The sequence below is a fragment of the Cyprinus carpio genome, chromosome B20, assembly GCF_018340385.1.
Source record: "Cyprinus carpio isolate SPL01 chromosome B20, ASM1834038v1, whole genome shotgun sequence".
Taxonomy (NCBI): Eukaryota; Metazoa; Chordata; class Actinopteri; order Cypriniformes; family Cyprinidae; genus Cyprinus; species Cyprinus carpio.
In genome coordinates, this window is record NC_056616.1 from 16,443,932 (window position 1) to 16,687,724 (window position 243,793).

Sequence of the window (243,793 nt, forward strand, 5' to 3'; positions counted from 1 at the left end):
CAGTAAATTCAATTTTTATGACTGGATTCCATGATTCTGTCTGTGTTTTCCACACCGTGGAAATCATAGGGTCCTGTGTTTGTATTACTCATGAACTCAATTTCACCTGCCCAATCATAAAATTAAGGTGATGCAACTTCACTGAAGACTGGCTCTAAGAAAAATCTGCTAGCAAGATGTCTGGAAAGACTTCAAGCAGTTAACAAAGAGTAAACCACAGCTTCCTGCCACTTAAATGACCTTCAGATTCTCATTCAGTTACTTTCCTCCAAATGTATCTATGCCTTTAAAAAGTATTAAAAGGTATACTGGGAACTAGCATAACACTATATAAAACTTAAAAAGCTACTTCTACTTGTGAATTTACCACATCAAAAACATATGACCAGAGGTCTGAACTTCCATTCTCCATTGTTGTTGTTTTTATACTCTTCCATTCATAATTTTCAGATGTTTTCATTGAGAGGTTCAGAACAGTGATATTATCGATAACTAAAACCAAAACTATTAAAAATTGTTTTTGGTAATTAAAGTAAAACTGAAAAGAAAATGAAATTAAAATAAATGTATAATTTCTAAAATTAGAAATGTTTCCTGAAAAACTGAAATTATATGAATTTAAGTAGGCTGCTAAAATGAATAAATCCTAAATAGAAATCCTGAATAGAAATATTCAAAACAAAAACTAAAAAAAGACAAAAACACACAACAAAATTACTAAAACCAAAATGAAGTGAAACTGAAACTGAAAATTCTAAATATTCATGTATATAATACTAAAATAGTGTTAGTTCAGAACAACAGTACACATTCATAATGGATTTTTTTTACTGATGCTATATTACCACAACCCTTGATCTTTAAAGATGTTTTTATAGTAATAATAATAACCCAATCATGGTCCTCATCTTCCAGCACTGTCTCCAAACCCTTTCATCTCAACATCTAACATCTTTTTAAAAGAAATCACATCAAAAGATTATAAGATGCAATGATTAATGAGCCAGGTTTTCAAATCTAATTTCCAGGTTTCAGGATCCATTAGATGGACCAAGCTTTTAGGTAATAAGGCACTATAGCATTGTTGTGCCAAATGGCAACAGAGGGTGGAAATTTCAGTTGGACAAATGAAATTATCTCCAGCATGGCAAGCATGGCGTGTCCCCTTTAGAAAGGAGGACAGTTTGGCTCACTGTTTCAGTTTATTTATTCATGTTTTGTTTTCTGCTCCAAGCTCATCACTGACATCAATGATGCAATCTGGTTGGGGAAAGCCTGCCTTGGTAAAAAGCCCCAAAAACAATGGGCCGCATGCACTGCATGAGCAAGAATGAGACATTTGGGCCAGAACTGAACGATGAGATACGGCTCATCCTCATATTCGCAAAGTATAGCCGAGATAAGCTACTCAAGAGATAACAAAACCAAAACATGATAGAAGGGCACAGATTTGCTACATGATAATTTGTATGACTGTCCCAGGCCACCCAACAGGTTCTTCAGAAGAAATGGATTTTCAGGAAACTGAAACTGCATTTGATAATATAGTATGGAAATATACATGCAGCATCATGTCAGTTACTCATACTATAACAGAAAAACAAGACTGCATACGAGTTATTCTGAAATCGGAATGAACTCGGAAAATATTCATTTTGAAACAGCCACGGTGACAACAATGACAACAACAGGAACACAGACTCCCTCTAACGCAAGCTGGTTTCCTGATGTTCGAGTGTTTCCTGTTGCTCCACGCGAAGATTTCTCAGGGCTCCGGGACCACGGGATGGGAGGGGTTTTGGGAACGCAGGCTGTACAGGGTTCATCACAGCAGCCTACTTTAGTCATCAAAGGGGCAAAAAGTGATAAGCTTTAATCAATATGAACCGCCAGAGGGGAGAGCCACAAATAACAGTCGGGGCTGAGGGGATACGAGTGCCCATGTAATGCGGAACGGAACCTGGGTCTTTGCTAAAGGAACTGGGGAGATACAGGGGCCAGACTAATGGAGAACAGAATTAGGGCTTTTAAGAGCCTTTGTAAAGTGATGGTGACCAGTGAGACTGAACGGCTCTAATGACTGATCGCTGGGTCATTAAAGACCCTGCTTGTTTTCAAACCCCAGCTCTAATCATACAATAATACACACTGCAGACAGCAAGCTGGCTTATTTCTCAATGTGAGAAAAATGTGAACCCAGTGTGACCATGTTCACCTCAGAAACATCTCAGTGAATGACAGAGAAACTTGTTGCTGTTTTACAATAGCAGTGAATTATTTATATAATAACAATTATAATTTATAAAGAATTTCTAATAATACATATCAGATGTATCTATATATCATTTATAATATTACACATTCTCAATTTTTGGCATATAATATTATTTTAGAACCATTTATTATATAATCTTTTTTTTACATGTATTATTATGATTATTATTATTATAGTTTAAATATTTGATAGAACATTTTAATTAATTAATTGTGTTGTTTAAAAATCTCATTCATAATTTATTTTAATTATTATTTAATATTTATTTTTACATTATTATTATTATTATTATTATTATTATAGTAATAGTAGTATCAGCTGAATATTTAATTAAAATCAAATTGTTTTAAATTTGTAAGGGCTAAAAATGCAAGTATATGACCAAATAAACAAGCAAATAAATAAATAAAGTGACAATGAAACTTTCTCTCACTGGCCCTGGGCCAGGAGGCAGTCCTTTTTCTATATTCAACCTCTATGGATCTCTCTTTCTTTTTCTTACAGTCTGTGTTATATCAAGACTATATGTGAAGAGATAAATGTGCAAATAATCTGGTCAAAATTAAATTTTTCATCTGCTTTAACCTCTCCGTGGCAGATACATGAGGCTCGTGTAAAATTACATGAGCAACCACGGACTATCGTCCATAATTGCCAGCAAGCAAAATATACATTGTCATTCAATCCCTGATTACTTGCAGGTTTCCAAACATAAGGAGGACGTGTGAATTGGCTGGCAGAGAAATTGCTTTGACGTTTTATTCCTGTGTCACGGCGGATTTCTGCACATATCTAAAAATGATTAAACACGCTTCCGGGGGCGCTAGCATTAGTTAAGAAAACACAAGGGAGAGGGCCGAGGCTTATCGGTGCTATGAGTGGCCCTGTTAATTCAATACAAATTAGCCCTGGCGTGTGCAGTGAAATAATCAGACGCTTGTTTGTTTGGTCAGGCTGCTGAGGGCCTTTATCTGACGTCTGACTCTCTTCATGCTGAAACTCTCGTCTGAAATTAAACAGCCGTTTGCCAGGAAACGCCCTCATGGCTGTTGAAAACTACCAACCCTGACTTGGCACTTGTGTGCAAGTGCCATTCAGCATCTGGTGCACGGGCTTAGTTAGGTAACTTGAGACCCTTCAACCCATCAAATTCATCCCCTTGTTTCTAATGGAGATGGAAGGAGAGCTTTGGCCAGACGTACACCTGAGAGTAATTTTTCACCCTAGTCTACTGACTTTTTTCAGTACAAATGGGTTTCTCTGAGTGAGGATATAAATGTGCAATATGTCCTGACTATTGAGTCATTGGACTCTACGATGCACGCTAAGGCCAAAAACCACAAGCGTAATATCATGACATAATTCCGACCAATAACGTTATATTTACATTAATCTAAAACAGGATGAGGTCATTATCACAAATGTAACAGAACAGAATGGATTTCATTTTCACGGTGCCAGTAGATTTTCATCTCTACGCCAATGAATGTGTGCCCTGAATGTGTTTTGATGAAAACCGTCCCTTTATTACCCACTCAGTTTTATTTTATTGTTCTGGTTTTCACTTTATGAGGGGATTTGTCATTGTTTTTTGCACTAAGAGCTAAAAATCCATATCCATTAACTTTATAAATCCATTATAAAAATAAAAAAAAAATCCAAAAGTGTCTGTTGCTACAGTTTAAATTATTTATAGGATGTGAAAGTTTGAATAATAAAAATGCAATCAGATCTATCATTTTTTTGTAAATACTGTTAGCAAAGGGTAACATACAAAACAAATACAGTGAAATATGCTTACAAACACTACATTAACAAAAAATATCTTCAAAATAGCATTATTTCCACACATTAGGACTCAAATAATGCCATGTCTTGTTTTCTCTGATATACAGTATATGTGTTTGTGTGTATATATATATATATATATATGCAGATCATATCAGAATTGTTATACCAAGGCACTTGGTCTGAGTACATTTACTATATTCAATGTTTTTTCATTAACTAATTGGCCTCACTTACTTCCTGTCACTCCCTCCAACCTCTCAAATGTCTATATTCCCCAGGATACAGAAATCATTAAAGGGTTAAATGTGCTTGCCAAACTACACTTAATGCAATGTTTATCAGCCAGCCACAATGCCATTAAATTCTAAATTGAAAGAGTAGTTAATTAAGCTCCTCAGGTTCCCATGGATGGGAATTGGTTCTCTCAGTATGTGGAGTATTGGCCCACAGACGTAGTTTAGTGCTTTTTAGGGCCTAATCTGTCATTATGGCCTAGAAGAACAATAGTGAAACAGAGCTGTGCCACATTAAATGTGTCCCCTGTGTGTTTAACTGCAGTGACTGAACAGCACGACAACTAACCATCAGAGAACACGCCACAGGTCTCAATCACTCCCCGACATTGTTATGACCATGAATGCCCCTCTCACACAATGCCGTTATATTGCCATGAGGAAGAAAGCTTGAGGAAAGAAACAAGAAGAAACATAAGTGAAAAAGCAGTCCACGCTGGTGCTGAACCTCTTGTGAACCCTGCACAGCTTCACGGGACACATAAACAACTCAGCTGCCATCGTGGAGCTTGAGACATGTGGCCAACATGCTTGTGTAAACAAAGACTTACTGCTCCTGCTTGCTTGTTACATCTGTCCATCGGCTTTCTCGACTCGCTGTTTACATTGTTTCGGTGTTTAAAAAGTTTGGTGACAGCAGACACTTGAAATCGAAATTCACTCACTCAAAGGTTGTGACCCCAGCGTTGGCGTATTTGTGCAATCAACAAATCAGAAAATCTGTCATCGTACAACAGAACAAACGAGCTGAACACATTGCATATTCACACACTTAAACATAAGCTAGCAACCCCAGAGGAGCAAAGACACAACAGCTCCTGAAGCGTTCAAGTTGTACAGCTCAGCAAGGGAAACTTGGCGCACACAATGAGTCAGCAGTAGACCGGAGCTGCGTTTCAGAGTTTGAGCTCTCTGATCCCTGTACTGGATTCTGCTTCTCTTGTTTCTCTGTATCCACCAGCATGGCCAACAGGGCAAAGCAGGTGGCATTACAATAAAATAACATTCACTAAAAATATATATGCACTGTCTTCGATCATGAGCAACTTAGCAAATTTCAATATGAACGTGTATTTAATTTAAAATTGAAGACTAATTTCAAAAAATTATTTACATGTGAAAATGTTATTATAAATGTATTAATAAATATTAATGTTTCTAGTACTTTTTTAAAATATTTTAAAAATAACATATATATAACATATTCATTCATTAATTTATAAAGTTTATTCTTAATTTCTAATATCTGCTCTCATGTTTTCCTGATTACAGTGTTGGGATTAAGCACAATCCATAGAAATATGTGGCTATTAAATACAATTAGTTTACAGACTACTTTTGCTGGAGGAGTTTTAATGGTGGCGTTGGCCCTCGGCGAAGGGCAGGTTTGATAGGGGTATCGGATTAATTCAGTTCATTGGCTTTAGAGAGGAGCTAAACTGGATTACAGCTACAGGAGCACTGCCAATACTGAGGTTAAAAGCTAACTGTGTCTTTGAACATCATACAGTCAACATCAAAACTTAGAATTTTATTAATTTATTACCCACAACATGTTTTCTTATTTGAGAAAATGAGCCTCAGACATGCACAAAAACACATTCATATTTTGTCCTGTGCAAGTGTTGTACACATTTACATTCTTGTGAATAATTTCTCTCATATAATCCTTTGTTAAATATAGGTTTCAAATGGCTAAAGTAGCCTGTTGTTTTGCCAAAGGAATAGACTAGCAAGTATTATCTAAATGTTAAGTGTGCCACAACACTGAATACACAATTGTTTGTCTTTCTTAAAAGTTACATCAAAATTGAAAAATTACTCTACAGCATTACATTATTTAGAAAAAATGGACTGAAAACTGAGCCTTTGGATCTGTTCTGAAAACATATTGGTTGTCTACAGATCTTGCTATGGTGTGATGTCCTCATCAAGGCTTGTGTCTTATTGGACTCAGGTGGAAAGAGATGTAATATAATTGACTAACCTTAAAATTTCCCTCCAAATGGATCCAGCTGCGTGCCAGGCTCAGCATGCACATGCACTCTGTCAGCCTGAGTTACGTCCAAAACTTTAAAAGTCTTTTCTATTGTTAAATGAGCACCTGGTTTCCATCCATCTCTTAGAAGAACTTTCAATAAATGAGAAAAAAAATTAACCAATAAGCCGCTCCCCATGCTAGAGGCAGTGTGTAAATCAAGGTAACACATCTCTGGTGACATAATGTATGTTTTCAGAATGGTAACCATAAAACAATGTTTATCTCTGAATCTCTGACTGAATGGCAAGAAGTACTATAACTATGTTTTCCTGTTTGTGTGAGATTATGTAACATAAAATTCAATGATAGCATTAGATTATCTTTTAATGGACAAGTTCACTCCAAAAATGAAAGTTATATTATTTACTAACCCTCATGTCATTCCAAACCTGTATGACTTTGTATGTTTGTGCTGCCCTCTTCTCAGTAATGAACGTGAATGTGGACCAGGAGCTTTCAAGCATTATAAAATAGTTAGCCATATTATCATTTTGTGTGAGGAAAAGACTGAAAATCTTGCTTGACTGCTGTGGTTAACATTCACATGCATTGTATGGAAAAGAGGAGCTTTGACATTCTGCTATATTAACGCATACTTCATAGAAGACTAAAAGACATACAATATGTGTTTAGAAAGCTATTTAGTGTAAATAATGTCACAAGTGTTATTTTCAGGTGACCTATACCTCACTGGATGTGGGTGAAGGTATGAAAACAGGTCAATGTGCTATATACGGAGCAGTAAAAAAAATGTTATAGTAAATAGAGTAGGAGGCAGCTGACTAGACAGTTTTCTTCTAATTCTCTCTATTGTTTGTTTTAGAAACGTTACTTTCACATTCACAGTTGGATTATGAACTAACAACACTGATAAGTGAACCAAACAGAAATGGCTTTCCGAACATGCTTGAGCATGTTTTTCTTTAAGGGCTCTTTATTGTCTCACTCAGCTTTATCAGCATCTACTTCAATGGTTTTTGCAGCCTCATATATACAAAGGCAGCTTATCCCAGCATGTTTTACAGTTGAAGCAGCATTTGTTCACACTCGAATATCTTGCTTACGGGTCTGTGGACCGTTTTACTGTACATCTTTGGCAGCCGTGAGCTGTATTTACGATAAAATAGTGGAAAAATAAACGTCCCACCTCAAAGCTGTCATCACCATCAACAGTCAAAGGCCACAAGGCTGGCACTGCAGCGCAGACAGACACAAGGACAAACAGAGGGAACGATTTTGCAGGTGTCACACGATCACTTCTAATGGGTTTTTTCCACATGTTGCTTGGTCTGGAAATGAGATATATGCCTTCTGTCTTGATTTTCATACTGACGGAAAAGGCTTTCCGAAAGAATCTTGTTTGATTTATGCATTAAACATGACAAACTAATGGACCGGCAGTTCAGACACTGTGATATCCTGGATTATTTTTCTTCCATTAATGTTTCATTGAAGCTGGGTCTACACGGCGGCAGTGAGAGTAGAAACAGTGTGTTAATTGTGCATATGGGTCCATTTGAATGAATAAGCACAACTTCTGAATGCAATTTAGAGCTTTTATGAAGTAAAATAAATCATTTTGATCTCTATCCCAGCTGTTTTGTAGCATATTTTATGGGTGGTCTAATATAACAGCTAAATATTTAGTGAAATATTTTGCACATTTTCAAAAAGTTTGTAACCCAAATGTTCAATCAATCAACCAATTATAAGCACACTTTAACAGAATGCAGTTTGGGAGCGATAATGCCACTCTGCACACACTAACAGGGTTTTTTTATTTATGTACCCGCCCTGTCTGATCGTGCTCTGGACTGCACCTGGTCCCCCTCCACTGGCTCGCTAATGCCAGCTTTCCATTGTCCTTCCATTCCATTTGGCCTGTCTTTCTACAATGCACCTGCATAGTACAGATGGAAACAAACAGAGGCACTGGGTGGCCTTCTCTGCATAAAACCATTTCATAAACATCTCTCATCTGGGCACTGTGGCAACAGGGAGATTAATCCATTTGTAAAGAGAACTGTGACAGACACGCACATACTAATCATGAATGGATTTGATTGAAACACTGAAAAAACAGATTAATCATCAGACTGAGAAATCTTGCCAAAAGTAGTGCCAATATGGAATGAAAATGGAAGAAATATGCAGTATTTGCATTTTCAAAAAAATCTACTCAAGGCAAAAACCACCTTGAAAGGGTTTTTTTTCTTGTGTCATTATGAATCATTTTGCCCTTCTTACTGAATTTACAGAGAATGAAAGAAGGAATTATCAAGGCACGCTGCTACTGACATATACTGACAACTACCAGAACAGGTGATAAAGCGAAAACCACAAGAAGAATCAAAGTTCATCACAAGTAGATTTTCCACAAGTTGATGTGAATAATAAGTGTATCATACACAAAAATATGAAACACCATCATTTTAAAACACATGGCACAAAAATAAAGTGATAAATATTAATTAAATAACATAGGACATAACTTAAACCATTAATGTACTTAAGTGTTAACAAATTAAGTAATACAATTATTTAAACATGGGTTTTAATTATAAATTATACTTTAAGACTTTTTCTTTGGGACTTCTAAAAATTAAATATTACATTTAATAGTATTTTACTGTAAAATTACATGAAATTTGAGGTTTGAACAGCTTTTCTCTGTAAAGGAACTTGCTGTTAACCAATTTTAACAGCATTTTAACAGTCTTTTACAGTTTAAGGACAGTTTTTACATATTTTATGTATATTATAACTATTTTACTTCCTCCAATTAACCTCTTAATTTTTATAATTTATTTCTATAGTTTAAAAAATAACCAATGTAACCTTTTTTGGGCTTGTTTTGTCTTTATCACAGTCACAAAGCATGATGAGTTAGGAGTACCACACTACTAGTAATTTTTTGTATTTGTGTTTTATTAATTTCTAAAATTACTTAGCTTAAATTCATTTTGATAAGTACTTATTGTTGCTTAGAGACTTTTAACTTCAAAATGCTTAAGTACTCTCATACAATTTCCTAGTGCTTTTTCACTTCTATCACCTCCATATATTCTTGATGAAGAACAGCAGAAGGGCGTCCTGAAATGAATCTGTGAGGACCTCAATGAGAGATTCAACACAGACATGCCCAGAGGCTTTAACTACCACAAACACAGTAATGCAAACAAAAACATCTGAGTGTATGCACTATGCAGTTGTATATGTGCCAAGATATGCAGTCTACATCTGAAAAAAAAGCTGCTCTTTTGGCCTGTATTTCTGAAGGGTAAGGAACCACCCCATGTAACACTGAACAGAGATGACCGACGTCACATTCCTGTCAGCCACGGGCTAGTACTTCAAGACAAAGCCTTCTGTAAGTCCTTTCCTCTCTATTACCACATAAATGTTTGGGTGAAAGCAGTTCTGTGAAAACAAACCGTGCCATATTGAATCTTTTTCATCATGACAGTCATCCAGATGTGTGGTCAGAAGCATGAGAATTCAAAAAAGGGAGGAAATCATTTACAGCATGGTCTATTTAATGTCATATGCATGTTCGATGTGAAATTGTAACAGTCATAACTAATAGTCTTCAGCGCTGTTCACATTTTAAATATAAATCCCATTGCTGATCACTCCCTGGGCTTCAAAAAAGCAAAAACCACCCTCTGCTCACATGACCTTATGTGGACCTACTTTTATGTTTTTCTGGGAATGCCATGCGATCTTTAGCCAGTAATAATAGATCCAAGCTGAAAAAGCGTTTTGAATTGATGGTTTTATTGTTCTTGACATTGCGCCATACAGAAGAATGCAAAAAGAGACTGGTTTACTAATATTAGACAGCAGGATGAATTACCCTTCTTTGTTTCAGCACAAAAATAAAGTCCTGTCAAAATGTAAAATGTTGCAAGTGACATGAGTTTCTAATCTGACGCCATTAACAGTCTGTTTTTACTAGTTTCAAAGCTTCATCCTCTTTTCCTGAAATTTAAGATGTTATCTGTATTCGGTGTGATTCTCACAACACAAAAATAACCAAAAAGTTACATGGTAGTTTTTGGACATGCCTCCATGATAATGCAATTTGGACATTTTTACATGGATATGCAAATCATTCACTACCATGGTATTACGATTTGATCATTAATGTGCTGTGGTACTGTTACAGTACTTTTGTGTGTGTGTGTGTGTGTGTGTGTGTGTGTGTGTGTGTGTGTGTGTGTGTGTGTGTGTGTGTGTGTGTGTGTGTGTGTGTGTGTGTGTGTGTGTGTGTGTGTGTGTGTGTGTGTGTGTGTGTGTTCAATAAAACCTTCAAGCATGCCACTATAATACCGTTCAAATGTTTGGGGTTGGTAAGATTGTTAAATGTTTGTGAAGTCTCTTATGCTCGCCAAGGCTGCATTTATTTAATCAAATATATATTGCCATTCAAAAGTTTGGGGTCAGTAAGATTTTTAATGTTCTTAATAAAGTCTCTTATGCTCATCATGTCTGTATTTATTTGATAAAAAAAAAAAAAGAAAGAAAAAATTTACTGACCCCAAACTTTTGAATAGTAGTGTTATATTGTGACACAAACTTTATATTTTAAATAAACACTGTTCTTTTTAACTTTTTACTTATCAAAGAATCCTGAAAAACTGTCACAGGTACCAAAAAATATTAAGCAGCACAACAGTATATTAGAATGATTTCTAAAGGATCATGTGACACTGAAGACTGGAGCTTTGCTGAATTATTTTAAAGTATGTCAGAAAAAAAAAAAATTAAAAATGTAAACAAAATTCAAAAATCCTACTTATCCCAAACTTTGTGTGTGTGTGTAATATTGAATCTGTAATATTATGTGTGTGTGTGTGTGTGTATATATATACAGTTTTCTATTTTTCAATTTCTTAGCTGAATTTTAGCAGCCATTACTCCAGTCATCAGTGTCACTTAATCCTTCATAATCATTGTAATATTATTATTTAAATCAGCATTTGGTGCAAATGAAAATGTTTTTAATGTTTTCAGTGTTAACAGTTGAGCCACTTAATATCTTTTGTGGAAACAGTGATACTTTAAATGAGTAGCATTCATTTGAAATAAAAAAAATCTTGTTTTATTGTCACTTTTTGAAAAATACAATGCATCCTTGAATAAAAGACATTCTGGTAATTCATGCATCTAAGTCTGTGGTATTTCTCTACAAGATTCCAAAGAACAACATTCTTGTGTACATCACAGTCCAGTGTACTCCGATCTAGACAAGACTGCACATGCAAGAATACAGAAAAGCAGACAAGGTCTCATCTACCCTGTGATTCATAATTGTCCTCAGGGGGTTTCAGATGCTACCAAAGGAGCCCCCTAATGCCCCTCTGTTGATTATCTGGAATTAAGCCTTTAAGCAGAACTACAAGGTGTTATACAACTGCAATGCAATGACATTAACAGTGCTGAGAGATGTATTATAAGATAAAACAAAAAGCAGAAAAAAACCAACCAATCCTCCCTCTTTATAAATAATGTAATTAAAAAAAAAAAAAAAAAAACTGCTTGCTGATGTCAAAGAAGTAAGGAGAGACTATAACTAGAGCCAGAAACAAAGCTTGGTTTTGCTTTGTTGACAGGCAAGGGCCCTGCTCTATATTGGAGGGCATATCCACTCCCTGTCCCTTGGCAGCTTCATTGCGGACCCACAGTGTTCCTAAAAAAACAAACTAAGTGGCTTTTGCTTTTGTTTATGTATAAATTTGTGACACAATGACATCATACCACTCCATTGTGCAGACAGACAAATAGCAATGTTTTTCAAAACCTAATTAGGAAGCAGCATTTGAAGGTATTAGTCTTGACACAAAAACTGTTTAAATAACTGGTTTTAACCAAATTCTTAGGCAAGATGTATCCTTTGGGGATGCACTGCAACAGATAATGAAAAATAAATCAAAGATGACAGAAACTTATTTCATTAAATAGTAAACAGTTCAGTTTAATTAAAAACTTTAATTAAATGTAACTTTAAAAAATGAAAACTTTTTTCAAGATTTTGTTTTATTTTTGAAATAAAATTCAAAATAAGATTTTTTATTATTATTATTTAAGTAATAAAATAAATAGTAGGTATAATAGTACAGTGCTAAATATTTTAAATATTTCCCAAATCTTATTTTATGCATTTATTAATTTGCACAGTTTAGATCTTTATACATGGTCTTTATACACACACACACACACACACACACATATATATATATATATATATATATATATCATTTATTTATACAATATATTACAATAGGAAACATAAGGATGATCATATTTGAGGGTCTATGGCATTTAAAAGAGTAAAACAAATCAAATGAATTACAGCCTTAAAGGGAAGTAGACTGTTAAAACACATCTGGAATCTATGATCCATTTTATGTGAAGCAGAGATTGTTTTCATTTTTGTGTTGCACATATTAGTTATATTTGGTGTAACTGGCTAGAGCCTGAGAGCTAAGTTGCTTTCACAGCCAAATTTTTATGTTCAATATAATATATGTAGTGACTGTTTCTCTCTGTGCCCTGGCCTATATCACTCCCTCCCCCATAGGGGATATCCATGGGAACTGTGCCCCTGTTATCAGACCCCCACAAAACGTGGCACTCACAGAAAGGAAATGAGACAGAGGGAAAGGCCAGGTTGGGATGGGGGAAGGGGATAATGACAGGAAAGCAGCTATTGAACCAGCTTTAAGGCCACAGCATCCTCAGAAACTCATTCACAAAGAGCATGGCTGGTTCGACGCCCATCAGTGTGGCTTTGTCAATTAAGAGACACAGCTGATGGGCTGGATGGAGAAGTCCATGAAGAGTCTATTTTCTCCTATGGGGGGGCGAAACCACAAGAGACGAGCACCAGAGAACCGCTGAGACCCAGTCAAAAGACCCAGTCGCCTCTTAGAAATTAGTGCTGCGTTTGACCCAACCAGACCAAATGCCCTCAAGTAACATGAATGATCTGGTTTGGGCCTTCATCTGCAGAAGAGGACCATTAAAGCCTATGCCATTTACTACAGCAAAAGTCATCAAACGTAGAGCCATTAAACAGGAAATTACCTTACAATTACCCAGTGCCATTATGTTTGGTATTTTCTTCATCTGATAGAGGACAGAACAAGAAATGGCCTCACAAACAACAGGCCTAAACAGACATAACAAAGACGGCTTTGAAGGGAAGGGGTGGAGTCATTCTGGAGAAACACCTGCTGGAAAACAAGACACAAAGAAGCGGCATTTACAGGATGAGTGATGACGCTCTGGAATAACTTCCATGTTTGATGCATCTCACAAAACCCAGAGCCATGACGCAGATATGCTCTTCCTGATAGGAGGAGATAAGAGGTTTCAGTCTGACATTTCTACAGTGAGATAACAAAGATTCTGGTAAAAGATACAGATGATACAGGTCTTTTGAATCTGCCATGTCTTAGTAAGTAGGACCGGAATGAACTGGAAGTCAGAAAACAATTATTTTCACTTTACAAGTCAGTAGAAGAAAAAAAAAGAATTGTGAATAAAGAGGATATCAGTAACACTGTAAATGCTGTCCCATTCATTTCAGCTAACATCCATAGTAATCAATAGCCACACAGTCGGGCTCTCTGAAAAACACTTCCTGTTAGTCGTATAGCATTAGTGACAATAAAATTCCATACATTAAAAGATCTATACCTTAAGTGATTAAAGGAAAGCTTTGCTTTTGGGATTTTACTAGTGAAAGGATCACTTCAGTGCCACAAAGGGAGGCACCATATTTGATTACTCATACTACCACTGAGTTAGGTGTCAGTCAATCCCTGTGGAGTTTATGTGAGGTCAGGATAAGTATGTTTACATGCACTTTAAAAGTCTGATTTCAGTCTGACTAAAGCAATCATTTGTCTTTTTTTAAAATGACACGTAAACACTTTAGTCAACATATCTGGTTTTTGTGCAGTCAGGCTAGCAGACATAACTGTAACTTGGCTTAGTCTAGCATGTTAGAGTGTTATTTTAGTGTTATTTATATGCTATTATAATATCTATTCATATTTTGAATGGGCTTCTATATTTTGAGGTTTCATTCTAATTTTTTTGTCATTTTTATGTGCTTTCAACATTTTTATAGTTTCTGTTTTTTTTTACTGATTTTTATTTCAGTTTTAGTTTTAGTCATTTCAGTTTTAGTTTTAGTCATATTTCATTTAATAATTACAGTTTATTTTATTTCAGCTTTATTTCAATAACAAAAACTATTTTAATAGTTTCTATTAACAATAACAACACTGGTATGTAAACATGTTAATCAGTCTGTTGTTGTGTAACATTGGGCTCAGAAAAAAAGAGGTGATGCGCCACACCTTTAATCCTTTAAATATTTGATTAGACATTGTGACAGCATGCACAAAAACATTACACAAAAACACAATGTGGCTTAAATGCACGTGATGTTATACCATTTGTGTTCTACAGTTGCAAAAATATCTGTGAATCCTTTGAAAATAGCTCAATTCAACTTAATGTATTTAATAAAACTGTGAAAAGTATAACTTAAGTATAATATTATAGTTTACTCAGATGTCCCACTGTAGACTATTTTAGTACTGAAATATATAAAGCTCCCATTACTTGTCATTTCTGTCCACTTTTCCTCCACTGTGCTCGCATGCAAGATCAGAGTGTTTGTTTCACCCAAAACCCCAATGGCCATGGAGAGTGGTTCATAAAATCTCGCCAGCATATGTTAAACATTTCCCAACATAACATTTCCCAAATGTTCTGTGTCGCATTAACTAAGAAACAGCCCTGCTGGTAAACATCAAGGTGGTTGAGCAAGTACACTGTATGTGTGTTTGATGAATTTCTCTCACCCTCTTAAATTTGTTCTTCCATTCATACATATATTTATTTATATATATACACACATGTAAACAGGGAAACCAGACAATCTCACAATCTGAGAGGGTTTGTTTGTGTGCATGTGCTTGTGTATTTGCAGATGTCAGAGTGCAGCTGATGAGAAACTTTATCAGTCAGGTCCAAAGACCCACCAATTTGCTGTCCTCTCAGAAACCAGGAAGCAACAAAGCTCTCAAGATCAATGAGCATGGCAGCAACAGGAAGAGGAGGGGCCATAGCTGCCCAATGACAGCCAGGCCTCAGGGAGCAGCAACTGACGCAAACCAGGAAGCCACCTGATGTGACTGGGGTCAGATAAACGCAACAGCAGCGGCCGCGGAAGAACAGGTGCTTCCTCCGAGCTCGCTCCCTTCTTCGGCCATGTCAGACTAGGCTTTTCCCAGCCTCTGTGTGTGTGTGTGTTTGAGCAGAGCTGTTAAAGAAACAGCATCCTCGGGTGGGGCGAGACGAAGGACAGTGCACGCACACAGGGCCAGGAAATGCCGCACAACCCCGGCTGTTTTTGTTTTTGTTCACCCGTTCTGTTTCTATATACATAGTGTAAACACACATTTACTTTCAGAATAAGACAAACTCGTTCAGGTCTTCTCGTCAAGGGCCCAAGTTCATCAGCTCCTAATAGAGACACTTGACAGGAGCCCTGCAGCCGTGAACATCTGTGTTTAATTTGATGAATGAAGCCTATTGCATGTGGGCACCCAGGGAAAACTGAGCCAAGGGCCAAGTATACCTACAGTATACACCATATATATGCAATATATATCTATACACTGTCAGAAAAAAAAAAAACCTTTTGGCTTGTCAGTGCACAGTACCTAGTTTGCACCTAGTTTGAGATCAATATGATTTAAAATCTTTTTGAAAAAGTGTTTTGCCCACCAAGGCTGCTCTTATTTGATCCCAAATACAGTAAATACAGTAAAATTGTGAAATATTATTACAATTTAAAATAAATGTTCTCTATTTGAATCTATTTTAAAACAGCTAATTTCTGTGATGGCAAAGCTGAATTTTCAGGTGCCATTACTCCAGTCCTCACTGTCATAAGATTTTTCAAAAATCATTCTAATATGCTGATTAGGTGCTCAGGAAACATTTCTTGTTTCAGTTTTGAAAACAGTTGTGCTGCTAAATATTTTTTATGGAGGCCGCAATACATTTTAGTTTTTTTCAGGATTATTTGATATAGTTTTTTATATATATATTTTAAAAGTCTTCTCTCAATTTTGATACATTTAATGGTTCCTTGCTGAATAAAATCATTTTTTCTTTCCGAAATATCTTACTGACCCCATAGTATATATATATATATATATATATATACACACACACATATATTAAATAGATAGATGGGGGCAGGGAAAGTCAGTGTCCATACGTGCTGAATGCATTGCAGAATAAAACAATAGGATGATGAGAGTGGAGGATTTGAGGGGGGCCCATCTGAGTCATTGCAAGGGGAGGCACGTATGCAGCCTCTCCATGGCCTTATGCCCACATTTGGAACTCGTTAAACTCCTGACCTGAGAACAGCGCTACAGCTGAAGACAGACCACCACAGCCGAATCTATCCTCATAGATGAGACGGTTTCCTGACCTCACTGAAAAGTCAGAGCTCATATGCGAAATAATGTGAGCGAGTGAGCAGGAATGCCTCGTGGCGCTGATTGGATCGGCAGACCCCTCCTGCCCCCACTCTTAATCATTGCTGGAATGCTAAAATAATACATACAGATATGTTTTACCAGAAAAAAGGTAAAACACTATGAAAAGTGGATGAACATTTTTACCTTGACACCTAACCTTGATTCAAAAATTGATTTAGTATATATATATATATATATATAAATATATATATATATATATATATAGGCTTACTATTTATTAATTTGAATAAATATATATATATATATATATATATATATATATATATATATAGGCTTACTATTTATTAATTTGAATAAATATATATAAATAAATAAATTTGGCATAAAGAAATCATATGCACCAATAATGTTACATCTCTGAAACTTCCCAGGTGACAGTCTATATTTTAGCTGAACATTGAAAAGGCAAAAAAAGGCTGTCCTCAGGAATAGCCAACCGTATTTCATGATAAGGATTTTTCATTGTTTTTGCAACAAGACAGCTTGAGTGAAAAAAATATCCAGCAGCCGAGCGGCTTAGTTGTTTAGCGGTGATATAATGCCCGTTCACTCTTTGTTGTGTGGGTGTCAGTTGGCGGCTGTCGAGGGGGGCATGAGTAGTGTTGCCCCTTTGTTTGTTTTCAATGGCTCATAAACAGTCTGCATAAACCGATAGAAAAAGGCCCGCTTCCCTTTTGCTCTCTGTGTGGCTGATTCCTAGTTCACACTCCTCGGGCCCTACGACTATGGGATTGTTTTGAGCTGTCCACCGAGGAAGGAAACCAGTGTGAGAAAGTGGCTGTTTTTGTGGAGTGGACAGGATTTGGCCTCATCGCGCGCGGTTCCTCTTTTCACCGGCTAAAACAATGCAGTGGCGTCACACCCCTCGACTGGTGCTCGGTGTTTCACATGGAAAAATGTTCCCAGAATTCCGCTCCCAGGCTCAGAGGTAAGGCTGGGAATGGAGGGAGGGAATAGAGAGCAGAGGAAATAGAGAGTGAAAGAGGGACAGGAACAGAGAAAAAGCGAGAGACCTGATCAGAATTAACCAGCGATCACATGTCGTTGTGAGTCTGTGTATCCACGGTAACGCTCCTCTCAACCTGAGCCTGTGGGAAAGGTGCTTGACTTCCAGGAAGGTGGTACACGGGGCAGCGATTTAACACACCTCATCATCTTTGAGGACCTCCAGTTGCTCCTGCACCTTACTAAATACAATGTCCCTTGTTCCCTCATCGAAAAACAACAAAATTAGTGTTTTCTTTCCATTTCATTTCTAATAGGGGGAAATAAAGTGGGAACGGGCATGGCTGAGCATGTCTGGAACTGCTTAATGAGAAGCAAATGAGGCTGAGTTCGACCTTGAGCTGACATCCCCGCCAGAACTGCACACCACAGCCAAGCCTCTCTGTATTTGCACCAGTATGGCAAGGAACTGGGAAATAATGAAATCATACAGCCATCTGCCCAGGATCCGTCCTAATACTGCTGCAGATTAATAAACAACCAATCTAAATAATGGATTTGTGAAAAACTGATCAAGATGAGATGAGAAGATGATTAGTCTGTCCAGAAAGTTTGATCAATTGGACATGGGCTCAACAGCAAAACAAATAACAGAAAAGTGCCAAGTTTGCCAATCATGCTTATGAAATAAAATAAGACTATATCATATTAGCACATTTCTCCCCCATTAACAGACATACACATTCACAGACATCTTGGGGTAGCAAACAGGATATAGAATTAAATCTGAATATATTTATACAGAGGAATATACATTATTATAAATATATTAATAAGTAGAATTCAAGGAAATTCAAGGAAAATCAAAGAACAAAAAACTGTTTTTTTTTAATATTGCTGTGAAAAAGCCTGTTTTGAAAGTTTTGAAAAAAGTAGATAGATAGTTAGTTAGATAGATAGATAGATAGATAGATAGATAGATAGATAGATAGATAGATAGATAGATAGATAGATAGAGACAGATTTCCTTTCTAACAATCTCACAGCAACAGATGCTGGGAAAGACTGGAGCTGATGAGAGCAGATACATCAGCGCTGAAATGTGTGAAACACGGAGTGGGACGCGTGCCAGCTCGCCCGTTGTTAAGGCACACCCCTTTGTATGTTCACATGGGCAGCCAAAAGCACCATGTGTTTTCTGTGTTGGCGAGAGCTCTCACATGTGGGGGTTATAGAGGTGTTATCATATTGCATTGCTAACATTTGGTGATAGTGGGGTATCTGTCTTCTGTGGGGCTGCAATTACTACTGTTCCTCCCGCTGCTATTTAAAGGCTATAAAATTCACTCCAGCACCACACCGTGAGGCTAAAGAACCAAACAGACAGAGGTAACATGGTAGGCAGCAGGTGATGAGGGTGAGAAACATGGAAGATCACAGCCAGCGCTCTGCACAAGAAAAGGAGAGACCTCATGTGAGGGCTCAAAATAATCATCACACAGATGTTCCTGTACGCAACCTCCTGTGTTAGTAACAGGACCTAACAGTCAAAGCGTAAGGATGTGAAGCTTCTCAAAAACATAACACGCAGGAAGCAGCACTAGGAGATGGAGGAGGGGGAAAGGAGGTGGAATGAGGCAGAAAAGGAAGCTGACTCAACGTTGCATGGAAACAAGGTCTTAATGCTCATTTGATTAAAAAAAGCAACTTAAAATCTAACACTATTAGCCCTAAATGTTTACATGGCTGCCCTAAAAATGTCATAGTGATACCAGGCACAGGTGTTGACAGAAGTTGCCTCTGAATATTACATGAAAGCCAGGTTTATTCAGGTTAATTTGGAAATTAATGGATAATGAAAACATTTAGACAACAGAAGTTGAATCAGTGATGGTGTTATACAGCCACTATTGTGAAGACCATAAACATGCATCGAACAAGGTAAAGATCAAGTTAAGTTGCAGATTGAGTACACACAGCTGGCAGATGTATAGTATGTGTGGGAGTGTGTGTGCTAGAGCATGCAAGTACCTTCCCATGAAATTATAAATATTTTTAGGGATTCTGACACGCATTCCAAAGGCAAACGTGACAAGAGCCCTTTTAAAAAACAGTGATTAAATGCCATGGCCTGTTAGAGTTTTATGGTTCTGGGGGCTCAAATGATGTGGTGATTGATTTAAATCATAACCGTTTATGATTAAACTATTTTTTCATGACTGTTAAATTGGATAAATTGTGAGCCAACAAAAATAAAACACAACAATGTAATTATATATAGCACATTTGCCAATTTATCAAACCACAAAAAAGTAAATAAACCAACGCACAATGGCTCGTAGCCTAGGCTCTGTGCCTTGTTTTCAACTGTTGGGCCAAAAGTGTCTGTTTTGAAAAGGAAATAAAAACTTGCCCCTTTTTCCTATAGCAAATAATAAAATGCACCTAACTATATAGTTGTGCATTGTTAGGGGAGGAAAAATAAATAGGCTTATCGACTTAACAAAACTTATCAACTAATCAAACATAGAGAACATTTCCCATATTTAATATTTTGTTGTTGACGTCAAGGGCCAAGAACTCTTTACAGTATTTTGGCACAAATTCTGTCATTAAACAGATGCCAACATGGAAAGTTTGCTTGACATGCCCTCATCCTCAAACCATGAACAAAACTACACAAGGCAAAAAAATAAAAAAAAGAATCCAGGCTACTTAACATTAAATACGGGTTCATTTGAAACATGGTTTGTGTCACTTTATTGGCGAAACAAGTGAAATTATATTTAAAGAACAAAATAATTATTTTTTTTAATTCAGAAAATATATTATCAGTTTTTACTAGGGGTTCAAGCACGTAGTGCTGTTAGGATTTTTAAATTATTATTTTTCTGCCCTAAAACTGATGAACTGACGAACAATAGTGGAGTTGACAGATTTGGTCTACGAAGTCCGTTTTTTCCGAAAAATTTAGTTATGTCCGAAACCTACTTTTGCAAACTAGTCCTAGGTTTTTTGCCCGATTGGAACCAAACCACTGCAGAAATATTCTATGGACAGTGAATATCAATAATTATTAAAAAAAGTTGAAATTTCGATTGTCGCTTGCAACAGTACCCAAAAACGTTCAATGCAAATTTTAGCCAATTGCTAAATTTAGCTATAACTCTTGAACGGAATGAGATATCTTCACCAATCTCGGTACACACGTACGAGCTCAACCTTCTGTGAACTAGTCCTAGGTTTTTCACTCAATCCCAAAAAAAAAAAAAAAAAACACTGCAGCATAATTCTCTGGACTGTCTAAATCAATAATTATCAAAAAAAAACTTAGAATTTTACCTTTTGGGTAGCTATAACAGGGTCATTTAAAAATATGACCTTGATCTAGTTAACCCAAAAGCCTATAAATTCTAAAAGACAAGTTAAAACTTCAAAAAGCTAACTCAGTTCATGCAACATATGATTGTAAACAAGCATGCAAAATTGTGTGTTCATCAGACGAAAAATTGCAATATAATGGTTATAAAAGTTAAAACCAATATGTTTTTATGAGTTTTTCTCTGAAATTACAAAAATAACCACTAGATGGCAGCAGAGGAGAACTAATGGGCTCATTCAACTCACTAAAACACTATTTTTCAAGGTTTTGTTCTTGGATTCATTATTAGACTTTATCAAATCACTGTTAAAACATTTAAAATCACATTTAATCAAAGTTTACCACTTCATTTATGCAGATATAAATGACACATTATGATTACAGTTAAACCTTAAAATTATATTTTATTGTTAAAAAGAGAAGAGTTGCAGTAAGTATTTTGTTACCTATTATTAATTTCAAATATCAATATCAGCAACAAAATGTCTGTACGTGTGTGTGTGTGTGTGTGTGTGTGTGTGTGTGTGTGTGTGTGTGTGTGTGTGTGTAAGCATGCTTACTGAGTTTTAACATAATAGTTTAACCAGTTAATTTCTGTGTGTGTGTCTCTGTGAGTGTATTCTTTGTTATAGATGTGTTTTAGTGTCAGCCATGCATTTCATGTTGGCCTAGAGCCCTAGACCCTAAAGTATAGCGCTTCAAAGGCCTTAAAGTGCTTGAACCCCGGTAATCGCTGCTTGCAGTTATATTTCATATTTGTAATTTTAACATGTATAAATACATTTTTCCTTACAATAATAGAACTGTGCTGGGGTGCTACTTGATACCTAATGCACAGTCTAGGTCATAAACAACGATTCAAGCTGAAGAAGCAAGCGCCCCTCAGATTTTTGAGCCTAACAGATTTTGAATGAGGCTTCCAAAATACAAAACAATTTTTTTTCATTTGATAATTAAATTCCATGTTTGTTGAAGGTACAAAAAGAATAATGCCCCAAATCTGGCATCTTTCAGTGATTTTCATAGATTATAATCTAAAATAATACACAGCCTAGGTGGGGTTTAAATATGGGTGGTTGAGGGAATCAGTCCAAAATTTGACTAAATATTCATTTTTAGTGTTTTGTAAAAATTACTTTTGTGATCAACCAAAATCAATATGTCTGTGTCTAGGTAATACGTGTTGTGATGTTGCATTTCTTTGAAGGGCTAAAGAGAAGCCTAAAGAGACTAAGGCCCTAATTTAAAAATGAGCTGTCAAACACAGAAATAAGGTGCCATTTTAGACTTGTGGTGCTTATTTGTTTCAATGAGCTACAGAATATGTGGAAGCCTGAACCAATGCAGAACTTATATTCCAATTATTCGTAATATTCTGGAAAAGCGACAGTAAATGCATTGTTAATGTATGTTTCTATTTGGAATCATAATTCAAAAGTACTGGATCTGAAGACACTGCAGTAATTATAACAGTGAAAGATTAAGTCACTGGTGCCCCCTCAAATTAAAAGGGTGTATTAAAGGGATAGTTCACCCAAAAATTGTCATCATTTACTCACCTTCATGTCGTTCCAAACCTGTATGAGTTTTTTTCTTATGTTGAACAAAAAAGAAGATATTTTGGAAAATGCTGGTAAACAAACAGTTGATGGTCCCCATTGACTTCAATAGTATTTATTTCCAACTATGGATGTCAATGGGAACCAACAACATTTGACCAGTGTTAGGAGAATTGTTACTTTAAGCCCCTGGTCATGAAGAAAAACCAGTTCAGAACCACTCCTCTGATACACACTGTTCTGAAAACTTCTATATGTTTTAAAATAAGGAAGAACATCAGACAGTGACCCCTATGAGTGGTTACCTTGAATACAGCCATAGACAATAAAGTGATGTCAAAGATGATCCCTTAGCCAGGAAGGCCACAGTAAACAGGATGTTTCTCACCAGCAAGCTGCATCCCATATTTGAACGAAATCACAATCACGCAAATATTCCGAAAGTGAAGCTTTTGAATTTAAATATTTAAATAGCACATTGCACACAGGCGATGCTGAGAGTAATTGTCATCAGCGGATCTATTGTTTTGATAAAATTCAAGTCCGGTTTAGATCATGCGCATACAGTATAATTGTTTACTCGACCATTCATTGCTCAACCTCCCAGACTCACTGTAAACAGTCAAATCAGCTGTGTCCAAACACAATGAGTAAAACTTCGGTGGTCTCTCAAGAAATTCAATATTTTGTTAGTCCTCAACCCGTTCTATAGGCTTATATTTAATGCAAACCACATCAAAACACATTACACTTAAACAGCCTCTGACCAAATCGCTCATATCGCTCATTTATATACATATATACCCACATTCACATCACACAGCCACACAGTCAGCGCAGACAAACACAATGGCACACACAGCTGTCTGGAGGCTGCAGATAAGAGAGACAAGCTGTGAGGAGATGGGAATGTGAAGGGAATGGTATGGGAAAGGGTTGAGGAGGGAGGGCCTGAAGGATGAGAACGATCAGCTGTGAAAAGGCCAGACAGGTCCTCACAGCATTGTGAACTTCTATTAGGGGATGACTCTCACACGAAACTATTGTGACTAATTAAATAGTTCCTTTATAAAGGCGCTAATGACTAAGATGGAATGACTCTTTCCTATTGTTTCCACTTCAGTGAGTTGTATATCCTGCTGCAGGCCTCCCAATCCAACTGTAATTTGTGCAATAGATAGATTATTGAGATATACCATGGCCGGCAACAATAGAGCTGATAAACTAAATAATTCCCAGGCAATCCTTGAATGCAGGCACTGGCAAAAACATCGGAGGGTCAGTATAGACGGAACACCCCTTTCATTTCCCTAACGAGGCCACAATAGGGAAAGAGGCAAGGCCTTCTCAGCATTGTGTTCCCTGTGCAGTTCTCTGGGACATTGCAACCCTAATATGTACACACAGGATGTGGGACAAGTGATAAAAAAGGTAGAGCTGACAGAGCAGGTCAGGTGATTCTGGGAATTAGCTAAGAAGGAACCACACGGTGGAGGTTTAGCACCTGATTATGCAGATCAGGTAATGGCGCCAATTTCTGATCTTGCAGCTCAGTCACACTTTTAGGAAGACTGCATTCAGACTTACATTTTATCCATTCAAGTCTGAAGCGAATCTGGCATTGCTAGCACCACACGCTACTGGTTGAGGTACAGAAACATATTAATGTGATCCATGTTGTACACAAAATGGACACAATTTTTAATTGACAACAAATTTTAAAAGTTCACTGTCTGCTTTCCACACTTTACTGTCCAAGCGTTTGACGTCAGTAAGATTTTTTTTAAATAAATAATATTCAGCATGATTCTAAAGAGAACAATTGTTTAAGTAATGATATAAGAATACATGTTTCTTGAGCAACAAATCATCCATAAATTAACCATGGTTTTACTACAAATAAATCCACAAAAAAAAAAAAAAATATGTAACTGCAAATTAACCATTGTATCTGTAGTAAAACTGTGGTTACAAAATAATAATCAAATGTCCCAAAAAAAACATGGTTATTATTACACTTTTACTACAATAAAACCATGGTTGATTATCGTAAGGACAGCATATCAGAATGGTTTCTGAAGGATCATGTGAAAATGAAAACTGGAGTAATGGCTGCTGAAAATTCAGCTTTGACATCACAGGAATAAATTGCATTTTAATATGAATATTTAAACTGTATATTAAAATAGAAAACCAATATTTTAAACTGAAATAATGTCTCACTGTATTACTGTTTTAACTGTATTTTTGATCAAATAAATACAGTCTTTTAGCTTACGTGACCACCCTAAAATTTTGAACTGTAAAATGTGAATACAACACAATACAATGACTTTTTCTACTGGACTGCAAATATCTAGTGAGTAAGATGCATTTTTTTCCACTAAAATAACATGCTCAAAGTGTCACAGCTGTGAAAAGTACAGTCAAGAACATCTATGTCTAAATCCATGACTGTGTTCACAAGAACAATGCATTAAACCCAGGGGAGTTATAGCATAGGCCCTATACATTGTATCCTGAAAGTGTTTTAGTTAAACAGACCCTATAGCTGCCGACACAAAGACAGGTGCTTGTTTGATGTGGATATAAAAAACACTCAAACGACGAAATGCAGATAATCAACCAGATCAGATCAGTCAGTATGTGATGTATAATCTACTGTACATATATGCATATAGTAGCAGTATGTGACTCGAGGAACAAATGTGATTTCCTGTTGGTAAATTTAACCCCCCAGTCCTGGGCCACCATTTCCCTCTTTACTTCCTCTAATATTTCCTCCCAACTCCCTCTGATGCATAGGAATTATATTAATACTAGACTTTGAGCTGGTACCTTAAAAATCTCTTTACAATAGTCCTAATGTGACTCATAAGGTTGTTTTTTTTAACTGTGTGAAGTCATCATTAACTGCTTTTGTCTCCTAACTGGGAAGTTCCGGCTAGAACAGGATCTTTCCTGTTCCTTTAATGCCATTACACCTTACACATAACATAACATCATCAATGGGAATTCTGAGAAGATTGCAGCCAAAAATACACCACCGGTCTATAGAAACAAGGTCTTGATTTTGAATGAGCCTCCGCAATCATTCAGTTAGACAACAAAATGGTTTTTATGACATAGTCCCCTAGGAAAAAAATTAAAGAGCAAGAGCTTATTAGCTTATAGAAAAGCACAATTTAATTATGGTATTTTAAATGTATTCCATGTTCATATGATTAGCTCATACTACTGATTACATGTACAAAAACCTAAACCAAACCTAAAACATATGTAAGGAATTTAGTACAGTATAAGATATGTATGACATCTAGCTTGAAAAATTCAACTTTAGAGTCATGATTTTTCTCAACAAGAGTGAAATGTGAGAGCCCAAAGATAAGTATTTTTTTCTTATGTGTTTTTAAATCATTTTGAAAGGCATAGAAAACTATACTAACAAAACATCTGCTATACTGTTGATTTACTGTCCAAGAGATGATGTGAATTTATGTACCCGTAAATAAAGAATTCTTCCGCTTCGACACCCGACCAGGCTTCAAACTCAAAAGACCCATGTGCTGGTTGTTTGTACTTCTCCATGAAATGCAACCCATATAAATATTTAGATCCTAAACATTAATCAAGGTGCCCCTATCTCTGGTTGTGCTTCCAGACTAACAGCTGACTAAAGTGAAGATTGGTTATCGCAGCAGAAACAGAACTATGTCTGGAAATGAAACATTTTCCCTGCTCTGACAATGTAACAGACCGTATCTCGGTGGCCTTTCAGATAAGAATGGAGTGTGCCGTTTCTGCAGTCAAGTGCAGATGCACAGCACTTGGGCGATTTATAGTAAATGATAGTGTGGGTTTGTGTTTATCTGCTTGTTTTACGTGTTAACATTTCCCCAGGAGATTTGGAGCCACTGGAATCGCTGGAAAAAAAAACAGGGATTGTTCAAAAACGTCCTCGGGGCCTGCTTTCTGTATCATTCAAATGTAGGTCATGACATAAAAACCTCTAAGGGCATCCAAAAATAATGTAAATAAAGTCAGATTAATGATCTCTTACAGCTAGAAAAAATGTGATATGCTCACTTAACATGCGTGAATTTTCAAATGTGGTTTGGCTGAATTCTTTTTCATATAGTATTCCAGCTGAACCTGAGGGAAAGCTGTTAACTCTGGATGGAGAAGACTGACGGAGATTGTTGTTTCTCTGTAAACATAGAGGGTTGGCTTGCAGCTTGGACTGTTGGTGAAGCAGCACTGCTTTGTTTTTATATCAACAGCAAGCTTTAGGTGATGATGCTGTCTCTAAACAACCACAGCGCTGGCCTATGGTGTAATGATCTCAGTTAAGTCATATACATGACTCTCCTCTTCTACAACTGTTAGTGTTACCCAATGACCCTGAACTGAAATAACACTGACCTTGGAAGAGTAATTGCCGAGAGTTGTGACATCCCAAAAGGACTTCTTGGAAGTGTGAAGTTTTGAGCCTCCGTTTGGATCTCTGTCAAACACGTTTGCATCAAGGGAATCGGGTTTGTTGAACATTTTCAGGAGCAGGAAATAGTTCCTAAAAGAGAATAGCAGCTTCGGTCTTACTGTTAATTTTGGTGTTAGACCCCATGTGAACTTGATTCTAGACACTCGTTTAACAAAAATGCCTTGTTTTGCAATACTTCTAGATACTTGGCAAACCAAAAGTGAATTCTGCAAAAGCAGAAAAGATTTGGGCACAAAGAGCTATGGATTTAGTTGCTCTTTTAGTGAAAAACAGAAGCAACATTTTGACGCAACTATTTTCCTCAGGCTACATCCTAATTCCACTTTACAGCAGCTTTCCACTGTAAATTATACTTATATTGAGTAAGTTAGCTAGGTTACATGTCACTCAGGAAAGCAATTTAAACTACTCAAAAGTGCAAGAACAGTCAGTCGTCTTTGAGCAGCCTTGGATTACATGCCTGTGGCAGGCTCTTCATACTTTCCTGGAATGAGTTGTCAGCTCAGATCCTTTTCCATGAAGATAAAGATAAAATAAAAGTCATGTTCAAATGTTCATTGTTCATTAAAAGAAATGTTAGCCATAAAGTGAAACGCACCAGAGAATATCACTGTTCACATGGAGTGTCTATACTGATCTATGTCACTGTGGGACATTACACACGCAGAGGTCATGACCCCTCCCAAGGTTACAACCACTAATAGTTTTCAGTAACCCGCTTGTGTCTGCATCCTCTAAACTGGTGTGCGTCACTGCCATACTAGAATTGAGGGTTACAGTTTTGCTTACTACCCTTCTTTTGCATTTAAAACATCATAATGTCCAGATTTCCATGTTCGCGTGTTACTATTTCAAATAAAATGCTATTCTTTTGAACTTCCGATTCATGAAAGAATCCTGAACAAATGTTTCAAAAAATATTAATAATTATAATACTAAGAAATGTCACTTAAGAAGCAAATCAGCATATTAGAATGATTTCTGAAGGATCATGTGACACTGAAGACTGAAGTCAGCTGAAAATTCAGCTTTGCCATTACAGAAATAATTATATTAAAGAATTTACTTTGAATTGTAATAATATTTCACAATATTACCATTTCTGTTGTATTTTTCATTGCATAAATGCAGCCTTGGTGAGCATAAAAGACGTTTTTCAAAAACTTTATTGAGAGAAAAACAAACTAATTTGATGTCATTTTAATTACATTACATATTATATTATCAGCATAAATATTTGAGTGAAAAGTTAACTGAAAAATTAAGTTACATTTCAAATTAAGTTACATTTCAAATCCCAGATTTTCAGCGTGGTCAGACTTTTTGGATCTCACTATATATTTGAAATCATAATCGCTGGACAAATTTTTTTTGGAGGCTACTGCACTGTTTATAAATGCCTTATGAGAGAAGCAGGGCATGCTGCCATTAACTACTGTTTTTATACATAAGCTTGATTCATGGATTTTCAGATGGTCACCAATTAGCAGAGACATCCTCAGGATATTCAATATTGATAAACCATGCAATCAGGAAATCTAAAGTCATATCACCTGGAAGCAACACCGTGTCCTCCAACAGACAATCCATTTTTAGTCTGCTTATTTAGTCTGCAACACAGAGTAATTTTAGCAGGACACAGTCTGATTAAAACTGTAGGAGTTTAAATCCATCTGCATGTGCTTTTCTGAGCTGTCTGCACAGGTTTAACACACTAACTACCAGCAGCTGTTTCTGAGAAAGCGGCACTCGTAGAAAGCGCTGACACTCTCCCCTCATTTCTTTAATGGCCATATCCCCCCACACCCTACACACCACACACACACGCTCCCCTTCACTATTAAATATCTGCATGTGTGTCTCTGCTTCACACACGTGCACACGCACACACCGAGCGCACACATACACACACATACGCTTCCTAGCAATCAGAGGCTGAGAATAGGAAGAAGGGAGAGGAAGCGTCCGTGCATTCACAGTCTGGGAACAAGGGGTGAAGGGGGGAGACGGAAAAAAAGCGGAACCTGGAATTTGCAGAGGAAAAAACAACAGCCTTCCAAAAATACCCCTGACCCATCCCAAAGCAGATAAACAGAAATATTATTCCTTTGTTGCTCCGGCCATCATCATTTTCTGTTGCCCCTTCCTCGCTGGCCAGGAAGCTCAGTGGTAACTGCTCATTATGGAGCCTCATCAGCCTCCTGTTTCATGATGGTCACAGACTGAAACATCACAACAGTTGAAAGACAAGCATGGCTTCCTATTAAAACCATCGCATTAATCCCACTTTCATTGAAAACAGGGATATTTCTCCCCAAAATGAAAATCTGTCATGATTTACTCCCACTCATGTCATTCCAAACCCATAAGAACACAAAAGATATTCTGAAGAATATTTGCGGTCACACAATGAAGTCAATGGGGCCCAAAAACAACAACAACACTGGACCCACTGATTTTCACAGAACGCTCTTAAAAATAAAAGTTCCAAAATAAAGGTTTCTATGAACAGTTCTGAATTACTTAATTTTGTGTGAAGAATATTTGAATATCCTTTTTCCACAGTAAAAAACCTTTTGTCCAGTGGCAAAGTATCATGGATGTTAAAGGTTGTTCGTGGAACCATCAAATTAAATCAATCAATCAATTAATAAATAAGTAAATGTTTATGCATCAAAAAAAAAATACAAAAAGTTATATATATATTATGTTTTGCACAGTACATATCGTTTTGCAACAGCTTCACTGAAAATGCATATTTAAATTTTACAGTCAGCATGTATTCTGTCATTAGTTAGAGAGACAGTTGTAAGTTATGTGGTTAGTAAACATCATGTATCCAGACAAAATGAATCTGTTAGGCAAAGATTATAGATGGGGATCATAAGGATTAGTGTATATGGACAATATTAGACAATTCTGTATGAAGAGCCAAAGTTGTCGTCATCTGGAGATTTCGTAAGTGTTGGCATCAGCTGTCATTTTGTCCTTCTAAGTTTCTTGTCTGACATGATTAAACTCATACACTTCTCAAATGAATTGCATCATTCCTTTGGGAGTTGTTTGACTATTTCTTGGTATTGATGAAGTCAATATAGTAATCAATGGGCATATACTGTCTTCCGTGAAGCTGGAGCACTTGCATCAGCGTCTTGTCAGATGAACTACACACTTTACCCAACACTTTACAACAGTGACAGCCTGTGACATAACCCTTGCTATGAGTAATTGTGTGTCAGCACTTTTAGGTCACTTCCTCTGACCCCAGCTTCCTAAGTGATTCAATTTTCTCCTCAATAGTCTGGTTCTGAGCATTCTCGGAGAGACAACGTCATTCGAATGGCCATAATTATGATAAATCTACTCTGGGTTAAAATTTGATTTATATGAAAAATGGTAAGGTGTACCAAATGATGAGCAGAATTATATAATGTGCTGACTGACATCTATTCCATTATATACTTTCATAAATATTCATAAATGTCAAACACTACTACACTACTCAAATAACCTGCTCTGTCTGCTGGGCTGCACAAAGCTAGTTCTAAAAGATGCAAAAAAAAAAAAATTGAAGAAGCTTCGTCCATTAACACAGTCCTTGAATAATGAATGACCCCATGACCTGAAGCGTTAAAGATGTGGACCCTGGTGGTTAATTAGGTGAGTGGCTAACAAGATCTCTGGAGAGAACCCTCTGGGAGTATAAAAGCATATTTTAGTTATGGAGTTGGGCCATCTTTCTGACTAATGTGTATACAGGCAAGACAAAGCCGAGATCTAAACACTAAAGTGTTTTTTCCCCCATAAAATGTGGGGTCAGTGTGGGTTCACAATTTCAGTGTGGTCCAATGTTGTTTTAGAGCCTATTGACTTTCATGTACATCTTCCTCTGTGTTTTTTCTACAGAAAAAGAGTCATACAGGTTTTGATCAGCACAAGTAAATTTGCTTTTATATCTATAAAGTTCATTCTTTTATTTCACTAATTGTCTTGTTTCACATGTTATACATTTACTGGAGTATATTTTACAAGAAAATACTATTTTATTCTTTCTGCTTTAAAATTTCACTTTAAATTTAAAGGGGTCATATGATGTTGCTAAAAAGAACATTATTTTGTGTTTTTGGTGTAATGAAATGTGTTTATGCGGTTTAAGGTTCAAAAAACACCTTATTTTCCACATACTGTACATTACTTTTTCTCCTCTATGCCCCGCCTTTCTGAAATGCATCGTTTTTTACAAAGCTCATCAGTCTGAGTTCAACTTTTCTGAAAAAAACTCCCTACGTCAAGCGCCTTTTTGACAGCTGACCAATGACAAGCAAGTGTCGAGTCATTTCTATAACAACAAAAACAACGAGAAAAAAGGGAGAAGATAGCCGGTAGAGAGATCGTACTAGTTTCGGAGAACTAGGAGTTGTATGATATGAGTACAAAACTCTATCTAGTCTAAAAAAATATGCCGCAAACCGTGCATCATCCAAACAAAGCTCCTGGACTAAGTTGTTGGAAGCACCATACAGTTTCCTTCCCCGTATAATGTCGCACTCCCACAAACGTTGTTGTGAACCAACATTACCCTCCCCGTTAACTTCAAAAGCCAACATTAACTTCAAAATCCGACATTTCTGCAGCACACAGCGCTAGGCTACCGTTGCAGCTGTTGTTATAGCAACAAAAGACACCCCCAGCTGCTATTTGTAACCAAAGTGCTGCCAGCTTTTTATTTTACTAAAAAAACACTCTTGTCAACTTTTTCTTGTCAAAAAAGATGCCAAGTGTGAACACGCCCTTAAACTGTCTTTTTATGCATTGCGTTGCATCGCGACACGTAAACATAAAACCATGTCTGCATTATTGATCTGAGAAATGACAAACAACAAGCGCTACTCTACACTGCTCAAAACTCGCGTATGAATCATCAGTGGCAAATCCTTTAAATATGAAAACATACTTACAGGCTGTGAGTCAGAACAGCCGGCATTGTAGTCAACTCTCCCAGGTTCAGGAAACAGTCCTCCATAAAATGCGCTGCACACATCTGAAAATTTGGGTTGAACTGTTTTGGAACAGTGTTGTAAATACAACTAAACCACTGATTTCTAGTTGTGTCCTCTTTTGGAAGGCCAAACAAAGTGTTTTCGCTTTCACTGTGAAACACACAGCGTCTATACGACATGGCAGCCACAACAATACTACAGCGAGAATCAAAGTTACGCCTACTTTCTTTGAGTGAACATTTCGCTGGCGTTATGCAAATCTTCCCACATCGCGATGTAGACATGTGGGGGCATGTTTAAATGAGTCATTTTAGGAGGGCGTGGACGAGTCTTAACTTTTCTAAAGAATATCTCTTTGGCTTTGAGACTTTAGTCTTTGCAACTTTAGGGATCTTATCTATTCACAAATAGCTTGTAACACTCCAAAGAGAAAGGAAAACTTGAAATCGCATCATATGACCCCTTTAATGTGTTAACAGTAGTTACTTTGTAATTATTTTGTGAATTTTACAAGCAATATCTCAGAAATGTTTTGTTTACTTTGAAACAAAGTAACATTTTAATACTTGCTAAAACATGCTAGCAATGTGCAAAAACATGCTAACGGCATCCAAAACCTGCCAGCAACATGATAAAATGATCTAGAAGCATGTTTCCATTTATCTAATTTTTAAACTTCAAGCTTTTGAAACAACTTCAACCTAGATTTTGTCCAACTTACAGCTTTTTGTGCTTTCTCAGACCAACATCAAAGTTTGTTTTTTACCAAACTTTACCATCTATTTTGGTTATGCTTTACAAGCCCCTATTAAAATTTACCATGGTTTTACTACTACTACAAAAAAATATATATAATAATAATAATAAAAAAATAAAAAAATAAAAACTTGGTTACTATAGCTACTAAACATATAGTTAAACCATTTTTGGTATAGCTAAACCATTTTTGTTTTTTTTGGTAACCAAAAATTAACCATGGTATTTGTAGCAAAACTGTGGTTATACAAATGGTAGTCAATATGCCAAAAAATGAGTACTACACCTTTACTATAAAACCATGGTTCATTTTTGTAAAGGAGAATATACTGTTTCAGTCTTTTTACTTAAACTCATGTTTAACAATGTGTTATTTGTAATTATTTAGAAAATATACTAGAAATATCTCACTAAAAATTGTTTCAACACAATTATTTTCAGTGTATCGTACAAAAGCAGTCATTTACAGTGTTTTTCATTGTTCTCTTTTGTACCATATGTGCTGATTGAGCATTTTGAGAAAAGCATATCCTACTATAACCTGCACGAAGTAAACGTCATACAGGATTGGAAGAGATGTTAAGTTCAAGATCATTTGGACTTCCAAGTGTGTAGTGCCTTTACTTGTATAGAGCTTAACTGCAGCGTAGATCTCACTTGTTGACTTATTAATGACCACGTCATGCCCACAGATGGTTAGTAGTCTTGCACCCCATGCAACAGATTACCAAAATTGTTTTCAGACCTTCGGCCAGTAGAACCTTCCACTCCTACATGGTAACAAATAAAGTGGACAAAAACATTTAGGAGTATCACTCATGAGTCCAGTGTAGCCCTCTGACTCCACCTTACCCCTCTCTGTCCATTTACCCTCTATCTCATCTTCCAGTTTTGCAGGGTGGGTTATTGTGGAGACAACTGGGATTATCTTGGGCTGCAGACATTAATCCCATTGTGGCAAAGGCTTTGCAGAAACTGTGCCCCCATGTGTTGCTTTTGGCCATGCTCCCAAGGTGCCATGTACCTATCCACTGGGATTCATTTTACTTCATCACCGCTAGCACCACTGACAAAGTTCTGAAGGTAAAATGAGTCACATCACTAGTTGTATCAGGCTTCCGTAGTGAAGAAGTACAGCAAGCAGATCAAACACATTGTTTTCACTTTTGTTTCGCAGGCAAAGATGTGGATGATAAGATGTAGCATGTCATTGATTAATAGAGTATGTTTTCTGGGAAGATTAGAGCATGCTTTAATTCAGTCTCGCATTGGGCTCTAAACCCCTTACATGGCTGCAGGTGGTCTCTCTAATCTATGTTCTGTATCTCAACCACATGTCTTCTCTCATAATCGAGTCAGGAAGTGGAACTAGTCTCTTTCTGTCATTAGCACCATACTAACTGGATATATCAAGTTCAGCTGCTGCTCTGGAGGTGAGAGAACTCAAATATCAGATTCACTCAACCCCATTGTTTCCCTATAAATATTGCAGGGTTACACATATCAGGAGGGGTGACATTTGAATGTACACTATTGTTAAAAAGTTTGGGGTCAGTAAGATTTTTTTTAATACATTAATATTATTATTCATTAATGATGCATTAAATTGATCAAAAGTGACAGTAAATGCATTATAATAGTACAAATGATTTCCATTTCAAATAAATACTGTTCTTTTGAACTTTCATCAAAGAATGCAGAAATGCATTTCTTGAGCACCAAATCAATATATTAGAATGATTTCTATAGTTTCATGTGACTCTTAAAAATGGCTGCTGATTCAGTTTTGCCATCAGAGGAATAAATTATAAAACAGATACTTTAAATTGTTTTTAATAATATTTCACAAAATTGCTTTTTACTGCATTTTTATCAAATAAATGCAGCCTTGGGCATAAGAGACTTCTTTCAAAAACATTTTTCAAAATCTTGCCAACAGTATATATATATAATGTTGGCAAGATTTTGAAAAATGTTTTATAATGTTTTATATATACTGATATATATATATATATATATATATATATATATATACATACAATACATACACAGTCATGGCCAAAAATATCGGCACCCTTGGTAATTATGATCAAAGGCAGCTGTGAAAATTAATCTGAATTTTTAATCATTTTGATCTTTTATTTTTTAAAAAAAATGCACAAAAATCTAACCTTTCATTGGATAATAAGAGTTTAAAACGGGGGGAAATATCATTATGAAATGAATGTTTTTCTCAAATACACCTTTGGACACAATTATTGGCACCCCTAGTAATTCTTATGAGTAAAATATCTCAGAAGTATATTCCTATTCATATTCACAATTTTGAGCACTTCAGGGTGATTATGAACATGAAATTATCCTTCCAAGGCTTCCTGTTTTACAGAAATATAAATATGAGGGAAAACAAAGCCCAAATTCCCTTAATCATCCATCGCAATGAGAAAAAACAAAGAATATATTTCTGATGTGCAGCAAAAGATAATTGAGCTCTACAAATTAGTGAAGTAGCTTTAAGAAAAGAGCTAGAGCAATGAAAATTCCCATTTCCGTCATCAGGGCAATAATTAAGAATTTCCAATCAACAGAAAATGTTATAAATCTGCGTGGAAGAGGGTGTGTCTCTATATCGTCCCAATGCACAGTGAGAAGGAGAGTTTGAGTGGCTAAAGACTGTCCAAGGACCACAGCTGGAGAATTGCAGAAAAAAAGTCTCAGGGTCAGAAAACCTTAAAAAAAAAAATTGTCAAACAGCACCTACATCACCACATGTTGTTTGGGAGGGTTTCAAGAAAAATTGTCTTAGCTCATCCAAAAACAAACTCCAGCATATTCAGTTATCAGACACGACTAGAACTTCAAATAGGACTGGCTTCTATGGTCAGATGAAACAAAAAATGAGCTTTTTAGCAGCAAACACTCAAGATGGGTTTGGTGAACAGGGATAAAAAGTACACCATGTGTACAATAAAATATACTGCTGTATTTTTGATGTTGTGGGCTTATATTTCTGCTGGTGGTCCTGGACATGTTGTTTAGACACATGGCATCGTGGATTCTATCAAATACCAATAGAAAAAATAATCACTAAGTGACTGACTCTTATAATGGGCCATGTTTGGATCTTCCAACTGTACAATAATCCAAACACAAACCTCAAAAACAACACAAAAATGGGTCACTGAGCACAAAACCAAGCTTCTGCTATGGCCATTCCAGTCCTCTGACCTAATCGCTATAGAAAATAAGTGTGGTGAACTGAAGAGAAGAAGCACCAACATGGAGCTGGGAATCTAAAGGGTCTGGAGTGATTCTGGATGAAGGAATGGTCTCTGGTCTCTTGTCAGGTGTTCTCTAACCTCATCAGGCATTATAGGAGAACATTTAGAGCTGTTAAACTGGCAAATGGAGGTTTCAAAAAGTATTGAATAAAAGGGTGCCGTTAATTGTGGCCAGTTAGAGTATTAGAGAAAAACATTTATTTCATAATGATATTTCCCCCCATTTTAAATTCTTATTATCCAATGAAAGGTTAGATTTTTGTGAATTTTTTTAAATAAAAGATCAAATGGATTAACCATGCAGATTAATTTTCACAGCCTTCTTTGGTCATATTTACCATGGGTGCCGATATTTTCGGCCATAACTGTGTGTGTGTGTGTGTGTGTGTGTGTGTGTGTGTGTGTGTATATATATATATATATATATATATATATATATATATATATATATATATATATATATATATATACTATATTCTATGATTGAGTTGTTTTTAAAATACATTATGTACTGATTCAAACATCCTCTTTTTGTTAAATAAAACAGCCACTAATGGTGATTGCATCTGAGAAATTTGCTTATTCTGCATTTTCATGTACAATCTATTATTTTTCTGATTATTATGTACCTTTCTATAGGGTTTCTTCCAGAAGGTCATGATACGATGGATCGTGACATCTTGAAATAAACTAATAGATCGTGGTTTCAACAGAACAACTGCCAGTAACAGCATTCTTGTGAGGGATGAGAAGAGTGCTGGAACAATACTGTTGTGTCAACATAAAGTGGGAGAGAATGGTAGAAAAGTTCCAAAACAGGTTCAGAATGATAGACAAGCTCCTCTCAGTGGGGTGATGGGTGGGTGCTAGTGATTTTAATGAGAAACTTTAATGGCTCGCCAGCATCAAAATGGACACAGCCTCTCTGATAGATATCAGGTCGCTATGCTGGTGTGAGGATGTTTATAATGGTAACAAAGCCTTTTGTACTTATGTTTACTGTCCAATTTTTATCTATATTCATAATGTTCACATTTATATACATAGAAATATAAGCATCCATATTCACTGGCCAAAGTCTTTAAGAAAATATTTTGATAGAGGTTGGATTTGGATTTGGTGTGAAGCCATATATCTAACAACATGAGCAACTCGGATTAATTAGCCTTCCTCAGTGGAATATTTTACGAGCGCCGTCCTACTTTAGTCATTTGCTGGTGCTTAGCTAAAACAAATAGAGCTCTGAACTATAATCAGTGAAACAGGTGGCTTATATTGCTGATATACAGCCTCTCAGCGCAGCACTACCGATGAACTGGATATTGATTGGCCGAGACAGATTGTGGCTCAGAGATCAAATGTAGCATCGCAGAGTGTGAAACTGCCATGTTTTTAATAGGGGTGTAATCCAAGTGGACCAGGGCCATCTGCCTCCACTTCCAGTGCTGGCAATAAAAAAAGTGTTGATGAGTCAGTCCGGCAAAAGAAACAGGTTTATTTTATAAGTTCTGGATTTACAGTAACAATGCTGAGCACTTCTGCATGTGGCAATACAAAGCAGATGTAGCTGACGTATATAAACCACAATAAACCTTATAATAAAGAAACCTTATTTATTTGTTTATTTAAATAGCTCATATCTAAAGTACTTTGTTGATAGAAAAAAAAATCTATTTTTCTGCTTGTTCAGTCTGACCTGATTTTGGTGATCTGACAATATCACAAAAGATCTGCAAGGATAATATATATATATATAATATATAATATATATATATATATATATATATATATATATATCTATATATATATATATATATATATATAAAACCATAAGAATTCATACATCTACATCAAATTAAAATGATTATCCTTCCAAAATGTACTTCTTTTTTTGGAAATGCATGAGAACAGGCAGATCATCAGATTGATCTCACAGATCATCAGATCTCTATGCACAGTCAAAACAAGAAGACATATATTGTATATAGACCAGACAACTGTGGAGTGGAGGGAAGTGGTTTAGACACAGGAGGAAAAATGCTCTGTGATCCGCAGTTCTGCTCACCACAGGGATGATTTGAGGACTGCAGAAAGTCCTCTTGGGACTTTAGTTCATTCAAATACAGAGTTACAGTTTCTGGATCGTATAATTGAATAAACAAGATGAAAAGTTCAGTTTTGTGGTGTTATCAAACGGCCATCTATAAAGTAATTACGGTATGAAGTTTCATTATTTTTATTAACAGCAGCATTTATTTATTTTCTTAGTTATATACATCTTTTTTAATAATCAATAATCTATAAAGAAACAGATTAGAAGTGATTTAATATATATATACATTTTTTTTAATCACTTCTTATCTGTTCTTTATAGATTATTGGAAATCTATTCAAAGACACAATAGTTTCACAGCAACCATTAAAACAACTTGTTATTCAAATCTCCCTTCTACCATGAAAAGAGACAAATGGTAATTTTCCACATTTAGCACAATGCACTATCAGTGTGAATGCATGAAACACATCTATAAATGCACAGTTGTTGATTGCACCATGACATTTATTATGTCTGTTTAATTTGAGACATATGGCACCAGAGGAGATAAGACGGGCTATATTTTCCACAGCTATCAAACCAGAAACCTTCTTTCTACACAGCCTCCTGGGTGCAAATAATACAATACAATCAGCAGACTATAAACCTGGTTTAATGATTTGACGAAAACAGGCTGATTTGAAGCGTGCTAAGAGTGGCATTGCTATTTAACTAGTTGCAAAACAAATGATATGATATGCCATGTGGCGTTGTGGACTAATGCACTGCTTTGTCCACTGAAACTCAGTGATTGCTCACAATAAGCCAAAACAAACATGTCTCTATGGTTAATTTGTTATAAATGGTGCTTTTAACAATTAATTCAGTTCATAAACAAAACAAGTATTGATACAAAAGGTATGTCTCTCCATCCCTTTCTCTCTCCCTCGCTCTACGTGCATTTTCTTTCATTTTGTTGTTTAATTTGTTCTAGCCATCATCAACATGGCAGGTGTGTAAATATTACTCACAAAACCTATTCAATACATCATCAGGAAAAAAAAAGATAAATATGCTGTCTCAGCAAATGTTCAAAAGCAGACCAGAATGGAGAAAAAAAAAAGATTTGAAACCGATAATAGTGAATCAACTAACACTGTTTCACATATCAGGGTCTGTGTCAACATCCACTAGAATTTCCATTTAAAAAGACCCTTGATTAATGTTTCATAAAAACACTAACCGATAAAACATTTATTATTATGGCTGCCCTTCTTACTATAACTATCAACTGCCCTATTGACCAAAAGTAAAAACAGGCTAATATAAACAGAATCACATGTGTGTATAACAGTTTATCAACATATAATAATATTTTAAACAACAGAGGATGGAAGAGATGGGAGTCTACAGTATTGCAGCTGAGTTGATTTATATGATTTATGATTTACTCCTTCAGCTTCAGACATAAATATGATCAATGAACTATATCTGGCTGTATGGCCTTTGTATGATTCAAATATATGAAATATAGAGCTTGTACAGTTTTGAACTAAATCTTATTTTACAAGCTTTAATCATAATACGTGATTGATAATGGGATATTCAAGCTGTCAGTTCGGCTTACTGCTAAATTTGGCAAGATAGCCAGAGAAACTATAATGCCTTGTCGAAAGAGCTCAAATGTCACCGCTAACCACAAAGCAATTAAACCCTCTTTCATGCACTTTCGCCACCTGTGCATGTATCAGGCGTTTCCTTCAAATAGTCATGTTGGCTCGTCCAGAGCGCACTGGCAAATGAAACAGGGCTTGCTGTAATTATTGAAATTTTCGCATAATTGTAATGCAATTAATGCACTGCTTGGATGCGCCGAATCCCTCTCTATTCACACTAACGATGCCAGCTAGAATCTAAAATGAACAGGTTCAGTCAGTCGATCAGCGCGCGCGCTCAATCTAGCACCAGATGGTAAATAGAAAATCCTCAAGCGACATGACAGTCCAATAGCACAACCGATCAAAAATCAAAACGCCTGTGGACACTGGCAAAATATCGAAACCAAACTGGAAATGCTTTCAATTTAAACTTTTCTGTAATTTGCATTGCTCTTTCCTTTCAGAAATATAGACTCATGCAATCCGATGTAGTCTTATGCTTTATCAAAAAGCATGCCTGCAAACCACTCTGATTTTCCAAATCATTTTAAGAAATCAATTTATTAGCCCATCAGGTTCAGCATATGCAAAGTTTGCAAATTATGACTTTTTTTTTTTACTAATCTTTCATTGAGCTCATACATTGTTTGATTTTGAGCTAGGCTAAATTAATAACTCCTTTTTTCCCTCGAAATAAAGATAATTAAATAACACAGGCTTACATCTACATGAAGCAATTTTCCTCTTCCAAAATGACTGATTCATAAACCATCGTGACAATTATGGTAAAGTGTCAAATTAAACCGGAATAAAACCAGAGTAATTTACATGATCTTTCTTGTTAAGTGCAAAAGAAGAAGACGAAGAGTTTTATGGCGGTTATGGCTAAAACCCTCATTATCATACAGCTGAATTGTTATCTCACCCCATCGCAGCCAGAGGCCCGTGTGAAAGCAACATGAAAGCCCTCGAAACGCGCTTCTAACGAGGGGCACGCGACTCAACAATAATGGCACACTGTATGTAGGCTGAAAGGACAACGCGTGCAGCACATGTATCAAATTAAATGGGGAAATATTATGCATATTTTTAATTAGGCATCACTTGGAGTGAGCTTTCGATTCTTTTGACAAAAATACAAAAATAAAATACTTTGTGTAAAACTGTGAAAATTAAAAGACATTCTTAAAGATGTAGGCTATTTAAAATAGATCTTCTTATTCAAATATTACCTACTATAGTGATTACTACAGCGCTTAGGTAGAAACATGAAAAGGCTCTACGCCGGAACATCAGGTAAGGTATATGACCCTAAACTGACCGCGCACGCGTTCAATGGTGTAATATAATTACCCGCGCAATTGACTGGAACGGGGACAAATGAGAAGTAACTGGCTGTGAGTACGTTGTGCGAAGTTTCCTCCGTTTTTGGATGAGAGAAAATTGCACGGTGTGAAGCGATCAGCTTTTAACCGTGCCTGCTTTAAATATGCCAACAGATGCTGGGTTTGTTAATAATCACTCGCGCTCAATTGGTCATCATCCGCGTAGTGGTGGGTATTAAATGTGGATATCATTGTTGTCGAGAGAGGGGGGCTGACTGAGTATATAAAGTGGGCGGCGTTTAGTGATAGACAGTTTATATAATGAGCAGCACGGACACAAAGCCAGTATAAATACTGCAGGACGCAAGAAACAAGTCTTCATTCACGAATTACGCGAGAAGCACGAGGATACCCAACAGCGCGATGCTGACGCACAAAGTTTAGAACCAAAACAAGACATTACCATTGACACTAAACACATCGGTGTGCTCACTGTGGAATACTAAACATGCTCCGTGGATATCTTGAGACGAAGAGGAATAAGACTGGATGCTGATTTCCCAGTTTCACCTTCACCTTTTGGATAACCTGGAAATTAGAAGTGCTCCTGCACACTGAAGTGCCGTGCAGGGTGGACGCGCAGCGGGATATACCTTTTTACTCTTCGGCGTTTGTTTTCATTGCACTCTCTTACATTGGAATAGGCTCTTTCGGGGAATATAATCGTGGGTGACGCGGCTGCCCAGGAGAATCGAAAAGAATGGCAGCTTGGCTCACCTTTCTCATCGCAATTTTCACGACCGTTTTGACGCAGGTAAACATCCCAGGTCCTGTGGAAAGTCAGCAGGACCCCGTTCCTCTCAATTGTTTCTCGAGAGCATTTTGTAAGTAAGCCAGTGTTTGCTTTGCAATGTTGTAACGCGTGTAATTTTTCCCTTCAGATATTTGGATCGGGTGTTTTCGAACTCGACCTTCACGAATTCAAAAATTTTAAAGGCTTGCTCGCAAATGGCAATGCATGCAAGTCTGAATGCAGGACTTTCTTCCGAGTTTGCCTAAAAAACTACCAGGTGGTGGTGTCTCCAGGTGACTGTATCTTTGGAAGTGCCATAACGCCAGTGCTGGGGACAAACTCGTTCAGTATCATGGGAGGTGGCTCTTTCAGCACACCGATTCGACTGCCGTTCAACTTTGGCTGGCCGGTGAGCTCAAATGCAACTCCTATTGATCGCATATGATCTGAAACATGTTTGCTGTTTATTACAGTATTACAACAGTTTATAATGCAGCCAGGTTCAACATGTGCAGAGTAACAGTTTTGATTCAATATTTTGATCACTTTAATTGCGGTTATTAATTTATTTCTGCTTCTTAAAGATTTTATAATGCTGTTATTTTTTATTTAAAGGCTACATCCTCTCATGTTTTAATAATGTATGTAATCGTGTGTTTTAGATTTTAAAAAAGGCGAAAATCTAAATGTCTCTTTCCTCCTAGGGATCATTTTCATTGATTATTGAGGCTTGGCACTCACCTTACTCGGATCAACCTGTAGGTAAGATTCGTTTTTGTCCACTAGAGGGCGACACTTCGATATTGTACAAGCTTCTCTTTTAATTAGAACGTTTCATATAGCCTACTTTTTTTGTTTTGTTTTGTTTTGTTTTTTGTCTACAACACTTCATTAAACCTTGGCAAGCTGTATTCAGCTCCTAAGAAACATGTTAATTGAAAAGTTGTAAATTTGTATTGCATTTTCCAGTTGCTTCAAACACCTTTGCATTCTCATGCTCGAACACAATTGAACTTCCTTTGGTTTATTTTTGGCGTGGGAAAGCTCAGTGGGCTTTGGTGAGAATACACAGTGCTTGCCAAAACCATCCGACTGCATTTTCCTGTATTTTACACCTTTGTCTGTCCCGCCCTGTAGAATGGGATAATACCATGGGAATATTTTGCTTAACTCAAAGGAAGAGGAAGTTTTACTCCAAAAGACTCAGCTCCCCAGAACTTTAAGTTGGGCTACATTTTTTCCTTTGAAGACACTTTCAAAAAAGAAAACTATCACACCACGCTCTAACCTACAATTTTAATTTAAGCTTTTCAACCTGAGAAAAAGAAAAAACAAGAAATCAAATAATAATTCAGTTATTTGCCTAAACACAATCTTCTCCTCTGTTTCTACAGACACATACAACCCTGACTTGCAGATAAGCTTTTTTGCCATTCAAAGAAAGTTGGAAGTAGGGGCTGAATGGTCTCAGGATGTTCAAAGCGGGAAGCAGACGGAGCTAAGTTATTCTTACCGGTTCATCTGCAGTGACAATTACTACGGCGACAGTTGTTCCAAAAAATGCACGCCCAGGGACGACCGTTTTGGCCACTACACCTGCAAACCAGATGGGCAGTTATCCTGTCTCCATGGCTGGAAGGGGGAGTACTGCGAAGAACGTAAGCAATCAGAAATCACAATCCACTGGACTCTTGTCTTGAAAAGTGAGGCTTTGCTTAGGTGTGAGCTCTGTGTCTTGCTCATCCCACTAATTTACAATGAATAAAAATATTAGAACATGTCTGAGTGATGTAAACAGTGCTGTAAGCGACCTCTGGGATCACCCTTTTAAAAGGAATTTGCATAGGAAATTTTAGAAATGGAACAACCAGAATTGTGTTTTGTGGCCTCTAGCATAAATAAACTCGCTTTTAAATCTGTAATATATATATAATATATATATTATATAATAATATATATATAATATATTTGTGATACAGGCTAATTGCGATGTGCAAATCAGTAATTAACTAATAAATAACATTAAGAGTGAATAAGTGTTTAAATGAATATTTAATATGTAATATCAAATAGTTAACAGGTCAGTGTTTTGTCAATGTTTGTCCAATGATGACCCTGAGCATACTGTTGCAACGGTTACCTCTTCAGGCCATACTGTTCCCGCCTTTATTAACTTCTATTATTTGGGTCAATCACACACAATTTTGAAATGAAAACATTCTATTTATATACAAGTAAAAGATAAAATGTACCTTTAAGATTGGGTTTGACTTTGTTTGATAGTAATGGGCCGGAGAAAATACAAACAGCGTGCTGAGATGGTTATGGGTTTGATGGAAAGGAAAGCATATGTTTGCCGACTGTATTCATTTGAGTCTTGCGTGTTCTGCTTTCGGCTTTTTCTTTGTACTGCTGTAGTTTCTCTGAGAATTCACGGTGTTGATCAGGGCGCTGACACAGTTTGTGTATACTCTAAACGCGCGTGCTTGGTAATTTAATCCTGCACGAGCGTCATGGCAAGCACGCGCTGAGTTAATCGCGCCATTATTATCCGCCACGCGCCACGAAATTGTAGTCCCCATTGTTGCGCTCCAGCGTAGCAGCTGCAAATATGGTTCGCACAGACTACAAACAACAATAGGGACAGCTGTCCGTTACTGGGATAGAGCATCTGCTGCGGTCTAACCAGCAGTTCAGTGCAGGTCGGTACCCGCTCAAAATCAATGTCATACACGGCTCAACACAAGCAACAGTAAATTACCCACATCCAAAGCATTGACCTCGCCAGACAGGTTCTGTACAACTACTTACAGCGAGACAGATTTATTTGGTTAAGAGCCATTCACTATGCTCATAATGAACAAGTAGTCCTACTAAACTTGAGTTTATTCAAAAGCAGCTGATATTAAGTTAAAGCCACAATGCAATTATGGATGCTCCTATTGGAAAATGGAGTCAGATCTTGGAAATAGATGTGTAGGGCAGTTTCTGCCATTTCTGTTTTTCGTTCAGCTACAACAAAGTTTTATACAAAGTCAGTCACATGTATTCATTTATTACATCTTTGATAAGTATGAACCTTCGGATTTAAAGTTGAAGTTGTTTTTTTTGTGCCACCGTTGCAAAAAGAAAAGTTACCTGAGGACTGTCATTTGTTCGGCAAACAGGTAGTTCTGCCCAAGCCTGGCTAAGACAACATTGTTATTAAAGACCGAATAAGGTGTTCAAACAAAAAAAGTTGTGTTTTGGTCCACTATAAGGCTTACTTTTTAATCAATGCATATTAAGCTGGTAGAGGACAAATTATTTAACATGGGGGAAATTACATATATCACCTTTAATAAGTCAAAATAACTTTGAACTTTTCATAACTATTTTTAACCCGTTTTCTAACAAAGAGCTTTTTCTTTTAATGCAGCGATCTGTCTGGAGGGATGCAGTGAGGCGAATGGCAATTGCTCCAAACCTGGAGAGTGTGTGTAAGTATACATGGACTGTGTATGAAGTGTGGAATATTCCTTTAAATTTTTGTCTTTGCATACTTGCATAGTCTATACAGTATTTGCTCTGTTGTAATTTTCTGACCTACCTTCAGGATAAGCCTTAAAATGCAACATATTGTTATTCAGCTTTTGTCATTTAATGAGTTTCGGCAGCAATAGTTTGATGGAAAAAATGTCATATGTTAATATCTAGTTTAGTGGGGTTTTAAAAACATTGTTTGTCCTGAACCATATTAAACCAATTTTTTTTTTTTTTTGCATATTTGTGTATTGCAGGTGCAGAGAAGGATGGCAGGGTAAACTTTGCACAGAGTGTAGGAAATATCCAGCCTGTAAACACGGCACCTGTCAGCAACCATGGCAGTGCAACTGTAAAGAGGGCTGGGGTGGACTGTTCTGTGACCAAGGTAAGACTAAACCCTGAACAGTTACAGTAGCTGACTGAATGTCTCACTCTTCATTGACCTCAGTGTCATGGTAATAATAGAGCTTACGGCACTTTAGCTCATTGCTAGTTTAAGACTGAACAAGTAGATCTGTGACTGAAACATTGAAAAACATCGGTGATTTACACTGATGCTGAAAAATGACCCTTTCTGACATTTTTTATTATTTCTTTCAAAACAGATTTGAATTTTTGCACACATCACAAGCCATGTGTGAACGGAGCCACATGTACGAATACAGGTCAGGGCAGTTACACCTGCACCTGTCGGCCTGGTTACACTGGGGTCAACTGCGAGCTTGAGGTGCGCGAATGTGACAGCAGCCCATGCAAGAATGGAGGTCTTTGCTTGGTGAGTCATTATTTTGTGTCATTCTGACTCAATCTGAGTATATGAATTTGATTAAAACCACATGCATTTAACGAGCTTATTGTTTTTGTACTGTTATGTTAAATTGGAATGGAATAAACAAATGAATTCATCCTCTTCACAATAGACTTTAAAGATACTAAAATCACTCAAATATGCAGATAATCTTTGATATTAAATGACTTTGCAATTTTATTATCTGTCCATGTCAGAATATTCATTATTAATGTTTGGATAAACCTCAGGCTTAATCATTGACCATGCTATGACCTTATTAATGGATCCAAGCATCCATTGAAAAGCCTTTTCTCAACATGTAGAATTACTGTACAAACATAAAACACTGCAAATGGGTCCATAAATAGCTCTATGAAACATCTGCTTCCTCTCTCACCCTATAGAATCTTGAAAAAGGTTACATCTGCAACTGTCTGCCTGGCTTTGAGGGCACTCACTGTGAACACAGTCTGCTCACCTGCGCAGACTCCCCGTGCTTTCATGGCGGTAGATGCCACGAGAAAGACAATGGGCGTAGTTACGCATGTGACTGTCCCAGAGGCTACACGGGTCTGAACTGCGAGAGAAGAGTGGACAAATGCACGACTCTGCCGTGTGCCAATGGTACGAGAACGCATCTTTTCTGCCTCTAACTTTTACATTTAGAAATGTTGAGGATGCAGAGATCCAGATGGCTGTTGCAATGCATTTCTATGTAAAATTTGTCACTGACACCTGTCCCACTGATCCACAGATGGCTTGTGTGTGGTCCTGGGGGGCGTTCGCATGTGCAGCTGTCGAGCGGGTTTCACTGGCCAGCGCTGCGAGATCAATATCAACGACTGCGCAAACAACCCCTGCGCTAACGGCGGCACTTGCTACGACCGCATCAACGACTACGTCTGCTCATGCGCCCCTGGATACGAAGGCCCCAATTGCGATCGGCCTTCCAACGCCTGTTCGTCCAGACCCTGTCTCAACGGCGGCTCCTGCGTGGGCATCCCAGGGAACCCACCCGCCTGCTTCTGCCCCAGCGGCTTCACCGGAGCCCACTGCGAATACTACACTGTCACCGCTCCTGTGACCAAAGAGGAACCCCAAGATCGCTTCCAGTGGGCCGCAGTTTCTCTAGCCGTGGGTTTGGTGGCTCTCATCGTTATGCTTTGCATGGTGGTCATTGCCCTGCGCCACATTCACAGGCAGGCATCTAGAGAAAGGACTCGAGGCGAGGCAATGAACAACATGTCGGAATCACAAAGAGACAACTTGATCCCCACCTCCCAGTTGAAGAACACTAATAAGCAGGTCAGCCTGGAGGTGGACTGCACACCTGACAAATCAAATTACATACACAAGAACTGCCACTTGGACTACAACTCATCGAAAGAGTTCAAGGACATTGTATCCCAAGAGGACAAAAGTCATAAATACGAAAAGTGTTTAGAAGAGAAAATACCATTGAGTAGAATGTGCAGGTAAGAAATGGATTTCACGTCACTTTGATAAACAGAGGTGTTTGGTTGAATTGAATTTGCTTTATTATGCTGAGGTCATGCTCCATTAGAGTGCCACCCAGTATATTAACCTTTGCACTTAGCACTCGCAGGGCGACCGTAATACGAACATCAATACTGGTTAAAAGAAGTTATCCGCAACACACATTTACACGCTCGGACACGGATTTTACTCCCGGGCCCTAAGGCATTGACAGCAAAAAGCATTTTTACCACATTAAAAGATTTTTATTGATTTGGACCGCACAACAAAAGCGCTTTTTCCTCTTACAGGAAATTTTCTTACATCAGCCTCTGTAAACAAAGCAAAAGAACAAAACACTATAAAGCGAAAAAATGAGCCGAGCACATTCACCCCCATCTCAGCACAATAAATAGCCACCCCATGTGCTTTTACTTTGTGTTAACATGAAGCGTGATTTGTGTGTGCAGGGAAAAGCCAGAGTGTAGGATATCAACGATATGTTCCCCAAGGGACTCCATGTACCAGTCTGTGTTTGTAATAGCAGAGGAGAGGAGTGAATGTGTCATAGCAACTGAGGTAAGGAGGATCATCTCATTTCTTAATATGTCTGCATGTTTAAAGCAGGAATCTGCTGGCCATGTTCAACATTTTATCATTCTGTCAGTGGTTAGTCTACTGAACAGAGGCTTGTTAATAGAGAAAAAAAGTGATAAATCTGCCATTTAGGCCACTAAATATTCTACTGTATGCATTTCAAGTTGTAATGAAACTATTTTATTCTTAATGTACATATTGAGAGCAATGCATCAATTCCAAAGCATAATCGAAGCCTCTGCTTTTCTTAACACAGGTATAAATTACAGGCTGATGTCTATGAAGAGAGGAGACAAAAACACAATCAAAGCAGAATCTTTTTCTGGATTGTTTACAAAAATACGTAGAGACTGGAGATTTATATTGACGTCCACTGCTGCACTGAGAAACTTGAGAAACTGGAGAGAGCAGAGTGCTGCTCATCGAATGCAATAGTTTAGTTTTATGTTGAAGAAGTGTTTGTGTACAAAACGTGTACAGTCCTGGATGATTTCTGAACTCTTCTGCTACGGTATGTTTTTCCCCCGTGGGCTGAAAGGAAAATGGACTTCTTCGAAAAAAAAAAAAAAAAGATTCTTTTGCGGTAATCATGGACATGTTGTCCGCCAAGTAATCAATAGAAGGTGCCAGGGACTTCCAAACCTTCAACCAGCATTGCCAGCTATGCAAGAACGAGGAGGGGAGCACCAATCAGAGAGCTAACCCAAACAAATCAACAACGAACGCTATGAATGTCTGAGAAGAAAAAAAACTGCTAACATCAATCATTTAAAAAGACTTTTTGCTCTCCTCTCTACAATAAGATTGTAAAGCAGCTAAAAATTCACAAAAAAGCCTTAAAAGAATTAAATAGAGTGCTATGTTTGTGCCCAGGGTCTTCTTGGATTGTTTTTTGATAATTTAATCAACATGGAAAGAAAAAAAGAAGAAATGAAAAATAACTTGCAGATCTGTGCCAGCAAGATCCAAGAGGAAGTTAAGTTGACTTCTTTTATGCAACACGGCCCACGAGTACAAGACAAGAAATGGACAGAAACAGAAAAACAAGCGACTGCTCACCACTGACTGCCTATAATTAGTTTTGAGAATACAGAACCAATAATGTAATTTTTTAAAAAGTGATTATTTCCAGAGTTAATTTAATAATGACACACTGCTCTTTATATGTTTTATACTATTATTTTGTATATAATGCATATTTATAAGAAACCAAACATCTGAAGAATAAAAAAATGTTAATTCCTTCAAGCTATTTTGTGTTCGTGATAATTTCACATTTGTGTGTTAATTATAGAAATACAACACATCTACAATTTGGTAAACAAATGTGCCGTTTCTTTACATCTCCATCAACTATTTTCTCTCAATCCTGAAAAAAAAAAAAAAAAAAAAAACTCACAACCCCCTCCTTCCCCTTCCCCAGTTGTAAATTGGCTTGAAATTTAAATCCGTTGCCTCGGATACAGGCCCCTTGAGCTGGAAATTCTGAAACAAAGACAGGCGAAGAGTGCAAACGACAGAGAAGCGGCCCCTCCTCAGAAAACCGAAACAGATGCCCCAGGGTGCAACCTTGCCCTGCCATAAAAACAGCGGCATATGCCGCCCCTCTCACCAGGCACATCATGGCGCTGCTCTGCAGAGCACCCATAAAGAAAACACACACACTTATCTACAGACGCAAACGAGTTCCAGCTCCGAGGGCCTCAGGAGCCATCTCGATCCCCAACAAAAGAATCGACTGGAGCTGTGCACGTGGCCTTGGCTCCCACAAATGGGTTTCAGTGGCATTATGCACTCCAAACATGGAACGAATAGGAAAAAAAAAAGGAAGGTTTTTATTAAAAAAGATTTCAATTAATCAAAGACCCTAATGGCCTGCCAGAGCAGAACAGCCTGTACAGAATCCCCTGAAGGGTGCAAAGGTCAGCTAAGGCTTGATCGGCAATTTAAGTTGTTAAGTAGTTCATCATAAAAAATAAGGCCATTTGGACTTTCATTTGATGTTCAGCTCTGAGATTCATCCTTCCCATCACCCTGGCCAAAGTCAATATTATGAGACCCCATGCAAGGCAGCAGAGGGCCATGCAGGAGATGCATTTTTGAGTTTAACTAAGTACTAAACCAGAAATGGTTTATCAGGAGGTCAAGCTCGGGTTTCTTTCCATTCCAAAGAGCAACATAATCAACAACCAACAACAAATCTGTGCCACGCAAACACAGTCCACACACACATCCTGTTCATCCGGGTCGTCTAAGCATCCATGTCTTTGCATCTGTGCTTGGATCAAAAGGACACTTAGGAAGAATAAACACATTTCGGAAAGGTTTGGAGAGCATTTCCGTTAGTGCCCAGAGCTTTAAACACTTATTATCACTGCAATATAGTCTTGCGCTAAAGCTTTCACAATGCAACCTGTTACCCGAACCCCTCCCTGCCACAACTGCAAGTGTGTATGTGTGTGCGCGCTCTGCTCTTTGGCCTCTGGGTCTAAATCGCATGGCCAGGCATTCTCATTGTGTTATAATCACTGCATCCTGTTTGTGACCCAGTGACATCATTTCCTGTTTCCTGTCTGATTAAAAAATGCAGAACATGCCGGCACTGGCCAAACGCTTTTCTCACGCATCTCTTTCTTTCTTCGTTCTCTGTATTTGTACGGAACCCGAAAAGTTTCAGGAAACAAGCTCATAACAAACAAAAGGGGAGGGGGGCATCAAATCAAGACTATTGATTTCATTTCTAGAGTATTTTGAAATCTGGGCTATGGAATGTGAAAACATCCTTGATAGGAGGATGCTAAACATTCATTAGATTTTGACACGGTCAGCCATGTGCAGTCAAAAGAGTAAAATGGGTAAACAACACAAATGAACTTTTTCTGAACCTGAAATTGCACTTAAGGCCTTCCTAAAACAGCGTTCATATGTGATACTAAAATGTACGAATTAAAACACATGGGCCTGATTTTACAGACAGGGCTTAGACTAAGCCAGGACTAGGCAATACTTCAATTAGAACGTTTAAGTAATTTTTATTAACATGCCTTAGAAAAAAACATTACTGGTGTGCATTTTTAAAACAAAACAGAGGCACTGATATATTTTAAGACCAGTCAGTGCAAGTTTCTTTCAGTTAAAACAGCTCAGATTACACTTTAGGCTGGGACTAGGCTTAAGCCTTGTCTGTGAAACCAGGGGTTTATGTCCAAAACACAGCTATCATGAGCCAGAAATCCAGGAAACCCAGAGGCCCTCCCTCTGAAATTTCCTTTCACTAACACTAGATGTCACTAAAATGCCCATGAGGTTTGTACAGCAACACTATAATATAGTATAGCTGCAAGTTTCATTATTTAAAACAACAACAACAACATTCTGTTGTCTGTTGCTTATCACACTGTTCTTGACGTTCTATTTTAAAGGATGAATTTAGTGAACATTTTAAATATTTAACCATGTAACAAAAAGTATGAACAAATTAAAGTAATTCTCAAAAGACTAACACCAATGGGACAGTTCACTAAAACAGGTTAATTGTCATTATTTACCCTCCTTCATGTCGTTTTAAAAGAAAATAAGAGAAAATAAAGTTTTCAAAAAAAAAAAAAAAGAAGATGACATTCTGGAGATCTGTTTTTGTCCATACAACTAAAGTCAAAGTGTTGTTTTGGACCCCATTCACTTTCATTCTATGGACAATAGTTGGAACATTCTTCAAAATATCTTTAAATACGATGAGATATTTATTTTTAAAAATCCACATAATTCCACATAATAAAGAAAGTCATACAGGTATAAAGAACATGAGGGTGAGTAAATGCTAACATTTTTCCATTTGAACTATAAATAATAGAAGAAGAAGAAGAAATAATTAAAAGATCAAAATTGCATAAAAATTGATGATCAAAATAAATATATAATTATCAAACATTCTCATCTATTAGTGAACCAGTAAAAAAAAAAAACCTTTATGAAATACACCATGTCTGAACCGTTCCCTGCATTTTATCATGTATGGCAGGAAGAATGTTTAAGTGCACCATATATGTGTGCATGGGGCATGGGAATGTATTTTTCCTAGAGTTTGGGTGTGCTTATTTTGGGTGCAGATTTCTTGGTCTCCACCCTATAGCAAAGACCATTCTCCGCAAGACATGGTCCATGTGTGTTTTTGTTTTTGGACATTTGACAGCAGTATGTTCCTGACTAGCTGAAACTGGTCATCAACATAGCATCAAACTAACATGAGCCAAGCAAGCAGCCTGAAGATCTGAACGTCACACATTTTTAAAATATTGAGCTTTGTCAAATTACATATCAATTATAGTATAATAACATTGATTAAGTTAAACATTCAATCAATTATGCTAATAAAACTTTCAGTAACTTGATCAACACCCAAAAAAAGTATGGTTTTAGAAACTGGTTAGTAACGGCTAAAAAGAAACACGCAAACAAATGTCAAGTACAACACGTGCAATTCACACAACCCTCTTTCCATTCTACATTTGTCATTCATATAAGGTCAGTGGGGGCCTCGCGTGTCCGCACCTAAGGTTACTGCACTGGAGAAAGTAAACAGGCTGTCCCGTGAAAGGTCTGGTCTCTGGAGCTCCCCCGTCTGCCTGAGCTATAGGCAGAGAAAGGCTTGTGCATCATGCAGACTTTTAAGGAGCTTACATGTGCTTGTATCTTATGATGCCAGCTAATACCTCTATTTATAGATAATCCTATTTTAACCAAAGAAGAGCCTAAGCTATGCTAGAAGGAAATGTCCAGGGGTGGCCAGGGGAAGAGGGGTGTTTTGTTTATCAACTGAAATAGGAGCAATTTCAACTTTTTATAAGATAAAAATAGCAGCAAAAACATCAAATACAACATTGTCTATGATCTAATTGTTTGAAATTTAGTGATTAATTTCCCTGTAAAAAAAATGACTAACAGGCTTGCAAAAATAAAATAACATGGATTAGCTAATAATAAACTATCCTTTCTGTTAACATCAGAAAAATGTTACATCTGCATTGACACAGAGTGAATATTACATAAGTCACTATATAGTAGACTAATGGCCTGACAAACTCATCAACCTAAGACGTAAATCCCAAACAGAGCTGACAAAAGAACTGTGACACTCCTGAGATCACAAGTCTGTCCTGCCTATATTTCTTCATAGTTTGATGATGTTGTCATGTTGTTATTCTCAGGCTGGTCAGATATATAACACACACACACACACACACACACACACACACAAAAAAAAAACACAAAAACAACATTAATCTAATAAGACTCTGAATCTTCTAGACAGACAACAGGTCAGTACATAAATATTTGTTTCGCTAAGAACATGACGCAATTCTAAGGACATTTCTGAATTGATTTCTGAATTCTTTCTGAATTTATGGTACTGATGACCTTAACTTTATCATAATATGTAAATAATCAGAGTGTGAGATGTAAACAAAATAGAGATAAACGTGGTTGAACCTGTCCAGAATGTGGCACTGGATGTCACAGGTTTGTAGAAGGATTAGAAATGTATGAAAAATTGTTTGTGTACTTATTGGAAAGGTCTGAAATATGTCACGTTATCATAGAGATTACAGACAAAGGAGATCTAAAATACAAGCCGATGCCATAGCTTAAAAGATCTTTAGGAAGAAACTAATCTGTCTCAGCAGTCATGATAGGATAAAACTGAATGGAGATTTCTGAAGGATGTTACAGTTTCTGGTGGCAGTGAAAAATGCATTTAATATTTGACTAGACTACTGTATTTAAAATAAAAAATAGAATTTGTGGACATGCTTTGTAACAGCATCTTGATTTCTTTATTATATTATATTATATTATATTATATTATATTATATTATATTATATTATATTATATTATATTATATTATTATTGCTCTGAGATGCTGAGTTACACTCTAGCATCCCTGTGCGATAGATAAATAGACGGATGTTATATTATGTTTTCATATATTATGTTCAATTGTAATATATGAATTATTATATCTTCCAATGAAGACTCTATCGAGGTCAGATCGGCTACCTTGTATGTGCATTCAGCAGTGTTTTCGTGTCAAATAACATTCTTAGAAGGTCTGATGCAATAGGCTCAGTACGTACTGTTCCTGTCTCGCCGCTTGAAACGCTTGTTTCAAGTTGCATCAGCCGAACAGACTTTAAGAGACAGATTTTCTGACGAATGAGCGGGAGAGCATTCTGCGACTGACGTCTGGCTCGCCTATGAAATGAAACAACCTCTCACGTTTTTTCCTGGTTCGTGAGCCTATCAGATAGGTATGCGCTTATAGAGTCACGGCGAGATGATTTGATTGGATAGAAGATAAAACGCCCCGCCGTATCAAAGCTGTGATTGGCCAGGATTTTGAGCAGGATCAGATACGCCCATAGACACCGTCGCATATTATAGTCCGCTTCAAGGGAGCCTACAGTTCATCATCCGCAGAGGAGGAAAAACATCACGGCAGTCTAGGGTGCTTCAACGCAACGGTTGAAAGGCTATTTCCTCTGACTTTAAAGTGTCGTGTGATTGGCTAGGTAGAGGTTTGGTGGTAAACAGCAGGCTGGCCGGTGAGCTAGCAACAGCTTTTGTGTTTTATTCTAGTTGATAGAGCCGAAGAGGCCAAGATGGAGTTTTAAGGCAATAATGCGGTAACTGCACGGCATCGGCATGCACCAGGCAAAGAAAAGCGATTTGCGGGACTTCACCATCACAACTGCCAAGCAGTTGGGCTCTGATACCGTCCGCGGTATAGCCGTGAGCCAACCGATACCTCTCCTGCTAGACCGGAGGAAGCTAACGCTAGCCAGTTAGCCTGTGGGCCCATTTATTTAGCGCAAAGCAGCTGTTACATCAAAGCGTAAACTACTACTCTTTCTATCCTCGTACCATCCTGTAAAGATGAAACCTCAAGACATCGTCGCTGGAAAATCCAGTCTGTGGATCTTTGGATACGGCTCGTTGGTTTGGAAACCAGACTTCGTGTACAAGAGGAGCAAGATCGGTTATATTAAAGGGTACAAGAGACGCTTCTGGCACGGGGACAATTTTCATCGTGGAGATGATGAGATGGTGAGAGTCTTTATTTCTACAAATTTTTAGTTTTCTTAAAACCGTATAACTAAATACCTGAAGAGCTCCTCTATTGAATCTCATTGACCCTTGCGTATTTCCATGACAGCCCGGAAGAGTGGTGACGCTCATCGAGGAGAATGACGTAAGTGGAACTTCCGCTTTTAGAGGAACAACCACTGATCTATAATATATTCTAATAATAATATAGATCAGTGGGAACAACGCTATGAATAGACAACCGAGAAATACCAAATTTTGTGGGCGTAATAAGTTTGATTATACTTTTTTTTTTTTCTTGCGTTGTTCCAAACCTGTACTGACTGACTGATTTCCGCTTAACACTAAAGATAAGTTGAATGACAGCCAGTCTCCATTTACTTAAATTGTATAGAAACAAATAGATGCAATGAAAGCAAATTGTGACTGAGGCTGTCATCCTGCCTAACATTTTTTATTTCGGCTGGAAGAAAGTCATTCGTGTTTGGAACAACATGAGAGTCAGCAAATTAGAATTATTATTTTTGAGTGAACCGTATCTTTAAATACACGTTCCCCTCGCTATATGTGACTAAACTTGTGCTTTCATACACAGGCGTGCACCTGGGGTGTTGCTTTCGAAGTGACTGGCTCTCAGGTCGAGGAGTCTCTCAAATATCTGAACGTAAGGGAGGCGGTAAGAGGCGGCTACCTGACCCGGGTCGTGGATTTCTTCCTGCAGGACACGAACCAATCACCTGTCCAGGCTCTGGTTTACATTGCCACGCCCGACAACCCTATTTACCTGGGGCCTGCCAGCACAAAGGAAATTGCTGCTCAGATCGCTGTGTGCAAGGGCAAGTCGGGCCACAACACTGAGTACCTGCTACGCCTGGCAGAGTTCATGAGAGTCAGCTGCCCCAATGTGGATGACCCTCACCTGTTCTCCATTGAGGCAGCTGTTCTCGCCACCAAGAGACCCACATTGATAGCAGGCTAGACACCTGTATCTTCTGTAAAACATTAAATGGGTCAACATTTAGTCCAAACACTATTAAGGTCCTAGCATTAAGTTATTGTTGCCGTCCTTGAGGTGTGATTGTGATTTAGTGGCTATTCAAATTTTTTCATTCTTCCTATACCAAGCTGGTAAAACTTACTGTGCTACAGTAAAGATACTGTATTAAGGGAAACATGATATTTTAGACTATGTTGTTATTCTATAGTGTGTCGTCTTGCATACTGTCAGTTCTCATTGTTTTGTGCTTTTGACCCAAGTACATGGTGCTGTAGTACAAATGCATGCTTTTGTGACAATGTATTGCCAAAGTTTGTCCAGTTCTAAAGCTATTTGCATTTTTGTTTTGAATATGTGGGCATGAAATCTCAATACACTTCCATTTTGATTTGCACTTAAACAGAATACTGTTAAGCCATTACAGTGGTTTTCCTTTTGCACATTAAAAACCTTCAGAGAACCTGTAGTCGTTATCTGTGTTGAATACATGTAAGAATGATGTTTAAACTTTAGAGAACAAAATGGCGAAGGTGACAAGATTTAACTCCAGTAGACTTGCATTTTAAAAACTGGCAGAAAGTTGGTAACAGAATGCATAGGCAAAAATCACATTATATGTGAAAATTTCAAATCATTAAATCAATGTTTATTTAGTTTTTTTTTCCTCCAAGTTAGTAAACAAACCGTTTGGGTTTTTCTCTTCAGGTATTTACACTGACCTATAAAAATAGACAAGCAATTGCAGGAAAATGGAGAACTCTGAAAGGGATGATACCCTTGAAGTATTTACATACATAGAACATTTATCATCACATTTAAAGACTAAATAAATCCAGAAATGGCCATAGCCATATGTCACAGATGCAACAAAATTATGGACTTTTCATTGTTATTTAAAAATAAAACCACTTTGATACAATTTACAACTAGCACACATCATAAATGACCAAGTTTTAACTTAAGCTATGATACATTTCACATCCAAGTATTTTAAGTCACGATCTAAGCAGTGACGTGTTTTTCAAGCAGCATTCACTCCAGACATTTTTTCCATTGCATTTACTACAAAAAAAACATTGATTTCTTGTATTCTTCCCAAGAGAAAATATATATTAGTATTTAAGCCAAAATCTTTGAATTTGCAGCAAATAAACAGAAAGAAGGCCATTCGGTATTTTAATTGAATAAATGTCATCAAGTCTGTCCTACAAAAATAAGAGCGATTTTACAAAAGCAGTCTTTTCTGTTCCTATGTGTTCAAGGTAAAGACGTTGTTCGAGAGGGTGTTCGATAACACACATTCCTCCCCCGTTCCCATTTCAACTCATCTCTGCTCACAACGACGCTGAACATCTCATGATCAGTGCCAGAAGATAAAGAAATCTTTCATTTGGCTTTGTTGCCCTTTGCTTACTTGGCTATCAGAAAACAAAAAAGAGATGTCACTGGAATAGTCTCTATTGTCAGCCTTTACAATGGCTATTTTCTGTACAAAGGAACAATTAGTTACATTTCATATTCAGAAGATCAAATTCTCAATGGAAAAGTGACTTGTTTTTCCTTTTAGGAAAGTGCGCAACCTCCTGTTCCTACTCATCAGCCCTGAAATGGATGCTAAATTGGGGTGGGCATCAGGTCGGGTTTCACGGTGACAGTAGGGCTTGAGGTGTGATAACGGCTCAACATCGTAAGCATGAGAATTGCCAACCTGGGACTGAAAATGCACTGGCCATGCTACAATTGAAAAGCAAATGTTCACAAGCTGCTACCGCCCACTGTGATTGCTGGGTCCTTTGCTTCTCTTAGTGGGGTTGTGTTGACTTTGTGAACTGCCATGAGCTAAAGTCTGTGAGTTGGTGGCCACAGAGCTCCCTTTAGCCTTTGGGGAGGAGGTGCCAGCTGGAACAAAGGCAGGTGTGGTTGAAGACCGAATGAGAGCCGGTTGTAAGGAACCAGTTGCTGGAATACCTGGAAGAGGATTAATTAACAATGGATGAACTGTTATAGACCTTTTCACCAGGAGTTCTGCTAGTCAATGTCGAATCTTCTACCTTTGGACACACTGTAGCCGTATGCGGCATATGCAGCTGCAGACGCTGCTGCCGCCCCTGCCATCGCCCCCGCCATTGCTGCAGCACTGCCCGCGGTGGACTTCCGTCCTCTTCCCTTCCTCACAGAAGATGACTTCCCGGCTCCTCCAGAGCCTTTGGGTCGTCCTCGACTCCGACCGGACCTTCCCCTGCCTGGACTGGATATATCTTGAGAGGAGACACCTGGGACAGAGTCATGTGATGAAATGGGTTAGGATTAAAGGATTAGTTCACTTCCAGAATCATTTACTTACCACCATGTCATCTAAGATGCTCATGTCTTTCTTCAGTCGAAAAGAAATTACGTTTTTTGGGGAAAATATTCCAGGATTGTTCTCCATATTGTGGACTTCAATGGGATCCAAAGGGTTGAAGGTCCAAACTGCAGTTTCAATGCAGCTTCAAAGGGCTCTACATGATCCCAGTCGAGGAATAAAGGTCTTATCTAGCCAAAGTACTGTATATACTTTTTTAACCACAATTTATTTAGAAATAAATTTATTTTAGAAAACGACTGATCGTTTCGCTATCCTTTCGCTAATCCTTATTCCTCAGCCAGGATCATGTAGAGCCCTTTGAATCTGCAATGAAACTGAATTTGGACCTTCAACCCATTGGCTCCCATTGAAGTCCACTGTATAGAAAAAAATCGTAGAGTGAGAGAAAGACATGAACATCTTGGATGACATGGGGGTTATCAAATTATCAGGAAATGTTTTGTTCTGGAAGTGAACTAATCCTTTAAGGGCTTCTGAAAATGCAGCTTTTCCATCACAGGATTAACTTAAATTTTAGTATATTAAAATGGAAAATAGTTCACTTGTAAAAATATTTCACAATAATACTGTTTTTCCTGTATTTTTGATCAAATAAATGCAGCCTTGTTGAGCATAAATGATGTCTTTCAAAAACCTTAATAGATTTACCAACCTCAAACTTGGCAGTGTATCCTCAAACTATGATTTCACAGATCTACAACTATTTAACAGATTATGTGCCAGCCAAACACGTCAATATGTTTCTTCTAAATTGATGGAGTGTGCCATTTTTCCTCTAATCCTCAGTTTATTATGAGGTTGCATGCCAAGGCTATCAGAATCACTGCGGCCCAGACTCACGCACACCATGTCTCCTTTCACAGGCAGACTCAATCCAACAAACCTCTGCACTCTCAGCTTTATGGCCTAGACTGCAACACTGCTTATTAGCACTGCTCATCACTCGACAGGAAGGCAGCCAGGTCTGTGCTAAATGTGACCCTGTTAAACTATATTCAGGGATTTGAACGGTAAAGCAATAAGCTCCAACAAACACATATAAGACCAGAGAAGCAAGAAGTTGTAGCAAATGTAGGTAAAAACATTTGACTCCTTACGCATGCATAACTCGTGCAATGCATTGAAGGGTGCGAGACGTGAATTTAAATTGTAATCACAAACACATGAATAAAATTCCACACTTCCCCGTGTGAAAACACTTCGCACAGCAAAAACCCGAAAAAAAATCCTTCCGAAGTGAAGTAAACTTCAACAGATTTCCCCTGCTCAGGGAGTAGGGAGCAATGAACACTGTGTAGGGACCATGTCAATGGGAAGACAGTTCATGCACGGATCTCACTTCCAACGAGCTGATTATCTGAATCAGGTGTGTTAACAGAGAGAGACGTGCAAAATATGCAGAGCTGGGGGGCATGAGGACTGGAATTGAGAACCGCTGATCTAGCCTATAGGCTACTCTTATCTGTATTACCAAAAATGACAGAGTATTTTAAGTTATTTCCGCAGGAGGAAAAAAATACAAGGGATTGCACGAGTGACTACATGACATGCAGTAAGCACGATAAACTAATACTCCCACACTTCTCATAAACACTTGATATGCGCACATATTCATCTAAATTCACATCAGAGAGAACCGCCGTATATCTGAGAAACAGCTGTGGCGATGCCCAAAACAGTAGCTTGGCACATTTGGCCATCAATACACAGACAGCGAAGGCTCTGGTTTGAGATTGTAAATGGCAAGTAAATATATCCCCAGAGCTCTCTGATGTCATATTGCCTTTGATTCACATTCTGAAATGCTTGTTCACTAAATTCTAGATTGACTGTATAAAAATATTTGGGAACTAACTGATCTAGGCTACTTGTTTAATTTCATAAAATGAAATCCCAGTTCCTTGGTGCATCTACCAACCCAGAAAATGTGAAAAAGACATCCCAGTAAAATTTTTTTCTGCAGACTTGTGAACAAATGAGCATATCAGATTTCGCTCCCCCCATGACGTAGAAAGGGGATTTAAAGTCCCAGCCTTAGAAAAAAACAAGATAGTGGTGGATTTATTGATTTAATTTAGGGCTGTGGGATATGGACAAAAAAAACCTATCACGATTTTTTGATCAATTTTGCGATTTCGATTTTAATCACGATTTTGACCCACACAGACATGCTTTACAGTCATAAATGCATTCAGTATAAATTTGAAACATATTTCCAAAAGAAAACCAATGAGAGCTTTATCAAAAAGTAGAACAGACGTAAGTCAAAATAATCACTAAGTAAAGATGTCAAACAAAATGTCTAGACATATGGCAAAAAAATAAAAAAAATAAAATCCATGTCCAGGGATTTTTTTTTTTTTTTTTGCCATGCATTGGTCATAGAGCTCATTGTAGCGGTGCCTCAGGTGCAGAAATATATTAATTGCCAAAGGTTCACACGTACTCCGTCCGCAGTGCATATACAGTATGTGTATGCAGTGCAGAAGCAGCAGCGAGAGCGCGTTATTGTAACGCGGAAGCACATAAAAATAATGCGCGAGCGCGAATCTCTCTGCTCAAAACCAGACACTCACTGCTCAGATACACGCTGCTCTCATCCAGAGAGAGTGCGCGCAATTAAAACATGTCTCCTCTCACTCACTCACTCACTCACTCACAACTCTCTCTATGCTCATGCGCTAGATATTCAGTCTTTTCACACCTCTCGATTTCTAACCTTTTCTGTTCACATCTTTTACCGTGTGCAGTGTAAACGTTCTGATCCTTTAACATGGGCTCGGAAAAAATACTCATCACAGACAGAGAGTGTGAACCTGGAGATAGGCATATGCCCAGTCTGTTCTGGCGCTCCATTTAGGTGCGCTGCATTCTGATTGGATCGGATAGCGTACTGCGGGAGGTCGGGACCGCGAAAATCGTGCTATAGAGCGATTTAGAAATCGCGCACGCTCAAATCTGATTTTATTACGATTTCGATTAATCGCACAGCCCTAATTTAATTACTGTATATTATGCTGCTGCCATACAGATCTAATATAGAAATGCGATTTCTTTCCCAGCTGTTTACCTTCACAGACATAAACGACTATTTTTGTAACTCGTGTGTTTTTAACATAAACGTGTGTGTATTTGACAATTTAATCGCAATAAGACACAAAAGAGAACTTTCTGTGCACATGCTTCAGATGTGTACGCTCAGAAAACCGTCTATCAAGTTTAAACTAAAACCAAACATGTTTTTTTAGCAGAGTATCTGAGGAACAAGCTGTAAATGCACAGCCCTATTCTGAAAAAGGAGGTGGGGAGCAGCAGCTCATTTGCATTTAAAGAGACATGCACTAAAACAGCGTGTTTCTGCTTCCACTCAAAATAGACATTTTCAAAATTATATAATAAATGATCTGTGGGGTATTTTGAGCTGAAACTTCAGACACATTCTGGGGACACCTGAGACTTATATTACATATTGTAAAAAGGGGCATAAAAGATCTCCTTTAATATGTGAAATTTTATGTATATGTGTAATACAACAAAGCTTTCTGTGAACTATATAAGTCTGAATGTAATTAAAAACTAACAAGAATTAAAACAAGGGCACCCACCATTCATTGTGTCAGACACAGAGCCGGCGATGGAAGCGGGAGAGTTGGTGGCACGGGACTGTGGAGCAGAAGACACAGGTTCGTCCACAATTACCAGCATGTCGCTGCTGCTTTCGTCTGCAGGAATGGAGCTGGGCTGGAGCTCACTGCTCAACGAGATCTGCAGGGACACATAGTTCTGGGGGTGAGACAGGGACAGAGGGACAGCACCACGAAGGAAAGACAGCAGGACCAGAAGATGGACGAGGAGGAGGAAGAGCGGCGTGAGATCAATGTAGCAAGTAAATGAGAGGATGTGTGTTGACAATGGCATAATAGCTCTATAGAAATCATCCATTCTTTGGGAAAGTTCTCACATGATTGTTTTGTGGACTCATCAGCTAAAGAAATGTCATTACAGGACCAGCACTGTACAATAATTCTTCCTGACACCATGACCTCTGCAATTCAACAAACATTATCAGGATCACACAGTTCAATCCAGTCCAGGAAGTGCATACGAGTAGAGTCTCGTACAGTCTTACCTCACTGAAGGGGCTGGGCATGGCAGAGTCCATGTCCACACTGATGAACGAGTCTTCTCCATCTGCCGACAGATTGGAGTTGTCTGCAGACGGGACGAAAGGGATGACCACATTCACACCTTCCTTCTTCCTCTTAGTGTCTGGGTCATCTTCCTTTCTCCTTTAAAATGAGAGGGATGCATGGAAACAGGACAGTTGGACAAGGGTGGTTAGGACATTTTCTTAATTTTCACATACAAAATAATTTGATATATCTATAAGGATTTCTACATCAGGATCTTTTAAAATCTTGATAGTAAATTTTTTTTGTGATAGTGACTATAAAGCAGTGCTATTTTAGTATTTATATGCTATTATAATATTTACATTTTGGATAAGGTTTTATTTTTATATTTCATGTTAAGTGTTTAGTCTAAGTTTCAGTAATTTTGATATGTGCTTCTGTCATTTTTGTTAGATTTCTTTTAATAGTTTGATTTATCATTATTTTGTCTTTATTTCAACTTATTTATTTCAGTTAGTTTCAACTTATATTTATATTTTATTTGATTTAAAATGGTTTTTACTTACAAACTTGTAATAGTTTTAATAGTTTAATAGTTTTTAGTTACCACACATCCTTGAGTGGTATATACATACCTACACACACATATATTTTTTATCTATTTTATTATTGTTGACCACTGCAGAGGAAGCACTTACTCTTTCTGCATACTTCTCCCTCTTCCTCTTCCGCTCTTTCACCTTACTGCTCTCCTCCAGCTGCCGTTTCTCTTCCTGCCGTAAACGTACTGCCCGGAAACACAACCAAATCTTCCAATCAGAGCCGAGCAATTCATTCATTTATTAACTCATTTAGATTACACATATGCATGTATTATCATAAACCGAGTGGTAACTCACATTTTTTCTCCAGCTCCTCATCATCCAGCAGCAAGCTGACCACCTCTTTGGGCTTCAGGGTGTCAGGTTTAAAATTTTCTCCTGATATTACCATCCTCTGAATCTGAAGTGCAGATCCCACAGCCGAAAGTGATTATTGAGACAGAGAATAAATAAATCAAATCAGTAAAAGCAGAAAGAAGAGAAAATTTGACTCTTGGAAACATACACTGACTATGTTGATACAGACATCCTGGACTACATGTTTAAAGCACATATGCAATTACAGTATAATTAGTAGTAATTAGAGTTGAAACCATAGGCTAAATATTCCTTTAACCCCCTTGTCACTGCAAAGACTCTTCTGAGGTTTGACATTTAGATAAATATAGCTTTGTAACTTAAACTGACTGATGTAAGCTATCAGGAGAAAAAAATTGTCCAACCATTGCAGAATTAGCTGAATTAAAAGGAAAACTTGTTACATTATATTTTGTGTAACCTTCTGGCCCGAGGAAGGCACTCGATACTGTGTACTAACCTCACTCTTTTCTTTGGCTCTCTGTAGGATGCGTTCCTCAATTGTCCCTTTGCATATAAGCCGATAGACTGTGACCTGCTTGGTTTGTCCAAGTCTGTGGGCTCGATCCATGGCCTGCTGGTCAACTGTGGGGTTCCAGTCACTGTCATAGAAGATCACCTGGAAAGAGAGGAAACGGCTAAATTGGTAACGTGAAATTATCTCCTCTTATGATCTCATTCCTATTCGTGGTTATTCCACAGATGCCATTTTTAATCCTTGCACATACAATCCACCCTGGTTTAAAATACTGTTTAAGGCTCAAATTGCACACCTCTTGTAACCACTTCCAGAGACTGCTGCACCGTTATTTGTTTATTTAATACCTTTCTATTATTGCAATATCCATCATTTCAGATAAACCCACCCCAAAACAAACCGTGGTAGGTCGCGTTACATGCTGACCATTTGGTCGAAGTTTCAAAGTGTCCGTGTTAAGGTCGACGAGTTCAGCAGCTATTACTACATGAGTGCTAAATGTCTTTGAGTTCATACAATATTAGAGGCCGTTCTCATGGCCTCTGGTGGGGGGAAGGCAATCTGGTAATCATGATGTGCTGATGGGCTGCGGCCTCACCGTGTCTGCAGCTGTCAGGTTGATCCCCAGGCCTCCGGCTCTGGTACTGAGGAGGAAGACAAAAATATCCGTCCTGCAAAGGGAGGGGAGACCAGAACAGTGAGAGAAAGTAAACAAAGCGGAGGCAGATCGTGCTCTTTAAGGGGCCTGCCCAACCGCCCAGGATTTACACAGAGAGACGTTTCAACATATAGCACACTCCTCTAGAAAATAAAAACCAGAGCCCACTGCACCCACAGAGAGCTGAGCTAATGCAAACCAGACCCCATGAGGAAGGGTGGGGAAAGAGAAGAGAGCGTAAAACCCTGACAGCACCGCCAGGGAAGAGGAATTTACGCTTGGTGACATTTTGGAAAAACAAGCCCCAATTAGCTTTAAGAAGAGACGGGCGCTTACAGACATGTGCGTCTCCTTTTCAAACCTTGCTGTCGGGCTGCTGAAAACTTGCTGAAAACTCACCGGCTCTGGAAGTCAGCCACCATGTCCCGCCGCTCTGAAATCTTGGATGAACCATCCAGTCTCATGTAAGTATGCTTGCGGTACACCATGTACTCCTGCAGGTCAGTTGAGAAACATTTCAAGTAAGAAAATGGAAAATCATGCAGGCAAACAAGTCAACGATATTAAACTGGTATGTCTTTTTCACTTTAATTCTCTTTTAAAAAATCTGCAAGGCCGGTTTTGAATAACGTCCCCCTTTACACACAGCCACAGATCCTCATTAGCATTGCAGACTCTTCTCAGAGACTTTTCTCAGATGACCTCCCACTCTCCTACACCACCCAGAGTGAAGTCTCAACTCCATCAGGCCTACCACTCCACTGGACGGCCTCCCAAAAGCACATCTGGACCATATGAAGCGAGCATTAGCACTCTCTTTGACATTAAATGTCTTTGATTAGGACTTTGTTCCAGCCTGAAGTAACATTAGATCACAAATCCCAAGCTTCTCTGCAGCTGTAAGTAACAAATGACACCATCTTAAACAGCATTACACCGCTGAGAATATAAATCCTGGTTAGTAGAATGTCGAACATAACATGATTTAGCCTGAGACTTAGGAACAAAGCCCGGAATATGCTTGAACAGATCTCAAGTGGGAGTTGAGCCATTGAACACATAATTAAAAAAAATACAAATAAAAACTTAACCAAAACACTCAAGGGATCTGCTTGGAGAGACACAAAAAGAAGACAAGACATGACAGTCATCGGCTTCTGCACAGAGAATGCATTGATACAGGGGTTTCCAAACTGTGCTCCAGTGACCTACAAGGGTTTCTAGGGAGTCTGCAAAAATTGTGAAAAACGAAAAAAAAAAAAAAAAAAAAAACATTTTTACAAAATGCATTTTAGGGCTGTCAAAGTTGACATGTTACCTTAAGACAGAAATTAAATTAGTTTAATGCAATGTTTTTAATACATTTTAAGCATTTTAACAGTAAAACATTTTTTGGATTATATTTTATTTAATTTCAGTGACAATTATTTAATTTTGTATACATATACAGGTCCTTCTCAAAAAATTAGCATATTGTGAAAAAGTTCATTATTTTCCCTAATGTAATGATAAAAATTAAACTTTCCCGTATTTTAGATTCATTGCACACCAACTGAAATATTTCAGGTCTTTTATTGTTTTAATACTGATGATTTTGGCATACAGCTCATGAAAACCCAAAATTCCTATCTCAAAAAATTAGCATATCATAAAAAGGTTCTCTAAACGAGCTATAACCTAATCATCTGAATCAACTAATTAACTCTAAACACCTGCAAAAGATTCCTGAGGCTTTTAAAAACTCCCAGCCTGGTTCATTACTCAAAACCGCAATCATGGGTAAGACTGCCGACCTGACTGCTGTCCAGAAGGCCATCATTGACACCCTCAAGCGAAAGGGTAAGACACAGAAAGAAATTTCTGAACGAATAGGCTGTTCCCAGAGTGCTGTATCAAGGCACCTCAGTGGGAAGTCTGTGGGAAGGAAAAAGTGTGGCAAAAAACGCTGCACAACGAGAAGAGGTGACCGGACCCTGAGGAAGATTGTGGAGATGGACCGATTCCAGACCTTGGGGGACCTGCGGAAGCAGTGGACTGAGTCTGGAGTAGAAACATCCAGAGCCACCGTGCACAGGCGTGTGCTTTTGAACCAGAAACAGCGGCAGAAGCGCCTGACCTGGGCTACAGAGAAGCAGCACTGGACTGTTGCTCAGTGGTCCAAAGTACTTTTTTCGGATGAAAGCAAATTTTCCATGTCATTCGGAAATCAAGGTGACAGAGTCTGGAGGAAGACTGGGGAGAAGGAAATGCCAAAATGCCTGAAGTCCAGTGTCAAGTACCCACAGTCAGTGATGGTCTGGGGTGCCATGTCAGCTGCTGGTGTTGGTCCACTGTGTTTTATCAAGGGCAGGGTCAATGCAGCTAGCTATCAGGAGATTTTGGAGCACTTCATGCTTCCATCTGCTGAAAAGCTTTATGGAGATGAAGATTTCGTTTTTCAGCACGACCTGGCACCTGCTCACAGTGCCAAAACCACTGGTAAATGGTTTACTGACCATGGTATTACTGTGCTCAATTGGCCTGCCTACTCTCCTGACCTGAACCCCATAGAGAATCTGTGGGATATTGTGAAGAGAAAGTTGAGAGACGCAAGACCCAACACTCTGGATGAGCTTAAGGCCGCTATCGAAGCATCCTGGGCCTCCATAACACCTCAGCAGTGCCACAGGCTGATTGCCTCCATGCCACGCCGCATTGAAGCAGTCATTTCTGCAAAAGGATTCCCGACCAAGTATTGAGTGCATAACTGAACATAATTATTTGAAGGTTGACTTTTTTTGTATTAAAAACACTTTTCTTTTATTGGTCGGATGAAATATGCAAATTTTTTGAGATAGGAATTTTAGGTTTTCATGAGCTGTATGCCAAAATCATCAGTATTAAAACAATAAAAGACCTGAAATATTTCAGTTGGTGTGCAATGAATCTAAAATATATGAAAGTTTAATTTTTATCATTACATTATGGAAAATAATGAACTTTTTCACAATATGCTAATTTTTTGAGAAGGACCTGTATTTTGCGACTTGTTTTTATAAAGCTCTACAAGCAAAATAAATGTCTTTATAAATGAAAATATATAGCTTCCTTTATATTTTAGAACAGGGTTCCTAGTTTGAAAAATGTATTATGCACATTACAAAAGTAGTCTGGTTATATCAGAGGTTGCGTTAACCGGAAAAATTTTCATCATTGCCAGAAATTTCTTTTGCAGTGATGGAAAAATCTGAAGGCTACGGAGCCCGGCACATGAAATGCAGGAAAAAAAATAGTAGGCTAAATCGTGTGCACGATTTACTATATCGTTCCCTCAATTTATAAATCGTGCGCACGATTTACTAATTTGTTACCTCGATTTGCTAAATCATGCACACGATTTATAAATCGAGAGAGCGAATAAGTAAATTGTGCGCTCAATTTAGCAAATCGAGGGAACAAAACAGTAATCGTGTGCAAGTTTTAGTACATCGAGGGAACGAATTAGTAAATCGTGCACACTCTTAATTTTTTTTTGCATGTAATGTGCGGGGCTCCATAGAAAGCCGTCCGTCACTTTGACAGATTACACTGAGGGTGATCTATTTTAATTTATAACTTTAATTTCCACCCCTGTCCAGTTGGTGGCAAGTGCGCTCCTGTGTAGCAGAAGAGAGCGGGAACATCAGCTCCAGAACAAAAATAAAACTCACAGTCAGTACCCACTAGTAAAGTGAAAGAGATGATCAATTCATGTATTGGCGCTGCCGCTTCACTTGATCTGAGGTGTCTACAGTGATCTATCACACCACATTAAAGAGCGACAAAACTCTATATTTTGCTTGAATTTCCTAATAAAATGGAATCTGAATTTGAAATCTAAGACTTTGTTTCATATCATAAGTAACAACACGCAAAGCTTAGCCTATTGCGATTTATTGGATGGTAGGTGTACTATATGACGTGATATACTATTTGCATGGTTCATTTATCAACTGAAAACAGAAATGCTTGGGATTTAAGAATCAATATTGGTTCATAAAAATTAGAAATTTCATAAAAAAATTAAAAAAAATTTACCCAGCCCTAGGCTATTTTGTTTTTAGTGGCCTCTGCTATCACTGCGTGATGTGGTGTTGAACATGAAAAGTGATCTCTTAATAAATAAATAAATAAATGCATAAGCCTATATGCTTGTCCTGTTGGTTCATTATTAAAAATGAAAATGTGAACAAAAATACAAGCAATGAAATGTGTTATTAGAATTAAAATATGAAAATTAAAATGACGGGTAATGGATAATATATATGGATAATATATTATCCATCACAAGCTGCAGGGGTTGAGAAAAAAAGACAAATTTGTGATGCAATCTAAAAAGGAAAGTCATTTCAGAGGCGGGGTAAGTTAATACATTTTCATGAAAGAATGTAAAGCCAAACATTTTTTTCTTTAGAATTGCATGCATTGATGAATCGTTCACAATAAGACCAGGAATGTGTATCCAAAAAGAAAATAGGATCAATCAAGATTTTCATGTTGTCAAAGTAAAAATATAAGGTGTAGATGTACATGTCTATGCCAAAACTAATGGCCAATCAAAGCCAAAGGTTGATGCCATGTTTTTCCATGCTTAACTTTTTCTTTAGACCAACTACTTCACAAATAAAGGAAGTCAAATCTACGTAATCAGACTTTAGAGAGACTGCCATGGAAAAAGGCTAAAGCCAAAATGAATCGGAAGGAATTCCTATTGACTCTAAGGAGGTGTTTCTAGACAACGAGTGCTGTTGTGTAGGACTATAAGCAGCCTGTGTTGACAATGTTATTGGAGGCTTCTACTTTTAGCCCCATGTTTGGCTTGCTGCTGAACATGTGGCAAACAACTGTGTGCCTCTGGAAAAAGTGATTGTTTCCTCCAGTTCTCTTCTCTGAACTTTTGTCCAGCTTTAACAATATGAAACTACTTTACAGCAAACGTTCCCTTCACAATGCTTGATCAAATACAAACCTCTCCTTTTGTGGGATTAACACTCAAAGTACAATGAACAGGTAAACAAAAACAAGTACAGCACAACCTCAGATATCTACAATTGCTTCAGTTTAGACCGATTTCTGTGGACATGAAGGAAAGGTTGAAGGTTAAAGGAGAAAAACACGTCACAATGACATGATGTAGTTACGTAATGTTCACAGGCCACAGAGCTGTCAGTCACGACTGTGAGAAGTTCCTGGAAGCACTCACCTCTAAAAGGTCTATCATGCGGGTCATCTGAGAGTAGATGAGAACACGGTGGCCCTGAGACTTCAGTCGAGTCAGCAGCAGGTCTAGAGTGTGAAGCTTCCCGCTGTCTGTGATCAGAGACTCTTTGTCTGAAGAACAAAGAGGAGAAAACATTTCAAAACACTGAAAAATGGTCATGTGTCAGCTCACAAGATCAAAACTGTATCCCACAGTGTCGGAATGGAGCTGATTAGACAAATCAAAGCAATATAATGAATAAGCTTGTCGAGTGACAGCAATTTCCCCTCCATGCTCCAACGTTCTACAATCCCTCCGCTCCAGGTTTTCCATTTCCTGCTCCTCACTTGCCGATGACAGAAACCCCACTCTCAGCAGCAAAATTTGTTACAGATACGCTGTAAAGTTCTTTCAGTATGTTTGTTTTATGATATCACGAACAATTAAGCACAAAGTGAAAAGTTCTCTTATGTGGAAAAAAATATTAGAGAAAAATGGTATGCTTTATTGAAAGACCAAAATTAGGCAAAAATATACTGTATGTACTACACTCAGGATGACAGGTGTTTATTTTTTGTTTTGTTTTTAAGTGATGCATGACATATTTGTACCAAATCGGTTACAGATTACAGGAGTTTTTTTAATTTCTTATTTTTTCTGTATTTTTACATTTAAACTAACATGAATCTTACAAAACAATAACTGATTGATACTGTTAAATGTAAATTTGTGCAAAAAAAAAAAAAAAAGAAGAAGAATGATATTGTTGTGAATTTGATAGTATTGAATTTTGACTTCAGCCATAACATGAGCCTATCAACATCTAGTATTTTAATGTTGGTGCATCTCTAGTTATTTCTTTGTTTGTTTGTTATCATCTAAATTATTTTCTGAGGTCATTTTAGCCAAAAAAAAAAAAAAAAAGATTTTCAATTTCCATACTGTGCATTATACTGTTGTTGTGATGCCTAAATGCACTTTCATGTAGATTTAAGTGTTTTTTTTTTTTCTTTTTATTAAACACCAAATTGTACTGAACTTTGTCTTTGGCCATAACATGAGCTTATCAATCGATATCTACCATTTTAATGTTGGTGCATCTCTAGTAACTTTTGTTTGTTTTCATCTAATCCACATCATCCTCTAAATGCTAATCAAGTTGTATATTATGTTTTTCAAAATTTAAGGTGGTCATCAAATGTACATCAGTTATGTAAGTCATCAAGACATTTGATTGAGGTTCACAGACCAGAAAATTATGTGCCAATGGTCTGTCAGTGCTGTCACCCCAACAGTGCTTACAAAAGAGGAAGCACGGGCTTCCCATTGTTGACTGGTGCAACCCTTGACCCTAGGGTCAGCTCATGGGGGGGAAGTTAAATGACCCTGCTAGTCACGGGCACTCAGAAAGTGATTATACACACAAAATGAGCCGGCTGCCAGAGCAATCTAGAGATCCCAAGAGACAGTTTGAGGCCTGCTGGCCGAGCCTTAGACAGTACAAAAAGCATGTCAAACATACGGCCAGCATGACCATGTTGCTATTACCACATCATGTATACATGCTAATGTGAACCATAGATGAACCCTGACTCAACACCCCTATGACCCTGAAAGGGGAATGTGTGTAACCTTTTCAATGAGTGGTGGAGAATGGCTCAAATTAACCCATACACTCAAGAATCTCATACTCACCGTGTAGACGATCCACAAGATAATGACCATATGGATCTAATTTACTCCACGCGAGATGAACATTTTCTCTAAGGGAGGGGGTCTTAAACATCAGGCCTGTGGGCCATATTTGGCCTAAGAGGTATTTTCCAATGACCCCTCAAGTTTTAATAATCCAAAAGACTAACGAAACAGTCTATATCCTTGTATACATCGAAACAGTTATATTCGGCTGTACTGAATTAGATGGAAAACTAGATCACATCCAAGCGATGTGTTTGCAGAGAGGATGGCAAGTTCTGTTTGAAAGCTTCAGAGCAAATCACACAAAATTACACTTAAATTCTCATTATCGTCCAACTTTAAAAAGTCCAGATTTGATGAGATTATCTGGCAAAGAAATTGGAAAAACAAATTAGACACTTTACAATGTTTACAAATTCTTCATTTACTAATCATGCAGAAACTGCACATCCATCAGCTTTCTGAAGAGTTTCAAGGCAGACGTCTAAAATCTACTTGGAATAATTAAAAAAATTAGATTAAAATGAGTCAACTTCAGTTTGACTCATCGCTTCAATAAAAGCCTTGCTGTAGAATGTAATATTTAAAATATCCAGAAAAAAACAACAATTTACAAAACAGTTCATTTGTAAAATTTCAATTGAATTCAATTGAATAAATCATTGATCAATTAAACAGTAAAATATAAAATACTATGAAATATTATTAAAAATATTTTGTAATATATTTCTATTTTATTGCTTTTTAAAATGTAATTTATTCCTGTTATGGCAAAGCAGAATGTTCAGCAGCCATTTCCTGCTTAATATTTTTGTGGAACCATTTTTTTTTTTTTTTAAGGATTCTTTGATGAGGAGAAAATTCAAAAGAACAGCATTTAATTTAAATAGAAATATTTTGTAACAAAGACTCTACTGTCACTTTTATAAAACGAATGTGTTCCTGCTGAACAAAATTATTAACTTATTTTAAAAAAATGTTCTGCCCCCAAACTTTTTAATGGTAGTGTACATACCTTAAATTGCTCTAGTTTTTTACAGTGACTTGCAGATTCAATAAAGATCTACTAGAACTGATTATACACTATACAATGATTATATACTACGCTACATAATGGCTAAATACTATACTATTTTCAGACCACTAAAGACTGCTTGAAGGATCACATTTTTCAGCAAGAGATCGCCTGCTCAAATACAAGTAGAAGTTTAACAACCATATCCCACAGTGTTAACAGTAATGGTTTCTTTAGCAAAAAGCCGAGGTTTCAGGTTCCCGACTGAGAGAAGGATGGTTTCATGAAGAGAGAAGAGTGTCCCATACACTCTTCCCCATAAGGCTCTAATCTAATGGGTCTGGCGTCAGAGGGATGAGGCAAAGAGCTGCCAGATCCCACTTTATGAAGCCCCTGAAAGATTGTGGGATGAAGATGGTGGTCTAAGGGGATGATGTGACCCGTTGGTACCCACAACTCAACGGCACCGGCACCACAGAGTCTCCTCTGGTGTTTCCATTCCCGTCTTATCAAATCCCCCCACACGTCCTATTTCACAAGTCTGACGAGTCTGCAATTAGTCAGACACATGCTACTTTGTCTAAAACCAGCTCTTAGAAATGCTTATCAAACACAACTAATCTCATACAAAAACATTTGTCATTTTCAGAGGAAACTAACAAGGATGACTTCATCATTTAGATTTCACGATAACAGATTTAGGGGTGGATAATGTCGGAATGAAAGTTTATCGAGGACGCCTTCATGTATTTTCAGGACACCTTCCAACTGCAAAACAGAAGGAGAACAAAGATACCAAGAGCTGTGCCATCAGACATCACTCTGGTTATTGCTATCAATTCAACCCACCTGCTGGTGGAAACCCCTCAAGAGTGCCCTTCCAGGAGCCTCGGCTCTAATCCAATCCGTCCTGTCCAGAATTCAGGTCTGACCCGAGGGTGAACCAATTTCAAAATCTGTCACAGAGCCCTGTATGAGCTGATTAACCCCCTTGCCTATTTAATTGCCTTTCCGCTGCTTGCTAATTTCATTAAAGCGATCTCAGCTTTAGGGCCGCTTCTTCTGGAAAAGGGACAGTGGCCGATAACACAAGCACCGGCCTAACTTGCTATAAAATTAGCTTTAGTGTTTACTGACGCCCAGTACAACCACTAGTCAACACCTAAACATGAGCACAGGGCCAAGGAGTGGGGGTGAGGCTGGTGCTCAACACAAACAATATTTGTTTTGCCACTCTGTCAACTGGCAAAACTTCGCAGAAGTGACAGTGATTACTGCACCTTAAAAACAGGGCAGAGTTGCACAAATAAATTACGCAATCACAGTTTACAAGGGCATGAGCTCAGATCTGAAATGTGATATAATTACAAAGTAAGGTGTAATTCACTTGAAATTAAAATTCTGTCATCATTTACTCACCCTGATTATGTTTTGAATAACTTTCTAGTGGGGGAACACAAAAGATATTTTGATGGATCTTTCAACTGTTTTAGTCCATACAATGAGTCAGTGTGGTTCTAAACAACAATATGTGAACTCTACCTTTAAAGGGATAGTTCACCCAAAAATTTAAGTTTTGTCATTAATTACTCACCCTCATGTCGTTCCAAACCCGCAAGACCTTTCGTTCATCTTCGGAACACAAATTAAGATATTTTTGATGAAATCCGAGAGCTTTCTGACCCTGCATAGACAGCAACTGAAACATTTTAAGGACCAAAAAGGGAGTAAGGACATCATTAAAATAGTCCATGTGACATCAGTGGTTCAACCTTAATGTTATGAAGCACACTTTGCGCACAAAAAGTATTCTTGTAGCTTCATAACATTACAGTTGAACCACTGATGTCACATGGACTATTTTAATGATGTCTTTACTATCTTTCTGGGCCTTGAACACGTCAGTTTTGTTGTTGTCTATGGAGGTTCAGAAAGCTCTTGAATTTCATCAAAAATATCTTAATTTGTGTTCTGAAGATGAATGAAGGTCTTACGGGTTTGGAACGACATGAGGGTGAGTAATTAATGACAGAATTTAAATTTTTGGATGAACTATCCCTTTAGACTTTTAAAAAAGTGCTAAATACAATGTTCAAGACAAAAAAGCCACAGGCCTGCTGCTGATGGAATGGATTCAGATAATTAGGATATTCCATCTAAAGCCATCTTTTTGTAGTTAAAAATCAAATGAAATGTGACACATTTGCCACACACAATGTTTATAGAGTCTTGCATCAGTCCAGTGACCACAGATATTGCTGGGACGGGAGGTAAATGAGGGAGACTGTCATTAAGCTGTCGTATATCGATTATACTCACCAGATCCTGCCTGGGATCTGAGCACTAACCAAAACACAAAAGCAAAGGGGTGAAAGATGTGACCACATTTTGAATTTCACACAAAAGGGAGAGGCAAAACAGACTAAAACCAAGCAAAATGCTCCCTCTGTAGGCCAGAATGTGTCCTGCATCAGGGAAGCAAATCGTTTCACGAAAGGTCGACATCATGACTTCTGCAGCCTTTGACCTGCAAAAGCAAAATAAGCGGTGGTCTTGAGAACAAATTGCACAGTGGAGCTCATGGGAAATCAGGGTTCGAGTCTGTTCCTGGCCATATTCCCATAATGTGTCCTACTACAAGCAAATAAATGTAGCTTCAGACCAAAAGAAAAACCGTAGAAGTATAGTAATTAGTAAGTAGTAGTACGTAAAAGAATAATTAGATTAAAATGTAACACTATTCTATTCAATGTTTGATACATTAGCGTGATTATACTCTTTTTTTTTTTTTTTAAACAATATACATATTACTTTCTAATATACAAACATGGATAATATTTCCAAACACCTTGGTGAAGTCTAGCTGTTTTTCACAGTCAGAAAGGCGGGGCAAGGGAGCAGATCACAAACAATTATGCAGTCACTGTTGTTTGGGCCCCAAATCAAAAAGGCCAGGAATATTTCCGGCCATTTTGCTGGAGTGCAGAGATTCTTTGAAAGAACAGGAAGGGAAAGCAGAGTTTCCCACAGGCTGTCTGTGAGCTGAGCTCTGCAGCATTCTCACTCTCTCTCCCTCAAAACAACAGCTCAAAGCAGCAGTCGCATTACAATAATGTGCAGACCTATTGTAAGAGAAAGCCTGTCCTCCTGTGGCCTGCCCCCCAATTAGTGTGGCACGAAAGGTACAGCAGTTAGTACACGAACACTTTCATGTGTGCAAACCATTCGATGGGCGGCCACACCAATGTTGACAGCCCCCCCAAAAAATGCATCAGGTTAAATCTTGCTAAATGTGTGTGTGATACAGTAAACACAGTAAATGTTTTTGCACTATGAAAAGGGCAGAGTTGAACATGTTCACATTTGTTTAATGGTTGTCTCATATATAAATGTATCCATAACTCTATAACTAAGATAGAAATAAAAATATATAAACTTCTACTATTCCTATTCTTAATTAAATATATGAAATGATAATCTAATCGTCCTAACTTTTATTTGATTTTATTATACAACTCAAAAATATATGTAATGATATAATTCATGCAATCAAGTGTTTTCAATCTTTATCATCATCAAATCCTTAAAACTCAAATCCTAAAATTTAAAAGGCATTTCTATAGTTTCTTGTAAACACCCAACGTACACTTTGAAAAATTAATAAATATGCCTAAAGTATGTGTCTATTATATTTCTTTCTATTCATTATAATGCTATACTGTTATAGTACTGTATTTATTTATTCACTCATATTTTTCTCATTTATTTTAATCTGATGTTTATTCATTTACTTTAAGCTCATTTTCAATTATTTGTGACCCCCCCCATTTATGAACACCTGATCTATATAACTTATTTATATGTAATTTTTTTTATGTGCATCTTAAGTTACAGATTTACAAATACAGCCACGATCTGATTTTGATATATATTAAAAGTTTTTTCCCCACTAACAAGGATAACACATTAACATTTATATATATATATATATATATATATATTATCCTATGTATTACCCTATGATTATTTAATTGTCCAACACAGTATCCAGTTGTAGCTCATAAATCCTCCATCAGCCTCTATATGTAGATGTAGGCTTTCAATTGCATGAGCCAGTGGTGGGACCACCAGCATACTTCAATGACTCTTACCCAGTCTTGTGTCATTTCCTTCCCTGGGTACAGTATGACTCTGAGAAAATGGGAAAAGTGAGCTCTGAAACACCTTAAGCCTGTGAATGAACATTCACAGTGATACACACACATAAACATTCAAAGCACTTACCTAACGCTGTTCAAAAACAATGTCCAATAGTCCAACTTCCTTGCTTTGTCCCCCCTCCCAACTTCACAAGCACTCCCAGACCTCTTTCTCTTCCCCAGTCTGCTCCCAGCAATTACACTGGAACGCGCACACAAACACACGCCTACGCGCAAATCACACAACCGGCTGATGCAAAAATCAGTGTTATCTGCAAATGAAGTCTTAAGTATCGCTTGGCACTACTCCTATCGCACTGCCATGCTATACATGTGACAAATGGCTGTGCATTGGTGCCAAAACAGTGACCGTGACTGAGGTGCACCGGCCCTCAGACATGGCCTATTCCATGACCTCCAGCACTCTCCCATGGGTCTCCATCTCGTTTTTTTTCTTTGATTGAAATGCACTTTGGCCCCAGAGCACAGCGGTGCCATGGTGTCCCTCAGGGCCTGAAGGCTTGCCATAAGGAGCTGAGACACAGTTCTCTAGTTTGTGTTTGGTCTAAAGGAGGGAGTTGTCGCTTCTGAGGGCATTATAAATTTCAATAAAATTTAGACTTCCTCTCGAGACATTCGAAACCTTTATGAACAAACCAATGAACGTGAGAAAGTCCTTTGTCTTAAATAAAAATGTCTTTGCAAGGACAATAGCCGGATACAAATGTCTTGGAAAAATGAAGTACCTCTCGACCGCTTTTACACACGAGCAAACATAAACAAACACGCATGCACGCACGCTATCTCCCACCCAGGATTTCACCTACCTGGGATCCTTATGAAGGACCAGCCGTGTCTTTGCTGCAGGGCCATGATGCCCCCTGAGCTCTGAGGGAGGAAGGCCTGAGAACGTTGAGCCCAGGCACAAGCCAGCTCGGGGGATCCGTACAGGAAGCACTGCTTGGCAATGAGACTCCCTCCATCTCGTATTAACCTCCATTCATACTCAGCGCTGCGATCCACACAGTAGCGTTCCATGGGAACTGAAGTCACCTAGGGAAAGAAGAAAATCCCTTAGTCAACACCTCCGAGGCTGTTTACACTATCAAAGTGTCTTTCCTTCAGATAATTGCCATCTTTTCCCCTATTCAGTCTTTTTATCGCTAAGAAACACCAAACAAATTGGAGCTTAAGGGGGGAGAACAATCATTTCCAGTTGTCGAACTTGCACACACACAACCCTGTCTTTCTGACATTTTGTCCGAACCCCGCCGCTCTGGCAGGAAAGCGTGGCAGAGGTCAGCGGTGCTAACAGCGCTAACAGGCCTTTGAGTAACAGATGACCATTTCCTGTAGTGATTCACACCGCTCACAACCCCTTCCACTGGCCATTTCTTTTCTCTCCCTCTCGCTTTATCCCTCTTTCAGCTTTATGAAGAATTTTATGGCGTGCTGACAAGCGGATGATATTATCTTCCTTTCATTCTTATCTCTGATGAAAAACAGCTCAGCTTTGGCCAGGCTTCCAGTTTTGTAGCGAACAGCTGACCAATAGGAGCGCGAACACGCAGATGTGGCCATAAAAAGCCAACAGGGTCAAGAGTCCCTCATGAATAAAGAGAAAAAAGGCGACTAATCTATCTTATCACTTTCCCACAGTGCCAATATGCCCCTGGTGCCTAGGGGCCAGTGCCAATGCGGTGCCAGTTCTCACATCGCACCCATGAGGCCAGACACAATCCCGACTCTCTGGGCTGGGAGAACACAGAGATAGCCTCACATTAGCCAAGTTAACAGCAGATGTTGGAGGGAAAAGAACAGTTTCTCATACACGACTGAACCATTAACGTTGTGGATATGATTCAGTACAACCCCACTGGTCACGTATAAAAGATTAATATCTTGACTAGCTTAAGTAGGAAGTTTTCCTGGCTCACCGTCTTTTGCTGGATCTGAAACAACCTTCCTATCTACCAATCAGATTTTTTAGATTAGGTTTAGGGTTACGGTTAGGCTTACAGGCTTGAAAAAGATTCTGATCAAACTGGCATTTGATAAAAGATCAAATCATCTCAGGTTTAAAAGGTGGGTCATTGTTAGGGTTAGAAAAAGAGCAAACTTGGAGTTTCAAACTGGGAAAACAAGATAGAAAACTGAGTGAATAAAACAAAATTATAATATTATAATTAAATAAGCAGACTAAGAATATAGAATAATTAAAACATTATTAGTTCTATAAAATACTATAAAATATATTTAAATAATTATTTCATTACATTACATGTAATTATAAGACAAATAAGTTCACATAAGAAGGACATTACTATTTATATAAATAATAATTACTTTACTATAAAATCTAATAAAAATATGTAAACACAAATTATAATATTATTGTATAAATAAAATTATAATTACAAAAAAATAATAATAAGAAGAAGAAGATAAAGATAGTAGTAAGACTAAGGATAATGAATATGTAATTGTTTTGAGATTTTCTTTTTCAATCTAAAAAGATCTGAAACCCACTCAGATAGTTTGGCTAGAATTTTTTGATAGGAATGTTGATCTTGAAGCAAATAATGAGCAAATAATGCTGTCAGTCTCAACTATCATGTTTCCTTTAGTACCAAACATGTGAATTCACAATATCTCGATAATATCCCTAAGTTTGCAAGTATCCCAAATTGCGGTGTGGTTTTTGATGGGCTGTGTATTCACAGCCAGAGAAGCAGCCCTTAACCAAGACCTCTGATTTCTCACTGGTGGGCTTGTGTTGTTTGGTTACTCTCCACCGAGGTCATGATCAGCTGAGCAGAAGATCTGTCAGGGGGTCAAACAGGATAAATAAACCAGGCTTGTACTGAGGGCCACACAGAGAACAAGTCTTTCATTTTGGATAACTAGTTTGTTTCTGAGACAGCGGGATATCCCTGTCAGCATCTGACCACCCTCAGCAGAATTTTGCCAAACCGTTACTGGATACTGAAACAGAGTTACTACATATAGAAATCTGGATTTATTTCATTCGCTAAACTGAGTGAAAATTTTGGCAAGCAATATGGTCAACTTAGATGTTTTTGGAGGGAAAGGCTGTGTGTTTCTCACCCTGGGTGTGACGGTGAGTAAAAACTTGGGTGGTTGGGTAGCCTGGCACGGTCTGAAGGTTTGAGTGGATGAGAGTCTGCTGTGGATGACCACATCAGTGTGACAGATCAGCGAAGACCCTGTGGACGTGAACACCAAGTCCTGCAGGAAAGAAAAAAAGAAAGTCAGTATAGCATATTACACCCTACTAAATCACATACTGTCAAAATGTCAACACGTGAGGATGGCCATTTTTCTGCACGAAGTGTGAATTTGTCAAATAGGATTACATGGGCCTGCAGCACCTCCTAGTGATCTCACTACTCTCTACAACGAGTTCCTCCTAATCTAATGTAAACCCAACTCCCATCTCATGGGCTCCATTTGTCACGAGTCAAGGGGTCACACTGAGCAGAAATGATACTCTAAATGAGACCACATTGGTAACAGACGTCCAGACGGGGTCACGGTCAAAACTACAGCTCTAATGACCCACATGAATCATAAAGACCAGCCTATATATCTGCCTGTTTCCTGTCTGCATCCACTAAACTGACAAGAATAAACAGACATGTCAACTTCATTTAGACGAGGCTGTGAGCTAATGATGGATGATGTGTGAAAGACATGTGATGAGAGAGAAAGAAAGAAAAGAGAGAAAGTGAGAAAAAAATGAGAGTGAAAATTTAAGAAAAAAATAAATAAAATCCAAGAAAAAAGGAGTGAGAAAGAAAGGAAATTAAAAAAAAAATGCAAGCAAAACAACAGCAATAACTAAAAGAAAAAAGGAATGGAAAAAGAGGGCAGAAATTAAAGAATGGAAGAGTGCAAAAAACAAAAAAAGCACAGAGTAACAAAAATAAAGTCAAGATGGAACAATAGGGGATAAAAAACAAGCATGAGTGAAAAAAATGCAAAAAGGTAAGAAAAAAACAAATTACTAAATGGCAGGTAAGCAAAAATGAAAGAACAAAAAGAGGGAGAATGAAAGAACAATTAAACAACAACAAAATGAAAGGACAAAAAAGCCAAGAAAAATTAATAATTTAAAAAAAATTAAAAGAAAGAATAATAAGCAAGCCAAAAATCAATACAAGAATGAAAAACAAAAATGAAAAACAGAGAAAGAAAGAAAGATCAACAGAGAAAGTGAGAAAGAAAGAAAAGTTTAAAAAAGCAAAAGCAAGCAAAACGACAGCAATAACTAAAAGAATGAAGGAATGGAAAAAGGGAGCAGAAATGAAAGAATGGAAGAGTGCAGGAAAAAAATGAACAGAGGAATAAAAATAAAGTCAAGAAAAATAGGGGAAAAAATAAAAGAAGCAAAAAGTAAGTACAAGTAAAACAAAATGCTAAAAAGCAAGAAAATTTAAAATCATAAATAAAAAAAGCAGAAATAAATTAATAAATGACAGGAAAGCAAAAATGAAAGAACAAATAAACAGCAATAATAAAATAAAAGAAATAAAGAAATAAAGAAAGAAAGAAAGAAAGAAAGAAACAAAGAAAGAAACAAAGAAAGAAAAAAAGGAAAATTGGGTTAAAATTTAAATGACAGCAATAACTAAAAGAATGAAGGAATGGAAAAAGAGCATAAATGAAAGAATAGAAGAGTGCAGGAAAGAATAAAAAAACAGAAATATAGTCAAGACGAAACAATTGGAAAAAAAGAGGGAGTGTGAAAGAACAAATAAACAGCGATAATAAAATAAAAGAACATAAAAGCCCCCTCAAAAAAGAATAAATGAACCAACAAAAGAAAAAAGAAAAAGCAAGCAAGAAAGGAAAATAGGAAAAACAAAATACGAAAGAGAAAGAAGAAAAGCAAAAGAATGAAAGAATGAAAATGGACAAAGATGATTACAAAGAAAGAAAGAAAGAAATGTGCTGTAGGGCAGTGTCAGCAGGAGTGCTAGTGTCTCGTTTCATAAAGCACAGGCTTGAAACTCTAGCCAGGACGTCAGTGAGAGTGACCGTACAAACACAGATGAGGCATCAAGACGATCCAGCATCCAGAGCCATCCAGATCCACAAACACAACAACACACAGATCGGCTACATCTGCACAGAGAGGAGGATCCCTCGGTTCACATTCAGCTCTGGACTTGAGCAATACGTGATTACTCACAAATCACACACTGCCAGCTTAAATTTAGACTGGGAATCAGTTTTGCAGAGTATCTTGGTTTACAACTCAAAATCGCAATATGTTGCAATGTTTGGAGAAAACTGAACTGCTCCAAATTGTGTCGGGGGGAGATCTGAAATAGTTGAGAAAGGCAGGTGCTTTCACTTTTGTCACTAGTTTGTATAGTTTAAGGTTCTTTACAAGTCTAACTGCAGGCCTCTGAGTGCTCGATATGGGCCAGTCCACACGGGGAGCTGACTGTTGTGGTGTCGTGTTCCTCATCCATGCCCCAGTGGAGCTAGGAGACGCTTGTGTGGTATAAAAACCGTAGTGGGAAGTGGATAATATTACACTTTAGTCAGCACCTTCTGAACACAGCTTTCCCTGACCGTAGCCTGAACGCACGCCAGCGTGCCAAACTGCAGGTTAACCCTTGATGCTGTTTGGCCTCCAGGGGACGACACTGTAGCTTCTGGACTGGGACATCCAGCATCACTTCCTCTATGGTCTTTACTTTCCCCGCTAATCAGTTTGGACCTTAGATATTCCCATCAGCATTTGATATACAGCAACACTGGAGAGTTTCGTGGGAGAGCAGAAATAGGTTTCCACAACGAAATACGAGCCTTTGCCGCCAATGAAAGATGAGGGTCATTTAATCTGGTTCGGTGGGGTAACCCAAAGCAAGAGTAGATCTGTGCACTTATACATGAACTCCATAACGGTGGATGCAAGAAATATGATGAGAAAAAATATGCCAAAATTTGTGCAATCAAATCTTTGGAAGATTTTCAGTTTTGTTCAAGCATGCTAACTAGACATCTAGAAGCAAGTCTGTTCCACCGTGTCTTTTGAGTTATGCCTGAGAAATAACCAGTACTTATTATTTTTGAATGTACCTTTCAATGAGATCATATGCCAATAATGAGAAGTCTAAGGGAGGTTCACACAGATCAAACAAATGGAGGTCTATCATCTTAGGTTGAAGGGCTGTTGAATAGTCGTGGACAAAGTGTGGCCTTCAAAAGGTCTGAGAACCACTAACAAATGGGGATTTAGGCAACTAGTAAATATACTGTCATATGACAAATCAAGAAAAAGAACGACAGAGCTCACCTGTAGAATAGGACTCCTGTGGACATTCGGGTAAGATGTTGGCCGGTTAAGCCACAGGATGAGATCTCTGTGTGAAAGAAACAGCTTGCCTAACCGGGCTCTCCCTTTAGCCTCGTTCTCCTGCACCTCTTCATCCCACATACGGCTGTGGTGGAGCCGGTGGGCCGATTTGAAGGACAGATATAGGGCTAACCACCTGAGAAAAGAGGAGATTTTATAATCTAAACAGCTCTTAAGTTGCTTTTGCTTGCCATAGGAAACAATGAATATGCTGAAATACACCCAAATCTCACCTTAATGCACTCAGTTATGCATCTCAAGTGTGGCAATAATTCGATTCTTATTGATATATTAAGTGAACTGTCTTACCTCACTAGAGTCCCCTGAAGCATGATGTTGGACATCTCAGCAGGAGACACATCGATGAAACGCAGGAAAGAATAGCTGCTGCCTTCATCGACAGCTGTATCAGTTGAGCACATGATCAGAAATTAGAAACGTTTACAAAATCAAAATATAATTGTTGAATAAGAGACTTACTTTTTCGGTGAAACAAGGACTGTTGAATGTGTTGAGCAGAGAACGGAGAGAGCAAAGTCTGCTTCAGCCTGAGAAGTGAGAGAATAAATAAAACAATGATTTAAAAAAAAAAAATGTTGTATAACATTTTGATGGAATCAACAATGCCACACCACTGGTTAAGCATCACCCTAAAGGTTTGTTCACAAAGAACTGTAACAAGAACTATAAATAACTATATAAAAGAACTATATAAAAAAAACAGTCAAATCCATTCATACCTATGGTAAAGATGATCAAAGTAGACTGTGAAAATAAATCTTCATTGGAATAACAATTTGAAATGGAGGGGAAAATCTCATTATGAAATAAATGTTTTTATCTAATACACATTGGCCACAATTAATCATACCTTTTTATTCAATACTTTTTGCAACCTCCTTTAAACAAGATATCAGCTCTGAGTCTTCACCTGTAATGCCTGATGAGATTGGAAAACACCTGACAAGAGATCAGAGACCATTCCTTCATACAGAATCTCTCCAGACCCATGTTAGTGCTTCTCCTCTTCAGTTCACCCCATTCATTTTCTATTGGGTTCAGGTAAGGGAACTGGGTTTGCCATGGCAGAAGCCCATTTTTGTTTTGATTTTGATGTTTTTTTGAATCATTGTCCTGATGGAAGATCCGACCACGGCCCATTATAAAATTTCTAGCAGGGACCGCTACAGAATTAGAGCGGTTAACGTTATAGTTATCATCCTTGGTGTGAACAGGCCTTAAAGAAGGTACAGTAAACCTGGGAGCTACATTCAGATCAACTCACTTGGTCTTTCCATTGTCAGACGTGTGGAGGATGGCATGTCGGAACAGAAATTTGGACATGATGAAGGGCTTCAGGGACATGTGGAAAGGCGAACGAATCTCCTGACGCTCAAATAAGTCTGGGTGGTTACAAACTTTTAAAGTTGAGAAAAACATGTTTTAAATACAGCAACTCTTCACTATATACACAGTGAGAGTTTAAAAGGTCACCCTGTTGTGGTTTCAAACCAAATTTTCATTTTTGGGTGACTATCCCTTTAAAGCTGTCAAACCCGGCCTCACCTTCCTGAACTGCATGACCAGGTTCATGAGGCTGCTGGTGGTGCTGTGGGCCTGCTGGGCCGTGCCCATTGACGACTGCAGCAGGTCCTCGATGGAGATCTTGTTCTTTAGAGCCTGGTAGAGCAGCCGCTGTCTGCTGGTCAGCTGGCAGTACGTCAGGATTTCAATCTGAGATGCATAAATAAATATTAGACACATAGACATTTTAGGTATGAAACCATAATTTAGACTGAGAGGCTATAAGACATTACCTTGTCAGAGAGCTCGTTCTCCACATCCTTCTTTATTCTGCGCAGCATAAAGGGTTTTAGGATCATGTGCAGTCTGGAAAGTTGGTCTGAAAGGGTAAACCACGGTAAATCATGTCAAGTGACAGAAGAACATGAGCAAAACACGAAGGCTTTGCTTGCTCAGTGTGAGTGCTGCAGTTTTAATATTACATGTTATTAAATTATATTGTGGCTGAAATCCCAAATAATATAGAATAAATTAATTATGTTGGCTTTCTCAAACTGTTCTTTGATTTGAACTCCTCAGTAGCAAAACCTAACAACTAGCTGAGGACAGGCTTGCTAAACTCTAAAACATACAAGCAAAGCCTAACAACATACTAAAATATGCTAGCAAAATGATGATAGACTAGATGAAGAACAGATGAGGATGACTTTTAAAACTACTTCAAACTGAAAACCTTTAAACTTTAAGCATTTTAATCTACTTCAGACTTTCTATCCTGTCTTTCCCACATCAACATCCATATTTGTCTTGACAAACTTTTTTTAAATAATTTATTTGACTACATTGTTCCACCCTAACACATATTGTATCCTACTTGGAGATCAAATGAGCAGTAAACAACAACTTAAAAGAAATAAACGCAAGGGTTGACTGACTTTCATCAATAGCAGATTTGTTTTCAGCATGACTCTCGATGTCCTTGGAGAACCACTCGTTGAACTCCTCATGAGAGTCAAATAAAGTCGGCATGATGAAATGAAGCAGGGCCCATAACTGAGAGGAAGAACAACAACGTCAGGTTTTTCACTCGCACACGTGGACTCTCAAACAAGGTCTCGCATGATTACACTCACTTCTGCCATTGTGTTCTGGATTGGCGTCCCTGTTAGCAGAAGGCGGTTCCTGCACTGGAACTGAAGGAGAATCTTCCATCGGACACTGCCAAGAACACCCAGACACAGCTATTAAGACCTCCCAAGCAAGCAGCAAGCTGAGGTTAACGGAGGATACAAATCTCGACATGACATCAACTCTCAATACTGAACTCTGAATCCTATAGGTGTTTTCTTCAGAGCTCACTTCTCAGACTCGGTTGAGTCTTTCATTGATCATGGGGACTTTAGAGACTTAAGAGCTCATGAAAGCCACTCTGACTGCCTGTTGAGACTCTGATTGGGCAATAAATCATGTTCCACCACAACAGAAGCTGCTGGCACATGTGCTGTCATCTCCAGAGAGGCACAAACTCACACTCAGAGCTCGAGAGGCCCTCATTCTCTGAAGGGTTCCAGTCCAGACATAGTGTCACTGAATTGACTGTGAGGATGGGGACATGGAAAATCTGAAATGCACCCATACTGGAGACTCCCTGGACCATATGGAGCTTTTTATAAGTTCTTTTTCCTTTGTTGAAAGGTTCAACTTAGGATTCATATCAGTGAGACAACCAGACTTTGGAGCTATATTTGCAAGAAAATACAGTGATTAACTACCGATACTTTTTAAGATTTTTAAGTTTTATGCTTTAATGGGTAAAATTCTGTTTGTATATGGAACTGTATTAAAATTATATGTATTTTTAGTTTTTTTTATGCTTATTTCATTTTGTGTATTTTTTTAAGATTTGTTTGTATGTAATAATCCCATATGCTTTGCATTCAATCATCTTGTTATTCCAAAAATGATTTACATATAGTGCTACATGTATACAAATAGTGTATGTGTGTGTAAAGTAAACATTTGAAAAACTGCTATTTTAAATGTTAAAAGTACTAATCGAGTGCTTTTACCTGGTGCTGCTTTTCAGTGCCTGGGCCTCGTCCAGAACCATATACTGCCATTTCACCCTCTGGAAATACTTTACATCCTGTACTACCAGTTGATAACTGGTGATGACCACATGAAACGGTGCATTCTGGGTATACAGAGTTTTCTACAGAAGCCAAAAAAGGATTAAATATAGTTCAAGTAGTAGATTTCAATTTATCTTACATTTTAGAGCATAGATCTTCAACCCTGCTCCTGGGGACCCACTGTCCTGCAAAGTCCTGGCCTGTGACTTTTCAAGTGATCCTGAAGACCTTGATTCGCTGGTTCAGGTGTGTTTGAATAGGGTTGGAACTGAACTCTGCAGGACAGTGGGTCCCCAGGAGCAGGCTTGAAGACCTATGTTTCAGAGCAATATTCTTATAAAATGTTTACCTGGCTCCAACATTTTCTATTACCTTTATGATCCTGAGGATTCCCCCAGTATAGAGCAATATTCTTATGAAATGTTTACCTGGCTCCAAAATTTTCTAATAACTTTACGATCGTGAGGATTCCCCCAGTATGGTAACACCTGCAAGACAGAATGAGACAAAATTGCAATCATAAGAAATATTATTTAAAATTTGTCTTAGCCTGATGAATCGTAAAACTTAAAATAAAAAATAAAAACTTTAAAATATATGTATATACTTTCCATAATCTTAATTACAAGGTGTATTACATGAATTATTTAGGGCTCTACAAGAAGGATAGACTGATTCACCCAGAAAAGAATGAGAACGTGAAAGTATGTGTTTGAATTTATCATTATATTTCTATAAGTTCCAGTTATTACACAAATTAAAAATATAATAAATTACTTTTTGTATCTTGTTTTTAATATAAAGAAAACTAGTGTTTCATGAAAAACATATTTCCTTCTGACACACAAAAATATGTTGCTAAAAATAAATTGTGGCAGGGCCAGTAAAAACATTAGCAGGACAAGTATAAATCCAAACTACTGGCCTTACCAGGCCAACAGAAAGAAATAATTATTGCTCAGCCCTCCAATATTCCTAAAGTTTTTCTGGCTGGGATTTCAGACACAGATGATTTGTGAGATTTAGTCTGACTGGCGGGAAGTGAATATTTAGGTTGCTGATATTAGTGGAACACGCTATAAATGATACAACACTGCCCCCTAAGGATTTCAAAAATCAGATCAGAAGTGCAGTAATCTGTCATGCGTTTCCTTACAGCAAAAATATGCAAAGGCTAAGAAAAAACACATTTTCCATTGTTCTGAAAATAGACGTAGTTCAATGGGTTTATAAAACATTTGATAAGTGAGGGCCACTGAAAGAGAGAGCAGTAAAAAGGATTCCACGGCTGCAGGTGTTTCCCTGCACAGCTGTCACACTCACCTTGAATTTGGGGACAAAGCGTGAGAACTCCTGATGCCAGTTGTTGAGTGTTGAGGCTGGGGAGATGATCAAGAAGGGTCCCCAGATGTTTTCCCTCTGTCAGATAGAGCACACGAACACAAAATAAGCCAAACAGGTGCAGACAGCGGAGGGGGAAGGGGGTGGAGATGGTGGGAAAGAAAGAGAGAGGAGAGAGGGGTCAAAACAGGAAACAACTGAAGAACGAGGTAACATGCTACCATGGCTTCCTATGGGCCCACGGCGCTACACTTTCATATCAAATACCAAAACTCTGTATCCTCCTCTTTTCGCAAGCCCTGGAAGTCACGGAGAGCAGCGGAGACAGCTGGAGGGTTCACGCTGATGCCAAAAAACTGATTTGTCGTGTCAGGGGTTTGTTTGGGAGAAAAGAATATGATAGCACTGGAAAGCAGAATGGTCAAATGTTTTCTTTTAAAATGCTGGTGTCTTATTCCCAAAAAATAAACCTTTTCCAGATTTTTGACCTGAGAGCCTGGAGATTGGGAAATACAGTATCTTTCAAGTGAAATCAGTTGGCTTGAAGACAATATGGATGGAGAGAGCATATACATGTATTTGCTTTAAAATGCTCTGAGAAAACTAAAATTTAGATTTTTTTATTAGTAGTAGTAGTCGTAATAGTAGTATTACTATTTGTTATTTATGGAACTCTGTAAATGTATTAATAATACTAAAATAGTATTATGAAAAGTTAGAGTGAATGCCAAGATTTTCAGTGTCTGTTCCTCAAACAAAGCTGCTGCATGTCTTCAGAAAGCTTGGAACATCAGTCCTTACCTCGGCCAGATGAGCCAGTAAAGCGATACACTGAACCGTCTTTCCAAGCCCCATCTCATCTGCCAGAATGCCATTAATACCCTATAAGAGACATAAACCAAGGCTGATCAAAAAACACTGTAACAACAGTAATATTGTGAAATATAATTACAATTTAAATTAAACATTTTCTATTTTAATATACTTGATTCCTGTGATGGCATTGACAGTCTGCAATGTCACATGATCCTTCAGAAAACATTCTAATATGCTGATTTAGTCAAGAGACATTTCTTTTATATTATCAATGTTGAAAACACTCATGCTGCATAAACAATACATTTATGATGTATAATTTTTCAGGATTCTCTGATGATTAGAAAGTTCAAAAGAAAGCGTTTCCAACATTGTTAATGTGTTTACTGTCACCTTTGATCAATTTGATGCATCTTTGTTATCAATTCCTTTAATTAAAAAAAAAAAATACTACTGAGCCAAACTTTTGAATGCTTATGTATATAGAAATAAACATAAGAGAACATCAAAAATCACCTGTTCATAAAGATTGGCCAGCCAGTTCATGCCTTTGAGCTGGTAGCCTTTAAGTTTCCCATTGAAGATGGTGGGCTGGGGGATGTCTTCACCTGCTTGAATAGATGGGTTTGATAAACTGTAGCTCTCGCCGAAGCCAGAGCCAGACACGCTAGCCGCATGCAGAGAGGCACTGCGACTGTCCTTTGCTTCCTCATCAAACAACCTAGTCTATACAACAAAAAGAGGGACAATGTAATAATTTCCACCAGAGATTCATTCATATAGACATGTACGATGCAAATCAAATGTATAAAATACACTTACTCTGGCCTGGTGAATCTGGTATGCCTCTTTTGCATTTTTAAGGGCCTGAGACTTGTAATATTCACTATCTGCAAAAGGACAGCATGAAATTTGACTCAAAAATGCACATGATTTTTATACGCATTTTGATAAGATCTATCAAGGTGGGTAAGAAAAAGATCTTACCATAGTCTTCCTGGCCAACATTGACCATGACCCCTCCACCGATGTTGATCTGCCGTTGGGAGGTGTTGTCCTCAAGCTTGCGTAGGATGTCCTCCTGTGTGCCGTCTCCCCCAGCGTTCTGCTTCCCCCCCATGAAGTGAGCATACAGCTCTGTCTGGGTGATCAGGAAGTTAAGCTTCCTCTGCTGACGCTTAGCCTGATAGGACACACAGGAAGAACTGTCAGGAAAATGATTTAGGAAGTGATTCTCAGCTAAATATAATTTCTAGTGCATATTTATTGATACCTCCCGCATCTCCTCATCCAGTTTGCGTTGCTCAAGAGCCTCTTTCTCAGCACGTTTGCGGTGCTCCTTCTCCACCTTATCGTACTTCTTCCAGTAAAGCAGCATTTCTTTGGTGAGGCGGCGTGCTCGCGGCAAAGTCTCTTTGCAGTTCTTCTGCGCTTGGATCGCAGCCCTCCGGACTTCACGCATACACTGGTGGGCCAACTGGACAAGTGTACACATGCATTTTTAATACCAGATCTTCAGTGTTGTCTCAGAATATTGACTTGTGACATTCAAATGTTTAGGGTCAGTAAGATTTTTATTCTTTTATTCAGCAGGGATGCATTTAATTGATCAAAAGTGTTAGTAAAGACGTTTATAACGTTACAAAAGATTTCAAATAAATTATTTTTATACTTTATATATTTTATATATCTTATAAGTTTATATTCAATAAATAATACTGAAAAATATTTACATTTTTTCAAAAATATTAATTACAACAACTGTTTTCAACACTGATGATTAGAAATGTTTCTAGAGCACCAAATTAGCATACAAGAATGATTTTTGAAGGATCATGTGACACTGAAGACTGCTGATAATATGGCTTTGCCATCAAAATATAAAAATACAATTTCAAAATATTATTTTACTTTTTTTCCCAAATAAATGCAGCCTTGGTGAGCATGAGAGACTTCTTTCAAACCCCAGTGGTAGGTTATGTAAAAAAAAAAAAATCTCTTACCTTTCTGGCATTGGATAAAACAAAGTTCCTTGCTGAGACTTTCTGTTTAAACGCCTGAAATGAGACAATGAAAACATAGATTAAAGCGGGAACAGAAGAAATAGATATTGTGCATGTCACAAATCTCAATGGGATTCAAAGAAAAAAGATTGTACCTTTGGGATTTCTTTTTTGGCAATCGTGAGCCAGACCTTTCGTCTACGAGCATTGAGCTGCTCGATGGTTAAGTGCTTCTTTTTGATCATGGGAAGAGGTGCATCATGAGAAAACTTGGCAAAGGTTTTAGTAACGTGCGGCCGTCGCTCCATGGAGAACTCCTCTCCTCGTTTCTTCTTCTTTTTCATCTTTTTTAACTTGGCTATGAAAACAGAAGAAGGATGAGTATTCAAATGTGCAGAAAAAAGCTACTGTCATCCTCTTTTGTTCTGTAGGCTTACCCTTACATTTCTTCTCTTCCTTGATTTTCTTTTTCTTGAGGCCCAGTAGGTGGCGCTGCTGCTCGTAGAATGGGTCGTGAGTGGACAGGAGGCCTGTGCTGTAGTGTTGATAGTTCTGCAGCTGTGAACACAAACACACATTACCAACTGTTTCCATGAAGCTATTAATGCAGGACTCAGACTCAGCAAGCGTGTGGTACCTCTCTGTCAGAGTGGAACTTGCTCTGGTGGAGTTTGGTGAACTTGTGCAGGCGCAGCATGTCCTGGAGCTCTTCTCGTGACATTGTGAAGTCAGAATCATCCGAGTCGCTATCGGAATCTGTGGTTTCATCACTCAGCAGGATGCCCTGAAATTCACAAACAATCTCCTAAACATCAGAATGCTTAGACACAGATATATAGGACAGGCACAACTGACAACGAAAGACTTTTTTTGCCAGTTCGAATAGTAGTATGGAAACCTGTTTCCTCTTCAGAGCAAAAACAACTGTAATTTCGTATCTTATTACTGCAGTTTATTTGCATTTTGTCATAACTGCAACAATTCTTTCTCCATGTCCTCTTAGAGTACATATCTCAATATTGTGAGTGTACTTCTTTTAATTGCGACTTTACTCTCACTAGTACTGTCACAATTTTGACTTTTCATATCACAACTGTGACTATATTTCTTGTAACTGTTAGTTTATATTTTGCAAAGTGCCTTTATTTACTTATATATTATATATATTATATCGCAATTACTGGTTTTATTTTTTACTCTCGAGGCAGAAACAGGTTTCTTTAAAGCAGGGATTGGATTTAGATAAAGCTTTTCGCAGAATTACTGTAGTGTTGTATCTATACATTACCTTTAGCCATTTCCTGCTTTTCTTCAGTTTTGAGAAGTTATACAGACTGGCCTTGTCAGCTTTGTATTCTGAGGATGACAGTTTGGGGTGAAGAGTACTTTTGAAAAATATGTTTAAAATCATATACACAGTGGAATGACTAATGAAGGCCGCCATGTTGAAATCACATGACCAGCCAAATACTACTCGTTTTATCATAGTAATGAGACAAAATGAACTACATCCACAGCATTAGATGCCAGCAGAAGTCCAAGACATCTGGTCTGCGCAATATATACAGAAAATGACGTTCTTATGTTATATGTCATGGCTACTTTTTCTTTTATGTCTTGTACCTTGCAGCACAGCTCCATTGAGAGTGCCACACTCTGCCTCTCTATCTCTGCAGAAGTCCTTGCTCTCATTCTCAGGGTTGATGTGATCATTTTTCACTGCCAGCAGTGGGTTAGACGGGGCCAGAGAAGACCCCTCGCTCAAACCATCATCGCTGTCATCGCTGATATAGAGAAGCACACACAAACACAACCATAAACAAACCACCACAGACCTTACAACCGAGCCGCAATGCATTATTTCACATAATTAGCTTTTGGTTTTTGGAATTATGGGGAATGGAGAAACATTAAAAAAAAAGGGTTTTGTAAAGCCATGGTAGTCGTGCAGTGACTCAAAAGACAAAAGACCAAAAAGGACCTGTATGCCTTTGAGTATTACACAACAGATTACCTGGAAATGTTCTGGTTAAACACCGCAGCAGTCTGCTTTAAAAACGTGTCTAGACGGAGGGATCGCTCAAGGTACTGCAGGTGAAGTGGTTTGGCCAACTTTGAGCATGTGGCGTCTCCCACGCCATCCTGCTCTGAGGCCATAGGTAGAGATTAAGAGCCTGAAAGGGCGATCACTGCAAATACAATATGGAAAGTGTTTGTGGGTTAACTCTAAATGAGATTATGAAGATCATCTGAATGCTTTGAATCGAGGTCATAAAACTGTGGTTAAAGAACAGTACCGTACCTTTGGAGAGCGAAACTTCATTTCACAATTTCAACATTGAGTGTCCCAGAAATGATTAATCTGAAACAGAGAAGGATGTGATATTGAATTATTTACTGCTTTTCCTTATGAACCTTTCTGCTCTTATATAAACAATCACTGTAAGATTTATTGCACATTTAGAATAAGAATATTGCATATGAATAAATATTCAGAACTTAATGACAATAACAAATTGCAAATAAAAATGAGAAATAAATTAAAAAATACACATGACATAATGGCAGTAGCTGGATGATAATGAAGTGGATTGAGATTAACACAGCTGACAGGTTTATTGAGAGCACACTGAGATGTAATACTGAATTTGTTTCATTGTTGTAGATGGATGTGCCCTCTGTAGGGCAACAGAGGTGCTAATCAACCTGATAAAGGTTCACAATCAGCTGGACACAAACTTGTGAATGCATTTGCCTGAACTTATATTTGGACTTTTTAGATTTGCATCTGTTCAAAGATTTCAAGAAAAGTAGTTTTTTTCTTATTAAAGTAAAAAAAGAAAAAATATGTTTTTGGAAGAAGTCTCTTATGCAAACCAAGGTTGCATTTATTTGATCAAAAGTACAGAAATACTGTGAAATGTTATTACAATTTTAAATAAAAAATGTTTTTTATTTAATAGATTTTACAATGTAATTTATTCCTGTGATGGCAAAGCTGAATTTTCAGAATCATAACTCCAATCTTCAGTGTCACATGATTCTTCGGAAATCATTCTAATATGCTGATTTCCTGCTCAAGATACATTTATCATTATAATTATTAAAAACAGTTGTGCTTCTTAGTATTTTTGTGTAAAATGAGATGCACTTTGTAACAGGACTTTACTGTTACTTTTAGTCACATTAATCATCCTTGCTTGATAAAACTAAAAAATCTTACAAGTATTACACAATTCAAGTATTACAGAAAAACAGACAAACGATTTACTTGACATTTTATCAAAAGATTTTTGTTCAAATCAAATGCTCACTAGAATGAGAATATCCACACCCTCCAAAAATACTTGTATTAATTAGTACCAAGTAGCAAATCATGTTTTTGTGGCATCAAGTGATTTCCTGGGGTCTTTAATGTTGAGAAAATGTAGCAACAATCTCGGTATGTCGACAATACAGAAAAAAAATCTGTTGCTACTTCTGTTTCATTGTGACAAAAAAAACAAAACAACAACAAACGAAAAGAATATATGCACATAACAATAATAAAATAGATAAATGGAAAACTAATTAACTATTATAAATGGAAAATAGGGTGAATGTCCTTTTCACACCCACTTTTTAAAACTACCGGTGACCCCTCAAAATATAAGTACTATTTATATAGCAATAGGCAATGTTTTATTAAAAATGCACCACTGGAAAAGGATTTATACTTGTTTGTAGTAATTCAACCCACTGCAAATCTAAAGCAAACATGATACTCCACCTCAAATAATAACACTGGTGCATTTGCACAGGTTTTTGAAAACATAAGCATCCCCACCACTAGTGTTTAGTGTCCCGTTTAACCATTTCCTGGATGCAATATAACAAACAGAGCAGTGGCTAGCCTATGAGTCACTCATTTTGGCAACTCATTTGGCTTTAATATCCGGAGAACTATTATTATACAATCACTAGACTCATGTGATACTGACAAATACTCGTCAGTTTTGTTTTCTTCATACGAGACAGCGCAATTTACAAACCTAACTATGTCTCTGTTGCAGCTGACGATACAGTCATACGAGCGTAACCTTTTATATAAAGAGGAAATATTAGCGGTGCAAGGTGTCTTAAGACTTATGAAATCCAGGAAAAAATACTGTCCACACAATATTACCGACAGGCTGTTTTTTTTTATCTCCGACTTAGCTTAGCTAGCACACTAAACTGGCTAGGTTTAGCTAAAGCTAAGCGTCTCAGCAGCCAGTTCTGCTTGTTCATCTAAATCCAGGGTTACTGTATATGTTGCTAGTTAGCAGCGCTGCAATGTAACGTAAACTTGAGCCACGACCACTAAAAACGATGAAGTTGTTACGTTAGCTGGCTGCTATTTGGAATGATAACCGTGCAGAGGTGACTTTTTTTTAGCATCATGGCAAGTTCATGATCATTTTGAATAATTGAAATGGGTTCTGTCTCTTTAAGGCCACCACCTCTTTGTCAATTGAAATGTAGGGAGATATGATTTAAAATGAATCGTAATGTTCCGTGGCCTTGTTCCACGTGAGGTCAAGCACCATCTGTCCCGTCTCATATCTCTATGCGCTGCGGGAGTCGAGGAGGCCAGCAGATCTGCGCTGCCCATATTCTAATTCTTTCTCCCTCCCGGCCATCTTCCCCCATTGCTCCCCCACCATGTTCCTCATAAACGCTAGCTCACCTTGTCCCCCGTGTGCGCCGTTTTTGCTCTGTCTCTGTTGCAGCCGACTCTCAGCTCTCTGTCTCCAAAATGGCGGTTGTGAGCGAGGAGAGAGACCGTGAGTCGGTAGCAGCAGAGAGGCGGCCACTTTCAGTAACTGAGAGAGCAGGGACACGGCGCCATGGCGAGGACAGAGTGGGGAACAGGCGTGCCAATCAATTATAGAGCGATGGCTGCAATCTTATAAGCATTTGGGGACGTATCACAATGAAGTACTAGTGACAAAAAGAAAAAAGTAGTTTCGTTTAAAAAAGACAGTGGTGAGAATCCGAACCTTTATAAATGTAGTGGGTTGTATTGGAGGAGAGCGTAATGGCTATCGGAGTTCTACTGATCGTGCCTAGAAAAACCGAACGTTGCCGAAGGTCTTATGACGTAACACTTTCCGAACGTAGCCTCAAAATATCGCGTGATTTGGACTTGACGTAGAATGTGTCAGACTTGTAATACACAAACAGCATTAATGTAATATGAAAATCTGTATTTTCTATGCAACTTTATTATTATTTTTTTTTTTTTTATTTTTAAGGGAATGTCTTCTGTATTAAGTGGTCCTAAATAAGACATTTATTTAGCTTTCTGTTTTTATTTTCACATTGATATATTTCCCTTTATCGCTGTCAAGGTGCTATATATAAACCCTTGTCCATTATCTCTTGGTATTTATTTATTTAGTATACAATTGTTAAAAATAAATAACAATAATGAACAGAAGTCATTTAACTTATCAAATAAATTACACCAATATTTTAAATGTGAAAGCTTAAAATGTGATTAGATACAAAATTGTGTATACATCACTTACTGGTTTCATTAAAATGTAAATTTTTCTTCTTTTTTTTTTTTTTTTTTACAAAATGGAAAGATTTTCCATAAAATGTCTTTACATTAGGAGTAATCCCTTCACACCTTTGTCCCATAACATTGTTTCACAACACAAAGTCTGGTCAAATAGCAATCATTTATTCTTTTTTGGAGCATACATTAAAAAAGTTATTATTCACATTACTCATAATGCAAAATGAAAACAAGTGCATATTAAATTTTGAAGTGACCAGTGACCTAATAAAGCAACATAAAATCAAAAAAGGCCATTGGTACAGTACATATCTGTTAATACTCATTAATTCAGCATGTAGCAGGTAACATTCTAAACAAATTACAATTTTCACAATGCACAAATGGTTAATTTGTCAGGATATCTACAATGTATAACATAGATTTACTGTGCAGCCCTCAAATGAACTCATGGAGAACTGTGTCCTTCAGAGCCAGCTGGACATCTCTTGATCAAACTTGTGTGGATCTATGAAAGGCTTGTCAATGGATTTGATCATCAGCTCACCACAGTAGACACACTCACACGCTATGATATCATCAATGTCAGATTTGATCTGCTCTCTGCTTCCTTGGCCCTTGCCTAAGCTGACCGTATCCTCCTCTTTGGGCTTGTGCCTAGATTTGGTGGTCTGAGTGGTTGCTGCCAGCTTCTTCTGAAGCTCCTCTAATTTATTCTGCTTAAAGGCAGAGAGGTGAGGGATGACTTCCTGTAAGAGGCAATCATAATGGAACATGTGACCACACAGGAAGAGATAGAAAGGTCTGTTGAGCAAGGGGAACTCGCAAGTGGCACATTTTTCCTGTGACTCCACCACACCGTACTTGTTCCTCATCTCCTGGATGTCTTCACGGATGCGTTTGGCACTTTCTGTGGCCTCCTCCATTTCTTGCTTCAGCTCCTCGATGTGTTGGTTGTACTCTTCCAAGGAGTTGCAAATTGCCTCCTTGAAGTGGTCTATTGTAACAAAATCTGGAAAGAAAGGCAAGATGTCCTCAATCTTCAGAAGGTTGCAACTGGACAGACAGTTCATGGCCTTCTTCACATCTTTCTCCTCCTGAACCACATGACGAGCAATCTTCAGCCACAGCTTCTTCCTCAACTCCTCGTCATCCTCTGGAAGGTCGGCGCAAGTCTTGGCCAAATCTACATCCACCTAAAGGAATAAATACAGGCATTATTTAAAAAATTAAAAAATATTACGGTTGAACCACCGATGTCACATGGACTATTTTAACGATGTCCTTTCTTTCTTTCTTTCTGTTTTATTTGATAGGGACAATGCTCATTGATCAACAAACAAGTTACTTGCTGTAAACAAGCCAGAGTTAGCTACAAGAGCTAGTTTCCATTCCTTACTACCTTTCTCAGCCTTGAACGTGTCTATACAGGGTCAGAAAGCTCTCAGGGTGCTTTCACACTAGCACTTTTGGTGCGCACCCGGGTTTGATTGATGTCAGAGTTTGGTTCGTTTGGATGATGTGAATGCTGTCTTCCGAACTCGGGTGCGCACCCGCGAACCGTACCGGAGTACACTTAAAAAGGGTGGTCTGGGGTACGGTTCATGTGAACTCTGGTACGATGAATGCAATCGTACCAAATCGCGGAAGTGAACCGCTATTAACGACATATTATTTGATAAAAATATGTGTTTGTGTGTGTGTTTCACTCATTTTCACACAGAGTGTGACTGACATGCTGCAAACAGAGAGCTGTATATATCATTTCTGTACATTCGTAAGACAGACGTAAGTGCTGTTATGTACCGAAACTTTGTAAACAAAACGAACGGTCCAAAAACGTAAATATATAAAAGTGCAGAGAGCAATGTTATGCATTTGCCGCCTTCTCCTGTGCCGCCATTACTAAGCAACGGGGTAAACAGCTGCTGGCTTGATGATGCAAACGAACCGTGGTTCGGACCCAAATAAAATAATATGAACACAGTCCAGCAGGGGCAGGGAGAGGGTGGAGCAATCGAACTCGGGTTCGGACCAGGCAAGCAAACCAAGTGTGAAAGCACCCTCAGATTTCATCAAAAAAATATCTTAAGGTCTTACGGGTTTGGAAAAACATGAGCACGAGTAATTAATGGAAGAATTTTAACAGAGAATCTAAAGAGTATAAAAGCACACATACTTGTAGAGCTAGATCCACAGCTTCCTCATACAGCTCCATAATCTTATAAACCAAGACACAGGCCTGCAGGTACCCATGTTCGGCACAAAGGCGCAAGGCATATTTCAAGTCGTAGTGGATATCAGAGACATGCGTTCCTGCTTGTTCGAGGTACCACAACAGAGCGTCTGCCTTGTGTTTGGCATAAAGTGACAGTAAGTAATTGTGAATGGCTTCGTCTTTGACATCCAGCTCATACACACAGAACTCCATGTACCGGATGGTCTCGTTTATCTGCTGCATGCTGCCCATCTGGCTGTAGTTCACCAGCGCTGGGATCAGATTCTTGGGATCCAACCGGTTTCCCATTTGAATCCATGCATCAACCACCTTTTTGGGAATGTGCTGCATGAGGACCGGGGAGAACTTGTAGAAGAGCTTGTCATCGCAGTGTTTGGAGAGAACATCCAAGGCTGCACTGTAGTCATCATGCTGGCAGTAATGAGATATGACGCGCTCGTAATCTTGCATGATGACTGAGAAATACACCATGTTGTCCACGTCGCCGTGACTAGCGAGCAGGTCATAGATGGTGTTGCGATTGTTGTAGAAGCAGTCCTTATGTTTGGAGCTTTTAAGAAAGGTGCGGAACTCTTCACGTGTCTCCAGAAAGAGGTGTTGCTTGCCGTCATCGGCCTCCAGTTGACCGAGCCGGTTCAGATAGAGTTCTGTCAGCCAGGTGACCAGCAGGGTGATCTGAGTCTTCTCGGTGGGCTTGAGGTTGGTCAGCTTCTTAATCAGAAACTCTTTCAAGGCCTCCTCCTGCTTGGCCTCGATGAACTTCAATGCAATCTCCTCAAAGTAATTCTGAGTGAGAGCGTAGCATTTGGCACTCTCCAGGTAGCGCTTGTTTTGGAAGCAGTGCTCTGCCTCTTTGGCCAGCACCATGTCTAGGCATTCTGGTCTGTCTTTGCAGTACTCTTTAGCCAGGTCAAACTTATTCATGTTCATGTACATCTGCCAAACGTCCCGTGCCTCCCTCTGGATGTGGTAGCGAAACACAGCTTTCTCGGTGTAGATCCACACGAGCCCAGTGATTGGATCTTTGATCATCTTTTTTAGACTGCCGAACTTTTCTGGAAAAAACTTTTCTTCATGCACTACCTGTCCGTTCAGAGTGCAAATACTCTTGACGCGGTCTGGGAGCAGGAGCAGGAAGTGAAACTGGGTGAGTACTATAGAGATGGGCTTGACGGAGTTTAAATCGATGTCTGAGGTGTATTCCCACACTTGAACATCACTGAGTAGAGAGTCGGGCCGCACATAGTCCAGCTGTCCATACAAAACACCATTTCCCATCATCCATGCAAAGGACTTCGGGGAACTGCGCAACTTGGACGTGTAGAACGTAATCTCACTGTAGCCCATGTTGACTGGAAACTCCTGGAAGCTGGGTAGGAGATCCTGGTTCTGGGCAAAGATGGAGCTGAACCCCTGCTGCTCGGATCCCTCTGCCAGCTTTCCTACAAACTGGAAAAGGCGCTTTCGTGTGGTAGCGACAATGAAGTACTTGGATTCCAAGCCACGTTCTACCTCGAGGCAACAAACCGGAGCTGGCTTGCCATCCTCCTCCAGGGAATGAACCTGTCTGAAGTACTGGTCTGGGTTAGTGTTGAACAGACTGCCCTCTGAGGCAGAGATCTCCGCTTCAAAGATGATTCCATGGCTGGTGCCAACCAGAATCGGCCCGGTGTTGGTCTCAGAGCCGATTAATTTGTTCCATCCTATGCTTTCAATCAAGTGGCCTCTCCATCGTGACAGACTTCGGACCTTTTGAGTGTTTCGGTTTAGGTATACACATTCGTTTGTGGTGAGGCTGATGACTAAATGTGACCCTGTGAGACAATCGATAAGGTCGTTTTACAGACTGCATTAAAAAGCAAGTCAATTTAAGCAGTTCAACACTAAATTGCAAGTTTAAAAATGCCAGCCCTGAGCTTTTGATCCAGTTTACACCTGGTATAAGATCCATCTTCAGTCAGTGCTAAACATGGGTGTAAATGGGGTTCAAAATTACCATGTCGTATTTGTATTGAAAAAGCTAATCCTTCTCATGAGTCTAATCACTTGTCAATTAACCACTGTGCCGAAGAGAGTTTTTAAACTTTGCTGCTAAATATGCATTTTAATTTTACATGTACAGCTATATATACACACATTTAGAAATGCAACAATTTGTATATATATTTGAAAATGTATTATTTAATATTCATTTCTAAATTACTTCATATTATTAAACATGAAATCATCACAAACATTACTGTAAAGTGTGTGCTATTGACTATCACAAGATAATCTTGCAATGTCAAGCATTTAGACCAAGCTAACCAGTTAAAAAAAATTAAACAATGTGCCAAAAAGAGATATTAAACTTTGCTGTTTACAGCTGTAAACAAAAATAACTTTCTAATAAAAAAGTATAACTTTAAAATTACAATTATAAATTTACATTTATAAATTTGCACTTCTCATTTAATTTATATATTTTTTTATTTCATATTTATTTTCAAATGATTAAATGTTATTTGTTTTTAAAACATTAAATGGTAGCATACAGGGTAAAACATAATTAAACTGATTAATTTGTGGTATTTATTATTACAAAAAGAAAACTCATATGCCAGCTGACTAGTTTAAAAGGTTAATGGAAAACTCAAAAATGTTTAATTTTGCAAAGCTTAAACAGCGTTTGTACAACAAATGCACATTATTACCAGGTGTAAACACTGCTGCGTCTCACCTGACCATTTGTGAATGGATCACACAAGACTATAATACCAGGCTTAAACATAGAATTGGTTTCTCTTAATGGGATGCACTGTAGATCATTACATGATATAAATCCTATCAAAAACAGATTACATTTCATGTGTTTATCCATTGTACTAGTTTCCAAGCAATGTAAATATACTTTCCCTAATTGAATTTGCCAGTTCACATCTGTTAAACTACTTTGGGATGCATATTTTTGAACATCGACACATGATTACCTGTAGGATCTAGAAAAAGTTTGTACACTTTGCTGTCATCCTTTCTTCCCAGTTCAATCTGATTTGGCTGATCAGGTTTTCCAAGATCAATTCTGAAACATAATGTGTATCTCAGCATATTAGGTTACAACACTTTAAACTGCTCTGTAAATGTTGCTGACCTCTTTTAGATCAGTTTTTACAGGAATTCATCCTATACATATTTTAATGACATGTATAATGAGAATTAATCATAATCAACCATTTTTTTTTACAAGAACACAAACAAAAGGCAGATTAAGTGATTTTTATCCCACTTAAACAGACTGTGACCAGATTAAATTTGCATTTCAAACAGAATTGTCTTTAATGGTCCACATCCTCACTGCTTAGTCCTTTCACCTTTCAATATTCAGACAATAAAATACACATCAATCACTAATTGCATGTACATAAACTAATCAATGCAAAACATATCTGCTGCAAAATATCCCAATTAAACAGTTGTTGATAACATAGAGTTGAGAAATGGCAGCTTTACCTCAGCAGGGTGTCTTTCCCCAGACTCATGCATAACTGGTTGTTGCACACTAATAAATTGTTGATTTTTTCGGGAGGTGAGAAATCGATGCGCTGCTTGTTGAAAATGGGTTTCTCTTCCTCCAACCTTACATTCACAAAGCCTTTGAACGGGAAAAAATATCATGTAAAGTACCACAGGTACCCCAAATTACCCAATCATAATGTCTGCAATATCCTAAAAGCTGTAGACGCAGAGGTTTGTACCTGAATGAGTAATCCCGATGTTGGCCGCTGAAACACGGCTGTGCTGACGGATGTTCTGAGAATCTTCATACTGATCCAGAATAGATGCCATTACAAATGATCAAATATTCACAAAACTACAGCATGTACAACAAATACTGAAGCTGTGTTCACATTGCACGTAAAGATGTAACGTTAACTGTTACAGTATCTCTAGCAGCTGTTCCCTCCCATAACACGCTAGCATGTGAGCTAAATATCCAGTTCAGAAGCTCATTTACTGGCAATGCCTCCGCTGTGTGCTAATTTATGTATACTGGAACTAAAACAGATACAAAATAAAACGAAACTGAGCTTTAACTTATATTTTATGAATGAATAAGGACAGAACTAAGACCGAGTTGTGTTGTGTGCGTTGCTGTCTTGGTCAGCTGATGAGTATCATGTGATTACATGACAACACTTTACTGTTGTTCTTTATCTGTCCACGTAGTGGCACTGTGTAGATTAGGATTGAATCTCATGGATTTACAGTTTGTTATTAAATATTACAGTTTTATAAATTATTGGAGTTATGCTTAATATGTATTGGTTATGTTGTACTACTTTGAAAATCGAATTTATTTTAATCAATAATGGTAATAACATTTTAAGGTCAGAGGTCTTAAAAAAGTTATAAAAAATAAAAATGTAAATAAAAATGCAGACTGTCTTTATTTTTAATATTTTTACACGGCTCGTGTCAGTCGACCAGGGCTGTTTAATTCCAATTTTTCCTCTTAAATATGATGACTCTATCAAAACAGCACAAAACGCCTCAGAACTACTGTATTCTGCATTAGTACATTTTTGCCTATTAAAAAAAATAATAAAAAAAAATCTAAACCAATAAAATTAATATAACCTATTAAAAAATTCATAAAATACTTTATTTTATTTTATTTATTTATTTATTTATTTATTTGCTTCTTCTTCTGCTTTGTTTCACTGAGAATCGTTTGGGATTAAAATCGTTAACGAATCGTTAAATAGCTAATCTGTGTTGAAACCAAAGATTTGCGGTGGGCGTGGCTATGCAAAGTCAAGCCTCTCCGAATCGCTGATTGAAAAGGCACAGAGAGATCCTTCACAGATCAGAGAGAGTCAGCTTTTGAGCTGCGAAAGTAATGAGTCACTCATCAGTCTCAACAAATACACCACCCAATACTGTGGAGTTTACAAAGTTTTCCTGAAGACAGTTCTTCTTGACTTTAATTGTTGGACATGCCACCTCAAATGGATTACTTTTACCAGTCAAGAGTTCCGTCCGTGTGTTTAGAGCAGGACGACGCGCTGGAGCCCGGGATCAGCTGTATGCTGGTCGGGGATGGTGCGGTCGGGAAGACCAGTATGATTGTCAGCTACACAACCAATGGATACCCTACGGATTACAAACAGACGGCTTTTGACGTCTTCTCAGGTAAGGGTGTGATCTTTACCTCTTCTAAACCTGGTGATTAAATTATTTAGATGAATTATGAGGATGAAAACTTAAAGAGTCTTTACATTATGCCTATTCAGGACTAGTTCAGGTGGATGGGACCCCTGTGCGGATTCAGTTGATGGACACTGCTGGACAGGTAACGGTTTTGTTCATTTGTGATAAATTTAATCGAATATTTCACATTAGTTGTAGAACTTTCTTGTGAGTTGAGAATTGATAAAGTATGTAAACTTAGTTCAAAAAGTTTGTCAGTTGTAAACTTTTTAGTTTGTGAGTTGCAAACAAGTTTTTGTAAAGTGTAAACATTGTAAAAAAGTTTGTAAAGAATCTTGAAAAGGTCTGGAAATTGAAAACATTGTGTTTGTAAAGTGAAAACAGTGGGTAAAAAAAGTGTATATTCTTTTAAAAAGACTGTAAAGTGTAATTTAAAAAGTTTGTAAAGTGTATATTTTGTTAAACAATAGTTTAACTTTGTCAATTGTTCTTATCTGTCTTTTCTTTGACTTGCAGGAAGAATTTGAAGAATTCAGATCTCTGTCTTATGCACACACGGATGTCTTCCTTCTCTGCTTCAGTGTGGTTAACCCCACGTCATTCCAGAACATAATCAAGAAATGGATCCCTGAGATTCGTGCGTGTAACCCATCCTCCCCCATCATTTTAGTCGGAACTCAGTCGGACCTTCTACTGGACGTTAACGTTCTCATAGACTTGGACAGGTTCAAGGTCAAACCGGTGCTCAGCTCACGGGCACAGAGCCTCGCAGAGAAGATCAGGGCTGTAGAGTACGTGGAGTGTTCGGCCCTGACCCAGAAGAACCTAAAGGAGGCCTTCGACTCAGCAATATTCGCGGCTATTAAACACAAGGCCAGGAAGGCCAAAAAACTGAGACTGTCAGACAGACGAGCTAAAGCTTTTTCCAAGTGCAGCTGGAAGAAGTTCTTCTGCTTCATCTGACCCTGTGGGTCAAAATGTGTGGACTGTTTACATGAGATATTAATTTATTTTGGACAATGTGTTTACCTACAGTCATTTAGCTTTATTTTATGGGCGGAGTTGTTTGATCAGTGGTGAACTTCCCAGGAAACGTTCGAGTGACATGTGAGAGCTGTTGCATTACTCAACACAAAGTTTTCGGAGCATTTTAATAGCACAAGCTGTATAAGTAACACTAGCTGTAAGATTTATAAACACATTATGAAGAAAGATTAGAGAAAACTACTCCTTAATTCATTTATTGTTCACAAACAGCACCCACCATATGTAAATGAGTGAATTTGCATGAGCTGGATAGCTGCCTTATTCAAAGCTTGAATGTGTTCACGTGGAGATGTCTCTGATGGTCGAGGGAACAAGAGTGGGTATCTATCTTATCTCTGTTGTGTCGGGTGCTACTTTGACAGACTCTTTCATATGCAACAGCCCAAACTAAAGTCAATGTGTGAGATGTCTCCTTCTTAGGTGCCTGTGACCACATAAATCTGACATCACTCTTACAATGATTCAGCCTGTTCTGCTGATAAACCTTAGCTGGGGATTGTCTTGCAAATTGGCAAGATAAGATTATTAGGCTTGTGTTAAAATGGTTTCCTACATCCGGGGAAATTTTGGCAGAGTTTTTCCTGGTTTCCTAAGACAGGTTTAGCGTCTTTTCTTGTGCAAATGTATTGTGAGAGCGCATACACAGATGAAAGTGTAGAAGCCCAGCCCATTTTGTGGAGCCATAGCTTGGTTTTGTTAATTTTTTTTTATCTTTTTCTGACAGTGTGTGCTTCCCACAGGGTAAACAATGCTGTCTTTGTTAGAAATATGCTTCTTGTGGAAGTTATCTTTTTTTTTTAAATGCTGTTTGTTTTTAACAGTTCTTTTTTAACAGTTTTAACTGTTCTGTTTTGATGCCTCAGGCAAGAAGGATGTACCGCTTGATCATTTTATCTGTCTTCATTATTGGTTTGCCTTTTGATCAAATTCAAGCAGCACTTTTATACAGCTTCTCCTTCAGTGTTTCTTTGCATCATTTAAAAATAAATTTAAAGGGCAAAATACATTTCCAATGCTGTTCACAATGCGACTATACAAGTTCTCTGTTTTTGTTCTTTTTTCCTGTTTAAGTGTTATATGTGAAAGTCATTTATTTACACAACCATGTGTTTCTCTTAAATATCAAATAAATAACATTGTTCCCTAATTGTATTTTTGAACTCAGTTAAGCAGCATTTAAATGTTTGGAGTCTGTAAGATTTTTTTTTAGTATTTTGTGCTCAACAAGGCTGCATTTATTCAACCAAAAATGCAATACATAGTATAATATTGTGAAATATAAAAATAACTTAAATATGTGGCTTAATATTTAATATGTGGCTTAATTTTTTTAATAAAAATAAAAATATGTGGCTTTATATTTTTGTTAAAACCTTTGTAACATTATAAATATCTTAACTGTCACTTTTGTTAAATTGAATGTATCTTAGCTGAATACATTTATCATTTGAAATATTTTTTTCAAACTACTTGAAATGAACTAATTATTTTGATTAAAAATAATTAAATTACTTAATTAAATGTGTGGTTATGAGAAGAAACTTCGCTTTCTTTACACACACTATGTGCTACAAAATTATGTACATAGCAAACAAATGTTAGAGATCAGAATACGCTTCCCAAACAGTGTGAGTACTTGATGTAAATGGTCCTGCAAATATCTTCAGAGGGTGTAAATGAGACAGAGAAGTGTCAGTTACTGAAGGATTATGAATACATTGTGAACTCACACTTCTCTGCTCCGAGATCTCACGCTGTGACTTATAGCCGAGCTCGGATGAATGTGGGAGAGGATTTCACTCATGTACTCTTGAAGTGTAAACAGGAGACAAAGGGCTTGTTACTGTTGTTTGTAGTGTTCGAACTACTCAAAATGAAATTCAGACTGTTACATTAGCTAGACTTTTTTCAGAAAGTTCCACATTCAAAAGTTCATACGCCCTATGATATAATGCTTAATTTTTTATAGAATTCAAACTTCAAGGCTTTTGAAGTAGTTCACCAAATAATGCAAATGTGTGTGTGTGTGTTGTATATACCCTAGAAGGTGTAGAAGTTTATTTCTTCATCGGAACAGATTTAGCAGTAAAAACTTGCTCACCACTGGATCCTCAGCAGTGAATGGGTGCCATCAGAATTAGAGTCCAAACAGCTGTCTACAATTAATCCACATTGCATTACAGTCCATCAAATAACCATGTTAAATATTAATTTAATTATGACTTTGTACATTTCAAACACTCAGCATTTCGCTTCTCAAGACGTTAAAGGTATAGTAAACCCAAAAATGAAAATTCTGTTTTTTGTGTGTTTGTTTTCCCACTGACTTCCATAGTATTGTTTCCATACTATGGGAGTCAATGGCTACCAGCAACTTTTTTGTTACCAACATTCTTCAAAATATCTTCTTTTGTGTTCAACAAAAGAAAGAAACTCATGCAGGGTTGGTAAAACTTAAGGGTGACTAAATGATGCCAAAATGTAAATTTTTGAGTGAACTGATGAACTGGAGTTGTGTGGATTATTCGTCATTATTATGTTTTTATCAGCTGTTTGAACTCAAACGGCACCCATTTACTGCAGAGGATTCATAAGTGAGCAACAATGTTTTTAAATTTTCAGGCAAAGCTATAATATGGTGTCAACATTTAAAGTGTCTTGACAAACTATAATTTTTTAGATCAAATTCAAATTTCTATAATAACAGTTTACATTTAAACTTTCACATGTCTCATAAAACACTAAACAGTCATGTTGAATACAGAAGTAACGGCTGCCGTTAGTACCTGTTTAAATGACAAAAAGCATATAGTGAAATTGTCATGTACATGATGGTATTGCTCACTATTGCTGCAACAGAGCCTAACAACAATGAATCACTTCCACTATGGAGTTAAGCTCTTGCTACCTGAAGAGCAATCCTGTTTAAATGAGTTGCACAATTCCTATTGCACTGAAGTGAACCATTATGGATTATGAGGACTTCATTAGGTGTCGCCAGTCCTAACAATATGAAAGATCAAATGAAGCATGACCTCATGTTTGTTAGACCACAAAATGACTGAATGAATGGAATCAAATAGTACTTTTTATTACATCTATTCTAGCAGTATAGTGAACATATATTAAGTAAAAAGTCAGAGAACTACAGGAAAGCAAGAAATAAGAAATTTCTATAATTAGCCTGACACAAAGTAATTAAACTAATCTTCTCTGCTTGTTAATTCAGCCATGTTCACACACACCCACGTTTCTTTGAGGATGCATTTATGCTTTGGAGTCTAGCATGATAATGCTTTCCACATGTTGAGCAACAGAGGCCAGGCCTGACAGGTTTAGGTTCCCATGAATGGTGAGGTGTTCATCTCACTTTGTGGTTAAAGAAACGGTTACTCACTTCTTTGTTAGCTTTCTGGCCCGCCCCCTTTCCCAGGCCTCAGACCAAACTGACTAGTGCCTTCTCTGGCACACAGCCAGTTTCAACAAGTTTCACTCATGTCACATTTACCTACAGGCCTCCTGAGCGGAGACAGGTACACAGTCACAGACTCGGCCTGTTCCTGATCAGCCAAATCACCCATTAATGTTATTGTCAGAGGCTTATTGACAGAGATGATGATGCATAGGCCTTTGAGACATATTTGCAGCTTGTTTTCTAGTATCAACACAATGTTTGATTTGAATCTTATAAACTTTGCTTTCAAATTAAATTTACCGCATTCTTTCAAAAGCTAACTAGATTTTTGCATTTTATCAACCATTGAATGAGCGTAACTTACGCTAGTTGCTAGGTTGTCTTAGCTATATCTATGTATATATATATTTAGATATATATATCTTGCTATATATATATATATATATATATATATATATATATAGATATATATATATATATATTTAGATATATATATATCTTGCTATATATATATATATATATATATATATATATATATATATATATATATATAGCTTTAATTTATTTCAGTTTTAGTAACTATAGTACTATAAATTCATTAGTTGTCAGTGCAACATTTCTAATTTTGTTCTAAAATGTTGTTTTTCATCTAATATAACTATTTATATTTTATTTCATTTCAGTTTTATTTCAATTGATGAAAATGATTTTTAATGTTTTTACATTACATCCCTAAAACTGAGTAAAAGTGATGCATTAAAAATCTAAAACAAAAATAAGCAAAAAAAAAATAATAATATTACATTTTTTTGTCATTTTGTTTTTAGTTTTCATGCATTCAAACTTTCTTTACATACAGAACAGATTCTTGTTAGCTTTACAAATTGACACTAATAAACTGTCTTCATGTAATTAGTTAAACATCATGCTTTTAACTATAAATTAATAACTTAAGTGAATCTTTATAATTAGATAGCAAATATTGTTGTAGAAAATATCCCTGGAGCAAGGGGAAGTTTTAATCAGGAAAATAAAAGTAGTGATAACGGACAGCTGGAGGGCTTGTGCTAATATGTTTGTCTTGCAGCTGTTGTCTTCTGAACTGCCTGTAGGCAGTAACGTTACACACTCCCTCTCTCACTGTTATGTTTATTTGATTTATTCCCAGTTTCGGGTGTGTGGCTTATAAGCTGTTATGGTTTCAGTTCTCACACACATACTGTAAGACAGAATCCTGTTAAATCTGTTGCTGGCTGTATTAACAGATAACTGGTAAGTAGTCATGTGATCCTGTGACACTGATTACTTGATAACATGTACATAATGGATTGTCTCATTAGAGAATGACAGTTCATCAGCTGTCTTTCAGGGCATCACAAATGTCCGTCTTCAAAGAAATCATTCCTGATCCTCAAATTGGTCCCCTTTCACAAGACTGATGAGCTGATAATGACTTCAAATATTTGATATAAGCCTTGATTGGACTGTTCAATGTGATGGTATCATTTTGACCAATGAACTAAATCAATTGCACGGCTCTTATAACATTGACATGTCGCTTTTGTCCGCATTAAAGTTTGACCTTTTGAAACCCATTGACCTGCTTAATCTGACCAACACAAAGATCCATCTTGGTCAACATAAACACACAGATACAATCTTGTCACATGAAACAAAGTTACATACTGACATTTCACTTTGCTGTATTTTGATTTCTATTAATTATTTCATAATGTCTATCATTGTATGTCATACAGGCCCTGTTCTAAAACCTTGTGAGCGGTCGTAGGCAGCCTTTAAGGCATAGGTCTGTTGCAAAGGAAATAATAATTATCTTCTAAGACAAATTTTAACGCAGCATCACATTGTCCCTGCAGAAATGGCAATCCCAGAGCGCATTGCGGCAAACTTGTGGTGAAAAATGTATATATTTAACAGATGGGAGAAATATTAGCCCAAAATACTAAAAACGACAAACATACAACAAGAATACTAAAACTGTCACTAAAATTAAAGCAAAAACACGAATTCAAAATACACTAAAGACTAATTAAAAACAGGTATACAAAATGTAAAAGCATCAAAATGACAAATTCAATATATACTGTATACAGTGCTGCTCAAAAGTGTGGGATCAGTAAGATTTTTCATGTTTTTAAAAAAGGTTTCTTAAGCTCATCAAGGCTGCATTTATTTGATCAAAAATGTAGAAAAAAATGAAGTGTTTATTTGTTGTTGTTGTTTTTTGGAGCAATTTTGTTCTTCCGGTTCAAAAGGCAAAATTGAACCAACGTCACGAAAAGTGACGTATATGTGATAATTTGCAGTGGTGATTGGCCACCGTGGCTGGAGAGTGCGTATCTACATCATCAGTTTTCCAAGCTTTTCTCAGTATTATTCATGAGCATTAACTCTTATGATCCAATGAAGCAAATGTGAGTCAAGTCTTCTGTTCATTTTGCTGTAGAACTTTCAAAATTGGTCACTTCATTACAGTTAAGAAGCTTAGAAGCTCCTTACATTTAAAGTCATAGACACTTACACTCATACTTCAAGACAAACTAGCAACACAAACAGCCAATATAAAGATTCTGAAACATCAGTAACTTTATTGTAATGATGAGATGCCTCTGTAAAGATAAGTGAATTAATTATGATAGGTCCATCAAGGGTGAGAATCAGGAGGAGGTGCCTTTCTCACACTTTGAATGTAGGGATGGGGGTGCAGCCACATGAGCCAACTGAGTGGCGCAACTACAAGTAAGGACAAGATGATAACAACAACCAGCAGTATCCCACACTTCTCAACCATCCGAGCCAGTACCGAAAGAGAAGACTAGCTGACATCAGAACATGTTTACCAATGGTGCATCAAGTCGCATGAATTCTCACAAGCTTGCTAAGGCTTGTTAAATAGCAAGAAAATTGGCTGATGAGAATGCCATCACTGTCCCTCGATCACCATTCCACATTAGGAACCTCTACAGACATAACGGAGAATGCTTTCATTTCAAATAGTTGCACTGTATTCTACATTACATCCTTGTTATCCACCTCTATCTTAAGAGTCATAGATTGAATGTGCCAGGATTCCAGAGCCAGCAGCTTCCAGCTATTTTAGCTGTACAAAATCAGTCCGTTATATTGCAAAGTACTATTAGTTATCATGCTATTTTAAAGCGATAGTTCACCCAAAAATGAAAATTCTGTCATTAATTAGAAGTCATTAATCATTCATCTTCTAAACACAAATTAAGATATTTTTGATGAAATCCAAGAGCTTTCGGACCCTCCATAGCAGCACAACTGACACGTTCAAGGCCCAGAAAGGAAGTAAAGACATTGTTTAAATAGTCCATGTGACATCAGTGGTTCAACCTTAATTTTATGAAGCTACGAGAATATTTTTGTGTGCAAAGCTACAATGAAAGCTAATGAATCAGAAGTCTCACTCATTCACAGAAAATAGCTTAATTTCATGTTGCAAGGATACTACTGCACTTTAGAATGCTTGATTCTGATTGGCTGACAGATATAACGACTGGCAGTTTATTTCAGTCATCAGTCAAATGAACCAGGAAAAAATACAAAAGATATTATCCCGACAAAAATGTTTGGGGAAATTCCCTTTTATTCCCCCAACAAACACAAACAGAAATGTCTTGTCAACACTGTCAATATTTTTTTATTTATTTATATTTTTTTGCTTTATTACATTTCTCAATAGTGAAGTGATAACTTGGCTATTTTTAAGTAAAGAAAGATAGAAAGGTGCTGCTGCGTAACACTGCTATGAGACAAAGTCAGATTAAGTTCTTGACATTGAGCTAAGAAAAGGAAGCATACAAGAGCCTTATGATCCTTTGTTAGAATGATCTGCGACAGACATCAGTGTTATCATTTGTCAGCTCTAATCGTAGTATTGCTGTAAGAATGCAATGCATGCAGGACTGGCATGTGTGTCAGCTGTGTTTCCAATGACATCTACCAAATGTTTAAACTTGATTGGTTCTTGCTTACTCATCCTGAAAGAATGGGAATCATCAGAGTTTTTAAAATGATGGAACTTTACACTCACATGGATTATTTGGAAGCACCAGTATACCAAAAATAGCCGGTCTTGAATGAAAGATGATAACAGTGTTCCTTTAACACTGAAGATAAAATTTTTGTTAGCATGATGTCACAACAAACCAATTTCCTCTTTAATTGTTTGAAGATAACTTTTGCAAATGAGTAGATGATCTGCATTATCCAGCCCTACAAATGTTGAATTTAACCCAGCTATGGAAACACATACTGTGGCCCTTAATGTAAGTATAAAGTATATCCAGACCAAAGGTCATTGATAAGAGGTAACCTCATGATTTAAAACAAAGTCTGCACGAGGCTTAAGATTTGTTAACAAAGCGAATGCTCACCTGACCGGCTTTACAAGCTCTCTCTCTCACCTCTCATCTTAAAAGCCACTGAGTCAAAAAAGCCGGTTTGACTGGAAGAACATCTATCGGCCCAGCCTTCAGATCAGCTAACTGCTGGTGAGGTAATGTGAGCAGAGAGCTGGGTTAACACATCAACATCCGCTTCCATAGACTTAGACAATGATATCTATAGATGATTAAGCTCCAATTAAACTAAGGCCCTCAGATTAATCCTTGAGGAAATGATGTGTACTTGCTGCAGTTTTTGTTTTTAAACTACAAAAGTGCCTTTCAAAAAAGAAGGTACTGTAACTGTCATAAGGGTAATTTTTATTACATCTGACAATGTATGATAAACCTGTAATGACACCCTACCGTTCAAAAGTTTGGTCTCCATATTTGATTAGATTTGTTTTTGAAAGAAGCCTCGTATGCTCACCAATGCTATTTAATACAGTAAACATGGTAATATTGTAAAATAATATTACAATTTAAAATAACTTTCTATTTTTATATATTTAAAATGCAATTTACTCATGTGATGGCACTACTACTTTAGACTTTAGTGACACATTATCTTTCAGAAATCATTCAAATATGCTGATTTTGTGTGTAATAAACTGCATATTTTATGCAAACTGTGAAACTTTTTTTCAGGATTCTTTGATGAATAGAAAGTTCACTACTTCAAAGTTAAATCAAACACACACACAATTTTTTTTTAATTGCCAAAAATGACTGAATTAATTGACAATTAATTTTTTTAAGCATTTTATTTAGTAGTTCTCACATTTGACCTCAATAATGCATTCCAAACAGATTATTTACAATAACTTCCAGGGTGTGGATTTTAAAGAAACCGATGTCAATACAACTATTGTTATTTTCGTTTTATTATAAAGAGTTAATAGAGTCACCTTTCAGCTTCAGTACTGCCTGACCTATTATCACAAACAGGTGTTTATTCCCTCTCTGCCATTCTCAGGGGCTTGGCAGTAGTGAACTTGAGAAATTAATTTAAGAGGATATCTGGTGGATATTTCTAGGTGAAGGTTCACAGGGAGGTAGATGGAAGCTGCAGTCCAAAACAACCTCAGGAAAAGAAAAAAAGAGAGAGAGAGAGCTTGAGTACCTAACTCTGCAAAGCTGAAAAAAGACATTTTATAACAGGCTACTTTAAGAATAAATTGCAAGGCAAAGCAAAAGACGCCACCAAGCTCCCATGATTCAGTTCAGGTGACAAAAGATGCATAGCCACAGCACCTGTCCTATGTTTCTGCACAAGTTTATAAGAGAAGCTGAAGAGTTCTGAGCAAAGATTCAAATGAAAACTTGAGGCTGAAGGGGTGGGCTTTTCTGGTTGAAGTTCCAGTGACAGTTTTATTATTCAGAGAGGTACGGGGGATGGAGAGCATTGAAAAGGCACAGCAGTGTAGCTTCCTGGGTAAAACTATCGAGCCTTCTCCTTTTTCAAAGCATTGTTTTTATACCTGATTTACTTCAGTTAATAATTGCTATATTTGAAGTCAATAACTGAAGCAGATGCAGCGAGATTTTCCGCATTGAGTTTCTCAGCACTATTTGCATATGTTATTATACAATACAAAAAGCACAGAAACACAGTTTAGGAAGGGTTTATGTCGCTTCCCGGTAACATAAGTACGTCCAACCCATGAGTTAGCAACTGCATACAAAAAATGGTGGCCAATGACAAGAAGATTACAGCTGAGAGGGGAGTCGCTGCAGCGGTCCATATTCTATCACCAGGGTGTTTTTGTGTTGCCTCATGGCCTGTGAATGTTACACCTTAGCACATTTTCAGTCCACAGGGAGGCAAAGTAGCCAGGAGGGGAACTCCCATCACAGCGGGGTTCCTGCACCCTTCCCACACAACTGTTTTTCCCTCCAAAAACAGCCCATCCTTCAGGCAATCAGATGTAGCCGTTGAATCCGCTCACAGGTGGGGGGGGTCTCGGTTTAAATATACTTTTAAAAACAAGAATCCAAAATGCGGGTTTTCGCAGCAATGCCATTTAGGCTTGTGAACTTTCATTTCAGTGAACTGTTCTTAAAGAACATATTTTTTCTTAGTGTTTTAATAATCCAAAGAACCTTTTCTACCATCATTTGCGTGAAAAAGCCCAAAACATAGCCCTTAAGGAGGCTTCCTTCTAATTGTGCTGAAAATGCCAAGTTTTATCACTTGAGTACTTTAACTTATAAACCAAGTGAGCTCACGTGCCTCTGGAGTGTTTATGTATACACAAAGATATAAACCGTGGTTAATGCTAATTAACTTGATCAGCAGGGCGCGGTGTAAACATGTCAATCCGAGCAGCTAAACACACTGATATTTTATTGTTAGACTGAGTTGAACTCATTTGAAAAGTGCTGATGGTGGACGGTTTGTTTATGATGTGCTCTGTTGGGTGGCTGGAGGGTGTAGGACGGTCTATCCCCCACTGACACCCCCCGAGCAGACTTCCTGGGAGGTTCGCACCTCTGGGAGGGATGATTATCCTGTCAGGAGCATCTTCACAGCAACTTAACAGGATCATTTCAAACCCCTGAGTTGTTTTCACAGCTTTTATGGGAATGGTCATTCCAAATGGTCAGAGGGGAATGAAGCAATGCTACATGGGAAACCATATTTGAATAACAACAAGGTCTCTGAACTCTGACCTTTAGGTTCTATTCAGGCTCAAGCATGGCTTCAATACGAGTTTAGCCCAATCGACAGCATTTGTAACAATGTAGATTATCCAAAAAAAAAAAAAACTATAATAAAAAAAGAGGCACTTACAAAAGAAGCAAAATTAATTGCAAAAAGTTTTTATAAAACCGCTTAAATCATTTCTTCTGTTAAAATGTGTAGTGCGTGAACTGTAAAGCTGTTTTTGTAATTTTTACGGTCATTTTATACTGACATGGGAACAAAGCTGTAAATTGGATATACAATACCACTCAAAAGTTTGGGGTTAGCAGCTTTTTTTTTTTTTAAAGAAATTAATACTTCTTTTCAGCAAGATTGCATTAAACTGATCAAAAGTGACAAAGTTCAAAATAAAAAAAAATGTTTTCAGTATTGATAATAAATGTTCCTTGAGCAGCAAATCAGCATTAGAATGATTTCTGAAGGATAAGCATATGCCACAAACAACTGGAGCAATGGCTGCTGAAATCTCAACTTTGCCATAACAGGAATAAATTACACTTGAATACACGAAAACACACAGAAAAGGTTCATATGTAGTCATTTTTCAAACTAAAACTAATGTTAACACAAACGTTGTTGAATCCTGTTATACTATTTTTTTTTTTTTTTAAGTGCCTCGTAACCCAAATTGTGATGAGTAAAGAGGAAAATATTCAAACTAATTTCCTTTGGTAATCAAAAACGACAGATTTGCCATTGTTAACTTGTACTGAATCCAGAATATTCATTTAAATGCAAGGGAATTTGTGTTCTTAATTATTGCCGACGGTTGCTTTTAAAAGTGAAGGGAATGTTTCACTGTGTGTGAATACAAAGCAGCATGAACACAAACAAATGGGTGGTTTCTCTTTCCTTTTGCCAAACAGGTAAACTTGAATGACAACTCTTACACATGTCTATGCAACATGCATCGAGTTCCTATAAGGAACTTGCAGAATATTTAAATAATACAGAGGTGGCATGGAAAACATTTCCTCAGAATATGTAAAGGTTAGCAGAATCCTAAGTAAAGATAAACACAGCAACAACAAAAGTTCTGTGTTCCACAAAACCACAGTAAGAGCTATAGTGTGATGGATATTCACAACAGCTGTGCACCAGAAATACTGTGAAACTGATATTACAAGAAAGCTTCACTTGCCTTCTGTTGTCTGACCTCTAGAAAGCATCTACTTGGTACAGACCACCACAGTATACATTTCCACTTCCCATTTCTAAAATTTAAACACGATTCAGAAATGAATCAAATTACTACGAATTCATCATTTTAAGGCACAATCATCACTTAAGTAGGCCAATTCAACTACTTAATTTTTAAGGAACATTCATCACTTAAGTTGGCCAACTTAGAAGCTTTGTGATGCTGTGAACTCTGCAATAAGAGCTCAGATAAACTTACAGTGAGTCCTGCTTGACATAGTGACAAAAGCAGGAACACAATTAAATGCTAAAATGTAAATAAAATTGGATTAGCATAATCCCTCAAATGACCCACAACAATGGGGGCCAAAAAAGTCCTGCTTTAAAAGCTGAATTCTCCATACTTAAAACAAAATCTATGTATCAAGTAAACGAGTATTATAACGTTTATTTAAACAGTTTTATTGTTCATGTTTTCACTTTGATTTTTAAATAGGAAAAAAAAAATAAAAAATTACTAATACAATGCCCATTTAAAACGGCATGATTAAAAAGAGTATAACAGGAAATCATCATCAATAAAAAACGGTTCTTATTAATGCTTAGAAATGCTTCTAGTTACCAAAAAATTGGCACACATGTCCCTCTAGTGGCTAACAAAGGTCAGAATCATCAGGAAAAACAATCAGCTAAAGTCACTGCAATATTAATACAAAAAAATATTTAAAACATACTACAACATGTAAATATCAAAACCAGGAGTGTACCTAATTTATATGAAAAAAATATTAAAAGCATTATTATTTTTAATAAAGTTCAAAGGACCCAGTAAGTTTGTGGATGGATTCAACCTATATGTAATAAACCACTACATGCAACAAATGTAGTTTTGGTGATGATACATAAACTACTAACAACACACTTGTGGTTCATTCTTGGGATTTCCAATCTTTATCCTGTTTCAAAGAAAGACTCTGCAGAGTAAAAGAAATAGCGCCATAAAATATTTAAAGACACAGAAATGTCAAGTATGCAAAACATGTATAGTATGAGGCATAGCATGAATCATTACCTCGGTGTCATCTGGACTGTGCAAGAATCTCTTGACAGCTCCTGTACACTTGAACCAAACAATTCAGCCGAGGATTTGAACTCTGCCGGAAGAATGCAACATGTTAATTTAGAGACTGACATGCCAAAGATTGATATAATCTTGCTTTCCCAAAAGAACATCATCTGCTTCATACCTGGAAAAGAGGGACAACACTGGTCACTGTCTCAGGATCTGCTGGGTCCTTTATCAGAATGCACAGATAGTATATAATGCTGTGCTGAGGTGGAAACATACAAGGGTGATTATTTTTAGATCACAAAGTCAATCATGCACAAGAGTCACTGGAGAAAACGGCATGTTTACCATATAAACAGCCTCGTTGATCACAATGTCTTTCAACTTGTTCATCTCAATGAAGATCGTACTTTCTCGTCCAGATGCATACGATGAAGACAGCTGGACACCGAGGGAACCGATTATGAGAAGGGTCTCATGGTCCACCTTCACAAAGTGAATATGAATCATCATCCCAGCCAGAGTGAGGATGATGGCACTCGACAGGACAGCCGTGTTCTAGACAACAGAAAAGTCAATAGTAGTCGAATAATCTCATTTTATTATTGGAAAATAAGATTACGATTTCGTTTTCTTGCAGTATCAGATGTTCTTACCTCGGTGAAGAAAAATACAGCATAAGCAAATAACCAAACGAAGCAGGTGTAGACCATCACCTTGCGCAAGGACAGTTTCGGTGAGGTGACCGTGAACTCTCTGCAGAAATCAGAGTGAGTTTGGCAGTCTAAAGAAATCGAGTTGCCATTTATGTCTGTGAACTCTTCCTCGGCCATGCTGATCACACTAAGAACATTAAATGAATCAGGATTTAGGATTAAATAGCTTTGCTGTGACAGTCATTTGACAACAAGCCGTGGAATCTTCTTCTTGTGGGGTATGGCGTTGACACATTAAGAGAAAATAGCTTTTCCGCCACCTAGTGGACTGGGGTGTGAAAAACGTAAGATTTTGTTCTCATTGACCTTTGAAAGCGAAAGTGTTGTATACAGGTGCTGGTCATATAATTAGAATATCATCAAAAAGTTGATTTATTTCACTAATTCCATTCAAAAAGTGAAACTTGTATATTATATTCATTCATTACACACAGACTGATATATTTCAAATGTTTATTTTTTTAATTTTGATGTATATAACTGACAACTAAGGAAAATGCCAAATTTAGTATCTCAGAAAATTATAATATTACTTAAGACCAATACAAAGAAAGGATTTTTAGAAATCCTGGCCAACTGAAAAGTATGAATATGAAAAGTATGAGCATGTACAGCACTCAATACTTAGTTGGGGCTCCTTTTGCCTGAATTACTGCAGCAATGCGGCGTGGCATGGAGTCGACCAGTCTGTGGCACTGCTCAGGTGTTATGAGAGCCCAGGTTGCTCTGATAGTGGCCTTCAGATCTCCTGCATTCTTGGGTCTGGCATATCGCATCTTCCTCTTCACAATACCCCATAGATTTTCTATGGGGTTAAGGTCAGCCAAGTTTGCTGGCCAATTAAGAACAGGGATACCATGGTCCTTAAACCAGGTACTGGTAGCTTTGGCACTGTGTGCAGGTGCCAAGTCCTGTTGGAAAATAAGATCTCTGTAAAGTTGGTCAGCACAGGAAGCATGAAGTGCTCTAAAACATCCTGGTATACGGCTGCGTTGACCTTGGACCTCAGAAAACACAGTGGACCAACACCAGCGGATGACATGGCACCGCAAACCATCACTGTCTGTGGAAACTTTACACGGGACCTCAAGCAACGTGGATTGTGTGCCTCTCCTCTCTTCCTCCAGACTCTGGGACCCTGATTTCCAAAGGAAATGCAAAATTTACTTTCATCAGAAAACATAACTTTGGACCATTCAGCAGCAGTCCAGTCCTTTTTGTCTTTAGCCCATTCTGATGCTGTCTGTTGTTCAAGAGTGGCTTGACACAAGGAATGCGACAGCTGAAACCCATGTCTTGCATACGTCTGTGCGTAGTGGTTCTTGAAGCACTGACTCCAGCTGGAGTCCACTCTTTCTGAATCTCCCCCACATTTTTGAATGGGTTTTGTTTCAGAATCCTCTCCAGGGTGCGGTTATCACTATTGCTTGTACATTTTTTTTTTTATCACATCTTTTCCTTCCCTTCGCCTCTCTATTAATGTGCTTGGACACAGAGCTCTGTGAACAGCCAGCCTCTTTTGCAATGACCTTTTGTGCCTTACCCTCCTTGTGCAAGGTGTCAGTGGTCATCGTTTGGACAACTGTCAAGTCAGCAGTCTTCCCCATGATTGTTGTAGCCTACAGAACTAGACTGAGAGACCATTTAAAGGCCTTTGCAGGTGTTTTGAGTTAATTAGCTGATTAGAGTGTGGCACCAGGTGTCTTCAATATTGAACCTTTTCACAATATTCTAATTTTCTGAGATACTGAATTTGGGATTTTCTTTAGTTGTCAGTTATAATCATCAAAATTAAAATAAATAAACATTTGAAATATATCAGTCTGTGTGTAATGAATGAATATAATATACAAGTTTCACTTTTTGAATGGAATTAGTGAAATAAATCAACTTTTTGATGATATTCTAATTATATGACCAGCACCTGTAAAGTCCATACAATAATTTGTGTTTACTAGTGATAAGTAACTTTTTAACAGCATAGTCTTTGTGACACTTTGTGATGAGAGTACTCATTCCAGAAATAATATTCTTTAAAACAATATAGCCTACTTCAACAAATATAAGTGTGAACTAAATTGTATAGGCTTCCATTTACAATTAAATGAAAGTCTAATAGGTTAAACTTTACATGTAAGATTAGATAACAGTTAAAACTTGAATCAAGTACTTCACATGTGCTTTAAAACGTTAGTCTACATATTAAGTGTACTTCTTTAAAGCACAAACGTTTAAAATAAGTTAAAATGTGCTATAAAAATAATTTGACATTATAAATGGCCCTTTATAAAATTTTTTTTAAAAAGTTTAAGTGTTAAGATGACAGTGTCCATTAACATCATTGCATGAAAACTATCTGCAAGTACAGATTTTTAAAACATACTTTTAAGATTTGAAGTACACGTAAAAGTGCAAAATAAATTAAGCACACTTATTTTTCAGACAGGAATGCCCAATGATAAGTTATTATTCTGTGCCCTCATATGTTCCCAAAGATGTTCCTCTTGCACCATCTTGTTTTTGAAATCATATAGCTGTTGACCTCTGCCCGGCACATCTTACAAGTAGGCTACTTGTGGAGAATGGACTCCGTTACCCATCTGGCTTTGCGGCTGGTAACCTTCGACTTCCGCTCCAGTGAAAACAAGCCGATCAGCTGATCTGACCTGGCAACAACATTCACCCAAATCTACCGGGGAGGGCAATCATTTTACAAGCTGGTGGGGAAAAAACAGTTATCTTGACATTAACCGGCTTAATTAATTTGTGTTTATCAAAGGGTCGTTGTCGTTTGCGAGGTTTCAGGGAATTCAGAAGCTTGTTTGATGAAAATTGCGGTGTGATTCTGGCTCGAAATCAGCTTGTTTTGTTCGGTCAAAGCTGAGTTGACCAATGTGTTGTTGGGTGTACATATTTTAAGGACAGTCTGTACGATACTAAACAATTATTAATTCCGCTGCATTAGTCATTTCTAACCCCCTAGTGTTTGTAGTCTTTGAAATTTGAGGTGTTTTTACAGGCACGTATGCTAAGATTAGCTAGCTTGAGTAACAAAGCCCAGGACGATAACAACACCCGAATGTAACGTTAGCTATTTTCTTAGTGTTTACATCTGCCAATAAATACATGTCGATTGTTGTCGCTTGTAGTTTGTAAGTTTAGACTGCTTGATCACTTTAAAATCAACCAGAAGTCTAACTTAGTGCCAGTGCTATACGGATATCAACTGATCTATTTATAGTTCATATTGAATGTTTGATTTTAAGCCAATGTCATAATTTGACACCACATTTCGAATTCCAATGAATTTCAAGGCAAACGAGTAAGAGATTTTGCTTAAGATCTCATATGCATCATATTTGAGGCATTATATTTAATCTCTCTTGTTAGTTGTACATTTAGATTGATTTCTACTATAGCAACTTTGAGGAATATCTAGTCAGTATTTTTCTGAAGGATTTTAGTATTTTAAATTCGGTCGCTTCCGTTCGGTCCGCTACCTCTCTGTTATATTCAGACGTATAATGAGCAGTCAGGGGCCGTCGGTGGAGAAGGGGGTGAACGGCGTCCTGGTTTGTCAGGAGAGTTACGCCTGCGGTGGCTCGGACGAGGCCGCCTTCGAGTGCGACGAGTGCGGCAGCCTGCAGTGCGTGCGCTGCGAGCTGGAGCTCCACTGTCAGGAGCGCATGAGGAACCACGACAGGATCCGGATCTCACCTGGACACGTACCCTACTGCGATTCATGTAAAGGGGACGGGGGCGTTCCGAACGGGGGTCGCCTGAGAGCAGTGGTCCGCTGTCAGGGATGTAAAATCAACCTGTGTTTGGACTGTCAGAAGCGGACTCACAGCGGGGTCAGTAAAAGAAAGCACCCTCTCATCGTCTACCCTCCCTCGAAACCCGCGGAGAACTGCAGCACTGGAGATGAACAGCTGGATGCGTTGAAAGCTAAACTGGAGCAAGTCACCAGCTTTCTTCTAGTGGATGAAAAGGAAGATATGCAAGTAAGTCAGCTTGTGTAACTTCTGAACTTTTCCCGTTTTATACATACAATATGTATTGTTAGCTTACGGTCGGAACTGTATCCCTTCTAGCCACAACCAGTTTTTGAGCATACAATTTTGATTTTATGCAAAATAAACATATAATAATAATAATAATAATAAAACTGTGATACAAGGAAAATGTGAGATATTGAGTGAGGTGAAATGGAACACATTATTAAGCAACATGTTCATTTCCACAACCTGAACAGGTGAAGGATGAGGAGGAGTTCGTGAGGAAATTAGCCTGCAGGCCCGAGGAGCTCTTGAAGGTGGTGTCCATTTTCGGCAACACTGGAGAAGGCAAATCCCACACCCTCAATCACACTTTCTTTTTGGGTCGTGAAGTTTTCAAGACATCTCCAACCCAGGAATCCTGCACCGTTGGGGTGTGGGCAGCACTGGACCCTGTCCATAGTGTGGTGGTTGTTGACACAGAGGGACTCCTGGGGGCAGGAACTAACCAAGGACAGCGAACCCGCCTCCTCCTGAAGGTGCTTGCCGTCTCTGATCTGGTCATCTATCGGACCCATGCCGACCGGCTACATGATGATCTTTTCAAGTTTCTTGGAGATGCATCAGATGCGTATCTAAAACATTTCACAAAGGAGCTGAAAGCCACAACTGCACGCTGTGGTTTGGATGTGCCCCTTTCGACTTTGGGTCCTGCTGTTATAATCTTCCATGAGACAGTCCACACCAAGTTATTAGGCTCAGGTCAGTTTTGGATGTTTTCTACTTTGCTGTCTTACCTAACGATAATAAGTTAGGAATGACACTGTAAAGATAAGGTAAGCAAAATAATAAAAGCATAATACGCCTCTTTTGCACACACTGTAGACAAGCCATCAGAATCAGCTGAGCGGCTTCTTCAGGAACGTTTCAGAAAGCTTGGCCTCTTTCCGGAAGCATTCAGCTCTATTCAGTACCGGGGCACTCGAACCCACAACCCCCCGACTGACTTCAGCGGTCTGCTGCGCAGCATGGAGCAGCAGTTAGACAACAACACTACACGATCTCCACGGTCTGCCGGTGTCATCTATAAAGCCTTGCAGGTAATTTTTTTGATAAACTCAGTAACACTTTTAGCTCATCAATGACATGAAAGGGTGGAAGAGTTGCTTTGAAATGTTCTCAACAACTTTTCTCTAAAATCATTCCTTTTTTATCTACTGAAGTGGGCTGTTTTTGTCACAAGACTATTTACAAATCTTAAGACCTGGGCTTTACATATTCCAAAGGACATTTCTGCTATTTCTAGTTATCAATTATAATGTACAGTAGCTGATCAAGCTCTTGTTCTCCAGGCTTTGAGTGAGTGCTTCAGTGGAGAGATTCCTGATGAGCATCTGGCAAGCAACTCTTTTTTTCCAGATGAATACTTTACCTGCTCCAGCATCTGCCTCAGCTGTGGGTAAGTCTTCACATTTCAGGTATCACTCCACTACTGATTTCAAATCTTTCACATTTTTAAGGCAACACTCACTTAGAAGAACATACTCTCTGTTCGGGGTGGTATGAATTAAAAAATAAATAAATAAAAAAAAGATTTTGTAAGTAGCCTCTTTAGTTTGCCAAAGCTGTTTTTATTTAATAAATAAAAAACATTACAAACAGTAATATTGTGAAATATGATTACAATTTAAAATTACTGTTTTTTTTATTTTTATTGTAGTATATTTTAAAATGTAATTTATTTCTGTGATGGAAAAGGCTAAATCTTGAGTCTCTCACTTTTGATCAATTTATTGTATTCTTGCTGAATAAAAGTATTAATTTTTTAAAAAAATATATCTGACCCCAAACTTTTAATCTGTAGTTTTTGTTAAATAGTGTAATTTTAGCAATTTCATTCAAAGATTCATATGGAATCTGTGACTGTTTTTATGGAATCCTTATGCTGATTTTGAGGGGAAAAATTAAATGAAATATGGTAATAATAATAATAAGATTGATTTAATTAGCCAAATGACTTTAGAGCCTTCAATGTTAAAACTTTTGAATTTAAATTCTGCATTTCCAAATTCCATGTGGGCCTATTCTCTTCAAATGATCGTTTAAAAATTAAAAATAGAGAGACAATGCTCTAGAGGGTCCCTGAGCAACATTTAAGCATGTAAAATTAATATTTTTAATGTTTTATTTTTACAATTGAGTAATTTACATAGACTGAGAACTAGTTTGGAAGAGTCATTTAAAAGAACTGGTTCAAAGGAGTTATTTGTATGGCTCCGATAAGGTGGCTAAACTAGTAATTAGACGTTTAACGGTACTAGTTTTGACCCCTGTAGTGCAGGTGGAAAATTCCTTGCATTTACACCCTCCTAAAGCCTGTTCTAGTCATGTTCAAGTCTGTTCTGAATTACATTTTTAAACAAATATAATTCTAATACTTTGTGGGTTTTTGTTTTTTTTTAGCTCAGGCTGTAAAAACAGCATGAATCACCTACGAGAGGGTGTGGTGCATGAGGCCAAACACCGCTGTCGCTATTCAGTCCACTATGATAATCGCATCTATACCTGCAAGGTAAGACATAAATAAAAAAACACATGACCTGACACAGGCTCTGTGACTGCCCACGTCTGACATTATGTGTGTAAACCTGCTATTCCAGGCTTGTTATGAAAGTGGCAAAGAGGTGATTGTGGTTCCGAAGACGACAGCATCCTCTGACTCACCATGGTTTGGCTTGGCCATATACGCCTGGTCCGGGTGAGTCATGTTATTGAATTATATTCGTAAATGGTCCATTTAGTTCAGTTCATTTAGATGTACAGGACTTAGTTGGGCTTTTTCCTTTGCAGATATGTGATCGAGTGTCCTAACTGTTCGGTGATCTATAGAAGTAGGCAGTACTGGTATGGAAACCAGGACCCTGTTGATACAGTGGTTAGGACTGAGATCCAGCATGTCTGGCCAGGGGTGAGAGTAATCTGCTGTTCAGCCCACGTATCAATATTTAAATAGCAAATAGAACAAGCTTTGTTTACTTTTACATTTACGTCTCAGTCTGATGGATTCCTGAAGGACAATAACAACGCTGCGCAAAGGCTGCTGGATGGTGTGAACTATATGGCTCAGTCTGTTTCAGAGCTAAGCGTCAAGCCTGCCAAAGCTGTCACTGCCTGGTTAACAGACCAGATTGCCCCAGCTTACTGGAAGCCCAATTCTCTCATCATTGTGAGTTTTAATGCTAGCTAGGCAATTTTAATGTGGCTTTTTTTTTTAATGAAGAGAAGTCTTCACTAAAACACTAAAACTTTTTCCAGAGATGTAAAAACTGTGGAGTGGCATTCCAAGATAATGATACAAAGCACCACTGTCGGGCTTGTGGAGATGGTTTCTGTAATGGTTGCTCCTCTAAGACACGGCCAGTCCCTGAGAGAGGTTGGGGCCTGGCGCCTGTGCGAGTCTGTGATGCCTGCTTTCAAAACAGAGGAATCTCAGAAGGTATCCCAAAATATATATATAACATCACTTCATTTCAAAAACATGAATTCATTTCATAATATTCATGAAAGATGCAGATGGTTGCTCTGAGCACAACAAATACCAGATGAAGTGAGTCATACTGTTTGTATCTGCTTTTAACTTTAATATTTGGTATGTCAACCTTTTGCAGCAATTACAGCAGCATATCTCTCTGGCAATACATTTCCTGAGAACTTCAACACTTATGTTATCCTATGCCGTCTGCAACTCAAGTCAAAGGCTTTCCTTTAAATGTACAATAGATCTGTCCAGTTTATTTTCCAACTCGCCCCAAATTTGCTCGATGGGGTTGAGGGGCCAATCCATCATTTACAGTGTTCAAGGAGATTCCTTCCTTTGTACGTAGTTCCAGGCAAAAGTTTGTTAAATGGGTATTGTAATGGCCAATTCAACATGAACAACTGAAACCTCTTAAATATGCCAAGTGTTAACAATTTTGGCCACCACTGTGTATGTGTGTATATACATATATATTAGGGATGTGCATCTCATATGAAGCAGCTACCGATGCGATGGGATGTGATACGATTCACCCCTATTACGATGCATTGTGATTCGATTTGATGCAATATGATGCAATGGAGAAAATATTATCACTTTTAATGCCTCAAGGCCTGTTTCATAAAAAAAGTTAACCAAATAAGCCAGGCTTATTTCAGTTAGTCTGACTCATTGTCAAATGATTTGGTTCCATAAAGTAAATTTAACACAAGCTTAGATCAAGCTTAGTCACTGAGGCAACTTATGCTGGGAAACTAACCTGGTCTAAAGTAGGCTATGTATGTGTATGTGTGTACATATGTATATACATAGATAGATAGATAGATATAGATATGTATTAGTACTGTAAAAAATTTAAAACTAATGAAGAATTAAGGTAAAAAGTGATCATAATATCTTAAATAACACCTTGCTAAATACGGTTATTTTGAAAGTACTACACACTTGGTGTCAGACACTGGTGCAACATGTTGTGACATAAACATGCAGTATTTCAATCCATAATATCATACTCTAACTGGTCTTACACAGAACTACTGGATGCAGCGCTGGAAGAGGAGCAAGGTGGGACTCTGATCGCCAGGAAGGTGGGAGAAGCTGTTCAGAACACATTAGGAGCGGTAGTCACTGCTATAGACATCCCTCTTGGTGAGTTCTTCAATCCTCAAAGAGCCTATAAAAAAAAAAGTTAACATGACAGTATGTTACTACTAATATAAATGCACACTTGAAATACAGTTGAGTAGCAATCCATTATTTGTTAAAGTAACCTCTTCTGTGATCTTTAGGATTAAGCATTTTATTTTCATAACAGTTACATACTTGTGCAGGAATATCTCAGCGTATATAAATTATCAAATGTGTTTACTAGGTCTGGTAAAAGACGCCGCCCGTCCAGCATACTGGGTCCCTGACCAAGACATCCGTTGCTGCCACCAGTGCCAGCGTGAGTTTAATGCCCGTCTCTCTATTCATCACTGCCGTGCATGTGGAGAAGGAGTATGTAACGACTGCTCCCCTGATCGCCGGGCCGTGCCCTCCAGGGGTTGGGACCATCCTGTGCGGGTGTGCATCACCTGCAACCAGAAATCTGGAGAGCTCTAGCAGAAGCGAACATCACTCCACATTATAAGACACCACCTTATGTGGCCACAGTGCTTCAGGATGGGTTGGGAGGGAAAAAAGCACTGCTCTCGAACCAATGAATGATTGTTTGAGAGGAACATCTCTGCTTTTTGTCCCAACACTTCATTCACGTCATGCTCCTCAGCTCTACATAAGCTGTTCACAGTTTAATATATGTAATGGCCTATGTATTTTCTTCTTTTAAAGGTAAAATCCAGCAAGAAAATAAATCTGTCAAACCCTCGACAATCCTTTGTCTACCATGCAATACGTTACCTGTGGGCAGGCCCAGATGGAACGTTGGAATAAGCGTTTTTGTGAAAATCAGCAGAATGGGTTTAAACATGGTAGGAAAAAAAAAAGTGTTAAACATGATCAAAGGTGCAAAATAAGAATTAAGTCCATTCCATATCCGTGGCTGCAGATCCATATGGGCCTTCCTGTGGGTAAAGGCAGCTAACTTATGGCCTCTACATGATACATAGACCGGTGCACAAATATTAGTAATATTGTTTACCGTCCTGTTGTGTTGCTCCATTTTTAGTTTAAGGAAAGATTAATTAGCTTTTACCTGTTTAAAACACAAGGTTGCCCATATTGTTTTGCATTCCTTTACCCTCCAAGAAACTCTAGTGTAGATTTTAAATTAATTCCTATTTGTCTCTAATATTTGCTGCCTGTTATGAAAAAGATCTGGCATGATCATGCAAAATTTTCAGATGTTCAGCATAATTTAAAGACTTCTTTATCATTTATTTTAAATGCATGTACTTGAGCAGGACGTTTTTGTTTGACGGTTTTAAAAACGGACATTTTTAATGAATCACTTCCACTGTTGCCGAATCAAACTGCATAGTGACTCTTAACACAAAGCAATGATGAAATCACACAAATGATGTGGCTCTGCTTTATCTGTCAAAAGCAAAGGCAATCCACATAAATCTCATGTTATCATATGGTAGTTGCTCTTATTTAGCCCCAGGTATGTGTTCTGGCCAAACAAACAACTCGTTATGTAGAATCAGGTTATCGTAGGCTCAGTGAGGCATTATGTGTGGATGACCGAACATGACTGACACAGACGTAAGAAACATGAATATCATTTTATGTGATTTGCACCTTGTATGCCAATTAAATTAAACTTGAGTACCTCTAAGAGTGTGGCTTAAATATAAAAATGTGTAAATGCACAAATGGGACCGTTTTCTTATTTGTCCATAAAATGAAATTCCATGGGGTCCAATGTTTTCATTTTATGGACAAAAACAGTTAAAACGTTAAATTCATGTTGGGATTTGAACTAAAGATACAGATAAACAAAGTTTGGATTTATTTTGAATTGAAGAATGGTTTCCCCTCTTTTTTTTTTTTTTTTACAAAAAGTTCCAGCACATTTCAAGTAAAACATTTCCAGAAAAACAACATAACATGAAATTGCACTTTTAAGAGGTATGTTTCAAGTGACTATAATTTATATCTAATAAGCTTTTCCAAAAATGAATTTATTGATGATATAACGGATAAGAAGTATTCTGAATCCATCACAGTCTAATCTAGAATATTAATAAAAAAGAAAAACTAAAGGCAAACGGTAAAATGGCAACATTTTGGTCAGGAAGCCACAGAAACGATGATGTATTGACCACACAGCAGCCTGTCTTTTTAGATGGCAAATGTTAGCACTGACCCTCCAGTGTTCGACCTTCCTGATAGTCTTTGTTGTAAGAGTAGTGGTACAGATCATGACGGACAGCCATAAGGAGTCCAGGAAGTCCTCTACTACCACCCAACTGGGAGGAAAACACCACATTTGGGATTGAGTCTTTCCCTGCAGGGTGAGGTGAGGGGATGGTCCTGAGGAGACGGCTGTCATGGAGGCTCCAGAGTCGGGTGTAGCAGTCCTGACCCACTGCAAACGGCACACAATTAGATGCGTTACAAGTGTTGCGATAGAACTGAACTGAAACTATGGTTTAAATGAAAGAGATTTACCAGCAAGCAGCAATCCTTCTGGCTCATTGACATGAATGGGCAGGTAGGCATATTCATTGTGGTGTCCTTCATACTGTTTGACGGACCGCTTGACACGAATGTCCCACAGCTTTATCTGTTCAGTGACAACATGAAGGCAGAATAAAAATGAATTAATTGAAATAAATTGTTATTAATAGCATGATGGTCTTTGGTCATTTTAGTTGTTTATTTTAGACAGACCTTGCCCAGCATGTCAGCAGCGAGGAGGTAGTTCTCATCCTGTAGCAGTTGGACCGAGGTGATGGCTGACTCCTGGAAGAAGCGGCTGGTTTTCCAACTGTGACTGCGACCCCTGTCACGCTGACGCAGGTCGATGCTGAAGATCTCTCCTGAGCGACAGCCGTTGAACAGCACGGGAGCCTAAAATACAATGCACATGGGTTAAAGTGTCACACAGATATCTTTGCTCACATACATAAAGTAAAAAACCGTGAGAAGAATGATAAAATTTACAAAAGCTTATTATTATTAAAGGGATAATTCTGAGCAGTACACAGATGGCGTACGCTCTTCTGTATCAGCCGTGCCACAAGGATACGTTTTTTACGTGTATTTACGCTTTGGTTTGAAAGCAAACAATGCATCGGCGCAGCGCGGCTGACACAGAAGAGATTACGCTGCCTGCGTACTAGTCAGAATTGACAAAATGGAGCAATGCTGATTTGGAGAGACACAGAGGAGAGGAATTGTTGAATAAAGTCGTTATTTTTGTTTTCTTCGTGTACAAAAAGTACTCTCGTCGCTTCATAATGTTACGGTTGAATCACTGATGGCAGATGGACTATTCTGACGATGGTTTTCATACTTTCCTGGACCTTGACACTGTTATTTATTTGGCAGTCTATGGGACAGTCTCAAGCCTCCCTGTTTTCATCCAAAATATCTAGAATTGTGTTCCGAAGACAAATGAAGCTTTTACGGGTTTGGAATGACATGGGGTAAGTGATTAATGACAAAATTTTCATTTTGGGATTGAGTAACCCTTTAAGAGCCTCAGCAGCACCACATGCATACGTCGTGCTACTCTCGTGAAAACACTTACAAAAAAGACAAAAAATAGAAGAAAAAATTCATTGTTTGCAATATTTTTATTTTCTTTGCACACAAAAAGTATTCTCGTAGCTTTACAAAATTAAGGATGAACCACTGATGTCACATGGACTATTTTAACAATGTCCTTACTACCTTTCTGGGTCTTGAACATGTCTAGGCAGGGTCAGACCATTAGAGAGCTCTCAGATTTCTTAATTATAATAGAAATATTTTAATTTGTGTTCCAAAGATGAACGAAGGTCTTACGGCTTTGTGAGAATTTATGTAATTAATGACAGAACTTTAATTTTTGGGTGAACTATCATTTTAATAAAGGATTTTTTTAAATATAATTTTGCATTTTGCATGAACTTCATATTTAAAGTGGTTACGCATTCAAATTTAGTGGGTTGGATGCTGTATTACACAATTAAATTCTGTAAAACATTTTAATGAGGTAAAAATGACAGCGAGTACTTTTAATGAGAGTAAAATTGAGAGGGACTGTAAAGTAGGAGGCGACAGAAAGAGACAGACATGATGCAGGTTACACTCAAACCACACAACCATTGCGCCATGGCCACGACTTCAGGGTTGCTTGGGATGAAAAATCATTGTTCTTTACTCACCCTCAGGGCAAACTGTTGAGCTAGAACATCACTGCCTGCGAGGTATGTCGCTCTGCGTCCAGTCACAGCATCCGTCACAATCACTCGTCGAGAAAGGCCTATATAGAAAAATAATAGATATAAACTGGAAATTGTAATAATATTTTACAATATTACTGTTTTTACCATATTTTTGGTCAAATAAATGTAGTTATGGTGAGCATAATTTTCTTTCCAACAGCATATTGCAGAAACACATAGAAAAAGTCACCAGTGCTGAAGGTTTTATCAGCCTGTGGGTTGAGGCACCATGCACATGACCAAGCTGTGGAGATCTTAAAACTGCACAGCATCCCTGGCTGATCTGATGATAAAAAGTCATTTCAGTTTAATAAAGGGAAAACAAATAAAAAGAGTTTTTAATTTAAAAATGTGGGCGACCCAAAAGGAAAGGATTTGTACCTGGATTGAAGTTGCTGAAAAGAGAAGCAGGTAATAAGCTTACACAGCCGGGGGTCTGAGAGATGCCCACCAAACACAACCTGAAAAGACTTGTCAAGAAACACTTCCTCATCGATTAGACATGTTTGTGACTATTTCATTTGATTAATTGTCATTAATAGAGTAAATATGCAGGTATGCTTCTATTGTAATGATATAGTTTACGCACTTTATTCAAACAGAGTGATTATTTGACCTACATTCATAGAAGTATTTATGAAGAAAGACTAAATGTATTAAGAGGATATTAAACGATGCCAATAATTCCATATCAAAAGCATATGGTGTTTAAAGTCCTTCCACCTCCACATCTGTTTTGTGGTAATGTTAATTTATTAACCATTTATTTTACTGACTACTGATTGTGAAAATTCCTGAAAACTGACACCCCATTACGGTTTCAAAATAAGCATAAAAAAAATTGAAGATGTAGTTTTTAGAATCTAAAATGTTTGAAGCAGGGCCGGACTGAGACGCAATCTCAGGCCGGGAAATCAATCATCAATCAACCAGGCCACACAGAAAAAAGGGGCCAAAATTGTATCTTTTGGGGTATAACAGCTTGTCACTGGAACAGGAGCCTTAAAAGGACTTCTTTGTACCTTTTTTTTTTTTTTTTTTTTTTACCCCTAATAGGAACGTATTAGTACCTTAAGAGTAGTTATTCATACCCTTAAGGTACTAATTTGTAGGCCTACCTATTAGGGGTAAAAAATGAACAAAGATGTCCTTTTAAGGGTCCTGTTCCAGTGACAAGCTGTTGTACCCCGATTAGCCCCTTTTTTCTGTATAAAGTCTATACATCCGCAACAATTTCTGAAACCACAGACAACCCTATTACTTGTATGGCCATCACATAAAAAGTTCTAAATCCTTGGTCTGGGGCCGTGGAAAATAATAAAGTTTCTTTCTTGCACTGCACCTTCACTTCCCTTTCCTTAATTTTCCCCAATACCTCTTTACCCCCCCCCCCCAACACTCAACTAGGTTAATAAAGACAAAACTATCTAGCCTATTTACACATGAAACTGACCTGCACTTGAAACCCTGAACAGGTCAGTGATGTTTCATCCGTCATGTTTGACGGAAGCACGGAACAGACATGAGCCGATATAACGCAGCGCTGCCAGTCAAGACTAACCAATTTATGATTTATTATCGAATTAAAAAAATCGGAAATGATCACTTTAGTACACTGAGACAGCATAAATCTAAAATTTTAAGAATAATAACAAAAAAAAAAAAAAAGTAAACAAAAAAAAAATCAGGGCAGCGGGCCAAATCAGCCTCCAGGCCACCGGGAATTCTCCCTGTGCTCCAGATGGCCAGTCCGCGCCTGGTTTGAAGGATACAGAACATGAGAGTCTGTATGTGTCACGGACGCCCAGCACACAGAGTTTACCTGAAACAAAATTACAAGGAAATAGTTTTTAGTACTATAAAACATCTTATTTTTGGTGAAAGGAATTCATTTTAAATTCCCCTGGTTACCTTGCGGTTAGTGAAATAAAGGTTATCACACATCTCCACTGACAGAGAGCCTTTCCTGTAGCCATGGAAATTCATAATGCCGTACTTGCAGCCTCCGTGTGACACGTCATTTACTGTGAAGACTCGCTCACAAGCTGAATCTGCCTAATAAGATACATCCAGAAAAAAAGGAAAACAGTCAGACTGAAACCACATTCACTGCCAAAACTTAATCTTCCTTCTGCTAGTTTTTCAAAGAACAGACAACTGGAGGCCAAAACCTCCAGTAACACCTGCCAGCAATCCATTTCCATGAAAACAAAGAGTAACCCACAAATGGTTTGACTGTTCTCAAATTGCCTGTCCTCAGCATAACATGCTGTTTTTCCACTGAGAACACATTTAAATGAACTGAGTTGCCTCAGAAATCAAGTTTCAAGTTTTTCCATTAAATGAGAGGCTTACAACAATAAGATGGAAGTTATCTGTGTTCGGGCTGGTGGAGTTGGAGCTCTGCACCTCCAGCCTCTGACGCTGCATCCCGCTGACTTTCACTTCATGGATTAGCCTGCAAAAAGGAATCAAATTCATTTTGGGATCCAATTTTTTCTTGGTCAAGTACTTTCTGAAAAAAAGCTGCATCCATAAGATATTTTATGTCATACCTAGAATAGGAGCTTGGGGGCAGCAGACCCAGATGTCTCTTCTGTAACAGCAATGCAGAATTCAGCCCAGTCCTGGGAGCTTTCTGAACACATTAGGGAGAAACAAGGAGAAAGTGAATCACCTGCACATCTCAATACAATAATTTATACTGATGAAACCCATCCAGCTACTGCAGATATGCTTGTCCATGAAACATCCATAGATTTCTCTCAAAGAACTTTGCAGTCGGAATTCAGTGCAAAAATGTGATACAAACAGTGAGGGATGTCCATATAAACTAGATTTACATATAGCTAGAGGAAGTATTCAGTAATTCCCCAACTCACCTTCCTAGGACCATCATCCTCCACCAGAAGCGCTGATCTCTTTTTCTCCTCTTCCTTTTTCTGAAGCCCTTCTTTTGTCAGAGGGTTACAGTTGTTGTGCCCAGGCAACAAACGGAAGTAGCGGTTTTTCTCTGGGTCAAAGTAGAAACCTGGCAACTCTATAAACAATAATGGTTAATGATAAAGTGAATCATTTAGGACTGACAGGACAAAAGACGTAAAGGGAGATAATGTAAGTAAAAGTTGACCTGGTGCAGATGAGGATGCAGAGGATGAACTTGCATCAGCTGATGCACTGTCAGAACTAGGAACATTCATAATGTTAATGGCTAATATAAAGTTAATACAAGCCGAACTGAAAATAATCTAAATCAAATTTGACCGAAAGGGACTGAACTCCCAAAAATCACTGACTCTAGATCTCAATACTTTAGTATATACACATGCTGATTTGGAATGCAACATACACATTGAAGAGCTTGTTCACTAAAAAAAAATGACTCACCCTCATGTTGTTTCAAACCTGTATGATTTTTTTTTTTTTTTTTTTTTTTTTTGTGGGACATAAAAGCAGATGTTATGCTGAATGACATCATTCACTTTGACTACATCTTTTGTCCATACAATGAAAGTGAATATTACTGACGCATTCATTCTGCTTGACATCACCTTTTGTGTTCCACAGAAGAACTTAAACAAGTTTGCAACAACACGAGGGCGAGTAAATGACATCATGTTCATTTACAGGTGTGTCTAGGTGAAAAATGATAGACTCTGCCTGTGTTAGTTACCTATATTCCTGCTCCTCGTGGGCTGAACGGAGTCTGCTCCGCCACTGTGACTGATTATGGTGTCGGTGTCGGTCCCTGCCACTCGATCGCCAGTTCCCCCGCTTCATTTCTACTTCTCAGGATTCATGCCAGTGACTTATACCTCAAAACGGTTAATGTTAAATAAATAGGCAAAATCGTGTATTCATTTTTGGGTTTAGCACATATAAAAGGAAAACCTAAACTTTTTGCAGGATTATTTAGAAATCGAGCAGTGATGAAAAACACTGATTTGTTATGGAGCTGAACAAGGAGCTAACATGCTAAGACTAGTATTATGAACACGCACGTGGTTCGTTCATGTTAACGGTTACTCTTGCAGAAGAGAACTCGCGTTCATATAGTGATTGTTCGTTGAAATAACTTGTAAACTTTATGCAAAAAGAAGAGTCATAACAAACTTACCTGATAAAGATGCACTCGTGCTGACTTCCTGTTTGGAAATATGATTTCCTCATGACACTGGGAATTCCCGCCTCCTTACTGTTCATTGGTGGAACCCTGAGACTTTGCGATATTGAAATAATGTGACTGGATAATGAGCTGTCAATCACGTAAGGGGCTGTCTCGTTGACATTCAGAATCATACACGAAGCTAAAGGAATTAATAAAAATATAAATAGTTATAATTAGCACGATGTAACTGTGTTTTAATTATGACCGTTGTATGTATTTATATTTAAAAAAAACAGATAAAAACAATTTAGGCACAAACATGTATACTGTTTATTTACTTTTATTAATTATTTATTAATTAAATTACATTTTTATATTTAAAATATGCCCTACAGAAATCACCAAGCTCAAATTGTGTAGTCATTGTGTAGTAAACCGCAATAATATAATTTAAATAAAAATCTAGTTAAATTTGACAGATGAATGTTATTTTTAATGTTATTATAAGGCTAAAGGCTGCTCTTATTCTGTTGCTGAATGTAAAACAACATATGCAGTTTACATAAATTGCGTTACTTTATCTCTTCAACTTCCAAACAAGTAGTCTAAGTAAAGCTGTTTAAAATAATTTTTATAATTTTGACAGCTCTCGGAAGCCACGCCCAGATTCTGATTCCTGGTTTTGGATTGGCCAGACTGCCGGACACTGAGGTCCGTATTGGCTGCTCTTCTTTCACAAGGTTCCCAAAGAACTCAGAGTTGGAATATTGGGTTACAGTGTGGCAAAATGGCGACTGTCATTCAGAATCCGCTGAAAGCGTAAGTAATTATAAACATTATTTTCGCTCGTTTTCGAAAATGTGCTATATTCCGCATGATTTAGAGCGTGGGTGCAAATCGAGTCTCGAAAAAGGACTGTATGGACCGTGCATTTTGTATTTCAAGGAATTCTGTCCCAAACGAATAACTGTTTAATCCATGTAACGTTAGTTTGTCTTTGTGTGGGTGTGAAATGTATATATACATATTTAAATACATTAGAAGCCTTGTGTTCGGTGTTCATATTGCAAATGTGCAATATGTGTGTCTCAGCATTCAGTCTCCGATGGTCAGTGTTAGTGCAGCATTATTTCGGATGCAATGCTTTGGGAGTGTAACGTTACAGACTCCGTTGACTTCTTTGCAGGACACCTAGATTTAAAGCCTTTGCCGTATATAAAATATGTCGGGATGAGCTGTCATGTGACTACACGAGCGCGCTGCATGCCACGCTAAACAACATAAAATAATAATTTAAAGGTTCATATAGTGAAGTAAATTGATGCTATGTTTCGATTCCACTATCGTCTTAAAAATGCTTGTATAAGGCATCGAATAATTTCCCTGTTGTGGCCTATAGAGAACTGACATACACATTGAGAATCGGAAAGTGGCAAGTTGCAGAAGCAAAACGAGTAAAATATGAAATATGTTAATTTTCCATAAGAATTAATTAGATAAGTTTCTCTAACGCACATACAGCTTTAAGTTGTATCCAGCCCTTTCGTTTTTGTGCACCCGGGTTATAGTAAACATTACATCGGACATTGTTTAATATACATTAATATTTGCGTCGTGTCTGATAAACAAACGCCGTTTTATTTGTGATGATATATTATAGTAAAAACAGGCTAACAATCATGAAGTCAAGAGACAAGTGATGAATAACAATGGAATTCCTGTGTTCTCTGTTGTTTGTCTTTTCTTTTGAAGTGCATGTGACAGAATTCCAGGTTCTATTGCATTACATTTATTAGTGCTTTAAGAAGAGGTCAAAAGAGGTTGCCCTTATTACTGGCATTTGTCAATACCTTTTTGGTTTAAACTGAGTAGTCCCGATGTGGAACTTTATAGGAATTGTTTTTAAATATTTGATAAAGGAAGAAATTATTTACTTTTTTTTTTTTAAATAATTTAATCTCGACATTAATAAAGAAAATACATGTCAACCTTTAAATTTCACATATGCATTTATCTTAAGCTATTCCTACATTGCACAGTGAGGGGAATATTTGTAGTTTGCAGGCATTTAAAAGAAAGAAAATAATCATGCTCTATACTGTATGTCATACATATATGCAATACCTAGTCATGTTTTATAACATATGCATTATATGTGTGTGCATTGCAGTGTTTTTTTTTTTTTTTTTTTTTTTTGGTCATGCCTCCTTATCTTGCAAAGGAGTGAGCTAGGATTGCATCTGTAGCCTCCTCAAAAAAGGGTTGCATTACACCCTTGGATTCATACCAGCCTAAATCATAGTTACTTTAGTGATTCATCTCCATTGAAACTCAAGCTGATTTGTCGATGTAAGTGTGTACACTGAGGGGGATGCTCCATCTCTAAATGCTGTGGTGGAGCAGATTAGCAGTATCCCAGGATCCCTCAGTACCCATCTGTTCCGATGACTAGCTTCAGAGATGCCAGTGGGCAAGAGACGGAGCCCCATCTGCTCCAGATCAGGGACATAAAGCTCCCCTCCCATCCCACCAAAAAGACATCAGGGGGTCACCCGGAGCAGGAAAAGGAGCCATATACACCTGTCTGAGCACACTTTCATGTTTTTCCCTCTTCCCAGTGCTATTATTCTAAATACTTTGCTATAAAACAGTAAGCATTTTCCCTTATTGTGTTATGGAGGAATCTGTGAATGTTGGATTTGGTTAACAAAGACTGTTGCTGGTGTAATTTGACTGTTTTGGCTATGCTGTTTTTTCTTCCTCTGTAAATCTCATTATGTTGCCCAGGCAATTAATGTGTTTCTTGTCTGGTTGCTTGTTCGTTGTGAATGAGATTACTTCCCACTGCCGTTAAATACAAGTGTTGTTTTCTACCAAGGAGCGGTCATATATACTGTGTTCAACAGCATTTAGTCTATTCATTTATTAGTGTCTGGAGAGGGGGGTCAGGTGGTTTGCGTTTGTTTCGTCTCGTATAAATCGAGGGGGGCACTGAGGGGGTGAATATGTGGGGTTTAGGTTAAGGCGCTTGCAGTAGCCTGCTCCCCTCCCCCCATCTTCGCTGTCTGGATGGATTTCTCTTTCGCATTACAACTGCACTACAAACACCGTTGAGCCCGAGGTCTTTGTGTGTCCAGAAACAGGGGTTTGTTCTGGGATAGACTCCACTACTCTAAACCCTTTTCCTGTTTTTGTATATGCCATACATGTTTTTAGTCAGCTGAAATAATATGGCTTGCAAAAGAAAAAGAAAAAAACTGAAAGGAAAGCATATTTTACATGCCTCTTTTCATTCCATTCCGTTATCCATTTGCAAACAGTCTAGACCTCTACATCACATTTTTCCTTTTCTTTTTTTAAAATAAAGACACTAAATATTTGCTAACAAGGCCAACAACTGCAAACTTCAGGACTTCTTCAAGCTCTTCTGGCTTCTCTCTCTTGCTCAAGGCCCTTTCTTTATTCACCGCTGAGGGGTTTCTCTCAGAATGTGAGTGATATCATGAAAGCACAGCGGTCTGATGGGGCACCTATGTTTAGCTTCCTCACAGCCTAGATTTGCTTCAAACTCTTCAAGACTGACTAAAGAGGTTCACAGCAGAGCTGAATTAGGCATTGCATTTCCATTACAGTCGTACATGTTTTCACAAGATTCATAATAAATCGTAAAACTACAATTTTTGGGTACAACTTGCATTTTATTAATGATGGTGATTCTGATGGTGAATTTCCATCAGAAAATGAATCTTCTAAATACTTACACTAGTCTGTGGGTGAGTAAAAGCTTCAAGTTTGTTTTACTGACTTGCCTTTTGAATAGGGATAGGAGTTTATTAGGATACTGAGAACTAATATGATACACTACCATAAGTTTGGGGTCAATTAAATTAAGAAAGAAAAAAATAATAAATGTATTCAGTTGGGATGCATTAAACTGATCAAAGGTGACAGTAATGATTTTTACACTGTTACAAAAAAACAAACAAACAAAAAACAAAAAAAGATCATGTGACACTGAAGACTGGAGTAATGACTGCTGAAAATTCTACTTTATTAAAAATATATATTAAAACAGAGAACCACTGTTATAAATTATAATAATATTTCACAATATTACTCTTCTGTATTTTTTTGATCAATGCAGCATTAGAGGCTTTATTAAAAAATATTACAAAATCTTACCAACCAAACTTCTGAACAGTATATATTTCCAATATTAAAGGTGTAGTTCACCCAAAAATGAAAATTCTGTCATTAAGTACTCACTCTCATGTCGTTCCAAACCTTTGTCGGAGAAGAATTGTTAAATAAAGTTGTTATTTTTGTTCTCTTTGCACACAAAAAGTTTTCTCATAGCTACATAATATATTATGGTTGAACCACTGATGTCACATGGACTATTTTAAAGGGGTCATATGATGCTGCTTAAAAGAACATTATTTTGTGTATTATTTTCCAAATACTGTACATTATTGTTTCTCCTCTATACCACGCCTTTCTGAAACGTGTCGATTTTTACAAAGCTCAGTATTCTAATATTGGTTTATTTTGCATCAGTGGGAGTTGCAAGGCATGTTTATTAACTGAATAACTTATGTAATTTGTAGATTAACTAATAATATACATTTAAATTTGGTGAACTGGTTTGACCGGTTCACTAAGAAGATCCGGTTAAATAGAAAGATTAATTTGCAATCCGGACATCACTAGATGAGACAAAACCAATAAAACCCATTACAAATGAGGCATTTGTTTCATCCAATGGGGACATAATTACTGATTATAATGAGTTATACTGTCTTTTTACGCATTGTGTTGCATATCGCGCTGCGTAAACATAAAACCATGTCTGTATTTGTGATCTGAGACACAACAAACAACAAGCCTACTCTGCTACTCAAAACTCGCGTTTGAATCATCATTGGCAAATTATTTAAATATAAAAACCTACTTACAGGCTGTGAGTCAGAAGCGCCAGACTGTCCTTGCAAAGTTTGAACTGTCCAACTTTATAGAAACAGCCTTTTCCTCCATAAAATGCACTGCACACATCTGAATATTTGGGTTGTTCTGGAACAGTGTTGAAATACAACTTAACCACTGAATTCTAGTCGTGTCCTCTTTTGGAAGGCCAAACAAAGTAGTTTCGCTTTCACAATGAAACACAGCGACTCCACAACATGGCAGCTGCAGCAAGACAGAGAGAATAAAAGTTACGCCTTCTTTCTTTGCATGAAAATTTGGGTGGTGTTATGCACATCTTCCCACACAGTGACGTAGAGATGTGGGGGTGTGTTAGAACGAGCCGTTTTAGGGGTGTGTGGTTGACTCTTAACTTTTATAAAGAATATCTCTTTGGATTTGAGACTTTAGTCTTTGCAACTTTACAGATCTTCTTTATTCACCAAGAGCTTGTAACACTCCAAAGAGAAAGGAAAAATTTAAATCGCATCATATGACCCTTTAACGATATCCTTTTCTGGGCCTGCGAACATTTCAGTAACATTGCTGTCTATGTAAGGTGAAAAAGCTCTCGGATTTCATCAAAAATATCTTCATTTGTGAAGATGAATATGTGAAGATGAACAAAGGTTTTATGGGTTTGGAATGACATGGTCCCGATATATTTAATGTAGTGCTAAAAATGACAGTAAAAATAGTCTGGGTATGGTTTATATGAAATTAATGATTAAAATTAATTGAAGCTACATTGTTAAATGCCTGAATTCTGTTGTAGAGGATCAATGCATTTTGGTATGGCAAACGTAGGCGCAATAATTAATGGTCAATTGGATTAACAGGCATGTAATGAGTGAATGTAGTGAATGTGCTGCACTCAGTGCCCTGGGTGTTTAGAGAGAGAGAGAGAGAGAGAGAGAGAGAGAGAGAGAGAGTTTTCAGCCGCTTCATCTCCCCGTAGACACACAGAAAGGAGCCTGACTGTGATGGATAACTCTCTCTTCTCACTATACACTGTGGAGGGCTAATCCCTATTCATATCAGCAACTTCCTATCCTCTGGTGCACCACAGACTTTTTTAAAATTCCCATACAATCACTTAAAATGCTTATTCTGTTTGAAGAGGGGGTTTACTTTAAAGTGAGAGGTTTTGAAGAGGTTTTTAGGTGATATAGCAAACAGATCATCACAGAAAGCCCCGCCCCCAAATAAGCACCATTGGTTGAGCCAAAATTATGCACTTCATCTGGAAATCTGGATTTATGATGAAGCATTTGTAGTGAGATTTGTGAATGAGTAGGTGATTTGAACAAGATTTCGGTGAAATCAGATCTTGTTTATTCGCACTGATGAAAAGCTTCCTTAGGAAGTGCTTCGAGACAAGACGTCTCTGTGCTGGTCTGTGTTAACTAATGAAAGCTTAATCACATTTGGAGAGCCGGTTTACAAAGCACGTGTCTAATTGAAATGCAGTGCTGATTATCACGACGGTATGCATATGTATTTGAAAACGAACAATAATTCTCAGAGCAACGCCTACCTAAGCCAATGATTATTCATGGACACCTGTCCTTAGAGAGCCCATTCGGATTAAATCAAACTAAAGGGGTCATTTGAATATGAAAGACATCGTCTACATCCTTAAGAAGTGTGGCTATGTTCTTTTGAGACACAAAGGAGACACCCCTGTTGTTCAAGTAATATGAATATAGACGCTGGCTGAGTAAAGGGGCCTCCAGCCTCTGAGTTACACACAGCTCTGCTCTGTTGAATAAAGAATAGGTATTAATTTCCTAAGAGCAGCCCAGGCACAAAGCACATGGCTCAGTGCAGAAGGTTCATTTACAGTTTTCATCGAGGCTGAAACAGGCTGATAGAAAAACGCTTGTTTACAAATGCATTTGAATTGGATGTGTGAAGACTGAATAAATGTTTAGTCTGCAGCTAATTTTCTTTGCTCTACCTCTCAGTGAGAACATATTGTCTGCTGCTTTTCGGTCTGTAATAAAGCTTCTGTAAAGATTAAAAGCTTCTGCCAAATGCATCAATGTAAATATATATTATTCTTCTATATCTGATATTGGGTCTAACAATCAGTGCCACCATTTATTCTTAAGAAAACATTATTATTAATAATTTATATCATGTAATATATAGTAACAACAATCTTGATAAATCTCTAGTAATATGAAAATGTGGAAATAATAAAATATGAAAATAATAACATAACACAACCAGAAATACAATAATAGTTAACATTATTATTAATAAAAATAAGATAATGCTTTTATCGTTCAGTATAAGTTTTTATTATTGTGTCAAAATGCAAAAAGTTATTTTTAATAATAATAATAATAATGAATGATAATTTTATAATGATGATTTATTTAATATACAATATTTATTGAGCATAAATATACAGAATTGAAATTATGCAATAAGAACAAATGATTGAATAAAATGATTATTATTATACCGGTAATCATAAAAAGGAAGATAATCATATTTTCATTGTTGCAGTATAAGGATTATTATTTTTTTATTTTATCAAAATGCAAAAATAATAAAAAGTTTCTCATTTTGTGTATCAACACTTAATATTTAATAATATTTTAGAATGAATTATCAAGTAATTAAAAAAAGCGTATCTTTCTTTCTTTCTTTCTTTCTTTCTTTCTTCTTTTTATTCTGTTACATTTGTTTGGTGATTTCATTTATTTGATTGACCTCTTTAACAATTAACAACATAATCTGTGCAAAATTAAGGTCTAGGCTTTTTCCATTCATCATTCATTGTAGAGGTTTTGCACTGGTCTACATATCTTTAAAACCTCTCAGCTTACAGAAGAGTTGAAACCCAAAATGCCTTGTTATGACACCTAGCTGAATGTTTACCCTAAAACATTCCATTGTCGTACCATCCCACAATTTTGGTGAGCTCACAAAGACTGTGAGAAGCCCCGCTTTAACCTTTCACTTTCAAAGTTAAAGGATTTTACTTCACCAAAGTCACATTTGTGTTTCCTGACCACACACTTGTAAAACATGCATCATCTATAGTAGCTTCATGCTCTTGAGGTTGTGGAAATCAAATACTGTGACAGATTTAATAAAAATCTCTTCTATTCTCTTTAGCCCATAACTAATCAACATTAAAAGAGTGAAGATCTCAACGACCTTCAAGACGCTCTCTTCATCCGTGCTTTCAGGGAAGTGGCAGAGAGAATACGTGTCTTCCAACACGCCAGTCTAACTGTTTACATAACTGCTCCACTCTGTTGACCAGAGTCCTTGCCTCGAGTGTAATACAGGAGGCCGTGAACACACGGTGTGTTTATAGTAGAGGTTTTGTATGGGGGAGGCTGTATGAAGCGTGGTGTCCACACACAAGCTCTCTCCTTAAGATGGTGTTGATAGACACCGTCATCATCAGCCGCTCATTGGTAAGCACTTGTCATCTCTAGGGGCTGTTATGGTTTTGTTTAAGGTGCTGAAAAGTCGTTATAGATCAGCTCTGAGAGGAAACTTCAGCTGAGAGCCATCAGGGCCGTTTAGTCTAGTGAAGCATGTTGATGATTATGGTGATAGCGGCTTTCCTACAGGTCGTGGGCGCTCAAATGCGGGCCTCTGTCACTGCAACTTACATAATGACTCCTGCAGTCTCCAGCTGATAGCACAGGCATTTCATTTCAGGGAAATAATGCTCACAGGAAGCCCAGGAAAAAGGGTGCAGTGGAATATAGTGAATGCTGGAGGAAGGAAGAAATGTAGATGTAATCTAGAGGTTTTCGAGATGAATGACGAAAAGAATCAAGAATTCAGCAGCTGATTTGCGAGATGATACTGTTCTCAGTGTCTTTTGGGTAGAGACTGGTAACATAAGGAATTTTGGTTTCTATTTTTATTTCAAATATCAATTCTGGTTATTTGGCTTATTCTAGTGATTTGAAATTCACAATACAATTCATATTTATTCCATGTAGCAGTTGGTATTTTACCTAAACGCATACAATACTTTGTGTGTGTGTATATATATCAGTGTGGCATGTCAGATGTGACAAAGAAAAAAAAGCCAAAAAATGACAATTCTATCATCATTTAGGCTGCTCACACTCATGTCATTTTAAACCTGTGTGTCTTACATTCTTTTGTGGAACACACACACACACACAAACATTTTGAAGAATGTTTGAAGAAAACAGTCCAAAATAGGGATGTTGCAATATATTGGTATTGACTGTTATATTTTAAAAGTGAAATATTGATTTTGTGTTAACAATACTATACTTACAGTAATACTGTAAATAACTAACTTGGAAATTAGTATTTGAAATTTGGAATCTGGTTGACACTCCAACCAGTTTCCAAATTAGTCAGAGTTGGTTTCGTAACACACTGGTCACTACCCATCATAAAACGGATTTTTAAACGGACGTGTAAATCCCATCTGATAAGCGTGCATCCTTGAAACACGAAAGAAATCCAGACTAATGTGTTTTCAACTACCTCTTGAAGTGGTCGAAAGTAGACAAGCTCAAAACTACCAAAACACTTTCTACACTACCTCTTGAAGTGGTCGAAAGTGGATGAGCTCAAAACGTTTCACACCCTGTTTACACTAGTATTTAGTGTTGTCCACTTGTGATCCGATCGACCAAAACGCATCTTAATGCCAAGTGTAAACAGGGTCAAAGAGTCACAGGTTCGGAATAACATGAGGGTCATGAACTGTTTCTGCTCATATTTACAGATGTTCCAGAACAGTAACAGTTTTATTTGAATGGAAATGGTTCTAAATAAGAACTGGTTCTCAATTCTCAAAGCTACTTTTGGGAGTAGACTAGGCTATCAAATGTTAGTTGTCTCGTTTGTCTTTCTCAGGCCTTTGCTTTTCATACCTGCCTGTTCTTTTTCTCTCCTGCTCCCTCCAAACACTGAGGCTCTTTGTGTCACTATGCTGGGTTGGAATACTCCTCTTTGTCCAGCCCAGCATTCCTCACATATCTGTGTATCCTCTAGTCCAGAGAAGAGTGATCTAATCGAAACAAGAGGCAGTTATGGGGAGAGAAGCCATGCAGGCTGGCTCAGGTCCAGTCTGTCTTCTGTCTTTCTGTTTGGAAATTAGTAGTCACATCTCTGTGCCTTTTGACTACCTAGAGAATGACATGGATAACACTGTGGGAAAGTGAATTGAAAAGAAAGCATGACCAGAGACTCAACAGCACAAAACACTTGAAGCTTTATTGATCTGCAGCGGTGTTATTAGCCAACAGAAATAGCCCTATCTTTTCCAAAGACGGCTTTTCATAACTAAACATCTTCGTTGTCTGACTAACGTATGGAAGTTTAGCCTGCAGTGAGGTATTTAGATACTCTTAATTATTTGTTGAAGGTCCACACTAGTATGGGCTGGCATGTTGATGCTAAAACCAGGTTTCCTCACCAAATGTGTCTTCCTCAGGCTCGGGGACCAGTTCTACAGGGAGGCCATTGAGCACTGTCGCAGCTACAATGCCCGCTTGTGTGCGGAGCGCAGCGTACGCATGCCCTTCCTGGACTCTCAGACGGGCGTAGCTCAGAACAACTGTTACATCTGGATGGAGAAGCGGCACCGGGGGCCAGGTACCACATTCTGCATTTATTTTTAAAATAACATTAACATTAAAAAGATTCAGAATAAAAAGTTGACCAAAAAATTATTTTATACTTAACTTCCCTTCATAATAAAAAAAAACATTATGATAATACTATTTTCAAAAAAGTCTTAACAAAAAAACAGTAACTTTCAAAAATCTACTAAAAAAGTGGTATTTTTCATACAGTGACTGTTCACAGTCTTTTAAAGGGGTCATATGAAGATGCTATAACATTATTTTATTTTAATAACATTATTTTGTGTATTTGGTGTAATGCAGTGTGTTTACACAGTTTAAGGTTCAAAAACCACATTATTTTCCACACACCGTACATTATCGTTATGCCTCTCTGCCCCGCCTTTCTGAAACACGTCGATTTTTTACAAAGCTCATCGTTCTGAAAAGTGAGGTGTGCTGCTTTATATTATATTATATTATATTATATTATATTATATTATATTATATTATAGCAAAACACATACAAGGCTTATATACAAATGTAATAATATTATATAATAAAACACATACAAGGCTTATATATAAATATAAATATAATAATAATAATAATAATAATAATATATAATAATTATTATATAATAATATTATAAGACTTGTGTACATTTAATAAAACGATAAATAAATAAGTGGTCCACCATACAGTAACTTTATGTGAGGAACTTACTGAAAGTTAAACTTGACATCTGTGTACTGTAAGTGAATGAATCACTCTTTTCAACAAAGTGAATGTTTAACAAAACTGATTTGTTTATGAATTCAGTGACTGATCTGGTCACGGTGGTTTTTAGTTAACAGTTCAGTGGACAGTAGGATTATCACTGAATAAAGGGTTAAATTTCAGCCTGTTTCTGATGAGAACTATTGAATGTAAAAATTATGGGGGGGGGGGGGTTGTTGTCGTTTTTGTTGTGTTTTTTTTATTTATTTTTTTGTGTGTGTTTTTGTGTTCTTGGAGCTTAACAGCCAGTCAGTCATATGAGATTGGGATGACACGACAGTGAGTAAAAGATGTTTTGGGTGAACTCTCCTTTTAATGAAAAGGTGCAGTATGCTAACATATATCAGCAATATTTTTCTTATATTGCATATGTGTTCATGTGCATTAAATGAACTGCAAATTGGATAAAGGGGTTTATTGAGTGCTGTCGTCTCAAGACACAGTCATCTAACAAAATGTTTCAAATTGCTAAACTGCATCATGTCCAGTCGTTTTTTTTTTTCTCACCACAGGCATTTGGATAAGTTGGACTTTGGGAGTGTACACTTCGATTTTAAAATCCACTTAAAATGCAGCATGATTTAACGATAAAGACTGATGAATTTCATTTTAATGCACAGAGAGTGCAATTAGACTATATGTTGGTGTGTGTTTTTACAGCGTACTAGTGTTTAGGAAATTGCAAGTTTGTAGCATGTTAAACAATGCATTGCTCTATTCAATGTAATGGGACAAAAGTATGTCTCTAGTCTTTCCACAGCATTCCTTTCCTTATTATCTTACCAAAACAGCCAATATCTAGATATACAGCTGCCAAAGGGAACAATATGCCTCCAGAAAACCACACAAAAATAGACACAGCCCCTCACATCAAAAATCCACAACAACCACACCCTACACTTTGTGGTAGACCAGTGTTTATTGGATGTTATTTTATTCTGGGTTTGTCTTGCTCTCAATTCTTGACTACTAAAATATGACTACTAAAAATTAAGATTTGCCTTCACCTAAATAAATAATATTTTGAAATATACTATAATAGAAAACAGTTATTGTAAGTTGTAATATTATTTCACAGTAAATCTGTTTTTACTATATTTTTATCAAAAAAATCCAGCCTTGTTGATCATAGGAGACTTCTTTTTTTTTTTTTTTTTTTTATTGTTAATTTCTGCAGTTTTTTTTTTCTTTTTTCATTTTCTTCAACCTAAGAGCACTTGACATCTCATAACATTCACATGAAGACAATAGATTCTAATCCAAACTGGTATATGAAATTACACATGTCCTCCATTATTAATTTCAACCTAAATATTGTCTACAAAAATACTCCCATCCAAATAGGGCTTATATGAAGAATGTGTGAAAGAGCCAATTCAAACCGTGCTACTACTGTCTGATTGCAGGGTTGGCAGCAGGTCAGATGTACACGTACCCTGCACGTTGCTGGAGAAAGAAGAGGCGACTTCACCAGCCACTTGACCCCCAGCTTCGCCTTTGTGAACTTCGACTCGGTGAGATCATGGTTGCGGCTAATTGTGTGATTTCTCTCAAGCTTACATTTTGGTTTTGAATTCTTTCTTGCTGCTCTTTTCTCTCTCCATCCTTGCTTCTTTGCTCTAAGGTCATTCAGAGGCTGTAGAACCGGCCCATCTGGGTCTCATTATCCTTCCCTGTGTCTGTGTGTGCCCTGACCGGGCCCCTTTAATCATTTGGCCATGCAGCATTAGAGTGTAAGTCTTGTGGACTGATGGGGGGCTACAGAAGGGCTTGAAGAACTCGATAAAGGCGCATAAAGGCCTGTCTGTGTCAACAAGAAAGCCACTCTATTATTTTCTTAGCAGTCCCTGGAAATACAATAGCAGTAAAGCAATATAAGAACCCCTGACCTTCACTTGGAACTCAGCCAGCATGAGTTCAGCAAAAAACAGTGAATAAAACTGATTCAGGCCCTCAAGTAAAGTGTGATTGCTTTCCAATAATGAAGATATCAGAAGAAGGATTTGAATGACAAAATAACTCCTACCAAGTGTCATGCAGGATCCGCAGTTAACCCCTCAAAAGCCCCCCTCAAGTCAAACGACACCTCTCCTGAGCAGTGTGAATGTTTGGGGTCGCTAAGATATTTTCATGTTTTTGAAAGTCTCATATGCTCACAGAGGCTGTATGTATTTGCTCAAAAATGCAGTTAAAAACAGTAATATTGTGAAATATTATTACAATTGAAAATAAATGTTTTCTATTCTAATATAGTTTAAAATATAATTTTTAGTTCCTGTAATGGTACAGTTGAATTTTCAGCAGTCATTACTCCAGTCTTCAGTGTCAATCCTTTTGAAATCATTCTTCTAATATGTGCTCAGAAAGCTTTTTATTATAATTTTCAATATTGAAAACAGTTAATATTTTTGTGGAAACCATGATATATATTTTTCAGGATTCTTTGATGAGTAGAAAGTTAAAGGGATACTCCACCCCAAAATGAAAATTTTGTCATTAATCACTTACCCCCATGTCGTTCCAAACCCGTAAAAGCTTTGTTCGTCTTCGGAACACAATTTAAGATATTTTGGATGAAAACCTGGAGGCTTGAGACTGTCCCATAGACTGCCAAATAAATAACTTTTTGTAAGCGAAGAAAACAAAAATAATGACTTTATTCAATAATTCCTTTGTCAATAGTCTCCTCTGTGTCTCTTCATATCACTGAATGCTGCTCTTCTATATCATCCGCGCCACACAGAGACCGTTGACAAAGGAATTATTGAATAAAGTCGTTATTTTTGTTTTCTTCGCTTACAAAAAGTGTTCCTGTTGCTTCATATAATCCAGATTGCACGTCTGATGGCAGATGGAGTATTCTGACGACGACTTTCATGCCTTTTCTGGACCTTGACACTATTATTTACTTGGCAGTCTATGGGACAGTCACAGGCCTCTCGGTTTTCATCCAAAATATCTTAAATTGTGTTCTGAAGATGAACGAAGCTTCTACAGGTTTGGAACGACATGGGGATAAGTAATTAATGACAAAATTTTAATTTTGGTGTGGAGTATCCCTTTAAAAAGAACAGCATTTATTTGAAATACAATATCTTTTGTAACATTATAAATGTCTTTACTGTCACTAAATGCCATGTTGCACAGAAGAAAGTCAGTCAAAGGGCTTTGGAACAACATGAATATAAGTAAATAATGACATCATTTTAATTTTTTAGTGAACTAGCCCTTTAAGTTATGTGTTTTCCAGAGTCCTGGAATCGTAATATTTACACTATAGCGAGGCATAATTCTGCTCTGTTACAGCAGGACATCATTCCTACGCTTCCTGTCTGAAATGTGTTTGTGTTGTACATTTCTGGGTGCTCAGCCACTGTAAACAGGTTTGGTGTCCAGTATCCCGTCCAAGCCTGGTTCATAACGACAAGCAAGCAAGCTGAATTCCAATGTAAATCTTCATACGCTGTCTTTTTCTCCACAGCAGATATGGCATGTAGAACAGGCTCTAATTCAATAAACTGATTCAATCAGGCTATTTTGTCTGCTATATAATCACGTCACTGTGACAACACCAAATAGCTGCATCTCAGTAAACTGATATATTCATTATGCTCTACAGATGCCATGTGAAGCGGACTCCTCAGAGTGATCTTGCTTAACTCTTAATTTAAAGCAGTAGTCTTTCCAGTCAGCGCATGCCTTTTCAGTGCCAATGTCGTGATTTAATGGCATGCATAAATATCGCAGTGCTGTATTATATTGTGATGATTAAGACCTTATGATTTGTGTCTGTAGACATCAACCTCTCTTAGCCTCTCGTTCATGATTGGCGGCTTGAAAAAGGGGGATGGGCGGCTGCAATCAGCCCCTGACTGGCAGTCTGAGCTATTTTCAGCTCCTCTCCCAGGGGAAGAGTGTGTCTCGGCTCAATCAGACACAAAGAGAATAAAGACAAGGACAGAGATTCATAAAAACATTCTCAATCATGTACACATACTGAGTAGGAGCATCTTACAGCAAACACATGATATGGCCATCAGAAACCACAGCTTCTGGGAACACTTTAACTCCACTGATGCAGATTATAGATCAGAAAACAATTCAAATATTATGACAGACCTAAGGGTGTGTTTCAATCCACTTCTTAGTTTACCAATAAGTGCACTTCTCAGAGAGTCATCCATTTTTAAGGCTCTCCATTGTCAAAATGGTTCCACTGCACTGAAACGTTCACTTCCTACCCAGATTGCACGGTAACAACCAGTGAACATCAGATGTTCCTCATGTGCTGTAAAGACAAAGACGACAAAAAAAAAATGTATAAAGAAATTTATATATTTATTAGGCAAGCAATATATACACTATCAATGTTACAAAAATTATATTTCAGATAGAACTGTTCTTTTGCACAACCTATTCATTAAAGAGTCAGTTTCCTTAAACATATTAAGCAGAACAACTGTTTCCAAAAATGATAACAATAAGACATTTTCTGAAGACTGATGTAATGGCTGCTAAACATTCTTTTAACTTTGCCATCATAAGAATAAATTACATTTTAAAATATATCGAAATAGAAAACAGTTATTTTAAATTGCAATAATAATTCACATTATTACTAATTTACTTTATCGTTAATTTAAAAAAAAAAAAAATTCTGCCCTCTTAAATATTGGGAATTTGTTCAAAGACATTCAAAAAAATTATCTTACTGTCCCCAAAATGTTTGATCAGTAGTAGCCTGTATGTATATTTTTTTACTAAGGTACTACTGATATTTATATTGTAAGTATTTTGTGTCTTGCTTTATTAGAATTGTTTTATGTTTGAAAGGTAATATATGTATACATAATGAGTTTTGCTTGATTAACAAAAATGCAAGACAAGCACATACTTCATAATGGGACGGTGCATTTTAACAGCTAACAACAAATACATGATGCATATCCACTTTATTTTTTTACATTTATGCATTTAGCAGACGCTTTTATCCAAAGAAACTTACAGTACATTCAGGCTAACATTTTTAACCTAACATGGGTTCCCTGGGAATCGAAACCACAACCTTTTGCGCTGCTAACACAATGCTCTACCACTGAGCCACAGGAACACTATATGAGAAATTATAAGAAAATAGCTTACTTCCATGTTGCAAAATATGGATATAGCAATGTTGAAAATATTAGATTCAGCTATATTTGAATGCATGATCTTGCTGTTATGTCATTTGTAGATGTGTCACAAATGTCCAAATGCTTAGTGGATCCAGGGCCTTGCTAGTGCTTGATAGTATTTTTATGATATACCAATTCACATCATAAAGATATAGGGAGGGAAATGAGACACAGCTTTCTCCCGCCTTCTCCTCCATACACACACATCCTCCATTTTATCTTCAGCACCTGGAGCTTCTGACCTTTAATGAGCCTTGAAAAGCTATCCACCCTGTAAAACATATTGATGGCTGGTGTGTCCAAGAAATCTTCCCAAACTTATGGTGGAAAGCACACACACACACACAAAATCTGTCTGCCTGTGTGAAACCGATGCCTTCATGAAGTGACTTCAGAAAAAGTGATTTAATGCACTCAGTGTATCTAGATGATTGTACCTCTTATTTACAGTAGATATAGAGTGGGGTCCTTAATCTGGGAAAAAATCTGGAATTTTAATCTTAGGTTTTATTTAAACCTGGAAATAGTAAGAAACATATAGAAAAACAGAAATACTACATACTAAGTAATGTATTACAATTTTTTAACAGATCTTTTCACAAAATATTATGAAAGTAATAAAATTTGTCTCAGCCTACTTTCTTTTTATGTTTAGAGGCTGAGCTGATGGCCAAGAAAGAAGCCCCAGCGACGGAGGCCACGGCCCTGGAGGCACTGTTACGAGGTGATGGGATCTTGGACAAGAGGAACAATAACTCCAAAGAGGAAGAGACACTACTGGAAATCCAGGTAACACATCCAGCTCCAGATGGTTTGGACATGCACGATAATTTATTAAGAGTCAGTGTCAGACTTACAGAGTGGTTTTCAATCGTGCATCGAAGACTGACACGGAAGAGAAAAAATAGTTGAATAAAGTCGTTATTTTTGTTCTCTTTTGCACACAAAATGTATTCTCATAGCTCAAAAATCTCTTATCGATTTTGGAACGACATGAAGGTGTGTAATTAATGACAGAATTTTCATTTTTGGGTGACCTATGCCTTTAATGGTTGATATAAGGATATTTCAGTTACTTTTGTTTAATAAATAATCATTTTGGTTTTGGTTGGAGTGCCACTTGACATCTAATGTTAAAATATATCATAAAACTTGCATGGGGAAACCGTACCTCTCAAACTTCTAGCACCATAGAAAGCTTCTTTACTAGCTGCATTACTGTATGTTTCAAAAATACTATCAAACCCAACAGAGATGCTTTGCAAAGTGTGATGGCACAGAGCATTTTAAGATGCAGCCTACCATCAATCAGTGATATCCACCATTTACTGTCACTGTAAAGCCTAATCCATCATCTGAGACCCCATCCACCCCAGCCGAAAGCTGTTTTGCTTCCTACCTTCTGGCAAACAATACCGCATTATTAGGGCAAGGACCACTAGACTCAACAAAATACAAACTGCAGCATGCTTTCTACACAGTGCACTTCACATTACTATATATTTTCACAATATCACTCAAGCAAGAGGGACGTTGTACCCAAATATCATATTCAAGAAAATGCACGACTGCGAATATAATCTTGTTTTTATACAATAAAAGTTAATATTAAGTTAACTTACATTTTAAACCCAGTTGTGCCAGTTACATTATCTGTTTATGCTTTCAAGTGAAGCCACAGGAGAAGCAACACACAGTAGGTGCTGTTTCATTCCTGAATGAATCGGTTGAATGAATAATTCAATGACCCACTTATACAAACAATCCACTTTTAGTGTTTCTTATACTATGTTGCTACGAAATGCCAGCATTTTAAGGACCCCATTAACCATATATGGCAATAAATTTCTCCACTCTCTCTATATGCAGACTATTGTCTTTTGTTGTGCAGTGCATTGATCTTAGTCATCTAATTGCTTACCCCAACTTTCTTCATTCTCTGCAGAGGGTGCTTGAGGCAGATGAAAATGGGGATGGTTTCCATGACGATGAAGATTTTGAAGTGGACACACCAAAGAGGAAGCATCGAAACAAAGGCAGGGTGAGTGATAAGCATGACTCATCAAAGTCTGTGGATGGTGTGAAGGAAAAAAGGCAAGTGAGAGCAAGAAAAAGAGACCGCTTGAGACAGGGTGGACTGACACGGGAGAGGGAAATAAAACATGAAAATGAAAAACTTGTGTTGATCTCTCTGACTTATGGTGTGTGCAGAGACTAAGAAAAGAAGAATGAGAAATGATCTAAAAATAAGAAAGTGATTATATAATGTCTGTTATTTGTTGATCAGGGTCGAGGCTCTGGGCGCAGGCGAACAGAAGCAGTGGCCAACGACGATCAGGATAAACCCTATGTGTGTGACAGTAAGTGTCAATTTCATTGCTTTCATATGCAGCCTTTGTGCATTAAAGTCTAAGCAACTTGAAATAGATATATCATTTTGTATACATTAGAAGTGCAGAAAAATAGAAAAAAAAATTAATAACCTAATTTGGCATTATGTATTTGTGTCCAAAAGTCTGAGTTACTTAAAAAAAAAAAAAAACTTTTTGAATTCAGAGGAAATTTAAAAAAGAAAAAAATGAATCAGAAATATTTACAATTAACAAATGAGCACATTTCTGACATTCTTTAACTTTTTTCACTCAAATTAATTAAAATGCAGATAATGTAATTTGTATTTAATTATTTTTAATTAAGTTATAAAAATGTGATATAAAAGTAGACAGAGACCGTAGAGGTCTCAGATTTTCGGACCCCACTGAATATTAGTATAAATTAGTAGGTTTATAATAGTAGTATTTATTTTTCATTCCACAATGCTGTCAAATAAAATAATGAATGTTTATTGTCTCTGACCTCTGTTTTAATCATGGGTTTTGAACTATTTTGAATATACTATTGTTGACTGTCCTACTTTGGGTCTTAAAAGATATCTTTAATTTTTTTCATATGGTACCCGTCTGTGTTTCTCATCTTGGCATGGTGGCCTGTTATAATATCAAAAGCATGTGACTACCCGAGGAGATACTAGAGCCACTTTGGGTTCCAGAGGCCTCTTTGAATGTAACTTACTTCCTGTATTTTTTTTCTGTCTTCTCTTTTGCTTTGTGTCTCCTCTGTTTCAGACAGATACAAACAAAAGCATAACTCAAAAACTGCTGACTCAGGTATTCAGCCATGTTGCCATCTTCCTCTTGCTTGGACATGTGGGCTATGCTAATGACAAGGCTAAACACTTAATGCTCATGTCGGGGAGGGCTTATTAACATAAATAATCTAGTTCAGTATTTTCTCTGTAGCTGCTGCTAATATTTCACGCTGCTTGGCCAAAGCTATCACGCATGGCTAACAACACCGCTGCTAAAATAGCAAAACTTGAACACGTAGCCTTTTCATTGACGCATCTAGATTGCAGGTCCTGTTCTAGGTAAAATCTGCTGCATTGCTGGAATCATTGACTCTGGATGTGCAGTTTGCTGAAATGAAATGCATGTAGTTGCTTCCCTTTTCCATACTATATGTTCTGCTTTAATAATTCCTGTGTCCATCTATATGATTCAGCAGTCTGTACAAAATAACATCTGTTACATCAAATATATACTAGTAAAGTACATTTTCCACAGAATACCATGAATACCCTTTTAACAAATATGATTATAGTGATTTAGGATCACATTAGATGAAGATATATTACTAATGAAATCTCACTACCCCTTGAAAAAGTAGTACATGCTAAAGTACATTTTTAACATACTTTCTAAATAATATACTTTACTTGAGAAATGAACTTTAAATGAAGGACATACGTAAATTGTATTTTAATTGCAATTAAAATAAATATGTATTGAAGTTTAATCATTTTATATGCTTAAAATGTGCTTTTGTATGTTCGTCAGCACATAAAACTAAGTGCATTTTTTAGAGCATGACAAAAATGATAAAACAAAGATTTAAAATGTAATTAAAAGTAAAACTTTATTTGAAAATTACAAAATGCTCTTTTTAAGTATTTTAAGAAACAGTCATGAACGCGTATCCTCTTTAAGTACACTTAAGTGGCCTCTTATTATATTAATATTTTATTATCTACAAGCACAGTTTTTACAAACTTTTAAGATTTAAAGTACACTACTAGTAGACATTTAATACAGTTAAGCCCACTATGGTTGGATACGTTAAGCATAAATGCACATTGTAAATGTTAATTAAAAATCCTTACGACATGGTTCAGGGTGCCTCATTGGCACCCCCTGCTGTCTGTGTTGTCCCGTCACATTTGGCAGCTTGTGACCTGGGCAATCAGCGCTGATCTTACGGCAGGGGTGCACAGATCACAAGCTGTTTCTCCCTCACCTGTCGCTTGTTCCCCTCTTACTTTATAATCTCTGCTTTCTTGTCCTTCCTTGTGAGTAAATTGTTTAGTGTGTACCGTGTTCACATTATTATCAGTGCTTTTATTCAAGCACTTCCCTTGTTTCACTGTACCCCAGGACACCTAGTGAGGAGAGACAGTTGTTCGTTGCCTCGCTCTCTCTCTGGTCGCCTGAGCTGTGTGAACGCTGGGTCTGGGACAGCTTCCACAGCCCGTGAGGTCCACATTACTCTGCCAGCCGGCTCTGGAGTACCCAAGGACTAGTTCTCTGTTTTTGTGATTGTTCTATTGTTTTGGTTTTGCCTTGTGAGAAATAAATCTCCATTTTTCACCTACTTCTCTGTATTTGAGTCCGCTGTTATCCGGGGGGGGACCTGACAGAATCTACTCACCACATCATGGACACAGTAGAGGAGACGGAGTTGCGCCTAGCCCTTGTGCAGCTGGGCGCTCTTCTGGGTCAGCAACAGGAGGAACTTGTGGCTTCTCGCCGCGCGTACGCTGAGATCTCTCTCCAGCTCATCCAGCTGCCAGAGCAGCTTGATCAGCTGCAGTCTAATCCTCCCGCTGCCCGAGTTGTAATGTCTTCTCCCAACCCCGATGGAGCCATTCTCCATCGTGCTGAACCACAGCTCAATCCTCCTGCTCCATACTCGGGTGTGCCTAACATAAGTCGCTCCTACTTGTCCTAATGCTCCCTGACTTTCTCACTCCAGCCTTCCTGTTTTCCCACAGAGCAGTCCAAGGTGGCATTTACCATCACGCTCCTGGTGGGTCAAGTGAGAGAGTGGGGAACGGCTATGTGGGATAACAAACATCACTGCTGTTCTTCGTTTGAGAGTTTTTCGGAGGAGCTACAAAAGGTTTTTGATCACTCAGCTCGAGGAACTGAGGCGGCACAAGCTTTGTCGCTGCTACAACAGGGAGAGCAGTCGGTATCAAGGTACTCTATCGAGTTTCGTATGCTCACCGCATCCTGTTGCACGAATGCTAAGGCGCTCTGGGACTATTTTCTCCATGGTCTGGCCGAATACATCAAGGACGAGATCTATTCTCTCAAACTGCCCTCTAACCTGGACGATTTGATCGACTTGCCATCTGGGTGGACAACCGGCTTGTTCTCCATTCTTGAAATCGGAGGAGCATGTTTCCTGCTGAGCCCGTCACTAGAGCTGCGGCAGGAGTGGCGAGTGACACGCCTTCCCAACATCTTTCCCGGAGGAGGAGCCGATGCAGGTCGGAGAGCACAGCTTACTGTAAGGGAGTGACGTTATCACCTGGACAGTCAACTTTGTCTCTACTGTGGGTTCTGAGTTCCAAGTCTCATTACTGTTTAATGAGACTGCTGATCAGGTGTCTGCATTGATTGATCCTAAAGCGGAGGGCGATTTCATGGATTCTAGGCTGGCCACACGCTTGGGAATTTGTCTGTTGCCCTGGCCGAGCTTATATTGGCTAGAACACTTTGCGGCACCCTTTTCACCAGTATTACCCATGCCACTAAGTTTGTCACACTCACACTTTCCAGCAATCATGCTGAAGAAATCCGGTTCCTCCTCATTCAGTCGCCCACTGCTCCAGTGGCTTTGGGACACACCTAACTGGTCAAGCATAACCCTCACATTGACTGGGCTGTTAATGCTGTTTTGGCTTGAAGCCCCTTTTGTTTAGCTCAATGTTTGGGTGCTGCATTTTCCCCCGTAATGTCTTGTTCTGTGTTCCAGGAGGAGCCGTTGAATCTGGTGGATGTACCAGAGGCATACTATTACTTGAGAGCCATTTTTAGTGAGTTCTGAGCTTCATCTCTGCCTCCGCACTGCCCTTACAAATGTGCGATAGACTTCTCGGCCTAAGGGGCATCTTTACTCTCTGTCCGGACCTGAGAGGGAAGCCATGGAGAGGTATATTCACGATTCTCAGATAGCAGGCATTATCCGTCCCTCTTCCTCTCCAGCTAGGGCAGGGTTTTTTCTTTGTGGAGAAGAAGGATGGTTCGCTGCACCCCTGTATAGACTATAGGGGGTTGAAAGACATCACAGCGAAGAAATCATTATCCTTTGCAGTTGATATCATCAGCCTTCAAGCTATTAGAGGGGGCAACCATCTTTGCAAAGTTTGACCTACGCAATGCATATCATCTAGTTCGGATTAGGGAGGGGGATGACCGCCTTTATCACCCCTATGGGGCACTTTGAGTATTTGGTCATGCCGTTTGGGTTTTCCAACTTCCTGGCGGTCTTCCAGGCACTTGTCAACAACATGCTCAGAGACATGGTTGACCAGTTTGTTTTTGTCTACCTCTACGATATCCTGATCTTCTCCCAGACAGAGCATGATCATGTCCAGCACGTCAGACGAGTGCTCCAGGGGCTACTTGAGAATCGTTTATTTGCCAGGGTAGAGAAGTGATAGGTTCACGTACGGTCGGTTCCATTCCTGGGATTTATTCTCTCTCCTGAGGGTATCCGAATGGATCCCACCAAGGTAAAAGTGGTTGTTGATTGGCCCACCCCAGATAGGCAATTTTGTCTCAAAGATCACCTTCGGACGAGAGAATACATCCCTGCACCTTCTTTTCTCATCATTTAATCCCACCGGAACGGAATTATGACATCAGGAATAGGGAGTTACTTGCTGTCAAGCTGGCACTGGAGGAGTGGCGTCACTGGTAAGAGGGCGCGGGGGTCCCGTTTATCTTTTGGACTGACCACAAAAACTTCGAATACATCCGCACCATTAAGAGACTAAATTCTCGGCAGGCTCGTTGGGCATTGTTTTTCGGGTTCACCATCTCTTACCACCCGGGGTTCAAGAATGGTAAACCCGATGTGCTGTTGCGAATCTTTGAGGCTTAGGCTAGTCCCACCCTCCTTGTGGCCATTCTGCCTCCCAAACGGGAAGTAGTGGCGGCGGCGGTCACCTGGGGGGTGGAGTCCAAGGTCTGCACTGCGCTATGCAACGCTAATATTCCCGCGGGGTGCCCAGAGGGCCTGTTGTTTGTGCCTGAGTCAGTTCAAACTAGCGTCCTACAGTGGGGCCACTCATCCAAACTAGCTTGCCACCCAGGAGCGAACCGCCGTCTTCGAGTTCCATGGTCAAGTACGCGCATAACTCCCTCCCGGTCTCGTCTACGGGTTTGTCTCCATTCCAGTGCTGTTTAGGCTACCAGCCACCATTATTCCCTTCCACAAGAATCCGACATCGTTATTCCATCCACGCACACATTTCTTCAGAGATGACTCCCTCCCGGTCTCGACTACGGGTTTGTCTCCATTCCAGTGCTGTTTAGGCTACCAGCCACCATTATTCCCTTCCACAAGAATCCGACATCGTTATTCCATCCACGCACACATTTCTTCAGAGATGACTCCCTCCCGGTCTCGACTACGGGTTTTGTCTCCATTCCAGTGCTGTTTAGGCTACCAGCCACCATTATTCCCTTCCACAAGAATCCGACATCGTTGTTCCATCCATGCACACATTTCTTCAGAGATGCCTCTGTATTTGGAGGATCAGCAGAGAATCCCTCACACGGACTGGTGAGAGGAACAAGGTGTCCGTGGACCGTCACTGTACTAAGCCCCCAATTTACGTGTGCGGTCAGAAGGTTTGGTTGTCTTCTCAGGACATTCACTTCATACTCCCCTCACGTAAACTGGGACACAAATTTTTTGGACCATTTACCATTTCTAAGGTGCTTAGTCCGGTGTCGGTGCGACTCAAGTTAACCCCTCTATTTAAAAATATCTGCCCGGTTTTTCATGTGTCTAAGATCAAGCCCATCATTCGCTCCCCACTTTGCCCCAGACCAACCGCTCCTAGACTCATCAAGGGGTCGCCGGCTTATACTGTACAGCCGCTGATCGATGTGAGGCTAAAGGATAGAGGTCACCAATACCTGGGGGACTATGGTCCGGAGGAGAGATGCTGGGCTCGGGCCTGCGACGTTCTGTATCGTGCTCTCATCGACCAATTCCAGCATCATGGTGAGTTCTCCGGGCCATGAGGGGGAGGGTACTGTCACAGTTCAGGGTGCCTCATTGGCTCCCTCTGTTCTCTGTGTTGTCCCATCACTTTCGACAGCCTGTGACCTGGGAAATCAGTGCTGATCTTGCGGCAGGGGTGAACAGATCACAAGCTGTTTCTCCCTCACTTGTCGCTCATACCCTCTTCCTTTATAACCTCTGCTTTCTTGTTCTTCCTTGTGAGAAGATTGTTTGGTGTGTTTCGTGTTCACGTTGTTATCAGTGCTTTTATTCAAGCACTTCCCTTGTTTCACTCTACCCCAGGACACCTAGTGAGGAGAGACAGCATTGCCTCGCTTTTTCTCTGGTCGACTGTCCTGTGTGAACGCTGGGTCTGGGACAGCTTTCACAGCCCCTGTAGTCCCCAAGAACTAGTTAGCTGTTTTTGTGATTGTCCTATTGTTTTGATTTTGCCTTGTGAGAAATAAATCTCAGTTTTTCACCTACTTCTCTGCATTTGAATCCTCTGTTATCCCGGGGACCTGACAGTTAGTAATTATTGTCTTTATAAATCAAAGAAAAATTTCCTAGTTTTGATCTTCTTCAAATTCTGTACACATGCTTTCCTTGGTTTGTCCATCCTTTTTTATAGATTTGTAGTGAGATAATTTAGAACTGTGAAAATATTGTCCTTACCTTGCTGGTATTGCAGTCTGCAACCCACAGATGCTTGACATGTTTACTGCATCCACCTGTAGAAAGAAACATATATTTTCTGTGCTGAGCTTTAAATAATTTAACAACATAAACCAACATGTTCAATAACAGCTAACTGGCATTAACATGTGTTTTCAGTTATCAGATCACAGTTGGATAGCATTTGACCATAGTAAAAGCTACATAATTGCACCCAAAACATACAGTATCAGTGATGGATTCTGACCGCATTCAACAGAGGTGTTACTTAATATAATAGTATAGTTTTGCTCTGAGGTGGTCACATTACCAATTACACTTTGTGAATTCCTACTATTTACAGGTACAGTCAGTGCAGAGCACTTGCTACAATGCCCAGCAGCACCTGTACATGTTCATGAAGACACACTGTGGGGTTGCAGTGCTAATACTGTGCCTTAAACACTGTTCTTACACCCCGCATGTCTCTCTCACTGGCTGAGAACATGCAATGTAGATTTTGTGATAGCGCTTTGACTCCACAGCTAGCTGCTTTTGTGAATTCCTTAGATGTGTGTTAGCATCCCAGCTTGATTATTAAAATAACTTATTTGAGACTCAATAAAAAGTTTTTGCCAGTAAAATGAATTTCATCATGACTAATGTTCTCTATCATAGTTTGCGGGAAGCGTTACAAAAACCGCCCTGGACTAAGCTACCATTACACCCATACTCACCTTGCTGAAGAGGAGGGTGAGGAAGAACGAGAAGCTGAAATCCCCCAATCTCCTCCTGTCCACCACGAGAATCACAAACGTAAGTTAATATCCTTTGAATTGTAAAATAAGTGTTTTAATATCTAGCACTCAATATATCATGTAGATTTTAGACATTTTATGAATGTTGTGTTTATTGTGGGCTACTTTTTGTGTTGTGCCTGTTTTCTAATTGCATTTTAATAACATTATTGTAAACAGTTCATCCATTCATATGTTTTATTTAAACAACTTTAGTATAGGGACCAGTTCTCACTATTAACAAGTTGCTTATTAGCATGCATATTATTAACATACTGGCGGTTTATTAGTACTTATAAAGCACATATTCTGCATGATCATAATCTACATCCCTAATCCTACCCAATACCTAAACTTAACTACCTTACTAACTTTAAATAAGCAGCAAATTACTTATAAAATGAAGAAAAATTCATAACTAATGGCACCTTAACAACCATAAACAAAACCCAAAAAAAAGCATGATGAAAAAAAAAAAAAAAAAAAAAAATATATATATATATATATATATATATATATATATATATATATATATATATATATATATATATATATATATATATATATGATATATGATCTCATAATTTTTCAATTAAATAAATGTAATACCTCGATCTTCCAATAAAACGGCAGACTTCTTTTCTGGTGGGGTTTACCAGATATCATTTAGTCCGCTTAAACTCTGCACCTTTTAGACCTCCCTTCATTCAATCAACAAACCGATGGATGAAATTGTGTTCTTTTTCGGTAATCCATTTCACTCAGTTGTATGTTACAATATGAGGGAATAATCTGTTGCTACTTATGCTACATAGTGACTTTAAACATGGTAAAATAATTGTAACATAAATTATTTCTATAGTTAACATCCAAGTGTGAATTTTAGCATAACTACAGTTAGTAGCATTTGCTCTATTCCAAACATTAGTGAACTTCCTCAACATATTCAATATAAATATTCTAATTATATTCTAATTGATATTATTTAGTATTCAATAAGCAAATAAATACATAGCAAACACAAATGTTTCTATTTATATTCTTTAATACTACAGTGTGCATGATGTTACAATTTTAGGATGTCTAAAATAATAAAAGTAATACTTTCCAAGTTATCTAGGGTTTGGAGTAGGTCATTGTTCTTCTATGTTCTCTTCCCCTTTTTAATTTGTACTATTTTTACAGCACAGAAAGGGCCTGATGGCACGATCATCCCTAATGACTACTGTGACTTCTGTCTGGGAGACTCAGGCTCTAACAGGAAGACAGGCCATGCTGAGGAGCTGGTTTCCTGTTCAGACTGCGGCCGCTCTGGTGAGTCCCTTCACATCACTGTATTCTCTATTACTGACAGTTACAGTATCTGCCCATGTTAGATCAAGAAGGGTAGTTTCACCTCCATCTTGTTTTAATTTCACTCTGAGGGAGATGTTTACTGGCATAGCCAATAATAATCTGGTTTAAATTATAAAAAGAAAGATTTTTTTTTGAATGAATTGCCAGATGTAGTCAGTAAAAGTATTCAGAGATTTCTCTCTCTCTCTGTAATCAATGTAAGAGTCTGTGGTGCTCTAAAATGGGCCAGATTACAGTATCTGTATTTCAGGTCAATAAGACTTTGTCTACAATTCAGATGTTAGTTTTATTGACGTAATAGGTTAAAGACATGTTAGTCTTCTATTTAAAAGAAGCAGAAAAGAATGAGCATTATACACACACATTATTCTTGCTTTTAAGAGAATTAAATGTGAAAATTTTACACACAGCAGTAAAACACCAAATAATTATATACATTTACAAGTACAAGTTTTTTTAGTTGATCTGAAAAAGCTTTAGTACATTTAATAAAACCCATATTTGGTATATATGTATCCACCAAAAGATCCCATTTAATGCTTTATCATGTCATGCATCAATAGCACATTTCATTAGCTTGTTTGTGCATATCCCATTTTTTCATGTTTTTTGCTAGAGCATGTTTGTTTCTTTGAGTTGTTGTGATTTGGGTTTGGCTTGGCATAATGGTGTCATATAGAAATGATTTCCCAGACACTGATTAATTCTACCAGAAAGGCTTTTTAATGGAGAGTTGCCATTAGAAGTGATTTAAACCCAGACTAGACTTAGGCCCTGTTTACACTTTTAAAATGTTTTCGTTTTAAAATGCATAACTTTTGCTACGGTTACGCCTATTGTTTACACTACTCTGGCGTTTTCGACCCTCGAAGTCTCGAAAACGGAGACTTTTGAAAATGCTGCAAACCCCGTTTTTAAAACTCCGGGGTTGTGTTTCAGTGTAAACGGACCAAAACGGAGACTTTTGAAAACAATGGCATGGCTTCCCACATTCGCTCTGCGTATCCTTGACAACCGTGTAAACAATAACATCATGCGTTGTACCCATAGATGTATAGGTAGATTCCCCATTCGATCACTCCAAGCACATAGACGCGTCCGCGCATGGTCACGTGACATGCGTTTTAGGTTGTGTAGTGTAAACGGAGATCGTTTCTGGAACGCAGCGGAAACGCCAGTGTAGACTAGGATCGTTTTCATTCTAAAACGCCGTTTTAAAACGAAAACGCACTAGTGTAAACGGGGCCTTAATCTGTGTCCTGGAAAGCAGCACAGTAGTTCAGAGATGGGCAGATTACCACTGTTTCCATGCAGTTGTTTATCTGTTGCAGTCTTGATGTTTATTCATGAATTCTTGCAGTATTTACAAACATGCTGATTAAAAGCAACATGTGAGGAGAGATCGCTCGGTCATTTTAAAAATGAATTCCAGTATAAATTACTAAAATTGTAATCAGTAAGGTAGCACAAATACCACAATATGAAAGTAACAGACTGACTGCATGACTTTTGGATTTACCGTACATGTGCAATGAGAAAATAAATAATTAATATATCGTTTTTTTTTTACTTAAGTATCTTTTGTGCAACAAAAGATACCATAGTGAAAATAATGAAAATAAAATTAATGAATAATATAAATATAAAAAATAGTATATATTTTTCCCTTTTTTTGTTTAATTAATAAAGAATTTAAATATATTTAAAAAAAAATTGTTATTGTTTCTTTCTAATATAAAAAGTTGAGTTTTACTGCTAAGATTTTGTTATCATACAAAAGACATATAGGCCTTAGTAAAAATCATCTAGTTGATATTCATTTTCTGCTCTGACTGTTTTGACCAAGGCTAGATCACAGTTCATTCTAATTAGATTTGGAAGGGAAAGCAGGTGCAATTCTGTGAAACTGCTGTGGGAGTGTCATGGGATTCGATTGAAACGGAAGAAACTGTTAAGTCATGCCGTTTTTTATGGCTAATGCCAAGAATACAAGGTCCAGAAGCATCTTACATTTTAGATTGCTTAGATGCGAAACGTTTTCAAGGTGGCAGACCTGAGAATATTTGCTCTTTGTAATTACCCAACCAATCCACATTGGTCTTTAAAAAAAAAATCTGATAAAAAAAAAAAAAAAAATTCCCATGCTTGCATTTAGAATGTGTATTGTGTTTGTGTCAGACATGTGAGCCAAATCCTGCAGTGTTGAGAATGAGCATTTATATGTGACGTGGCCTTTAGTGCTTGTGTTTTGGGTTTTTTTTTTTTTTTTTTTTTACACAAGTGCTTTTGCTAGCAAATGATCCTGGAACTCCTAAAATTCTTAACTGTTCAGGGCATTATCAATTATCTCAGTTCATGTGCGCAAAATATTCTCATATTTATTTTGCTCATATGCTTCCATTCTTTATGTTTTTCTTTCTTGGCTGTGTGATCCATTGCCTTCTCATAATCGAATGGTATAGCAGGAACAGGGAGAGACCAAATGATGTATTCTTCAGTAAATAAAAAAAAAAGTTTATAGGGATAGTTCACACAAAAATGAAAATTCCGTCATTATTTATTCACCTCAAAACTTGTAAGACTTTGTGTTCCATCAATCAGCGAGTAAATAATGACAGAATTTTCATTTAGCGTGATCTATCCCTTTTCATGATTCACTTACAGCTATTAATGCGCTGCAACTTTAATCTACAACCAGTGAGATAAACACATGTTCATGCAATCAGACATGCAAGCCGTAATCCCTTAATGTATGAGTAACAGCAAAGACTGCAAGTTGTCCAAAGCTCAGAGGAGTGTGAGTCCTAGCTGACTGCAGTGTTACTTGTGTGTGTTTCCACTGTGATGCTGATATGTCCGTCATGCATGTCAGCTGATCGCGTCGGTGGGACCAGGGCGAAGAGGAGGACGGGCGGACTTCTGGACATGTTCGGCGACACGTCAGAAAGCGAGGCATCCACCTTTCACGGCTTTGAGGAGGACGACCTGGACGGGCTTCTGTCCGACGACAGCACAGGCTCACCTCAGTACAGATAGACAAAGGAGAAGCCCAAGAAAACAGCATCAGAGAAACTTTTGGCATGTGTCTGCTGCCTGTTTTTTTTTTCTTTTTCCTTTTTTCCTGTTGTTTTGCAGCAGCATGCATAACGGATTCACAACTCCAGACACAATGTCAACTTCAGGAATTGCTTTCAAAGGACAATTTGCAGCCTTTTATAAATTAAGGAATGTTGTTTTTATTGCTTCACACTTCTGTATACTGAGAGGTGCTAGTTATCGGAGGAGCCATTACTTCTGGACTGTTAGTTTTCCGTCTTGGAAAATTCCAGGGATGTGTGGATTACACTTCGCCATGTAAGATAAATTGCCTACTGTGTGGAAATTTACTTTAGAAATAGAAATGAAAGAATTTCAAACCTCACGGAGGAGAAAATACTCAACATGTATCTGTAGGTCAGATAGTGAAGAGGGTTTTTTTCTTCCTACCTCTGGATAAATACAATATTTGCAAAGAAAGGGATCACGAGAAGGCAGAGTATGGGCTGAGGCCAGGCCCTGATTGGATCCAGATGGAAGGGAGGACAGTTTGCAGAGGTAAGAGCCAGTTGGCATTTCAATGTCCATCTCTCCTCCTTTCTCAGGACAGCTACAAGAACAAGAACGAAAAATGACAATGAAATTTGAATTCCCATGTTTGCTGGAGGATACATGCAACTTGGCCTCTCCCTAGTTTTGTTGAGTAAGAAGAAGAAATAGGACTCGTATTTTTGGAGTAACTTCCCTTTACTATTCAGGAAACTCTCCTTAAATGACAGGTACAAGAAGGGGTACAATTGTAGCGTATGTGCAATGATTCTCATGAAGGCTTTGTTTTGCAAATAAAATCTGGACCATTCACCTCTGTTAACAGATCCAGCTCTGAGGATTTGTCTGACTGTGTATGTGTAAATGCAAATAATAATAATACACTGGATTTCAAGCACATAAGCTTCCTACGTTCAATAGGAAAATGCAGTAAATGTGAACTAGAAAACAGAATACATGCAATAAAAGGCACAATACACATTAGCCACAGGGACGTCACCCAGTTAATATGGGGATATTTCAGTGTATCCATTTTGTATGAACAAAATTAGCTATATTTGCTCTTTAAAGCTCTTCTATTTATTGTTATGGTGAACTCATGTGTCACTTTTCAATTGAAACTGTTCCGTATTAATGCTTTCGATCTTGTCTCTATTTCAGGGCGTTCATTTTTTGAAAACGTTAATATCATTTATTAAGATATTGTATAATGTATATATGCCCACAAACTGTTGCAGGCTAAACCCATTGTTCTATAACAGTTCCTGATGATATTTCTCCCAGTGTTTTGATGTCTAAACTTTGAGGAAATGTTTCAATGTTTAACATTCAAATTTTAGTTCATTTAATACTAAGCCAAAGGGCAACATGGCTAGAGATGATGCTTGTAACTGCTTCTGTGTCATAAAGACCTGTGGCACAAACACACAGAACACACTTCATGCAACCTGTCATCCATGCTGTGGCCGCTGCTGAGTCCTGTTACTCCAAATGTCAGCCTGCAAGTCTTTCACTGGATTTTGTTACTGAAAAACATTAAACATTTTACATTTTATGAATTACTCTTTGAGTTAATTTTGTTTCAAGGAAGGAAAACAGGGGACAAGTGACCTTGAATAGTATTTGTACACTTTAGTCACACTTAAAAATGTCTGAACGACACTAAAATATCACTCCAAGTCTGCAAATAAATGATGCTAAACATGATCTCAGAACAAATCACTTTTATGAGCCATTTTTAACTGGTTCAAGGTCATTCTAGTGCATTTATGAAGTCAGCTCCCTCAAGTTCACATGAAGATTATTAAAACTGTCTTAATTTTGAATAATATGTTGTCTTATAATTTGAAACCTAGCAAAGTTGTTATTGTGAAATGTTTAACTTGAAAAAGGTGCCATATTTAATTTTCATAAATAACACTTGGCTTTATATTTTCTAAATGCATTACATTAGACATTTATACATGTTTAAGTATGGCTTGCATCAAAATAAATTTGGGGGCCAATGTAGTCTATAATTTCAATGCAACTAACAGAACTTTATCAAAATATTGCAAATAAAATATTTAAGTTATTTTAGATAGAATTTATATATATTGCATCAAGATCAACATCTTAAAGGGATAGTTCACCCAAAAATGAAAATTACCTCATGGTTTACTCACCCTCAAACCATCCTAGGTGTATAAGACGAATACAAATGGAGTTATATTAAAAAATGTCCTGGCTCTTCCAAGTTTTATAATGGCAGTGAATGGTGGTCGAGATTTTGAAGCAAAATAAAGTGCATCCATCCATTATAAAAAGTACTCCACATGACTCCGGGGGTTAATAAAGGCCTTCTGAAGCAAATCGATGCATTTGTGTAAGAAAAATATCCATATTAAAAACTTTACAAACCGTAATCTCTAGCCAATGATGTAGGCGTAGTGTAAGCTCAGGTGAGAAGTGATGAACGCTGAAGCGCACAGGAGAGAGCAAAACAAAACACTTGTAAAGAAAAATGTCAGAGGATTTCAATGTAAGCCAAGAGGAGACTGGTTTTCCTTTGCTGTAAACAAAAGTTGGTTCTTGCGAGACTAGCATATTCTCACTGGAGCTTACGCTACGCCTAGATCCTACATCATCTGTTTGAATGCCACTCTCTCGTGAAAACACATACGACAGGACACTAGACATTATATGGATATTTTTCTCACACAAATGCATCAGTTCATTTCAGAAGGCCTTTATTAACCCCATGAAGCCACTTGGAGTACTTTTTATGATGGATGGACTCATTTTATGTTTTTCAAAATCTTGACACCCATTCACTGCCATTAAAAAGCTTAAGAAAGGCCAGAACATTTTTTAATATAACTCTTGATTGTATTCATCTTAAAGAAAAAAAGACATATACACTTAGCTTGAGGGTGAGTAAATTATGTGTTATTCTTTTTGGTGAAATATCCCTTAAATCAGGCATGTTTCCATACACTTGCAAGAATTAAATCAAGACAAAAGATGTATGTCTAAATGTCGGCATAATGTGGCTTAATATATTCAACATAGTTCTGCATGTGAATACCAGGGACACAGCCATGAAGAGGAACGAGGTAGCAACTCTTATGAAACTCCCTGTAGGGAAAGAGCTTCACATAACATCCGACTTCAAGCCAAGGCTCCACATGCTTTCCAAACTGGGAAGACTGCACATGCTTTACTGGGCATCCAAGCAAGAGGAGTCTGCTGTTCTCACAGTTTCATTGAGGAAATGAGCAGGCCGAGGAACTGACACCTCCCTAAGAGACAGAAAGACAGAGAGAGAGAGAAAGACAGACATGTGAGGTTACAGAACCATCTGGCATTTCCCAAACCTGTGCTTACCCTCTCTCTGTGTGTGGAGGGCAGAACAGAAGATGGAGGTGTTTAGGGGAAACTGTTGTTTGTTCCTTCCACATAAATCATGTGTAATCTTTTTTTTTTTTTTCGGTCATGTTCCTGTCATTAATATAAAAGGATAGTTCACCTGAAATGAAAATCTGTCATCGTTTACTCACCCTCAAGTTGTTCCAAACCTCTATGAGATTCTTTCTTCTGCTGAGTACAAAAGAAGATATTTTGAAGAATGCTGGAAATGCTGAAAACGGTTGAGGGTAGCCATTGACTTCTGTAGAAATCAGTTGCTACCCTCAACTGTTTGGTTTTCTTTTGTGCTCAATAGAAGACAGAAACTCATAAAGGTGTGGAACAACTTGAGGATGAGTAAATGATGACAAAATGTTCATTTTTGAGTGAACTATCCCTTTAATGTTATCTATCTATCTATCTATCTATCTATCTATCTATCTATCTATCTATCTATCTATCTATCTATCTATCTATGGCTGTCTTTCTATCCCCCCACCCATCCGCATATCAATCCACCTTAAAGTACATAAATTACATTAAGAAACTTTCTACTGATTAGTCTTATGACATTTTATGTTGATTTATGTTTTTCTAAATTAAATTGATTATAGTGAAGTACATCTGAAACTAATCTAATCCTCTGAGTTTAGCTTCTCTTTTTTTCTGTCAGATTATTCTTTCATCTTTCTCTTTCACCAGGTCATCCTTCATGTCTGCAGTTCACAGACAACATGATGCAGGCTGTTCGGACGTACCAGTGGCAGTGCATCGAGTGTAAATCCTGCAGTCTGTGTGGCACCTCAGAGAACGATGTGAGTGTTAAATCCTAGGGGATGTATAAAATAGTGTGCGAGCGTAAAGAAATACTTTGACATCTCAGATTTCTCAAAGCTCTCTTTACTTGTTTGATATTATTGACGCAGCGTGTTGCTAGTATGCATGTTTCAGCAAGCCTGCTCATATGGCTGAGTGTGTGTGAGCTCAGCTCGGTGACGCCCTCTAATTTTGTAGGATCAGCTTCTGTTCTGTGATGACTGTGATCGGGGATACCACATGTACTGCCTGAAGCCTCCCATGACACAGCCACCCGAGGGTAAGATCACAGCAGTTAATAACATAATATATATTAAAATCATTAATAAATTGCATTGTTTCAGCTCTTAAACTGCTGAACCATAATTTCTTAACTTTTAGGTTTGGTGGAAGCTAAGGTCTTAACGTTTAATTAAAAAACTCAATATTAATTAGTTAAATGAATGTATATATATTTTTTCTTTTTATAAAAATACATTTAAAGAGGTCATGTATTGTTCTCTGAGGTTTACTTATAATGTTATCAAGACTTTTACATAAAAAACCCTGTCATTTTTATGTAATAGGCTATTTTCTGTACTGTTTTGACCCCCTCATCATAACGCTCTGTTTGAATAGGCTCAGAAGTAAACACCCACTTCTATAATTGGCTAATAGTTGTGTATGTTTGACAGCCTGTGTCCTACATTGATGAACGCTCAAACGATCTTTAATAACAGGCAAAGCAATAGTGATCAGCTAATAAAAACATATATCACACTTGTGTGGGGTTACATTGGATCCAAACAAAGGAACAAGTTCTTACTGACACTGTCTGGAACTTCATTAAAAACGAAGCTCATTAAATAAAGTTTATCTTTTAGTTTCTACGTAGACCTTTGTTTGCCGCTCTCGTCATTTACCTACATGTGAAAATCAGTGGGCGGGTCACACATTAAACAAACAGTCACACATTAAACAAATTCACATGCTATACATGTGAGTCACCTTAGTATCTGTTTCGTACACAGGAAGTTGGAGTTGTCATCTGTGTCTCGATCTGCTGAAGGATAAGGCATCTGGTTTCGGAGAGCCGTAAGCGTTGTGAGAAGGTTCTACACAGTTACACACACAGACTCGCACAGCAGACTCAGGATGGATGTTTGTCTTGGTTTTGCTCTGTAGTTCTCCTCCTGTAGTAGTGTGAAGTGGAGTCTTCCTCTACCTCTGTGTTACAAACATTTTTCTCAAGTCTAGGCAATCGGTAGTCTAACTCACATCCTGCTCACTAACAAATCCAAAGGAAGGTTGGGTCCAGATTGTCCGATTACCTAGAAACATGATTTGTATTATATAAAAAGTACTTAGTTAAATAGCAACACCAGCACAATAATTATAATATTGCAAATGAATGAAGTGATAATCGACCTCTTATACACACATAAGCTCCTGAGCTGCAATTCGAAGCTATTTTTAAGTTATCTGCTGTTTCTTCTCTAAGTCTTTAATAAAAGCAGCAGAAAATTACATTTAGAGACACACACTAGTGGTATAAAGCAAATTCCTTTTCATTTAAGTCGGTTTCTATTCACTTTAATCATGTTTTCAATGTGTCTATGATGTTTGTAAAGCCACATGATTTCTAGCCAGAAAAGACATTTTTGGCTCATAACAAGAAACTGTTTGATGTAAAGAGGATAAATGTGATTAGTAGCTCATCTTTCTTACTGGGATCATCATTCAGGTTGACATTTAGAGCATAGTATCTGAGAGTTATTGTGAAAGCAATCTTTAAACTAAATGGCAAAAAATAGTTTTTCCATGTTTTGAAGCAGGACTTAGCTTTGACTTCAGGACTGGAAAATAATGTTGTGAGTGTTTTTATTTGTTCTTTTACATATATAATTTAGCAGACAATCGTGTGGTTGGTAAATTACATGATAGCCATCATATAATGCTTTTCCTTGTGCTACGATAGTACTTGCATGCTTTCTTTTGCCTTTTCAAGCCAGCTTTTTTCCCTCTAGGTTACATTTTGTAATTATTAAATGTGAATGCATTAGACTGTTTAATCTTTCGTTACATTGTGTGGGACATGTCTGGTTATGCTCCAGGAACATTCCAGTTTTGTGTGTCCTAGACCCTTCTATTGTTCCATCCGCCTGTTTGGAGCCCTTCATACCTCTCTGAGTGAAACATCTGTTCACTCCATTTTGTATTTCTTTGCTCGTGATATATTAGCATTTCTATTTCCATCTGGACATTCTCTCATGTCATTCCCACCTCCTTCACCTGTATAATACATTAGAGGCTCTATTTTCAGAGCCAATTCATCAACACTCTCCAGATCTCGCGATCTGTTGAATATTTTAGATATGCATTTTATCTATTTTAAAGGTCATCTACATCACATTTACATTTGTTTTTCAGCTTAAAGGGATACTCCACCCCAAAATGAAAATTTTGTCATTAATTACTTACCCCCATGTAACAAAAATAACGACTTTATTCAACAATTCCTTTGTCAACAGTCTCCTATGTGTTTCTTCTTATCACCGTATGTGTATGCTCTTCTGTATCATCCATGCCACAAGGATGTGCTGTTTTCTTTCAAATCAAAGCTAAATACATGTAGAAACAGCACATCCTTGTGGCACGGATGACACAGAAGAGCATACGGTGATATGGAGAGACACAGAGGAGACTGTTGACACAGGAATTGTTGAATAAAGTCGTTATTTTTGTTTTCTTCGCTTACAAAAAGTGTTCCTGTCGCTTCATATAATCCAGATTGCACGTCTGATGGCAGATGGAGTATTCTGACGACGACTTTCATACCTTTTATGGGCCATGACACTGTTATTTACTTGGCAGTCTATGGGACAGTCAGGCCTCCAGGTTTTCATCCAAAATATTTTAAATTGTTTTCCAAAGACGAAAAACAAAAAACAGACAGCTGATACATTGACTTTTCGCACTTGAAATTGTTAACCCATTCTAAATATAAACCTTCAGGTATCTTTTTTCATGTTTTGTACTAGACTGTACATTTGTAAACCCTGGGTTAGTGTTCTTTTATGTATATTTACCTATATTGATCGGAGGAACACAGCATGTGCTTCATTTAAATATGTGCTCGTTTCGTTCCCCAATGTACCATCATAATAAACTGGTATCTTCTGCAGTGCTATGACTGCATTTCCATTCATTTCTGTTTGAACATTGTATTTTCCCCACAAACATTGACATGAAAGACAATGCAAAGGTTCCTGTGACTGTACAAAGCTCATGAATATGTAATGAAGCTGGTGCTAGTTAGGGTTATGATTGGTTATTTGTTGCTAAACAACTACCAGTTATAGAGTGCAGCAGTCAAAATAAAAGTCCCAATCCATTTTCTCCGACAATTAAAACTTATAAATTGCTATAAAAAAAGTGAGGTTGTTAATTGATGGTATTTGGTGGTATGTTGTTATCCTCATATACTCATATACCATATGCCTTTGTCATTTATAAGTGGAATTTCTGGTGAAAAACTACATTATCCATGATTCTGCAAAGACATTTCCACCAGAGAATCACGAAAGTCCCCTTATTTAGTTTTATGTTTCTCCATTGTTTTGTAATTTGCTCGACTCATTCACAAAGCTTCATGGGATTATAGTTTTTATCCTCATTAAAGCTGTCTGGTACCAGTCTTGTACCTTTGGCTTCAAATCAAAGTTTGTAATGTTCACAGTTTATAATTCTTTAATGAGAACTACAAATCCTATGGGAAAATACCACCTGAACCAAGGGCACTTAAAAAGTGGTCGGGCACTGTTGCACTCCTTGAAAGGGGATTTAACTCAAGATTTTTTGCTCCAGGCTTCATAACCCACTGCTAAATTCCCTTCTGAAGTAAAAGTGCAATACTTTTCATTGCCCTGGGTTGAAAGCAAGCTTAAAAAGACGATGACCTGGGGCTAAGCTAGAAACAGCTCCATTATACCAACTCACAAAATGAATTAAACTAGTACAAAAGTAGAAAAATGCAGCCTGCTACAATGACCTTTCTTGTATATAATCATCTGTATTCAAACACAAATGTTGACTTTTTAATCCTTTGCCATCACAAGAATCGGTTTGTACTTAGTTTTTTCTGTATTATTATTTTTTCTTGTCTTTTTCCTTTTTATCCTTGTAATGTAACTTTTAATAAAAAAAATAAAAGTAAAACCAAGCCCTTTGCTGATTTCACATGATTCCTGCCATGCTTACCACTAGAGAGCAGCACTTACACATTAACAGATGAGCAGAGACACCTCCTTCCTCTGTAATGTCATTCAGTGCTCATCTCAGTTCAGTATGATTATGAAATCCTTCCACACTGGCTTTATGGAAGTCAAATCTAGCTTATTGAAGTACAATTCTCTGATGTACTGTAGCTATATGTATATTGCTAAATTCAACATTTAATGGATGTTTAATGAACCATCACAAACAGTTTGAGCTAAAAATGTGTGACATAAAATTCTGTCCATGAAGAGAAAAATGAAAAAGCATTCCAGAGCTCTCCAAACTGAATGTTTATTGAATGTCTCAGGACTTCCGGTCCTCCATTCCATTATCTTGATCTACTGGATCCTCATCTTTGCCAATTAAAAAAAAGCCTAAAAGCAATAAAACTCTTTAGAAATATTCCATGCATAGATTTGTGCTGAATATGGCACTTGTGCCTCTACGTTATATTCCACGTTCAGAATTCTATACAGCATCTTCCATATCCAGGATTGCTATACATTTCATTTCAAACTAATGTACAGTTACGAGTCAACAAATCAACTACCTGAAATGTGCTATATAAGCCGCACACACATTTCTGATCTGCAATTTGACTGTGTTTAAATTTGTGGGCTAAAGACAACTGAGAGAATGAATGTGTTCCAGCAGCGTAAGTCTATGTGTCTCTGGCAGTGATGCTGCTTCAGGAAATGATGCAAGCAAAAAATACAGAAATGCGGCTGGGTGTCCTTCAATGAAAAAACACCTTTCTAATGGGTAGTAATCCCACAAAAACAGTCTACTGTTGATATGTTGAAAGGGAAGGGCTGTGATCCCCATATGTTTGTGTTCAGAGCAAATCATCATCATCATCATCATCATCATACTAATCACAACACCGACACAGAGCGACATTAAGCACACTACAATATTAAAGCAAAGACAAACATAGTTTATAAGGACCAATGTATTGGTTTCAAACATACCGTAATATCAGATGCTTAAGGAACCCCATTTCTGCCACACGAGAAAATAAATAAATAAATTGCTTTGGTAAATCACAATTATGACACTGTCATAATTATGTCATTAAAAGTTGAGATTTTGTAATAATTATGACTTACGCCAATAATGACTTAGTATCGCATAATTTTGATTTAAGTCATAATTATAAATTAAACAGTCAAAATGAGATACTAAGTCATTACTATAAAATAAAATCTAAATTATTACATTTTTGTCATTATTTTGTCAATTATTGCTTTTTTTTGTCAGTTTTCATAATTTTAACTTTTCGTTATAGGTTTTGACTTTTTTTATCTAATAATTGAAGTTTTTTTTTACTTTTTCCTCAGAAATCTCATAATTTCAATTTATGTCATAATCGACCCTTCGCAAAGACCCGCCCCCCTTCATTACTGTTGTCCGACAAGCCATGGTGCTCTAACGCAACACATCATGTTGAAGTGAAAATGCAACGCAGTGAAAATAAATCGCGGCGCAAAAAGGAAACTGACAACGCAGTGACAGACAAGACTAAGCAGGTTAGTTTTGGTATGAAACAAAGTCTCAGCTTTAAAATGTATATAAATACATTTATAAATACAATAAATGCCATTTTGTGGCTGTCGTGACAAATCACTGTAGCGCCTATATATAACATTATAGCATGAAATCAACATGAACATCAGAAGGTATCTTGTTTCAACCGTGGAAAGATGTCAATACATAAGGTTTTTCAAGTTTAAGTCTAGCGACGATAATCTACTCTTCTGTCTTAGTTTGTTTGTCGGACAAAAATGGCGGATTCGGCGTTATGATTGGTCAGATCACCTGTCAATCAAAATTCTTGCGAAGGGACCATTTTGATTTTTTGTGACAAAATAGGCCTTCATAGACACTCCTAAATCATTTAATTTTGTTATCTGTTTGGTTCAGGAAACACAGTGACAAAGCACGACTCGCATCTCCGGGATCCAGCGTTCCTCACTTGGCGCCGTTATTGTGCAAAAGCAATATTCAGGGCTCTGAATCATCCTGAAATACAGTATTACCACAGTCTAAAAGGTATCGCTCTTCATTATTTTCTCATCTCAGTTAGAAGTATCATGTGCTAATACAGTAGGTGAGTATAACACGGCCTGTAGACAGAATAAATAATTCTAGTTTCTTCGAAATGGCAGGAATAATAATGTGCTTTTCCAAACCCCTTCATTTCCACTTTCATTCTTCATATTCTGTGACTGTCCAACAAAAAATATATGACGAAAAGTTCTGTGCAAACCTTGACTGAGGGAACACAGTCACTGAAAGCCCTTGTCAAGTTCTTCACTCCTTTGGAATGCTCTGAAGATTTGAGACACATCCTCACTTCATCTAAATGCTTAGCGTTGACATTGTTTTCATATCTGACAATGAATGTTTTTAACAGTAATCCAGGGAGACAGTCCCGTTCTTGCTGCAGTTTGGTTGTAGATTTCAAATAAATGTAAAATGGTTCTCTAGATGGTACTGATAAATCTGACATTCATGTATGCGGTCTTTGTAGTCACTGATTTAATAGATATAGACAGCACTGTCGCCGTTTGGAGAATTTTTTTTTTTTTTTTTTTTGGACTTATTGCATGCTGCCATCTAGAGTCGGTAGCTGTGCGGTGTTTGGGTGGGTTTTGGAGAGAGGGTGGTCCATACATGTGGTCCGTCATGGCCACAATCCTTCCACCCCAACAAACTGCAAACCGCAGAACTCGTCAGGAGGACTGCATGAGGCCTGTCAGTCGTTTACTTGTCAGAGACTTGCCCTGAAACACAATTAGAATTAATTAATTGTGTACTTTAAAGAGTACCGTCTAAAAATTGTGATCTTGGATTCAACTTATAATATTCATCAGTAAATTCCAAATATACTATTTTATTCTGGTCTGACAACCTTCCAGAAAACCTGATTTTGAAACAAAGCTAGAAAAAGAATGTCGAGAGTCGCTTTTTTCTAGACAACAGGTGCCACTCACCACACTGCGAGTGAATTTCTCCAGGGATGTGCGTCGACCTTGCTCAGTCTCAGGCTGTGGAGCCGGGGTTAATGGAGGGGAATGGGGAAGATGCAGTGCACAACACCAAGTTAACGTGTTAGTAAATAAAAGAAAATGGATAACAAGAAAATTTATGTTAATCTGAAATAATCACAATGGGACCGAGACAATCAAACTGCAGAATGCCTCTGAAGTGAACTGAAGTGCTCATTTTTAACCATTACAAGTTGGCAGTAGAGTAAGTAGGCCATTTGATGAGTAAATATGAAGTTGGCTTAGTATGTTTTAATAGGTACAAGCTGAACACTGAACACTTGTTTGCAAGCAAAGAAAAGGAAATCATTCAGTTCAGGACTGATGTTTGTAGTCAAAAGGAAATTAAGGCTTGAAATATCATCTCTTACGAAATAACTGACTTGGAAAAATGTGCTGAAAATGAACTCACCCTCAGGCCCTTCAGGAAGAACAGTTTGTTTCTTCATCGGGATAGATTTGGAGAACGTGTTAATGATTAGTTTCTTACAACCACAGATTTTCACTTTACAAGACACTAATTGTTGGACTGGAGTTGTACGGATTACTTGTGGTTTATTGTCATGTTTTTATCAGATGTTTGGACTCTCATTCTGACGGCACCCATTCACTGCAGAGGATCCATTAGTGAGGAAGTGATGAACTGCTAAATTCCGCAAAATCTATTCCAATGAAGAAACAAACTCATCTATATCTTGGATGACATGAGGTTAAGTAAATGTTAATTTTTAATCTTAATTTTGGGATAAACTATTGCTTTAATGTCCTGACAGAAAATTTATCTTTTCTGTTTTGCAACATTTAGGAGCTCTAGGAGCGCACTGATTTTTGTTCTTATGGCTGAATGGTTTGTGAAAAAGAATGAGTGATACTGAAAACAAAAATGCAGAAAAATTCAGATTCATTATACGTGGCAGAGAGAGATTTGAGACGAACCTTCTTTCTGGCCAGCAGGAGGTCCTGGTAAGCATTGGAGCGCAGGAAACGAGGGTAGCTGTCACTCTTCATCAGCTTATAGATGTGGTCCTGAAAGAGAAAAAACATTGGAGGCTGACAGTGAGTCTGCAGCCTGGACGAAAGGAAAGTGCCTCATTGCAAAGTAATGAGAAAGAGCCAAGAATCTTCACAAAAACTGCTTTCTGTCCTCATGATCCGGCTTCTATTTCCTTTCAATCATGACATTGCATATGCACACATGAATAAATATGTACTGTAGTAGGTTCTCCCAAGGGATAATGTATATCTTGCAGCAGGATTAATTAGACTTTGCTGCTGCATATGAAGGCGATGAAGGTGCATGTTCTTTTTCCTTAAAGATTATTAAAAAAAAGAAAAGCATAATTCACTTGACACTGACAGACTCCTAGCAAGTACACTGACAGACTCTAAGCAGTGGATTCTGCAACACATCCTTCAATTATTCTACTTTGTCACTACAAGCTAACTGCTCTCAGAAAATTCAGTTTCTGGAATAAAATAGGTTTCATAATTCCAGAGAGACCTTTTACCCTGGTTCTGAGCATTGCTATGCCTGTTATTCTGTCTCTTTCATCAATCATGTAAATGTAGATAAATGAAGGAGACAGACACAAGACAAACTCTTCTGAACAGAGCCATGAGGACAAGGACAAGGAACAGATGATCCATCAGCATTATTGTACATCAATCTCCCCGAATAGCCCAAAGCCCTCAAGTTCCTATTTCATCATTTCAAAGAATGAAAAAGATTCTGCCTCGGGCACAACTTGTCCCTAAGTGCAGCTTTCATAATTCCTCTGTCCATCAAAAAACCTAAAAGCCCTCAATCATCTGTGAAAATGTGTTTACAGTATGATTACTGGACATTAAAAAATAATAACATACAATTGTTAGATATCTCAAGATTTCTTCCTATTTAGTTACAGTACAGTAGGATCATTTTCTCCAAACATGCAGAAGAGGTGTGGAAATTGTTAAAAGGAACAAAAGGCATCAGTGGTTGAGCTGTACTTCCTGTGACAGTTACTCACCTGGGCATCTTCAAAGCTGTAGCGGCCCGGGTCTTTTAGATTCTGACTGGTGCGCTCGTAGCTGTGCGAGTCCAGATTGATGGCATTGGGAGCTCCCTCAGCAAGAAACTCTTGCCAGATCTCCTGAGCACGAGCTGCCACTTCCTGCAGGGGGCGGCACTTCAGATCCTGCACAGCCAACCAGAACCTAAAGAGAAAATAATAAATGTCAGCTGTATAGAATATTGGTCATGGGAGGATGGTGAAAATCAAATTAATTTGAACATATGAACTTTTATTGTCAAAATAAAAATTCTACATATATACACTACCATTCAAAAGTTTAGGCTTAGTAGGATTTATTTTAGTACTTTCATTCAACAACAATGCATTAAATTGATCAAAAGTGACAGTAAAGACATTTATAATGTGACAATTTTTTTTTTAAATACTGTTCTTTTGAACTTTTCAGTAATTAGAGAATCCTGAAACAATGATCATGGTTTCCACAAAAATATCAAGCAGCACAACTGATTTCAACACTGACAATAATAAATGCATATTAGAATGATTTCTGAAGAATCATGTGACACTGAAGACTAAGAAATTCAGCTGAAAATTAAACTTTGCCATCATATAAATAAATTATATAGTAATACATTATAATTGTAATAGAAAACAGTTGTTTTGTGTAATAAGTGTAATAATCCACAATATTACTTTTTAAATCATATTTTTGATTTAAAAAGTCATATTGGCGAGAGACTTCTTTTCAAAAATGTTTCAATGTTTTGCCAACCCTAAACTTTTGAATGACAGCGTACATATTTTTGTTCCTGTGCCAACATTTGGAATGTTGGTCAATGGCATCATGATTTTGTTCTCATATCTTGGTGTTCAACCTCATATTTCCATGTGAGGAATATTGCATATATGTGTCAATGCATGATGTTATGAGGAAGAAGAACAATCTTTAGGCATTTGTTAAATTTGATGGTAAACATGTGAAGGCAAGACTATCTACAATCTGATTTCAATCGTGCATTATGTTGCTGTTTCACAGCCAAGTTCCCTCCCTGAAGCTAATTTTCACTCCCAATTAGCACTTGGCATGTGTTACTTTTGGCCCCCTCTTTACATCGTTGATGGCAATGGCATTCCCAAAATCCTCAGGAACAAACGCCGGGTTAATTATGGAAGTCAGTACACACACAGCACCCGCCACAACAGATAGAGGAAAGCAATCGGCCAGTAACTTCTTATTCTCTCATATCACACTTGCTCTGTAGCTCTATAGATCTCTGCAGTGTAGAAGTGGTTTAGGCCCTAATGGGCCCAGGGGAGAGTCAGGCAGTCAAGAGGACACATCACTTTCACTCTCCTCACAGACTGGCAAACATAAGACAGCCCCTACAGAGGCTATTAGATGCCTAGCTGGGGGATACGCAGAGATACGAGAGGGGTGAGAGATGTATGGAGACAAGCAGCATTTTATCTCTCGCCCAGTCACTTTACGGCTCCAGTGACCTGCGTTATCTCTGCAGCTCCCTTCGGGGCCTTGCTGTCCTGGTTGGGCATCTCCTGGGGCCCGCCGCTGCCTTGTTTGCCCCATGAAGCCCGTGGTTTGCAGTAGCTTATCACAATGCATCAGTGATGAGGCTTTGGAAGTGGTAATGATCATGTACCATCAGTGGATTTACTCACTCGTTCTCATCAGTGATATTAAAGGTCTGACCTTTTGCTTGTCCTGTTCTGCTACATTTTGTGCAAGTCATTAAAAGCAGAGTGGGAGGATAAGAGAGAGGGGAAAATGTCACAGAAGTGCAAATGAAAGGAGGACGGAGGAATAAAGTGCTGGAAAACTCACAGCAGGTTCTCGGAGCTAAATTCAGACTCCAGGAATTTAAGAAACTGCTCACGGCCCACTGGATCCTTTAAAGCCTCGTCCAATGAGAAGCCCCACTTCTTTACTCGAGGTTGACTCGGGTCCTTACTAAGACAGAGACACAGAAAGAGAAAGACAGTATTTTATTTATTTAACTTGCATTGTTCTTCCAGATATCTACTGACAGCAGCTAGTGCTTTGACAACACAATGTACCATTGTTTGTCATATTAGCAAGACGGGGCTGAAAACAAAGAGAGAAAGAGACTGTGTGTGTGTACACGAGATCCCTTAATCACGCCTAATAATATCTTGTAAATTAGTGTTTGAATAAGTAACAATATGTAAACCACCACAGGAATACTAATCATTTTGAAAAACCTAATTCCAACAACTGTTAATTAATTTAATAACTTCATTTTTGCCTAATTAAGTGACAAGAGTCACATTGTTGAACAATGTGAACAGATACATAGAAAGAAACCCAGAAATAAAAGCCTTATTTTCTGTTTATAACAACTGTTCAATATAAAATAAATAAAATGACTTGTTTTCTATGTGACTATATTATAAAATGTAATTTATTCCTGTGATTCAAAGCTAAAAATTTAGCATCAATACTAATGCTGTCAAATGATTAATCGCATCCAAAATAAAAGTTTTAGTTCATATAATATTTAGTGTGTACTGTGTATATTTATTACGTGTATGTAAATACAAACACATGCGTGTATATATTTAAGAAAAATATGTTATGTTTATATATTAAATATATTTATATATAATATAAAATATACTAATATAAATATATGAATGTATATACATGTAAATATTTCCGAAATATAAACTGTATGTGTGTGTATTTATATATACATAATAAATAATCACACTACACATAAATATATTATGTAAACAAAAACTTTTATTTTGGATGTGATTAATCGCGATTAATCGTTTGACAGCACTAATGAATACTCAAGTCTTTAGTGTCACATGATCCTTCAGATATCATTCTAATATGCTGATTTGCTTGATTTATTTATGTTGAAAAAAGTTATGCTGCTTAATTTCATGAAAGCTGTGATACATTTTTTGTTTTGTTTTGCAGGATTCTTTGATCAATTAAAAGTTCAAAAGATCAGCATTTTTTTTAATAGAAATCTTTTGTAACATTATAAACTCCTAAACTTACACTATTAACCAATCCAAAAAAACATTAATCAACAAAAACCTTACTGACCAAGTTTAAAGTTTAAAATAAGAAATAAAGCAATGTTTTAAAATATAGAGGCACAATTATAAGTCATAAAAATACTCGGTGCAAGTTCATGTAATCGTGAATCATCTGATCGACTGGAAATATTTAGACATCATAATAAAGAGGACTGTTTAGAGGAATGTGTTCGCTCAGCTACAACAAAATGTGTCTTTAAAACAGTGATTTAGCGTTTTGTCACAATACACTGCTACTTGTTGGAAAAAGTAGTTCGTTATTGGCAAAGCTTGATGAGGGGGTGTGTGGGAGGTATTTCTTCAATCCTGTTAGTTAGGGCGTCTTTGAGGGGCTGTGAAAACGTCTCAGGCAAGCGGAGATGAAGGAACCTGCAGTGTTTTATACAATTCAAAACAACATAAGGACTTCAGCAGACTTGAAACTATTTGTGATATTCAGAACGAGGTACTACATTAGTCAAAATTCTAAAGAGAGCTCCACCAATCAGAGTAGTCACTGTTACTATGAAGACACGGCACTCGCTCTGTGATTAATGTCATTAAATCATTCCCCTCACACTATCAAATTCGCCATCCTAGAGTTTCTCTTGGGTGACTTTTTTTTAAAAAAATTGTCTAAAATGTCCATGTTTTGGCTTTTTCCCCCTATTGACATACTCTACAGTCCTTATACATTATATTTGCATTGCTTTGACTGTTCTCTGTAGATTCTTCATTCTCACACACCACAATTGGTTGATTATGTACAATGCCTGCATGCTATTATATTACTACTTTTCAGTTATTGCCTTCAGCAAGCAAAATGCCGGATTCACAAATCAAATAGGTTCATATTAACAGATTACAGCTTTCACAATGGGAGCATGGGGTGTGTGGTGTTGATCCCAGAATTTGTCCCAATCATCAAAATGAAAACACCTCGCTCACGCAGTATGTATGAACCGTGCACAAAAAATTCGGAATCACATTAGCCAAAGAAGAAAGTTTGTAAGCTAAATTAACTAAATGAAACACTTTACTATAAGGCTATGCATTGGGAATCACAATGAACATTAAAGCACATGTATTTTATAAATGAATAAATAACTGTCTGCAGACCTCCATGTTATTTTAAAATTGACCCCAATTTGAGAATAATCAGGAAACAAAAGCACAACATAATAGTGACACAAGACTTTCAAAATAAAACCAAAAAGAAGCATAACAACAAAACAGACAATAGCGTTTTGACAAATGAGACCCTAAAAATGACCAACGTAATCAAGACTCTCAGTTAAGATAAGTGAAATTAAGAAATTCAGACATCCTGATCCCTCTTCCTTTCATCTAAAGAAAACTAGACTAGCTCTATAAAGAGAGATGTAGTGTTAAGGTTTTCATACCTGGCCTCTAGCTCCCAGAAAGTGACATCATCACTGATCCAGGGGTTAGCTGGATCTGGTAGTGTTACAAACGGGTCATAGTCAAGATACTGCTCTGTGTAGATCATCAATCTGCAAAAATGGGTTGAAATCATGTTATTATTTCATATTATTGTATAATAGTATTTTTGTCTGTTTTTTATTATTAGAACCACATGAACTGTTTTCACACATGCATTCCTCCGCAAACGTGGATGGTACACGGTACTAAAATACTCTTGACAGTCTCCCACACAACCGCAACCCGACCACTGAATTTATAGCATTAAACTTAATGTGGTTTGATTCCTGAATTTATCAAAAACATACAGTGCAACCAGTGTAGATTCCCAAATAAATATCTTAAATAAGTCAGTCCTTTTTAAAAGAATCAAACACATACAGCTTATAATTTAACTATTTGTTGTAAAGTGAAATTTGTACTGTTTGGCATCTTGTAATTAAAGTTACACATGAGTTTTGTCCGAAGTATTTTATAAGAATTAATAAAATGTTTACACAATTTTAGTTTTTGTATTGTTGTTTAATCTGTATAGTTACTGCCAATTAGTCGAATGCAATACATTTTGTCTCTAAACAATTCTTATGAAAATGTTTAAAGTACTAAAAGCCAATAAATTTTATATGATACCCATCTTTAATAAGCATAATGTTTTTTTAATTAACATATTATTAATGGCAAGTATTAATATTTGCTGAAAAAAATTTATTTCATGGACAGATCAAGAAAGAGGACTTACGTCTCAGCGACTTTGGACATTTTCATACAGTGCCGATCCAACTGAGTGTTCAAGAACAGAATCTGAAAGAGACAGAATACCGTTGCTCACTGCTTCTCCACTTGAGCAAGTGAGTGATCGTGCTAAATATTAATAACCGCTGTGAGGCAGTCAAGAATCAAATTCACACCGTCGCTCGCACACACCTCTTTCTCTACGTCCTCTCTGGTGTCCTTGCCGCTCTGCTGGGAGGGTGTGTGTACAGGACTCTGAGTCTGTGTGTCATCCACTACTCCATACACTGACTGCAAGACAGAGACAGAGACGGAGACGGGTCACAATACAATCAGACACATACAGCACATGCTTATAATAAGAGCATAAGCACCTTTTTCACCCTTTGAGGATTCTTCAGGCGACGGCACTTCCTGATGTCCATCTCTGTGGTGTTCACACACCCAGGCTGTCAATCACAATCACATGTAAATCAGCCATATAAAAATTGAAGATGCGTACATTTTCCACTACAATCTTGAGTCACACTAATTTCCGAATCCAATAATTACACATATCGTTTCATTTTCTTTCCTTAAAAAGAAACTGAATTTGTTAACAGCTGTGCTAACTATGAAAAACTGAGATTAATCACACTTAAATATCTGTTAACATTTTAAAATGGGGTTTTATTCATTTAATAAGCTATCAGAACAGCTAAAATGAAAAAGGGATAGTTCACCCAGTAATTTAAATTCTGTCATTTTCTCACCCTCATGTCATTCCACACTTGTATGACTTTCTTTCTTCTGTGAAAAATGAAAGAAGATCATTTGAATAATGTTAGTTACCAAACTGTTTTTGTTACCATTGACTTCAGTTGTCTGGACAAAAAACACTTGAGCGATTTCTCAAAACATTTTTTGTGGGACACTCGTGAATGCAACTCGTGTTATTAAAATAAAGTTATTTTAGTTTTCTTTGTGCACACAAAGTATTCTCATAGCTTGAGAATGTGCACCTTGAATGTGTCATTTCCATTGCTTTCTATGCAGGGCCAGAAAGCTCTTAGCTTTCTTATCTTAATTTGTGTTCTGAAGGCCTTACAGGTTTGGAACGACATGAGGATGAGTAATTAATGACAGAATTTCCTTTTTGGGTGAACTAACCCTTTAAGTGTCCTTTTATGCACTTAAGGAACTCTGGTATGCATTTTAAATGTGACCAAAAGAATTTAATTTTAGTTACTGTAGGAACCTTCACAAGACTTTACAGTTTGAAGGAACTTCTGGGTTCCAATTAGCAAGAACTAGCCTTTTTAAAAATAGCCTTGAGGTTTTCCAAAGTGGTCATCTGAGGAACCCCAATGGTGTTTTAAGTATTTAATTTTTACAGTGTGCCTATTTGATTAGATGCAAACACAGAAACCCGTCCCACACTGGATCCACCCCTCACACACCACAGGACGGTGAACATCCCAGAAGGCTCTCTCTTGACTATCCACAATCTTTCTCTCCGTTTTGTCTTTTTTCCTGTCGATCCTACAAAATCAGAGAAAACACAAAGCTGCAAGACATATTAAACAAATAGCAGGAAACCTTCCCAATCCACACACTCACACGTTAAAACAGACGAGCGAAGCCCTTGTGCTCATCAAAGTTGCAACCTGCCTGCGAGCAGAGCCAATTCATTTCCATTCCTGCCACTTCACTCTTACATAACTGACATTTGCTGCATCACTCTCTCTATCTCTCACTGATCCTGGTTTTGAGCCCTGAGACTCTTTCATTCATCTCTCTTTCTCTTCTGTTCTTGCTCTCCTCTAAATTAGGCTTTTCGTCATGAAAAGAGTACTGCGGACAGTGTGATGATAGAGAAAGACTGACGATCAAAAATCAGAGCAGGGTTGACTTGTGTTTGCAGCCCTCGGCCATCAGATGAGGCTCTTCAGTCGGTGTTTGAAGAGCGAGAGACTGCTTCAATCAATGAGGACCACTCCAAATCAAACACACATGCTAATACGTCTCGCCCCTAACAACTGCACTTCAGCAATATTATGATGTTACATCATAATGAGGGCTTGTGTATATACAGTATGTCTTTGTGTGAATGTGTGTGGGCTGAAAACAAAGGGTAGATGTGTCTTCAACACAGAAGAGAGCAGGTATGAGGGAGAGCAAGTGTTTGCGTAGTTGTCCTGACAACAGCACTTACTTGACCTGTGCCTCAGCCTGCATGAAGATGAACTCCCACTTCCTTGCAAAAGCCCTCTGTAGTCTCGCTAGATTCTCCTGAATGAGATAAATGAGTAAGTGGAAGAAAGAGAGAGAGAGAGAAAGAAAGACAACATTTCTCTTCCGGTTCATCCATCTAAACTGTAAGGTCAGCTCTTCCCTAATGGGTTAGCAGTAAGCTATGTTATATCCTGGTATTTTGACATTGTAATATTTCATAATATTATGTTTTTTTTAACTGTAATTTTAATCAAACAATTACACCCTTGATAAGCAAAAGAGACCTCAAAACCAACTCAAAATTTTAAATAGAATTATGCATATAAAATTCATAAAAATGTATATATTTTTATATTTCTTATTTGTTTTCTTTCTTTCATATATAAATATACATTTTAAATAGTATATAAACTTTTTTTCTTTATAATATAACTGTGACCAATAATTTTGAAAAGCATAAAGCATGCTGACTTTGACATCACAGCTCAGGATCACTTCAGTCAATCTGCATGTCATAATGCCATTTTAAACAACAACAACAAAAAGTTCAGAAATTAGCATCCATGAGCAAAGATGGAAGCAGGCATTACAGAGGTCCTTGTTCAGGCCACTTAAAAAAAAAACAACGTTAAAAACTCCACAGAGGCACAGAGTTTACACTCTTTGAGGGAATCAATCTATAAAAAAAACTTCCTTCTTGTTACCTCTGTACATTAAGCAAGGACAGGAGAAAGTATCACTGAAAAAAGAAAAAAATTACACACTTCACCTTTATTTCTCAATGACAAGGGCTCATAATTGGTATTTTCAGGTATAAAATAACTTGACATATCTGTTAATAGCTGTGAAAATACAAACTGAGATGCTTTTGCCAGCAAAATGCTTCCATTTTCTCTGTCGGCTGTCATCGCAGTGGGTCACTTACCGCCTCATAGTCCGCCAGCTCCAGCCGGGTCTTGTTCTGCATGGTCCGTTTGCACAGATAGATGGCTGTGACAGGCAACAGAGAGAGAAAGAGACAGACAGAGAAGAGAGAAACAGACAAGAGGCCATAAGAGACTTGGCCTTATCAGCTGTCATGTATAATCCCACCCCTACACATACACACACACATCCAGTGATTGGATTTAGTATTTTCCTCTGCATCTATCATCTCTGCTTGGCCAATTTACAGACAGTAGGAACTGAGAATGAGTCACCATTGACCATCAGTGAACATCTGCCCACAGTCAACACATTCTCATACACCTACTAATGCTCGGCAGTTCTCCCTGACTGTTCGCCTGTCCAACAGAGCTGTAATAATCCTGGGAAAGCAGACTGTGGGCTGAACACGTGGTGTCCAGCGTCTCTGGGACCTTATGAGTTATATTAACTCTCTGAAGAACATCTATCTCTGTGTGCTCTTGCTGTACGTCACTGTGACCATTCCCAGGAGGGTCCTTCTCTTACCGTAGTCTGTGTTCTCTGGCTCCCAGCAATTAGAGGGCCAAAAGTATGGAGCCTGGTGGGAAAGATAGATTTGCAAAATTGTAAAATTGAGTAGGCAGACTTTAGAGTATGAACATAAACTTATTCTAGCCAAAATACATTTAATTGTGCTGCTCATTTCTCGTATTTTTACATTTAGATTTCCTTTGCTGTCATCTAACACTGACTTTAAGTGAATCTGTAAAAACACAAAGAATTTAATAACACTGTTAAATCTAATCTGTAACGTCACAATGAAATTCTTTTTTTATACTATAAAAATTATGCCTTAATTTACTTATTTAGACAAAGTCTATATTAAATGAATACGAAAATACTTAAAATACTTATTGGCTCATTGCTTTGGCTAGAATTTTTATATTGGTGCATATTAATAATAATAATAATAATAATAATAATAATAATATTTTATTTTAGGGTTATGAATAGGGTTATTATACATATATAAAATATATTACATATATAATAAATATATTACATATATATATATATATATATATATATATATATATATATATATATATATATATATATATATATATATATATATATATATAAACTGTATATATAAGTACATAGTTTCAACATTCCCAGTTTGTGTTAATAAAAATATTTGGTAACAGTTTATTTTAAGGTTACATGTTACATGTACTTACTATTATAACAATAAATTATGCATAATTACATGCAAGTAAATCTAAGCCAACCCCTAATCATAAATGTATAATTACACTGTAACAAGTAAAGTGTAACCAAATACTTGAAAGCAAGCAACACTGTGAGTAAAAGCAGAGGTCACACATAATATTAGGTGTACTTAGATAAAAAAATAAGTACAATGTACTTATTGTGTTATTTATTGTAAAACATGTTTGCTTCTGTTGAGGTGGGATATGGGTAAGGTTAAGGTTAAGGACAGGTTTGGTGGTATGGGTAGGTTTAAAGGTAGGTTAAGGTGTAAGGGATGGGTCAACAGTGTAACTATAAATGTAATTTCTGAAATTAATTACAGATGTAAATACAAGCAGTTATTTTTTAAAATATAAGAACAATGTAAAAACATGTATGTACACAGTAAGTGTATTGTATCAAATGATTCATTTAAATAGTTAAGGCAACCTAATATAAATTGGGACCAAAGCTGAAATACCAGAGGCCAATATGGGGGTCCTTTAAATACTGTGTATTCAGCGGGGGGCCTTTGAGTCCAATGGTTAAAAACTGCTAATCTAGACAATATCTAAATTTAAAGATACAGTAATTGCTTCTAGTTTGTCAGTAACTACTTCACTGATTTACATGGATTCTATTCAAAATCAAGTGTGAGTCTGAAAGAACTTAGAATGTCTGCCATCTGGTTACTAGCCAAAGCTGAAGCTGGAATTGTGATTCTTTTGCTGTGCAGTTATTATATAAAGATATTCATGTTATGAAAGCTATTAACAGCATTTGTAACAACTGAACCAACTCCCTCGCCTTTGTGGAGCCAGTCTAAAAGACTACAGGCGGCACAAAGCAAATGATGGTGCATTGAGATCATTATCGTCAGGCAATAAGCTGATGAGCCATACTCCAGAGAAACAGAAACACTAATTCCCTCCTGAGTAATTAATGAACGAACAAAAGAAACTCAGATTCATTCATTGGCTTTTTGATGCTGTATCAAGCTTATTGGAAAGATAGCCTAATGCCATTATCTGAGAATTCGGCTAAAACTCTGGATAAATTACAGTTGGTACACTGCTTGATACTGAGAATATATTAATTTAACTTGATACTTTAGTACTGTAATTGAGTATTGATGCATAACCATTACACCTGCACCAACGTTTCTTTGTATTTTAGTAAATGCTTTGCATGTGACTGATTTTTTTGGCTCTTTAAATACAAATTCCAGATTGACATGGTAAATATGGTGGATCAGTGTAATTGAGTGCCTATGAGTAAAGATGGCAGATTTCAAATCACGCTGTCAAGCTCCACCTGAGCAACTGCCATTGACATGAATGAGAATGCAAACTGATAGCTTTCACCAGATATTACAGAAATCTTTGGCTGAAGAGAATAATAATAATAAACAATAAACATAACACAATACTGTTCAAAAGTTTTTAAATGTTTTTAAAAGAAGTCTTACCATGGTTCTTTTTATGTGCATTTATGTGAAATATTATTAAAACTAAAAATAACTATTTTCCAATTGAATATATATATATATGAATGAGATCTGAATTTTCAATGCCACAAGATTTATGAGAAATCATTTTAATATTGATTTGCTGCTCAAGAAACATTTCTTATTATTATAATGTTAAAAACAGTTGTGCTGCATCGTTTTGTTTAAACAGTGATACATTTTTTTTTTAAATAAAAAGAACAGAATTTATTTGAAACAGAAAAATTGGACACTATATTATCACTTTTGATCCATTTAATGCACAATGCATCCTTGCTGAATAAAAGTACTCATTTCTTTTAGGTTGTGTAAATACAGTATGTTAAATAAATCTCAGTAATGTACTACCTGTATAGAGAAGTGCTTTATTAAGGCAGCTGCACTGATCAAACACAGTCCTATTTGTTCAGTAGGTGTAAAGGTCAGTGGAGCTTCTCCATAGTGTGTCTTAGGTGTGATTTGCACAGTAGATTCAGAATCTCGGCAGTGCTGAAGTGAAACAGGATCACATCCTGGAAACCACAGCTGCCAGGATACAATCCACGTGATGTTAGATGGATAAGCTCACCTGAAAGCGGTATAACGTCCCATCATCCTTGAGGGTGAGAACATGATCAGAGATAGGGAACATGTAGCCTTGGGCGGCGATCAGACTGCCGATGTGTATGGCCTCCGCTGTAATTACAGAAAGTAACGCATTTGCTTTCACAAACGATTTGCAGTCATCAATAAGATTTCTTCATATCAACACTTACCAGGATCATCTATGTTGAGGTTCTTCATCATCCACTGAACAATGTCAGAACCTGACATTTAAAACAGGGAAACATATCACCTTATTTTCACATGCAAATTTATGCATAAATTCTCAAAGCCTTGATAAAGATTAAAATCATCACTGTCAAGACACGTTATGGTTTAAAATTCAATGTGTGTCAGAACATTCAAGCTTAATTTATATTAGCACCACCTCAATCATGTACAACATCAATGCTTTAGTTCCAAATCAGCTATTAGTTATCCGGATGTGGGCCTGCGGGCATCCATTTAGAGCTGCTCACTGTAGTAATTGTGTTTAGCGATGTGTGCAAATCAAGCCAAATCTACAAGTTTATTCTCTTTGAGGGTTTATAAGGACAAATAACTGTTCTTCCAGCATTCATTATCACACACTAAAGGAATCTGTGAAAGTTAAAGTGGTTAGTAGGATCGGTGGAGACCTCAGCGGAGCATATGGCTCCTGATGTGTCACTGATTTAAAAAAAAAATAAATAAAAAATTTATCTATGAAATGCCCTGGCAACTATAAAAGCACAACCCCATGTACGTATTTTATCAGTAAGGTTCATTGTGGTGGAAAAAAATCAGAGTGAAAAAATTTGGGGTGGGAGGAAAAAATATATTTTTAATTTTTTTGCGTTCTCTCGCAAAACTTTTGCGTTCCCTCGAGAAACTTTGCGTTCCCTCGCAAAACTTTTGCGTTCTCTCGCAAAGATATTTGCGTTCCCTCGCAAAACTTTTGCGTTCTCTCGCAAAATTATTTGCGTTCCCTCGCAAAACATTTGCGTTCTCTCGCTAAATTATTTGCGTTTCCTCGCAAAACTTTTGCGTTCTCTCACAAAACCAACTGAGTTCGGACAAACACTTCCTGTTTACTTTACAGCTTGTAGTGGTTTATACAGCTCCATAAGTTCACTACGGAGCCCCTTAAGGTTCATTGTGGTGGAAAAAAATCAGAGTGAGTGAAAAAATTTGGGGTGGGAGGAAAAAATATATTTTTAATTTTTTTGCGTTCTCACCTCGCAAAACTTTTGCGTTCCCTCGAGAAACTTTGCGTTTCCCCTCGCAAAACTTTTTGCGTTCTCTCTCGCAAAACTTTTGCGTTCTCTCGCAAAGACATTTGCGTACTCTCGCAAAATTATTTGCGTTCCCTCGCAAAACATTTGCGTTCTCTCGCAAAACTTTTGCGTTCCCTCGCAAAACTTTTGCGTTCTCTCGCAAAACCAGCTGAGTTCGGACAAACACTTCCTGTTTACTTTACAGCTTGTAGTGGTTTATACAGCTCCATACAATGGAGCGGTTCGTAGAGTTTTGTTTTGAACTTTGAGAAATAGTCAGTGCATGCTTATTACGGCACGGTTTTGGGACATACTAAAACGCTTAATGTAAAACACTGTGTTGAGAGCCGTGGGAACGGAGCGAGGCCGGTGGAGCACCTGCGCCATTCACCGGTAACGAGTCCCGCGAAGGAGAACTGAAGGAGGGACTGATGACAGTGTTGGACGACAGAGGACCAGGCTCGGACTTTATTTTGTGTTTTGGTTCTGTTTGTGTGCGACAGTCGTCCACGAGTAAGGGCTGTCGCGGTCTTTTAGGTATATTTTATTATTAAAGTTTTGTTTGAATGTTCGCCGGTTCCCGCCTCATTTTTCCGGTGACGTTTGTTACACACTGGATGACTAAATTCAGTACACGGATTACACACCATATTATTAAAGTAGACAGAAAAGCAGAATAGCCCAGAATATGAACGTAACCTGGTAAATTGCACTTTAAGCGAAGGCTATCCCTCATAGAAAGAGTTTTATTTTAAACTTGGACTCAAGTTCAAATAGGCTACAGTCAGCTTTGCCTATAGTTTAAGACATGGTTTTGGGACATTCTAAAACACTTAATGTGGATGTAGCTAATAAAAATTGTAATATTAATAACCTTATTAATAGCTATCAGTAAAGCAAATAGCCATAATACAACCTTTCTCCCCCATTTAAAACCGTCAGGATATAGAAAGGATCCTTAAGGGAAGCTGGACAAAGACAGTAGGCTATATAGGCTAAAACCAAAATATGGTAAACAGTTTATTAATAAAATATAGCCTATTATGCACAGGAAAGCAGACAAGCCCAGAATAGCTAGAAACAAGCCAAAACCTAATGTAGAGCGAAACTGGGCTCACGTACAGCTCTCTTTCACCACAAATCCAAATGTTTCCATATTCGCAATGGTATTTGAAGAAAAAATCACAATGAACAAAAATGTGCCGCACTGGAGTGGGCCGGGGCTCACGATACGGCACAGACATAATACAGATTATTTAAATTGATTGTGTAACGTTATATCTGTATTGGTGATTCTTTATTTTAATAATGAACAGGCCGCACTTGCAATGAATATATGCGCATGAGGCGCTAGCGCGATCAAATCGCTGAAACACAATACTCCGTCACTTAGGCTACAGTAGGGCATAATGCGATTTTGAATTCACTTTGAAGATTCAATAATATAAAAGATTATTAGAAATGTTATAAAGCGAACACTGTTACGTTCTCATTTCACTCTGGAACCTATACGAGAATGCAATTTTCCCTGAATATCCAGAATATTGCATATGTGAAATTGATTTTATATAGGCCTAACAGTTCAACAAAAAAGGCAATATTAAGTGTACATTTTAAATTTTAAAAGAAGCCTACATTTTAAACACAATATTGTATTTTACAACAAAATAATAGTTCCAAATGAGCCCCGGCCCACTCCAGTGCGGCACATTTTTGTTCATTATGATTTTTTTCTTCAAATACATTGCGAATATGGAAACATTTGGATTTGTGATGAAAGAGAGCTGGAAGAATGAGTCACGGGAAGAATGAGGCGCGGAACCGGCGAACATTCAAACAAAACTTTATTAATAAAATATACCTAAAAGACAGCGACAGCCCCTACTCGTGGACGACTGTCGCACACAAACAGAACCAAAACACAAAATAAAGTCCGAGCCTGGTCCTCTATCGTCCAACACTGTCATCAGTCCCTCCTTCAGTTCTCCTTCGCGGGACTCGTTACCGGTGAATGGCGCAGGTGCTCCACCGGCCTCGCTCCGTTCCCACGGCTCTCACACAGTGTTTTACATTAAGCGTTTTAGTATGTCCCAAAACCGTGCCGTAATAAGCATGCACTGACTATTTCTCCAAGTTCAAAACAAAACTCTATGAACCGCTCCATTGTATGGAGCTGTATAAACCACTACAAGCTGTAAAGTAAACAGGAAGTGTTTGTCCGAACTCAGCTGGTTTTGCGAGGGAACGCAAAAGTTTTGCGAGGGAACGCAAATAATTTTGCGAGAGAACGCAAATGTTTTGCGAGGGAACCCAAATAATTTTGCGAGAGAACGCAAATAATTTTGCGAGGGAACGCAAATATCTTTGCGAGAGAACGCAAAAGTTTTGCGAGGGAACGCAAAGTTTCTCGAGGGAACGCAAAAGTTTTGCGAGAGAAACGCAAAAAAATAAAAAATATATTTTTTCCTCCCACCCCAAATTTTTTCACTCACTCTGATTTTTTTCCACCACAATGAACCTTAAGGGGCTCCGTAGTTCATAGAGTTTTGTTTTGAACTTGGAGAAATAGTCAGTGCATGCTTATTACGGCACGGTTTTGGGACATAGGCTACTAAATCGCTTAATGTAAAACACTGTGTGAGAGCCGTGGGAACGGAGCGAGGCCGGTGGAGCACCTGCGCCATTCACCAGTAACGAGTCCCGCGAAGGAGAACTGAAGGAGGGACTGATGACAGTGTTGGACGATAGAGGACCAGGCTCGGACTTTATTTTGTGTTTTGGTTCTGTTTGTGTGCGACAGTCGTCCACGAGTAGGGGCTGTCGCGGTCTTTTAGGTATATTTTATTATTAAAGTTTTGTTTGAATGTTCGCCAGTTCCCGCCTCATTCTTCCCGTGACTATAACGTTTGTTACACACTGGATGACTAAATTCAGTACACGGATTACACACCATATTATTAAAGTAGACAGACAAGCAGAATAGCCCAGAATATGAACGTAACCTGGTAAACTGCACTTTAAGCGTAGGCTATCCCTCGTAGAAAGAAAGAGTTTTATTTTAAACTTTGACTCAAGTTCAAATAGGCTACAGTCAGCTTTGCCTATAGTTTAAGACATGGTTTTGGGACATTCTAAAACACTTAATGTGGATGTAGCTACTATAACAGTGGCATTTGAGGCCCAATTCGGTAAGGCCTAATAAATACAATTAATGCTAATAAAAATTGTAATATTAATAACCTTATTAATAGCTATCAGTAAAGCAAATAGCCATAATACAACACGTTTCTCCCCCATTAAAAACCGTCAGGATATAGAAAGGATCCTTAAGGGAAGCTGGACAAAGACAGTATAGGCTATATAGGCTAAAACCAAAATATGGTAAACAGTTTATTAATAAAATATAGCCTATTATGCACAGGAAAGCAGACAAACCCAGAATAGCTAGAAACAAGCCAAAACCTAATGTAAAGCGAAACTGGGCTCACGTACAGCTCTCTTTCATCACAAATCCAAATGTTTCCATATTCGCATAATAATCATAATGAACAAAAATGTGCCGCACTGGAGTGGGCCGGGGCTCATTTGGAACTATTATTTTGTTGTAAAATACAATATAGACAATATTGTGTTTAAAATGTAGGCTTCTTTTAAAATTTAAAATGTACACTTAATATTTCCTTTTTTGTTGAACTGTTAGGCCTATATAAAATCAATTTCACATATGCAATATTCTGGATATTCAGGGAAAATTGCATTCTCGTATAGGTTCCAGAGCGAAATGAGAACGTAACAGTGTTCGCTTTATAACATTTCTTATAATCTTTTATAAATTATTGAATCTTCAAACTGAATTCAAAATCGCATTATGCCCTACTGTAGCCTAAGTGACGGAGTATTTTGTTTCAGCGATTTGATCGCGCTAGCGCCTCATGCGCATATATTCATTGCAAGTGCGGCCTGTTCATTATTAAAATAAAGAATCACCAGTACAGATATAACGTTACACAATCAATTTAAATAATCTGTATTATGTCTGTGCCGTATCGTGAGCCCCGGCCCACTCCAGTGCGGCACATTTTTGTTCATTATGATTATTATGCGAATATGGAAACATTTGGATTTGTGATGAAAGAGAGCTGTACGTGAGCCCAGTTTCGCTTTACATTAGGTTTTGGCTTGTTTCTAGCTATTCTGGGCTTGTCTGCTTTCCTGTGCATAATAGGCTATATTTTATTAATAAACTGTTTACCATATTTTGGTTTTAGCCTATATAGCCTACTGTCTTTGTCCAGCTTCCCTTAAGGATCCTTTCTATATCCTGACGGTTTTTAAATGTGGGAGAAAACGTTGTATTATGGCTATTTGCTTTACTGATAGCTATTAAGGTTATTAATATTACAATGTTTATTATCATTAATAGTATTTATTAGGCCTTACCGAATTGGGCCTCCAATGCCACTGTTATAGTAGCTACATCCACATTAAGTGTTTTAGAATGTCCCAAAACCATGTCTTAAACTATAGGCAAAGCTGACTGTAGCCTATTTGAACTTGAGTCCAAGTTTAAAATAAAACTCTTTCTTTCTACGAGGGATAGCCTACGCTTAAAGTGCAGTTTTTACCAGGGTTACGTTCATATTCTGGGCTATTCTGCTTGTCTGTCTACTTTAATAATATGGTGTGTAATCCGTGTACTGAATTTAGTCATCCAGTGTGTAACAAACGTTATAGTCACGGGAAGAATGAGGCGGGAACCGGCGAACATTCAAACAAAACTTTAATAATAAAATATACCTAAAAGACCGCGACAGCCCCTACTCGTGGACGACTGTCACACACAAACAGAACCAAAACACAAAATAAAGTCCGAGCCTGGTCCTCTATCGTCCAACAATGTCATCAGTCCCTCCTTCAGTTCTCCTTCGCGGGACTCGTTACCGGTGAATGGCGCAGGTGCTCCACCGGCCTCGCTCCGTTCCCACGGCTCTCACACAGTGTTTTACATTAAGCGTTTTAGTATGTCCTAAAACCGTGCCGTAATAAGCATGCACTGACTATTTCTCCAAGTTCAAAACAAAACTCTATGAACCGCTTCATTGTGAACTTATGGAGCTGTATAAACCACTACAAGCTGTAAAGTAAACAGGAAGTGTTTGTCCGAACTCAGCTGGTTTTGCGAGAGAACGCAAACGTTTTGCGAGGGAACGCAAAAGTTTTGCGAGAGAACGCAAATAATTTTGCGAGGGAACGCAAATAATTTTGCGAGAGAACGCAAAAGTTTTTGCGAGGGAACGCAAATATCTTTGCAAGAGAACGCAAAAGTTTTTGCGAGAGAACGCAAAAGTTTTGCAAGGGAACGCAAAGTTTCTCGAGGGAACGCAAAAGTTTTGCGAGAGAACGCAAAAAAAAATTAAAAATATATTTTTTCCTCCCACCCCAAATTTTTTCACTCACTCTGATTTTTTTCCACCACAATGAACCTTAAGGGGCTCCGTATATCAGCACTGACAGTGATGTAAATTTTTAAGAACATATTGTTGAAAGCATCATTAACTTAAATAAATAAGAAAACTGCTATTTGAAAGGTGCACTTTGTAACTTTTTCCTCATTAAAAAAAGTTTTACACCATCTGTTATGAATAATACTTTTGAAATATATATTTATTAAAATCAGATGAAGACTACTGTGAACCTATTATGAAACACTTTTGCTTACAGAATAAATTATTCATGTCGTACAGCTAATAATAATTCTGATAAGAGGAACATTAATCTAAAAAAAATACAAAATAAAAAATAAACAAAGGCTGAAAAGAGACACAAAGAGCTATATGCGAAAGCCAAATATTACTAGATATTAATAAATATCTTGAATTTTTATTAACAAATACATATAAGCAAGCAAACAATCAAACAAACAAACAAATGATGCAGTGTTCATCTTGTTGCTATACTGATGATTTTCTAATTTCCCACTCCTGCCGGTATACCTGTAACAACGCTGGGAATCTTGGACAGGAAGCTCTTGACCGTTCTGACAGGCACACCTTCAGTTTCATCTTGGAGGCGTGTGATGATGTCCTCAATCTACAGGAAGAGAGAAGAAAGAGAGTATACCTAGTTAGTTTGGCTGACTCACATCTCATACTGTATCTACAGTCTAGACCTGCTTTACTTTTATTTCAGCACCCATATTGACAGGATACAGAATTAACACAGCCCACAAAAGCAGCACAGCAAAAGCGGAGCTGCAAGTGGAGTTGACACGGAGTCTATTTTTGCTGTATACCGTGTGCAGAATTCAGCAGAAAATGCAAACACAATGTTTTGTACATAATTTGGGATTTTTAAAAATGTTTTTAAAAGATATCTCTTATGCTCAACAAGGTTGCAATTATTTGATAAAAAAAACAGTAAAAACTAATACTGTGAAATACTATTACAATTTAAAATAACTGTTTTGTATTTTAATATATTTTAAAATTTTATTAATTCCTATAATGGCAAAGCAGAATTACTCCAGAAATGTATTAAAATACGAAACTATTATACTATTTTCAAAATATTACTGTTTTTACTGTATTTATGAATAAATAAATGCAGACTTGGTAAGAATAAGAGACCATTCTTATTTCAAATGTTTGAACATTAGTGTATGTCAAAGCCATCATTAATGAAAACACTCAATGTAGTAAACCAGAAATCAGCTGTTTCACACTGTCAGTATGATAGCACAATGTTTATTTTTATTTACACCACTCATTTACACTAGATTTGGTTATTTTACAGCTTTGTTCATGTGTTGTGTAGTATCACATTCTAACCAAACTGTCAATCATAACGGGTGTAAACACACACCTACGTCTCCTGCACACATTACTAAATGAATCAAGTAACCAATGCACACAAAGCATGGGCCAAATGTATTTATTCCATATCTATTTATATTCCCAAAATCTTTAACAGCCACAGAAATGCTCCTTTCACTTGTGATGGGAACATCTGTTCTCGTTCCTCTCTGGTTACGCAGGTGTCTAAGAATCGGTGGAGGCCTTTGGAATATACAAGCTCGCACCTACGGTCTATAAATAATCCCGGCACTGATGAAAACAGCTCGTGGTTTTGCAGGAGAGAGTGAGCGTAATGAGATTAGGTAGCTTTCTCTGCTTTGGAGATTGCATGTTGTCATCACTGCTCTGTGGCACTCGACGCTCTTTTTTTTTGCACGTGTCGTGTAGGAGGCGAGATCTCAGTTGCTTTGGAGACATTTAATGCATACAGTAGCTATATATAAGCAATCAAAGCCAGCCCCCGAGCCCCGACCCCTGTGAGCCTTTGACAACACGACACAGCTAAAATAAAGCAAAGCCACTTCAATTCAAGTATAAACAGAAGGCACATGTCGAACAAAACACAGCTGTGCTACATGAGGACCCGCCCTCATTATCCCAAAAAACACTCTAGTCATCCCATCCATTACCACGTGAGACTAATTTCCCCTCTCTACCCATGAAAGCACTTCACTTCATTTAATGCTCTCTATCTAGTGGCAAAATGCAAGTCTATGGCGCAAACTATTCTAAATGGGTCGATGAGTGTTGGCCCGAGTCCCAAGAGAGATCCTTGACAGACAACATTGCCAGACAGGAAGTCCACCTCTAAAGCCAGCGGTGACAGGGCAAGACAAAACAAAGCATCTGCTTAATACTCAAATCAATACAGATAAAATGCTACACAGTTTTTGGGGTCCCATGGCCCCATACAGTGCGACTTGACCACTAGGGCCCCGGGCCCCAGCAACTAAGTTTAGGTGCCATTCACGCAGAATGCCTTTTTGCATTTAAAACTCAAAAAATAAAAATGTATTAATTAAGCAGCACAACAGTTTCTAACTTTGATGAGCACCGTTTCGGCATATTAAAATGATTTCTGAAGGATCATGTGACACTGAAAACTGGAGTAATGCTGCTGAAAATTCAGCTTTGAATACAAGTGCAACACGCTCACATTCTTTAGTCTAATCTAATATCTAATACTCTAATATTTAACCTAACAAAATCTTCATTTTCTAATTCTGTCAAATCATCCTTGTCGCTTAAAGTAGGATAAATGGTCTGTTACAAGGACCATCCCAGAGGAAAAGGGCTTAATTTTGAGCAAATTTGCACTCGTCGTCACAATGAAGCCATGTATCTATCCTTAATGAGAGTGAATGCCATTAAATGAAGTTAACGGATGTCATGCCTTATCTTTCTGAGAGACGCTCTTCACTCGGCTTCATGCTGGGTTGTCACTCTATTTCAGTACAATCAGCAGCACTCACTAGAGAGCTCTTTTTAAGACGGGCCCTTGTGTTGGCACCAACCCAAAGAGCACTTACATATGTCATATTCTGTCAAAACACTGTGCCGAGTTCTTATTAGGTTATCACAGTACCGTCCCCCTCAGAGGCCACCTCAGCGTGTGCTAAATGTAGCAATTAGCGCTCTTGCTTCTTCGAGGAAAGCTGGTGAACCAGCCTCCAGCTCGGGAAGTCTCTGTAATCATTTTCCAAAGCCCTGGCACATAATTTCACATGTGAAAGAAAGTAACAATTTGGAAGGTTTTGATGCAGTTAATATTAAAATAAAGCATTAGACAAGGAAATACAAACTCAAATGGCTCAAATGGGAGAGCAAAGCGCTGGCAACACCAAATCAGGAGTTCAGTTCCCAGAGACTGCATAAAAATATGAATTTCATATGTACAAATTGCCAAAGAATGTATTGCTAATATATATTTCAAAATATATTAATATATATCATAAGTTTAGTTACTTATATTTCATCAAGTATTTTTGACATTTGTATATATATATTTTTGACCTACAATAAATATATTTACACTACCATTCAAAAGATGTCTGTCACTTTGAGGTCACTAAATGTATCCTGAAAAAAAAAATGTCACAGTTTCCACAAAAATATTAAGTTGTACAACTGTTTGCAATGCACCTTGAGCACCAAATTAGAATATTAGCATATTAGAATGATTTTTGAAGGATCATGTAAAGGAAAATTCTGCTTTACCTTCACAGGAATAGATTAATAAAGTGTTTATTATTACAATATTATTTCACAATATTATTGCTTTTACTATATTTTAATGAAATAATTGCAGCCTTATTGAGCATACAAGACTTAAAAAAAATCATATTGATCACAAACTTTTGAGGTGTATATTGTCCAAAATATACAGTATTTTGAAACTGGATTTAAAGGTTTAAATTGAATCTATTTGCTATATTGAAAAATATATATTTCCATAAGGCATTCTGTTTGCAACATATGTAAAGCATGTGAAAATATTAATACCTAAAAAAGCTAAAAAAAATTTTTTAAAAAGCACCAAAAAGTGCCTCGCAAATTGAAGAGAGAAAGAGAGAGAGAGAGAGAGAGAGAGAGAGAGAGAGAGAGAGATCTTTTTAATATCAGCATGTGTCTTTTATTGTTAAAGTGCTTGTGGTCTCTCTGGAATTCAGCAAAGTATTTCAAGTCAAGTCGTCCTGTTATAATGTCTTTGTGACACAGTTGCACTGCAGATTATCAATGGGGACATTTAAAAAAATAGCATTGATTGGATTCTTGACAGTAACTATCAAGTGAGGATCAAGCAACACTCACTTGTCACTTTCCTAATGGAAAAATGGGCACCAAAAGGGCAAATTTCTTTGATTGGAGAACGCTCACTCTGTGTTGCCTTGAGCTTGCTGCAAATGTCAAACAGACAGCAGTTTACGACATTTTTATTCGGCTTGCTTGAGTAATAAATAAACACTGTATTCTGAGACAAACACTACAAAAATCACAACAACTAAATAAATTTTATGCAAAACATAATATATCGTTTCTATCTATATGCAAACATGCTGATGATGGCATTATCTAGCTGTCTCTGAGGGATCTGAATGAGAGGCAGCCGCAGATGTGGGTGGCTACATATCAGATTCACCCATAAGAGCCCCTTCTCAATCAAGCCCATCTTTCAAACTTGATTACAGTAAGTCTCAGTAGCCTGTGAATGGCACTCTTACAGAGGAGAAGAGAGAAAACAAGGACAGATTTCCACCTCTGCTGAAGCCACTTAAGAGGCAGGTCATTTCTGAAGTAAAATAGATGGTGGAAAAGCATCTTTTTCTGCACCAGCTTGTCTTGCTTGCCAGGTAAATCCATGAAATGAAAACACGCCACTTTGGAGATGCATCAAGGTTGAGATGTGTAGCAAAGCAGCTTGAGTTAGTTCTTGAGACAGGTTAACAGCATGGGAAATGCTCCTGATGATAATACCTTTGCAGCATCATGTGGCTCATCTGCTCAGTCCCTGCAGGAGATATGTGAACAATCGATGCTGTTGATTTTCCACAGCCAGGTCCTGATGAATGACACTCAACCATGTCTACCCGAGGCGCATACTGACGTGACAAGCATTTCTTATACTGAGAGGCGGCATTATGACAGCTTCAAACCCCACAGTGGGATAATAATGTGTTATGAAATGTGGTCAAAGGATGCCCATAAAGAAGTTAATTGGAAAACGTTTATGCAGCAGGAAAAGTGAACATAACTTGCCAATTAACATCTAATATTGTAAATTCTGTGTCATATTTACAGTCTAAAAATACAAAAAGAACAATCAGATGAGATGAAAATAAACATTTAACATGCTATATCATACTTGGTCACAGGATCTGACACTGAATAATAATAAAAAAGGTAATTGCGACTTTTTATCACACAAATCTTAATTTTTTGTTTGCAATTGCAAGTTTACATCTCTTGATTCTGACTTTTTTTCTCAGAATTGCGGGTTTATGACTTTATAACACGCAGTTGCAAGTCTTTAAGACTGTAAGATATAAACTCACAATTCAAATTTTTCATTGCTGCACATTATTCAAAAGAAAATAAATAAATACTAATAGTTAAAAAGTGTTCATTGTCAACATTTCTGAAAAACAAAAGAATATTTAGGAATCGTGTTATCTCATTCAAAATTTATCAAAAAGTATACAAAAAAAATAAAAAAACAGAAAGTAATGCAAGGATGCAATAAATTGATCAAAAGTGACAGTAAAGACATTAATAATACTACAGAAGACTTTTATTTCAAATAAATGCTGTTCTTTTTAACTTTATATTCATCGAAGAATCCTGGCAAAAAATGATGACAGTTTCCACAAAAATATTAAGTGTCTTCAATGTTGATAATAATAAGAAATGTTTCTTGAGCACCAAACAAGCATGTTACAATGATTTATGCAACATTAAAAAAATAACCATAGCTTTTGACCCATATTTGATATGTTTTGAACAACATTAGGGTGAGTAAATGACAGTATTTTCTTTTTTAAAGGGAACTCTCCCTATCACATCAAGCTATGCGTTCTCTCATGAGTTAAAAATGACACCCACCTTCAAACTTCAGGCTTTCTGTGAGTGACCTCCATGACGTTAAAAGGCTCTTCTGTTTTAAACACCTGGCCATGCAGCTGGGAGATGAAAAAGCAGGTATGCAGGTGAAAGCTGGTCTCTGCTGATCTCATCTCTCATCAAAAAGCACTTCTGCTCTCTGTACGTCAGAAGCAGATGTCTAAATGCAAACTCTCCACCTGGACGTTCAAGGTTTGCAGGATTCAAAGTCCTGCATAGAGCAGGCTGAAAGAACTCAATAGTCAATCGAAAGTCCCTGAGGTAGAGGCTCAGTCCAAAACTATACCTTATGGATTGCTCTCTTTAAAAACTTAAAGGTTTAAAAGATTTTGAGGTCATTTCAGGCCTCGGATGATCATTTATGCATGTACTCTGAGATTTTTTATTTAATTTTTTTCATCCAAAGGGTATATGAGAGACTGCATTACTTTATCAATTCTCACTGAAAATGTATCTTATTTGCTGTGCTTTTAATTAAACCACTATTTGAGATACTTATCAAAGAATCTGCACACATATGATAATGATCGAGTCTATGATAATATAGGCAGTATCATATCAAACAATATCTGTTAAATGCTTTACTTTTATTCCAAAATGCATTTTTGGTTACTATATGCTATATAGTCTAAGTACTGTATAACTTACATCATCAAAAACAGAGCTTTTGCCATTTCCACACTACATTTTGCTCTTTGCACTGTATGTAGCTGCTTCACCAATTCATTTGAGCTACAATGTCACGCTCTTTCACAGATTATATTCATTTAGCCGTCTAGATGATGGTTATAGAACCAGAACTCATTCACACTCTCAAAAATGTGTAAAATAACATGCAAAATTTGCATATAAACTGCAATAATATCAACTCACAAAAACATGTATGCCAAAATAAACTGTGTTATGCTAATTAATGTTAAACCCCTTATGAGATAATGCTCTATACTTTGGCTCTATGTTGAATTTCTGAATAATTTAAGGCTTGAGTCTTTTATTTTGCTTCATGATTAGACACAACACAGAAGGTGGTAGCAAGTCTTGGGCAGCACTGAAAGAACTACCAGGTAGCCTGGACCAAATACGCCGATCTTTTGTAAGTACTGCAGAAATCAACCCTGAGGTAACCTCTTAAAAAAATCATTATAACCACAACAAGGCCTATGTGTTAATCGCCAGGTGAACGGATTGCCGATCGCTGTAGGTTTCTCCAGTAATTCATAATTAAAGTTAAAAAAGCTACAGTGTATGACTGCTTTTGAATCACATGAAGGTCAAGAGCAGAGTCTGAGCTTCGCAGAGAACCCAAGTGCGCACGGCTGATGCTTTTGACAGCAGCTGTGAGATGTGTTTCCTAATGGAAATATGATGACAGGGTCGTCAGGCTTTGAAAAAAACCTCAGACAGTTTTACAACCTGGATCCCGTCCTTTATGGAAATGCACACCCTTGATGTGGGGCTGTTAATGGAATACTCCTGGTTCAACAGAAGTTAAGCTCAACTGACAGCACTTGTGGTATAATGTTGATTACCACAAAATATTTATTTTGATTTTACCCTCCTTTTCTTTTAGAAAGCAAAAACCTGGGTTACAGTGAGGCACTTGCAATAATGGAGCCAATTTCTAAACATTTCAGCAATACAGACAAATAATGCCAATTTACATGATTTTAGTGTGAAGAAATTGCTTACTAACCTTTCCTGTGTAGAGTTAAGCCACGGTCACACTAGACTTTCCATTCCATTGACTTCCATTCATACGCATGCGAATGCCTCAGACCGGAAATGTAAGCCTGTGCGAAGATATTTCGCTGCATTCCAAAGTTCAAGCTTGGTGAACTCTGGCCTGCAAATTCGCATCAGATTTAAACATTTAAACAGCTGTACAGCTCAAATAATAAAGTTTTGAACAGACAAATTATGTTTTTTTAAAAGTACAAGCTTCACATTTTAACTTTTAAATGTTCCAAAAATCTCTCTCTCTTTTTTTTTTTTTTTTTTTACCTTTTTTTATGTGCTAATTGTCATTATGTCACAAATGCTGTTACAGAGATAGTTCGCCAAAAATTAAAAATTTTCTTAATTTACTCGCCTTCACCTGGGCTGTGTTTCCCAGTAGCACTGTAAGCTTAAGTACATCGTTAACCCACTGAAACCAATGGAGCTACGATCAACTTAAGCTTACGATGCTTTTGGGAAATGCAGCCTTTTATGAATTTCTTCTTTTGAACACAAAAGAAGATAAATTGCAACTAAATGGTGGTATAGCCATTGACTTTCATAGTATGGCAAACAGCAGCTTTATGGTTACCAAATCTCTTTAAAATATCTTCTTTTGTACTCAACAGAAGAAAGAAAAGTGTTGAAACAACTTGAGGGTGAGTAAATGATGAAATAGACCAATCATTGCACTTAACTTGTATTAAACTCTGGATTTCATTCACTATGTTCCAATTAGTAATTTGAACGTCCATTCATTCTTTATGCTAGTGGCCATTCCAGCAGTGTTTTTGTCTTCTGTTGGTATCTACTGTAAAGTGAAGAAAGAACAAACTAAAACTTCACCAGTCATACTGTTGACTGATTCAGAGACTGATTCCTTAAAACATTCACTGCTCTCTAATCTCAGTGATTCTCATAACACGGTCCACTGGAGCTGAACAGCAGTGGCATCTACACAGAGCCTGAAGCAATCCAGCCAACAATGTCAGAACATAGCACACGTGAATTAGATACAATAGCAAGACAACAGCAAAGGAATCAATGCCAAAGCTGACAGAAGCTCAGCGAGCACCAATTTAAGACAACAAGAAATTACAACTGACCCTGTTGACTTTATTAACAAAATGCAATGGCAAGAGAGAGAGAGAAAAAAAAATTCTCTGCCTCTAAACAACTTTTATAGACATTACCAATCCCATTTATCTCAATATAAGAATAAACAGCAATATAAAAGGCCATTTTACTCTCCAATCAATTCATGATGGATAAAACAGGTCTCTCTTTATTTCTCACTGTATATTCTGTTTCCAAGTCATCCAGGACACCAAATCAGAAATTACAGTAGCTTCAGCTTCACTTATATTGCATTTGTTCCTCACAGCACTTTCAGGCCCATATAATTTGCACACACCATGTATCATGAAATACAGCATGAAAAAAATGTTTGATCATTTACATGATCTCAGGGTCAGAGTGCAGCGTGTTCAAAGAGGAATGAAACTGGAGAAACCAGAGCCTTTGAGGTCCACTGTTGTCTCAAATCAAACTACACCTGCTTTAGCAATATAGATAATTAAAAAAAAATACGAGATTGCTTATTTAATGATTTTTACTAGGTGTGATTAGGTTAATTAACATTAATTATGTCATAGCATGATAATCAAAACAAAGAGACAATAACCTCCTTGATGGTAAGACAGTACATGTCATATCACCACCGACTCGATCATATCACAAGCTTCAAACATTTTCTATCTTTGCTTACAAAGTAAATATGACTGAATATGAAGGTAGTAATGGGGAGGATAGCATGTTAACTGCTGATATGTAGCCATGGCAACATAAGGTCCAAATTATTTGAAAGATAGAAAAGAAATGAGAAATATAGCACTGGATAAAAAGGAACAAGTGTGTAAATCAACGCATTAAATTCATATTTATTAAATGAAGTATAACTCTTCTACAACTGCATTTCATTCTAGACTCTCTAAAATAACAGACATCAATCCGGCTTGATTTTAGTCTCCATATCAAGCCTGTTTCTGTAAATAAAGATCTATGCCTACACTATACACCACTGACCATCTTTTCCCTTGAACAGAAGGATGACAATTTTTCCACACAACATTAATATTTACAGTGCAGTGCCATCAGCCAACTGGCTTTAAAACATTGCAGGTGGCTGGGTTCATTACATTCTTGTCTATAATTAGATGACTAGCGAAGACAGATGGACAGAGAGTAAATACTTTAAAAACATCCTGACACACCACTTTTTTTTTTCTGCGGTGTGTTTTAGTGCCATTATTTTGGAATTTTGGTCTCATTTTAATGGCAGACACAAGTAGAGGGGGGACAGGAAATCATCAGACAGCAAGCAAAGGGATCCCAAACTTTCTGACCAATAATTTTCCATGGTTTTCCATGACTAAGGGTCTTTTTTTTTTTTAGAGAGAGAGAGAGAAAGAGATTATAATCATCAAGAGCAATTTCTGAAGAAACCTCTTAAAACTGAGCATAACTAGAAAAATGTGCACTACTGTTCAAAGGTTTGAGGTCAGTGAGATTTTTGTTTTTGAAAAAAAGTCTGCACCGACTTGATTTAAAATACATAAAATATGGCAATATTTCCCCAGTTTAAAGCAACTGTTTTTGATTTTAATATATCTTAAAATGTAATTTATTCCTGAGATGGCAAAGCTCAATTTTCAGCCATTAATCCAGTCTTCAGTGTAACATGATCATTCAGAAATCATTCTAATACGCTGATTTGATGTTCAAGAAACATTTTTTATTATAATCAATGTTGAAAACAATCGTGCTGCTTCATATTTTTATGGAAACTTTTTTCAGGATTCTTTGATGAATAGAATCAATTTAATGTAGTAAATATTTATTTATTTAAAAAAAAAATAAAAGTGAATGAAATTATAGAAATTTACAAAACTTTTCCTTTTTTTCCCCATTTTTAAGATTTTCTCAAACTTGCATTTCCTGCATGGGAACTATGAATCCAGATGTGGCCAATGTGTCTGGAGCCCCGAGGCCACAGCTCCAATGTTATAGTAGTCCCTCCAAAACCCTGTCTAGAAATACAGTGATTGATTAAAGTTTCAAATGTGAAGTACAGTATAATACACTTAACCTTACGGAGCATGTTGTGAAGCTGAGAAGGTCCGAAATAGGACCACAGATATAAACCACAATACTGGCACATTAAAACTTTAATCATTAAAATAGAGTGTGACAATACTTCTACAGATATTAATCATTGAATTTCGTTTTGCTGATATCAATCACTGTATTTCACTGACATTATTAAGCGTTGCATTTCATTTGACTGTTATTGACCATTATTTAAATTTGGCAGTATCAATCACCTAATTTCACCTAATTACTCTATCGACATTAAGGCTAAATGTGTCAAACCTTCAGAAGCTCATATGAGAGAGTTCTGGGTGACAGAGCCAAATGAATGGAGCAGACTTGGATAAAACAGACAATGTGGGAGCCTTGAGTGGGTAGAACTCAGCCGGAAAAGCCTTGGCGAGGACTGGAATTGAATTTGTCTCTGCGTATCGGCACATTTTTGATTCTCTGCAACTTTCATTTCAGGAGAGAGAACGACGGATGTGGGGTCTCTATCAGATCAGATTGAAGGAAAGGAAAAAAACAGAGAGGGGGCATTGTGGAAAGCTGAGCAAAACGTTTGATATTGACCTATTCTTGTTTTTTCTGCGAGATGAAATGAGACAGCTGGTGTACGCTGTGCTTGCTGTCAGTTGGACAGCTTTCTTCTCCACCCCATTTGCTTTGGACAGTGTTCAAATCAGTAGCATCTGATTCCTCATTCTCATTGATCAGCTACCGCTAGACTTAAAAGTGGGATACAAAGGGAAGGATGCTTGGCAGCGTCCCACTCAGTCGGAGCTCCATGCCATTTAGCAGACTGCAAATCAGACAAGGTGAAGCTGGACCGTGGCCCCTGAGATCTGGCCCTAATCACTGAAAGCAAATGGGTGATGTGTGATAAAACTAGACTAAAATATAAAAAACAGATTTGGGTGATTTAGACCAATAGATGTGGAGAACATAGTCAGAGCAAAGAGAAAATTCTTAAAAAGGCATGAAAAAGTACAGCCTCTGCATATTTCACATAATTGTTAAACATTTATACAAGCATACATTAGTATGACACTCAAGCAGCATGTTATAATCGCAACAGTCCAGTGAACAGAATGCTTTGGCATGAATGTAAAAAGAAGCATGGCAAACAATAGGAACCCTTTCATCTATTATTTCCAAAAGAGACGCATCTGATTATCTGCCTGCGTAAAAATAAACAACATCCACATTCCACAAATCCTCATTTACTGCGCTCGTTATACATCTGTGGCCATTGTGAAGCGATGTGTATGTGGTCAAAGCTTTGCCTTTGAAGACTCGTTGTAAAGAAAAACAGCAAAAGAATTGCAATTTCTTTGGTAAACAGTTCAGCTCAATCAGTTTAAGGGAATTAGTGTTAAACAGTCATTACCAAATCAGATATACATGACATAAAATATTACAACTTATGCACAAACAAACACACAAAACACAAAAGCACAAGTGAACTTCAGCTAGTCAGAATGTGTAAGTCACATTTTGAATATGCTCTAGAACAAGGAATGAATAACTAATGCATAAAAAAAAAATCACAATATTGTATTACAATAGAGTACATATTTTAATGTTACTTCAGCTCAAGTTTGAGAACAAGGACAGATTTTTTTTTTAAATATTAAAATGTTGTTTATACAGGTTTAAGATAATATTTTATACTTTCTCATTTAGATAAAAGTTTTATATAAGTATAAATTTCTCACATAGTAACTTTCAAAAGTTTGGGATGAGTAAGAATTTTTTTTTTTTTACTTCTTTTTAATACTTTTATTCAACATGGATGCATTAAATTGATCAAACGTGACAATTTATAAATTCATATTGATATAAGTGATTTCTGTTTCAAATAAATGTTATTCTTTTGAACTTTCCATTCATCAAAGAATCCAGAAAAAAACAGATCCCGGTTTCCATAAAAAATTAAGCAGCACAACTGTTTTCAAGATTGATAATAATAATACATTTTATTGAGCACCAAATCAGCGTATTACAATAGTTTCTGGACTGGAGTAATGATGCTGAAAAATCATCTTGGCTTTCACAGGAGCAAATTACATTATAAAAAATGTAAATTTATTTCTTATCAAATAAATGTAGCCTTGCTGAGCATAAGTCTTCTTTCAAAAACATGAAACAATTTTAACTGACCCCAAACCATGTAAAATAAAATAAAAATAAATCAATGAAATTTATTAAATTAGATTCCATCTTAATTAAGAAAATATTATACTAGAGTATTAGACCTATTCTATAATTTCAGTATATTTTTAGACAAAAACTGTGACTGGAAAAGAAAAAAAAAACCTGTGTAAAAATGATCACTGGTCTGGGTTGTACACCAGGAGACTCATAAGGGGTGGAAGGTCATGCTTGTGATTCTGATAGAGATCTTTCCTTCAGAGGCCCTATTATAGCATGCACTCTCTTCACCTATTCGGCTATTGAACGGACCATGCAAACTAAAGCCTACTTATTGCCAAGCAATGTTGGTTTTGTTGGCCTTATAACATCATTGGAGACATCAGAGGAAGCAGTTAGCCCGTCTCCAAAACCCTCGACTAATTAAGTCCCATCTTATTGTTCTGCATCTACGCAGGTACACCATGCTTGAAAGTCCAGCTTCAGATGCTTTGTGCAAAAAGGGCCAAACAGAATAACCAGAGCCAAAGGCTACACTTTCGGCAGTTGATAAATTGGAAAGGAAGGGAATTATTGATGTGCAACTCTACTGAAATGCTGCTGGCTCAGCAAAGCTCAAGCATCTCATTCATTTTGGTGGTGAGGGAATGTGTGTTGTAGCAGCAGATTACGCCAGTTGTGTTTGACAAATGCATTAGGCTGGAAGAATCCCTGCAGTCCTTTTAAAAGCCTCTAGCTCATTTATTGCCATTACCCTGGAGGTAAATGGTACAGAAAATGGGTATTTTCAAAAAGGAAACCATTAAAGGAAAAGTGAAAGCTTTCTTTACAGCATATACACATATGCAAACTCAACTGACCCATTGATAATTAATAAAAGACTGATAACAGCCTCCTGTTGTTTGATTTTGGAAAATTAACAAGAACAAACATTTCTCAGCATTGAGCAAATTCATTCATTTCATGTCTCATTTTGATCAATATTCCTATATTTAAGATAAATACAAAAAATCAATTACAGTATGTCCTCTATTTAAGGTTCATGTTACCACAAAAAAAAATAATAAAACATCAGGACCCTGTTAGAAAATACACATGCACCACAATAACAATGTTTCGAAAGATGAAATGTTATATTATACACATTAATATAGCATATCTTAACATAATACACTACCGTTCAAAAGTTTGGAGTCAGTAAAACTATTTGTTCATGAAATAAGTCTCTTTTGCTAATCAAGGCTAAATTTAAATAATAATAAAAAAAAAACAGTAACAGGAGCAATATTGTGAAATACTTCCATTTCTATTTGAATATATTTTTTAAATGTCATTTATTCTTGTGATGGTAAAGCTAGATTTTTTCACATCCCTCATTTTCACAGAAGAATGTGGGCTGTATAGAGTTTCAGACATACAAATATATTAACATTATAAATGGAAATAACACATGTAAAAATTCAATATTTTATATCCAGGGCATATCTTGGTTTTCTAAGCGTTTTGCTGGTGAAGTATTTACAGTGTCTGAACAAGACACAGTTCCCTTTTCATCAAATAACTAATTTTGTTTGTCTTGGTTAGTCATAATTTTACTCCCTTATGACCTGTCACCATTGGTAAGCAATGAAAACTTGAAAGACGAAAAGAAATGGACTGATCAGGGACATTAAACAACAATTTCGGCCTACTGCACACTGTTAACAAATCATATGATAAATGAGGAAGAAAACACAGCAGCAGGAGGGAGCCCTGGCTTCTCCCTGCCTGACATCCAATAGTATTTAGAGGAGCTGAGCCGTGGTGGCTCCATGTCTCATCCTCACGATCTCCATCGACCCATCTGTTCAGATAAATTGATGGAGCTCAGAAAGCGTCTTCTCCTCTATGAAGTCCCCCCATGAGCTAGCAATTAATTTGCTCCCAGACCTTGAGTTACTCCCAGTGCTTGCCAAAAACAGGCACACGGATTTGTTGGCCTGTTCTGCCACAGAGAGCAGTTCTGCTCATGTTTACACGGGGTTAACGAACACATCTCTGTGGGTTTGGACAGGCTTTGCGAATAAAATGAGAAGGTTTCATGGACCCTGAAAGAACAAATGAAGAAAACAGACCTATTTTGCAACATTTTGCAGAGATATTTTGCTTTAAGCAGAGATGTTTTTTCTTCTTCTAACATTTAGAGTGTTTTGTTAAATCCAAACCTGCCTGGATTTTTTTTTAAAAAAATAAAAAATAATTCAATTCAATTAAATAAATAGTGTCCACTAAAAACAGCACCAATAATTATGAACTCCAGTCTTCAATCAAAAGGAGACAAAGATATTTTTCTGCTGAGATTTAATAATTCATGCAACAGACAGTTAATGTGTCTTGGGCTACTTGGCCATCAGGAGGAAAATGGTAAAACCCTCTTTGGAATATTGACATTGCCATCAATATTGAAGTTCCTTCCTAATTCAGTCCCTTTATGACCACCCCGGCACAGAGGATGTCAGTACAAGAGCCTGCCAGGCATATGATGTTATGGTTCAAGGTATGAAAGTATTGTTGATTGTAATGGTGAATGGCTTCATACATGTATCCCACTTCTCTATTGTTCCCTGTGCTATACTTACCTCCCACAGCCCGCTTTTAAATCTGCTGCTACCTGTCAGTAAATGTCTATATGCTATATATACACCCTCCTTCAGGATGTGAACCCTGGACATCTGCCTTCAGCTTGCTTTTGCATATTGTGCTACATGCATCATCATTCGTTTTAGTTTTTATTCGTAACTGATTACTTATTGCATCGCATCTTTTTCCTCTCACCCATTTATGCCAAGCAATGGTTCAGTTGCACAGCAAAGGCCAGCCTCAAGGTCAGATAGATGGGTAAAAACCTAACTTGTGAAGTTCTGAAAAGAGTCATGGAAGACATGGCTACATTCATTAAACAGGAATTAAGATGAATAGCCATTGTAAGGCACTGCCATCAGAAAGTAATTTCTTTTCAGCACAGTACGACCAGAGATAGTGACAGGCCATTACAAGTTTAGTGCCTGGCGATGATGTCCTACGGGAGGACACAGAACAAAAGAGACAGAGGCAAAAAGTAATGTGAGAGAAGAAGAAAGGCGAAGTCAGTCAAGAGTAGTAAACAGAGTATTAGGAAGAGCCTAACAGGGAAACAAGTGAATATTCTCAAGACCTAGTGATGGATGGCTTTGTCAGCCACGGTTATTTTCGGGCCTCTGTTGATCGCTTCATTATTAAGGTTTGGATGCACAAGCATGAAGTTACATTTTCGGCCCATTAGCCTCTTAGAGAGGACCATTAACCCTGACCACTTTAATGTAATCTAAGGAAAACTGACCTTGCAAAAAAGGAGAGCGAGAGAGACCTGTGGTGATCCTGATTGAAATGCCGGGATTCATGATAATTTTGTTTTGCCATCTTATCTCTTATGGTGTAGTAAATTATTACAGTCACTCAGGAACCATGGCTGAGTATTGATCTGAGTATAGGATTTGTTAATATGCATGGAGCCAGACCCTTATCTATCCGTTCTCTAAAAAGAAATAAAGAATACACAGATGAGGGAAAGCATAAGTCCATTAGCATCATGCAGAGCAAAAAATGAGTCAAGTAAAGTTTAATTTAAAAACAGCATCATCCAATTAGCACAAAAAACAGTCCCTTTATTATCAGTGCTTGTTGTTTGCAACCTTCCAGAGTCTAGAAATGGTTATATATATATATATATATATATATATATATATATATATATATATATATATATATATTTTAATTTTTTTTTTTTTTTTTTAAGTAATCTCTTAAGGCTGCATGAAGCCTCAAAGGCTGCAGTTATTCAAATAGAAATACAGTAAAGATGGTAATTTTTACAATTTAAAATAACTGTCTATTTTTTAACATGTAACTTATTCCTGCCATGGCAAAGCTGAATATTCAGCAGTCATTAATCCGGTCTTCTGTGTCACATTTCTTATTATCATCAATGCCAGTCAGTAGCCACGTCTGAAATCACTCCCTATTCCTTATATAGTGCACTACTGTTTTGTGCATTAAGCTATGCAAACTGTAGTTTAGGATATTAGGCCTTATTCTTCATTGCCATGTATCCCTATAATCTCCAAATCAGAGTACTTTCCAGCTCATTAGCCCCTAAGAACATTAGTGAAGCTTTGATTGGTGTTCAAAACTAACTGAATTTACATGTTTTACATATATTTGACTTACGCTCACCCATCAACTTTTTCCAAACCTGATGATCCACACAGAGAGTTCTCGCTGTCCACAGCATTACATACACATATCATTCCACTACGATTATTGTCACACTGTTGACAAGGATAATGCCAGCTGGTTATGAAAGGTTATCATCTAACGTTTGAACCAGTTAGAGTCATCCTGGTATAAATCAGTGACAAATAGGTGACATGTGATGTGTGTCCTAAAGCAACAAAGTAATCACTCTGCAGCCAGTCTGCCCCGTGGGTCCCAGTACTGCTGCAGGAAAGGCTCAGTGAATCTATCTGCCTGGATTAACATGCTCCGATAAGGCTTGAGTTGACAGGAAAGCCAATTAAAGCTTTACCATCCCTTATGAAAACCAGAATCTATGCACTCAGTGGTTCAATGAGTTGTGAAGAACAAAGTCAATATTATCCCATCAAACTATACTTCAAGTTAAAGCTGGTGGTCAGAGCTGCATTTATTCAGCACAGAAGGTCATTATTTGTATAAACAGCGATGATATTTAGGATAGTTGAAATAAAAATATTATATTTATATATTTTATATTCATATGTATTTTAACATTCAGATTTCAGCATTTTTATTTTTATACAGTATCAGCATATTAGAATGGCTTATGAAATATCATGTGACACTGATGACTTAAGTAATGGCTGCTGAAAATTCAGCTTAAATATATAATTAGTATTATAATACTGTATATACATTAATTAAAATAGAAAATACCTATTTTAAAAGGTAAAAATATTTAACAATATTGCTGTCTTTACTGTATTTGTGATCAAATAAATGCAGCCTTGGTGAGCATAACAGACTTATTATTAAACCTTATTCTTAATTATTCCAAACATCTGACATATTCTCTCTCTCTCTCTCTCTCTCTCTCACACACACACACACACAATTATTAATTATATATGTATAATATAACAATGATAATTGTTATAATTATTATTCAAAACAAGAAACATTGTTGAACAAAATTCAAAGTCCACAAAAATTCTGCATAAATTACATTTGTACAAAAATTACTTCTTTTGTGTCTTAAGACTGTAGTTGGATTCAAAGATTGTTATTATGTTGAACAGAAAAGCTAAGGTAAGCGGAGACAAACATAATAACAGGAGGATGACTCATACAGTTCATTTAAATCAACAAATACAAATTTTTTGGTGCCCTAAAACATTACATCATGTTATTATAACTTAATTTTACAAATTGCATATTCACAAGCTCTTTTCACTCCTCCACAGTTTGGCTGGCTCTACGCTGTAATCCATTCAAACAAAAATGAGCATTTAATATGACACAGCAATAACATATTTACCCCAGAGGTACTGCGACCAACATATTCTCCCGGCCTGCTGGAAGAAAATACATTCAGATGTTGATACGGCCTAATGCGATACTGCTCATTTACAGATTGATTGTGTTCCACTGTGTAAACAACTACATTTTCTAGACATTTCTTCAACATGATTCTAGTATTGGGTACAACTGATCATTTATGGTGTTTTTTCTGTATGGTATCACAGGCAGTACAAAGTTTGTCAATACAAAGTTTATACTGCCTGTGATTTCATACTGAAAAAAAACATCATCAATGAAACCCTTGGGCATCTGCATGGACCGAATATCTCTCCTAATATATCAGTCTCAAAACAGACCAAATGTGGCCATGTACAACATACTGATATGTTAAAAAAAAAAAAAATAAAAAAAAAATTCTATATAATATATTTATTATATTTATATATAGTTCATATATGTATACAAAATAATTGTGTGTGTATTTCTTGTAAATTAAAGTGATTACCATGCTAAATCACTATATATAGTAAATATACAGAGAAAATATGCAAAATTCTCTTTGAATACACATAAAAATTTATAATTCATGTATACATTCTTGCATCCACTGCATTAAATCACATACATAAACAAATATTCCCAGCATTTGAACGACCAACAGATGTAGGTCACTTTTATAAATGGAACATTTAATTTTCCAGTTGCCAGTACCAATTGCAGTTGCAGGATATTGGATCATAAGAAACCGAAAAAAAGTGTTCAATAATGCAAGACTTCCTCCCATGAACGACAAAACCAAATTCATCCAGTGGTGTGGCTGTGAATGGAGAGAGGATCTGCTTAACTACAATGTGGACACTAATGTGATTTATTGTTAAGGTGTTGAAACATTACTTTGTGGCAGCTCTTAATATAGATACACCAAAAACTGAACCTAAAAGTCACACAGACAAAGAAAAATGAGAGTGTGGGGGTGGTGTACAGTACATTTCATGCAGTACGAGATATGTGTCTCATATAAAACAGCATATGTTAAAATCTAAATTCTGTCCATGACCCAAGCCAGCTGGGCGTTGAGTCCCTCTCAGAGCATGTTGACAGTACAACAGGTAAAGAAAACAGAACAGCCGGAGGCTGAGCAGAGGTCAGTCTTCTTTTAAAGGTAACCTGCTATGAGACTCTGTTTCATCTTCTCCTAGTTCTCACTGTTAAAGCAACCATGAAAATTTCTTGACCTCACATTTCTAATATTTAGACATTACAAAAAATCCTTTTAATCTGTATTTTTTTAATTAGCAACAGACTTGCTTATTTAAATATATATATACTGTAAGCAAGTCTGTTGTATATAAGCAAGTCTGTTGTATATATACACAAACACTCACATAAATATACATTCATACATTTGATTTTCTTTTTAATACCTATTTTTTGTTAGTTTACCTATTTATTAGTTACCTGTTTTTTGTATAGTTTTTAAAGCACTCCGCAACACTTTATTGCATTATTTATTTATTTATTTGTTTGTTTACTTTTAAGTTTTACATGTCATTAAACCTTTTTTTTTTCTTTGTTATGACTGTGTAAAGTACTCTGAATTTCTATCATGTATGAAGTGCTCTATATAAATAAAAAATGTTCTTGCCTTAAGCATAAGGCATTTTTTGTTGTTGTAGCACATACACATATGGGGTGTGTTTTCACCCCACCGCTGTCCATCTGCTGCTCAGACGGGAATAAACTTCACCCAGTGTCAAACTCATGAATTTCATGTCAAGTCCAGAGCATGAAACAGCAGCATCCTCTGAATACTCGATTCCCTTCCATTTCCCATTTCGGTACCCACGTCCTCTCTCACAAAGCATAATTTAGCGTAATTAAAAATCCATTAAAAAATAATGACCACAAGGTGCAACACAGCAAAAGCACATCTTGGATGCATCCACACTGTCTGTTTTCTCACACCCTAGTTTCCTTGAGGCATCACAGAGGCCACTGGTGATAGATAGTCTAAGGCAGGGTTCCTCAACTAGTTTTCACTGAGGGCTGAATTCTGCCAACAATACCAAGCCAAGGGCCACTGACCTATATATATAATATTATTATTTTTTACAATTATTATATTATTGTTGCTTTTGTTAAAGTAATCAAAAGATGGTCACAAGATAAATATTCAGCAGAACCCCCCCCCCCCCCCCCCCCCCCCCATGAGTCTGTTTTATTCAAACAATTATGAGCATTATTGCATTTAGTTACAGAAGAACTTTGCCTGTTGAATACTGAAAACATGCAGATTGCCATGCAAATCAACTGTTCCTGCTCATCTCCAGATTGGATCTCTGCACTTTCCCTAATTGCAGATTTAATTATTAGATTTGTCAGCATTAATATTTTTATACTTAGATTTTTTGGGGGGATCAAACTCCAAAACAGACTTTACAAAACACAATTAACACAACCACCTAAGAAAAATATTCTCCACACAACTTTTGTCCTAACCATTCCGAGACAGCGACATTTGATAAGCACCATGGAATTCTATTTAAGAAATGGATTTGGGTTACGTTGCCAGTTAAAGGGTTAATAAGACAACTGGCTATTTCATTCAGCAAACTAGCTAACTATCAAATCACAATCTGCATTACAGATAAAAAAAGAAAAAAAGTTTTTCAGATGTACCCTGCTAAATTAAAGTGGATATTTGTCAATAAAACTAGACAAACTAGTGTTTGTCTCTGTTTTAATCAATGCAGTCTCAAAATAAACAGCTATCCCTGCTATTGCATGTTGTGTTGAGACATTGTGATGGCCTCACCCAGCTTGAGCATAAGGAAAAATCTTTTGAGGTGAAACGACGTGTTCTCCACTCAGTCATCCAATTTAATGACTCTCTATGGGGTGGAGACTGCTAAAATCCCTGCCCTTCTGTTCTGGGTTCAGACAGACTCAGGCTCCTTAGGTCTCATTGATTTTACTCCTTATTAAATCTTAAATTATCTGCAAAAGTGGTGTTAAGGTGAACTTAACTCTTTCATGCACTGTGATCAGTTATTTAAAGGTCATGTTGTTTAGGTTTAAATGGCACAGTTGCATTATGATTTAGACATTACTTTATAACATCATAAGTACATTTAAGTATAACTAAATCATTATAAAAAAAACGACCTTATCAGGTAAAAATGATAGACAGACAGACAGACAGACAGACATATGACAGATAGATAGATAGATAGATAGATAGATAGATAGATAGATAGATAGATAGATAGATAGATAGATAGATAGATAGATAGATAGATAGATAGATAGATAGATAGATAGAATTGGACAAAAATTTAATTAATGCATATGATGTCAACATTTTTGATGTATAAATTGTTATACTGTTTTTACATGAAAGTATTTATGGAAGTAACCATGAGGAAGACAATGTCATTGTTCATAATGAAACTGAATTAACACAAAAGAAAGCTGACAATGCAAAGGTGATTTCAAAACATCAGCAGTTTACCTGCAGGAGAAACGTTGGAGAAATTACAGTCTGAACGTGCTTTGTTTGATTACTGTCCTTTGTGTAGTACGCTATTATTTTTCCTTCAGATTTACGATAAAACCCCCCAGCACTTCTAACATCACATCATCTAAGGGTGACAGGCGCAAGATAAAACATCCTAATTGTTAATGCACTATGGCAACTTAATCGCCTTTTAAAACTCATTCAAAGTGTTATCGACAAATAAGTTATCCCCTTTGATGAGCGCAGACTACAGTAAGAAAAAAAATATGACACAAGAAGCTCCGATTTGACAAGCGCAACATTACCGTAATCCATTTCGCTGTGGTTATTAGAAACAGAGCAGAATTTCACAATGTCAGCAGGCCTTATCAAAGCAATTAATCACAGCCTTGAGTGAGTTACATGAAAAAGCATTCTTCTCACTCATCACATCAGACTCACAAAACACTGTAATGTAATGGCGGAAACTCTCATCATCTCTAACAACAACCAGCTGCCAATAAACCCCTAGTCAACGCTATAATCATTGGGACCAGTAAACACAGGACCAGTGCTTAAGCAGTTGTGGATGTGGTTTTAAACAAGGTGAGGTGCATTTGCTGCAGTCCTGTTTTGTGCTTCGGCTGGTGAAATGGTACAAGCACCCTCATTAGGGCTGACACACCGGCATCCTCCGAGGGTGCCCGGGAAAATTGACAGGCTCATTACCGCAAGTCTCCTTGAGCGTCGAGGTTTTGTTTAAGGAGAGATGACAGTTCTATTTACCCAGAGTGCCTCCGCTTTACCTCCACTCTCAGACACAGAGGAAAACACCACTGATATGGGGATTTAGTGTTTGAAGGTAGGCATTGCACTAAGCTGCTGTTAAAATGGTACACTAAAATTGTGACATAAGCCTTTTGGATTGTTTGTCAATCATCCATGTGCATGCTAATTGTCTCGAATGCAGGGAGCTGTGGACTCTCTTTCATCCATTGTATTCAAACCCTCATGAATCTGACACTGAATGCTTTCATCTCTTTAAGGAACTCATCTAGTGTGGTTGGAATGCTTTGCCCTCGATAAGTGAGTGAACTACTGTTCGAGAGAATCATTGTGATCGTTAGTAGCCTGCAATTCAGATGAGAGAATGAAAGCTCTACAGACATCCCCTTCCGACCGAGATAAAGCAAGCATCTGTTTGAATGATTTCAATGAAAGCTCGCAGGAAAATGAACCACCTCTGGGTTAATCAGGCTCTGCGTTCCCAGACAAGTTTCTGTAAGCCAGCTGCTAGTTCCCAACCAGGGATACACACATCCCAAGATGTACTTGAGCATTAAATCTATAAAACAGAAAACCTGCCTTCATTATCACAGAAAGAAAAGAAAATATATGCAATGTGGGTCAGTTTTGTATGAATTTGTATGGGTAACACTCATGGCAGAATGTCTGAAATATTTCAACAAAACATTCTACAAAACACATGGAAAAAGTAAATAAGTGTTGAATGCAAATTTGCCATTGTTTCCCCACAATATATGGATCTGTATACCTAACAAAGTTTATGGCCCCCTGTTGCAGAAGTCCTTTGATGATGTTCTCATTAGCATTAAGTAAAATAGGTTGAAGTACAGGCTGATAAAATGCATACTTTGACCATGATTAGAATAAAGCTGTGTCAAATGAATACATGTAAATGTAAAATATATTTATCTCAAGGTTAAGTGGATCATTAAAGATTAATTTAAAAACAGAAAGCTGGAGGATTTTGCCCTCCATCATCCTGTACAAACTAACAAGCAGAGGCTTACTTCAACATCACAGAACACTCACATCTGACAGCAGAGAAAGAAAGCTGAGTCAGATCCGTAGGGGGATTTTGCATTCTGTTGCTAAAGGCATTAGGATCATTATTCTTCAACCGAGAGGAGACACACTGAAAAAACATTAGATGCATGCAGAATAAGGGGAATAATGTGTATATAGTGTTTTTGCAACAATGAATTAGTTGATTTTTTGATGCTCAATTTAGAATGCAGCAGGCATGGCGAATGTGCAGATGTTATTACATTTTGGTCTCATCAAATTTAATTTGCTGTGTTAATTTAGGCTAAGGGCCAGGTAACATTTGTAAGTGACTTAATATAAGAAAGATTAGGAAAGGGTCACTTGTCCTATTGATGTTGCAATTAAATTGTGGTATTTGATTGCATTTCATTTTGATAAACGAATAGATCTTGTCTGATTGATGCATGGAAATACAACCTGCTCTTTTATTGCATTTCAAGTATAAATCCAATGAACATGAGGCTATAGCGTTTCACTGGCAAAGGCTAGTAGTGTAGGTCTGTGGATTTTGCATTCATTTTAGCTCGAGGAGTGTTCGGCGAATTGCAGTGCGAGGAGGTTCAAACAGCCAGTGAGTCATAAGGAGACTCAGTTCATTATTAGTGGAACAGTCGATGCAGTATAGAAGTAGGAGCATTTTTGTGACAAAAGCAAAAAAGAGGGAAAACAAGCAAGCTGTAGAGAATAGAGGTGTAAACTTACAATGCTGTGGATGAGGACAACTGTAAAGGTCACCAATGAAGGAAAAATCTTCCAGCATGATAAGCTAATAGTTAATGGATAGAGCCAGGAAACCATATTTTCACAGTTATGGGGTGTCCCTTTAAAGGAATAGTTCAACTCAGAAATGAAAATTCTGTCATCAACTTTCTTTCTTATGTTGAACATAAAAGAGGATATTTAGAAGAATGCTGGTAATTAAACTGTTGATGGTCCCCATTGACTTTCCTACTATAAAAGTCAATATAGGGTCCAACAACTGGTTGGTTCTTCAAAATTCTTCAAAATATCTTCTTTTGTGTTCAACATAAGAAAGAAACTTATACAGGGTTAGAACAACATAAGCGCGAGTAAATGATGACAGAATTTTCATTTCTGAGGTGAACTATTTCTTTAAGGCAAGTCAGTTCACTTGGTGGCCATTCTGGTAATGCTGCTAGGCAGCTATTGTTTATGTTTAGACATGATAAATACATACAGTATATCATAGTGAAATGATGCACATTCTAGATCAGCAGTTCTTAACCTTTTTAATTAGAAGGCCCTCCATTGTTCACACAATAATCAATTATTTAACAAATTGTTAACTATTAAGCAGGAACTGGGAATGTTGATTTATTAAATTAAATAACCATGATTTATTTTGTGATTCCAGAATTTAAGATTCTAATTCTTTGTTCTTCAATGAAAACAGTTATTGAGGGTAAAAATATGAACCTCATTAATACTTGATTTCTTTAAATTTTGCTTTTATTTAATTATTTTCATTAAACAAAATATCAATTGGCAACTGTAGATGCCATTTTGACCATTACAATTTATTCTTATACAAGTAGATTCTCTCCATTATACAGTTGTAGTGAATATCAAACTAAGAGTAGTGAAACAAACTAACCTTTTCTGTAGCTTATTTTATTTATTCAGAGTAAATATATTGGTTGAAATTTCAGATTTGTTTTTTCATTCAAGAACTCTCGCTGTTCTTGTGCCAGAAAAATAGATCTGTATTTAAATTATAAAATCATTATTAGTTATATGTTCAAAAATGTGATGACTCCAAGAAGGGGCATCATGGGTTAGATTGTAGCTTGGTAAAGTTTTCCCGCAAACACTGACATATGAATTAGCAATTATCTTTAGTTTAGATCTAAAAATTGTTCCCATGCAGCAAAAATAAAAAAATGTAAAAAAATATACTCCCAGAAGAGATAAGCACCACAGCAGCAGCAACCATGTGTAAAGCATAAAGCTGTGTGTGAGTTTGCATGTGTGTGTGTGTGTGTGTGTGTGTGTGTGTGTGTGTGTGTGTGTGTGTGTGTGTGTGTGTGTGTGTGTGTGTGAGAGAGAGAGAGAGAGAGAGGATGTGGAGTGGAGGAGAGTGACAGCAAGACAAGTGAAGGAGAAAGACAGAAAAAGAATGTTTGTGCATCAGTGTGACAAAAATTGAGAGCAATGGAAGGAGAGAGAATATGTGAACGCCTGTGCGTAGGAGAAAATAAAGAGACAGAAGAGAGGAATAGAGGAAGATGTAGTGGACAGCTGAAATTTTGCAGAAAGAGTGAAAATGTGAACAGGCTTGTCATTTATTTCCGTATGATGGGCTAATGAACAGTGGCTGTCATTCGAGATGGATTGTACCGTGTCCAGGTCTTAATAGAGCCCACAGACGAAGGAGAGGGTGAGATCTATAAAATCTATACTTATCTCTTGTGGGCAGAGCATCTGTTCAATCTTGCTTTGGGTTTTTTTAAAAGGCGCATGGGCATATGCCTTGCTTTCACACTGAGAACTGGAAGCATATGGACGTGGTGCAGACAGACCTCATGTGATTTGATGTCCCCAGTCCAGAACAGAAGCTCAGCCTGGGCTTGCCCCACTTTGTTGACATGTAGCTAAAGCAATAAAAAGGTGTCAAGCACAAATATGCTCAAATTTAATACATTACAGATTATATTTTATTAGGCCTGGCAAAGATGAAAGTGTTCAATATAAAAGTAAGCAATATGATTAACACAATTAACTTATTTGTAAATGCTCCAAACATGTATGACTTTCTTTCTTCTGTCAAACACAAAATATATTTTGAAGAATGTTGTTAACCAATCAATTAAAGGGGTCATATGATGCGATTTCAATTTTTCTCTTTGGAGTGTTACAAGCTCTTGGTGTATAAAGAAGGTCTGTAAAGTTGCAAAGACTAAAGTCTCAAATCCAAAGAGATATTCTTTATAAAAGTTGAGACTCATCCACGCCGCCCTAAAATGGCTCGTTCTAACACGCCCCCACATCTCTACGTCAGTATGTGGGAAGATTTGAAGAGTTTGGTTCCAAAACGTGATAAACGCCAATTTTGAAAAAAACGAGTTACCGCCAAAACAAGCTCCCCATTGACTCTCTATTCAAAGTTCGATAATCAGTTTTTAACAAAACGCAATATCCGCCGTGTTTCGCTGGCCTGTTCCTTCCCTTTTTTCTGAAACAGAGACAAACGCCAGTCCTGTTTTTCCGCAAAGCCCTACAGTTCCATTCGACCAATCACCGCGCACCATTCCATGACGCAAACTGTCATGGCGGCACCCTGTCAGTAGACGCCGGTAAACACTCACCTCAGACTTTTAAGTTTTTATATAGGCTACTAAAATGAATAACTTTGATGGTATTGAGGAGCCAGTGGTCGTGTCGTCTGTGGGAAAGAAGCGGAAGCCGTCAAAAGACAACCACGAAAGGGAAGTCAGAAGGAGAGTCAGAAACTCAGGGGGTGGCAAAATACCGGCGATTGCTTGTTCTCACAGTGAATCAAAAAACTTTTGTCATGCCGACAAACTGACAGCTGATGATCTTGTAACAGAATTAAACACCTCTTGTAGCGTGAACCAGACAAATTAAAGATTCGATCGGGAGCCTGTTTGAAACATGAGCCGAATTCCACAGAAAGGCAGGATGTTGTAAATCAACTCCCAGCACCACAATCTGATAACCAACCAACTCTTTCAGAGAACAGCTATCAACATTAACACCATTGGAACAATTATTGACAATTTCAATTCGTAGAAGAGATTGTCTAATTTGGGGCAAGTAATCGAAGAAATGGACAGTCTGAGCCTCACATGTAAAGCCATGAGATTAAACAAGATCGTTGGATTGACTTCCCCCCACCTAGCAAAACCAGACTGAAATTCCTAAGGAGACCTGTTAACCCCTCTGGTCTCCACAGGACATATCCTTACTCCCCAGAATGGCACAGAGAATGCCTTCCAATGCATATATGCACCAAAATGAACTCAAAAAAGACTTCTAAATGGATATCAGTCCATTGCTCAACTCCATATCATACATGTAACCCCCACATTTGATTTTAATGTTTCTAATCATTTATTGTGTATGTCTTTTTAAATAACTCTTGAATAGCTTAAGGGATCATATTCATGTTTAGTATGTGTGTGTTCGAATATTCTTGCTTGAAACGTTTCTGACCATCAGTTATTTGTCAAATGTATCATATTCTTGTTATAGAAATCATGTCCAAATTATACCCTGCAAGAGCGGGAAAATTCGGACCACGAGCTTGATAAGATAACATATGATTTATGAATGGGTGGGACAAACATCGCAACACCACGAGAAAAGACAATATCTAATTGGTCAAGACAACATTTGAGGTGTGGCCAAAAGGCCAGTTTAAATACTCAGGACACCATCAAATTTAGCTTTTAGCTTTTAGCTTTTGTCAAGCTTTTGCTATCAGTCATGCCTGCTTTTATCTTTGCTTGTAGTTTAAGCTTTTAGTCATGCTTTGTCATCACTTTTAGCGTTCTTCGAGCGCCGTTCCAGCGTGCTTCGGCCTGCACGCCTGCTGCTACTTAGCCACGATGAGAAGAAACACCACCTAGTCTCGTCAAACTTTACTTCTTTTCTTTTCCGTTTGAGAGTTCGTGTTCTGAGTTAAGTTTTGTAACGCCGTGTCTCCGAGTCTGACCTCGAGTGCCCGTTCAACTTCAGCCAGCCCCACAACTCCGCATCTTCAGCCAACGCCCAACCACGGGCTTCCCAAGACGTCACTTCAACGACTACTGAACTTCCAGCCAATCAGCAACTTCGGGAAACCCCCTTTTCAGCGACAACAAAGGGAACCCCGTTAAACAGGCAACGCAAGTAACCTCCAGACTCACATCTGTACTGGTGTTATCTAATATAATTTTAAACTTCATTGAGGAACTCAGTGCGAGTGTTAATTAAGTGATTAAATGGTTGTTCATGTCTATGCAATTTCACGTATTGCTGTAAACTTGGGATTTCACATTTTCATCCTCTTAAACTCACTCTTTCCTAACGTTCTATCCTCCTGCAACTTGTGTGAATGTGTGAGTGCGTGTGCTTATGTGTTAGATTAGTTTATATGTCTTAGATTTATCTAATAAAGGCTTATTTATATTGAAAAGAGAAGTATCTTGTGTTTTGTGCTCACAAGTTAATGTCTTAAACTGCCGATCTTGTTACTGTGCTAATTAATAGTTTTCACTATACTTTGGATATTAATATCCAGCGCAGATTTGATGTTAAACGGCTCGTTCAGTGAATCGCTGGCCGTTTCAGTGATCAGCCGTGAAACAGAGAACAACATCAGAATCAATCAAAAAACTTAAAAAAACAAACATAACCAAAACACACACTTTCAAACCAAAACACCTACTGTCATACCACGAAGGCCGAACAAGACCAAGCAATTTTACGCCTGATAACAGTAAAACGGGTACAGCGAAGACGTCCCAAGGTGGCAATTGAAGATGCACAGAAGGAGAGGGAGGTCACGAACGAGTACTACTTGCTCTCCAAGGATCATCCCACGAAGGTTCCTGTCTGCAAGGCAACTTTCTGTGCAGCGCAATACAAAAATATATAAATAAATAAAAAAATAAAAATAAAAAAATATATAAAAATATATACAAAGATAGATAGATAGATAGATAGATAGATAGATAGATAGATAGATAGATAGATAGATAGATAGATAGATAAATGAATAAATAGATAGATAAATACACAAATAGATAAATAAATAACATGCTAAAAGTGAGATATTATGTAAAAAGTTATTCAAGTTATTGGTTTGTAGGCCAACCCATTTCAGGCTGAAATGGGTTTGTGGTTGACTGCCACTGTATATTCTGATGAGCCACTAGCCTACGCTATCTCAGTTTCCTCTTAACAAAGAAATAAAATGTTATTTTAACTTTTGTCGTTGCAGGTATTGGCAAAGATAGAGTAGCTCGAGTGGCAAGATATTATGCAGAGAATGCTGAGGCCAGACCAGAACGTAGGGGTGGTGCTCGCAAAGTTACAGAAAATGAAGAAAAGAAGAAACTTGTGATGGATCACATTCAAACATTCACTTGTAGGGCAAGCCACTATGGCAGAAGAGGAGCACCTGGGCGGAAATACCTTCCCAGTGACCTCAGCGTAAAAAAAATGCATGATTTGTTCAAGCAGCAAAATCATGATGCTGTTAGCTACTCTCTCTATTACAGTGTTTTCCGATACAGTTTCAACCTTGCATTTATTTCATACAGAAAGTGAGTTTTTGTTGATGAAATGGATTTGTAGCATTTTGGGGAAAAACGTGTTATGGATATATTGCATTTTGGAGAAAAAAAAATTTCTTTGTTTAATAAATGTTTAAAATCAAAATATGGATTTGATTTTTTTATGTTATTACAAACTCATAATGATAGATTACAGTTTGAAACAGAAAATAACAGTTTTCATACAAACAGTCTTTTGGGAAAGAAAATGTCTTTTTTCTCAATTTAACAATTTTGGATTTATAGCGTTTTGGAACCAAACTCTTCATTTGCATAACACCACCCAGATGTTCATGCAAAGAAAGAAGGCGTGACTTTTATTCTGGTTGTAGTATTGTTGTTGCCGCCGCCGCCATGTCGTATAGACGCTGTGTGTTTGGTTGTAAAAGCGAAACTACTTTGTTTGACCTTCCAAAAGAGGATGATATCTGCTTCGTCATGCCTGGAGCCGATCCGTGCTGGTTGCTGAGGAAATACATCAACTTTGCACTGTGGATCGCCGGATCGGCTTTCACCGTGGACGAAGCGGGGTCCAGTCCGGGGTCATCACATGTGGTTGCCGCAAGCCCAATGGATGCTCCTTCGTAGAATCCACTGGCCGCGCCGTTCTCAAGGCTGCCCGCCTCTGCTCACTCAAGCCGGCCTCCACTCACTCTAGGTCATGGTTCACTCTAGGCCTCCGGCCTCCTCTCATTCAAGATGTGTGTGAGACGCTGTTTTGTTGAGAAAGTGAAAGTACTTTGTTTGGCCTTCCAAAAGAGGACATTACTAGAAATCATGTTTATATCACATTTATAATGGGTTTTATGTTTGTATCTCATCGCTCCAGCCGGACAGGGCATCACAATATAAATTTTTACCTCATGTCGTTCCAAACCTGTATGACTTTTGTTATCTCTGGAACAAGCCCCATTCAATGAATGTCCACACTGAATGGAGTACAGTGTTATTTTGGACCCCATTATTTTCGGACTTTCATTATTTTACAAAAACAGTTGCAACATTCTTAATAAAAAAATCTTTGTGCTCCACAGAACAAAAAGTCATACAGGTTTGGAAAAACTAATGTGAGTAAATGATGACAGATTTTTTTTGTTGGGTGAACTATAAATGCGAATTCCAGCAGATGACATTATCACTGGCGAATATGTCCTAACAATACATTTTTTCAGACAACTTTAACAAAACAAACAAACAAAAAAAAAATCATTCACTGAATACGTTCTAATGACAGGCCAGTACTTTCATGTCACAAAACAAATGAACGCAGAAATCTGAAGAGATCTGAAATCTCACTCCTGTACATTTCCATCTGTTTCGCTTAGGCTTTCTTCACAATGGACAATGGACTCTGCAAAAGCATCTTAATGAGCTCTTAAACTGTCCCACAGCTGTCTTCATCAACCATTCATGCACACACACACTCAAATTTACAGAGCTGCGCCCTTCAATGCCAGCCTCTAATCCTGCCATCCCACACTTCAATTATTTATCCATCACCCAGCCCGGCTTTCTGGCACTTTCTCTGTGATTACGGCACTTGTCTTTGCAGCGTGACTATGTGAGACAGTGCAGTACAGCAGTGCTCTGCCCATGTTGAACCAACCTGGATTAAATGCACCATTACACTGTGAGCTCAAATAGGCTTGATTTCAGAAGACACCTCGGAAGAATACATGAGAATAAAACTAACGTAAACTGAGGTTACTGCCTTTTCCTGTATTAAACAGGAAGGTCGCAAGTGAAGGTAGGCAGCTGGCATACAGAATGCCAATGAGGTGCAGGCTATGACTTAGTGTGGACGGTTAAAATGCCAAGGGCAAGGGTTTCATTACCGCTATGCTAATCCTTCAATGCTATATTGAGCTAAATGCTGTTCAGATAGCCTAGCCTTTAGTAAACACACATCAAATGTCACTATCAGTGCTCTTCACCTAAATCCCCCTTTCCCTTTTCAGCTCCCTATCTCACCTTTTCTTCCATATTTGAAAGAAACAGCAGCCCACCGGGACTCGATTAGAGCTCACCAATTCAAACAGCAACAGGCCATATCAGTGTCTGCCAGTTGAAACACTTAAAAGGGAGTGTGATGACAGGAGAGACATTCATAATCAAGGGTACTGCATTCTGGATCACTGAGGCTTTGAGTCTCCGTTAGATAAGATGAACATTTCGCTCGCGGCCAATACATTGACTGCAGCACATCATCAATCCATCTACATGACTTACAAAAACAAAGATTCTCTGCGTCAACCAGCCACAACAATAAAATAAAAAACCTAACAACCCTCACTGAGGTCACAGGGTGGAGTATCACAGGCCTAAATTAAGAGTTGTTCTCTAAAGCATCATCCACATGAACATAAAATAAAAAATGGCGCCATACCATCCCAGTGAAAAAAATAAAATAATGGTGGATGCTGTGTTTCCCAGCATGCACCACTATATGAATAAATCATGTAAATTACTGCTTCAGTGTTTACTGTTCTCTGCATTACTTGCACTGGTAACTTGGAGTGAATCTTAATGAGGAATTGCTCACTGTAGCACCTCCTCATTTTTACATTGTATTTTTCTAAGAGCAAACAGAAAAATACAATAGACTGAACACCATCAACTGGTTTACTTGCACAGCAGTTTATTATGCAGCGGGTTTATCTCAAGTGTGGCCTCCATACTGCTTATAAAGCTATGTGAGAATCAGGATGGATTACTGTAGTATATTGGCATACAATGTGAGGTAATCTAGCATTACTAAAATAAACAGATTTAATATTAATCTTTTCCACTCTTAAGCCAATGGCATTACCCCATATGTGCCTAAGGATGATGATGCCTGACCTACTGAGAAGAACTGAGAGAGGAAAGGATATAAGGTACTTATACTTATGCATAAAACTCCTCCAAACAAGACCAAATTGGAAGGTTGAGCAGATAAAGAACTAGAGCTATTAAAAGAAAAAAAGAGAGAAGTGTAATCTAGAGAGAAAGGTTTTGCAGTGTCCAAAACTGGAGCTCAATCCCTTAGGACAGTGGCTTCCTGCTGGTGTCTTTGAGGAGCAGCAGTGCTTGTCTGGGTAAAGTTCACATTTATTAATCATAGTCTCATGAATGGCACCTGCTGGGTCTTTTGACCTGACCTGACCCAACCAACCTCTTTAGCCTCATGAAGGTACTCAATTACAACAATCAATAACAAGGAATCCTCTTTATTTGACAATAACACATTTTAGTAATGTGACGGATATTTCTATGGAAATAATGTCATAAGGACAGTTCTAGAACAACTTTTGACATGTCTCGCACCAGACACTTTTTATACTTCATCACACATTTGGCCTCTGTACAACAATACTTTTTAGGATGTTCTCCATAAACACAGTGAGACATTAAACAAACTTGTATATACTCACATTAAAGGGGTCATGAACTGAGATTTCAAAATAATATAAGCGGTCATTGTGCTATAAAAACATTCAAGTTTCAGAACTCAGAATTTTCTCGTGAGTCTAAAAACAGCTTATGTTTAAGCCAGCCTGCCAAAATGACAGGTTGTAGAATGTGGCACTCTATGATGTAATAGTGTGGCTAAACACCGCCTCTGCAGAAGATCAATGCCTGTTTCTACATCACTACCTGTTTAGCACTGATTCGCACACGTAATGTAAATAAAGAGAGAGGCAAACACAGGTCTACCAAGAAACCAAACAATAAACTTTATTTGATGAACTTTGACATCAATGTGCCGACTACAGTGGATCTGATGTCTCATCACACAAGTGAGTAACTTTTCTTTACGTGATCACTATTGCTTTGTTATTACAGATCATTTGATATTTACTCAGTATTATGCATTTTTAACTTAAATCACAGCAGCATCCATCCATGAAGGATGTAATCTAAGCTGATAATCATACACAACTATTAGCCAATCATAACAGTGGGTGTTTACATAAAAATAACAAATACTTAAAAATAGCCTATTACTTCTAAATGATGATGTTTTTTATTTTAAAATAAAAAAACAAAGGCAGTTCATGACCCCTTTAAAGTGGGACTCAACAAGTCACATCCAAATCCTCGTGGTGTCCCCTTTTTTTACTTGGGGCTCTAAGCATGTGCCTAGCAGTCACTCTGAACAACTTGCCAACATTCTAGCAACACTCTAACAGCTAATAAGAATAACTTTTCTGAACAGTTTATGTTATTGTAATTTTTTCAAAATGACTCCGCACATACCAACTCTACTCAGATATCTGCTGAGATGTGCTGTTTGGAGAGATTGATTGTGTAACCTTTGAGAAAATGTGTGTGTGGGCTAGCTTTTTAGACAATAAACAATTAGGAACATGATGAACCAGGTGCTCTTTTGAGAAGGTGCATTGTAAGTACAGGTGTATCTTTCTATTGTTCTGAAGAGGCTTCGATACAAATCTTTACACCTAATGCGTGAGCCCTGGCTCATAACAGATTCACAAGAAGTGGTCTGTGCTCACCCATAGTATGAATAGGTCTTCATGCCATTTTCATAGAATGGCTGCCTTTGAAATGCCGCCTTCATTATGCTCATGAAATAACACCTTGGAAAGTAGGGCTCTGGGTCTTTTTAACTGCAAATGATGTGATTGTTTCAGCATACAATAACCTGCATACAGCCATATGCTAATGTGGCCCAATAGCGGGGGATTGTCCAGAAAAAAACTGCATGCTGCAACAATATTAGCATCTGTTCTTCTTATTCTGATCCTAAAAAAAAAACAACTGAGGTTGCTGATACTAATCTCATTGTGATATTAAAGGGATAATCAAAAATTAAAATTCTGTCATTGTTTACTCACCCTTAAGTCTTTCCAAACTTGTATGCATTTCTTTCTTCTGCAGAACACACAAAAAAATATGTTTTTAAGAATGTTGGTAGATAAACGGTCTCGGCTCCCAATGACTTCAACTGTATTTTTGTCAAAATAATGGAAGTCAATGGGAAACAAAAATAAAATATTTGGAAGAATTTTAGTTTCACAGAACAAAGCAAATACAGGCTTGGAATGACATGAGAGTGAGTAAATAATGACAGAATTTTCAGTTTTGGGTAAACTATTCTTTTCTTTTTGGTAGCTATTAGGTCAAAGAGGTTGTTGTCTTTTAGTATGATTCAATAATTGAACAGATTTGCTATGAATATTCATATGGAAAATTAAAAAAATAATGCAGCTCATCTATACTAGGCGATCTGCATAAACTGAAAAACAGAGATTTAGGATGCCTGCTCCACCCCCTCCTGAATGTCCTTCATATTGGAGCGTTCCACCGGGATACATCATCATGTCATGACAGCACTTCAAGTCCCAAGCAGATCAATGAGTAAATGACTCTTTTTGTGTGCAAACAAATAATCAAAGGGTGAGAAAAACATTGCCAGAGCTGCAACGGCCCTGATATATAGACATCATGGGGATGGAGGCAGGAGCTAACATGCCCAAAAGAGTACGGATGAAACATGAGACCTTCTCTGACCTCAAATGAAACTGTATTATTGCTTACACGAGAGTTTAATCCAGTTCAGTGACCCCCTTGAATGCTCCTCAAATAGTGCAGGGGAACAGATCCAAATCCCTGCCACTTCCCCAAAGTCTATACAACAAATTCTGTACAAATTCAGCATTCTGTTTTATTACCAAACTCTTGCATGTGCTTGCTAGTCCCAAAAGCAAGGTAGGAGCCTTCAGCTGGAGGCAGCATCTGAGCATAAAGAGGGAAACATGAATTGATTGTGTAAAGCACCAAACAAAATGTGCAGATTTGGCATTTTATATTATATGCAGAGGCGAAATGCTGTTTATTTGAACGATGGTGAACTCTGTTATCTGTCATAAACTAATTGGTTAAGTGGAGAAAATAACACAAATAAGAAATCTGCCCAAAGAAATACTTGCACGAATAAGTTCAACAGAGCTTGAAAGAAATAATTAACCGAGCTGTCAGAATTCACACAAACACTCAAGGATAAACCTGCATACACACACAAGCAAAAATACAAGAACAAAGCAATAATGGGGCACCAGTCCTTTCTGTCTGCTTGTGTGAAGTGGTAATGAAGAGCACATCAAGCTACTGCTGTTTTATAATAAGTCGTCTTGCTTTATCTGTCCAACTAGCACCAGAACGCTCTTCTTCAGCATCTCCCCACCCTCTGTTTTATCATTACCCTCACTTCATTTTCATGCCAAATAAAATATGGAGAGAGACATTTTTCACTACGGTTGTTTCTCTTTGAGGGGCCCTGAACCAAAAATGGCCACTGTAGCACAGACTATGGATGACAGTAATTAATTATAGCTGAATATGGTATGATAATAGGCTCCACTGATATAATTAGCTTCAAGAGCCTCCAAAGTATATTTCTGCCCACCTGGTTCATCCTTCAAACCTGTAATAAAAAGAAAGATCATTTGGGAATGATTTGCTTTGTTGCTTCTTGATTAGATCTAGCAATGTTCAGCATGTTTTTGTCATGGTCTCTCAACAGGACACAGTAGAGGAAAACCAAATGCAAATTTGAAATGGCGGTTGTCTAAATTGCTAACAAAAAGGTTTAACCCAAAAGAGGTCTGACCCAGAAAATTTAGTAGCTGAAATCCCAACACCTTTTTTTGTGACCAATGGGCTCTTAAACAGGACACTAAACTGCAGATTGCTCCAGGGACGGTCTCCTGTACAACGAAATTAGCATCACTCTGAATAATAAAAGTGGCTGCTAAATGGAAAATAATTCACCTTCATTCACAAATAACATATTAAAGTCATATTCATCATAATACATCTGACTATTGTCTTTTAAATTGTAAAATTGGCCTATCAATGATCCTTTTTGTTTGTGTAATATAATGTAATATAGCTATCATATTTTAAGTTAGGTTTAGTTAAGCTATAAGTGAACAGGTATATGATACTGACAGGCAATGAGTCAAAATGCACTGTGATATTCCCTCAGTTCAGCCAGTCTCACAGGTCATATCTGTGGCTACCTGCAAATCATCGGCTCAGTTCCCTTAAAACAAAATGAACAAAGCTTTAGTGGTTCCCTAGTCAGTTATGTTTTCCTGAGATCGGCCAGGAAAATTGCCTGAGCCTTTTGTAGCTGTAAACATGAAAGTAAGACATAAATCTTGTGTAAAATATTTCTCTTCTATCTTCTGCTAGAAAACTTCACTTGATACAAATTCCCCAGCATGATAGACTGTCAGAAGCTAGCTTGTAATCAACAAAGCATTGAATAGATAAGCCCGTTTCAAAATTACAAAATGGTTGTAAAACCAGCGAGCATACAAAGAAAGGTTAAAACTTAAAAGGTGCATGATCTGTTCAATAGTCATAAAATGACAATAGAAAGGGAATCAAGGTGGACACACACTGAAGTGAGACTGACAGTGATTTAAAGGGCATCTGAGGTCAGCACAGAGCGGGTGACACTTGAGATGTGACCGGAGAAATAAACGTCCTTCTGAATCCATCCCTCTTCCTGATTAATTCAGCTGGCCATATTCCATTCCACTGTACAGAACTGTCTTCCTCATTGTATAATTTACATCCAACCTTACCAGCTTTATTTGATTCAAATTATTTGGTCCAAAATACAGTGCATTTTGTGAAATACTATTACAGTTTAAAGTAACTGTTTTCTATTTCAATATAATTCTTCTTATTGGTAAAGCTGAATTTTCTGTCATTATTCCAGTCTTCGGTGTCACACAATTCTTCAGAAATCATTCTAATATGATTTGCTGATTATTTGATGCATAAAGTTCAAAAGTACAGTATTTATTACATTTTCGTAACATTGCAAATGGCTTTACTATCTTTTATTATCATACTACTTTTGATCAACTTAATGCATCCTTACTGAATAAAAGCAATAATCTATTTCAAAACTTTTGCTGATCCCAAACCTGCAGTGGTATTTATATTTTGTTTTATTACTTGACTTTCACCTGGGCTTATGTTAGAAAAATAGCTTCCCATTCTAGATGCAGTTTTGGGGAAAACTGGCAGATAAGTTTCTGCAGAGGCAGACAAACAGATCCACATATCTCACTAGATAAAGCTGCACTGGGAACTGTCATAAGAAACAAGATCCAAAGGATACTGTATTACGTTTATATAATACAATAAAGCCTTGAAGGTTGCCAGGGAAGTCAAATACACAGAACCACTCTAAAAATACTCCGCTGCCCCAACAGAATTTTTGATAAACGTGTCAGATTCTCACTTAGTTCTGTACATATTTGAAAGGGTCAGTGGATGTCAGTGAAACAGATTAACCTTGAGGCATTTTGTCTCATCACATTTCCTCAGAAACAAATAATAGCCTTCGTAACAGCAGTCGATAAAGTTGATTTCAAAGCATTTTCTCTGCCAAGAATCAGAATAAAAGTAGTACAAGATAACCTACTGGTTGTGACCATACATCTATTATTCCCCATGCAGGGGGAAGAATGTATTTTTTTCAAGCCATAAGAACACAGCATGTGTTCGCGCACCATAACAGAACACACCGAGCTTGCTGTCAGCCATTGAATACTCTCTTCCATAGTCTCACCCTCGTTCTCTGCATCTCTCGCACATGGTAATGATGTTCGCCCCGTGGGGCTTTGCATGCTCTCTTAATGGGTAAATTCATCAAAGTCAGTCCTGTTTCGCTGCACATCCAGGTTAATTGTGTCTGTTTACACATGCACATGATATCCCTTCTTGTTTCTCCTCCCAAAGCAGAGCAAAACTGAGATGAAGTGTGTACCAAGACACAACATCCACTGCAACAGTGTGCAATAGAGCAGTCAGCCATCACTGTACACTCTTAAAAATAAAAGTATTTTTTAAAGCAGTGCCACAGAAGATTATATCTGGGTTCCCCAAAGATATTTCAGTGCACACACAGTTCTTAAAAGAACCATTTTGGAGAACATTTTAATAATCTAAAGAACTTTTTCTGAAATTAAAAGTGATAGTAAAGGTTCCAGGGATAGTAAAGGTTCTTCATGGAACCACAGATGCCAATAAAGAACCTTTATTTTTAAGAGTCACAAAGTGAGAAAGAGAGAGACATTCTGTGGACTCATTTTCCAGGAGAGACTTCCATGCCATCACTCTTGACTGGGTATTTGTCTGTTTCTACACAGAAGAATGGCACTCGCTGTGAACTCATGCTCATGCCCTAGGGGCACTGGGCATTTCTCCCATGTGCCTAAAGCATATTGTGAGCCATCTGGTGCCTATCTCATATACCTGTGAGGTAGTAAGCGACTAAAGAAACAGCAAGCTATCAATCAAAGAGCCAATGAAATCCTATCTTTGTAAGTCAGTGTTCTCTATCCTATGCAAGTTCCACACAATCCTAAAATGATTGACAGCTGTATTCTATGGACTCTCTCTTCATATCTTCTCTCAGTGCAAAGAGGCTTTCCTGTATGTCTAAAATATTCTGTTTAATAAATGTCTTGACTCTTGCAAAGGTACTAAGATTGGGAACGTACTGTACAAAATGTCTTATTCATGATCTCACCCCAAGACTTCACTGTTCAAAACTGACATTTTTCTTTTGTGTCAACCACACCCACATCTTAAGAGCCCCAAATGTCATAACAGGAAGTACTAAGATCCACTGATGTACAATAAAGCACTGTACAGCCTTAAAATGTTTTTTAAGCTGTTGACACTTGTGTTTTTAATAATAAAAACATCCAAACTTTGTTTAATAATATTCATCAACATAATAACTGCAATGATATTTATTAAATATTTACAGAACACTGCAAAGTGCAAAAAAAATTGTCTTTTTATCAAGTTTTTGTGACTTGCCTGCCAGTACAAATATCCAAAAATAACAAATTTAGAAGCAACACTGCATAAGATATTAAGACTTTCATATTACAACTTGAAGTTAAGCATATGTTATCTTACTGCAGTGGCAGATGTTTTCGCTTGTTTGTAACTTGTTTAACCTTAAAACAAGTAAAAAATACACTCATACTGAAGATGCATTCTCTGAAAACAAGACTTAATTTCTTATGCCTGCTGCTCTTCCAAAAGTAAATTTGCTTTGTTTCACAGAATTTTAGATATTTTAAGTGGAAAAGAATCTCATTAAGAAAAGGATTTCTGGTAGTGTAATAATATCAGTTGTACTCTATAATTCTTAGTGGCATGGACTTTTCATAATTAACATTTTATCAAGATACTAAGCAAAGGGTGCCCAAAGAGTGATTAGTATAAAAATTGTTTGAGTCTTATTGGCTTAATCTAAAGGTGCACTCTCCACCACAATGTTTATCTAGCAATTTGGCAGTTGACTTCAATCTCGCTGCAGTTGGGCTCAAAATCTTTGCGCCAGCTTGAGCTGATTATCTCCACTCAGATAGAAGCAAATCATTTGGCATCAAATATGGTTCACTTGGTTTTCCATAAAAGACTTGCTTGTGGGTGGTCCACAGCTAACTGGTCAAGCAAAAAAGATGACACAAAGCAAATAAGTACAGTTTCTACAGAAAAAAAAGGTTGTTATCAAGCTAGTATGGGTTTGTGATACAAGCGAGATGTTGAAGAATGCTAACATTAAGAAATTCATCACCCCTGACAGTTATTTTCTCAGTGTAGATCAGAATTCATCTTAAACACACATATGGTCAATTACAGAAAACTGACATGGTGAATGTATGTCTCTTTCTCTAAAAAAACATTTAGACCTTTACATGTTGGAGCAGAGGTTTACCACTGGAGCCATGGATGGTATATGAAATGCATAGCCATAAATTCTTAGTATTATAAAGGAACACTTCATGGTTTTCTATATGCTTCCAAGCAGACACTTTTACACATTTAGCCAACTTCTCTTTACTCCCAGAGACCATGAAGGTCAGGTAAGAAAAGAAATATTACACAAAGAAGCTGAATAAATATCAAGGGATGACAATGCACTAGCAAACAGAGAAATAAACTCATTCAAATTCAAATCCAGTACTGAGCAATATTCATGACTGTGTGTCTGCCCTACCCTCATTGTATATATCTGCTGACCAAACTGCTTTCGCTTTCAAGCATTAACTTGCTGACAAGACTTTAAAGATTGCAAATATAAAGCATATAATATTTAAAGGCAATGCAGCAGTACCTTTCTGTAAGCAATCATGTTGGGTGAATCCTCATCTGGGTCAGCTATGCCCACTGCACCTTGCTCCTGAGAGGCCTGGGCCATGCTTGGTCTCTTGTTCTCTCTTTCTGTCTCTGGGGAAAGGACAGAACAGAAAAGAGATCAGTCAAACCGAATAGATTCCAGAGTGTCATCCAGACAATGAATTAAATATGTAGCCTACAATTGTTTGTGTGAAAGTGTAAATGAGATTTGAGAAAGTACATGGGAGTATTTTCAATAAAACATTTCTTAGATTTCACTGTTTCTTAAAATACTATCAAGACTTGGGAACTGATAAAATAAAAAAATTAAAAAAAGCTTTTATTTCCACTGAGGAAAGAAAGTCCTGCAGTAGGGTTTTGCAAAGTGTGGGAGCAGCATGGAAGACTGCCCTAGTTCTCAAATCTTTTACAGTTTCACACATTCAATTCGAACACGCTGATGATACATATGGGAACCAGAATGAATTTCTCCAGCACCTTATGGAGTACTTGTACAGTAAATATCAAATATATATGGGTAGAGGGGAATATTTTCAAAGAACAATGACTTCAACTTTAGGCTATTCAATTAACACATGCTTTATGTAACTCAGAATATACAGTAGACGATTCATGTGACATTATAGAATACAGAATTTCACATTCATAAGGTCATTTTTTAGTATTTAGTGTGAGTAATGTGTAGGCTACATGCTGAAAATTCATCAAGAAAGTATACTTTAATCACCCGGATAATGCGCATAATAATTTTTTTTTAATTAGTAAGGGAGGACCCCCCATGCACTCAAGTGTTAATATTTTTTTCTTTATGTTAATTTGAAAGAAAAAAAATACAGAAAAAATAGGTCTAAAAAGTAAAAGTTTCTTTAGTTTAATTTCTTTGGAGAAAGCACGGGTGAGATCGTCCGCGCATACAAAAACTATAGCTCTCGCGATTCTTCTCTCCCTTTTTAACAGACAGCAGCTGTCAGAAATCAATATATTTACTTAAATGACAGAAAAACGTTGTTGCCAGAATAACGAAATTATACCTAGAAAATACATTTGGTTATGTCCACCTCTAATTGCCTTAAATGTGTAAGTTCACTTGTTGTCAGGTTATGAACGCCGAGGGATTCAGCTTTCCACGCTAATAGGTTGCTCAGAAAGCGATTTATCGACCACTCATAATTGGAGTCAGCAGAGAAGACAATAGATCAGTTTTCAGTTTCACATAATGGAGAAGGTAGCCTATAGTTGTTATTGACATACACATCATTCGTGCAGCTTTTTAGTGGAACATGTACTGTTAGGCTACACTACAGGAATTGTAGCGTCTTAACTGAAAATACAGAGAGGTTTTTGAGCCTTAACACTACTCTATAAAATTCTTGTTTACTTTACATATTAAAAACAACAAACTACAGACACGCCTGCACTCTACATAAACCCCAACGGCGCTAGAAACATCCCTAAAACCTTCCCGATTAAACATCGATTATTTTAAGATGTCTAGCATTTGCATTTTACAAACAGTGGAAAAAATGTCTGTTAATACAAAAAGAAAAAAACACTCCATGCATTTGGTCTTCATCGCAGGCTGCACTTCACTACACAGTAGGTTATATGTGTGACCTACACGAGTGCGCTAGAAAAGACGGAAGATATGCTACTCTTTTATCTGCTCGAATCATTTGTGGACTTCTCTTCAGTAACCCTCAATCGGTCATGCTCTTCCGCGCTGGCCACACGAGGAGTGCGCGCTCACAACAGCTGTTTGTGATCCACACCAGCGAACCCAAAGGTAGAAATGTTATTAATTTGCGCGTGGGCATGATTTCCCAGCGCCGCATTGCACTACAAACATGTGTAGTTTTTTTTTTAAAATAGACAAACAGCTGCTTTCAGAGCGCAGTCCCCACAGGAACACCGGTCCCAATTCACACAGCACTCCACAGAGCGATGCCGAATATAGGCGACAGAAAAACCCGTCACTGAAAGACACGCGCCAGCCTCAATACAAGCGCGCGCGAGGCGACAGGATGATTCACTTCAAACTCACCAGCACTTCGGGAGCCACTTGAATTCAGCGCTGGACATGACAATTGATCATTCAGCGCCAGCGAACATGGGTACAAGTTTACAGTGACACACAGTCACACACAAACAACTGATGACTGGAAGAGCGCGTTACCTTGGTAAGTACCGCCTCGTCCACTCCTCGGAGCTCGATTTCCCCTCCTTAGCAACTAGAAAAGAGCAGGTTCATGATCTAACTGGCTTGAAGAGACTGTGGTGATGATGATGGGGGGTGTTGGTGGGGGAAAGATGATGAAGAGACTCCAAGGAGCTGTGCAGCTATGGAAAGCAGTGGGTTCCTTCCACTCTGTCCGTCTCTCGCGCGCACTGGATCCCAGCGTGGGTGGTCGCTGCGTGGAGTGGAGTGCTCAGGTACAGTGTGAGGATCCTGGCATGTGTGCAGCTGAGTGTGAGTGTGTGTGTCAGAGGCAGGGAGGGTGGGATGGAGGATAAAAGAGGGTGGGGGTTTGGGGATGGAGTGTCTCCCTCTGTAGTTTCTGGCAAGCAATTTTGAAACATGTTTTTGTTTATTAAGAGAAAACGCTTTTGCAGGCATACCGTTTTGAATTTCTGTCATGTGATTACAAACATTCAGTGGAGTAATCACCTCTAATATGTTTTTCTCTCATTGGGATTTCTTGCTACATCAAAATTAATTAGACAAACTGTGGGGCGTCAGGATTAGGGTTTAAGAAAAAAAAATAAACTATTACAATGTAGGCTATTACAGTTCTTTGGATCACAAAGAACTAATACATGAACACATTTTGTTTTTAATAGCATTATAAGTAGACCATATAAATGTTAGTAATTTCTTGTGCCAAAAACAAGACTATAAACTGAAGCGATGCAACACGTGACATTTCAAAAAAAAAAAAAAAAAAAATGTGCTGCTCAGACAGGTAAGTGTCAGATTTAAATGATCAGGGTTTCTTCAGAAGGATGTGTAGAGATAAACAGCCTCAGATATAACCAAAACAACCAGGTGGTCACATTTCTAGTTGTTTAGGAATAGGATTATAATACAGTAGTCAACATTTGAAGTGGATCAAAACCTTTCATCAAAGTTGTCCTAAAAGCAAAATGCGTTCTTGTCTTAGGATAACTTTGATGAACTTTTTTGATCCACTTCAAAATGTTGACTACTGTACATGGAGAGAGCTAACTAATCATTCTGGAGCCGCAGAAGAATGCCGTCAATGCAATGCTGATTGGATGTCACTGCAAGAACGTGCCCATAACTAGACACTGCCCTAACGTCAAAGGAAGCAGACAGGCAAAATATACAGGAAGTCCATTTTATGCGTTTAAAACCAGGCACTGGAGTTTCATTTTATTTAAATGTGTCTTAATAAAAATGCTGTTCTATCAGAATACACAACTAATGTTGAATGGCTATCAATGGAAGATGATGTT

At 37.5% G+C, this 243,793-nt stretch overlaps 10 protein-coding genes across 18 annotated transcripts; 5 read left to right on the forward strand and 5 right to left on the reverse strand.

The window, feature by feature from the left end:
* Positions 1-41,785: 41,785 nt before the first annotated feature.
* On the forward strand, positions 41,786-48,915 carry LOC109072150 (delta-like protein 4). Its single transcript, XM_042746471.1, has 11 exons — positions 41,786-42,254; positions 42,382-42,642; positions 42,938-42,995; positions 43,628-43,891; positions 45,652-45,712; positions 46,013-46,143; positions 46,364-46,533; positions 46,953-47,172; positions 47,303-48,023; positions 48,495-48,603; positions 48,878-48,915. The coding sequence occupies exons 1-11, from the start codon at positions 42,201-42,203 to the stop codon at positions 48,881-48,883; spliced, it is 2,055 nt and encodes a 684-aa protein (XP_042602405.1). The 5' UTR covers positions 41,786-42,200; the 3' UTR covers positions 48,884-48,915.
* Positions 48,916-55,058: 6,143 nt separating this feature from the next.
* LOC122140914 (glutathione-specific gamma-glutamylcyclotransferase 1-like) lies at positions 55,059-57,189 on the forward strand. The gene is made up of 3 exons (XM_042746254.1): positions 55,059-55,726; positions 55,836-55,871; positions 56,322-57,189. The coding sequence occupies exons 1-3, from the start codon at positions 55,556-55,558 to the stop codon at positions 56,703-56,705; spliced, it is 591 nt and encodes a 196-aa protein (XP_042602188.1). The 5' UTR covers positions 55,059-55,555; the 3' UTR covers positions 56,706-57,189.
* Positions 57,190-57,341: 152 nt separating this feature from the next.
* On the reverse strand, positions 57,342-96,541 carry LOC109096297 (chromatin-remodeling ATPase INO80-like). Of its 4 annotated transcripts, XM_042746252.1 has the most exons (38): positions 96,365-96,532; positions 93,959-94,018; positions 93,671-93,845; positions 93,280-93,440; positions 92,945-93,012; positions 92,294-92,440; positions 92,094-92,214; positions 91,812-92,014; positions 91,657-91,710; positions 90,927-91,130; positions 90,641-90,836; positions 90,476-90,543; positions 90,170-90,379; positions 89,639-89,719; positions 88,820-88,915; positions 87,925-87,984; positions 87,434-87,576; positions 86,498-86,582; positions 86,300-86,417; positions 85,658-85,743; positions 85,407-85,574; positions 85,126-85,259; positions 84,321-84,388; positions 84,150-84,243; positions 83,781-83,976; positions 80,558-80,698; positions 78,277-78,502; positions 70,541-70,668; positions 65,719-65,813; positions 65,260-65,332; positions 64,644-64,802; positions 64,124-64,226; positions 63,923-64,011; positions 63,660-63,661; positions 63,221-63,380; positions 62,697-62,856; positions 58,775-58,996; positions 57,342-58,691 (listed from the first exon to the last, which is right to left on the reverse strand). In XM_042746252.1, the coding sequence occupies exons 3-38, from the start codon at positions 93,811-93,813 to the stop codon at positions 58,489-58,491; spliced, it is 4,665 nt and encodes a 1,554-aa protein (XP_042602186.1). In that variant the 5' UTR covers positions 93,814-93,845; positions 93,959-94,018; positions 96,365-96,532; the 3' UTR covers positions 57,342-58,488. The 4 variants fall into 4 exon arrangements, 1 of the variants encoding a protein (XP_042602186.1); XR_006157444.1 differs by lacking the exons at positions 57,342-58,691; positions 58,775-58,996; positions 63,660-63,661 and having other exon boundaries at positions 63,919-64,011; positions 84,150-84,252; positions 96,365-96,539; XR_006157445.1 differs by lacking the exons at positions 57,342-58,691; positions 58,775-58,996; positions 63,660-63,661 and having other exon boundaries at positions 62,715-62,856; positions 63,919-64,011; positions 84,150-84,252; positions 92,100-92,214; positions 96,365-96,541.
* Positions 96,542-97,344: 803 nt separating this feature from the next.
* Positions 97,345-103,608, reverse strand: LOC109077388 (vacuolar protein sorting-associated protein 18 homolog). The gene is made up of 5 exons (XM_042746253.1): positions 103,175-103,608; positions 102,930-103,071; positions 102,410-102,501; positions 99,381-101,254; positions 97,345-98,397 (listed from the first exon to the last, which is right to left on the reverse strand). Exons 1-5 carry the CDS (start codon positions 103,263-103,265, stop codon positions 97,669-97,671), a joined length of 2,928 nt encoding a protein of 975 aa, XP_042602187.1. The 5' UTR covers positions 103,266-103,608; the 3' UTR covers positions 97,345-97,668.
* Positions 103,609-104,259: 651 nt separating this feature from the next.
* Positions 104,260-106,190, forward strand: LOC109077391 (rho-related GTP-binding protein RhoV-like). Its single transcript, XM_019092975.2, has 3 exons — positions 104,260-104,612; positions 104,714-104,772; positions 105,147-106,190. Exons 1-3 carry the CDS (start codon positions 104,417-104,419, stop codon positions 105,591-105,593), a joined length of 702 nt encoding a protein of 233 aa, XP_018948520.1. The 5' UTR covers positions 104,260-104,416; the 3' UTR covers positions 105,594-106,190.
* Positions 106,191-117,812: 11,622 nt separating this feature from the next.
* LOC109045272 (phosphatidylinositol N-acetylglucosaminyltransferase subunit H-like) lies at positions 117,813-119,505 on the reverse strand. Its single transcript, XM_019063136.2, has 5 exons — positions 119,095-119,505; positions 118,787-118,996; positions 118,617-118,700; positions 118,442-118,523; positions 117,813-118,343 (listed from the first exon to the last, which is right to left on the reverse strand). The coding sequence occupies exons 1-4, from the start codon at positions 119,269-119,271 to the stop codon at positions 118,449-118,451; spliced, it is 546 nt and encodes a 181-aa protein (XP_018918681.1). The 5' UTR covers positions 119,272-119,505; the 3' UTR covers positions 117,813-118,343; positions 118,442-118,448.
* Positions 119,506-121,771: 2,266 nt separating this feature from the next.
* Positions 121,772-128,560, forward strand: LOC109084334 (zinc finger FYVE domain-containing protein 1-like). The gene is made up of 11 exons (XM_042747319.1): positions 121,772-123,158; positions 123,410-123,914; positions 124,038-124,252; positions 124,505-124,611; positions 125,616-125,724; positions 125,813-125,910; positions 126,003-126,120; positions 126,208-126,378; positions 126,468-126,648; positions 127,723-127,839; positions 128,063-128,560. Exons 1-11 carry the CDS (start codon positions 122,679-122,681, stop codon positions 128,293-128,295), a joined length of 2,334 nt encoding a protein of 777 aa, XP_042603253.1. The 5' UTR covers positions 121,772-122,678; the 3' UTR covers positions 128,296-128,560.
* Positions 128,561-129,623: 1,063 nt separating this feature from the next.
* Positions 129,624-136,089, reverse strand: wdr21 (WD repeat domain 21). The gene is made up of 13 exons (XM_042747321.1): positions 135,745-136,089; positions 135,202-135,257; positions 134,954-135,111; positions 134,627-134,709; positions 134,427-134,529; positions 133,983-134,126; positions 133,844-133,893; positions 132,453-132,532; positions 132,262-132,354; positions 132,012-132,109; positions 130,531-130,710; positions 130,309-130,423; positions 129,624-130,225 (listed from the first exon to the last, which is right to left on the reverse strand). The coding sequence occupies exons 1-13, from the start codon at positions 135,849-135,851 to the stop codon at positions 129,993-129,995; spliced, it is 1,500 nt and encodes a 499-aa protein (XP_042603255.1). The 5' UTR covers positions 135,852-136,089; the 3' UTR covers positions 129,624-129,992.
* A 787-nt stretch (positions 136,090-136,876) lies between these two features.
* dpf3 (D4, zinc and double PHD fingers, family 3) lies at positions 136,877-173,702 on the forward strand. Of its 3 annotated transcripts, XM_019099026.2 has the most exons (12): positions 136,877-136,998; positions 146,600-146,760; positions 148,917-149,024; positions 153,340-153,473; positions 154,630-154,725; positions 154,972-155,044; positions 155,810-155,851; positions 162,375-162,512; positions 163,679-163,807; positions 171,023-171,135; positions 171,335-171,416; positions 172,147-173,702. In XM_019099026.2, the coding sequence occupies exons 1-12, from the start codon at positions 136,967-136,969 to the stop codon at positions 172,212-172,214; spliced, it is 1,176 nt and encodes a 391-aa protein (XP_018954571.2). In that variant the 5' UTR covers positions 136,877-136,966; the 3' UTR covers positions 172,215-173,702. The 3 variants fall into 3 exon arrangements, with proteins under 3 accessions (XP_018954571.2, XP_018954572.2, XP_042602038.1); XM_019099027.2 differs by lacking the exon at positions 155,810-155,851 and having other exon boundaries at positions 172,147-173,700; XM_042746104.1 differs by lacking the exons at positions 171,023-171,135; positions 171,335-171,416; positions 172,147-173,702 and adding an exon at positions 166,722-168,492.
* A 4,228-nt stretch (positions 173,703-177,930) lies between these two features.
* Positions 177,931-243,009, reverse strand: LOC109084348 (regulator of G-protein signaling 6-like). 4 transcript variants are annotated; one of them, XM_042746220.1, is made up of 18 exons: positions 242,493-243,006; positions 240,297-240,409; positions 199,415-199,511; positions 192,339-192,389; positions 192,152-192,258; positions 189,369-189,420; positions 188,842-188,906; positions 187,897-187,973; positions 187,142-187,223; positions 186,077-186,151; positions 185,895-185,993; positions 185,710-185,771; positions 184,931-185,041; positions 182,299-182,424; positions 180,453-180,639; positions 179,380-179,469; positions 178,390-178,443; positions 177,931-178,179 (listed from the first exon to the last, which is right to left on the reverse strand). In XM_042746220.1, the coding sequence occupies exons 2-18, from the start codon at positions 240,378-240,380 to the stop codon at positions 178,129-178,131; spliced, it is 1,470 nt and encodes a 489-aa protein (XP_042602154.1). In that variant the 5' UTR covers positions 240,381-240,409; positions 242,493-243,006; the 3' UTR covers positions 177,931-178,128. The 4 variants fall into 4 exon arrangements, with proteins under 4 accessions (XP_042602154.1, XP_042602155.1, XP_042602157.1 ...); XM_042746221.1 differs by lacking the exon at positions 242,493-243,006 and adding an exon at positions 242,361-242,489; XM_042746223.1 differs by lacking the exons at positions 240,297-240,409; positions 242,493-243,006 and adding exons at positions 204,875-204,951; positions 206,586-206,719.
* Between the last annotated feature and the right edge of the window lie 784 nt (positions 243,010-243,793).

Bases quoted from the DNA above. Each gene is read 5' to 3' on its own strand.
- LOC109096297 (XM_042746252.1), bottom strand. From the start codon at position 93,813: ATGGCCTCAGAGCAGGATGGCGTGGGAGACGCCACATGCTCAAAGTTG. The intron at 93,441-93,670 runs GTAATCTGTTGT...TCTCTATATCAG, and splicing joins TTTAACCAGAACATTTCCAG to CGATGACAGCGATGATGGTT. The intron at 91,711-91,811 runs GTACAATCTTTT...GTCTCATTTCAG, and splicing joins CCAAAAAAGAAATCCCAAAG to GCGTTTAAACAGAAAGTCTC.
- LOC109077388 (XM_042746253.1), bottom strand. From the start codon at position 103,265: ATGGCATCTATTCTGGATCAGTATGAAGATTCTCAGAACATCCGTCAG. The intron at 102,502-102,929 runs GTAAAGCTGCCA...ATTATGTTTCAG, and splicing joins GGGAAAGACACCCTGCTGAG to AATTGATCTTGGAAAACCTG. The intron at 98,398-99,380 runs GTATGTGTGCTT...TTATTCCTTTAG, and splicing joins CTGTGGATCTAGCTCTACAA to GTGGATGTAGATTTGGCCAA.
- wdr21 (XM_042747321.1), bottom strand. From the start codon at position 135,851: ATGAAGCGGGGGAACTGGCGATCGAGTGGCAGGGACCGACACCGACAC. The intron at 132,110-132,261 runs GTGACTTTTTCT...TTTTCTATATAG, and splicing joins TGATAAAACCTTCAGCACTG to GCCTTTCTCGACGAGTGATT. The intron at 130,424-130,530 runs GTCTGTCTAAAA...GTCACTGAACAG, and splicing joins CTGCTGACATGCTGGGCAAG to ATAAAGCTGTGGGACATTCG.
- LOC109084348 (XM_042746220.1), bottom strand. From the start codon at position 240,380: ATGGCCCAGGCCTCTCAGGAGCAAGGTGCAGTGGGCATAGCTGACCCA. The intron at 188,907-189,368 runs GTAAGAGAAGGA...TGCCTGTCACAG, and splicing joins GCCAGAGAACACAGACTACG to CCATCTATCTGTGCAAACGG. The intron at 186,152-187,141 runs GTGTGTGAGGGG...TGTGATTGACAG, and splicing joins GGGATGTTCACCGTCCTGTG to CCTGGGTGTGTGAACACCAC.
- dpf3 (XM_019099026.2), top strand. From the start codon at position 136,967: ATGGCGACTGTCATTCAGAATCCGCTGAAAGC. The intron at 154,726-154,971 runs GTGAGTGATAAG...TTTGTTGATCAG, and splicing joins AGCATCGAAACAAAGGCAGG to GGTCGAGGCTCTGGGCGCAG. The intron at 163,808-171,022 runs GTGAGTCCCTTC...CTCTTTCACCAG, and splicing joins TTCAGACTGCGGCCGCTCTG to GTCATCCTTCATGTCTGCAG.
- LOC109084334 (XM_042747319.1), top strand. From the start codon at position 122,679: ATGAGCAGTCAGGGGCCGTCGGTGGAGAAGGGGGTGAACGGCGTCCTG. The intron at 123,915-124,037 runs GTCAGTTTTGGA...CACACACTGTAG, and splicing joins CACCAAGTTATTAGGCTCAG to ACAAGCCATCAGAATCAGCT. The intron at 125,725-125,812 runs GTAAGACATAAA...CTGCTATTCCAG, and splicing joins ATCGCATCTATACCTGCAAG to GCTTGTTATGAAAGTGGCAA.
- LOC122140914 (XM_042746254.1), top strand. From the start codon at position 55,556: ATGAAACCTCAAGACATCGTCGCTGGAAAATCCAGTCTGTGGATCTTT. The intron at 55,727-55,835 runs GTGAGAGTCTTT...TTTCCATGACAG, and splicing joins ATCGTGGAGATGATGAGATG to CCCGGAAGAGTGGTGACGCT. The intron at 55,872-56,321 runs GTAAGTGGAACT...TTTCATACACAG, and splicing joins CGCTCATCGAGGAGAATGAC to GCGTGCACCTGGGGTGTTGC.
- LOC109077391 (XM_019092975.2), top strand. From the start codon at position 104,417: ATGCCACCTCAAATGGATTACTTTTACCAGTCAAGAGTTCCGTCCGTG. The intron at 104,613-104,713 runs GTAAGGGTGTGA...ATGCCTATTCAG, and splicing joins GGCTTTTGACGTCTTCTCAG to GACTAGTTCAGGTGGATGGG. The intron at 104,773-105,146 runs GTAACGGTTTTG...TTTGACTTGCAG, and splicing joins TGATGGACACTGCTGGACAG to GAAGAATTTGAAGAATTCAG.
- LOC109045272 (XM_019063136.2), bottom strand. From the start codon at position 119,271: ATGGCCGAGGAAGAGTTCACAGACATAAATGGCAACTCGATTTCTTTA. The intron at 118,997-119,094 runs GTAAGAACATCT...TCTGTTGTCTAG, and splicing joins CTGTATTTTTCTTCACCGAG to AACACGGCTGTCCTGTCGAG. The intron at 118,701-118,786 runs GTAAACATGCCG...TTTCCACCTCAG, and splicing joins TCAACGAGGCTGTTTATATG to CACAGCATTATATACTATCT.
- LOC109072150 (XM_042746471.1), top strand. From the start codon at position 42,201: ATGGCAGCTTGGCTCACCTTTCTCATCGCAATTTTCACGACCGTTTTG. The intron at 42,643-42,937 runs GTGAGCTCAAAT...CTTTCCTCCTAG, and splicing joins CGTTCAACTTTGGCTGGCCG to GGATCATTTTCATTGATTAT. The intron at 46,144-46,363 runs GTAAGACTAAAC...CTTTCAAAACAG, and splicing joins TGGACTGTTCTGTGACCAAG to ATTTGAATTTTTGCACACAT.